The following is a 278,921-nucleotide window of genomic DNA, read 5'->3' as shown; positions in this document are numbered from 1 at the left end:
ACTACACCACTGGTCCCCGGTCACCACCAACAAAAGGAAACTTATTCTGTTTTTATGTCTAGTCAGCATGTTCCCCCTAAATCTGACCAACAATGCAGAAGTGGCTCTCCCTTCTATACGAGTCCTCGTTACATAAAAGTGTTCTGTGCAACATTTCAGATGATTGATTGAACACCATCACTCCAAAGATCAGCTGACTATTCAAGGCAGTTGGAATTGAGGGCTTTACGAATGACGCAGCATCTAATTTTGAAGAGGCCAAGTAAAGGTGCATGAGCTCAAAGGCAGTTTACTATTAAAAGGCCAGGTGTAGTCACAATCCCTCTGTAAAACGAGGGCCAGAGTCACTCTGGCAAGAAAGATCTAATTTTCTATGCTGTGGCTGCCCAGGAAACTCAGCCATTCACTGTTTTAAATACTCCCATCCTGAAGTGGAGGAATGAGGTCTGTTAGGAGGCTACGTGGTGGGGGAATACAAAAATACTAATAACAATTACACGGTTTCCATTTTGAAACAATTGTGTTTATTTTCATTGTCATCTCCTCCCTTTAAAGTTTAATAGCAGCTATTTTCTCTATTTCCCCTCTGCGGAATGACAGTATCACTGATTATGCACTTGAAAGTGTTTGTCCATTTGATTAAGTCATTTGCTGTAATATTTCTGGGATGTGTGATTGAATCTGTGCAGCAGGAAGATGTTACACATTGTTCTTTCCAACAGTGGCTGAAAATAAGGAAGATTCTTAAACTTTGATTTAAGCACATTTAAAACTTTTTATGTTAGTACACTGAAAAAGAAATGTCCTTTAGTAAATTTTATGTTACGATATTTTGCTCTTTTGATCCATTGTAATTATTTTTTTTCATAAAAAATATGAAGGTAAGGGGAGGGGAGGGCATAGGCTCTAGCCTATGTCTAATAGTATCTGAAAGAAGGGTACTGAAATAACCAAATTACCCCTCATGTTCAGTTAAAGCTGGACTGTGCACTAATGTTGAAAACCGAGTTAACCTGAAAATATTGCCTCAAGTAAGTATTTTAATTAAGTAAGATTTACTCAATATAACTGAATTTTTTTAAACTTAAAACAATGAGTATTTTCAAGTAACTTTTCTTTGAAGTCCATCCTGGGTTAACTGTAGAAGTTCACAGATGCATTGTCGTTTGTTAGTTGGCTGATGAAGGCTTTTGTTGGCAATTAATTGATAGTCGATGTATTCCATCAATAGATAAAGGCAATGCAGGCAAAGATCAATGTGGTGCATAGCAGGTCATTTTGGTGGGGTCCATTCTAAGTCCAAGGTTCAACCACTTACCTTAATTAGTCAATTCAAAAGGCATTTTTCAGCCACTGTTCATTGCATCCTTTCCTTTTACAATTAAAGTGAATGGTGACTGAAGCTGTCAATCTGCCAAGCATTTCCTTTTGCTTTCCATGAAAGAAAAATTCACACAGGTTTGGAACAAGAGATTTTATACTACTACACAAATTAAAATACTGTTTTGTTCAAGTAGTTTTCAAATGAACTGGAACAACATGAGGGTGAGTAAATGTTAATTTCCGGGTGGACTATACCTTTAAAATAGTAGTCATTAGTCATTGTTTACACATACTGTAGTTTATAGGCAGAGAGCTTTCCTAAGAACTTACCTAAACCTTTTATACACTTTTTTTTTTGTCTTCTAATTTTGAGCCATTGTTCTGAGGTGGTTTAAAATAATGATGTTGATAAAACATGGGTGTTAACAGCTCAGAGGTCTTCTTGTGCATGTGTCAGCCAGTGTCTTCTGCTACAGGAGAAAAATTGAGTCATATAAATGTAGCACATAACTTCAAATCTCTTAGCAGGAAGCTGCCAGTGATAGCCTATGTGTCATTGACCCTCACCTGGATTTATATAGACAAAAGAGAGACTAATGGACTGAGAGTTATTTATACTTCTCCAAGAGGGGAAGACAGGGGCTAGTTGTCACATAGGGACTTTTTTACAAGGGCTATCCTGTACCAGTTACTAGGTTTTGGTTCTGGGTTTGAGTCAAAAGTCTAATTAATCTAAGGCAGTGTTTTTCTATGTTGATATCAAACACCTAGTCTTAAATTAGAATCATTTTGTGAATTGTATTCTTCAAACTTAAATTCCAATATCATCATATTTTTAAATAAATGAACACATTAAAACCAACCACTTTTTTTCAGAAAGGTCCATAATTTAATGAAGGAAGATACTCTGGGGATGCTATGACATTTCACAAATTTCAGTTCGGGGCAGGATGTAATATGCCTTCAATATGTTATAATTGTGTACAGTTTATTGCATTTTCTGTTTATCAAAACAATGGCATTTTTTCAAGTAACCATTTCAAGGTTTGCTCTTTCGTAAATTGTTTTGTGCTTCACAATTGTTTTACTGGTTAATTTTACCTGGAAAGCCAATAATGAGCTATTAATGAGACGTTCCACTTGTGACAACTTACCCCATAAAGCCTCACAACAAGCCCCGCTATTGGGACATGTTCTGACAAAAAGGTCAACATAGGTTCAATGAAGTATCTTTTACCAGGTCTATAACGGTGGAAATGTTCAAAACCTTTTTTTGTAGCCAAAGCCTTAAGGTATGTGCATGAATGGAAATTGACTTTCAAAAATACCCTGAGAAATATTCACTGATTGGAGGGATAAGTGTGACAACTATCCATATTATCTCCGCCCAACAAGTGTAGTCAAACATTTTGAATTCGCAACACAGCTAAGTCAAATGCTTTGAAATCAGTGCCTGCTGGTTGTAATACATTGTACTAACTTGATAACTGCACGACTGAAAACGCGCGTGAGGAGGCGTATGCGCAACTGTCCACGGAGCGCGCGCGCAGGAAGGGAGGGCAATCGTTGTCCGGTCACAAATACTCAATGGTTAAAAGCGCTCAGTGTCGAGACGGGAACAAACACATGTCGAACCAGAGTCAGAGCACTCAGACACGAAAGGAATGAAATTATGTTTGAGCGCGATTCTCAGGCAAGAGATACAGATAGACGTGCTTTGAAGGATATTTCAGAAAACGCTGTTTTGTGCGGAGCTGTCCAAGGTGGGGTAGGATGATGGGATGAAGCACCTGTTGCTATGCCTATGTCTACAAGGGAAAACGAGGATGCAATCTATCCATCTCTACTTGGAATGCTGTCTCCAAAAGTTATAAGTGGATTGGCAACGGTGCTACATGTGTTCCATTTGTAGGCTACTTCAGATTTAGGTGTTTTTATGTTATAGCTATACACTTTTTAAGTGTAAAAATATATAACTGCGTTCAGTCAGCATTACAAGGAAAATGCATGTTATGGAATTTGATGTTTAGATAGCTAGGCTGTAAATAATCAGGTTGATCTGGAAACCGTTAATCTTTGGTCAATGATTTACAAGCCTAATTCCTAGGAGTGTCCTTTTTAAATCAAGATCGTGATATGGACATGGAAAAAGTCAACTGTGTTAATGAGATGCAACGAGGTGCTGGGAGAGACGTTCGCGCTGCAGGCTTTGCGGCTCGCTGATGCCCTGGCACACTTCACGCGCGTCAATGACGTTTGCTCCGTGGGTAAGACTGGCACGGCTCAGCCTGCTTACTGCGTGTCTTTACTCGTGGCTGGCGGTTCAGGGATGCGGACCGGGTCCCGGTTACGGCAGTCGCTCCAGGCAGCGCAAGTTGACTCCAATGTCGTACAAGCAGTTCGTGCCTGGTGTCTCTGAGAACAACCTGGGCGCGAGCGGAAGAGCGGAGGGCAGGATAACGCGCAATTCGGAGCGCTTCAATGAGCTCGTGTGCAACTACAACACTGACATTGACTTCAAAGACGAGGAGCATACCAAAGCTGACCGGTTCATGACCAAGGTAAAGAAAACCCGTGTGTAAGCTAATGGTTAATAGAATCAACTGATCAGGAAGCTGTATAAAATTGCGCCTCTTGTACAATGTACCCATTTCATGGTTTTGCAGATAGCCTATATCTGGTGGCCTTTTAACTCTCTCAGTCATCCATGGCATACTTCATGCACAGTTAAACAGTACTTGCAGTGTTTGATTGTTATAGTTTTTGGGTAGCCAATTAATACATATGACTATGATGTAGCCTACAGAAAACCTGAATAGGCTACTCAAAATAATTCATTGTTTTTAGTAGGGGAAAATTAAAGGTGCACTTTTTCATTAAAAAATTCAAGTCCTAAAGACATGAATTGTAATTTTGCAATATATCTAGGAAGTCAGGACCACTTAATTAAGACTAAAATTAAGTAACCTTATAAAAGCTGTTTTATTCTACATGGAGAGGGTCCCCACATGGGGGCTGCCATGTTAGAATCACATGGGTCCAACTACAGTTTCGCCTTCCAAAACGGTCAGAAATCTAGGGGTAACCATTGATGGTGAGCTAAATTTCACAGACCACATTTCAAAAACTGCAAGATCTTGTAGATTTACACTCTACAATATCAGGAAGATAAGACCCTTCCTCTCTGTACATGCCACACAACTGCTCGTTCAGTCCCTTGTCATAACTAGACTGGACTACTGTAACGCTCTCATTGCAGGCCTTCCTGCATGTGCTATTAGACCTCTCCAAATGATCCAGAATGCAGCAGCACGTCTGGTCTTTAATGAACCTAAAGGTGCGTACACACTGCCAGCGACTTTATCGCTGCAGGTCGCCAGTGGCTGGCGGTGAAGTCGCTAGTGGGTGTTCCCACTACTGGTTGCCTAGTAACGTTTATAAATGACATTCACGGATGTCATTCCATTGCTGTTGACAGCGAATCTCTTTTCTTGCCACTAAAAACAAACATTTTGGAGGGAAAAGACTAAATATAAATGGAATCAGTACATAAAATGCTTTATATCAAAGATGAATGAGAAACCAGGCGTGCTGTTTGCCAGAGCGGCTGTTTATCTGTGGCGAAAATGCAAATGCCGTTCTGTCTGGGTCCATAAAATCCCCGCGATCTCAGATACACCTTTCCACGCAGTATTTTTCTTAAAAATGTCCTTGTACGTGGGAAGAGACATATCATAGAGCACTGGAAAATTTCTAACAGCAAGAATTAGCCTTTCATCCATCTTTCCGTTACTGCAGGAGCTGAGAGAGAGAGAAGGATCACGTGAGCTCTCCCGTCGTCTCTCCTATTGGCTGTCGCTTCCGTTAGTCGCTCCAAAGTTGAACTTTTCTCAACTTTGTCGCGTCGCTGGACACGCCCACATCTAGCGCCAACGGTCGCGACAGCTCGTGTCGCCGGAAGTCGCTGTGCTCGCATTGAAAATGAATGATATTGAGTCGCTGTCGCGCGCGATGTCGCTGGCAGTGTGTACGCACTGTAAGAGAGCACGTTACACCACTCTTTGTCTCTCTCCACTGGCTGCCGGTTCATGCCCGTTTTAAATTCAAGGCCCTGATGCTGGCATATAAAACAGTCACTGGGTCTGCTCCAGCATACCTAAAAACATTTATGCAGAGCTACGTTCCCACCAGAAGCCTGCGGTCGGCTAAGGAACGTCGCCTTGTCGTACCAAAACAAAGAGGCACCAAAACACCTTCCCGGACTTTCAGTTTCATCATACCACGGTGGTGGAATGACCTTCCCAACTCAATCTGGGAAGCTAACTCACTCTCTATCTTCAAAAAACGGCTAAAAACACATCTTTTCCAAAAGCACTAAAGTGACAAACTGGTCACTAAAAAAAAAAATAAAAAAAAAATATATATATATTTACATTTCTTGTTGCACTTAAATCTGTTTTGTATACTATTATGATGATAGTGAAACTTTGTAATATGGCACTTTTTGTACCACTGTCTCCCTAAGATGATTCGCTGATGTTCTTCCTCTTTTGTAAGTCGCTTTGGATAAAAGCGTCTGCCAAATGAATAAATGTAAATGTACATGACCAGCCAAATACTACTAGCATAATCAGTAACCATCCTGTAATTTGACTCTTTCACTCATTGATTAAAGTATTCATGACTAACTGTGAATACAACATTTCTACAATGGCATCTGAAATAAGAGGGGTTTGTATGCGTCCTGCAATACTACTACAAGACAAACCCACTACCAGCACGCCCACAACAAGATACACCCCCTCCAAATAAACAGCGAAATTCTGAAGTCTTGTTGGATGCCACATTCATACACTGTTTGTTGTGTTTATTTGGAGTCCTGCAGCAACCATAAACACCTACACCTATTCATAACTCTAAATCTAACCATAACCACAAAGATTTAAAAAATGAAATGTTTGTAAAATCATTAAATATGAAAGCGAAGAGAAGAAGCTAGCGGTATAGCTAGAATTAAATAAAATTAGCCTGTAAGCTAACTGGACAAAACAGAACAGATAACTGTTTATCTTACCATTTCTATCTTTTTTTATTATTGAACAAGCAGAAATTGTTACCATTAGGGTGAATAGTGGAGTTGAGGACACAAATCATTTAAGATTGTTCTTCAGTATATTGATTTAATATTGCTATGCTAATCAAAGAATACTGTTTCCGGTTAGCATACATTTAGCATGGTTCCCTCCCCTTGAAGTATTTACATTGACGTATTATGGTGATTTACCGTTCAACCAAAGAGTTCAACTTAAAGTTAAGTACCATTAAATGTATGAGTAAGCTTACTCAATATTTCAAGTTAAGAGCAATTAGCATGCATGTGTAGTGCAAAATAAAATCTGAAAGTTCTTTTAATTTAAACTTGGCAGTTTATTAAATAAAAAAATCTATGTATCTGATTGACAAAATGTTTTGTGTTTTGCAGTGTTGAAAAAACAGTGACACAAGATAAATCTTTACTAAAAAGGTCCTGCAAAATCAGTTTTTTAGATGGATATGTTGCCTTTTTTTTTTAAAAGAAAGTTCTGATTTGTGCATCTGCAACAAGGGGTTACAGAGATTTTAAATAAGATTGAAAACACTAGCATCTAGAATCCTTGACGCTTATTGAAGGACTGTCTGGAGTGCCTCAGCACAATTTAATCTTTAACTAAGTTTTTTGTTAGTGAGCTATAAAATGATCATTACACATCTACTTCCTTAGTCTGCATGTGTGTGTGTTCCCTTTGTGTATACACAAAGTTAGGTGAGTGAGGTAGATAACATTGTGAACAGCAGAGTATAAACAGAATTTTTATTTTTTCACAATATATATATAAATGCCCAAAAATGAGACATGACAAATTGGCATGACATTTATATCTAAATATTTGTATCCTTTAATAATAAAATAAAAATTATGCTATGAATTGTTTGGCATGGGTTAATACATGTAAATCATACCATAGTTCGTGTTGCGATATCACTGATAAGTTTGATATTACTGATAAAAGTTCGACTGTATCAGTGTAGATTAGCATCTGGTTAACTGGGAGCACCCTTATGAAAATGCTTAGAGTTGGTGTATGTGTATGTATGCATGTGCCTACTTGTTGTCCAACTCTGAAAGCTATCCTTTGTGTATCTTTTCAAGACTCTGCGGGGTCGCCTGTGGAGAATTCCCGCCTGTTGAAGTAATGGCACCATCGGAAAAGCCTCTATTGTAGTTTTGACAATGAAACGCCTCTGTCAGACAGCATTGCGAGAAAATCTTCCTTGGTTTGTTTTCTTCCCCTCTTGATTTCTCACTCTTGCTGTCACATTCCCAAGTATATGTCTAAACATTCCATCCATCTACCCTCTCGCTCAGACTGGTTCTTGCTTTCTTCTCTCTCTTCTTGGCTTTTCGACCTTGTCTTGGTCTCTCGCCTTTTCCCATACCCTCTCCAATACCTCACTATGTGCTTCAATACATGACACTAAGTCACATAAAATACATTTTCATATAGAAAAATAAGATTTTTTCACAGATCCCCCATTAAATGTGGTGTAGAGGGATGCACCTTTTTGTCCATAAGGAGAATCATATAAAAATGCCTAAATGCTAGAATACAAAGTATATATAATACTTTGGCCGACACTGGGGTCATTCAAAAGACTGTGTGAAAATGTTCCCATCGTGTGAAGCTGAAAAAAGTATTGACCTTGACTTTACACTTTGACACAGCTGAAGTGTCCAAAGAATGCTGGAAATGAGTTAAAGTAGCTTTGTTCTGATTGTTAGATGTTTGGGGGTGGATGTGGCCTTTAGAAGAGCTGAATAGTCCAGACAAAAAATTTATGATATCTACCAGTGTAAATATCTGCCAAAAATTGAGAAGACACAATAGTTAAATGTCATGGTTTTTGCTATGACTTCAGCATTATCAACAAAGGAGAGTTAAAATAATTGAAAGGTCATCGGCATCATGCACCTAATATTTTAGTGGCACCAGTAAAATTATATGTGTATATGACTTTCTTTCTTCTGCTCAAAACAAAACAAAGATTTTTAGAAGACCACCTAATCTACTGTATGCAGCTCCATGCAATGCGTGAAGTGAATGGTGAACAGAACTTTGAAGGTCCAAAAAGCACATACAATTAATCCATAAGACTCCAGTGGTTAAATCCATATCTTTAGAAGTGATATAAGTGTGGGTAAAAAAACAGAACAATATTTAAGTGCTTTTTTTTTTTTATTTTTTTACTATAAATCTCCACTTTTATTTTCAATTTCACATTCTTCTTTTGTTTTTTGTACCTTGCAGTCTTCATGCATATCGCCACCTATTGGGCAGGGAGGAGAATGTATAGTAAAAAGGACTTAAAATTGTATCTGTTTCTCACCCACACCTTTCATATCGCTTCTGAAGATAAAGATGTCACAAATGGAGTCATGTGGATTACTTATATGCTGCCTTTATATGGATATTTAAAGTTCTGGTCACAATTCACTCGCATTGTATGGACCCACAGAGCTGTGATATTCTTCTAATAGTCTTGGTTTGTGTTCTGCAGTAAGAGAGTCATGCACATCTGGGATCTCATGGTAAATGATGAGATCATTTTCAATGTTAACCATCCCTTGAAGTGTAACTTGTCCTATTATAAACTCATTTTTCAGGACACTATATTTTAAAGATAATTTTGTAAAAATCCAAATAACTTTACAGATCTTTATTAGAAAGGTTTTAAACAATGTTTTCCATGCTTGTTCAATGAACCATAAACAATTCATTGACATACACCTGTGGAATGGTTGTTAAGACACTAACAGCTTACAGATGAATTAGGCAATTAAGGTGACAGTTATAAAAATGTAGGTCACTAAAGAGACATTTCTACTGACTCTGAAAAACACCAAAAGAAAGATGCCCAGGGTTCCTGCTCATCTGCGCGAACATGCCTTGTTAATGCATGGAGGCATGAGGACTGCAGATGTGGCCAGGGCAATACATTGCAATATCCGTACTGCGAGACGCCTAAGACAGTGCTACAGTGCGACAGGAAGGACAGCTGACCGTCCTCACAGTGGCAGACCACGTGTAATAACACCTGCACAGGATCGGTACATCTGAATATCACACCTGCAGGACAGGTACAGGATGGCAACAACAACTGCCCGAGTTACACCAGGAATGCACATTCCCTCCATCAGTGCTCAGACTGTCTGCAATAGACTGAGAGAGGCTGGACTGAGGGCTTGTAGGCCTGTTGTAAGGCAGGTCCTTACCAGACATCACCGGCAGCAATGTCGCCTATGGGCACAAACCCACCTTCACTGGACCAGACAGGAGTAACAAAAAGTGCTCTTCACTGATGAGTAGCGGTTTTGTCTCACCAAGGGTGATGGTCGCACTCACATTTATTGTCGAAGGAATGAACGTTACCCCGAGGCCTGTACCCTGGATCGGGATCGATTTGGAGGTGAAGGATCCATCATGATTTGGGGCAGTGTGTTACAGCATCCTCGGACTGACCTTGTTGTCATTGCTGGCAATCTCAATGCTGTGTGTTACAGGGAAGACAACCTCCTCCCTCATGTGGAACCCTTTCTGCAGACTCATCCTGACATGACCCTCCAGCATGACAATGCCACCAGACATACTGCTCGATCTGTGTCTGATTTCTGCCATGGCCAGCGAAGAGCCCGGATCTCAATCCCATTGAGCACGTCTGGGATCTGTTGGATTGGAGGGTGAGGGCTAGGGCCATTCCCTCCAGAAACATCTGGGAACTGGCAAGTGCCTTGGTGGAATATTGGGGTAACATCTCACAGCAAGAACTGGTAAATCTGATGCAGTCCATGAGGAAGAGATGCACTGCAGTATTTAATGGAGCTGGTAGCCACTTTTAATTTTGACACAATAAGTTTGCTGAAAATAAAAGCAGTTGAAAGTGAGAGGACATTTCTTTTTTTGCTGAGTTTATTTGTGACTTGATTGGACTGATCAAAGATTTCTGAAACAGCATTTTAGACAAACAGCTACTTTTAGCTACTATAGTCATACATGTTCATTATCAAAGATGCATAGAATTTGTTTTTGGAAGCTGCATTAAAAACTCACTGATTAAAAAATCTGAAGGTGGCACATGCCACATGTTTGAGTGGGCATGATGCTTCTAATATGAATCATTGGTAAGGTAAGAGGGCTGCAATCTGTTAATTAATCATGTATGACTTCCATTTGCCAAAATATTTCCCTGTAGAATTTGACAATTTTAAACATTTCGATGGAGAGCAACAACAAAAAATGCAATTCAGCCCCTTTCTGTACTGTATGATAGTTACATTTGCTCACATTCTTTCCACTTTACAGCGTTGCAAGGACTGCCTTAATAAATTGGCAATAGCAGTGATGAACCAGTGGCCTGGGGTCCGACTCCGAGTAACAGAGGCCTGGGATGAAGATGGGCACCACCCCCCAGGTTCTTTGCATTATGAGGGCCGTGCTGTCGACATCACCACCTCAGACCGGGACACCAAAAAATATGGCCTTCTTGCGCAGTTGGCAGTTGAGGCTGGATTTGACTGGGTTCACTATGAATCCAAATATCACGTTCACTGCTCTGTCAAAGCTGGTAAGCTCAAAAGAACAGCTATTAATATGTCTTTACCAGCATTTCCAAACTTAATAAATAATTTAATTATTTTCAAGTAACTCTTATAAATCAAACTTTTGTCATCATTTACACACCCTCATGTTGTCTCATGTTGTTGATATTTTTTTTTCCTGTGGAACACAAAGGCAGAATTTTAGGGACTTTTGTTCACTTTCAATGTATAGAAAAAGATGCAACGAGGGTGAATGTGACTGAGGATGTCAGTCCCTAACATTTGTGTTCTGTGGAACAAAGTAGGACATATGGGTCTGAAACAACATGACCCTTTTAATTATGACATATATATTTTTTGATTAATTATCCCTGAAGTGAAGAATTGGAATATGAATTGCAGTTGAATTAATAACTGGTTCCATTTCTCTGTTTTCCAGACCACTCTGTAGCAGTGGAGAAAGGGGGATGCTTTTCAGGATCAGGACTTGTAACAATGGCTGGGGGTGTGAAAAAGCCAATGTCATGTTTGCGTCCTGGAGAGAAGGTGCTTTCCTTGTCTTGGTCAGGTGAAATTATTCTCAGCCGAGTATTTCTCTTTCTACATCGGGATAGTGAAAGCAGATCCAATTTCCTTATTTTTGGCACAGAAAATGGACTACAAATAGCACTTACTCCAAACCACCTCATCTTTGTGGCTTCCAGTTTCAAGCTGCACTATGAGTATAGTGCTATATTTGCCAAAAGAGTTAGGATTGGGGACTATATACTAACTACTGGAGGGGATAGAGGAATTCTGCCATCCAAGGTAGTCTCCATTTTATTGGAGGAGAGGATGGGGGTTTATGCTCCTTTAACAGAACATGGTAACTTATTTGTTGATGGCGTGCTGGCTTCCAACTACGCTTCTGTTGAGGATCACAAACTCGCACACTGGGCATTTTGGCCTTTCCGCTTCCTGTTTGGCTTTTCCCAATCAGAGATAGAAGAGAACTCACAAACAGTCATACTTAAAAGCAGTGCCAAGGTCTATATCTGTTCAACAGATCTGACTTTCCTCACAAATGTGACACACAATAGTTTAGGCACATCTTCCAGCACATGCAGCAAACTCCAAGATGCCACAGTTGGAATGGACAGATTTTTGCAAGTCTGTGATTGGGCAGATGGCCCAAAAACAGTTTACTGGTATGCAAGGCTTTTGCACACATTAGGACAAATATTTCTTGACCCTCAAAAGTTTTACTGATGGTCAAAACCCAGAATATGTGGACTTAATACCAACTCAATATTTTTTAAACTACTGACCAAAAAGGAAATGCAATAGGCACTAAAGTTTGTATTAATCACCAAATATAACATGCAGTTGCAATTATTTCACTCTCTGTATGTGGAATTTTTGTTGCAATTACGCATGTAAAATATTGTGTAACTATTTTTTTTTTTTTTTAGATATGAACATGATCTCATTTAATATGATCTCCATATATACAGTTTTGTGATTTAAAATGCAAATTTGTATTGTTATGTTTGTCTGTCAAGGAAATATTTCAGAGAGTAATAAATATTTATTTTTATACTTTTGGATTCATAATATATATATATTTCTTGTTAAACTGTATTCATGTAGTTTTGATTATGGCCTGAGGCCCTTTGTTATAACAGCAAACAGAACATGCTAGAATTGTTGTATTCTTATTTTTATTGAACGATCTTGTGGTGTATGTTGTTGCAAAATAAAACTGATCTGGTTTAATTTTGTTCACACAAAACACCACACTAGAATACACAATAACATATCAGTTAATGACAAAACACCTAATTATATTTATGTCCTGCAGTTGGTGTTTCACTTAGACATTCTTAGTAGAAATTAATTACCAACAAATTAATGTTTAACATTTAATTAAATTAAGATGATCAAATCTGACATTGTCAATTTTTGCGGCCTGACAAATTATGGTCAATTTCCAGTGTCCTGAAATCTACAGCCAGTTGATTTACAGGCATTAACAGGTTGCCTTTTACAAAGTGTAGCTCACCCCCTTGTGGACGTTATTAAAAGGACACTCCATTAATTACCAAACCCATTTATTCTGAAAAACTGCACCCTTAAATAAAATATGTAACAAATTACAAATTATTATTTGCAATATTATTTAGGATTATTTGGTTGTGCTAAAACACTTGGTGTTTTGTGTTCAAATGTATATCTTTCAGCATAAATGATAAATATGATCTTGGGCAAAGCCTTTCATTTTAATAAATGTAATATACAGTATATATATACAATGATGGAGAGTAACGGAATACATGTAACGGGATTACGAATTTAAAATACAAAATATAATAACTGTATTCCACTACAGTTACAAATTAAATCACTGGTAATTAGAATACAGTTACATTCAAAAAGTATTTTGATTACTGAAGAGATTACTTTGCATTTCATTGTCATTTGTTTAATTTAATATTTAGTCCTTTCAGATGGAAAACATTTATACACATACATGATGTGATCCAAAGTGCATTTGAACAGCGGTGAAACACTTTCTTATGATGTGTTACATTTATACTTGCAGACAGAGAAGTACGTTTGAAGTAAGTTTGGAGCAGAAGAAATAGAAATAAACCTTGTGTAAATTGTCATCTTTATGCTAAACTAAAATGCTATTTCTAGCCAATTTATATGCACAAGTGAAAAAATCTACGAGTGCTGCAGAAGTAATCCAAAGTACTTAGAATACATTACTGACCTTGAGTAATCTAACAGAATAGGTTACAAATTACATTTTACAGCATATATTCTGTAATCTGTAGTGGAATACATTTCAAAAGTAACTCTCCCAACCCTGTGTGTGTGTGTGTGTGTGTGTGTGTGTGTGTGTACACATACACACACACACACACACACACACACACACACACACACACACACACACACACACACACACACACACAGATGAGCCAAAACATTATGGCCATTATGGACCGCATGGACTCTACAAGACCTTGAAGGTGTCCTGTGATATCTGGCATCAATATATTAGCAGTAGATCCTTCAAGTCCTGTAAGTTGTGAGGTGGAGCCACTGTGGATGGGACTTGTTGGTCCAGCACATCCCACAGATGCTCAATTGGATTGACATCTGAGGAATTTGGAGGCCAGGGCATCACCTTGAACTCTTCATTAGGTTCCTCAAACCATTCCCAAACAGTGCGTGCAGTGTGGCAGGACGCATTATCCTGCTGAAAGAGGCCACTGCCATCAGGGAATACCATTGCAATGAAGGGGTGTATCTGGTCTGCAACGATGTTTAGTTAGGTGGCACATGCCAAATTGACGTCCACATGAATGGCTGGACCCAGGGTAACCCAGCAGAACATTGCCCAGAGCATTACACTCCCTCCACTGGCTTGTCATCTTCCCACAGTGCATCCTGGTGCCATCATTTCCCCAAGTAACTGGCACACATACACAGCCGTCCACATGATGTAAAAGAAACTGTGACTCTATTTCCTTTATTTTTCTCAGCTGTTAAGGTATACAAGAGGATTATCATGGACATGGAGGCAGCAGATGGACATGCCCCCCCCCCACACACACAGGCCAATGGCAGGGACTGTAATGTAGGCCCCACCCAACCTTTATCTTTAGTGAACCAATCACATTTTAAAGATAAGCTTAGTAAGGCTCTCTCCAAACATTTACTGTTCAAACTAATCCTGGTGAAAGCTGGGAAGGAGGTATTAATCTTGTCTATGGGGAAGTATCATCAGAAAATAGAGAGAAAAAGCAGTGTCCCATTAAGTTATGTTTATGTTATGTAGGGTTGGTACATCAGTTTGTAATGTAAAAGAACAAATTGAACCGCTGTGCATAGAATAGGCCTGTGCTTTGCAACTCAATGTTGTAATATTAGAATTTCAGTTTCCGTCTTTAAAACAGGCAAGATGACCTAATACAGCATGCTTGAGTAAGATATTTGTCATTACATGACTACATATGACTGCATTATGGTAGATGTTTTTAGTGATCCTGAAACTGCAGCATGTTCATAAATGGCCATGATTCATGATATTCTTCTCCACTGTATGATCCAAACTATGCCACTGTGGTATTTCAATAGGTTGTCAGCTCAAACAACAACAAATCTAAACCTGCTTGGTTTCTTCCACTAGGTAAGAAAGAAGTTATTATTCAGCAATTCATATCTCCAACAGAGAAGGAAAATACAATATTGATCATATTTAATAAAATAGGATTTTTTATTATTTTATATGTGTTACGAACGCCGGTGAAGGTGCCTCCCCAACCGGCCACCTGAGATCGGTTTCACCCGAGTACTGACCATTAGACTACAATTCCCATAAACCCACATTCACGTGATTACGCTCCAGCTGACTGTCGTTAACTTCACACTACTTAAACAGTGTTTGCATGTTCATTCATTGCGAAGTCTTGTTTTGCTCCGGCTGCATTTCTGAGCGTTTATCCTTGTTTATTCCTGATTCTCTGTGTTTTGACCCTTATCTGATTATACCGTCTAAGTCTGTCTGCCGCCTGCCTTTACTGAGTTTACGCCTGTCCCTCTACCATTGATGATTACTGCCTGCCCTGATTCCTTGCCTGTCTGACCACGATTCTGCCTACCTGTACATACCTGTTTGCCTGCCATTTACCTTCGCCTGTACTGACATTGCTTACCTTAATAAATCGCTGATGGATCCCAACCAACCTGAGTCATCATTACAGACGACTTCGCCATTTACCGATCCAGCGATCTTCTCTCGAGTTTCGGAGGAACTCTCCGCTCAAGCAAACCAGCTGGCTGCGCATCAACACCAGCTCAGCCATCTCACCTCGCTTATCGAGGAGGCCATGAGGTCCCTACGAGGTTTGCACCAACCCGCACCTGAGTCCGTACCCGCGGCACCTCAACCCAGCCAAATGACCACTGCGCTGTCTCAATACAGTGCAGCTGCCAGCCCTCGTCTAGCCTTCCCCGAGAAGTTCGACGGAACTCCCTCCAAATGCAAAGGCTTTGTGATGCAGTGTTCGATCTTCCTGAGCCAACAACCCACTCACTACCCCTCCGACGAGAGTAAAATCCTCTTGGTGTGCTCGCTGCTCACGGGAAGAGCTCTGGAATGGGCCACCGCTGTTTGGACCAATCAGGGTTTGCACCGCGTTACTTTCGATGCCTTCATTCAACGCTTATCTGAGGTGTTTGACCATCCTGAATGCGGTAAGAGCGCCGGTGAACAATTGCTCTCACTCCGCCAAGGAAATCGGACAGCGGCAGATTTCGCACTATCATTCCGCACTCTCGCCACGCAAACCGTCTGGGTGGAAGATACACTTAAACTCCTCTTCCGCCAGGGTCTGAACATAGAGGTACAATCTGAGCTGGCTTGTCACGACGAGGGCATTTCGTTGGACCAATTCATCACGTTGGCCATCCGCATTGATAATCTCATTCGTTCCAGATGCCCAGCTTCATGGTCTAAACCCACGTATTCGGTGCCTCAACACAGCGAGGAGCCAGAGGCCATGCAAATCGGCCGCACACACCTCTCTCAGGAGGAGCGGGATCGACGCATTGCCAATCACCTCTGCCTATACTGCGGTCAAGCGGGACACCTGAGAGCCAACTGCCCCACACGACCTGCACAAGCACAGCGATATGGGGTGAGTCTGCTAATTTCCTCCACATTTTCCACTACCAGTTTCGAAGTGCCCATAAGGCTCATTCATCAAAAAAATTATTTTAATATCAATGCCATGATAGACTCAGGAGCAGCAGGCAATTTCATTGATGGTGCCTTAGTGAAACAGTACAAAATTCCTCTCATTCCCTGTAATCCCCCTTTGGCAGTGGCGGTGTTAGATGGACGTCCTTTGGGATCTGGACGAGTGCATTATACCACCAGCAACATTACCTTACAGGTTGGGGTGTTGCACTCAGAGACTACCCAATTTTTTGTCATTCACTCACCTCACAACCCGGTCATCCTCGGCCTTCCATGGCTACAGGAGCACAATCCATTAATTTCCTGGCAGAATAATCAGATCATGCGATGGGGCACCGATTGCTTGCACAAATGTCTGAAAACCATTATTCCTACCTCCGTAGGTGTCACTAAGATCACAAAAGACCAACGCATCTCAGCTGCCGCCCCATCGCGACAGCGACTGTGCCATCGAGCTGTTAGCTGGCTCCTCGCCACCCCGAGGCAGAGTCTTTCCACTGTCAGAACCTGAATCTCACGCCATGAACTCGTATATCAAGGAGGAGCTAGCTAAGGGTTTCAGCCGCCCGTCCACCTCACCTGCAGCTGCCGGATTCTTTTTCGTGGGCAAGAAAGATGGGACCCTCCGTCCCTGTATTGATTATCGCGGCTTGAACGACGTCACAGTCAAATTCCGATACCCACTACCCTTAGTTCCCGCAGCCCTTGAGCAATTGAGAGCAGCTAAGATTTACACCAAACTTGACCTGCGCTGCGCATACAACTTAATCCGCATTCGGGAGGGGGACGAATGGAAGACGGCCTTCTCCACCACTAGTGGGCACTATGAGTACCTCGTGATGCCGTTCGGATTGTCCAATAGCCCTTCCGTGTTCCAGTCTTTTATTAATGACGTCTTTAGAGACATGCTGAACCGGTGTTTGATAGTGTACATCGACGACATCTTAATCTACTCGAATTCTCTCGAAGAACACATCATACAGGTTAGAACAGTTCTGAAACGACTCACCAAACACCAATTGTATGCCAAGGCCGAGAAATGCGAGTTCCATCTGACGTCGGTTGCCTTCCTCGGGTACATCATCAGCCCAGAGGGGGTGGCTATGGACGACAGTAAGGTGCACGCTGTCCTAAAGTGGCCACAACCTACGACGGTGAAGGAACTACAACGCTTTCTTGGGTTCGCCAACTTCTATCGTAGGTTCATCAGAAACTTCAGCTCCGTCGCCGCACCACTCACTGCCATGGTTAAGGGGGGGCACACTAAACTCCAGTGGTCCATCGATGCACTCCGAGCTTTCAGCCAGCTAAAGGAGCGTTTCACCTCAGCCCCCATTCTCCATCACCCAGACCCTGACATTCCCTTCGTGGTGGAAGTTGATTCATCCAATACCGGCATTGGCGCCATTCTCTCCCAACGTCAGGGTAGTCCTCCAAAGATGTTCCCGTGTGCTTTCTATTCACGTAAACTGTCTCCTGCCGAACAGAATTATGATGTGGGCAACCGTGAACTTCTGGCCATGAAAGCAGCTCTGGAGGAGTGGCGTCACTGGCTTGAGGGAGCTAGACATCCTTTCCTTGTTCTCACAGACCACCGCAACCTGGAATATCTACGCTCCGCCAAAAGGCTCAATCCCAGACAGGCTAGATGGGCCTTATTCTTCACTCGGTTCGACTTCTCCATTTCATATCTTCCCGGCTCAAAAAACGTCAAGGCCGACTCGCTCGCCCGCCAGCACGACCCCTCGCCTCAGCATCCAGTCTCCGAACCTATCATCCCATCCACCCTGATTGTAGCCCCGGTCCAGTGGGACATTATGTCAGAAATTTCTCAGGCCAATGCAACCAATCCACCCCTGCCAGGATGTCCACCCGACCGAGTGTATGTCCCGCTCAGCCTGAGGGAGAGGGTAATTCGTTGGGTACACGCCTCCACGAACTCCGGACACCCCGGTATCACTGCTACTATACGCTTGCTCAGGAATTGATTCTGGTGGGAAACTCTGCAGAACGACACATCCACGTTCGTGAACAATTGCCATACCTGTAATAGGGCAAAGACCCCTAAACAACCCCCAGCAGGCTTACTTCAACCTCTTTCCATACCTCAACGAACCTGGTCCCACATCGCTGTGGATTTCGTGACTGACCTACCAGTTTCGCAAGGGCACACCACCATCCTAACCGTCATAGACCGGTTCTCCAAGGCGTGCCGCCTAATTCCCCTAGCCAAACTCCCAACAGCTTTCGAGACAGCAGAACACCTCTTCCACTACGTCTTCCGCTATTATGGGCTCCCCGAAGATATCGTCTCGGACCGGGGCTCTCAGTTCACCTCCAAGGTGTGGACCGCTTTCTTCCGTCTACTTAATGTTAACATCAGCCTCACTTCTGGTTACCACCCGCAATCTAATGGTCAAACAGAGCGACTCAACCAAGAAATCACCAAGTACATTTGCATGTACTGCCAAAATAACCAAACTGACTGGGTTCGCTTCCTTCCTTGGGCCGAATATGCCCAGAACTCCATCCTCAAACCCTCCACCAAGTTAACCCCGTTTCAGTGTGTGTTAGGGTATCAACCCCCTTTGTTTCCCTGGTCCGGTGAACCTTCAGAGGTCCCCGCGGTGAACAGCTGGCTCCAACGCAGCGAAGCGGTTTGGGACCAGGCTCACATCCACCTCCAACGAGCCTTAGACAGATCAAGGGGACAAGCCAACAGACATCGTCGTCCTTGCCCTGACTATGGTCCTGGACAGTGGGTCTGGCTCTCCACTCGAGACCTCCGCCTCCGCTTACCCTGCAAGAAACTCAGCCCCAGGTATGTGGGTCCCTTCAAAATCATTAAAAAAATTAACCCTGTATCATTTCGTCTCCAACTACCGGCTAATTACAGTATTTCTCCTACTTTCCATGTCTCGTTGCTGAAACCGGCCGGTGGTCCGGGGTCTGAGGAGGAGGAGACGAACCCTGCCCCCCCACCCATAACTGTGGACGGTGAGGAGGCTTTCTTGGTACGAGGGTTGCTGGACTCCAGACGTCACCGAGGTCAAATCCAGTACCTGGTGGACTGGGAGGGGTATGGTCCGGAGGAGAGATCCTGGGTCCGAGCCAACGACATTCTCGATCCCAACCTCATCTCGGAATTCCACAGGATCAACCCGGCAAAACCGGCCCCTCGGCCTCGAGGTAGACCCCGACGTCGGTCGCATCCTCGCGTCAGGAGCCGCTCACGGGGGGCTCTGTTACGAATGCCAGTGAAGGCGCCTCCCCAACCGGCCACCTGAGATCGGTTTCACCCGAGCACTGACCATTAGACTACAATTCCCATAAACCCACATACCCGGCGTGATTACGCTCCAGCTGACTGTCATTAACTTCACACTACTTAAACAGTGTTTGCATGTTCATTCATTGCGAAGTCTTGTTTTGCTCCGGCTGCATTTCTGAGCGTTTATCCTTGTTTATTCCTGATTCTCTGTGTTTTGACCCTTATCTGATTATACCGTCTAAGTCTGTCTGCCGCCTGCCTTTACTGAGTTTACGCCTGTCCCTCGACCATTGATGATTACTGCCTGCCCTGATTCCTTGCCTGTCTGACCACGATTCTGCCTACCTGTACATACCTGTTTGCCTGCCATTTACCTTCGCCTGTACTGACATTGCTTACCTTAATAAATCACTGATGGATCCCAACCAACCTGAGTCATCATTACAATATGTGAGCTTATTCATGGTTGTATTGGTTTCCCTTTTCATACCTTCAAATGCACTTCTTGTATTATAAACTGCCTCAGTTGTACAGAGCTCATAATATGGACTGTGGGATCAATAAAGTCTGTCTCGTTATCAATTTATACTTTTCAGTCTAAGGAGAGGCACATTAGTTAACCTTTGATTGGGGAATATTTTGTGATTTAATCTGATCTAATTTTAACACAGCATAAGGAATAAATGTCTCTTTACAGCGAGCAGTGTCTGCGAGCATCAGTGTTGGGTGAAATCTGATTACAAAGTAACTAGTTACTGTAGCCTACTTATTTTTTAAGATCAAAGTAATGTAATTCTTGTAATCAGATTACATTTACTGACCTAAATTACTTTTAAGTACATTACTTTTTTTAACATTATTTCTTAAATAATAAAATTACTGTAGACTGCTTTAAAACATTAATTATTTCAATATGTTTGCATTTATGTGACAGCTGAAGGGGGCACCCCACCTAACAAGTCATTGCAATGGAGAAAGAAGTCAGTTTGAGTGCATGACTTGCGACAATTAATTCGTTTAGCGGAAAAAGTGTTTCAGCAAGTACCTTAAAATTAAAGTAACTAGTAAGGTAATTACTTATTCAATTATGTAATTAGTAATCTGATTACAATTTTTAGGAAAGTAATTAATAAAATGTAATGGATTACTGTAATAGAGTAAATTATCCAACACTGGTGAGCATTGTGGTCAGCTAATAAACTTGGATAGATAGATTTACACCCAATTTATTACAATATCCAGACAGCAGTTCCATACGTACACTCACTGTGCACTTTATAAGGAACACTATGGTCCTAATAAAGTCACTGCTCACAACAATTGTACAGAGTGGTTATCTGAGTTACCGTAGCCTTTCTGTCAGCTCAAACAAGTCTGGTCGTTCTCCGTAGACCCAGTGGCGGAGCCAGGAATTTTTCATAGGGGTGGCCGGGCAGGGGCCAGCATTTACTCTGGGGTGGCACAAAAAACATAATTTTGCAAACAAACATGGCACTCATCCAACCTTAAAATAATTTTTAAAGTATTGTAGGTGCCCAAAATCACAATGATGTATAATGTACAATAGCTAGCCTACAATGACATTTTTATTAAAGTTCACCAAATAACTGTGTGTCATAATTTTACTCACCCTCAAGTTATTTAATCAAATAAAACTTAGGAAATTCACTTTGAAAACTGAATACATATTTCCCAATGCTGAAAAAAAAAAAAAAACAGTTTAAACAGGACCAGAAAATCATGTTCAAGATCACTTTATTTATTTTTTAATATTGTGCAAAAGTTTGTGTATTTCAGTAATTCAAATTAAAAAGTGAAACTAATATATTTAGTATATATAACTATACACATATGCATGATTATACTTTTCAGAGGGCCGACATTTCTGTATTTAAAATCCTTTTTTTTATTGATTTCATGTAATATTATTCTAATTTTCTGATATTTTGAATTTGGGGTTTTCATAAGCTGTAAGCCATAATCATCAAAATTATCATTTTTGCACGATATTCTAATTTTTCGAGTTTCACCTGTATAATCAAGGTATGTGTGATAGGTACTGTAGTTTACCTGGAGGTCCTATTGTGTCAGCGTGGTTACTGGTAGTTGGCTCCTCTTCATTCTCAAAGTTTGTCTCCTGAACTGTCTGAGAAAGTGCTAGAATACAAAAATCAGTCTCAGTTGGTTTTCATACACTTTAAACAGTTTTATATATTATTGATTTCTATATCACTTGTTGTATTCAAACATATATACCAGTAGAGTACTCAAGTGTGTGAGTGGAGGAATACCTAACATTTCTCTTGGGCTTGTGCTCTCTGGAGATTCTTCTCCCTCACTCTCTGGGTCAGTCTGTTCTTTCTCTCTTTCATCCTGCCTATTATTCTCCTGTGTCTTAGAGTCATTTGGCTGCTTCTTGCTACTCTTCCTGAAGAAGGATGCTATATCTGGTGCCTTTCTTTTCATTTTCCACACATTTCACTGACTGTCTGACATAAATACACCTGAGCAAAACATTTCAACATTAACATCATGTTTGAAAAAAACAAACAAAAATGGAGGACTATTATTGAACAAAGATTAGAATGTTTTTGTTATACTGTATATAAAATCGACCTAAAACCTAGGCTAGTAATTATATTGGAATGTTGAATAACATTAAATGTCTCATGATAAAAACATAACTTAATAAATGTCCTTTTCAGAGATAACATGGAAATAGTTCTGAGCATCCAAGTCAAGTCAGCTAATATAAAGCCAACTGCTTCCTAACTGTTCACTTTGATACAACTTCACTGACACAAAGAGTTGAAAGGAACTAAAATAATAATTTATCTGATATTAATAACTCACCTGAATAGATGTGTTTGTGTGCTCAAACACGAGTTGATCCAGGCACCAAAACGACTCGGTTACTAACGTAACCTCGGTTCCCTGACAGCAGGGAACGACTATTGCGTAAGTAGCTTACGCTATGGGAAAAACTCCGTTTCTCGAGAAGAAATGTTAGGTATACCTCCACTCACACACTTGAGTACTCTACTGGTATATATGTTTGAATACAACAAGTGATATAGAAATGTACAAATGTTGGAAACGCGCGCTACGGAAACTCTCGCGATAGCACATTTGCCTCGCGATAGTTTAATGATTAAACTTTTTTTTTTATTTATTTATTTTTTTATTTAATGATTAAACTGTCGCGATAGTTTCGCAGTCTGAACGTAATAGTTTAGCCATGATCGATCGAGGTCCTTTTGATCAATTTCTACGAAATTATTATTATTATTTATAATAGATTGTAATTACGATCGGGGTGGCCAGTGGGGTGGCCAGTGGGGTGGCCGCGATTATTTCCATGGTGGCCGTGGCCACCCCTGGCCACCCCCTAGCTCTGCCCCTGCGTAGACCTCTCTCATCAACAAGACGTTTCTGTCCGCAGAACTGCCACTCACTGGATGTTTTTTTGTTTTTGGCACCATTCTGAGTAAACTCTAAAGACTGTTGTGCATGAAAATCCCAGGAGATCAGCAGATACAGAAATACTCAAACCAGCCTGTCTGGCACCAACAACCATGTCACAGTCGAAATCACCAAGATCACATTTCCCCCCATTTTGATGGATGATGTAAACATTAACTGAAGCTCCTGACCCATATCTGCATGATTTTATGCACTGCACTACTGCCACCTGATTGGCTGATTAGAGAATCAAATGAACATATACAATTGTTCCTAATGAAGTGCTCAGAGAGTGTATATGTACAGAAATATCTCTATATGCACAATGGTTCGGTTCAGTTCAGAAAGGCAAGCTAAGAACATTAGAATGAAATGGGAATAAACAAACAAAAACTACAAAAGAAAGTTTCCAAAAAAAGAGCTCCAGTCGGTTTACTGACCTGTAACAGCCCTCCATTACTGTGGGAAAGGTGGTTAAGAGGTAAATCCTATGGAACTTAGAGAATAACACCTTGACACCTATCTAACCACCATCTAAACATGGCTCAAAGGAAGTATTGCACCCCTAATTTGTATTTTCTGTCAAAAGTAGGGGTCGCAATTGGACTAAAAATGTTTATTAAACCTACATTTTAACCTGCAGCAGTTTGCACTCTGGCAGAAAGCTGGTGTAGCTTATCACTCAAACTCTATTAAAAGAAACAAGTTCATTAAAACAAGCGTGATACATTTCTCCAGTTTGAATTCTTGTTTGGAGGTTAATCAACGCTACACAGTCTGGATGAAATAAGCAAGCATGAGAGCCCAGTATGAACTCATTTGATTCAGTGGTATCGGCCAGCCAAAATATTAATATCAGGTAGTTTTGTAAACGTATACTCGCCCGATAGCACTTCCCCCATCAACAACAAACTAGTTAACCCTGCCTAGCCAAAGCTAGCTTAATGAAATGAAACGGACCCCAGCGAATATTATCCGGAGGATTGTTCCGATCATGTATGAGGACGTTAGCAGCGCATTGTAGGTGAGTGTTAAAAGTAGTATTCATTTTTTATATAAAAATATAGACTTGCGGATTAGTTACCCTAGCAATACTCGGGCCCCCTTCCACGTCAATTTAGCTAAGTCAGTGCGAATCTGTCGGCCAAAATTAATCTGCTGTTAGCCTCCTACGTACCATTGCGTTTCCAAGATTCAAGGTTAAAAACACAAGCGCTTTTACGAGTTTTATGAATGTGATGTTTTTTGCTTACCGTTGCCCTGGTTTTATGATTGCTCGTTGTGTTTTTAGTGTAGTGTGATGCACAAGTGTTTATGTCCTTGGTAAATGGGTAAGCCATGTTTTTTTTAGCAAGCCCCAGTCCACGAACCATCCGTCATTTAGACCAAATTAACACTGAAACCACGAAAGCCTATATTGTAGATTTGAGTAAGGATGTCTACCGTCTCCTCTGTATTATCGTAAAATTACGAGCACTATGTTTTGTTATTTAAGGCGTTAAAACTGGTGTATGTGTTTCGGTTGGAAAGAGCAAAAACATTCTGGAGTATGAAAGTATCTGATGGCTAGCGGGCTGGTTTAACACACCAGATGTTAAACTGTAATTTCTGCAAAAGTGGGGCTGTTATTAAAATTGTTTTAATAAAACTGGAGGTTTGGCTACCACATGTCGATTTACAGCAATGATTGCATATATTTTCCTGTCGTATAAGCAGCCTGCCTCTCGATGCTTACAGCCTGTTAGCATGCATTGCTTTAAAAACAGTCCGTTCGGTTACTTTTTAATAGTTGCCTCTTTTATGCATGTGGAAAAATAATGGGAAATGCTAGAATACAGAGACGAATTTATACAGAACTAATGATAAGCGGACTGTGCCATCAGTAGCATGTGTGAATGCAAGTGCCAGTTAGCGTGTTGGGACTTAAACTGCTTGGGAAACATGTCAACAAATTAATCTGAAAGGATTATTTAGCTTGACAGTTTGTCCCAAATTAAAGGTCAAACGTTGTCAAGGTAGTGTGGTAAATAATTTAGTTGGTGTATGCTTTTAATTTAAATAGCCAAACAAACATGTCTATTTGGCTCCACATTACTGTGGTTAGGTTAATGTTGACAATCTTTTCTTTAAAAAAATAAAAATAGTATTTGTTATGAAAAAACTAAAACAAATTTAGAGAACTTTTAACTACAACTTTCACAGAAGTCTAATAGATTTGCCCAAATGGTATTTACATGTGCACGCTGTAATTTATTCCTCATTAAAAAAGTTTAAAATTAAATGCATGAATTGTAATTTTGCAATATATGTAGAAAATCATGACCAATAACATTAAAATGAAGACTCCAGTCATATCAGTAACCTTATAAAAGCTGTTTTATTCTACAAAGAGAGGGACCGCACATGGGAGCTGCCATGTTAGAATCACATGACCAGCCAAAAACTACTCCCTTATTCTCAGTAACTGTCAAATTATTGGACACTTCCACTCATTGATTAAAGTAATCATGGCTGACTGTGAATACTAAATTTCTACAATGGCATCTGAAACTGAAAACTATTGATTTTAAACGATGCTGCATCAAAGCCGCTAGGTGTCAGTGTAAGTCCAAGATGACACAAAGACAAAAGTTACTGTGTGCACCTCTAATATGAATCTATACATGTTACCATTTATGCAGTAAAAAGAAGAAGAAAAAAACCCACAACATTTTAGGAAGGATGATGATGTGTATTTGTCTCCGTACCATGTCCGTGCTGTTTTAATGTAGGGGCTGTCTAGCAATTTGAGAGGTTTGACTTTCTCCATTTATTGCTTTTTACTAGAATCTTCTCTTTAGAATTTAGGGTCATATAAGTTTTGTGGTCTCCGCCTCTATATTGAGTGAAGCGAGACTGAATCCTGTAAGTTTCACTCTGTGCTGTCCCAGAGCTCTGGCTCTATATATTGAGCATGCTGATGTGCACTCCGGTGGCTTCATTCACCCCACACAAATGCACATGCAAGTAATGAGAGGCATATTTAGTGATTATAAAGTGTTGAACGCGAGATTAATATAATTAAATTTGCTTCGGCAGTGGCTCTGAGTTGCCTGACATTTTCAGTGCAGGAAAACCCCTTAAAACATCACCTGCCAAAGTGGCTATTAAGAGTGACTTTGTTACCCGCCTCTGTCGAATTTAACCTCCATTTGGCGGGTGTCCATTTAAAACCCAGATTGACACAACAAGCAAAGATTTTGCTCCTGAATGGCCTGCTAGCATATGAGGATGGACCAGTCACCAAAACAAGAACGCAATGTTCAATTTTATGGAACTACTTATGGCAAATTGATTTTAAAATTGATATATAACATTCAGTAATTCCCATATTTCTTGTAAACATACACACTCATAACTTTAGGTCTTCTTTCAGGAAATTTGGTTTGAAGAACTGGCCTAATCAAAATTGTGATATCCAAAGAATTTTGTATATTAGTAGTTTAGATTACTTTAGATGAAGATGCCTCCTTAAAAGCCCTCGATTGGTTTCAAACCCAAGCCCTGAACCATCTGTACATGTGTGTTTGCATTACGTTAGTTCACTTATAATGGACTCCCTTTATATCAATTAAAATGCCTTTTAAACTGTCACTATAAATCTACAGCCTACCATATATCCCTCTCTTACAATATACAATGTTCACATGTCTAGATGTTATGGTTTTCTTAAACGGTCTTTTGTCATGGGAGGAAACAGACATGTAAATCAGGAGATGGGCCCCCTACAAGGAGGATGTGCAATATAGAGGGGAGGACTGTGTGTTTCAGTCCGTTTTATTTTTTTCTTTATACTTGGAACCTAGAACACATTATGCAACCTGTAACTGAATTGCATTTCCTTGTGAACTGATAATATGAGGGAACATTCATACCAAGCTCTGACTACTGATGACCTAATTCATGTTCACGTTTTTCAACGCATGCCATGTTGCTTTAAAAACTCCATGAATACATTAGGCGGGACTAATCACATTCGTTGTATTATTTTGTTGTTATTATTTTGGTGTTATTTTGTTAATGCGACCATATTTAAGTATACAAATCGGCACTCATGCACATACGAAACATGTTTCGCGTTTTCACTCTCGGAACTAAACACCGATGCAAATGTTCCAGTCCGACCCCATTTTGCGTCTCACAGGAAGCGCGCTACACGGAAGTTGTATTTTCTTTGTGTTTCTCCCTTTAGCGTTGTTTTACATAAAGAAAGTAAAGAAATATCTTAGTTATGCAAGAAGTTATACAGTTTTATTGACCGTGCGTCATCACTAAGCACTAGAACCTTGTTCAAATTTCTCTATTTGTCCGATTTGGTGATGGACAACTGGATTATTTTGCAGAGAGTTTGTTAACCCCGGTCAGAAAGCTAGCGCGTTAGCCGCTTCCAGGCACTACTGTAAACCGATCAGAACGACGCAGCTGCGGGATCTTACAAATTTAACTAACCTACAAACCATTGTTTATCCATCAGCGTTTACCAAAACGGGAAGAATGCACCGAACACGCGAATCCACCTCATGGTTAGTATTTAATCAGTTTCTTTATGCTGTGTTTTACTATATCCACTTATGTTTGCGTAGTTAGGTGTGGAGTAATGTGAACTTTGCGGGATTGTGCACATTTTACTACGCAGTTGCTGACTAGGCGCGGTATGTCCAGACATTTGCAAATACAGCTGATCCGATGCTTTCCCATTAATGCTTAACTTGTTACGAACGAGTGTCATCTGTGTATTCAAGTACCACAAATACACTGTTTTCCTACATCTTAAGTACATTAACAGTGTTTGGAGGCTGTAGATAATTGGAAAACTTGAATTTGTTTCTGTACATGTACTCTTCTTGGGTGGTTCTGTGCATTGGTCTTTACTGTTGTATCATGTTACTTTAATAATTGGTGGAAATCTATCTGTTTCAGATCTCTTTAATAGAGATCTTCTTCAGAAGTAGGAATGGACGAGCAGAAATCAAACTGCGATGAAAATGATTCCGAAACCGCAGGTCAGTATGTTTGAATTTGAGTTGCATAAAAATCCCTATTTTTAAACCCTTATCCCAGCTATTTCAGTGGGTACCATTCTAATGTAGAACTTCACTGTATTAACCATGCAGACTGTCGCCTACATTATATTTAAGTAACTTTACACTATTCTAATTATTTTTCACCATTTCATGGAGGTGTATAAGTCCAAATGCATTAATATTTAGAGCTTTCAAACTGAACTTGTGAAAATCGAATGTATTTTGTATCGTCATTTCAAGCAGAGATGATACATAATTATTTGCACAGCAGTAATTATATTTCTTAAAGTGAGTCTTCTCCAGCATCGGGATTTTATTTGAAGTCTCTCTGACACAAGGGCACATTTATATCTGCATCTACAATTAACTTATTGCTGCAATGTTCCTCTCAGCTGATGATGGGACCCCTCCAAAGGAGCCCGTTCAGGTTGAGGGGGAGCTGAGTGCCCCTGTTGCTGCAGAGAACATCTCAGGCACTACTGTGGACACTTCCAACCCATCAATGTAAGGCCTACATTAAATATTGCAGTTTGCAGTGCTTTGCATAAAATGTAGGTCATGCATAAATAGCTTGGATTTATAAGAAATGGCCATCTTTACTAAAGAGAACAATGCTGCATGGACAAATTGAACAGATATTTCAGACATAGTCATAACAGGCACAGTGAGAATTTATAATTAAATTAAGTCCAGCTGAAGTATTATGAACAGAGTTGTGGTCATTTCTGACTGTGCCACTGTTAATGTTTTGTAGAGAGACTGTAAGGGCCTGTGCTCTGTGTAATTGTGTGGAGCGTAGTCTGCATGGACAACGTGAGCTCCGGTGTTTTGGACCCTCTTCCGATCAGCCCAACTTGGAGCCCTCTGCCTCCTCTCTGCCAGCAGCTGGAAACGATGACCTGTCTTCCATTGGATTCTCTGAATCCACCTGTCTGGCATCTCTCTTTGATGACACGGGTAAAAACAGAAAATCTGTATTTTTGAATCACAGTAATGTCACATCTTATTTTAAAGGTGTGTTTGGCCATATTTTTCTATTTAATGACCAATCATTAGTAGACATTTCCTAATTGCTTGACATGATAGTTTGTCATATATAGGTCATGACTGACCTTAGTAAAGAAAACTAAGATTACGTCAGATTACGCAGTCTATTCTAATTTCTTACTCCTTTGAAGGATAAGTGGTAAAGGTGGTTCATTATTTGTGCTGCAGTGTTTAAATTGTTGTGATGATTGATCAAAATCGGGCTAAAACAAAAACTTATATACATTGCCAGTTTATTCTTTATAATGCCCATGTTTATTCTTTATAACTAGGGCTGGAAAATATTGTAAAAATTATTATATTCTAATATTTTTCATCCTTTTGAATGTGTATGTATGCGTTTTTTTTTTTTTTTAAATGGTTGACTTGCACATAGTTTCATACCATTCCATTAAAAAATGTGAGAAAATACAGGAGCCAAATTATTTTCATGACTTTCGATTCCGTTAACGGTTGTTGAACATGCGTTCTAACACCGATGCAGACAGAACATGCTGCTAATATACTCTTGACAGCATTTCCTGCTACCACTCAGCAGCATTGCAACACTGCTATTGAATTAGCAATGCAAAATATACACTGCTGGGCAAAAAAAAATATAAGAAGGCAAAACATTAAGCTTTTTCTTGTCTCCACAACAAATCATTCATCAGGAAATTAGAAATAATTAAACAAATGCACACCTGATGCACTTCTGTGCCACCATTTCCTCATTAACGTTTGCTGCAGTGAACTGTTTGGGAAAAATCTAGAAACAGGGAAATTCCCTTATATAGTTTTCTTGAATGCAAAGGTAAAATCACCATAATGATTAAAATATTTGATATAAAGTTCAAAAATAAAAGCAAAATATCACGCAGTGGTTGCTGGCAAAAACTGCAGAACTGGTCAGTGTCAGGCCAACTGTAGCTATTCTGAAGTTTACAAGACCCTAAAGGCAGAGCTATTAAGAGAATAGGTTAATGCTTTGAAACGTCATGTGATGTTGCCAGAAAGGATGGAAATGGAAGGCTCAAAGCCTCTTCATGTAGGGGTGACCACCTGTTGATATCGACAGTTCTCAAAGACAGGAAAAAAGCCTACAAAAACTATCAGCAGAATTGAAGTCCTCATAAAACATGACCTTTTCAAGAAGAACAAAAACCAGAAGGTTATCTAATGCAGGTTTTGTGTCTAGAAGATGTGTTCAAAAGCCATTGTTCTCTCATAAAAACATAAGACAGAATTACATTTTTGGTAGAATATGGAAAGTTTGATTCAGAGTGGTTCAGCAGAGTTGTGTGGAGAGATGAATCACAATTTGAATTGCATGGTGATGCTCCGGAGAGGTGTCTTCAAAGATCTGGTGTGAAATACAATAGTGAATGCATTTTTACCACAGTGAAGCATGGAGGAAGAAGTGTCAAAGTGTGGGGAGCCTTTTCAGCTGCTGGTACTGGTGAGCTGCATCACTGAAATCGCAATAAATGCAATGGATTAAAGGATAATATTGCAGAAAGGCTTGCTTCCCACAGTTGAAAAGTTATTTTCTAAAGGGGAATGATCAGATGTTATTTTTCAACAAGGCAGTGCTCTGCCTACACTGCAAAGACCACCAAGAAGTGGCTTGAGAATAAGTTCATCAGGCATGGTCCGTGTCCAGATTTGAATGGGAATAGTTTTTTTTACCTCTCATTAACTGTTGAAGCCATCAACATTGACTCTTCTTTCTTCAAAAAGCTGTCATAAATATTTAAAGAAAGCAAAGGGAAAAGCTTTCACATATTACGTTTCTTTATTTGTTCAATTATTGCTTCTTGATTGTTTGTGGTTATGACCATTAAAAGCTTAATATTTTGCCTTTTTGGGTATGGCCCAGTTTTTTATTTTTTTTGCACAGAGGTGTACAGTGTGACTAGTGTAGTCTAATTCCTGAATGATTGACACTTATGAGCTTGTTCATTTGATTCTAAACCACAAAACATACAATGCTTTCTACAGAATTATTTACTTCTACCAAAATGTTCTTTTAGTGAATAACAAACTTTGTTGATATGACAGTGTGTAGTTAAAGATACACATTAAGGATTTCTGAAATGAGTGCTATTTTATAAAAATTAATGAATCAAGAAATAATATAAAATACATTCAAATAAAATTATATTCATACAATTTACATTCTACAAATATAAAAAAAGCACATTAAATCATTGCAATATTCAGAATGTTGCTTAATTTTATATTGCCAGCAAAATTATTGTGAAGATTAAAAAATTTGCCAGCACTATTTATTACAGGAAATCATTTTCCATATGAAACAGGGAGCAGCTGGGTTCACCACTGGTGTGCCATGTGGTCAGAGGGAGTAGAACAGACTGAGGATGAGGTGCTGATAAACGTGGATAAGGCAGTCATCTCAGGGATACAGCGGGTAGGCTGAGAGCTTTCTTTATTAAAACATTAAAAAATCTTGTAAATTTAGCTTAATAGCAGACACATTTCTTCCCTTTACCTGTCTTTTTTGTCTTTGCTTCAGCCTTGTGATTATTGTAAACGGTTGGGTGCTACCATCCGGTGCCAGGCCGAAGGCTGCTCACGGTTCTACCACTTCCCCTGCTCAGCTGCAAGTGGATCATTCCAGTCCATGAAGCAGCTGGCGCTCCTCTGTCGAGAGCACATAGACAAGGCTGAGGAGATCGGTATGAAATTACAGAGGAAGAGATGATATCATCAGTAAATAATGTTTGTGGTTGCTGAGATGACTGTTTGTTTTTCAGCTGGAGAGGAGGCGCTGTGTGCAGTCTGTGACTCTGCTGGGGACCTGTCAGGTCTGCTATACTGTACAGGCTGTGGGCAGCACTATCATGACGCCTGTCTTGAAATCAGTGCCACACCACTTCAGCGTTCTGGCTGGCAGTGTCCAGAATGCAAGGTGTGCCAGACCTGCAGGTACGTTTGAATGCATCTAGCCATTTTTACACTTAATGATAAATTAGAAGTATGGTTCACTGTTAAATGAAAATTCAATCATAATTTACTCACCATCATGTTGTTTCAAACTTGTATGTTTTTCTATCTACTGTGAAGCACAAAAGGAGATGTTATGCAAAAGGACTCTCTGTAACTATTCACTTTCATTACATCTTTTTTCCATACAATAAAAGTGAATGGTGACTGAGGTTATCATTCTGCCTAAAATCTCCTTTTTTCTTCTATAGAAGAAAATCATATTGGTTTGAAACAAAATGAGGGTGAGTAAATTATGATTGCATTTTCAACCACTTTATTACATACACCTGTACACATACTTATTCATGCAAATATCTAATCAGCCAATCGTATGGCAGCATTGCATAAAATCAAGCAGATACGGGTCAGGACCTTCAGTTAATGTTCACATCATCCATCAGAATGAGGTGAAAAAATGTGACCTCAGTGATCAGTAGAAGACCACGCCAGGTTCAGCTTCTGTCAGCAAAGAACAGAAAGCTGAGTCTGCCTTAAGGTTTGACAAGTTATGCATTCTGATATGCTATTCTGTTCAGTCCATTTGTACAAAGGGGTTCTCTAAGTTACTAGTGAGTGACTTTGTCAGCTCGAACCAGTCTGGCCATTCTTCATTGACCTCTCATCAACATTGCATTTCCGTCTGCAGAACTGCCGCTGACTGGATGTTTTTTGTTTTTGGCACCATTCTGAGTAAACTCTACAGACTGTCATGCATGGAAATCCCAGGAGATCAGCAGTTACAGAAATACTCAACCCAGCCTGTCTGGCATCAAAAATCATGACACGCTTGAAATCACTGAGATCACATTTTTTCTCTCCATTTAAATGGTTGAACATTAACTGAAGTTCCTGACCCGTATCTACATGATTTTATGGATTACGCTGCTGCTGATTGGCTGATCAGATATTGGCATGAATATATAGATGTACAGGTGTACCTAATAAAGTGGTCGGTGAGTGTGTTATTGGTGTGTGTGGATTGTCTTATCTGTCTTTGTGGATAATAGAGCATCTTTATTTGTGATGTCCAGGCAACCAGGGGAAGATTCAAAGATGTTGGTTTGTGATGCTTGTGACAAGGGCTACCACACCTTCTGTCTACTGCCAGCGATGGACTCTGTACCCCCTGACTCATGGAAGTGCAAAGTAAGCTCATTCCCATGACTCATTCTTACACGCACTTCATCTGTTTAAAATCACCATTTAAGGCAGAATTCAGGCCTGTTCAGTTTTTGTATCTGGCCTAAACCTGAATAAAGAAATCACTTGAATTTTTCAATTGTATACATTTGGTGACATTTTTAACTTGTTATTTAAGCAGTTTTAAAGGAATGGTTCACCCCAAAATTAAAATTATGTAATTTACTTACCCTTGTCATGTATTCTCCCTCATTTTGTTTCAAACTTGTATAAGTTTGCTTTCCTCTGTGGAACATAAAAGGAGATGTTAGGCAGCATTTTGCTTCATTCCCCATTAATTTTCTTTGTTTGCAAATAAGATGCAATGAAAGTAAATGGTGACTGTAGCCAACGCTCTGCCTTACATCTTCTTTTTCCACTTTAAGGAAGCAAAAGATTTGTGTTGTGCCTTTTGCGATAGCCCTAAGAGACAGTGTGGCTTGTAAAGGTGATATCAGTTTTTGTATATGTTTGGTGAATAGGAAAATGTGATTTTTGTGAGTAAAATAGTGCACTATTGGTTTGGTTGACCTCATTTGCATGTCTGTCTCAGCGGTGCCGTGTGTGTATTGACTGTGGTGTGCGAGGGCTGAAGCTTCCTGGCTCTGAACATTGGTTCGAGAGCTACACAGTATGTGAAGGCTGCCAGCGCAGGCGCACCTCTGTCTGCGGCGTTTGCAGTAAAGCAACAGAGGCCTCTGTCTCCCTGCAACATTGCTGCTCCATGTGCCACAGGTGAGTTTGTGCCTTATTTCTCTTGCTGTAAAAAATCAGCAAGGTATTTCATTGAGGCGAATGCCTGGTACTGTACACAAACTGTTTACTAAATGCTGTAACTAAAATTGAAGTGATCTTTAAAAATTCACTAGTGTGAGAAGCCAAAATTCACCACAAAGTAGCACAAATTTGCTTTCATCTGTAGCTGCATATTTTTAACTCCTGTCTAATCTTTTTCTGTCCCTCACAGATGGGTACACAGTAATTGTGCCTCCCTGTCAGGAACTCCTGAGGAGAAATGCATCTGTGTGCTCTGCAAAGAAGCACCAGATGAGGTTTCAGTTGAATCTGAGGTGGTGTCATCCTCACAAGTAGATGAGAAAGCTGATTTGGAGGTGCCTATGGAGTTGGGTATGTCCTTTCATCATTTTTATTTATCTTATCTTCATTTTTTTTTCTTAATTGTCATGCTAAGGCAAGCAGCACTATTACTATAGCTCATACTTAGGGTTAAGCATTTGAACAAATGTAATTTTCTACTATTTTTGACTTGTGAACATTAAATTGGGCAAGGGTGTCTCTAGAGATCAGAATATGGTGTCAAGTTGAGGGTTGTGTCCTTTGACTTGGGCCAGTAAGCAACCACCCAGAACACCCTAGCAACCACATAGAAATGTGCTAACTGTGCTCAGAACATGTTAGCACAAGCATAGCAACACTCTGGCAGCCACTGTAGACACTTGTGACAATGTCTCTTACACAGGCAAGAACCACTTGCACTCTGTTTTTCTAATTTTAAAGGATTCTTTATGTTATTTGCTATTTTTTTGGGGAGTATTTTTGATGGATGCTAAATGCAGATATTGAGCTAATGTGTTTCATTTTAGGGGTTGATTCTGAGGTTGTGGAAACAACCGAAGAAAAAGAAAGCATTATGGAAGTGGAACTACGGCCAGAGGGCACTGATGTCTCCACAGAGATCAATGTGCACAGTCAGGTCTTTGCTGAACAGCAGTCTCCTAACGCTACAGTTGCAGGTAAAATCAAAAACGTCCATACTTTTCAGATGTGACCATTAGTGTAACTTCACTATCACAGGCCATTGAGCTGCATTGAAAGGATGTTTAGTGTTTGATTATTACTTAAACTCGTATTTTTTTTTGTAGATGTTGATGAGAAACAAAAAGAGGAGGGTATCTTCAATGAAATAGTCACAGAGGTTGTTGAGGAAAAATCGGAAGACTCTCAGGACCCTCCTGTGAAGGTTAGTCCAGACAGCCCTGTCCCTTACACTATAGAGGAAGTCCAACCTGATGTAGCTGAAACTCATTTAGAAAGACGGGATAAGTCACAAGGGGAATACAAGCCTCCTCAATCTGAGACAGAGTTGCACATTACAGAGGAGATCATGGAAACAAAGCCTCCATCGAGTCCATGTTCTCGGTCTTTTCAAATCACACTCCCTGTTTCGGAAGCGGCAGGGTCTGAGTCACGGCAAGAAGAAGCACTAGATCGGACTCCTTCCCCTGCTCCTGTGTTGGAAATGCATGCTGCATCTGACACTGATGATAGAATGGGCCAGTCTGAGGATGAAGAAGAGGAGGAGGAGGAGGAGCAGGGGGTAGATGAGTCCTTTGAGGAGGCTTTGCAAAAAGATGAAAGTCAAGGGGAAGATGATCAGTCCAGACAGGAGTCTCAAGAGACCTATACAAAGCCAGAGCTGGTCCTCGATGAGACATCAAACATCAGCCATGGTGACGAGAGCAGCAGCGGTTTCCTTGGCTCACCAGCCGAGGCAGACTCTCAGATGCTGTCTATGGATCTGGTACAAGCCGGCAGGACCCGTTCTGATTCATTGCTCACTGAAACGGAGGACTCACTGCCTTTTGACCCGCTGAAGCACGATGGAGATAAAGTGAAGCGTCGGGGTTCTCCAGGGCGCTCACGGGTAAAACAGGTAGATTTTTGGCACAACATTTATTCTCCACATATACACTGTCATAGTTCTGAAGGGTGTTTTTTTTTTTTTTTACTTTTTCCACTAGTCCAACATTAAGCTTATTAACACTCATATATTTACATTTCTAACCCTCCAGGGCAGAGGCAGCGGTTTCCCAGGGAAACGTCGGCCACGTGGTGGTGGTTGTGGTGGTGGAGGTGGAAGAGGCCGTGGGCGATCACGTCTCAAAGCAATGGCCTCTTGCATAGATGCCTTTCTTGTGAGTTTATTTATTAATTTATGTAAATAATAAAAAATTATTTATTTGTATTTTTAAGGACTTAACTATTAACTTGTCCTTAAAGCTGGAGTGTGTAATGTCTGCACCATTATTGCCACTGAACAAAATTGCAAAAAAAAAAAATTTTAACAGCCTTCTGAATATGCTCCGTGCTGGACATGTCACTCAAAACAAACAGACATTTTGAGCACCACAGAGACATTGTTAGGTTTTTAGAGAAAATTAAGGTACAAATTGCTTTGTCGAATTGTCTCTTCATATTATTATTATTATTTGTTACAGTGCAAACACAAAACATGAAACAAACACCTTACAGATCATCTTAATGGAATAAAGAAGACAGTCAGATGAATTAAAGCTGAAAGAGAGTATGTCTCTGCATATTCAAGTGATAGTTCACCCAAAAATTTAAATTTTTTTCATCATTTACTCGCCCTCATGCCATCCACTGTTTGTATTCAGCAGAAGAAAGTCATGCACATCTGAGATGGCACGAGGGTGAGTAATTGATGAGAGAATTTTCATCTTTGGGTGAATTATCCTTTTAAGCTGGTATAGGCAAAAGTAGCTTAACATGGAAAAATGTACACACTTCACCTTTAAATAAAATTGTTGTGATTGGAACCCACTTATGCCATTTTGTCTGAATGTAGCATTATGATGATTTGGAGTCTAATCTGCTTATAGTCTATTGTAAATGTTTAAACTTTAGATCTCAGATTAGTTCAAATGCATTTTTAATTTTTGCAGTTAAGCATGACTGCAGACACTGGAGTTAGCAAAGAGGAAGATGAGGAGGAAGATGACACCATGCAAAATACTGTGGTACTTTTCTCCAACACTGATAAGTTTGTCCTGCAGCAGGTAATGATCCACTTTTCACTGTTCCATTCTTGCCATAAAATTCAGCATCTTATGTGGAAAATGTGTTTATTGATGTCTATCTTCTCTTGTATTTTTTTGTGGCTCAGGACATGTGTGTAGTTTGTGGAAGTTTTGGACAAGGTGTGGAGGGCCAGCTTCTAGCCTGTGCTCAGTGTGCTCAATGTTATCATCCATATTGTGTAAACAGCAAAGTAAGCATTTGGAGTCTCTATGCTTTCTGGTTTGGTGACTAATTTATACATTGTATTCACTGAAAAGAACAGCTCTTGTTTGGACATCTAAACAGCTATTTGTCTCCTCTGTAGATCACCAAGATGATGTTGAGAAAAGGCTGGCGTTGTCTTGAGTGTATCGTGTGTGAGGTGTGTGGGAAGGCTTCAGATCCTGCCCGTTTGCTGCTTTGTGATGACTGTGATGTCAGCTATCACACTTATTGCTTGGACCCGCCCTTACACACTGTACCCAAGGGAGGCTGGAAGTGCAAATGGTATAAAATCACTGCCCACTGTGCATTGATTAATGTGTGTGGTTTGTGTGCAAATCAGAGGAGATTGTTGACCAGATCATTACTATGCCATCTACAGGTGTGTGTGCTGTATGCAGTGTGGTGCTAGCTCCCCAGGGTTCCACTGTGAGTGGCAAAATAACTACAATCACTGCGGCCCTTGCGCCAGCCTGGTAACATGTCCTGTGTGCCGTGAGAACTTCATGGAGGAGGAGCTGCTTCTACAGTGCCAGCACTGTGACAGGTAAGGCTGTAATGGCTTTATAAGACATTAATGATATTAATTGAGAAAGATTGGAATTGTGTGAACTTTTTTTGTCCGTTTGCCTGTATAGATGGGTTCATGCTGTATGCGAGAGTCTTTACACTGAGGATGAGGTTGAACAAGCATCTGATGAAGGCTTTGCCTGTACAGCCTGCACTCCATATGTCCCCAGGCCTATTGGTAAATTTCATGATAGCTTTGATAGACATTCATTTCAAAACTACTACTTTTGCTTCAATATTGCTTCAATATACCCTTTATCTCTTTAAGTGGAATCTCCCATGATGTCTGCTTTCAAAATTAAAGAACCAGGTAGGTGTACAGGTTTTGTCATGTGTTTTCTGTTTTCTCTGTTAGCAATATTTTTTATCTGATTTTATCTCTGTCTACCCCCCTCCCCCCAGAGCCACAATTCTATCGTCTGGAGGGTGTCTGGCTCACTGAGATGGGTATGTCGTTGTTGCGTAGCATGTCCATGTCACCACTGCACAAGCGCAGACAGCGCCGGTCTCGACTGGGCACCTTGTGTATTGATGAACTGAAAGAAGGCGAGGTTGATTGTGATGAGGGGAAAGGTCAGTTCATTACAGAGTTAAATAATTTTCATATATCAAAACAAGTCACTTAATAAACTGTTTTATATTTTTATTTTGTTCTGTTTCGTTTTACTGGAACATTGATTTGAGGGATAGTTCACCCAAAAAAACTAAATATGTACTCACCTTCATGTTCCAAACCATAACTTTCTTCTGTAGAACAGAATGGTGAGTGAAATGACAACATTATTCAAATTTTTGGGTGAATTAACTAAGTCATGCTGATGAAGTAGGATGGTGGATCCCTGTGATTTGGTTGTGAATGCAAATAAAGAGAACTGATGTTGTAATAGGGGGTGCAGAAGCAATGGAGTGTGAACCCAAACTTGAGGCCCCTGGGAGCCCAGACCGGGATGGTGGAGTGGACAGAGAAATGGGGGCAGATGGAAGTATAGAGGGCTTGGCTGACTGTGAAGGTCTCAAAGGGGTAACAGAAGAAACTGAAGACGGGAAGAAGCGAAAGCGTAAACCATACAGACCAGGTCAACAAACATTTGTTTTCTAGTGATAGTCTGTTTAATGCTTTGTATTTGAGTTTTGATCTTGAAGAAACTGAAAATGCTAATTAAATGTGCTATATGTAATATTTTTACTGTACTAAATCATAAAATTACCATAAAATGCCATTAGAGAATTAAGAAACATGCTTAGTTGAAATTCTGGCTTCTCCGATAACAATGCTACTGCCAGTGTATTCTACTTTGAAGTTTCCATTCCGGGCCAGAATTTCTGTTTATGTTTTGGCCTGTGTGACCCTGCCCACTCACCAATAGTATTTCGACACTGCTGGGTTGCCAGATTTGAACACGTTTGCAGGCAGACAACACTGCGTGCTGCAGCCATGGAAGCCAGCAGACGAACTGGATCAGAAATAACAGCTTCCACCCGACCTATAAAGCCTTGCCATCTGTCTAAAAACCACCATGACCAGAGGCATAGTAAAACAAGTATAAATATTGGAGATACCTTTGGAAGATGGATACAGCTTAAAGCCCAGAAATCCTTTAAAACGGATGCCGAGTTGGCTAATTTGCATGTCAACATTCTGGCAACCCGCATGAGCTTAGAGTCTGGGGCGGGGCAGACAACTCCAATATTTTGAATTTGGGCTGCAGTACCCATTTCAAACGCTTGTTGTCAATATTACATACAGCACCTTTAAGTTATTTTCCATTTGTAGGGATTGGAGGGTTCATGGTCCGGCAAAGAAAATGTCACACACGAATGAGGAGGAGTCTGTCTGCCTCTGGTGATGGTGTTCCTGAAAGGCAAACGGCTGAAGCAAAACTTGAGGAAGGCAAGTGTGCCTAACCTGTGTCTACCCCAAAAGTGGATTACAAAACATAAAATTCCAGTCATTTTAATTGTCTTTTTTGTATGTAGGCCCTCATCCTGACTTGCCTCTAGATGTGCCAGAGGCAAAGACATCAGAGGGAGATGGTGAGCAAGCCAAGAAGCGCAGGGGTAGAAAGAAGAGCAAGTTGGAGGACATGTTTCCTGCATACCTGCAAGAGGCTTTCTTTGGCAAGACATTACTTGATCAGAGTAAGAGGGCATTTCTTGCTCCTCCAGGCCATAGACACATGCAGGGCGTTCTGAGACCCCCACTCCCTGGGCATGGGGCCAGAAACACAGCCTCTGAACCAGGTTAGGCAAGACACTATATCAGTGTTAGTGTTTGAAAGTAATAAAGTTAGACTTGGCATAGATTTAAACATTTGTTTACATTTATTCTTTATAGTTGAGGTCATAGTTAGGCCAACTGGTCCCCTAATGGAACTAAAGCAAGAAGGCGACAGATCTAAGACTCCAGGAGATGTAGCAGGTAATTTAAGTTAAAGCTGGTTAGAAATTTCAGCAGTGAATGTTGTCAAAACATATTTAACTTGTGTAACATTTTGTAGCAGTTGGGCCAGGAGCAAGTGGGCAACTTTCCAAAAAAGATCAGTCCTCAGAAGATACTCCTAAGCCTGACTCACAGAAGAATGAAAGTAAATTAATCCTATTTCTCCTAATATATATATATATATATAATGCTATAGAGGTACCTGCTAATATCAACTGTTGTTAAAAGACTGCCTTCTCCCTCCTACCAGATCACCCCCAGGTACTGGAAAATCAGGACTCGGAGCAGTTCTTCCGGAAGGTACTTGGCACCACTGAGGGGAGCTCTGTAAGTGGGGGGCTTCAGCCTAGCATTAAGCCTGAGTGTGAGCCAAATCAAATTGGTTTGCTCCAAAGAAACCTCCTTCCAGGTATAGCTGTGCCTTTTTAAATGAATCGCATGTACCTTTTATATACTGTTTTCTGTACCTGCATACACCTAAAACCTCACCATTTATTAACATGCAGGTGCTTCCTTATCTGGTACACTGCCCTCGACTGGAATGATGGACTCTTTTTCAGGTCTCTCCCAGTCCCCCTTTTTTGACATGCGGTAAGACAAAGGTTTCCTGTTACTTGTCCTTTTGTCTCTGTAGATTTCTCTTTCTTAAACTGTTTTTGGTTTGTCTCATCTTTAGTGATCGAGGTGGTCTTTTCAGCCCAGACCAAGATGATGAAAGCCCATGGGCAACACCATCCACTCCAGCCACTCCTTCCACTCCCCCAACTCCTACCGAACAGGAAGGTGATGGCCTCACATACAATCAGCGTAGTCTAAAGCGCTGGGAGAAGGATGAGGAATTAGGGAATCTATCTACCATCTCTCCTGTCCTCTATGCTAACATGAACTTCCCTAGTCTCAAGCAGGACTACCCTGGTTAGTATCAAACTGAACTTTTAAGACTGTAGTTAACACTGGTGCTAATCCTGAAGATTTTTTGATAGCAAAGTAATCTTCATGTATCTAATACTTTGTACATGTCCTTTGTTGTAGTGGTCCTACTTGTAGGTGACGTTTGATTTTTCAAATAAGATTACTTGATTAATGGGTCAAGTTTTCTTTTCAATTGTTCCTGTTAAGTTTGCCCATATGTCCTTTTGCAATCCTCAAAACGGTGGCTAAATATCTGTTGGGTTAGCTTATTTTTTCTTTACTTCCACAGACTGGGCAAGTCGTTGCAAACAAATAATGAAGATTTGGAGGAAGATATCAGCTGCTGACAAGGTTCCTTATCTGGTAGGTGCTTGTCTAAACCTGTAGTGTTAACTTCATTTTAATGTAGTCTTTTTTTCTTGTGTTTACAACTTGTGCCTTATCTTTGCAGCAAAAGGCCAAAGATAATAGGGCTGCTCAGAGAATAAACAAGGCACAAAAGGTAAGAGAGCATCCTTTTAAATTACATGTTCATCAGATGAGAGCCTGTGTTAAAACTCACAATTTTTCTTAATCTTCTTAACAGCAGGCAGAGAGTCAAGTGTGCCGGCCTGTCAAAACTGAGCCTGGTCGTATTAAAGGGGAGCGTCCTAATTTGCGCCTCCAAATTCCTCCACCCTCAGGCTCTGTATCCACTTCCTCCCAGCCAAGCTCAGCTGAGAGTCCATATCCGCTTGCCCCAGACTCTGCATCTTCAGCCTTTTTTCCTGATGGACCACACAAGACTCCTTGCTCAGCTGATATGCAGACAGACCCATTTTCTAAACTTCCTTCTAATTCTCCACACATTCAGTCTCAGCCATCCACCCCATACTCACAGGCTTCTTCCAGCCCCTTGCCGACCTCTTCCTCAGGTTATCTTATGCCTTGCCCACAGGGTGCTACTCAGGGACGTCCAGACAATTTTGGCTCCCTTGACATGCAGCCAGGGACTCCTCGCAGGGCACAACTGGTTGACCCATTCTTTAGACCACAGCAACAGATCCCCAAACCTCAGCAGTCATCTCAGGAGGCCTTCGGTCCACCTGAGAGTCCTCGAGCTAGGCCTAGTGGGCCTGGAGACTCTCAGGTATTCTCACCGCCCCATACAACTCATTGTGTTGACCCTTACCGTGGCTTGCATGGAGCTGGCCGACAAGAGCTCAATGCTTCATCTCCATCATCATCACCTGCTATAGTTTCTTCACCTGCTGGGATGGTACCAGTTAGTGTCCCCTCACCACGTTCTTCTTTTGGCAGACAGGATTTAAGCTCTGGTTCTCCTGCTAGTTTAGACTCTGGAGATGGGCTTTTTAAAGCACCCATGACTCCTCGTATGCATCAGGGGGATGCAGGTAGCTTTTCTGTTTCACACGCCCAAGGTGCATCACCTAATCATCCTCCTGAAAACTACCGCCAGTCTCCCTCCACATTCTCTGACCCATATGCCCATCCTCCCCTCACACCACGACCTCAGTCAGGTGATTGCTCCTCTCCTTTACCACAAAGGCTTCCTGCATCTCAAGAAACTTATCAAAGATTGCCTCCCAGCCCTCAGTCACAAGGCAGTTCTCAGTCACCTGCCACACCAGGATCCATTTCCAATGATGTACTTTCTGTGCAGTCACCAGCCACCCCACGCTTTCAGTCACCTGACCCTTACTCCCACCCACCTTCAAGACCTCAGTCCAGAGATCCCTTTGCCTCGCTGCATAAACCCCCTCGCCCAACTTCTGTAGCTCCAGAAGGTAACCCACCCTTCAGAGGCTCACCTCATCCTAGCCAACCCCCCTGCTCACCCTCAGTAGCAGATCCACTCTCTGGAAAACCCCCGGCTTTCAGTTGCAGTCCTGGTATAGGTATTCAAATGGGCCAGAAACAAGTAGGGTGCCAGCAGCAGATGACTCCTCAGCAAGCTCAGGTTCACTTCCAGCAGCCTCAGTCCCAGACACAACCAGTGGGTGCTGAATTTAACACAAGAATAGCACTTCCATCTGGAAACCAAGATACAACTTCTGTGCGGCCATCAGATGCTCCACATTTACCCACCATGCCAGGGACACAAGATATGTCAGGTGGTCAGGATCCAGCTCTTGGGAGCCTTAGTCCATCTGAGTTAGAAAAGCACAGACAGGTAAAATTTAAGCAGCAAGTAGACTTGCAATATTCAAAGTGTTTATGGAAAAAAATCTGTGGTTTTAATTGTACTTTTGTATTTCATGTATCACAGAGGCAGCGATTAAGAGAATTTTTGATCAGACAAAAAATGCAGAGAAATTCACTTCGCCAAGAGAAGGAAGCACCTGTGGCAAGTAATCCTACTCAGAGTTGGCCAGGAGGAGAAATTACAGTCTATCAGCAAGATAAAAGCCACCGTGCACCACCTCCTTACCCTCAGGTATTCAACTAAAACAGTAATTTAATTGATATAGCTATTGCATTATTTTTTCTTTAATTGGACTAAAGAGATGTTATTTGTGTTATTGTAGCAATATGACTGATCTCTTTATTTGACACTCTGTAATAATTTGATATACTGAATTAAAAAGGAAGTAGTGTTAGCATAACATTATCACCTTATGTCAAGCAGGACAGAGCTGTGGTTACTCAGGCAGCCATTGCCAACAGGATGCCTCTACCAATGGGAGTGATGGATGAAAAGCTCTGCCGTGCACTTCCACCAGCAACTATGGAGCCCGGTGCATTAAGGTACAATGAACTGAATAATACTAATGGTATCTAGTACTCTGTTTTACACACTGCTTGTACATGTTGTTTTCGTTATTAACATTCTGTTATGTATACTTTGTTTTAGGCAATCTGTACCCAGTATTTCCCAGGGGATGTTTCCTCGTCCACCATTTACTGCACAGTGGCAAACCCAAGGAGCTCCACGGAGGTTCCAACAGCCAACCTTGATGGAAGCCGTTCCCAGGCAGCAAATTAATACTCCCATCAACAATGCTCTCAACATGCAGTCAGTACAGAATATGCCAAATCCTTTAGTTGGGGTGCAAGTCTCTGGAGCAGAAGCAGTACAGAGCTGTTTGTCAGGAGCTCCACCTCAGTTTATTGAGTTGAGGCACAATACCCAAAGGATGCCACTAAGTCCTCAGTTTATGCAAAGGGCCCCTATTGCCAGACAACGCCTTTTTCTTCAACAACCAGAAATGACTGCTGCTTTTGTTCAGCAGACTTTACCCACATCTCTTGATGCTTCAGCAGAGGGGATTCGTGATCCCAGACTTGGGTTACAGCAGGGTGAAATGGATTTGTTGATGCAACAAAAAAGCGGTGTACCCCCTCGTCAGTCTCAATCACAGCCCCAACAGGTGCCAACAACTACACCCAAAAAACCCATTGCTCACGCTACTCCTACAGTAGGACGTCAACAGACTGTTGTGAATCCAGTTGACTTGCCCGAGCCTGACCTAGAGGATGCTTTTGCTCCCAAAGGACTGGGTGATACAGTGGCAGAAACCGGAGTAGAGGATGATGATCTTGCTACCCTTGACTTGGATCCTGACAAAGGCGATGATGATTTAGGAAACCTTGACAATCTTGAGACCAATGATCCTCATTTGGATGATCTGCTCAACAGTGATGAATTTGACTTGCTAGCTTACACTGACCCTGAGCTTGATCAGGGTGATCCCAAAGATGTTTTTTCAGACCAGTTACGGCTTGTTGAAGCAGAGGGGGAAGGATCGGGGTCTTCTGCTAATTTAGAAATCAAGGTCGAAGAGAAACCAAAACTTGAATTACCTTGCCGGGGCACGCACGCAACTGCCACTCACCCACCTTTGAAGACTGAGAGTTCATCTACTACCAATACTTTGTGCTCTCCTAAGGTAGAGTCCTCTGATGCCAATAGACTGTCTTCTGTGAAACTTGAAGACAAGGAATTGGTTGAACAACGACAAACTTCTGTTAAAGATGACATGGGGGAAGCTGTGTCAGTGTTGCTCAGTGGAGCAAAAGGTTCTAATCAATCAAAGACTGGAACAGCTTCATTGAGCACCGTCCGTTTAGGTGGTATACCATTTCCTCTTCCTAGCCAAGCAGATACACTGTCTTTTCCACCAGCTACACCCAATCCAGACCTTGGAGATGATCCACTTGGATTACCAGAAGCTGGCCACCACTCCACAACAGATGATCTTGACAAAGTAGAAAGCTCACTAGCAGCAAGTGAACTTCCTTTGTTGATACAAGATCTTTTGGAGCATGAAAAGAAGGAGCTTCAGAAACAACAACAGCAGTTAAATGCTCTACAGGAAGGGATTGGCAGTCAGCTTCACAACATTCAAAATCAACAACAGCCTCCACAGGAGCCAAATCAAATTATGATTCCACAGCACCACCATCCGTCCCAAAGCCTTGTGCCTCAAGCAGGTATGGTGCCCAGGCCACCTCATATGTTTCCACAACAGCAGCAGAGGTTAATTGGTGCTGCCATGCCTTCACCTCCACATGCTGCAATTGGACAGCAGCAAGGCATGATACGAAGTGCACAGCCTGGCAGAATTCATCCTGGTCTTAATCCTCAGCAGCAGACAGCACCTCCCCCACATCTTGTAAAGCAGAATATGGCCAGCAACTTGTTACCAGATAAAGGTGTATTGAAATGAGTACCATCAACCTTGTTTGATTATTCTTTTATATGATCCAAATATTTAATGTATTCTTGCAAATATGTTTTCTCAGATCTAGATAAATTCATGACAGATGACATTATGGATCCTATTGCAAAAGCAAAGATGGTGGCTCTGAAAGGGATTAAAAGGGTATTGGCTCAAGATCCTATGGGTGTGCCACCTGGGATGAACAGGTACCTCTTTGAGGTCTTTGTTAACTCACTATAAGAAAACACTTCAGTTCAGTTTTTAGATTGATTTGCATTTTAATTTTTTCAACATGGACAGGCAGCAAGTATCACTTTTGGCTCAGAGGCTAACCTCAGCCCCAGGAAGTGATGATCCTCAGGCTCAGCTTGCATCTGGGTCTTCCAAGGTAGGTTTAGTTTTCTCCTAAAGTTTAAATTTCTGATGAATTTAAGGGAATATCCTTAAATCATTCCTTTTTTTTTTTTTTCAGGAGGGAGAATGTAGCAACCAGGTTCAAGCAAGACCAAATCCTCCACAATTTGGCATCATCAGTATGTTTTGCCTTGTTATTTGTGCAATATAGTACAAATAATCCACAAACGATTACAAATTATTGTATTTAATTCATGCTTTTAATGTTTTTGTACCATCAAACTCAACAGATGATGCCGAGCAACACCAATATGAAGAATGGCTTGTGCACACCCAGCAGTTGCTACAAATGCAGCTGAAGTTCCTAGAGGAGCAGATCGGAGCACATCGCAAATCACGCAAAGCTCTGTGTGCCAAGCAACGCACTGCAAAGAAAGCAGGGCGTGAATTTGCAGAAGCAGATGCTGAAAAGCTCAAGTTGGTCACAGAGGAACAGAGTAAGATTCAGAAACAATTGGACCAGGTATGCAAAATCTGTCTTTTTACAAACGTATAATATTAACTAAAAAAACGATACCTTTCTTATGACAAGGATAATTTGCTTTTCAGGTCCGTAAACAGCAGAAGGAGCACACAAATCTTATTGCAGAGTATCGAAGTAAACAACAGCAGCATCAGCAAGGGTCTTCCATGCTAGCTCCTGGTCCCTCTACACAGTCACCCCAAATGCTTTCTAAGATGCCTGGACAAATTATTATGGGCCAACAAACAGGACCAATTATTGGTCAGTCTCCTGGAGGGATCCCTCAAGGAGCGATGGCTCAAGGAGGTATGCCAATTAGAATGCCACAGATGCAACCCTTCAGTGGAGCCCAGCCTCCTCTGCCACTTGGACCTGGCACTGTGCAACCGGTCCCACCTCCTGGCTTTTTCCCACAAGGCCCTGGAGCACAAGGACCAGACCCAAGAATTCTACAGGAGCGACAGTTACCGCATAGGATGCAAATGGTCCAACAGTTGCAGAAGCAGCAACAACAGCAGTTGATGATTGGACAGCAGCCTATGCCACATCAAACTCAACAGCCTGGTATAATGAGCCAGCAGCCCGGAGCCATGGGCAACCAGCCAGCCCAGGTTTTGATTGGCAATACGCTTATGGGACAACAGCAACCAAACATACAACAAGGGTTAATGAATAACCAACAAAGTCAGCTGGGGATAATGCAGCATCCAAGTATGATGGGGAACCAAGTTATTGGGCAGATGCAACATAATGCCATGGGTCAGCCAATGACACAAACTGCAAATATGATAGCAGGCCAACCACAGGGAATGGTTGGTAATCAGCAAATGGTTCAGCAGCTTCAGAGACCTCAGGGTTTGATGGATCAGCATGGGCCAGGTGGCCAGCATGTGGTTAGGGGGCCATCATTGCAGCTCACACCTCAGCAGCAGAGTTTGTTGGCTCAACGCATGCTCATTTCACAACAGCAACAGAATGCTGCAAAAAAACTTGCCCAACTTCAACAGCAGCAAATGACACAACAGAAACAACCAACACAGACTGGTCCATCCGAGCCTCAAAAAACTTTAGAAACTCCATCAGGGAGTACCGAAGGAGTTGCTGAACAGGGGGTTCAGGGCCTGACCCAAGATCTTCAGAATCCTGCCCATAAAGATGTAGGAATACTTAGTCCAAAAACACCCCCCCAACAGGGTGGGCCACCTATTCCACTTCAGGTGCAGCAACAAGGGTCTACTGGGGAGCAGCAGCAACGTGTTGTTGGACATCCACAGCAACCACATGCTTTTCTGGGCCAACAACAGACAGCACAGCAGCAAACAAACCAGAACACATGTGTTACAGAACAACATGGCTTTGGGGGCAACCAACAGGCAGGATCCCACGTTCAAGTACAACCACAACAACAGATGCAACTTGGTCTTCAGACTCAGAACTCCATACAAATAAAACAGGAAGATCAACAAATGTGCTTCATGGCCCAGCAGCAAGGTGGTCAGATTGCTGCACAACAACCACAAAATGTACTCTGCCAGAATAGTGGCCAGACTCAAACTACGATGACTAGCATTGCAAATCAACAGCAGCAAGCCCTGTTGACCCAACAGATGGCCATGCCTAGAGGTCAGCAGATCATGATTACTCAAAGGCCTGGTGCTCCCACAGGACAAATACGCACACCTATTAACATTCAGGCCTTCATTGCGCAGAACCCTCAACTTCGTCACCTGACTCCCAGCCAACAGTTGCAGCAAATTCAGGCAATGATTGCTCAGCGACAGCTACAGCAAGGTCAGATGCTCAGAATGCAAGGCCAGGTCCAGGGGCAAATGCGTCCCCAGGTCTTACAGGGGCCAGTGGTTGGTCCAAGAATTCCAGGTCTAGAAACACAACAGCAGCACCACTTGGGATTAGCAGGTAAACACGTGCCAGCTGGGACTCTGCAACAACCAGGAGCAATGGGACAACCTACTGGTATGGCTCCACAGTACCATCAAGGCTCTGTGGCGACTTTGCAACAGCCTTCTCAAGGACCGTCACCGCAGTATATCACTAGTGCTCAGCAGCAGCAGCAGCAGATGTTGCAACAAGTACATCAGCATCATATGATGAGGGGGCAAGTGCCCAGACCAATGATGAGCCAGGTACGTACCACAGCACCTGGACATATGGCCAGGCCAATGTCTCCTCACCAGTTAATGGGTCAGGGTTCTCCTGGAAGTCCACTCCCTAATCAGCAAAGGCTCATGAGAATGTGTCAAACCCCACCAGGGCCCCAACATCTTCAGCAACAACAGTCTCATGTCGCAACCGTACTGAGCCCCTCTCAAGCCTCTCCTTCTCATGCAGGCTCTCCTGCAGGGTCTTCAATTCCAAAAGCTGGTTCAAGCCCAGCATCTTCAAATAAACAAGAGCCAGGCACCATGCCTCTCTCTAGTCACTTGTCAACACCATCTAGGCCAGATAGTGTTGCAGGAAAGAGTAGCCCCTTTAGCCAGAAAGCGAGTTCAGTAGCCTCTCCTCTAAGATCTCCAACTGCCAAGACTCCAGGACCTAATATTGAAGCACATACAGTTCCCTTTGCACTCAATGGTCCATCTCCTCAGTCAAAACAGAACCTACCAATAGCTCCAAGTGTCACTCAAACATCTGAGGGTCATACGTCTCAACCAACTCCAGTGCCCAATGAAATGTGCAAGATGATGCTGCAAAACATCAAACAGGAGCCAGGTGAAGTTCAGTGCGACACAGGAGGTAGTGTGGAAGCCCATTTTGATGCTATTAAGAGAGAAATTGCAGGAGAGGCAGTCAGTGTGAGCAGTGCCACTGCTATTGCAAACTCTGCTCCGAGCTCCAGAAATCAAGCAGGAGATCTTGGATCCCAAAGAACAGAGACAGGCCAACAGCTACTGCAGAAACTTCTCCGAACCAAAAACTTACAACTTGCATCTCAGAGGCCCTCAGATGGTATTCATAATGAGATAAATGGTCACATCAATAGCAAGCTGGCAATGCTGGAGCAGAAACTTCAAGGAACTCCACGTAACATGGAGGTTCGGCCCCTAAAAGTCAATAAATTATGCATAGGCCAACATTTAAATATTTTCTATAATCTAATTTCTACCTTTTTTTTTTTTTTTTTTAGGATCTGCAGTCACTCACAAAGAGGACTCCAATAGTCAAGGCCAAGCGTACTACAAAATCTGGAGACCGTGGTCCAAACTCTCGTAAGAAAACAAAAAAAGAAGAGGTTGGAAAAACTGAGGCAATAATGAAGCAGCTGAAGCAAGTATGTGCCATTGGTTTCTTACAAATTTTCACCCTGTTTTATGAGTAATATGTGGTTTTGAATATGGATAAATATTCATATATTGAATCATTATTCTCATGGCTTCATGTTGGGGAAAGGTATTGTATTTTTTTAATTATATCTTTTGATAACCCACAGGGACTTTCTCTTCTTCCTTTGATGGAGCCCTCCATTACTGCTAGTCTAGATTTGTTTGCTCCTTTTGGCAGCAGCCCAGCTAATGACAAGACTCAGTTGAAAGGCTCATTTGGAAACGCTACGCTGGAAAACATTCCGGACTACTATTCCCAACTCCTTACTAAGGTGCACTATAATTTGCTGCTTTGTGTAACTGTTTGATTATTTTATGGGACAATATAATAGGTGTGGGCTCTTTGTGGTTCCTAATCTTGATTTCTAAGGAACAACCAGTACCTCCAGTGAGGTAATGAATACTTTTGTAAACAAGTTCCTAAGTTGCATTTAGATTCCAATGACTGACACTTTTCAGTTATGTTTACTCTGGTCTTATATGTAATCTGGTCCTTTGTTGCTTTTATTTCTTAAGAACAACCTGAGCAATCCTCCAACACCACCTTCATCACTTCCCCCCACTCCACCTCCTTCCGTTCAGCACAAACTTCTAAACGGCGTGACCCCTGTAGAGGAACTAGCAGAAGGTCAGAAAGAGACCGAGCCATCCGAAGATACCACAGGTAAGGCATAGTATTGATTTGGATGCATTGGTGAACTGCTAGCCATCTTTCAGAAAAGAAACATCTCAATTTAAAATGCCTTGGATTTTTTTTAACAGACTTTCACATTTTATGGCCCTCCTTGTACTTGTAGGTTCTGTTCCAGAGGAGGTAAAGAGTGTAGACATACTAGCAGCTCTTCCCACTCCACCACACAACCAGAATGAAGATATACGGTAAATTACTGAAATGCACAGTGATATGATCTACAGAACAACTTATCCTTAGTAGTGTGTGTAAATGTCAGTGCACTAATGGATTTCCTCATCTCAGGATGGAGAGTGATGATGACAGTGATGCTCCAGACAGCATTGTACCCGCATCCTCACCTGAAAGCCAACTTGGAGATGAGGCAACCCGCTTCCCCCATCTATTAGATCCCAAAGAGGAGGATGATGAGAGGGCCATATCTCCTGTTATCCCCCTTGTTCCTCGCTCTGCCATCCCTAGTATGTGGCACTGTTTAGATATTAATTTAGTAGCTTGCTTGACTAGTATATCATTCATGATTGAATCTGTTCATCTGCTAATCTATACCATGTACAGGTTTCCCTGAGACAAAACCATTTACCTCAACAGATGGAAAGGTTGTACCATCATCCAGCCAGTGGGAAAAAAACAAAAGCAATGAAGTGTCTGTAACATTCATGCTTTCATCAGATGCAGCAAAGGTTTTTAAATCTTGGAATGTCTGAACCCCCATAAATAAAAGCACTGGGTATGTGACGATGTTAAGAAATGTTTTGTTTCTCTTGACAGAATCTCAACACAGTAATGTTGACTGTTGCCCAACTGCTGCACATACGTATGCCAAGTTCTTATGAGGTGACTTTTCCCCATAGTCCTGGTAGACCAGGGGATGGACCTGGGAAAGTATCTGACTCCTCAAACCCAGGTAATGCATTTATGCTGTCTTTCTAAATAGCTCTCAGATTTTTGGCTGAATATTTAGCTCTCTTTTTTGGGTTGTTAAAGAAGCCTTTCTGAAAGAGAATTGTTTTAACTATCAGGAGCCCTTGGTATGAAGACAGAGCCTTCTGCAAGCAATGATGCTGAATGGCTAAGGCAGTTTGATGTTTCCCTCCCAGGGTGTACCCTGAGAAAACAAGTGGATATCCTGGCTCTCATCAAACAGGTGAGGTTCCTGTAATTTCTTTTCAAGGTGGGCTTATGTGTTTTCCTCAAGAGTGAAAAGATAATAGAGCAGAATTTGTACTTCAGGAAATATCTGTTGCCACCCCTAATTAGGGATTAGCTCGAAGCCTTTGTGTTAGTAGCCCATAACCTTAAAGGAATAGTTCACCCAAAAATGAAAAGTTTCTCATATTTCACTTACCCCGATGCCATCCCAGATGTGTATGACTGACAGTCTTCGGCAGAACACAAATGAAGATTTTTAGAAGATAGAGCTCTGTCAGGTCCTTATAATGGATGTACACGGGTGCCAGCACTTTGGCGGTCCAAAAGTTACATTTAGCCAGCATAAAAATAATCTATGAGACTCTGAAGCAAATCAATAGGTTTGTGGAAGAAACAAGTCGATAATTAAAACGTTTGTGACTTTAAATCGGTGATTCCATCCAGGGACCTGATATAGTTTGAAATGGCCGAACTCTCGCATGACGTTCAATCTTCTGTTCTAAATAAGCTCTGCTTCCGAATGCTAACGTGAACTCGCCAATGCACTAACGTCACGTGAAGCGCTTTTATAAAGTTAATAAAGTTTTAATGATCTATTTTTTACACAAACGCATCGATTTGCTTCAGGAGACATTCATTGATCGACTGGGGTCGCATGAATTAAATTTTTGCTGCCTAAAGGTGACTTTTGGACCATCAAAGTGCTGGCACCCATGTACATCCACTATAAGGACCTGAAAGAGAGACAGTCAGTCATAAACATCTGGGTGGCATCAGGGTAAGTAAATGAGAGAATCTTAATTTTTGGGTGAACAGTTTCTTTAAACTATTACCACATTTCACTCCAATGACATGCTAATGTCTTCAGAGTGTTTTTTTTTCTTCTTCTTTTTTGGAGAAATTTGTTAGTTTTTTTTACAAAAACTAATATAAATGTGTTTTTCTCTGTTTGTAGGAAAGTCAAGATCAAGAAGATGGACCTGCTCAGCACTGTTATATGACTAATGTTTCAGATCTTGATGTGCGCCACCTGCCTTTTATTCCTGTGGAGGTATCTCCACCTCCATCACCATCCCCACCTCCACCCCCATCATCTGTTGTAGTTGAGTCTGAAAATATACCTCCAACTGAACCCAAACCAGAACCAGAGGTACCTGTTCAGACTACATCATCTTGTCCTTCAAGCCCAAGCACCCCTGTCAAGACCAAATCTGATGAGAGCGCTATAGTTAAATTGGAGTCTCACAGCTTCCCTCTTACACTAGAATCTGAATCTCAGGAGCCTGTTGTCCTCCCCCCAGCTGGTTTATCAGAACAACAACCCTCTATTTCAGTCAGCTCTCCCTCACCCATCGACTCCCCCACAGTGGAGATGTCCCTTAAACCCATCAAACATCGTAGCAGGCCCCATTCTGATGAAGAACAACGCCCCAAGGTCAAAAAATGGAAGGGCCTGCGATGGAAGCGTCTTCAGATTGTTATCACAATTCGCAAGGGAGGATCTAAGAAGGAGAACAGCCGTGAGGTTTCAGAGCTCATGGAGCGCCTCCGCATTACACTGAAACCAGACAAGCTGCCCAGAGACAAGCGCAAGTGCTGCTTCTGCCACGAGGAAGGTGATGGTGCAACAGATGGTCCTGCACGTCTTCTTAACATTGATGTTGATCTGTGGGTGCACCTTAACTGTGCTCTGTGGTCCACTGAAGTATATGAAACTCAGGGTGGGGCTCTTATCAACGTGGAGGTTGCCCTTCGTCGAGGACTACGCACCCGCTGTGCCTACTGTCAGAAGACCGGTGCTACTAATAGCTGCAACCGTTTGCGCTGCCCCAATGTCTATCATTTTGCCTGTGCCATTCGGGCACGCTGCATGTTTTTCAAAGATAAAACTATGCTCTGCACTCAGCACAAGCTTAAAGGTCCCAGTGACGAGGAGCTCAGCAGTTTTGCTGTGTTCCGACGTGTCTACATTGAGCGAGATGAGGTGAAGCAGATTGCGAGCATTCTGCAACGCGGTGACCGCATTCATATGTTCCGTGTTGGCGGGCTAATATTCCATGCTGTAGGTCAGCTCTTGCCCTCTCAGATGTCTGCCTTTCACTCACCCACTGCTATCTTCCCTGTGGGCTACGAGGCCACACGAATTTACTGGAGCACCCGTGTGCCAAACCGAAGATGTCGCTATCGTTGTCGCATCAGTGAGCAGGAAGGCAGGCCCCTGTTTGAACTGCGTGTGCTAGAGCATGGATATGAAGACCTGCACTTCCGAGAGGCTACTCCAGATGGTACGTACATTTTCACTTTAAAGGGTAACTAAACCCCTGCTCAGAGTCTGACTCCACCCACTAGCAATATTTGAAAAATGCTCAAAGTGGGCAGACCCCAGCGGGGATAGAGGGGACGAACCGAGGGCGGGGCACCTGAGACCCGTAGTGACAGATTAATTGACAGCTGCTGTCAGACTCTAAAATGGAGAGTGACTGGAGTGACGCAAGTAGCTTTGCCACGGAGCGGTCTTTTGAAGTTGAGGACCTTTCTCCCCCACCTTCACCTGAAGTGGATGAGGGTGAATTGTCTGTGGACACAGGGCCGGAGCCATATCAATTTGAGCCGCTGGCTCAAACTGCGGTTTTAACTCCCTGTTGAGCATCCGAGTGCGCATTCACCTTCACTCGCGTGCAGGAAAAACAAACGAAACGCTGTTCAGTGATGTTTATCCTTTTAGCAGGATTTTTATTTAGCAAGCTTCACTTGAACATAACATCAGTTAGCTGTTCTCTCAACTTAGAAGAATGTGACGTAAAGCGTAACGTCATCATGTACAAAACCGTATACCTCCAAATAAAACTATACAGGTAGTCAATACCGTAATACAATGTATAAGGGTGCAATACGTTTAACACTCCCGCATCGCGAACGTGCGTTTGTCTACCCCAGAGGATTAACTTTAGCCTAACCATAAATTGTGATTCAAATATATATGATCACTCACCTCAAGACGCCGCTGAGGTGGTGGAGTCCATGCAGGAGGAGCAGCGTTTGGCACTGCGTCGCTTTTCAGCGCGCGCTGTTTGGAGAAGCCCATTTTACCTCCATTGCGTTGGAGAAGCAGTCCCGTGTAAAATGCAGTTTGCACACTCCTCCAGCTCGCGGTCTTCCAGAACAAGGACGTGCAACCCCTGGCGCCTAATTTCCAAGTCTATATGGAAAGCAATACAGTCCAGCAGTGCTGTTGCAACCAGCAACATTACACCTACGTACCATCCTGACCACTGTACTAAATACAGATAATCTACGCTAACTTGAAGCTATCCTAACTGACGCAATACTATGCTACTAACTAACTATGCTTCTAACAATACTACACTAACAAATATGCTAATTAACTACCTAGGCTACACGAAATAATCTAAATAACTATATAAATGGTATGCTAAATAGATGCTAAAATACTCTATCCTGATCGTTTTCAATACTCGCAATTCCAACTCCTGACTCGCTACAGTGGTTTTGACGAAACGAGATGGTTTTTATACTGCCATGGGCGTGGTAGCTCGTACCAAGGGCGTGGTGAGCTGGAACCTGCTTACGTCAGCTGTCACCGCTTACGTCACGAAGTACCGCAAACAGCCAATAGGAAAATTCAACTGCAGTAGCCACCGTTCAACCTGAAGAGGGCAGCACTCAGACGTTTTTACACCATATATTGTAGAATTAAAACACTTTATACACAAATGTCAAAAAAATTACTTGAATCAATGACCAGTACTAATAAAGCCCCATTCTTACAGATCATTAACTAAAAAAAAGTTGGTTTAGGGTTTAGTTACCCTTTTAACGCTCTCCAAAATGCTTGTAAAATGCAATCCTAATGGAATGATTCATCTTGCCGCATCATGTTAATGTCATGCCGCTGCTCCTTAGGCATTTGGTGCAAGATTGTGCAGCAGGTTGCCAAGCTGCGTGATGAAGCGGCCATGCTGAAGCTCTTCACTGAGCATGTCAAGGGAGAAGAAATGTATGGACTCACTGTCCATGCAGTGATGCGAATCACTGAATCGGTGAGAAATTTATGTAAACTTTAAAAATAACATGAATAATGAACTGTATTGTTAAGTGTTTATTTAATACACCTCTCTCCTGCAGCTTCCTGGTGTGGAAATCTGTCAAAATTACACATTCAGATATGGCCGGCATCCTCTCATGGAACTTCCTCTCATGATCAATCCTACTGGCTGTGCACGATCAGAACCGAAAATACTGACTCACTGCAAACGGTAAGAAATGTAATCTGAATAAACATTTAAATATAACCATACATCATCCATTATGCACACTACGTTTTTCAAGCAAAGGAAATAGAAGACTTAACAGATATTTTTGTATGGAAAACATTGTTAGGATCTAATGTAATTTTATTCTGCTTCTCTTCAGTCCTCATACTCTTAACAGCACAAGTGTGTCCAAAGCCTATCAGAGCACATTTACAGGGGAGATCAACACCCCCTATAGCAAGCAGTTTGTTCATTCTAAATCCTCTCAATACCGCCGACTGAAGACAGAGTGGAAGAACAACGTGTACCTTGCTCGCTCTCGCATTCAAGGACTAGGTCTGTATGCTGCTAAAGACCTTGAAAAACACACAATGGTCATTGAGTACATTGGTACTATCATTCGCAACGAGGTGGCAAATCGCAGAGAGAAGATTTATGAGGAGCAGGTTTGTATGCATCAAGCAATGTCATACTTACACTATGTACCAGATGTGCTTTTATTTTTTCTCTTAACTATGTTGTTTTTTTTTACAACCAGAACCGTGGAATCTACATGTTCCGCACCAATAATGAGCATGTGATTGATGCCACCCTAACTGGCGGTCCTGCCCGGTAAGATCATTCTCTGCATTTCTTCATTCTTGTAAGTCTAAATGCTTTGCTTGGGTCTTATTTCTTTCTTTTTTTCCCTAGTTATGTCAATCATTCCTGTGCACCCAACTGTGTCGCAGAAGTTGTGACGTTTGACAAAGAGGACAAGATTATAATAATTTCCAGCCGCAGGATCCCAAAGGGTGAAGAGGTTAGTTACAGGAAAATGTAGAGGCTTTTTACAAATTCAGCTTTGAAGGTATAGTTCACCCAAAAAATGTTAATCCCCTCTTTTTCTCACCCTCTTGTCAATCCAACCCTGACTATTTTTATTTCTTCTGCAGAAAGCAAAAGGAGATATTTTAAAGAATGTTGCGATTTCTGATATACGGTGTTGGCCAAATATATTGGCACCCTTGGTAAATTTGAGCAAAGATGGCTGTGAAAATTCACAAAAATCTAACCTTTAATTGAAAACAATTGAAATATTGCATTATTAAATAAATATCTTTCTCCAAAATGAATTGGCCATAATTATTGGCAACCTTTTATTCAATGTTTTTTGCAACCTCCCTTTGCCAAGATAACAGCTCTTGAGTCTTCTCATATAATGCCTAATGAGGTTGGAAAACACCTGGTAAGGGATCTGAGACCATTCCTCCATACAGAATCTCTCCAGATCCTTTAAATTCAGAGGTCCATGTTGGTGGACTCTCTTCAGTTTACCTCACAAATTTTCAATGTGGTTGGGGTCAGGGAACTGAGATGGCCATGGCAGAACCTTGATTTTGTGGTCAGTGAACCACTTTTGTGTTGATTTTGATGTTTGTTTTGGATCATTGTCCTGCTGGAAGATCCAACCACAGCTTGTAAGCTTTCTGGCAGAGGCAATCGGATTTAGAATTTTTTTATCTGTTGGTATTTGATAGTCTATTATGCCATGTATCCAAACAAGATATCTAGGACCTCTGGCAGAAAAACAGCCCCACAACATTAAAGATCCAGCACCACATTTAACTGTGGGCATTGGGTACTTCATCATCTCTGTGGGCGCTAAATCCATCTCTGGTGTTTGCTGCCAAAGAGCTTTTTTTTTTGTTTTGTTTCATCTGACCATAGAACCTGGTCTCATTTGAAGTTCCAGCAGTGTCTGGCAAACTGAAGATGCTTCGGTTTGTTGTTGGATGAGAGAAGAGGCTCTATTTTTCTTTTTCTTGAAAGCCTCCAAAACACTTGCGGTGATGTCCAGCTGTGATCCTTGGAGATTCTTTCACACGACGACACACGTCCTTTTCCAGGACAATTCTTAACATCTCCAGTTGATTGGAACATGTTAATTATTGCCCTGATGCTGGAAATAGGTATTTTCAATGCTTTGGCCATTTTCTTTTAGCCACTTCCCACTTTGTGAATTTTTTTAATTAAAGATCAAAAGGATAAGGATGCAGGGGTTTTTTTTCACAACTATCTTTGCTCATATTTACCAAGAGTGCCAATATTTTTGGCCACCACTATATATAAAATAGCAGTTGATAGAGACTTTAATGCTTGAATCACCCAAAATTGTCACATGTAGTCCATTCAGTTTGTGCATTATATTCTAAGTCAGGGGTCAGCAACCCTTTTTTGACATTGAGTGACTTTTTATTTTATTTTCCTGGTTAATGGCTGTGCTGATACACACAAAATATACATGCGTATATTCCGAAGTTTGATTTCTATTTTGTATTTTCAATTTTAATCATTTATTTTTCATTACAAATTATATTATCTGCATAAAAGTTTGAGTGAACTTTTTTTTTTAAAACCTGCATGTAAATAATCTTGTGATTGTGATTTTTCACAGAACATCTTGTGAAAGTGCTTTAATGAAAGAAAACCTGTCCATTTGAACAAAATGAGTTAATAGATAATGCCAAAATTTGCTTATTTGATTACTGATCATGAAATTGTGTGGAATAAACAAGCAACAGTGAGAAAGGAGCAGCCAATTTTATTTATATGAAGTTTTTCACACCTGACCTGCATTCCAATCTACATCTTGATGTTATCCTTCCTCATGATCGTGCAGTGTGTTTTCATGAGCTGAATGGGCGTTTTGACGAGACTCACGCTGCGTGTGCAATTTACAAGCCGATCAACTATTTCGCCCTTTTTGGTGAATTGCACCTGCAAAATCCTATAACTTTAATTCCAGGTTTAATTTATATTTTGAATAGATAGATTTTTTTAACCCCACAGTGTGGGTTTGTTTTCTCTCTTAATGTAATTTTGAGAGTTTCTGAGGACAAATAGTGGTGTTTCCTTATTAAATCACGTGTTGTTCTGAAAGCAAAAAGAAACAAATGAAACATGGAATGTAGTCTGTCACTTTAACATGCGCGATTAACCGAAAGTGAAGCGCTGCCAGCTCGTGATGTGTGAATGGCTGGCATGCGCTGCACTTTGGATATACAGTCTCGTCACAGTTTTACTTTTTGTTTAGCCTCCCATTCAGCTCATGAAAACATGTTGCGTGATCATGAGGAAGGATTACATCGAGATTTAGATTGGAATGCAAGTGCAGAATTTCATATGAATGAAATAGACTACTCCTCTCTCGCCATTCCAGGCATGCCAGTGATTACACCTCTGCATGCTAGAATTGGTTGCCGACCCCTGTTCTAAGTCATCTGAAGGCATGCAATCACTTTGTATGATGAACATATGGAAATTAAATTGTTATTTACTCTAATGCACACCACTGATTAACTTGTGTGTGTGTTTGTGTAGAGCCCAAATCAAATATGGCAATGCATCAATATCACGAAACCTCATTATTTCTTGTCATGTTGTTTATTTCTTGTCATGTATCACTAGACGTGCAAGAACCAATGAGGTTTGATGGTAGTAATGTGTCGCCTTGTTTTATTTGGTTCCTGTATATATGAGTTGATCAATAATTTGAGGGTGAGTAAATAATGACAGAAATGTCATTTTTGGGTGAACTATTTCTTAAATTTAGCAGTGATATTTGGCAGTGCTTTCCCCCTGTGTAACTAAGTCACTTTTCTATAAATTATTTTATTTTAGCTGACGTATGATTATCAGTTTGACTTCGAGGATGATCAGCACAAGATCCCTTGCCATTGTGGAGCTTGGAATTGCAGAAAGTGGATGAACTAACAGGGAGAGAGAAAGAGTCAGACCCATCTTTGCTCCCTTGTGCCAGAACACTCCTGCGCCAAAGCCTGTTCTTACTATCCAGATAATAAGCTGTTCTGAAATAAGGAAGACAAGTTCACTCACACTCACCTGAAAGACTTTGTTATTAACAAGAGCCAAAGCTTTGAAGAGTAGACTTTTGAGGCCACAACCTTTACAGGTGAGCTCAAAGGTATTGGACCTGCTTGAATCTTTCTTGTTGATAAAATTCACCTCTGCCAAAAGCACCTCTACTTCCTCCACTGTTTGCTCCTACAATAAGCTGCCTCTGGCTGCAATCAATCCCATCTACATCTACCAAAATAACTGAAACTAGCATATCAAAACACTTAGACTAGAACTCAGTGAAGATATTTGATTAAAGCCATGTAAGTACTCAAAAATGAATTAACACACTTTATCCTGGACCTATCCTTTCTGCTACCATCCCGTCGCCCCAGAAAAATCTCCCATCAAATCATCAATGGAGATAGACATCGTGGACATTGGCAAGACAATCCTGGAGTGGCTCTGCTTAGAACTTTGTATCTATGATTGATGAGATATGATAACTTTGAAATACTATTGACCTGTGGCTCAAAGGCACCAGATGTTTTATTATATTGAGTTAAAAGGTGGGTTTATTTCACCCAGTCTACCTCATTGAGTTTGTGGGAAGTCTTTGCTTTGTAATAAACTGTCAAGTGCTACTGTGGAATGGGAAAGGCAGGAATGTGTCCATGGCAATTGCCTTCTCAGATAAGCAGGGAAACTTAAGCAGCAGGTTTGCTCCTATCTATATTTTGCTTTCTGATGATTTCTAATGATTACAGTAGTGAGCCAATGCAACTTATTTGATTATACAAAGGAAATACAGTATATAAAAGTTCCAATATCATGATGCATTACTTAGAGCAATCAAAACTCAAACGGGTGTCTCGGAGGCCACCTTATCGGACTGTAGGTACAATGTAGCTGTTTCTTTGCCTCTGTGCATTTGCGGATCATGCTTTTAGTGTGTAAACACTCATCCAGATCCTCTCTTACATTCTTAATGATGATAAGGGCCACAGCATGTACTTTGAGATGATGCAGATATATGTTGGTGCAATTTGAAAGTTTATCGTAAATATTTCACTAGGCGAATAAAAGGTAACCAGTAATGCAAGACTGCCACTGCATTTGACATGTTTTCCCATCTTGAATCCTTACATTTGTGTTCATTATATCTACGTTTGGATCTCATCACTCCAACCCAGGACCCTTAGGTGTAAGCCTCTTCCCTTCTGTGATAGTGGACTGTTGTTAACTTACTGTAGTAAGTCTCTCTGCCTGCTGACAGCCAGTGTATCTAATGTATTGTGGTTTGATAGTGGTAGCACAGTCCACAGGCTTGAGGCAGTGCCAGAGGAAGACTTAAAAAAGGGCATTTCTAGTTTCTTTTGTATTAAAGTAATTTAAAACGGTTAAATTTTAAAGAAGGGAGTTGAACAAAGTCTCCAGCATAACCTGAGCTACTTTGTTCCTTGCTCCCCTGACTTATAACCTCACATTAAAAGAAAATGCAAAATGTATAAATTGTACATAATAGGGGACTAAACTCTTTATTCAGCCCCTTTTTAAACAATTTCAAAATTGTAGAGAAATACATTTCCTGGAAAAACAAAAGCAACCACTGGATATCAATTTTTCAGACAAATCCTAAATGTGTATATATATAAATATATGTAAATGGCAAACTAAGTAATATCTTTATGTATATGAACCAGAGTGTTTTTGCATTTTAACTTTTTTTTTTTTCTAACCGCATTTTTCCTACAAATCCATATACAGTGTAACTAAAAGGATGTGTGATGTCTCCTTTGTCTTTTGAGTGGTTGTGGTGAATGAGACAAACATTTAAGATGGGATTCATGTTAGAAAGTTATCCTGATAATATTTCTTCATAGAAATAGATACTTTTTTTAAAGAAAAGCAGTAAAATGGTGCATAGCATTTGTGTATTTATGTAATATTGTTCACATATATTTCTTTTATTTATGCTACTGCTTGTGAATTACTGAACCCTGTCCTTGAATCAGTGACATTTTAACAAGTATAGAGTAAATGGAAAATCTTGAAGCTCCCAAGATGATATTGGTTTTGATTCGTGTCTTGTTTTTTCTTTTCGATTCTTTCCTCCCTGTAGAAGTGAATGGTTTTATATGACTTGTGTATAGGCCTCATAGCCGGAGTGTGGTATGACTTAAATAATCAGAAATATCTTCATAATAACATGTGAATTGCACTCAAAATTATTTTTATTTATACATCAGAGGTTTCAAAGCTAGTATTGGATGTAGTTAACTCTTCTGCTTTCTTTTAAGGGTAGTCCGGATTTGTTTACTGGATTGTAGTAACTCTTGCCCTTTTGTTATTTTGAAATAATTTAAGATCTCTCTGCAAAATTTGTAATTAAAGACTAGATCCTGATTTTGCTTTTGAACCTGACATACCTTTTTTTTTTTAAGATGCTGCAACTGTACAGCAGAGCTACTTTTAGGGAAGATGAATAAATGATAATTTTTTTTATTGTATGTGGCATGTTTTGTATGAATATAATTTTGAATTGTACATATTTCTTGACGTCAGAGGTTGCATCTCTTTATATACGGCTGTCCCCATCCCTTCCAGCCCATTTATTTCTTTGTTTCTGCTTTTTTCTTTTAAAGGAAAATAAAATGCATTTTAAATATACATCTGCATATTGGGCATAATTTTCATGAATATGTTGAAGAGTACAAGGTTTCAATTTGATTTGCCAGCTTAGAAACCGTTTTCGTATTTCACTTTGAGTAGCATTCAAAGAAAGCGGTCAATAGCCTGACGCTATTGGAAACAAAGATAAGAAAAAAAAACTTTATTACTGTATACTGTTTATGTACATTAATCGTCAAGTTGATTTGTTTTCAACATGTTTAAAACACACTTGGAACATTACGATCAAAAACTCATGAAGTCTGCAATCATCATCCACCAAGTTTGAACTCCTACTGTCAGGACTAAAATGGACAAACATTTGACAATTTCCTGTGGCAACTTGTACCATTCAGTATTGTCTTAATGTCTTTCCTCATCATATTAAAGGTTTGAGTACATATTTATACACACAATTGCAAAAAGTAGTGAAGAGGAACAAATAGCAAACAATATAAATAACAGCGGAAACAAATAGCCTACATTATTTCTCCTATCATTGCATTTCTAAGGACAGAATTACCAGTGTACGATGTAGAGCACCATGACAAAACAAAGTTCAGTCAGAATAGTTACATTTAGACATTCTCATTTCAAGTGTAAAGAATAGTTCATGGTGTCATGCTACTGTCCTCAAACATACTCTGCAATATATCGCCATAGATATTATAAATGTTGCACATAACATAGGACCCTTGCTCTCAGACCTTTTACAGTTCTGTACACCCTTTAATTGAAAGTCATTTCAGACCATTAATACCAAAATTATTGCTATAGTCTAGTCATCTGCACCTACTGTAACACATTGCAACTAATATTCCAGCTAACAGTCTGAACATTTGCAGCTTTCTGACTGTGACATGGTTGCAGACAATGCTTTAAGTTTGTATTCAATGGATATGCTAATGATGAAATATTGCGGTTTATATGCAGTCTAAATGATTCGTCAAAACACAGAAATTAGACGGAAAGTAGTACATTCAAATTACAATTCGAACGAAAACTGTTCATGGCAAAGCAGAGCAATAGAAGTGTTTAAATACAGACAAATAGAACAATATTGTACTTCAATACTTTACATATGTTTTCTAAAGTGGTACTACTTCATCCCATGGACAGAGCAGAGCAAACATTAAAACAACAGTGCAGTTTAACATGCCAACATCCCATCTCCTATAGAGCCTTTGGGAATACAACATACTAAATATTCCCATTAAAATGAGAGAGTTGGAGAGAGTACAATTTTTCATCACTTTCCTTATACAACTTCCTTTCGCCAAAAACACTTTTATATTTCCAGTACTGAGAGAATTGGTGTTAGATAATGAGCAATTCAAGTTATGACTAAACATGAGCAAACTACCATCCCACAGCATTTACAAAGATTTAGAAAACCCAAAACAATTAAATAAAACACACTCGTGAGCACACACCCTATGAACATTTAAAGGGATTGCATTCACCACACACACACAGATTTGTACACTGATGGATTGAGTTCAGCGAATGCTGCATGAAGATGAATCAGTCGGCAGGTTTTTACTGATGTTTGCCAGAAGCAAATCAAGTTTCTGCTCCTCTTGCAAAAATGCATTTATTCAACAAGAACAAAGAACTCCAATGCCTTTTTACTTTGCTACACTTAGCTTTTTACATGAGTTGCTAGTAACAGTAGGAAACAGTGTTATCCAAATTTTTCACATTCTCACAACAGCAGTAGAGCACTATACATATATACTTGTATATTTACGATGGGATATGATGTACAGTATGTTAGTGAATGAGGATGAACTTAAATGAAATCAAAACACATCTTTGAATAGGTCCGTCACACAGCAAAGTTCATTTTGGACAAAACGTTCAAGTGGTAAAAAAGGTGAACAAAACAAACTGCCTGTCACAGATCAAATGTCATTCCTGCCAAAAAATAAAATACAAAAACTAGAGGGAGGTTGTGCTGACATCAGCAGTTGGAGGCTTATCCATGATTGGAAATGTTAACTCTGTTAAAGAGGAGGAGAGGTGGAGAAATGGAGCAGGGCTGGGATGGACTGACACTCAGTAGTTTTGTCTAGTCTGATGAGGTAGGCCTCGTCACAACCTGAAAAGGTTCAAAAAAAATAAAAGGCTAAAATTGGCAGGCTGCTTTTGGCTCAAGTCTTTTTTTATTCACTTATGGTTCTCTGCAGGGATCTGCAGTCTCCCGCATAGCCGCATAGTTCAGATCTTAACATCTTCTTGGACACTGAGTTGAGAGAGAGTCTTCTTGATCCGCAGAGCCGTAAGACGAGCAGCTCCGTTGGCATACCAACATTCGCGCATGATCTTCCCCATCACTCTCAGTGCCTATCGAGACAGAATAAAAATGAAAGTTTGCATTGTTTCTCATACTGTATCCTCAATGTCAGGCCAAAACAAAAGTATGCCTGCAAAATAACAATTGAATTGAGAACAGTTCGGAAGCCACGGTCAATGACTTTAAAGGCATACCGGTGACTGCAAAGGCAAACTGCAGTAACTACACCAACACTGAAAGTGATTGTCCAGCCACATATAGATGTTCAAATTGTCACATTCTCTTCTGAGCATAGCTGACCCAAAACCATTTGTCACAGGACAAATCAAAGTCTTTGGAGATTCTCATTAGAAATTTCAGTCATTATTCAATTTTGACAAAATGTGTAGTTACTGCAATTTTCCCACGCAGGGCGGTATATTAAAGTGCCACACTGCTGGGCAACAACAAACAAATGGGGCCTCCAGTTAGGATAATGAACTATATTACTTGGACAAAGATTTGTTTATTTGGATAATAAAAATTAACCGTTTATTGAACATTGGTGTCTTTCATAAGTGCTATTGCCACCATATTACACAATAAATAACCCACTTGAGGTTCAGCTTTACAATGGAAATGGGGTTTAAATCACTGTAACTCAGACTCTTGAGGCTTATTGCATTATTATTGTATATAATAGACTCATCCATAAGACTATATTACAGCTTCTTTTTCTGTTAAAGCATAATTTTCTGTTAAGCTGATTTGACACAATGTTATCTGCTGGTCATATGAGCCTTCCTGTCTAAATGCGAGGTTCTTGACCAGAATAAGCTGTAAGCTGACCAGGCATTTGCTGATAGTCAATATTTACCTCATAGCTCTGCCACCAGTTGGGCACATTTGGTCGTAGCCTCTGATCACACACCACCTTCCTCATCTCCTCTATGGAGGGATCGGAGGGCACCAGATCATAGTATGGGAGCTGGTAATCTTCATGTATGCCTGTGAAAAAAACATTCCAGTCAATATTTAAGGTGACAAGTTCAAATCTATTGTTTGAATGGCTCAATTCAATCCTTGCAAAGAATCTTCCCATCAAGATTAAGATTTACTGCCCATGTAAAGCAACTGTATTAGAATTATATGGGAAAGCGCTGATATTATTAAGGGTTTTAAAACCACATTGTTTAATGTGATCCTGAGATACTGTGGGTGGAAAAGGGGGCATTACTTCCACACACAGTTAAGGTTAGGGAAAGGGTTAAGTTAGGAGTTCCCTATACCTTTGCAGGCAGTTTGGAGCTTCTCCATTTATCTCACCTCCAGCATTACACCGTCGTGCTACCTCCCAGTATACTAGTCCCAAAGCATAGATATCGGCACACTTGAACGAATCAAAATGCTTCATGTTGATTGTTTCATCTAGTACCTCTGGGGCCATATATCTAAAAGAAATAAGGTAATGCTGAATAAAATTTTATAATTAAAAACATACATTTCAAGATTTGTTGTGCAAAGTCCATTTGTATCCTGAAAAGTCCAAACTACATTTCTTTCATGTGCAATAATGTGTTGTTTCAGAATGCATCTGTACTGCATAACAGTAGTTTTACCTTTTGGTGCCAACCCTCTGATTGGGAGCAATGTCTATAGTATCAGTGATGGACTCATGCCGTACAGCAAGCCCCAGATCCGCTATTGCACAAGTACCATTTTTTTTCACCAGGATGTTTTTAGATTTGAGGTCACGATGTGCAATGCCTGGTTTCCCTGTGGGAGGGGACAGTCATGGTTTAGATCAGTTTTGTGAGAACAGAAATTGAGTGATCTTACAGATCACAGTCTTTTGTGTCTAATAAATGAATTTGTATTTACCCTGTGTACCCAGTATCTCCATATGCAGATGTGCTAGTCCACTGGCAGCTGAGAGCGATAACTTGATCATACTCTCAATTGTAACAGAATAGTGGTTGAGATAGTCGAATAATGAGCCGTATTCATGGTAGTCAGAGACCAGCCACAGTTGTGTCCACGTGCCATTGTCTAAGAAACAGACCAAAATTGGGAGAGATTTAAGAGGAACCAGGCTTAGATGCTTGATAGAGACTATTGATGTGTGAGCGTAGTACATATTTATCTGGATCAGTACACTGAGAGATGGATTCTACCTTTATTATCAGCAGCAATGAAGCCCAAGATGTTCTCATGTCGGAGCATGATGGTCTGGTAAATCTCAGCCTCGCGGAACCAGGAGCGCTCCTCTCTGGACGAGAAGATCTTCACAGCCACATCTCCTCCTCTCCATCTCCCCCTCCATACCTCCCCAAAACGCCCTTTACCTATGATCTCCTGCAGTACAATTGTCCTGGCAACTGTTCGCTGAACAAATAGGGGCAAACCTGCAATGACAAAAATTAATCAGTGCAAAAGCAAAAACGCTCTTGCATGAAGACACTGGTTTTCACCTGATACTAAATACAGGTGTAAATGGTCACCAAGTCTAATCACTCAAGTCACAGCCGGAGGTAGTCAAAACATGCATCTGTAGTGTAAACGCTAGTGTAAATGTGTTCTAATTAATCCCAAACAACATTAAAAGACTGTCTTCTCATGGTCTCTCATGAATTGCTCCAAATTCTGTTGTATAGATGTAAAATGACAACAACAAAAATTAGCTGTTCCATTGAAAAATGTGGAAAAGCTCTTTACTTTTCTTTTTTCTTTGCCTTAATCTCTGTTAAACACATTTAAATAAATGTAAATAAATTCCACACAATTCTGTGAAAAATCAGAACAGAATGTGTAAAAATATTGGGTTGACTGGAGAAAAAGTGGGAAAGAACCCCACCCCCACACATACAGACCCAGCCATGGAGCTAGATAAAAATAACCCTGTATTACAATCAAAAGGTTATGTTTGCATTGAGGTGAAAACTTGGAAGTCTATCTGGAAGAAAAAGTGTACCTTCCCTTGAAGGAGACACTACTACGCAGTGTAAATGATGATCTTTCCCACATGAGCACTTCTGGTCAGATCACCCAAGACAGATGTTAATACAAGGTGTAAACCGTATCTAAATCACTTGTCTGGCATACAGAGAGAAGATGACGGTTGTAACTTACCAGAGCCTGAACCTGAGGTGGACAGATCAAAGATGAGGTCCTGTAAAGTCTTGTCTTTTGACATGTAGAGATGATCACAAGATGGATCCTCCTTGTCAAGTCGCTGCCGATGGTTGTAGTTCCGTTGGTGGTGCTGGAAAACAAACACTCCCACGATAAGCAGCAGACAGAAGAGGACAACTGGCCCTGCTATCACCGCCACCAGTTCTACTGGACCCCAACTGCCCCCTGAGCCTGTCCAGCTGTTACCGTCAGGAACCCCTGTAAGTTAGAGGGGTAAAAATACAAGTTAACATACTCTGGTTTAAGTCATGCCTAGACCGTCAAATGAAAAAGGTACTTATAGTATTTCTTGGAGACCGTTACACATTGACAATTTCACCTACCGTTGGGCACTTGTAGGTCAATGCTGTTGCAAAAGTCTGTATAACAACAGTGTGTGTTGAGCAAGCCCTTGGAGCTCAGGCAGTAGATGGGCTGTCCCGGTGGTTGCAGGCTGACACGAGGCAGGCATATTCGTACATGCTGCTCCTCCTGACCATTGATGAAAGAGGTGGAAGTCATGCAGGCCCCATCTGTCTCGCACACATAACCGGTCTTCTCACAAGCAGTGCAATTACACTTAAGAGCTATAGAAAGAGAGGAGAGGTTAAAGACTATATGACTCTAGATAACCAAGGTGTCTGGTAAGCATGGCCCCATTAGCCATTGTTCATAGATACTGTAACTAGTATCTTTCTCCATTGACAGGCTTTCAAAAGTATCCATGGATTCTGACATATTTCATTAAAATGTTCAATATATTATGTATACTTTTACTATACTATAGAACTTTTCCCTGTCTGCCATCTTTGACGCTCAACCACAGGATGGTAGCTAGTGAAGGGCTTGGGACTTTTCCTGTGGCCCCAGAGTGATTAGTCACATGGCATTTACAGTTCGGTTGATTGGCTCTGAAAAAACCTGAATGCAGAACTGAGCGCACATGAGCAAAGATGTCACATTTCTAATTGCATACTTTCAGGGAGTCTTGTGCCAGCAGAGCAACTTCCATATAGATTAATGGGAATGGCACTGGATAGTACTCATGGTGTTATATAGCTTCTTGTTTAAAAAAAAAAAAAACCACACACAACACTTCAATATAGGTCCCTAAATGTACTAATATACTCACTGCACTAATAATATATATATATATATATATATAAAAACACTGTAGATTTAAATCACTTTCAGAGTGACGATTCAGGTGAACTGTACTGGCCTAAAATATCCACCAGAGGGCAATCATAAAACAAAAGAAAGATAGGGGATCACTTCAACTTAACTCAAGAGGCACTGCATGCAGAATGCTGTTTGGTACCAAGCTGCATAACATGAAACCCAATCCTCCACTGCAGAAGAACCCAAACAGACTGTGTATAGCAGAAGCTGGCACTGGACTGCCTGATTTGGACTCCCACTGCAGCACATTTACATCAGCAGAAAACCCTCACAGACTGTTGTACTGAACTGTTCAGTTCAATCACACAATGTACAGAAACAATTATGAGCAGAACAAATTATGCGCAAGATCATTAGATATGATATGTAATAGGTACTCCAAATAACACCATGGTACAAGTCCAAAAAACATTGCATGTTTTGGTACATGGCAAAAAAAAAAAAAAAAAAAAATTGTATTAACATGGCACCATGTCTAAAAACACATGGTACTATCATGGTACATGACCAAAAAAAAACAAAACAAACAAAACATAGTATTAGCATGGTATCATAAAAAACAAAACAAACATGTTGTTGCCATGGAAATGTTTTGTTATTGATGTTTTGAGGATTTTCATACTGTCTACATGATGATCGCCTGCGGTCATAGATAAACATCATTAAGCTTGAGGGCTATGCAAAAAGTCAGACACCATGAATGAACACTGCCACGCTTTTTGTAACCATTTTAGAACTGTCATCGCCATTGTGTATTTTCATGTCTCTCCAGCGAGTCAGACAAATTCAGACTGGATACGAGAAGCAGGGACAGTCACTGCTGGAATACACTGAATGACGACGGTGACCGAGGTCAAGACACGAGGGGTGGCTATAACACTTTACTGGCGTCCCCTGCTTTATCAGCCCAGAGCTACATACAATGGCAGGCCACTTAAGACAAACTGCACCGGTTTTAAAATAACACGACATCAGACGCTCACTACAGTGCCGCTGGTGGACAAAACACTCTTTAATGCCAATGCTTCCTTGTCAAGAATTCTATTCTATTCCGCTCATTTCATTGCTTTTCTTTTGCTTTTCCCACATGTTCAGGCCTCTGATGTTTGTATAAGCCTTTTATAGGCAGATCCTGTTTTTACCTTTTACACCCTCTGACACACACACACACACACACACACACACACACACACACTCTAAGGGGGCTGTTCAGACAGAACACGTTCTTGCGTAAACTAAAAGCTAGAGGCAGCACAACAACTGAAACAGAATGAGGTGTTTTAAGATGCGTTTTTAAACATTGAAACTCTACGTAGGGGCCGTTCAGACAAAGTGCGTTTTTGCGTTAAAAAGCTAGATGCACGCCAAAATATAACAGAACACAGGTGTCTCGAAATGCGCTTTCAAAAGTTGACGTAGCCCATATTCTTACTCTCACTGCACTCACTAATCACACTCAGATCTATTGCAAAACTCACGATGTGCAAGTGGCCAAACCACACCCTTTTGAACAAGTGTCAGCTTTGCATTTTAAGGGTAAGCTTGTATGTTGGTGTATGTGTCAGTGTCAGAGATAAAGGGAGGGGAAGAGCAAGAGCATGTTTGTGTGCTCTTTATAATTCTCAAAGGCTGTGATCTACCAGACATAGAAGTACACTGCCAGTAACAGCTAGTGGAGTAGATCCAAGTCAACTGAAGTTCACATGCACAAGGAATTTCCTGCAGATTACATAGAGGTGACCAGGCCCTGATAAATTGGGAAAAACAGTGCTGTGCCATAAGCCACTAATAGTTGCTTTAATGGAGCTCAACCGTTATCACTAAATCACCCGCTGAAACTGAGGGGGGGCTAAACAAATTACCGTACTATAATTGCCTCAAAACAAAGATATCGATTACAAACAGGATAACCAAACTTAACAGTCAAGTCTCTGTCAAACAATAAAAGACACCAAAGACGTCACAATTGCACGCTACATAAATGGCTTTGAATAACATTTTCATGTACCAGTAGTATGTTTTGCATGTAAAAAGTAACTCAAAGCCATGAAAGCACAAAGTGATCTGGACATACATGTATTATTCATGAAAATTTATCTGATCTACAATGCAATATTTCCTCTCCATGTTGCAAACAAGGTTATGGCCAACATTTCAACATGCCAAACTTATGCTAACAACACACATGATGTCAGAGATCGAAATGATGTCAGAGATCGAAATGATGTCTGACAAGGGCTGATGATATATATAAATTTTAATGAATTGAGTGCCACGTATAGTCAAAAGCAAGTCTGCTCACAGAACTAAACTTACTTTCCTGAAATCCAATTCAAGCAATTTAGTAAAAAAATTGAAATGAAAACAAATAAAATAAAACTTTCAAAAGGGTTCCCTCGCTTTTTGACTAATGGTTTTCCAATTGACTTTTCCATGACCTTAAAAGGCAGTTCACCAAAAAGTAAAAATACTGAAATTATTTACTGTAACAGGTAATGATGGCAAGGAGGCAGCAGGAACCGGCTGAGCAGTCAACAAAATGTTTAATGTCCATCGTTATGGCCCGGCCACGCCCACCTCGTTACATTTACTTATCCTCATGTTGTTCTAAACCCATATGACATGAACAACACAAGTTAATGATGCCAGAGTTGGCATCATTAACTTATAGAGTGGCAAGAAAAAGTATGTGAATCCTTTGAAATTAGCTGGTTTTCTGCATTAATTGGTCATAAAATATTCTCATCTTCATCAGTCACAGATATAGACAAACACAATGAACACACAAGAAATTATAATCTTATCGTCTATATTGAACAAATCCATTAATCATTCACAGTGCTGTGGAAAATGTAATTGAACCCTTGGATTTAATAACTGGTCAATCCTCCTTTGGCAGCAATAACCTCAAACAAGAGAGTTTCTGGTAGCTGCGGATTAGACCTGCACAGTTTTCAGAAGGAAGTTTGAACCATTATTAAATACAAAATTGCTTCAGCTCAGCCTTATTCTTAGGATGTCTGATGTGAATGGCTCTCTTGAGGTCATTCCACAGCATCTCTCATGGGTTAAGGTCAGGGCTCTGACTGGGCCACTCCAAAAGTTGGATTTTCTTTTTCTGAAGCCATTCTGTAGTGGATTTACTTCAATGTTTATGGTCATTGTCCTGCTGCATCACCCAACTTCTTATGAGCTTCAGTTGGCACACAACCACGCTGACATTGTCCTGTAGGATATCTTGATGATGGCAAGTGGTCCAGGCCTGAAGCAGCAAAAAAGCCTAAATTCAAGATGCTCCCTCCACTGTATTTTATAGTTGGGATGATGTTTTTATGTTGGTATATGGTGCCCTTTCTACACAACAAGTAGGGCTGTGTGTTGTTCCCAGACAATTCAAACTTAGTTTCATCAGTTGATGTGCTTTTTTTTTTTCTCCACAAGCATTGTGGAGTGTCAAGGTGGTCTTTGGCAAACCTCAGGCACACAGCAATGCTTTAGTTGGAAAGCAGCAGCTTCCATTGTTGTGCCCTGCTATGGACAACATGCCTGTTTAATGTTTTCCGTATAGTAGACTCTCATGAACAGAGATGTTAACCAGCTCCAATGATTCCTTCAAGTCTCCAGCTGTCACTCTAGGGTTATTTATTTTTTTACCTCACTGAGCATTCTGCAGAGTGCCTTATAAGCCATCTTGGCTGGACGGCCACTTCTAGCAAGAGTAGCCACAGTACTAAATCACCTCCATTTATAGACAATTTGTCTAACTGTGGACAGATGAATATCTAAGCTCTCCGAAAACTTTGGAACCCTTTCCAACTTTATGCAAAGCAACAATTCATGATCGTAGGTCTACCGAGATCTCTTTTGCGAAGCATGGTCCACGTCATCAGATGCTTCTTCTGAATGGCATACTCAAAATGTTTGAGTTATTTTTCTAAGTCAAAGTAACTCTAACCCACACCTCTGATCTCAATTCATTAATTGGATGCCAGGTTTGTCAACTCCTGACTCTAATATGCTTTTGTTGACGTCATTAGCCTAGGGGTTAACATACATTTTCCAACCTACATTGTGAATGTTTGAATGATATATTCATTATGTACAAGACAAATACAATAATTAGTGAGCTATTAGTTAAATAGATTGTGTTTGTTTATTATTGTAACTTGGATGAAGATCCAAACAGACGAATTTACTCATAAATGCAGGTAATTCCAAAGAGTTCACATATTTTTACTTGCCAGTGTTAGTCAAGTCATTTATGATTACTGGAGGAGGATTTTTTTTGCTGGATATATTTCCATTGGCATGTAGGGTACCACAGTTTGAAACTAATATATTTAGATGGTTACTTACTAGTAGTAGTTCATTATTTAACATTGTGCTTATTAGTGCGCCAATGTCTCCAGTAAGACCATCAGTGGACAGAATGATGTTATCCCAATGGTTTGAGGGCAAGTTTTATGCTAGACAAGCACTCACAAGGGCAATATCCAACCAGCTAAATATTTTATTATATATTTTAAATATTTGAGAAACTACAAGAATATATATTTCGATGACTATGAGATTGTACACACTTCCCTGACTTTTCAAGCCTTGCAAGCACAATTCCCTGATATTTCCAGCTTTTCACCTGCAAAGCTAGTCAACATAACAAAAAAATAAGTACAATTTCATGGCATGCATGGCTCCAAACCTGTGGTGAGGGATTGCAAATGGTTTGGGCCAAACACGCTCTTGTAGGCACATAATTGGTGGCCTAACACTGGCTCTTTGTGTGGAGATTAGGGGGACATGAGGAGGGATTGAGCAGACTGTGTCTGGACAAAGGGTGGGGTGTGTGTGGAGGAGGATGGGGGAAGTTACTGTTTTAGTGGCTCGGGGGGCAGTGGACTCCCCTGAAATGCTTTTAAGAGCTGTTGGTGAAACAGACATTCAAGGACAGGGCAGAGCGAAGTAACAGAGGGGTGAGAGGGCGACTTACAGAACGCCCAGCTGCGACAGGATTTTGGCCAAGAGACTAGATGTGATAGTCCTTAAAACCTAGTCTAGACTTGGTTTAACCCAAAAGAAAAGGGGAATTCAGTCAAGGACGGCACCAAAATCTCACTGCCAGTGTGAAGTTCCTATCATTTCTTACTTGTTCAGACAGGAAATGAAAACCATTGTGGCAAGGCGTGAATGAAATAGTTTCCATTAACAGTGTGCTTGGCTGATCAGAGGCAGACTCATGGGAGAAATATTTGGTCAGTGATGAAGCCACAAAAACTTCACATTATTTGGCACTGTGACTACAGCCATGTCTATGGAATACAAATCTCACAATCTTAAAGTGTAACTTCCAATTTCCAAATCTGTCATTTACAAACCCTCATATTGTTCAAAACCTGTAATGACACAAATGTAGATGTTAGCCTAAATGTGAGGCACCGGCAGCCTCAGTGAGCCACCACTCACTTTCATTGTGTGGAAAAGGATGCGGACTGATTCTGCCTAACATCTTTTTTTTTTTTTTTTTTGGTATTCCACAGAAGAAATAAGTGTTTGGAACAATATGGATGAGTATGTTGGGTTAGCTGTTACTTCAACAGCTCACAGAGTTTGTGGTTTAAACACTTGGAAGCAAATATTACCCCCTGTGACAAAACCAGTCATCTCGTATCAATTACAAATGGATGGCAAAACCAGCGCTCATCTCTTGTTGTAGGCATTATCTTGCTTCACCTCCTCTAGATAACAAAAGCCCATCATCCTCCTCTCGGTCTGCTTAGGTGAGCAGGATGTCAGGGGCAACTGAGAACAGGCAGACAGAGAGTGCAGTTACCCAAGATGCACAGGGCTGAAATGAGATCCATCGAGCACCCAGACAGGGAGCTGATTAAGACATGCTGACGCCACAAAGACACTCGCAAACATGCACTCTAAAACACATATTGAAGTACATGCTCATGCACTCACAAAATCAATGCAGTGCAAGGAAGGGGAGCTTCTTCAGTACCCTTACTGGTCAAATTACTCATCTGCTCCGGAGGTAGAAACCTCTTTCCCCCCAAAACCCTGAATCTACAGAGCTTTCTCCATTTCTACAGGCAGCAGCCTCAAACCACTTCATTCTAGGCTATACAATAATAATTAGGCTCTTTACTCTCTTTGGAAAACATAAGAAGCATTTACAAACAATACAGAAATCTATACATCTAAAGAAATCAATACTCTTATCTAAATGTATGTAATTAATTACATTACCAATACTAAATGTTTGGACAACTTTATTTTTTTTACTATTTTACACATGTTAGGATAATAGTAAAGTCATCACATATCAGTTCAAACTCATTAACACACAATAAACTCATGAACTTTCGCAGTGTATATAATACAATTATTATGATTAGGGCTGGCCATTTCAATAATATAGTAGTCTAGTACTCTTACCACATTAAAAAAAAATATAATTTTAGATTTGAAGTTCAACATTCAACCTGTTTTTCTTCTTAAACAAATAGCACTATGCATGAACAACAACATCAAGATTCTAAACTGACAAAAAACAGTTGCGGTCACACACAGAAGAATGCATTCCATGTCGTCTTTTGCATTACAAACACAAGAATGTTATTACTGGGTGAACTACACCTTTAACAATCTCATGCATCAACAGCGCCAACCAATGCATTGAGTTGTAATTGCAAGCTTTAGGTGTGAGAAGCAGTTTTATTGTTGCCTAGGGCAGGCAAGAGCACAAAGCACAATCAAACTGTGATATTCAAACAGTGTTTTCACTAGTCGAATATTTAAAGCTGAACGTGTAGTTCATTACTCACGCACATCCCTAATTATGATAAGTCTACATTGTTTTTAAAGGAATAGTTCACTTTAAAATTCATAATTTACTCACATGTTGTTACTTTAAAAAAAGAAGAGACGTTAGGCATAATGTTCACTGTATGGAAAAAGGAACAGTGGCAACATTCTTAAAAATTTCTCATGTGTTCCAGAAAAAGAAAATTCATATGGTTATATAATGACAGGAGTGGGGAGTAAATGATGACAGAATATACATTTTGGGTGAACTAATATATATATATTATATATATTTAAAAAAAAAAAAAAAAAAAAAAAATCAATAAATAAAAACTCTAGCTACTATTTCTATCACAGCCCTGCAATTGTAGCTCACACAAGCGTCTGTCTGGGAGTACAATCGGCACTGTCTGCCAGCCATTCAGGTCATTAGTGAGGTCATTAATGAAGCAGAGAGCAACCGTAGTCTGCTGTGACCGTGGACTCAACCCCAGCAGCTAGCCTCGCCAGACATACGCTTGCACGCACACACCCTCCCTATGAACCTACATACAGTATCTCTTTATGCTGTACACTTTCCTGCTCTGATCTTATATACAAGCACACACACATGCAAAATATGGCCTAATGTGCTCCCTTTCATTTCCATAACACTACGCTCACAGCACCTGGAGCCCTCCTGTTATATGGGCTTCAAACGTCTGTTCCTTCCCGCATTCACAATACAAGCTTAGAGTTATATGGTTCAAGACAACAAATATTATATATGCTTTTATTTTGTTTTTCATGGAACACAGCTGATTACATTTTTGAAGAATCTTTAAGCAGACATTTTCATACAAATAAAGTTAATACGGACCATTGCTGTACGGTATATTGACACTATTTACTTCTGGTTTTCGTGTGGTTTTTTTTGTCATCCGATCAAAAAACATTTTAGACCCTGCTTAGGCCTGTATTTAGGGCTGACCACATTTGATCGGACCACCCTAGAAGTATCTTAACACTAGGTGTAAACTGGATCTTTGTGTCCAGAATCCAAAAATGGCATGACAGATTTGGAAGTACGCCCAAGAACCAATTGCATTGACATGCCATTTTTTTTTATCTGTTTGTGGACATAGGATAGACATGAGCTTTGGTCTGTTCCTTACAAAAAGCCATCATATGGCATCAAAAGACTTAGAATATAGTGCATGAGTCACATGGACCACTTTTATGCTACCTTTTTGTGCTTTTATGGTGTTTTTGGCCTTTTTGGAATTTTACAGCCATTAGTCCAATGAACATTTTACTTTACTAAGCCAAAAGCGAAGTAAAGATTTTATTTTGTATTTTTTTTCCTTTTTGTTACACTAAGAAAATAACAGCATATTGGTTTTGAATGTCATAAGGGTGAGAAAGCAATGACATAATTTTCATTTTTGAGTGAACTATCTTAAGTGAACAGCTAGAACTGCAAAAATACTACTTTTACAACTACAACAATATGATGGAAAAAAAAAAAACTTGCTTACACACATTTTCAACTATGGCACTACTATCATGGAGAAGTCAAACACACCCATAATCATTTCTTGTAAGCCAATGAATCACTTGTAAAATATATATTTTTTTGGAATAGGTTGAAAGAGACGCACCCTGCCTCACGGCTGTCTGCCTAACTCACAGTGCCCATATCACGTTGCTGTTGTTTTCTCACACAGGCCTGTGAAAAGCATCACACGGACATCTAGGAGCTTGAAAATTCACAACATACCAGTTTATCTGAAAAAAATTAATAAATTAAAAACTAAAAACATTAGTTCAGATAACAAACTTACTCAGAGACCAATCAGACATACTCTCTCCAACAAGAAAAGAGGGCCTGAATAGACTTAGATTCCCTGATTTCACCACCTCATTGGAATAATTACCATAACATGGCTGGAGACACCAATCTGTTCCATTTCCACAGTCTGTATCCAACTACCGGCAGCTGTGCAAACCCGTCACTGGCAGCCTGAAGGCGCCTCTCGCACAACAATCCACACACTGTCATGTCTGACATTGAGCTGGCCCAGTACTTACAACTACGAGTGGGATCTGTCAGTTTATTCTTTCCGATTAAGTGTTTGGAAGTATTTTGTGCATCACAACCTTTCACGAATGCTTTCCAGAAAATGACGAGTCACCAATTAGAAACCACAAATTGCAAAACCTTTTTTAAAAAGTCAAATGGAAATGGTCCCTGCTGTTAAATTTCATTACACCCTCTTCCTCGATATGCCCTAAGTGTAGCAAGTAGCAACAGGAGGAAACATTCATATTTTAACGAGTGGATCATGACAAATCCACACTGGCCTCACTGAAAACCTCATTATCATTCTAGTTATAAACATGCTTTAGTGTCTCAAGAAGGTGACTTAGATTTAAACAAACATCTTTTGTCTACACGCAAATATCATCAGAACACCAATACCACAAAGTTTTGTACAGATAATGTAATGCAGAAAATCCAGTGTTTCCAGGCACAAACTGTTATCTTGCTGTGCCTTTCAATCACAGACATGTTTATTTGTGCTGTGGATGTAACGACCATCAGTTTAACTATACAAAAGAAAGGCAGACTCCCTTTGACAGGCCACTGAATAGGGCTCTTGGCCACATTTCCATTACAAAGGACCAGACTCCAAATCTGACTTCAGTCTTAAATGGCCAGCTTCCCATTCCACTCTACAACAGAGATGTGCTTGCCAGGGGTTATTAAACACAAATTCAATTCTCTGGAAGCAGTAACCATCTAAATGTAATAAATGATAACTTAAGTTGGGTTATCCTTTGTCATTAATCTTCACTATTACCAAAGTGAGATGGCAACATTTCCTAGTCCAATTGGGTCAGTGGGGACTGGTCTTGCCAGCCAAAAAACACTATTCTCAGTGATGGGATACTACTCATGTGAACATGAGAGTATGCAACAGCAAACAAGAGACTGAAAACAACATTTATGGCATAAGCTAACACTATAAATAAGCTCTGTTCTATTTAAGACATCTTATCGCGTGTGTGGATTTTAAATATCTCAATGTGTGAAACACCATGAACCGTAGGTTGTAGTTGCATGTTTAACGTCAGCTTTGCAACATTTATCTCATTCATTGTGACGTCAGATCTGTGAAGCTCTGTGAAATACTGGAGGTCATTTGTTGAGTTAGCGCCTGCTTGTTTTGACAGGCAACAGTTTACCTCAAAATGTACCATAGTTATGACTTAAATTTGCCTCTGTGCTGTAATATTTTATGGGGTGATTCTCATGAAACCAGTCAAGAAAAAGTATTGGTACCATTTAACTCCAAAATCAAAAGAAACAAACAAAATAAGTTACATTTTGCATATAAAAGAAGGTTATTTTTAAGATTTTTACATTGTGACATTATTTTCATGACAGTTGCACATTTTACTCCCCAATTATTATTATAGCAAATGTGACAAAAGATGGTCATTAATATATTCTTATTACCGCGACAAGTTGGTATTTACACAACATATTAGTACTCTCTTGGGGGGGGGGCATGTCTCAGAGATGTCTGTTTCAGATCTTTTCATCTGGAAAGCATTACAATTTAATTAACATCTGATAAACATCTTAAAAATCTAAATTAAATTTACAAACAAACATTCTAAATCTAAATCTTAAATGTCAGACATCTGCTGAATGTCTAATTGACATCCGAGACATACTTATTGAATTATGTCTTCTACAACAACATTACAAATTTGTCTTCCAGATGTAAACACACACATTAATAGGTGTCTGGGTGATGCACGTGTGCTATCAGGATACACTGTACAACAACATCTTTTTCACTGTAATACCGTAAAATACATCTGTGTTATGGTAATGAGAATCATCATTAAAACCATGAGAATAAGAAAAGTAATGTCCGGACACGTTAAGATAATGAGAATTGGGGGGTTAAATGTGCTTAAAGTAATATTCAGTACAAGATCAATCAACAGCATTTTTCGCATTTATGTTAATAATCAGAAATAATATTTTCTTCTTGTCCCACCTTTAAAAAAAGAAGAAAAAAAAAATTACAGTAAAGCATTTACAATGGAAGTGAATGGGACCAATTTTTTGAGGGTTTAAGGCAAAAATGTTCCACTTATAATTTTATAAAAGCACTTGCAATAGTTTTTATATTAAAACTATTCGAGCTGTTAAAATGTTTGTATCGACGTTTTTTGCAAGACTACAGGGTTTGCATTACATCGTCATGCAACAAAGTTGTATAATTGGATATCACTGTACACAGAAAAGGTTAGTAAGTGATTTTATCACACTAAAATCATGTTGTTTACATCTTGTGGCTTTAGTTTTGAAACGGTGAGTATTTTTTGGCCACATTCAATTCCATTGTAAGTGCCTGACAAGAACCCAGATTTCTGCCCTTTTTTTTTTTTTTTTAAGAAAAAGAGTGACGAGTAGAAATAATTTTTGGTGGCAATCAAAAATGCTGTTGATTAATTGAGCTTAACTTGCATTGAACCAGGAATAGGGCCTATTAATTTAAGTGTTGTGAAAATCATTTTCTCTCAATGGTCCTAAGTGTATGCTTCATTTTCTTGCAAACATGCAACATTTCATTTTGTATTTCTTTAGAATTTATTTTGAGTTAAATACGACCAGGACATTTTAAGGTTTATTTAACGAAAGCTTGAAAAATATATATTTTTTGAAAGGAACAGACCTACCGCACATTACAAAAATATATACACAAGAATAAAAAAAAACTTAAAACATTTGTAAAAATCAGGGCAATGTAAACCATCTAAAGACGGTGATCGGAGTGAGTTTGGCCACACGGATTCACTACACAAGGGACAACAAACGCTCGTGCGCAATTCATTCCTAATAATAGTCAATAACATTATGATAAAACGACTCATCTAAAAGACGAGATTAATTACGAAATAAGCGCTACGGTGATAAATGAACGAGAACGTGTCCCAGACACAGCGCCATGATGAGCGTCAGGCTGCCCCTTCCAGCAGCCTGGCCACACTCTCCACACACCAGCAGCCTCTCAAATAAATAAATAGCCTACACACTGAGAGAGGTGACACACATACAAACACTCGACTCACCATCGCCGATCGTTATAAATCCACACAGGGCGAGCAGCGCTACAGTAGTTCGTCGCAGAAACATGACTGCAAGATTCCCATCTCTTTGCATTAATGCATTTGTAGTGTGTGATATTGATAAGCGAGCAAGACTTCCAACAAAACCACAAACCAACCATACACTGCCTGTCAGGCTGTGATATACAATAGTGGGTTAAAGGGGTGTGCCCAGTTTTAAAGGGGAGGGCTCCACTCCTTGGCTGCTTTGTTGTGGGGAAATGTCTCTTTACAAGGACTAATTTGTGAATTGGCATGATGGTCATGTCCAGGATGCAGTTAAGGTCTCGTCAAGATTGTTTTTGTATTTATTCAATGTGGTATTTTATACCACAAACAGTTAGCTTGTGGCCTTAACATTGACAAATGAACTGAAATGAGTACCTTTCAAAAATGTTTAAACCACTAAAATGGGGAAATAATCCACATCCTGGGAATATTTTGTTTAATTTTGAAGCATCTCTTTATAACAAGCAAGGTCATAAAATATACTTTTCTCATAGACAGTACTGTGCAAAAGTTTTAGGCACTTAAGAAGAAGAAAAAACATGTGTCTTAAGATGGTTATTTATATCTTTAGCTTTAGTGTGTCAATTGGAAATATACATTTTAGACTCCCAAACATTTCTTTTGCAAATAGAATAGAACAGAAGAACAGGGAGCCCTGCAACAGATGGCATTGTCTGGGATTACATGTAGAGACAGAAGCAATTGGGACAGCCTGAAAAGATAGAAGAACTGTGGCAAATTCTCCAAGAAGCTTGGAACATCCAATCAAGAAAAACTGTGTCCAGGTGTGCCTAGGAGAATAGGTGCTATTTTGAAGGCAAAGGTTGCCACATCCAATAATGATGTAGCTTTTTTAATGGCTACTGTACTTTGTATGATGTTAATTGATAAATGAAAACTAATTATGGCATAATTTTTGAAGACATCCTCACTATGCAACATTTTTCACAAGTGCCTAAAACGTTTGCACAGTGCTGTACTTATCAGAGAATCACATGCATTTCTCATAACTGTTTCTTCATATCACATACTTATATACATCAACCCGTATGAAACAACATGATTGGAAACAACATTGGATAACAGTCACCTTTATGAAACGTTTGTGTCCCCTTTCTGAAACCACAGATGGGTTTAATCTTCAAAACTAACTGCTTAATGAGTTTTGATTAATTAACTTTACAATATGTTTCCATTCATTAACCTTAGTTAATGCATTAGGTATCATAAAAAAACAACAATATATTGTTTACAGTATTTATGAATCTTTGTTAATGATAGTTAATAAAAATACAATTGTTCAGTCTTAGTTCATGTTAGTTCATAGTGCATTGACTAATGTTAACAAATGGAACCTTATTGTAAAGTGTTAACAATCTCAACAGAAAATGAGAGTTAAAGAAGAGATCTCAACAGGGAAGGCACCAAAATTGTGTTTTCTTTATCTTGAAAGGGACTTCTCTGACTTCAGAAGGCAGGGGGCAGATTGAGATCTGCAGTTTTTTACCCTATATGTCAAGTATGAGACTGGTAGGTTTGCTCTCACCTTTGTAGTGCTCCAGCAGGGAGTGTTTTAGCTTTAAATCTTACTCTGGAGCAAAAGCCACATTGTGCGATGTGTGCGATCCAAAGGAGCTTACAGAACCCCTGTGAGTAGCCCGGAAAGCAATCAGCACTCCCACAAAAAAACCACAGCATGGGTTAAGCTTTAGAGACCCTCAATAACAAATCACTGATTACAAAAAAATTATATTAACAAAGTCCTTGTATGAAAAAGCTCTTTATGATGAAAAACAAAACTGTGTCCTTATGGAAAGAAGTTGAATGCATTCCTATAGGAACGTTCTTGCTTTTTGCTAGGACCTCAGGATGTTTACATACTCTAAATAGCAGGGCAGAGGGAAACTTGTGATTTTAATTTTGTGGAATAAAGAGACATCTGATGCACTCGTCTTTGTCCTCTTAATGGCCACATGACACAAGAGGATCCTCTACTACTGAGATGGTGTATTAAGCCTTATGGATACATAAGAAATTATGTTGAAGACATAATCTAATTACACAAAGATTCCTTTCAAGTTGCTCTCAAGACAAGGGTCAAATACAATGCATTTAGAGTTGTGGCCTACAGAGTATTAAACCTCTATTGTTACCATTAACCTCTTTGCCTTTGCTTGACTACATAATCTCGTCCCTGTCTGTCTATTGTCTGTAAAGTGGGGTCATATCTATCAATTTTTTAAATGTATCTACATATTTGAACTGGGCGTTCATATCCGATTTTCCAAACAAAGACATCTGGAATGGGTCATGCACTGTAAAAATGTCACAGAAGATAGAAGGGCACCATTTCAGTTAAAAGGAATAGAGTGTAAGAAATTAGGTCTTTTATGCAGGGCAGGGCATTGATACTCCACTCAGCCCCCTGTGCTCTGTTAAAAATAACCCTCTATCCATCTGGCTGGACAGGCAGAGTGGGGCAGTGCTGGGGAATTATCTCCAGTAAAGCCCCTCTCTGTGCTCCACCACAGAAGGATATACTGAGTGCTCAGATATAGATAAACAGGCAGACAGAAATCACTGCCCCTCTCATTTAGCCATAGTCTCACAACAAGGAAAACATGCCATACTGATTGAAAACTTTGGCTTGGAAAAAACAATATAAACATCTTATAAATATCCATCAATCAGGGGAACATCTGCTCTTTTGGATTCGTCTGTGTGTCTGTGTGGGTAGGAAGGGATTTATACTGGAAAGGTAGTCTCATTTGAATAAGATACGTGAGATATATATTTGCACGGGTAAATATAGGTCTGTCTGAAACATGATCATGAAGGATGCATTCAGTATTGTATCTGTGAAATACTGTTCAACAACACAGAGGTCACGAGGTGTGTCTTGGTTGCTCCCATAGGGTATTAGGTCCTTTAGTGTCTCTTGTACTGAACAAAACTAACAATTTCAAGAGTGCTTGTATTACAGGATACAAATTGTTTTGTTTATAAGAGATGGATTGATGCCAGAGTAAACGGATACTTTATTTTTTCTTTAAGGCTACTGCAGTAATGCTGGATTCATAGGTGGCACACTTTGATGGAGAAAGAGGCAATAGGAACCCAGACTTTTTAGAAAAACTGGCAGTTGATGCTTCCCTCTAGTGGACAAAATGAACGTTCCCTCTGTTTTTATTCCAGACCTACAGCTAAAGGGAAATAATAAAATAATTTGAAAGTCTGCTTCAATATTTGTTATTTTTATTAATCCTTAAATACTATTTGTAGTGAAAATAATATTAGCATTTTTGTGCATAAACCTTGATTAAAACTTTCCCAATACGACTATAATTTCTCAAAAAGAAAATATATTGTAAAATTTCTTACATTTTAGAAAAAAGATACAGCACAGCTTGGTAATGTGATTGTAATTAGATCTTGTAGAAAGCCTGTAGCATTTAATGTGCAGTTATATGTCCTCTTATTATTATTAGATAATTTATTATTATAAATTATTATTATATCATAGCAGTTATATCGTTCTTGAGAAAAATGGTCCTTTCCAAAGTCTTTTATGGAGAAAAAAATAAATAAAAATCATCTACATGAAAGAAGTGCAACAAACTGTGTTAAGAAGGCACCAACCTCCCTTCTTTAGAGTTATGTCCAGGAATGTCAGAATTTCAGGAAACTCTGCAGTTAGGAAGTCCAGAATAACCCACATCCTTTCGGGTAAAAACATCTCTCACTCTCACTACATGAGAATTTTGAATTTGTGAAACATGAGAAAAAAAAATGTGTGGGTTAAAATCAGTCCTGTTTTACATTCAGTAACAAATGAGTCACTGTGTTGAAATATGCAAGTCCCCAAGAAGAGCAGTCATGTGGATATGTTCCAGAGGAAACATTTAACAGCATAGCTATTAGCTCAACTTACCACAGTGAGCCAATGTAAGGATAAGATAAACCAGGTTCAATGGAGGCTTTAGATTAAGACAATACGGCACTGAATATCAAGCTTTAAAAGGCAAGACAAGTTTATTTATAGAGCACATTTCATACACAATGGCAATTCAAAGTGTTTACATACAAATTTTAAAGAAAATACAAGATACATATACAAATAAAAACCAATTAAGAAAATGAAATAAGAATAAAATGTAATAAAATATATTTGAAAAAATATAAAATGATAAAAACGAATAAGAGGAAAAAGAATACTAAATTGTTAACACCATCCATAATTGTTGTTAACCGTCCCTAATTAAACATAGGATAAACAAAAATGGTAAACACATTGAGAAAACTTTATATATATATATAAAATAAAACAAATAAAATAGAATAATTAAAATGAAAGACAAAAGCAAAATTATGCAGTGCAACCAGTTAGTGTATACATGCACAACTATAACAAGTGTTTTCAGTCTGGATTTGAATGTGACTACTGTTGGAGCACACCTGACCTCTTCTGGAAGCTGGTTCCAGCAGCGGGTGGTATAAGATCTAAATGCTGTCTCACAATGTTTTGTGTGAACACACTTTATTTCTAACTGACTTGATCCTACTGACCTGAGATGTCTGTTAGGTTTATATTCAACAAGCATATCTGAAATGTATTTAGGTGCTACACATTGAGTGATTCACATGTGAGTAATAGTACTTTAAATCAATTCTGGTGTAAAGACCGAGACTGGAGTAATATGGTCAGATTTTTTGGTTCGGGTGAGAATCCTGGCAGCAGCATTCTGAATGAGCTGCAGGTGTCTAATGTTTTTTTGGGAAGGTCGGTTAGGAGTCCAGTAGTCTACCCTACTGGTGATGAATGCATGAACAAGGTTCTCTAAGTCCTGACTGGATACAAAACATCTAATTCTTGCTATATTATTTTAGATGATAGTAGGCTGATTTAATTATTGCTTTTATGTAAATGTAAATGTGACTACTGAAACTAATATCTGACTCCAATATGACACCAAGATTACTGACTTGATTTGTTTGTCTTTATACCCTTTGAGTCAAGGTATGTATTCACCTTTTGTTGCCAAATACAATTACCTCTGTCTTGTCATTGTTTAACTGTAGGAAGTTTTGGCACATCCAACTTTTAATTTCATTAATGCACTGGCACAGAGAGTCTATGGGTCTGTAGTAATTTGGTGATAGGGCTAGATAGATCTGGGTATCGTCTGCATAGGTATGGTTCGCAGTTTCGTTCTTTTTCATCACGTTGCATAGTGGGAGCATATAGAGTTTGAACAGGAGCAGTGCAAGAATTGAGGCTTGTGGGACTCCACACTCAGATTCATAGTTGCCTATGTTCATAATTAGTAACACCTAACTTATAGATGTGACCTGAACCAGCTGAGAACCATCCCAGAGAGCCCTACCCAGTTTTCCAATCTGACTAGGAGAATGTTGTGGTCAACAGTGTGAAAGCAGTGCTGAGATTTAGTAATGCCAGCACTGATTTTTTGCCTGAATCATTATTTAGCCGAAAATCATTAAGGATGTTTATGAGCGCCGTCTCTGTGCAGTGATGCGGTCGGAAACCAGACTTAAATTGCCCAAGTAGCCATTCGAGATTAAGAATTTGTTCAGCTGATTGAAAACAACCTTTTTAATGATTTTGCCAAGGACAGGAAGATTTGAAATTGGTCTGTAGTTGTTCAATATTGAGTTATCTAGATTGCTCTTTTTAAGAAGGGGCTTGACAACGGCAGTTTTCAGGGACTTTGGAAGTGTGCCTGAAAGGATTGACGCATTTACTATTACAGATCTTTCTCCAAACAGTTAAACACAATTTTGAAAAATGTTGTGGGGAGTGTGTCAAGACAGCAGGTTGAAGTTTTAAGATGTTGTACTATTTGTTCCAGACTTTTGCCATCAATTTCCTCAATATCAGACATACTAATTTCTGAAGTTTTTGTGGTGGGTGCTGTCTGACCTCAGTGCATGAGGACGAGCTGATCGCCATTCTAATATAATTTATCTTCTTCATGAAAAAAGATGCAAACTCGTTGCATTTTCTGTCAGAAAGCATTTCACAGGCAACCCATGTTGTGGGGTTTGTTAGTCCATCTACAGTAGCAAAAAGAGTGCATGTGTTGTTTATATTGCTGTTAATAATGTTTGAGAAGAAGGTCTGTCTAGCTGTGCCTAATTCCAAATTGAAAGCATGACGGCTGTCTTTATAGATATTATAATGGACTTCAAGTTGTGTTTTTCACCACATCCATTCCACTTTCCTGCATTTTCTTTTCATGTTTTTCCACTGCTGTTGTGTTTCTCCAAGGTGCTTTTACGCCTGCCAGTGATCGTCTGGACCTTTACAGGAGAAATGCCATCAATAGCATTTTGAACTTTTGAGTTGAAGTTATCGAGGAGATCATCAACACAGTCTGCGGATATACTCGGTTTCAAAGATATAACCTTGATAAATTGCACACTAGTGTTCTCATTTATGTTCCTCTTTTTGACAGAGACAGATCTAATTCAGTGGCTGGAGAAATCAATATTTCAAAGAAAATACAGAAATGGTCAGACAGCACAACGTCCTTAATAATAGAGGGCGAAATGTTCAGACCCATGCTAATGACCAGATCAAGGGTGTGTCCGCAATTGTTTGTGGGTCCATTTACGTGTTGAGTCAGATCAAAAGTGTTTAAAACTGTTGCGAGTTCTTTGGCAGTGTTTTGTTCAGGATTATCTAAATTAATGTTGAAATTAAATGCAATAACAAAACAGTAAAATTCAGAGGAAATGGTTGATAACAGTTCTGTAAAATCATCAACAAAGCAAGGAGGGTATTTTGGAGGCCTTTAAATGATTATAAATAGAATATGTGGAGCATATTTTAGTACAATACGTAGATATTCAAAGGTCAAGTAATCACCAAGTGACACTTGCTTTCATTGAAAGACATCTTTAAATAATGCCGCTAATCCTCCACCTCTCCTAACAGCTCTACAGACACTCATGAAAGTAAAGTTTGGAGGGGCTGATACATAGAGGACTGTATCTTAACAAGTTTCATTTAGAAACATAAAGTCCAGGTTGTGTGTGGTGATGAGGTCAGTGACTAGAAAGTGCTAACTTGAAAACATTAAGGCACATTAAGAAAGTACTTTGATGAATATGTCATTAAGGTCCATTAGAATTTAACTGCCTTAGTATTGCATGATTTCAGATTTCATCTAGAGGTCCAGTTTGATCTTGTCTATGTCGGAGTCATGGTCCAGTTTGGAAAGAGTCTTGCGCACACGCAGGGCAGCGAGTCGAGCTGATGGGCTTTGGAACCAGCACGCTTTCATAATCTTTGCAACTGCATACAGGATCTTGACAGAAAAATAAACAAAAAGTATAATAATTTGCTATGGTTATCTGTTCGTTATGAGACAAGTTTCCAGCGACAAGCAATTTATCTGTGCACACACCCTGAATGCAAACTACTGTTCAATGTGACACAATCGTCAATTAAGTATGTGATGTTTAATGTACAGCTGTGAGAATTGTGATTTTGGACCAACTAGATTTGGTAATATGGTCCAAAGTGGCTATACATGGCAGAAAACATGCGATCAATCAAAATGTCCTGTTGCTCACTGCTTGTCACTTGCTTACTGCTGGAGAGGCAGCTGAGATTCCTCCTCCATCACCTGGGTTGAGGCAAGTCACTGCACCACCAGGAGGACTTAGAGCACATTGGGAATTCCAAATTGGGAGAAAAAGGTGAGAAAATAAATAAATATGATCGTGCCTGGTAACATGTTCATGTAAAATGTCCAGAAATAGCATTTTTGCTTAAAAATAAACCTTGAGTAAATTGTCAGCTTTATGCTATTTCTTCTGCTCCAAACGTACTTCGAACTTACTTCTCTGTCTACTCGTTTGAATGTAAAACATCATAATAAGTGTTTCACCACTGTTCAAATGCACTTTGGATCGAATCATTTATATGTATAAATGCCTTCCATCTGAAAGGACTAAATATTACAATAACAAATGACACAAACAAATAAACAAATGACAATAAAATGCAAAGTACTCGATTCAGTGATCAGAATACTTTTTGAATGTAACTGTATTCTAATTACCAGTGATTTAAATTGTAACTGTAGTGGAATACAGTTACTTATATTTTGTATTTTAAATATGTAATCCCATTACATGTATTCCGTTACTCCCAACACTGGCCACAAAGATACAACCATGACCAGGACACTGTCAACTTCTGTCACAAAACAAAGAGAACTGTGGTGCCGTGTCGTATCTCTCATATTTGCTATGTAATATGTGTCATAACTTTCATATTAGTCTTTCAATACGGTTGCTTAAATATGTTTTTCAAAATGTATGTCTTTCTGCTCTGACCAAACATAATGTAGGTGCATGTATGTGACAGACATAAAACTGTCTAATGTGGAAAACAACTAAATCTAAGAGTCCATATCTCCCAATGAGTAATATGGACTCAAAAGGAAGAATTCTTCAAGGAAGAAATTTTGCAACTATGTTGCAACTCCCACTACTCCTCTGCATTTCTCTGTTTCTTGTTTGTTCCTAAAGTCAGTTGCATGCCAGCTGATTTTTACCAAAATGGCTGCTTTCCTGTGTTTAGGTTATGGCCAAACTGTTTTGGCCATAATGCTCTGTATGGAACGTTCATAATGAAAGCCCACAATATTATTATCAATGATATCATATATTGATAGAATAATTTCTCCTACACACATTCTTTGATTTCCTAACACATTGCTACAGATTGCAGCTGTAAAAGCAATGCATTGTCTCAGGTTTGTCTCAAGTCCAAGTCTTGAGCATAAAAGAGATCACCCAAAAAGGAAAATAATTTCTCATTTACTCACCATCATGCAATTCCAGATGTGTATGACTTACTTTCTTCTGCTAAACACAAACACATTTTTTTGAAAAACCATCTCAGCTCTGAAACTGTAAATGGTGACCAGAACTTTAAATATCCAAAAAGCATATAAATGGAGCATAAAAGTAATCCATATGAACCCATTGGTTTAATCCGTGTCTTCAGAAGAGAAATGATAGGTATGTGGGTGAGACACAGACCAATATTTAAGTCCTTTTAAAATAAATTTAAGTCCTTTTGTTGAATTTTCACTTCTTTTATTTGTTGGCGATTTACATTCGTTGTGCACGTTGCCACCTATTGGGCAGGGAGGAGAATTTATAGTAAAAATCTCTCACCCACACCTATATCACTTCTGAAGATATGGATTTAACCACTGGAGTCAAATGGATAATTTTTTTATTTTGCCTTTAGATGCTTTTATATTCAAATTTCTGCCCACCATTCACTTGCATTGTATGGACCTACAAAGCTGAGATATTCTTCTAAAAATTTTGTTTGGTCTGTACTTCTCTACAATCGCTAGAAAACCACAGATTTAAGGGATTTTTATCACATTTTTTGTCAACATTTAATGACTGATCACATTTGTATTTACATGGTCAAAGGTGCCGATGTGTGCCAAGACTGAGTGTCTGTTCTAGCTATATCTATAAAACTGTGGTTTGGATGTTGAGGGAGGTTGGAAGTATTAATAGTTTTGTGGAAGGATGGCTGAAATTTGAAAATTATATTTTTTTTAATTACAAAATAAATTATTAGCATAACAATTTCAGTGAAAAGTTGAAAATTTAAATTGAAAAATGTACATTAATTTCAGAATTTCCTAGTATTTGGTATATCCCCATTTTGCTTTAATGACTGCATGCAGTTGAGCTGGCATGGAACCTGGAAATCTGAACTTTTTTACAAAGGAGTTAACATTGTCACAGATTTGATTCTTTGATATTTCTTATTCATTTTAAGTCATACTGTAAAGAAGTTCAATGGAAAGGAAGAGGCGAGAACCGGCTTTTCAATATAAATCATATTTTAATGAGAAACTTAAAAGACAAACACACACACACGACGGACATCTCTCTCATCTCCTGCACAATCCTCCGCAGTCAGCCTTTATCCCTTGATTAGCCTGATAAGGGACCAGGTGTCCTCTGCCCTGCCACACATACTTTTTCTTTGTTTTAAATTTGTCACAATCCTTAGGCAAAATCTAGGCTTAAATTCAATTTGGAATCCCAGATTATGTCTGTGGACTTTTGGTCCCTACTGTATATAAATCATTGGTGAGGTACTGCTTAAAAAGCAAGTGTGTGTGACAGAAAGAAACAGAGAGAGAACAAGCACATCTGGACTATATGAGAGAAGTGCTGACACCAGATAAGATTGTTTAGAATTACTGGCTCACTAATCGTGGGTGGATAGAGGCAGACACAGGAAAAAAAGACCAAAGAAGGGATGGAGAGCAAGAGTCATAAGAGCACAGAATGACAGTGGTGTTAAGGAATTACGTTTAGTAAATTCGCAGTCTTACAACTGACAATAGTTCGGCAAGTTATTTCCCAGATGACAAGGCCCAACGCCCAGATATCAGTCTGTTTGTAGGACTCTAAGCATCTACATGAAAACTCTTGTCAGGTGCCATATAGCATTTGGTTCCCACTCTTGGATTGTTGCCCACATCCAGATAGTCATTAGACTGAGAGTGAATGACAGCTAGGGCTGAGAGATCACAAAGAACAGACATGTTTAAGAAAACTAATTTTGTATGATCTTATCATCCAGCTGGAAAAAGCTTTCCTATCCAAGCTGAAAAGTGCCTAAAACCCCTCTAAAACCAGCCAACAAACTATTCTGACCATGCTGGGACACCCGCTAAGGCTGGCAAGCCAGCTTAGTCTTTTATTTAGCAGAGCAGGCCAAAGTTGTCTTTGACCCCAATATTAAACAAACAAGTGTGATTGAGCCAAATAAATATTATCTATATTTCATCAGTTCATGATTGTCCACCAGTAGCCTACAGTAAGTAAGGATTGTGTTTGATAACAGTATAATTATAGAGTTCAAATAGAGTTTAAATATAATACAGTAATAGGAGTTCTATTCTCTCACCCAGGTCAGCGATGCAGCACTGTCCATTTCTTTTAACCAGGATGTTGCAGCTCTTCAGGTTTCTGTGTGCAATGGCTGGTTTGCACTGTGTAGTGAGAATCTCTACTGTGGAGGTGCACCAAGCCACTGGCTATGTTGAAGATGTTGAAGATGTCTTACCGACATCTTCAACATCTCTCTGAGCAGCGCCGTCGTTCCAACGTGCTTCAAGGCCACCACCATCATCCCCATGCCAAAGAAGTCTTCAGTGTCCTGCCTCAACGACTACCGTCCCGTCGCACTTACACCCATCATCATGAAGTGCTTCGAGAGGCTCGTCATGAGGCAGATTAAGACCCAGCTGCCCCCTCACTAGACCCACTGCAGTTTGCGTATCGTTCAAACCGTTCAACGGACGATGCCATCACCACAACCCTCCATCTGGCCCTCACCCACCTAGACAATAAGGACTCATACGTTTGAATGCTGTTCATAGATTTCAGCTCAGCATTCAACACAATCATTCCCCAGCACCTGATTGGAAAGCTGAACCTGCTGGGCCTGGACACCTCCCTCTGCAACTGGATCCTGGACTTCCTGACTGGGAGACCTCAGTCAGTCCGGATCAGGAACAGCATCTCCACCACCACCACACTGAGCACTGGGGCCCCCCAGGGCTGTGTGCTCAGTCCACTGCTGTTCACTCTGCTGACTCACGACTGTGCAGCAATGCACAGCTCGAATCACATCATCAAGTTCCCGATGACACGACCGTGGTGGGTCTCATCAGCAAGAACGACGAGTCAGCATACAGAGAGGAGGTGCAGCAGCTGACGAACTGGTGTAGAGCCAACAACCTGCCCCTGAATGTCGACAAAACAAAAGAGATGGTTGTTGACTTTAGGAGAGCACAAGGTGAACACACTCCACTGAACATCGACGGCTCCTCTGTGGAGATCGTCAAAAGCACCAAATTCCTTGGTGTTCACTTGGCGGAGAACCTCACCTGGTCCCTCAACACCAGCTCTATCACCAAGAAAGCCCAGCAGCGTCTCTACTTTCTTCGAAGGCTGAGGAAAGCACATCTCCCAACCCCCATCCTCACTACATTCTATAGAGGGACTATTGAGAGCATCCTGAGCAGCTGCATCACTGCCTGGTTTGGGACTTGCACCGTTTCGGACCGCAAAGCCCTGCAGAGTATAGTGAGGACAGCTGAGAAGATCATTGGGGTCTCTCTTCCCTCCATCAAAGACATTTACAAAAAACACTGTATCCGCAAAGCAACCAGCATTGTGGACGACCCCACACACCCCTCACACAAACTCTTTACCCTCCTCCCGTCTGGCAAGAGGTACCGAAGCATTCGGGCCCTCACAGCCAGACTGTGTAACAGCTTCTTCCCCCAAGCCATCAGACTCCTCAATACTCAGAGACTGGTTTGACACACACACACACGTGTCCTAAGTTGCACTTTAATTACTGTCACTTTATAACTGTCTGCTACCTCAATAACTGCTATGTGCATAGAACACTATCTCATAGCATGTTATGTTTCCATTTTTAGAAACTGTCATCTTTTTGCACTACTGAGTACTGGTCGGCGCTGCACTGTCTATTGTCCTGTTCATTGTCAGAAATTTGTTGTACTGTCCTGTACTTTTTGCACATGTTTGCACGTGCACTTTATATAGGTATATATAGGTTTTTTTATATAGGTATTTTATTTCGTTGTGTAATCTCATGTGGTGCTGTGTTGGTCCTTTGTTGTTTTTATGTAGCACCTGGAGGAACGTTGTCTCGTTTTGCTGTGTACTGTACTAACTGTATATGGTTGAAACGACAATAAAAACCACTTGACTTGACTTGACTTGGACCAGCGTGCTGTACTTCAGGAAGTCATAAAGGGAGCCCAACTCATGGAAGTGTGTGTCCAGGCACAGCTGAGTGCTGGAGTTTTTAGATGCCATGTCTGATGCAATGAAGCCTGATAATATGAAGAGAACATGTGTGTGAGTGGGAGAGAAGGATATCACATTTTTAATCAATAGTTTTGTGACATATATAAACAGAAGACAGAACGTATTATGGCAGCAGAAGTCTCTCAAAATTATTCTTTCCCAGACAAGCAAAGAAAAATGCACACTGTAGGTGGTACTTAGCCAAAATCTTTTCATGCTACAGTTGGACTGGGTTGTAGATCTCTGTCTCTCTAAACCAGGACTGCTCATCATGAGAGAAGAAAAGCTTGACAGCCACACTCTCTCCCATTCACATGCCTTTCCATACCTAACATTCTGAAGAATAAGTATACACTGAAACAAGACACTTATTTGTATGTATATTGAGACATACATAGTCTGATCAATGCATTATTATTTTATTATAAGTATTTTTGCAGAATTGTATATTGCATGAGTATATGAATGTTTCACTCACCAACACATTCAACCAGAGAGATCTGTCGTGCCATAGTCATCTGCACCAGATAGGGTAGGCCACTACCTGATGTTTTAAATATAATAACAATTTATTCAGGATACATGAAATGTTAGCTATGAATGTTAGCCTTAGCAAGACAAAGGAGGTGACAATGTATTTTCAAGTTTGTTAAAAATGTCATTTTAAACACACATTACATAATTTGTGATGTGTTGGAATTAATGCTGCAGTGGGAATTTCCAATGACAAAAATACCAGTACATATATTTCCTGTGATGCATGTACATACTGTACACTGTTGGATGTTGTAAGTATACAAATTTTAAAAAAGCATTGAGAGTGTAAAAAAATGCTTTAGCAAGCCTTTACTTTCTAGAAATCCACAGTGCTAAAAGAAATACCCAGTTATGTTTAATTTACCTAATATCTACTTTGTCTTTGATTTTGTTTCTCTTAAAATGGTAAAATAAAAATATAAAACAATTAGACTAAAATAACTGACATGCAGTTAGAGTAAAAATCTATTTAATGAATTACATCATAGCGCAGATAATTCGGTCATTAATAAATGTAATGAGGAATGCTTGACAGGGGCGTGTCTAGGGGAGGCTGGGGGAGGTAGTGCCTCCCCTAGGATAAGCTCTGCCTCCCCTGAGAATTTTAGAAATAATCTGTCCATCTGTTGTTTTGAGTGTAGCCCCGAATGTATTTTGAATAGTTGACTGACAAATATGAAACCGGACAAAAGCCTATGTAAACCCCCGAAATCATAAGTTGCCTTATTTCATTGTGCTTTGGCTTTGCACATACTGCATACAGCCTGTAAAAATAGACATAGGCATAATCTAGCCTATAGAATAAGTTCCTTTGCTGTCGGTAGCCTATGGGCGACTCCGTTTCTTCCTCTCTGTTGAATATGCAGCAGGTAGAGGAGGAGCTTGCACAGTTATTGACATCAACTAACGTTACTTAGTGGCGAGTTAACGGCAATTAGCAGGAAAGACAGCAAAAATGAAGCAAATGAGCCTTTGGGGATTTTTCCGAAAGAAGTCAGTGGGTAAGAATTCACATTTGTTTTTGTCCTTAAAGTCTTAAGATCATCATCTAACTGACTTTCACCCACAGTAGGCTAAACCTCAAGACTTGTAGCCTCTAACCTCCTAGTTTAGATTGAGGCAGCTTGGTAGCTCCGAGTTAACTAAGTCGCCTCTTACGCCGGAAACCGCGGTTCGAGCCCTGTTCGGAGTGATTTTTCTTGTTTATCAGGTGTTGTTTTCGCTAAGGATAACCAATAAGCATTAACATAAAATGTATGTGTGACTTGTTTTGTGATATTAGCTTGTAGTAAATATACACTTTGATTTGATTAAATGGTTTTGTAGAGTGTAGCAAAGATGAGCAACAGACTGAGGAGCAGCAGCTGTGGCAGAATCAGGCATGGAAACTGGTAACAATTAATCAGTCACTTTACTTTAGAGAAAGTTAAAAGTGAAACATTGTTTATCCCAGTGATCCTAATGAAAGGATTTTGACAGATTAATTATTCTCATAGAGATGATGAGAATTATAGTGTGTCAATGAACTTAGACTAAAGTCATTCATGTATTGCTTTAACTTAGGATCTTATACATCATTTTGACTATTTATGTAAAAAAATATAAATTATTTATATTAAAAAAATTTTTTACTTCACTTTACTCACTATAATATGACTCTTTTGTGATGACTTTATGTTAATGTACATGAAAATTCAAGAATCATGATAGATCTTAGGGCAATCCCAATGATCTGCTCCTCCCAATACATTTTCTTCAATGGTATTTGGTCTACAATTTGAAATATGTAGCACTTGATGAATTAGTTGTTTGAAGCTGATTTGCAATAAGTTATGTGCTGTAACTGTTCTTTTGCATCACAGATGATTCAGGGAGGAGAGAGGATGTTGAGGATAGTATAGAGTGGAAGATTTAGGAACTGTAGAAACAGGCCCAGCCAGAGCAAAACTCAAAGAATACCCTCTCACCAGCTTTGGACTACAAGTGGTTGCTAGTGTGAAAATAAAATTGTCTGGGCTAAGCCCGGATGTCCTTCAATGCTGGAAACGCCTCTGCATCTGATGATAAATTACAATTTAAAAGTGGATTGTTTTGTGCATATTTTTCCATCACTAGCAGATGAGTGAGGTCTGACACAACAAAAATCCAGTTTAAGCCCTATAGTCTAATAGGGGCCCTGTGCCTATCTCTGGGTTCCTGGCTTAGAAAAAGATGTGCACTAAAACAGATTGTGTGTAGTATAGCTTAATTTTGCGATGATTTTTTCAATTGTTTATGTTGCCCCCCCAGACATGATATCCTGGTAACCCCTCTGATGCTTGAGCTCATTTTAAAATCTCTGACATGTTTGCTAGGGTGACCATATTGTAGTTGTCCAAAAAAGGACACTCTAATATATTTAAAAATTACATTTATTGTAACGTGTGTAGAGAGAGAGAGAGAGAGAGAGAGAGAGAGAGAGAGAGAGAGAGAGAGAGAGAGAGAGATTTTTTAAAGACTGCACACTTAGGGTGCTTCTCCAAAGGAAGGTTGCAGCCTAGTAAAGCCTCCTACACACTACACGACTTTCAAAGAATATGATGTGTATGTTCTTAATCACCTTTAAATAATGTGTAAAGGCAACATATATTTTATTGCTTAAACTATGAAAAAGTAACTCCTTCTAAAAAAAATCTACCTATTTGCCAAGGGAATTGTCAATTTCTCTCCAACTCTTCTCTTTCTCCACCCCGTTGTGGTACAGTTCAGATGAAACATTAAATAGGCACTGGTGCTCCTGTCAATGTTCCACAAATTTTTCCTCCATTTCTTCGTCCAATGAGACTTTATTGATAATACATTTATTTTAATATAATATAAAATATTATAATATAATTTAATAAAAATTTTATTGACCGCAGCCATGCTAGTTGATGTTCTGTTGCAGGTACATCAGGACTCCTCCCACTGAAACTTCCCGTTCCCCCGTTTCTTGCTCTCTCATTGGCTGTAGGTCAATGCTGCTGTTGTATTCAGTCAAAACATATTTCACATTGCACAATTTGGAGTCGCAGACTTTTAAATTAGGAAAAAATATTGACTGCACCTTTAAGTCTTTGCAACCAGTCTCTCTTGATTCAGAAAGTCACTATTTATTTCCTATTTAAATCGAAATCTGCTGCATTAAAACTTGTGAGATATAAATAAAACACTAGGAGGCAGCAGCCACCAAACATCTATACTGTAAATGCTTCATGTCACACCAAGGCCAAGGCCTTTGTGGTTTCAGTAATGAAAATTTCTTACATTGCCACAAAATAACTCTACAATATAATATAAAATTGGTAACTCAATTGTCTTGTATGTCAAAGAATCAGAGCTGAATAATCTCAGCAGGTTAGTCTGACTATATGAGCATAAGAGATGTTTTGAAGCCAAATGCTACTGAAGTCTATCTCTGTGTTTCCCAACCTTACAAAACAATTTTTATAGGTTAGGTTAGATAGAAAAGGCCCCTTTAGCTGTGCAACACAAGACTGTTACGTTGTGTATGAACCTATTGGTTCATACACAACGCCAGGAACGTCAAGCCAGGAACGTCAAGCACATGGCACTGTTCACTGTTTGAAAAACAGCCTCTCACAACCCGCTCATGGACCGAAGTGTAGAAGCAGATTCGGCCCCAGCAGGTGTTGTTAACACAGGAATATGTGTTCTCACATGTACACTGTAAAATGTTCTTATCACTTTCATCTTTAGACAAGGGATGTATAAATGTGTGATAGCAACAGAACAAAAAATACTGCTCATTTCAGTTGAAATATATACTGTAGGTTAAATCTTCTGGGGGAGATGCCAATACATCATCTGAAACAAGAAACATGTTTAAGGCAGCAGCCTCAAACTCAAATTACCTAGAGGCCAATTTCCAGGTTGGGCCAGTTGGACAGTTGCTAATACATTTGTTTTTTACAACTTTCAAAGCACTTTACATAGTAGCAGGGAATCTACTTAAACACCACCAGTGTGCATCATCCACCTGGACGATGCGACAGCAGCCATAGTGCACCAAAGCTCCCACCACACACCAGCTATTGGTGGAGAGGAGAGTACAGTGATGTAGCCAATTTATATATACATTATATGGGATAATTAGGAAGCCATGATGAATAGAGGCCAATGGGGAACTTTGGTGAGGACACCAGGATTACACCCCTACTTTTCAACGTTTTATTGAGCCATTTCGTTCTTCCAGTTTCAAAACGAATATTAAAGCAACATCACAAAAATTAGGTATATGAGTAAACTCCGAGTTATGATTGGTAGGACAGCACGGAGACAGCGTGCACTGGGAATATCGTCCTGGTAGCACATGTTGATTTGATAACTGTATTGTTCTGCTGCCTGCTGCTCGCATTTGTATGTGCTTACGCAAAAATAAGAGCAGAAGAACATGAGTCGATCAAGTACTCTATCTAGATGCTTGACTTATAGAGAACGAGATTAAAGATGGTGAGCTCTGATTCAGAAACAGTGAATTCAGCATGTTTCTTAGAGAAAATGCAATGCGATCCTAATAGGCTATTCATACTGTATTAGTGGTATATTCTTAAATGAATAAAATTAATCTTATTTAAAAAAATACATTGATTAAAATGGTAATATTCATTGGTGTGTTGGAGCTTTAGAAATGGCTATAAATGATCTTGCCATACTTTTATTATTATTAATATTGATGTTATTAGGCCTACATCAAAATGTGTTATGGATATGGGGTTGTTATTTTTGCGCTCTCTTATGTTTTAGTTGCTGTTCTTGTAAAACACTAAACAATTAAGACAAGTTTCAAGGATATTTAAATTTGATCAATGCTAAAGGTTATTGCAGTCTCCGCATGTAATAAATACAGACCATTCACAGCAAGCATGATGCACATTGCAACAAAAATGGCAAAAGCTTGCAGAAAGTCCATTCTGATTGGCTGGCTGCTATAGGCAAATCTTATGAAACAGGAGTTCACAGGTATTTATCAGATAAGCTACCAGGTTGCTAAAATGAGCATCAGAGCCTTAGCAAGGTATTCTGGTCTAATCATTTCCACCTTTCACCCACTAGCTGTGGCCCTGTTGATCACTTATGAGAAAAAAACCGATTTGATTTGTTTTTGTCGGTAATTAGAGCCAGAGTTGATCCATCCAAGTTTATCCTTGTTTTCTGAAACATTTTAATGCACATAAAACTACATTAATCAGTATCCTTATATATTTTGTGTATTATGACTGTACACTTATGACAATATGTCTATTTAATCAGTGCAATTTTTAGTTGTTAGTTATTTACAAATTAGTGAACTATCAGTGAATGCCATCATGGGAATGCAAGCCCACCCACCCACAAACCTACTATGCATAAATGGAAATAATGCTGACCACTGCTTAATATAGAAACATACATTCAGACTCTATCAGTAGTCACTTTGTCTAAGATGTAGCCTTTTAAGTACTCAATTTAAGCCCACCTTTTATTTTATGATTAGATTCCTGCTGAACAAACTTCAAAATAGTTTCAGAATGAAAGCATATGCTATAGGTGTATGAAGACAAAACTGTCCTTCATCACATTTCCTATTGCATTCTGTTGATATTTCTGTTATTTGTTGCTTTTCCCCCTCAACTCAAACATAGACTAAAGAAAGTGAAATCTCAATCAACAGCATTTGTGGCATAATATTGATTACCACAAAAATGTATCTCATCCCTCCTTTTCTTTAAAAAAAGCAAATATCTGTTTTACAGTGAGGCACTTACAATGAAAGTGAAAGTGGCCAATTTTTGAAGAGTTTAAAGGCAGAAATATGAATCTTATAATTTCATAATTTTCACAATTCATAAATTCAATTCTTCTGATAAAACTTTTATCACACTAAAATCATGTTTACACACATCATTTATGTCTTGTAGCTATACTTTTGAAACAGTGAGTATTTTAATGTTAAAAATTGGCCACATTCACTTCCATTTCAAGTGCCTTTGTAAATCCAATTTTTGCTTTTTTTTTTTTTTTTTTTTAAGAAAAGGAGGGATGAGTCAAAATTGATTTTTGTGGTAATGAACATTATGAATTGAGTCCATAACAACACGAGTACTCCAACTCTAGGAACTTGCCTGTTTTGACAGCAGTTATAAAGTACTGGTATGCCTGAATGTATTGGTAAGAACCTGTATTTCACAACAAAGTAGTTTCATGATTCCTGGAAAATTATTTTATTTGTGTCTCTGTGCCTGCATGATGACTGTAACAATGATTCTTGTATAACATGTCTGGTGTACAAAAATGTCAAGGCAGAATGTTGCTATAAAATTTACAGTGATTTTTAATAGCAATGATGCTATGTACTTATGGTTGACCAGTCTTCAAAAAAGAGATAATGTGGCCCATATTTCATATGACTGCATCACCCAGAAGTCAGATAAGGTACTCCATCACTGACATCTAATATGACATCTATGTCAGACTTACACTTATTCCTCATTTTGAGCTTACACTTATTTCTGTGAATATGTATTTATAGGCCAGCCTATACAGTAGCCATATTATTCCAGTTTAATAAGATCTGAATGGATATAATCCATGTTCCATGTTCCTTCATTAAACATAGCTGGGTGTTTTGCAAGCCTCATTGTGTTCCTAAATGCAATTATAAAAAATTATTAAGAATGATAAATCAGCAACTTGAATATATAATTGTAATGTTTCTTCTGTGTTCAGAGACAACTCACCTGTGAGAATAACACATTATACAGATGAGAATAAAAAAAAAATAAAAAAATATAATTAAAGGGTAAAAGACAAATACGAAGACAAAGTTATGATGAACAATGAATTATTTTTTCATTCAAAATATTTTCAGCATTTATATAGATGATTATTCGTGTAAATTAAATAGCTATATTTCCATGAATTACACCAGTTGTTCCATATAAGTGCAATTTCAATTATTTAAGAGCTGCCACCTTCGGGTCTGTCCGCCCAGTCCAAGACCGACGCAGAGCTGACCGCCATGCTTGCCAGGGCCGTCATGCGTGTCGGGTTGGACTGGAATCCTCCACCCTCCCCTGAGCCCTCGTGACTAGATGATTGGTTCCTGGGTTTGGGGCACCGCTCACGGCCAAGCCCCCACCAGGCAACGAAAGTCATGGCGCGAGCACTTGGGCAGGCGTCCTGTGGCTGAATCTGGTCGAGATGAGGGACGCCGACAAAGTTTGTTTACTCAACGCAGCCATCTCCTAGATCGGTTGAGGGTGTTTCCTTGCAACAGTGAAAGCCCAGGCAGCTCTTCCACAGCCAGAGCACAGTTCTCTGCCCCAGCGTAGAGCCACCCGCAGGAAGCTGATGCCCCCCGCCTCACAGACTGGCACAAGGACCCAGAAGGCTCATAAACACCCCTGAGACGGACAAAGAAGGGAGCGAGATGTCCGCTACATCCATGGAGCTTTTACCCAGACCAATCCATCCCCCAGTGGAGGAAAATCTTTGTTTTGTCCACACACCAAATGGGCTGGGCAACACCCAAAACCTTTCAAGATTTTACAATCTCCGGGTTGAGCTGGTTCCGTCCCGTGTTTTGTCAGGTACGAACAGGTTAGTTTGGTAATACAGAACAGCTGGCCGGGTGTATCGCTTGTGTATTGTGCCTTTCCCCTCCGTGAGGCGAAGATGTGCGCTTCTTCTCCCATGCGAGTTCACGAACACGTGAACCTTGGATGTCCTTCCTCCCTAGCCCTGTGGCTCACAGATTCGGTGGAGGAATTCACAATCGGACCCACTCCGGGTGCTAATATGCCCTGTACTTGGATAGGTGCTTCAAAGGTGTCTGTTACTCCGACAACCCCCTTTGATGTATTTTCCGTGATATGGTCTCCCTGTCAGCTGACCCGTGTGAATAAGGAATTCAACTTCCCACAATTATTTGGAAAGTCACAAACACGGAGAACTAGAGTGATGCCAATAGTTCTAGTACTGTTAGACTAATACCCATAGTCTAATCAGATTCTAGGACTGGAACTAACTGTTGTAAATAAATTACAATTAAGTAATTGGTGATCCTTTGTAGGGCTGGGACAACGCGTCGACGTCATCGATGACGTTGACGCAAAAAATCATCATCAAAAAATCAAAATCACTATCAGAAGTGCAAGGCGGCATGCACTCGTTCCTCTAAAGTATGGGAATTCTTTAATTTAAAAGGAAACAATTCCGTGATATGTCGTCTTTGCAAAATGGAGATGGCCTTCCATTCTAGCACCACGGCAATGCACCAGCATCTGAAGAGGCACCACCCGGTTGCAGCTGCAGATGACAGAGCACCATAAGTTTTTTTCAACTCCCCACTTTGCACTCGATGTTGGAGTAGGCTATAATACGTTGTCGACACCTAAAGTTTTCGCTTATAGCTATTAATAATGCGCTTATAGCTATGAATGTCGTGAAAAATACATAGAGGACACTGACAACGTGCTGACAGACAGGACCAAGCAGGTAGCATTTAATAAAGTCTCAACTTTCAAATTTGGTCATTCAAAGAAAATTAAACCATAAATAGGCCTACTATTTTGTGGCTCTTTAATGTGTCGTGACAGATTGCCTCAGTTAAAGCTGCTCGTGAACCGATCATCTTTTCCTTGGTTAATTTATAGCATCAAATAGGCTAAACATGAATGTAGCCTACATCAGAAGGACTGTTGTTTTAACCGAGGAAAGACGTCAGTACGGTAGCCTACAATCCATTATTCAAATTCAAATCCACCGACGTTAATCTTCTCTCTCCTGACTACTTTGTCGGAAAAAATGGCGTATTATGATTGATTGATCAGATCGCCAGTCAATCAAACTCCCGGCAAATGTTTTTTTTTTTTTTTACATTTTATACACCCCCACCCCCAATGAAACCGGTATTACCGGTGTTGTCACAAGTCGATTAATCGAATCGAACTGAAAAAAATAAATAAAAAATGAATCGTTAGATTAATCGATGCATCGAATTGTACATTTTTCGTTTAAAAAATAATCGTTTATCCCAGCCCTAATCCTTTGTTAAGAAATGTGCTGCTGTAAAGGAGACCGGTCACAGATGGATAGTTAACTAATTTGATGTGACACTGCTGAAGACAAGCTGACCTGAAGTCAAGATGATGTCTACCACAGGACCTTGAAGACTCCCATATGGTCCACTGAAGAGAGAGAGGAATCTTATTGAATATCTCATACATACAATATGACAGAAATTGAACAAATTCATTACAACATAATCAGGAGTAAATTTTCAAGGTTAGTATTAACTTAATCTAAATCCTAACCTAAATAAATTACACTCTCTTTGTAACACATAAGGCTGGAGAAAATGGTCATTCAGGGATTTTCCCCATTTGTACATCTTTTTTTAAATCTGTCTTGGTTCCTATTTTCAGACACAGCTGGCACTCCACAGATCAGTGTGTGAGGGGAGGGAGAGCTGTTTTGTGAAAAGTATTCATTTATTTTTCCTATTTCCATATGTTTGATTTTGAGATATGTCTTTTCTCAGAGTTCTATTAACAGAAACACATGTTTCAGAAGGTTGTGTACATGTGTAACAGGAGGTTGCTGAGATGATGTGTAAGACCTAAGTGCAGGCTTCAATAAAAATTATGACAGTCAAACAATAAATGGGAACTCAAAACAACAGCAAACAAGAACTGACAAATGAATGCAAAAAACTAATATTTATACAAACAAAGGGTAATGAGGGAATGGAAAACAGGTGAGAACAATCAGGAACAGACGGCAGTGATGAGCGTAGTGCATACTGGGAAATGTAGTCCTAGGAAAGATGAGGAGACGCATGACTGATGGAAACCCCTTTTGTTGAGCAATTAGTGTTTAGAGCAGAGGAGACAATTACATTTCTTCCTCTTAACTACTTATTTGAAATAGTCAATATAAATAATTTAGTATGAAATATTTATTAAAAATATCATAACAACTACAGGAATACACTGTACTAAGTCTTTTACATCTTACACAATGTTTGAAAATTTTGCTTCAAATTACAAAAGAACACAATTATACACTCACTTAACACTTTATTAGGAACACCTGTACACCTACTTATCCATGCAAATATCTAATCAACCAATCATGTGGCATCAGTGCAAAGCATAAAATATGCAGGTACAGGTCAGGAGCTTCAGTGAATGTTCATATCAACCATCAGAATGGAGGGAAAAAATTGGATCTCAGTGATTACGACAGTGGCATGATTTTTGGTGTCAGATGGGCTGGTTTGAGTATTTCTGTAACTGCTAATCTCCTGGGATTTTCACACACAACAGTCTCTAGAGTTTACTCAGAATGGTGACAAAAACAAAAAACATACAGTGAGCAGCAGTCCTGAGAGAGGTTAATGGAGAATTGCCAGACTGGTTTGACCTTATAGAAAGGCTACGGTAACTCAGATAACCATTCTGCTCAATTGTAGTGAGCAGAATACCATCTCAGAATGCATGACACGTCAAACCTTAAAGGCGGATGGGCTATAACAGCAGAAGACCACATCAGGTTCCACTTCTGTCAGACAAGAATCTTAAGCTGAGACCACAGTGGGCACATGCTTAACAAAACTGGACATTGAAGACTGGAAAAATGTAGCCTGGTCTGATGAATCTTGATGAGATGGTAGGGTCAGAATTTGGCACCAACTGCAAGAATCCATGGACCCAACATGCCTTGTGTCAAGAGTCCAGGGCAGCGTTCCCAAAAGCATCATAAGCCTAAGAAGACCGTAGAAACCATTGTCGCCAATGGTCACTATGATCAACTTAAGCTTACAACACTTTTGAGAAATGCAGCCCAGGCTGGTGGTGTAATGGTGTGGAGAATGTTTTCTTGGCACATTTTGGGCCCTTTAATACCATTCAATCATCGCTTGAATGCCACAGCCTATTTGTGTATTGTTGCTGACTATGTAAATCCTTGGGCAAGACACTGAACCCCAAGTTGCTCCCAATGGCAGGCTAGCGCCTTGCATGGCAGCTCTGCCGCCATTGGTGTATAATTGTGTGGGTGAATGAGTCTCAGTGCAAAGCGCTTTGAATACCGTTAAGGTTAAAAAGGTGCTATATAAGTGCAGAACATTTACATATTTTTCTATTATTTCTCATAATTTTGCATTGCATTAAGGTTTTTTGATACTAAATAATGGTTAATTTCTGTTTGTAGTGGCACTGGAGTACAACATTTCTAGTTTGATCATCTTCATACAGATAAAACACAATGCTCCTTATTGTATTCTGTATGTTTTAACATGCAATACAGAGAGATACCAATTTCTTTGTTTTCAATTACTCTGCATACTGAAAGACACCATCCCCCAACACTGTAGGGAATCAACAACTGGCTGAAAACATGAACGTGTTTGTGGCAGGCATGTCACTGTCAACGTATAACAAGTTATACTTACTGCATTTTTTTGTTTGGGTGTTTGTCTTGTTGGCAAGGTGGTGCAGCACCAGAAGAGGTCCACACGGGAACACCGCTCATATATAGGGTTCCGTCTGGCGGACTCACCAGTACCATTGCGGTTCAAGCCGAAGGGGAACTTCGAGCAATGCTCTTCAATAATTTACATTAAAAGTGCATTATATTCTTTTGATTATATGTAATATAGTCTGTATTTGAGATTTTGGTTTATTTATGTAAATTTTATATTTTGTTTTGTTTAGTTATATAATGGCCATTATGTGTGTGTGTGTTTAATGTTCCCCTTTGTATGTTTATTGGTGCAGGCCACCAGAGGATAAATTCTCATGTGTGTCTATGTGAGGGAAGAAGAGTTTGGCTGCTGTTATGTAAGGTAGCATTGAATAGTTGTGCTGAAGCAGTAGACCTCTGTTATCTGAAGTATGAGGCAGTTACAGAGATAGCTCTTTCTTTTGTGTCATTTCTTTCTTTTTTATTTTTATTGTTTAATTTGCTGAAATTTCAGCTATGTAATTCAGTTCAAAATAAATAAATAAATAAATCATCAAGGTGATTTGCAAGCATCTTCTGCCTCTGAGTCTTACCTCTCTAGTCATTCCCATTACAGGTTTCCTGTAGATTTGAAAAGCCAACCCAACTCTCTGTTCCCACCTCTATCTGTCAGTGGATCAGCAGCTTTCATACAGATAGTGAGACTGGGGAAATTCACTTCCAGCACCTGTATAATCAGCACTGGTGCCCCCCAGTGATGTGCGCTCTCCCCACTACTCTTCTCCCTGTACACAAATGACTGTACCGCCAAGGACCCCTCCGTCAAGCTCCTGAAGTTTGCAGACAACACTACTGTCATTGGCCTCATCCAGATGATGATGAGTCTGCATACAGAAGGGAGGTTAAACAGCTGGCTGTCTGGTGCTGTCAAAACAACCTGGAGCTGAACAAGCTCAAAACAGTGGATATGATAGTGGACTATAGGAGGAACACCCCAACATTGACCCCACATACAATTCTGAATAGCACTGTGGCAGCAGTGGAGTCATTCAGGATCCTTGAATCTACCATTTCACAGGACCTGAAGTGGGAGTCCAACAATGACAATATTGTGAAAAAGGCCCAGCAGAGGTTGTACTTCCTTCAGCAGTTGAGAAAGTTCAATGTGCCACAGGTGCTGCTGATATCATTCTACTCAGCAGTCATTGAGTCTGTCCTCTGCACTTCAATATCAGTATGGTTTGGTTCAGCAACAAAATCAGACATCAGAAGACTACAAAAGACAGTTTGGACTGCAGAGATTATTATTGATTGCCCCCTGCTTACAAGAACTTCAAATTTCCAGACAGAAGAAAAGGGCTGAAAAAATCACTCTGTACCCCACTCACCCAGCACACTACCTCTTTGAAGCACCAAAACCATCAGGCACAAGAGCAGTTTTTCCCTCAGGCTATACATCTCATGAACAGTTAAAATTGCTCCATTGAGCAATACTTGTCTACAATGCACAGCTTAGTCTATTTATATCTATCCAACATACTCTACCTCTTCTGCCATTACATTTGCTTGTACCATCTGTATATAACAGATTTACATTTGTACATACATACATATTTTCTGTTCACTTTTTATATTTACTCTATTTTTTGTTATCTTTGTATTGTTTGTGCACTGGAAGCTTCTGTCACCAAGACAAATTCCTTGTATGTGTAAGCATACTTGGCAATAAAGCTAATTCTGATTCTGAACTGATGACATTGAGATAACTGAATTGTGAATTTTTGTTAAATTTGTTGTTTCCAAAAGACCTCATTCTGCATAGGCGTGGGAACAGATTTTTGGAAAGGGGTGCTGCAATTTTGGCATCACAGATTTACACATCATGCACGTGCAACGAGGGCATCAGAGAACCATGTGTCCCCCTATCACTGAATTCCTATTTTAAAAAAGGGCCTCAGTTTGTAAGGCAGCAGATGGCCTTACCCCACCCCCACCCTAATACTAACCATATGGAACCTATAGGCTGAGTTCCCTGCTAGGAACAACTGGAGGCACCTTTCTCCCATCGCAATCACTGTACACACTCACACACAAAATGCAATGGAACGTTTTCAATAGCAATTGAGTAATTCAGTAAGCCAGCCATTGTATTATTTACATTCTACCACATTCAAGAATGTTTTCATGTCAGTGTGAATGATAAATAACCATAAAACACAATATAATCATTCAGACATAACAGCTATTAAAATGAACCCATATGCTATATTTTTAAGCTATTAAGAAATGTCCTACCTCTTACTTGAAGACCCCAAATGTGGCCTGTGCTCAGGGATGTTGTTAATATGTCCTCATGAGATTTTCAATATCCAAGCGATTCATGTTAAACACAAACAAACACCAGGTGAAGTTTTTGCTCAGCTGAGGATTTAGTGACTTCCACAGGGAGACAGGGTATCTCCACATTTTTTAACATCAAATTTAATAACTTTTAAGACCTTTTTAAGTCCTCTAAAAGGAAAATTTAAGACTTTACCTCAACAAAAAAAAACAGGAAAATGTTCAGCGCAACAACACAGAATGATGTGTTGTGGTACAACTCACCAGAGCCACGCTCAAGACAGGTCAAAGGGACGCGAAAACTTTTATACCAAGTGCTGATTCACCTTACAACCCTGACATGACTATTTGACTATGTATAAACTATCAGCTTTTAAGGTACTTCAGGTAATTTCTAAATTCTGGCCCCTCATAGCAGTTTGAAAAAGACATGGAAGACAGCCCCAGGACATTACAAAAGCCCACAAATACACAGAAGTTAAAGTATTAATCATACTTGATCTAAATTATGGGTAAATGTGGCTGTCAAATAGCCTTGAGCTGGGTTTGGGGGTTCTCCCCCAAGAAAATGTTATTCAGGGTCTGATAGTGTTTTCCATGTCATGTCAGACACAGATAAATGCAAGCACATTCAATAATCTATGCATAGACCTAATGAATGAAGATCCAGTCAGACAATTGTAGGAAAGATCAGGATCAGAAATTTATTTAAAAGTGCTTTGTTCAGCAACTACTTTCAGTACTGTGCATTAAACTTCCAATATGGTCAACAATGGGATTAATGCCAATCTGGCAATCCTAAAATATACATGTATAACAGTATACAAACGGAATAGCATGAAAACAGTCATGCTTACATGGGATGACAAATAGAGAAACAGCTTCTGACTTCCCTATAAAGCCACAGTGCTGATCAAACATAAAAGGAACTGATTTTCTAGGCCCAGACAGTAACATTCAGCAAATAATACAAATAAATCACTAAAGGTACATGTAAACCTTCAACTTTTAAGTTCTCAAACTCAAAGCCCTCATGACAGTTTTGTCAATTCTACAGTCTTGTTTTCAATTTCTGCATCCAACTCAATTAGTTCTTTATGTTTATCTTTAGCTCTTCTCCTCAAAGAATTGGATTCTGTGATCAATATGGCCATTTTACTACCACCTGAACTTTCGGCTTGCTCTGCCATTCTATCTGCATCATTCTCCAAAGATATGCAAATTTCTCGAATTGATTTTTTCTTTTGCTTTAGCTCTTCGACATACTTTCTTTTCTTGGAGTTTTCTTCTGTCTCTCTCTTCTTTTTTTCCTCTTCCAAGAGTGCGCGGTAACGGCTACTTGCTGAGGCACAGTAACTGTATGCTTCGTGAGTAGCTCTTTTGTAATAGGCACTTGTGTCACCCACCCACAAACATTCACTTGATCACAGATGAGCCTTTGAATAACAACTGTCTCCTCAGACATGTTGCACGTCTCCACCTCTTTGTTGATGGAGAAGCCCCGCTCCACTTCAGCTTGTCCATGTGAGAGGAGTAGTAACTTCTTGCAGAAGTTCCACAGATCAGTGTAGGAACTGAGATTCTGAGACAGGAATGTATCAACCCTGGACACTGAGGGCTGGAAGTTTGCAAATTCCAGCGATTTGGCCTCATTGGAAAGGGCCTTCTCAAACTGTTGAGAAATCACATCACCTGTAATAATGCACAAAGGAGAGCCAGTGTGAATAAAAAATTAGCATCACAACATAAATGGCAAAGTTGCGTTTTTTTAAAGAGACCAATCCACACTCATTCCATAAACTTTCTGTTAATCCCTTCCATGAGTAATATTTTTACAAAGAAAAATTGGGCCTATGTGATGTGGTTCAGTGTCAAAATTGTTAACCTAAAATTGAGAAGCACAAAACAGATATTTGGAGTCCAATTATGAACTGGTCTACATTATTTAATTCAATTCAATTTTACTTTTCACATAAAAAATATGCAAGAAGCATAATGCATATTGAATGCTTTATACAATAAAGTTATTTACAGCACTGCCTTCCATCCAGAATGCAGTAGGCATGCCGAGATGTCACCCACCCACAACATTTTTTTAACTGATTGGCTGGGACAACAGCCAATGTCCCATCGTGAATCGAGAAATTATTCTGGATCATTCCAATTTTTCTGAATGCATCGCAATTCTCGCTCGAATCGATTCTGAGTTTAGTTTTCAACAGTGCTTTACAGTTATCCATTTAGTAAGTCGCTTTTATCCAAAGCGACTTACAATTGCTATATATGTCAGAGGTCGCACGCCTCTGGAGCAACTAGGGGTTAAGTGTCTTGCTCAGGGACACATTGGTGTCTCACAGTGGATTCAAACCCGGGTCTCTCACACCAAAGGCATGTGTCTTATTATATCCATTGTGCCATCACCACCCCTTTTTTTATTTAACCTACTATAAAATAATAATTCATAAAGTTCGAAAAGGTTGAAGCGAAGTACAAGCAGTACAGCCCACTGCAAGTGTTTGCAGTGGGATGTTTACAATAATCTCGCGTCATAAAAGCATTATATCAAGTACATTCTCAGACTCAGCCGAACGCACAATGCTTCGTGAGCATTTGAGTGTGCGGTTAAAAACTAGCCTAGAGCGCCATCTGCAAAAACTAAGCTCAGAATCAATTCGCAAAGCATTAGGAAAAAATTGAAATCAATCCAAGAATCGCAATGAATCGATATATTGTCCCAAATATTCATTAGGAAATAACATGAAAACACACAAAGCATTTTAACATATTCAAAACATTTTAAATGTTACTTTGATAGTCTTACCTTAAAATGCTCCAGCAAGTCTTCTGCCGTTGAGTGGCCCAAAAACTGAGAACCAAGATAGCGAGACCTGACAATCGGGGTGCCGGTCTCGTCGGTTGACCAATGTCTGACGTGCAAGTCCAACTGTTTAGTTTTCGTTGTTGTGTTCATGGACTCATCGAACATTATGATGAAAGCGTCCTTGTTTGCCCGTGAAATTAGTTCCTTCTTTAGGTATGGGGCAACACCAAATCGTGCTAAATATGCGGTTTTGTCCCTTCCACACGTGAACGTACTCGCACACTCTGAGTCAGGGAACATTGCTTGAAAAACTAGGTGGATGTCCTCATTTGAGGTGTACGAGTGGTGGCGGCTTACGGTTTGAAATACCCACAGTATTTCGGCTTTAAGTGTAGCTACATTCGCAAAGCTGCCGAAGGCATTGCTTGAAGTGGACGGCCTTGTGGAAGGCTGAGAGGTCGAAGTGCTCGATGAGAACATTATGGGCAAACTACTTGCCTGCGACGACACATACTTCTTGTCTCTGCTTTCATGTGTGAATCGAGCGCTATGTGGCCCATTGACCCCAGCTGTATCGTCTTTTTACATAAAGCACACCTCGCTTCATGATTACTGGCTGTTTTCTTCAGCCACCGCCGATACTTTTCGTCCTCCAACCAATTGTCATTAAACAAACATTTGCCCATGCTTGCGATTTCGCAAAATGCCGTGGTGGCGAACCATCAACGGAACGCATTCATCAATCACTTACTAGTATGTCACCTATGGAATGATGCAGGTTGCACCCACGAAGTGCTGCCCCCAAATGTTGCGCTGGTCAAATTGCGGTTGAAAAAATAAATAAAAATGACGACGACGGACATGAAATTTAAGATCCCACATGAAATTTAAGACCTCCTTATGGAAAATTCCAGAATTCAAGACATTTTCAGACCTTAAAAATCAAAACTTTTATTTAAGACGTTTCAAGACTTTTTAAGGACAAGCGGGGACCCTGGGAGATGAATCACGAGAACACTAAAGCTCTAAACTTGGTTCTTTTTTCCTCCCGAAAATTATTATCATTTCAAAGGAAGAGCTTACACAGGAGTAAAGCACAATATTCTTCTGAAGAGAAAAACATTTATATTGAGGATTGATTCATTTGTTTGAATTCAACACCCTCAGCACCCCCCTTCTCGTGTGTCAGATCAGTGGGAACAAAATTATTCTGTATCTGCCCCACTGCTAAAATTGTTTAACAGCTTTTCATTGGTCATTTGATTTTACTTTTATCTTTTTTTTTCTTGTTTATTAATCTTACTTATGGTTGCAATGCTAAATTATTTAATGTTTATGATTTTTATGTAAATAATATTACTACTAATGGACTTTTAATTTATTATTATGAACCTGTAGTCAATTCTCATAACTATTGCAAAAATGTATTGCATTTATTATTGCTTGTGTTGTTGTTAATACTATTAAAAATGCTTTTGTAACCCGTGATTCTAGGTAAGTGTAACTGATAACTAATTTGATTAGCTATTAAGTAAAACTGGGCCAATATCAGAAACTCTATGTACGACTACTGAGCCTGAAGTAGTAAACGGTCAGCAGAAAACAGACAACACAAAACAGGTAAGTTTGAGAAATATATTGTACAAAATTATAAAACAATTATTAACATTCCCTGCCTACCTAAGCCGGCTTCCTGAGTGCACAGGCGCACAATAAAGGGACCCAAAATAAATTACTCCAAACAGAAGTGTCTCTTTGTGAAACTTTTCTAAACAGAGTTAAAGAAATGAAAGTTGCTTGCTTTTGAGTCCATGAAAGTTCTTGGTGTGTGTTTATTGAAATATGTTCTTCTCACTACCCGGGTAGGTTTACGTGTGCTCTTATCTGTTTCTCAAATGAGGGAACAGGATAATGATGATCAACTTCTGGGTTTGGCTCGCCACTGACCGTCAGGTTCAGATGATCTCTCTCTCTCTCTCTCTCTCTCTCTCTCTCTCTCTAAAAACCAATCTATGCATACAGTACAGGATGTATTAGTTACTATTGTCTCAATTCTGTTTAAATCCGCTCAACTTATCTCCATTCAAATCAAATATAACCAATTGTAAAGGATAGAAATACTCTAATCATTATGTAAATGAATAGGTACACATCACACCACATAAGATAGGTCAGTTCCAAGGAACAAACAATCAATCAATCATGTACTTTCAATCTCACAGCATAGAAATTAAATCATGAGATGATTTATGTTTTTCACCTTTTAAATCTATTTATGCATCTTAATAACATTTTAAACATCACATTTTAAACAAACATTTAATATACTCGTTCTTTTAAAGGGTAACTAAACCCCTGCTCAGAGTCTGACTCCACCCACTAGCAATATTTGAAAAATGCTCGAAAAGTGGGCAGACACCAGCGGGGATAGAGGGGACGAACCGAGGGCGGGGCACCTGAGACCCGTAGTGACAGATTAATTGACAGCTGCTGTCAGACTCTAAAATGGAGAGTGACTGGAGTGACGCAAGTAGCTTTTCCACGGAGCAGTCTTTTGAAGTTGAGGACCTTTCTCCCCCACCTTCACCTGAAGTGGATGAGGGTGAATTGTCTGTGGACACAGGGCCGGAGCCATATCAATTTGAGCCGCTGGCACAAACTGCGGTTTTAACTCCCTGTTGAGCATCCGAGTGCGCATTCACCTCCACTGTACTAAATACAGATAATCTACGCTAACTTGAAGCTATCCTAACTGACGCAATACTATGCTACTAACTAACTATGCTTCTAATAATACTACACTCACAAATATGCTAATTAACTACCTAGGCTCCACGAAATAATCTAAATAACTATATAAATGGTATGCTAAATAGATGCTAAAATACTCTATCCTGATCGTTTTCAATACTCGCATTTCCAACTCCTGACTCGCTACAGTGGTTTTGACGAAACGAGATGGTTTTTATACTGCCATGGGCGTGGTAGCTCCTACCAAGGGCGTGGTGAGCTGGAACCTGCTTACGTCAGCTGTCACCGCTTACGTCACGAAGTACCGCAAACAGCCAATAGGAAAATTCAACTGCAGTAGCCACCGTTCAACCTGAAGAGGGCAGCACTCAGACGTTTTTACACCATATATTGTAGAATTAAAACACTTTATACACAAATGTCAAAAAAATTACTTGAATTAATGACCAGTACTAATAAAGCCCCATTCTTACTGATCATTAACTAAAAAAAGTTGGTTTAGGGTTTAGTTACCCTTTAACAGTTAAGATGAACTTCTGTTTCTCATATCCGTATACATGTATATTATGGCGGGCCGGAAGGTCCAAAAATAGGACTAATGATTTGTCGTAGGAAGTCACTATACTATAGCCACTAGCTACTGACTTTCCACTGATAGGCCAGCGGTGGATCTGTATACGTACCCTCCTCACACAGCGAGCGACTCACTCTCCTCACACAGCGTGCGACCCATTCTCCTCAGCGAGCGACTCATTCTCCTCACACAGCGGGCGACTCACTCTCCTCACACAGCGGGCGACTCACTCTCCTCAAACAGCGGGCGACCCATTCTCCTCAGCAAGCGACTCATTCTCCTCAGCGAGCGACTCATGTTCCTCAGCAAGCGACTCACACAACGGGCGACTCGTGTTCCTCAGCGAGCGACTCACTCTCCTCACACAGCGAGCGACTCACTTTCCTCACACAGCGAGCGACTCACTTTCCTCACACAGCGAGCGACTCACTTTCCTCACACAGCGAGCGACTCACTTTCCTCACACAGCGGGCGACTCACTCTCCTTACGCAGAGAGTCATGTACATTGGCCTAATATTATAATAAAATCATACCCTTTGCAAATACTGTGGTGGTGCACTAACTAAATACTTCAGTAAAGTGTTTAATTTGTGTTTTGTAAATGTAAATTTATTTTGAACCAGTATAAAGTCGTTATTTATAATAATTGTTTTAGGAAACACGTACCTCCGACCCTTGCCGTAAGAAATTATCAATTAACAATTATTATTGTGCAGTATACATAGAGAAGATGACTGGGAATCTTCTAATTAACGTTATACTGAACAATACGGAAGCGTATTGCATTCACTTGAGAAAAAAAATCTACTCTGTTTTTCTGAATTAACGACTTAATTATCTCAGAATTATGAGATAATTTTTCATTAAAAAAAATATTTTTTATTTTTAATGCAATCCAGCTCTATTTTAGCTGGATTGCATGGAAGTAAACATGTCCCGCCTTTCAAGTTTAATCCGGTTTTATTTTACTTTGGGTCTGAGACTTGGATGCGCATGAATTTATAGAGATATATTTTAAACTTGGCCTTCAATACAAAGACATTACTGTCTATGACATTTGTAATACTGTCATGGCTGAGACACGCTTTGATCTTCCAAAGGACACGAATCAAGCAATAGACTTGTACTTGCATTTAACACTAGAACTACCGGAATTCTAGAACTACTAGAATGGCCATAGCGCTCTCATTCTGACCGTTCATAGACTGTACCAAATGTCATATTTACATTCGACACTTCTATTGAGGTTTTAGAATGAAGCTTCTAATGTCTGTCGTCATATTTTATGGCGTCATCACCCTAAAAATGTATTGAATAAAATAGAATAATATGGATTAAATGGAGCTAAGCGACAGATAGTCCTACATAATACTGATCTTTTTTGTAATATATAATAGTGCTAGACTATACACATACATAGGCCTATATATATATTATATATTAGCTGCTAGACTGCCCGGAAGGTGCGTGCCTCGCTTTGTGTACAGCAAGTTTTTCCACCACAGTGAAAAGGGTTTTGAAAGTCTAAACGCCAACAAACATGGATTGAGGCGGAATATTTCGTTAGATAAAAACATGTTGTGAATTTTGGAAATTATTACATCTATCCTTTTTCAAAACATGTTGACTTTTGGACTTTACAACGCTCTGGATTTATTGGAAATTGGAAACAATCCTATGCAGCCACCACTGGAATCAAAATCCATGAATAAATGAATCTGTTATATTAATAATAAACACCAGGACACGAAATTGTAATTCTAATGAATGTGAAAATGTATTAGTTCATCGACAACCACAGAACCTATTGTAGCTAATATACAAATTTGATTATTTATATTAAATTATTCTCCTAAAAGGGGGCCCCCTTTTTTGTTCAAGTGAGCCCACTTTTAGGAGAATTCGTTCATAATGACTTTACAGCATACTATTTTCATTATAGTTTTACAGCATGATATTTTTGCTCACAGTAAAACAAATATTGCTTTCTAAATCAGTTTTCCCACAGTTTAGTGAACGTTCATATTCTTTATTAACCGCTTTGGCCATTTTGGGTTTGGCCTATATGTGTTTCATACATGTCTAAGGTTTTTACTATGCATTGAAATACACATTGGTGATGTTTTTATAAGCTATTGTATTGATTTGTTTTTATTTTACAAAGAGAATAATTTAATATAAATAATCAAATTTGTATAATCAGCTACAATAGGTTCTGTGGTTGTCGATGAACTAATACATTTTCACATTCATTAGAATTACAATTTCGTGTCCTGGTGTTTATTATTAATATAACAGATTCATTTATTCATGGATTTTGATTCCAGTGGTGGCTGCATAGGATTGTTTCCAATTTCCAATAAATCCAGAGCGTTGTAAAGTCCAAAAGTCAACATGTTTTGAAAAAGGATAGATGTAATAATTTCCAAAATTCACAACATGTTTTTATCTAACGAAATATTCCGCCTCAATCCATGTTTGTTGGCGTTTAGACTTTCAAAACCCTTTTCACTGTGGTGGAAAAACTTGCTGTATACAAAGCGAGGCACGCACCTTCCGGGCAGTCTAGCAGCTAATATATAATATATATATAGGCCTATGTATGTGTATAGTCTAGCACTATTATATATTACAAAAAAGATCAGTATTATGTAGGACTATCTGTCGCTTGGCGCTCCATTTAATCCATATTATTCTATTTTATTCAATACATTTTTAGGGTGATGACGACAGACATTAGAAGCTTCATTCTAAAACCTCAATAGAAGTGTCGAATGTAAATATGACATTTGGTACAGTCTATGAACGGTCAGAATGAGAGCGCTATGGCCATTCTAGTAGTTCTAGAATTCCGGTAGTTCTAGTGTTAAATGCAAGTACAAGTCTATTGCTTGATTCGTGTCCTTTGGAAGATCAAAGCGTGTCTCAGCCATGACAGTATTACAAATGTCATAGACAGTAATGTCTTTGTATTGAAGGCCAAGTTTAAAATATATCTCTATAAATTCATGCATCCAAGTCTCAGACCCAAAGTAAAATAAAACCGGATTAAACTTGAAAGGCGGGACATGTTTACTTCCATGCAATCCAGCTAAAATAGAGCTGGATTGCATTAAAAATAAAAAATGTTTTTTTTTAATGAAAAATTATCTCATAATTCTGAGATAATTAAGTCGTTAATTCAGAAAAACAGAGTAGATTTTTTTTCTCAAGTGAATGCAATACGCTTCCGTATTGTTCAGTATAACGTTAATTAGAAGATTCCCAGTCATCTTCTCTATGTATACTGCACAATAATAATTGTTAATTGATAATTTCTTACGGCAAGTGTCGGAGGTACGTGTTTCCTAAAACAATTATTATAAATAACGACTTTATACTGGTTCAAAATAAATTTACATTTACAAAACACAAATTAAACACTTTACTGAAGTATTTAGTTATTGCACCACCACAGTATTTGCAAAGGGTATGATTTTATTATAATATTAGGCCAATGTACATGACTCTCTGCGTAAGGAGAGTGAGTCGCCCGCTGTGTGAGGAAAGTGAGTCGCTCGCTGTGTGAGGAAAGTGAGTCGCTCGCTGTGTGAGGAGAGTGAGTCGCTCGCTGTGTGAGGAGAGTGAGTCGCTCGCTGTGTGAGGAGAGTGAGTCGCTCGCTGTGTGAGGAGAGTGAGTCGCCGCTGAGGAACATGAGTCGCCTGTGTGAGTCGCTTGCTGAGGAACATGAGTCGCCAGCTGAGGAGAATGAGTCGCCGCTGAGGAGAATGGGTCGCCCGCTGTGTGAGGAGAGTGAGTCGCCAGCTGAGGAACATGAGTCGCCGTTGTGTGAGTCGCTTGCTGAGGAACATGAGTCGCTCGCTGAGGAGAATGGGTCAGCCAGCTGTGTGAGGAGAGTGAGTCGCCCGCTGTGTGAGGAGAGTGAGTCGCTCGCTGAGGAGAATGGGTCGCACGCTGTGTGAGGAGAGTGAGTCGCTCGCTGTGTGAGGAGAATGAGTCGCTCGCTGTGTGAGGAGAGTGAGTCGCCCGCTGTGTGAGGAGAATGAGTCGCCCGCTGTGTGAGGAGAATGAGTCGCTCGCTGAGGAGAATGGGTCACACGCTGTGTGAGGAGAGTGAGTCGCTCGCTGTGTGAGGAGGGTACGTATACAGATCCACCGCTGGCCTATCAGTGGAAAGTCAGTAGCTAGTGGCTATAGTATAGTGACTTCCTACGACAAATCATTAGTCCTATTTTTGGACCTTCCGGCCCGCCATAGTATATTGGCAATTAAATGAACTAAATCACCTTATCTTACATATGATAAACAAGAGGATAAATACTCCCTCAATCAAATTACTTAAGTCAACAAAACAAAGTATAAAGGCACCTTTAGCGATGTGAATACTATCAAAATTAAGCTAGCAGCTGAGCTAAAATCAAAACCGATTCAAATTTAGATTCTAATAATTTGCACGCGACTAGCGCGATTCGCGATCTTTTATAAGCATCTTCAACAACATAAAACAATCTGAATCTGTGTATATATGGTATCCAACAGCAAGAATTAAGGTCACAACTCCGATTGTTTTTTTTTTAAAAAGAACATCCTTACCGGAGGTATCTTGAGCTCACAGAGTCATGCGGCTCACTCTCTCACAGCTTTCAACCAGTCCTTGATGTTTTAGAAGAAAGGAAAAGTGAGTGTTGCTAGAAAATTCGCGCCACCCTCTGGCGGAGTAGAGAATTGCACTCCAGTAACCTTTACTTTATAATACTTAAATCTCTTTTATATGGTAATTTCACATTCTTAGGGATAGAGTATATTAACTATTCCATTTGCATATCCATTAATGTTCTCCTGGTAATAAATCAAAAAATACTTTTAAAAGCTAAACAAAAAAACAAATGTTATGGTTCCATGCTGAGAACCCCTAAAAGGTTTAATATAGAACCTTTCCACCTGGCTCAAAGAACCCTTTATGATTCTTTTGATAGAACACTTTTCTATATAGAAACATTTAGGGATCCAAATATGAAGTGAGTAATAGAACACTTTTGGGGTCTATATGGAACCTTTTCTTCTAAGAGTGTAATCAACCTGTAAGGGTTTATTTCGTGATAATCACTGGCTGGATGTAATTTTTTTTTCTTGTTTAATGTAGTCTAGTTCTGTTAGGCTCTTAACTTTCTTATTGATACAGTTTCACATTTATGCTATGCCTTGGAGAACAGATACATTCAGCTTTAAAATGTTGGTTGAGGACCCATAAGGTCAATCAGAGGATTCAGCTCAAAATAAATCTCTTTGAAGTATGGCCCTCTGGGAGTTTTGTTTTAGTAGCACTGTGCAATGTATTTCTGAACATTCGTCATTCAGAAAAGGAACCAGAGGACAAGATGCTGAGAAAAAATACTTTTACAAAGCTTGTTATTTTGATATACATACCTTTTAACCTCACCTGACCTCAAACCAAAGATCTCATCAGTTATGTAAGCATGGCACAGTGAGTGGATTACTTTCCAAGACCATTCATCCTCCTTTTATATTGACCTTACAGGTCCAATTATAGCCTTGCCATAAGAAGCTTATTGATTAATTTACAACCTCCATTGATTTAATGGAAATTGAACAGTTTAAAACACTAGTTATTAGTCACAAAGATGCGTTTAAACCTTTAATGAATTAAAGCCCCTTTTAAGTAAATCATACTTAAATAAAATAGTTTATTATTTGTATCCAACTAGGTTATTACAAACAACTTATATTTAGTCAGAATGGTTCCTTAAAGGGTTAGTTCATCCAAAAATGGAAATTCTGTTATCATTTACCCACCACAGAATAAAAACAAAAAAACAAAACAGTTATACAGGTTTGGAACAACTTTAGGTAAATTATGACAGAATTAAAAATATCCCTTTAATGAAATAGACCAATTTTCTCTCCAATAATACTATGTAAATACAGAGTTGCATAAGTATGTAACAGATTTTGCTTTTCATGAAGTCAGTTTAGTGCATGTCTTGATAATGTACAATCGATGCAATGGCAAGTTTGCTTTCCGTGAGACACTGTGAGACAATTTTATAAACAAATGCATGAACACTTAAATTATTGCATGGAGGAAAGATAAATATTGCATCTGTCCTTTTCCTGTATGATAACATTGTTAATGTTTAAACTATTAAAGTGCTCTTAAAGTGAACATTGAAATGATTAAATTTGGTCATGAAACTCTGAATGGAGCACGTGGATAGGCTCTTTGAATTTCTTATCTGTTAGTAAATCAGCTTGCTCCCATGTGATATGTCAAGCCAATCAGCTTAAGCTGAGGTACTTTAATGCGTAGTCGTGTTGCTAATCAACTTGTGTACTCTCTCTTTTCCTTATGTTTAAATTAGCTCAGTTTGCAAGTAAGCCGGTTTCACTGCAGCACGCTGTAAGATTTGGCTCTGAAACCCTCCTCCTCCCATCTCTGATTGTCTAGATCTGCTACATGGGAATTGTATTTATGTCTAATTATGCAGCAGCATACATACAGATGCATACATAGCATATCCTTATTCAACAAACTGTGGAGTGCAATAAAAACAAATTACAACAACAATACAAACAAAAATAACACCGGTACAGACTGTAGAATAACAAAAATCTTGAGTCTGTAAAAAAGGTCCATTGTAAAGTCATCCTTTGAAATGAACAATGTTGCCACATTAAACTCATTGAGTAGTATGGGCTTGTTGAGAGATAAAGGAAAAAGAATAGTAAAGGAAATGCCAGATGAAAATGGATGTTGCATAGGTATTAATCATATTCAGATTACATTGTATATAGTTGAATCCAATGTATAGAGTATTTTGTTCTGCCATTAATTATGTGAAATGGTATATCTATTAACAAAAAAAATTAATAAAAATATTAAAAATATATTCTAAGAGCAGACACAAAAGCTCTAAATTGATGGCAGACAGATTTGTGGCATCATTTATCTGTTGGCAGCTTTTTTCTCATTTTTCACCTTCTTCTTAGATTCCTTTTTAGTCTTCTCTTGTTCTGCTTTTTCCTTTTCCTTTTTTTTCCTCTCCTCTTTAGCCTCCTTGTACTTCCATACCGGTGGCTCTAAGTGATATTTGGATTTCTTATTCTTTTTCTGCTTTTTGGGTGTTGGCTCTCCAGATTTGATCACTTTGATTTGGGGAATGCAGCCTGCAGGAAACACGCTATTGCGACGGGACATGCTGCGCGGGACAAACTTGAGGATGCCATTGGAGGCCATTGATAGCACACTGCCTCTCCGCTCTGATTCAGTGTAGCAGGAGACCAGTGAAACAGAAGAGCCAGAGGTTCCTGACACAGGCACATCCAGGCGTCTCTTGCCAATCTCCGGCGGGCTTGTGGGACACAAAGGACGGCATCCAGTGACCAACAAGGGACTATGGATGCTTGTGGTAATTCGCACCATATGGTCCATAACGCTATTGTCCTGGGGGTCATGTGGAATATTTATCCTGAATGTGGACTTCAGGCGATGGGCGACTTTCTGTCCTGTACTTTTTGTGGCTGTGGCCTTGGCCACTAGCTGTTTCAGATCTGGCCACTCTGGGACAAATTGTTCACAGAACTGTTCTGCCCGAGGCCTCGTGTGCAGTCGATTAAGCCTGTGTAGTGTGTCAAAGCGACCTGTTTTCAGAGCCCATTCTCGTATACCCTTACCCCTTGCAGTATCCACTACATTTATGTCAGCCCCTGGAAAAAGAGAAACATACACAAGATGTAAACATTGGCACTCTTAAGTGACTTAATGTTAAGAAAGTATGGGTTAATGTGATTAAAATGCATTGTGTCTAGTAGGACATGACATTTTTTTTAAAGAATAATTTGTACCCCACCAAGTGGCCACTTAGTGTATAGCATCAATTTAAAGTTTTTATATATTTAGCAATTTCAGTATTTTTTGCACAATGATCATGTCTGAACCATAAAAAAATAAAAAATAAAAATTCTACATTGTGAAAGAATATTTATCTATCTATCTATCTATCTATCTATCTATCTATCTATCTATCTATCTATCTATCTATCTATCTATCTATCTATCTATCTATCTATCTATCTATCTATCTATCTATCTATCTATATGCCTTATTACATGATTTTTGTAGAGGAGATACATTTTGTTTTCTTGCAAGTTAAGGCTACATCACTGATGTAATTAAGGACATGAGAGACATAGACAAAGACACTGAATTTCCAGATTTAAATCTTTAGCTTGCTAGCTTGTTGTTTTCAAACTTAAAATTAACCAAACTTGTTTTTAGATTAGTGAAACACCTATTGCCTTCCTTCATTGCAGGTGTAATAAGTGTACTTAATTGTCACCAGTGCAGGTCTAAATAAACACTGATAAGCCACACATGGCTAATCCATTACACGCCGTGAGGGCTAATAGATTATCCAAGAGATCAGAAGAGAAAATGTCCTAAGGTTTGTCTTTTAAAAAAGCTTGCACTTGTGTCACACATCAATAAATCACAGTGCTTCAAAAGTTGTTTTGTTATCTACATCATGCTACCTTATATCTTACACTACTAAGACAATGTAGCCTACTTATTGTTTTCTTAGGAAAACTTTTAGGTATATATGCCAATATACTGTACAGTGGCATTTGGGGAATCTAGGCATATGTAAAGTTGGATCCTGGGTGTAATTTATTTAGCCTAAAATACCCATGCCGGTTCAAATCCCATTTGGAGTGGGTCAAGCAGGACTGGTTACACAAACAACAAGTTTTATGAATGTTGCATATTTGTTTTTATCATTATTGTAACCTGTAAAAGGGTTATGTTTTTATCTTAGTATCCATTTTGTTCTGAATCTTTTAGATACTTTATCTTGAATTCTTATCTATATCCAAAAGTGCAAAAACTATGTTATGCATGTATACAGTGCATAGGGGCACCACACAAAGCCCCCAGAAGGAGAAAATGTTTAAGGGGACTACACACACCCCCTGCCCAACTGGAGTGCCAATTCAATATTGCATACTCCCCCGTAAATGAGTAGTTGCGCCCCTGGTTATAGCAATGATTTTAGGGATTTTATGAGATGAAGCTCACGCATCACCCAGTATGCCTAAAGGATGCTGACAGGAACTCACTTTTCTGAACTGACTAGTCTATAAACGAAATATAATATACCTAAAATAACATACCAGCCATGAGCAGTGAGGCCACACAGTCATTGCTGCCCTGCATGACTGCCTTGAGGAGAGCGGTAAAGCCTCGGTTATCCTTGAGCTCCATATCCACCCCAGAGAAGAAGTTCAGGATGTAGGTGAGGATGGTTTCAAAACCTGCAATTGTTACAGTGAGAAATATCATTTGAGTCTTTAAAGCCTCATATTTAACTGTTTAACGTGTTAATGGAAGGCATACCAGCTTGTGCAGCGATCATGAGGGCAGTGTTGCCATCATTATCCTTGTGATTAATATCCAGAAATGGGCACTGGTTCAGTCCATACACAATGTCCACAAAACCTTTTGAGACCGCCAACATGAGACCATTCTATCAGAGAACAGGAAGAAGATTTGTTAGTATAAAGTGATACAAACCATCTCTGCTGCCAAATTTCTGTTATGCGGATGATTTTTAATTAGTATCAAGAGAATCTGACTCCCTACCCTGCCATTTATGTCTATTTCCATGACTTCATCTCTTGTAACACCCCTCTCCAAAACTCTGCGGAGGGCTGCTGCATTGTTCTTGGCACAGGCCTGGTACAAGTTGTTGGCAGGGCCTCCACTGGCTTCTTCCCGCTCATAGTCAGGGAGCACGGAGTCATCCGACAACACACTCCCGGAATCTGAATCACTCTCTGAAACAGATAACTCAGAGGCATCCTCATCTGGACCAGAGCCCAGATTTGGATCCTCATGCACCATGACTTTAACTTCAGCCATCTGGCCAGCACGAGCGAGGACTCACTAGCTCGCAAGACACCTCATCATCATCAGCATCTTCATTGCTCATTGAACTCCTGTGATTAAAGATATAGAAAAAGACAAAGCTGAAACCCCACTATGAATGTACATTTCCAGTCAAAAGTGTGGACAGACCTACTCATATTACTATTTTCCACATTTTTCCAAGTCATAAAAGCTATGAAATAACACAAGTGGATGTTATGACTACAAATGGGAATTATTTAGTGACTACATTATGTACATGTTAAACAAATCACAACTATCTTAAACTTTAGATTCATCAAAGTAGCCTAACCACTCTTTATCAAGATTCCCAGAAAACATAGAATGTTACCCTGACAGCCTACTTACTGTACATCACCCCGATGTGCATGTTTACATCTGGAAAATGTATTTTTAACATTGTTTGCTCATCTGCAATTCAACATTCAGCAGATGTGTTTGAGATGTTTATGATTTAGAATGTTTGTAAAGCTGATCTTTTTAAGATGTTTATCAGATGTTGATTAGATTGCGATGCTTTCTAGATGAAAAAATCTAAAACAAACATCTCTGAGATCTATGTGTGTTATCTGTATATTTGTGGTTCCTGTTTTTTTTAAAACAATTCCTACCCACACAGCACATGTATATCTCTGAGATGTCTGTTTTGGATTTTTTCTTTTGGAAAGCATCACAATCTAATTAATACCTGCTAAACATCATAAACATCTCAAAGACATCTGCTGAATGTCTTATTGACATCTGAGACAATTGGCAAACATCTTTATAGACGTATTGCAGATGAGCAAACAATTAAAAAAATTGTGTCTTCCAGATGTAAACATACACATACACACACACACACACACACGTTGTGTTTCCATGTTTTATGGGGACTTTCCATAGACATAATGGTTTTTATACTGTACAAACTTTATATTCTATCCCCTAAACCTAACCCTACCCCTAAACCTAACCCTCACAGAAAACTTTCTGCATTTTTACATTTTCAAAAAACATAATTTAGTATGATTTATAAGCTGTTTTCCTCATGGGGACCGACAAAATGTCCCCACAAGGTCAAAAATTTCGGGTTTTACTATCCTTATGGGGACATTTGGTCCCCACAAAGTGATAAATACACGCCACACACACACACACACACACACACACACACACACACCCACCATATAGATGTCTGGGTGTTGTAAGTGTGCTATCAAGGTAACGTTCTAGGAATAGTCTTTGTAGGTTTCACTTTTTTATATATATATATATAAAACCCACAGTTCCTTTTCCTGTTTGGTAATTATTTGGGAACCAATTCCTAATGTTTAAAAAAAATGATAATTTAAGTTTTGTTTTTTACAACCACAAATTAACATTCCTAGAATGTGTCAAGGAGGTTTTTGTAACAACTAATTAGAACTCATACAAACTCATACAACTAATTAGAACTCAGACAACTTTTTTACCAGTGTTTAATGTTTACCAGTTTTTAAGGTATTCCCACGTATTCTGAGCACTTGATTACTTTTTTTTTTAGTTTAGTTTTGTAAATTAATTTTTAAAAAGCACAATGCTTGAAAATGTCAAGCATTTAACCACAATCCTTTAGATCAAAATGTTTTTAAGATCATAAAAAAAAAACATGCATTCAGTCAAGTGTGTCCAAACTGGTCACTGGTAGTGCACTGCACATCAAAGAATACTGCTGAGCACACGAGCTCCCCACTTTTAGCTACCAACTATATATATATATATATATATATATATATATATATATATATATATATATACACTGTACATAGACATAGAACAGTATACATATATATATATATATATATATATATATATATATATATATATATATATATATATAAATATACAGAGTTGGGAGGTTTACTTTTGAAATGTATTCCACTACAGATTACAGAATACATGCTGTTAAATGTAATTTGTAACATATTTCATTAGATTACTCAAGGTCAGTAAAATATTATAAACACTTTGGATTACTTCTTCAGCACTGGTAGATTTTTTCACTTGTTTTGACTATAAAAACTCTGTCAGAACAGTAAGACAAAACTTAAAAACTTAAATATATTATGCAGTGTTGTTTCTAAAATAAGATAAATAAAACTGATCTTGTTTTAAGGATTTTTAAATATTTTTACAGTAAAATACTTTTTGAATGTAACTGTATTCTAATATCCAGTTATGTAAATTGTAACTGTAGTGGAATACAGTTACTTATATTTTGTATTTTAAATATGTAAGTTTCTCTAAGTCTTGACTGGATACAAAAAATCTAAGTCTTGCTATATTTTTTTTAGATTATAGTAGGATGATTTAGTTTTTGGTTTGATGTGACTACTGAAACTAAGGTCTGACTACAAAATGTCACCAAGATTCCTGACTTGATTTTTTGTCTTTAAACCCCTTGAGTCAAGGTATGTTTTCACCTAGGGAATTTTTGTCTTTGTTGCCAAATATAATGAAACATTGGCACTATTAAGTCCCTTTGTTTAACTGAAGGAAGTTTCAACACATACAATTGTTAATTTCATTAATGCACTGGCACAAAGAATCTAGGGGACTGTTTCTTCCAGCACTAGTTCCTCCATTTTCTTAGAAAAGATCAGAATTGGGGATGTTGGCGAGAGGGAGAAAGTGTGTGGTGAGAGGGGCTGAAGCTCTGGTGTTTTTGGAGGCTGAAGTATGTTATCTTGGCTCCCTTGGCTTTTTTCCAGGAATTTGTCCTTGGATCCTTTATCTTAGAGGAGATCTAATTCGTCACAGTCCGAATGTAGTATGCCCTGTGTGTGGGGCTCTGCCTGTGTTGTGTCCCTGAGCAGTGAATGTTGTGGCTGCGCTGTGTTATTGTGGGATTTGTCAATAAAAAGTTCATCCAGGTGCTGAAATGTGATCCTCTGGTCATCCTGACACTGCAGTGGTGATTGTGTGCCATCAAGGTTGAATGGATTTGTGCAAGTTGCAGATGGTGCAACGTGCACAAGTAGATATTGTCCTTCAGCACTTTGCACCAACTTTGTTTGGGTGGAGGCTCCAGAAAAGATTAAAGTCATCAATGCAGTTCAGTCCTCTTATGTGGCAGGTTTTGTGTAGCCAAGTGTTTAGACTTAGCAACCGAGAAAACATATTTGTTCCTCGGGCTGGGTGCGGTCCACTGATGAATGACTGAAGTTTCAATCTTCCAATCTTCAATCTTCCTTTCGAAAATCTTTTTTCCTCACATGCATGCATAATAACCCAATTTACAGTCTTATGATTCATCAGAATGTTCTGAAGTTCCTTATTCACATCAGACGCTGTAGCTCCAGGAAGGCAGCAAGTAGTGGTAGCCGTGGTAGCCCTGTTACCAATGTTTCTGATAATGGAGTCACCCACTATCAGAGTGGTCGGCTGTAATATCAGCAGAACACCGATACCTACCTGCTCAATCTTGTGTGCCTGCCAGTTGCACTGTTAGCTGCTGACTGATGTGATCTTTGTCCGATCACATTCTGGATTTATTTGTCCACATTCATTAGTGGTACAAATATATTTCCAAGATGTATCAGCAGTGGAAGAATACCAGTTTTGGCTAGTCGGGTCAAAGCCGTATCTGGGGTGGATGATGCTAATGCTGCAATATATGATACTCGTGACAGTCTGATGTCTCGAGCATCTTTGGGTATAGCTCCTTGTTTATGTCATTGGTTTGTGCTCTCACTTTCACCAGTTACTTTTGGCACTGCAAGTTTTTCTAGGCTCAGTATAGCCTGTTGATGAATGTTATATTCACAGGACGCACCGGCTATAGGCAGAGAGGGTCCACGTTGAAACTCTCCTTTGTATTCCTTCAGGGATGGAAGTACCACAAGTAACTTTGTTTCAAGAACTACAATCTTTTGTAGAAGTCTGTGGCAGTTTAAACAGCAAGTTTGAACTGAAAGGAGGCATTTTCTTTCTGTCTGTCTGTGTGAATGCAGCTGTATTGTCCCATTTCAGGAATGTAAACTGGTGGTAGTATGAGACGGGTATACCGCTTTGACATAAAATCCACTTTTTGTAATAATATTTTAGTCCAAAAAGTCTCTGGTTTTATTTTGGGTGCCAAATTAAGTAAGTTGAGCACTGTACTACACTGCTGAGATGAAAATAAGAGCATTCCGAATAACATTTTTTTACTACTTGGCCAATTTTACACTGTAAAAAATTTCAACCTGCAATTGATATTATAAATAGCTATATTTGCTTGATCAGTGTAAACTGATTCAATATTTGAACATAATTCAAATTATGTTTTTTAAAACTAGTTAATTTAGATGTTACCACATGAAGTACATTTTTTCACTTTACTGAGGATATACTGTTACATCATAGTGGTACATATAGAAGTGCAGGAATGACCTGAGCTACACTCTTTATAACTCCTAGCATTCTGACGTCATAGAGCGGCTTTGGCCTGAAGGGGATGAAAAGCCTTACTGTAAACTCTGAGGTGAACTTATTGGCCATTGACAGATGGTAATCTGTAACTCTAAAAATAATCTACTGAAGATACAACTTTCATCAGCTGTGCTGTAACTGGCTCAATGTTTGTAAAAACATCACTTTAGCTATATCAGGGGTAGTGCTTTTTATAGGCGACTAGAATAAAGAAACAGGAGACCATACTTACTCCACAATTTATATTGACTTAAGGCTGAATATGTGAAGCACGAAGTTCAAGCAACAAACTTGATGAAAGTAAATGAGTAGGAACTTATGAACTTTTGTTCAGTCTATCTGAAAATGAGGAATGTTGATAACCAGGTCAGTCCGCAAAACAGAGAGTATGCCATACCACATGCCAAAGTGTATGCCAAACTGAAACATATTGCAAAATAAAAAGGAAACATTTCACAAGTCAGCATATCATAGACTGTTTTTCTGTCCTTAGATTCCACTTTTATTGAGTGAAGGCAAGAGAATAGAATCTGTTATTCAAGCTCTAACCTCATGTGTCATGTGTGTATGCTTATGTGTCAGCAAAGGCCTGACACTTGACTAAACAATCATTCCTCATTGGATCATTACCATGTTTTCCCTTCACTTCATATTTGCACCCCTGAATTTCTTCCCTTTATTTTCATTGAATGTATTTTCTTTTTTAAATGAAAGTGAATGGTGAATGAGACTAATATTCTGCCTAAAATTGCCTACTGTGTCATATGAAAGAAAGTCCAACAAAGTGGAACAACATGAGGATGTGTTTGGGTTAGGGACAACATATGGATGCATTTAAATCATGAAACATTTAACATTTTTGTATGAACTAATCCCTTTAAAGGGTTAGTTCACACAAAAATTATCATTCTCCCATTTTGCTCACCCTTGTGCCCAGATTCTGAAACCACTGTCTTATCGATTACTTTTCAGCTGACTTTATCTCCTTTTTGGAGCTGATCACCAGTCAATTGCATTGTATGGACCTACAGAGCTGAGATATTCTTTTAAAAATCTTCCTTTGTATGCAGCAGACAAAAGAAAGTCATACACATCTGGGATGGCATGAGGGTGAGTAAATGATGAGAGAATACTCATGTTTGGGGAACTATCCCTTTAAGCTAAATAAAAATGCAATATTCTTTATTTAATAGACCTCAATGAACCACATCTCATGGCTATTCCCAGTGGACAGATACCAAGTCAACAAATTTATAATATAAAACTGTTTATTAAACTGGTTGTGGTGGATGTGGGAACAGTTAAAATGTCTAGTTTTCTTAACATTTATCGTATATATATATATATATATATATATATATATATATATATATATATATATATATATATATATATAAAAGTAATCTTAAGGGTTAGATCAGGTCAAAATAGCTCCTAAGGTAATTATTGTAGGTGTCTACTTTTAACAGTGTATGTAGCACTGACAATTTTAAAAGCACTCCAATTTGAAGTTTGAATGATAAAGTTTGTCCATACATTAACCATAGAGTCTGAATCCTATTTAAAAACATAAGAAAATCTTTGCTCTCACAGTGCTATATTTAGTCATTGTTACTGGTCATACAGTGCAACCAGTGCTGACTTACAGAGAGGCAATGTGTGTTTATGTGTGAGAAAGAGACAGAGGGATGTAGCAAGGAAGGGAAAACATTCCCAGTTAGTGCCACATAAATATTCTGTCCTCTGAGAACCAGATCTCAGTCCACATGCTGGTTTAGCTCCCAAGACACTACAATTAGAACAACATCCCACTGGCAGCCCAAACAAAAAACTGCATTATCAAAAACCAGTCTGCTTAGACTTAGTCGTGGGAAAGACCTATCTAAATGTGTCGAAAGATGTCTAAATCTATTTTAACAAATCTACAAACCACAATCCTTAAAAAGTTACCAATGCAACACAGAAGTACAGCAAAAGCACTAGATTGAATAATATACTGGCAATTTGTTTCTACACAAACATGTAAATTGTTCTTCTCTATTGCTCCACTTTATGTGGCCTTTAAGCAAAGATTTTTTCCCAGCCTTTCAAAAATCTATATGCAGATTTGCACATAAGTCGATAAACACATTAATTGATTCTCACCATTAAAAGTGCTCAGAAGAAGGTTTAATTTCATCCACTTCTCTCTGGGAGATCAGATCATTGCTCCTGCTGTGTCTGTGAAGTCCTCCCACTAAGGATTCTTATTGTGGACTGTCTGAGGACAGAGCCCTGTCCCTGCCTGTCCCCTCCTCCCAGCCCTCCAAGCCTGCTTGGACACTTAGGCCTCAGATCACTGAGGAATACTTCCAAATCTTTACACAGGTGCTCGGTTAAGACAGGCAACATGCCCCCTCTCATCCCGATTACAAGAGATTTGCAGATTAACATACAGAATTGGCAGCTGCCAGGAGTCTGTGGCTGTGATTTTGTCACTCCTCTGAGTCTGCATGTTTCCATTCTCTTTGAGTTATTCCCCCAAAAATATCCCTTTTTTTTTACTAACTGATAGCAACAAACTAATGTGTAATTAAAGTTCAATTGTTACTACTGCACACAATACAAACACTTTTAGATTTTTAATTTAGATTCCTCAACTGAAAAGTGTATTATGAACTTTGCTGCTGTAAAATGCCATTATACAGCACTGAACTGATTTTCTAGTGACTTGGAATAGATGGCGCATCACCTGCTCACTCCATGTCTTCAACCGTCTTCAAACCGTCCATGTCTTACATGCCCTTAAATAGCCATAGATCTGAATATGAGAGTTTTGCCAATTAAGATATTCTTAAACATATCAGTCAAGCCGAGGTAACACCTTGTTCTACTCATCTTGAGGCAGTCAAATGAAAAATCAGAAGGAATAAAATTAACAATTAATCTTATTCCTTATTCATCTATTACTGTCATTGGGAGAAACTAGTTAAGACACCTGATATTTTAAAGGATTAGTTCACACAAAAATGCAAATTCATTTTTAAATCAATCCTGTGTTGTTATAACCCCATATGGCTTTCTTTCTTTTTCTTAACACAAAGGAGGAATTGTGAAATAATTTTGTTCTCAGTGATGTCATGCACTGGCAGTTTATGGTGACTACCTCTTCAAGCTTCAAAAGGACACAAAAGTATTATTCAGAAGTCTAATACAATTATTCCAGGATATTCATGATTGTTATGAAAGCATTCGATAAGGTTTGGTGCGAAACAAACTGAAATCGAATGTATTATTTAGTAAAAATATCAAATGACCGTTGATCTCCTGTGCGCTGATCTCATGAATCTGCACGAGAGCTTTAGAGCTCTTTGCTTGAGAGCAACAGTAGTTACACAGCATGTGCGAGATGAGGCGTTCAAGTGAAAACTAGTTTTGTTTCACATCAACAGGACTACCATCGATATTAACAACAGAAAACACAACATAATGCACACAAACCAGAGAACAGAACTTACAAACCTGTCTGAAGTGTTTGTAGTGGAAGATCATGCATTTCAATGTCCAGGCTTATTTGCTTGAACCAGAGTCCTCAATCAAAAAATGTGATGGAGGAGGCCGAAGGTAGCTACAAGTACCGCTGCCCCCTATACGCATATTACACAGTCTGTGTAGGGCACCAGTTCTCTAGAGGGGCACCATCTTACCCGAGGGGGGCACCAGAAACTCCACCAGCTGCCCTTAGGCCCTACTGACATGTTATACCTTACTCAAAGATGCCGAAAGCAGTCGATTAACACAGGCAATCATCCTGCGCTCACACCGTGCATCACATTTTGGACCGGTGCCTGTTCATATAGCGGACAGAGTTACCAGGCCTGACGTCAAATATAGAAACAAAGCGATCGGGACAAAGAACTCTGATTAACATAAAAACTTTTATTGTGTGTCGTTTGGCATCCAAGTAGAACAGGGTGTGATTGTAGCTTCATTCAGCCCCATCTCTCTGTTTGATAACGCCCCCTCCCCTGGCCCCCCAATGTTCAAGCAAAATCTGCACCCTTGGCATGGAAATGTGAACAACAACAATAATACCACCAGCAAACAGCCCATGGATTTCAAATTCAATTAAGTTTATCCAGTAAAATGGGCTATTTGGTGGTGAGCCACTAAACACTAGTTTTTCAGATCCTTGGAATTAAATATCTGAAATGGGGGCGTTCAATGCAGAAATTGTACAAGAATGGAACGATTAATTATTTTGTAAAATGTATAATTTCTTTCTATTTTGCAGTAATGCTACAACAGATTGTTGTATAACAAAAGGGCACTCATTTCACATGTCTACACATAAAAACGTAAAAGCAGCTTTTATAGTTAGAAAGAAGAAGTGCATTCATGTGGCCAAGTGTGTCCTTATAAGTGACAATGAAATCACTAAAAACACAAATTTCAGTGAAAGTTATGATCTCTTCTCTGTGCAGAATATCGCAAAAAAAAAAAATTTATATGATAAATTAATTATATTATAATAATATTATGATCATAATAATATCATATACACAGGCTTGCAAATATGACAGCAAGTTTATGTCTAATCTCTATTTGAAAGGTTTGTTTAGTGGGATGCAAATCCAGTCAAACCTGTTGGTAGTTGGAGCTTTAGAGCAGCAGTGTCAGGTTAGCTGGGTTAGTTGGATTCAGAAAGCAGGAGGAGAGGCAAGGAGCAGCTACTGTTATTTTCTCAGTCTCTTGACCTGAAGCAGAAGAGTTATTGCAGTGCAAAAACTCAGGAAATGAGAGAGAGAAAGAGGAAGCTTTGCTGACCTGGAGATCATTTAGGAGAAAAGCTCTCTCCACAGGAGAGAAACAGTATAATTTGACAAAGTTACAGCTTGCTTGGGAACGATGCCCACAAAAATGTTCTGTTCACAAGTATAGAAACATACTTTAGAAGCATACTTCTAAAATTTCATCTAATTGAGCATGCTCTTCACTTACACTCCTTGGTAAACAAGTACAATAACGTAAAAATAAAGTATAGTATAGGGTACAACGGTGTTAAAGGCCCCCTGTAATTAAAGGCACATTTGATTTTATTTACACTACAAAATTTGCCTGATCCATGAGATCACCTCATGCAATGTCTAAAGTTGGATTTTGAGGTAATTTTATCAAATATTTAATAAATTTTGAAACGTTTCAAATTTATGTAGTTAATGAGAATCCCAGAAATTATCACATTTCATTTTCAGTTTTGTTGAAGGTGATTAAAACTAATGTTTTTAATAAATGTCCAATAAGTGAAAGGATGGTATAGGGTAAAAATCCCCCCTGTTGCAGGGCTATAGGCCCCTATATAAACATTGTTTTTTTTAATTGGGGCAAATAGTTCTGAAAATTTTTCAAATTGGACTAACATTGACTAATCCAATTACAGTGGACATTAATTTGTTTATGAAACACTTGAGATGTTGTGAAATAACAAATATGATTTAAAATAACAGAAAAGAGTTAACCCTTTATAAGGATAAAGAGTTAACCCTTTTCTGAATAAGCATTGTTCAGTAGTAATAAGTATTAAGTAGTAATAAGAATTAGTAGTAAGAATAAGTTTTATCATAATTTGTTACTCAGAAAAGCATCTTGATGTCTCAGAAATATTTTCCTAAGTTGAAACATTTTGCAACTCTTGTCCCTATATTTACATGACATTGCTATAACCCCCCTGGGGGCCTTTTATCCCGTATGTGGGAGCCTTTGCTCCCTCGCTGCCTTTTTATTTATTTATTTATTATATATTTTTCAATATTGATACAATTTTTGACCAGAGGAAAATAAATATTTTTTTTCCTTAAACTGTACTTTTAGCCCCTTTGTATCCAATTTAGGGCAAAACTTGATCATGGTGGGACAGTCGTAATTTGTGGATTTAAAAAAATAAATACAAATAAATCAATAAATATTTAGATGGTTTGTTTTAATTATTAATATTTTAGGATTGATTTTCATATTTTAAGATTGTTTAAAGTCAGGGACAAAGGTAAAACAATACAATTTACACTAAAACAACATTTGGAAAGTAGCGAATATAAATAATAATGGCCTGCTAAAACGTTTTCAAGTTATAATGTGACAATAATTTAGCATATAAAATAAATATCTAAATTACAATGAAAAAATAAAAATAAACAATTAAATAAATAATAATAAAAAATAAAAAAAATCAACCAACCGGACATACTCCCCACCCCCCAAATTACAACAGCAGATGGCAGCATACTGCACAATTACGTCAACCGCTGTTACGAGATGAGGATGGTATTGTTTATGTGGTTTTCTCAGAGTACTCAGTGTACCATCACAAAATCAGCCTCAGCGCTGCTGTTCAGCTGCTATCTTCGGCAAGCTTAGTTTTAGTGCACTTTTCATTTATCATTCTTGATATGTAACTTTTCATTAAAAGTTTCCCTTATGTAATCTTCAAAGAGGACACGACTTTAAATAAGACGTCCATGTGATGTGGAGAGACTTCTGACCCACCGTTTGTGAATCCATTCTCAGCAAACCGCTTTTTGCGCAAGTAGCCAATGTTTAGATGTCATTCAATGTACAAACAGTTTTTGTACAATAGTACAAACGGTATTTACACATACACGCGCACGCACGCACCCACCCACATGCACGCGCCAGTTACTGTAATGATAATTATGTGCCATGATCATAATTATAACACAGTCTCATTATTATGTTCAGAGTAAAATAAAGCCAAGTTCCATTTAATTATATGTTGTTGTTATTGTTGCTGCACTGGTCTAAAATAATTTCAGGATTTGATTGACCCCTGCTCAAAAGACCAGCTCTAATCCAGTGTGGTTTATGCTGGGCGATGGTTTGGAAAGCCATGATGTTTACTAGCAAAACTCAGTTGATGAAGCTGGTTGAAAGTCTGGTTACAGAATCCCAGTTAAATAGCCTGTATGTATGTTTGTGTTGTATTTGCAAGAGGACAGGTCGCTGAGCTCTAAGTTTAGTCACAAAAGCAGTGCATGTGCCGAGTTATTAATAGACCCTTGGCAATGTTTCCACAGCCCATCTTTACACTGCTTGGCTCCAGCTCAGAGGGGCTCAGGCGGATCACGTTCCGGTTTTTCCTGTCCTCCTCTACTTTCACACCCAGTGTCCATGAACATACACAATCAAAGAATAACTTGTCTAGTGGAATATCTGACCAAAATTTGTGTGTGGTTTCAGAAGAGGGAGACCAGGCTAACATTCGTAAAACTATAAACGTGTGTCCTGACTCCGGGCCAGGTTAAGAGGGAATGAACGGTAGATTTAGGAATGTGTATGTCTGCTTTGCTCCGAAAAACATGCATATACATTGTGGGCCACCCACGTATGTGTATCATGACACAGTCACTTGTTTAGCCTGGAATTATGGCAGCTATAATAAGGATGGAACATGCACAGGTTCTAGAAAAGCAAATGAAACACATAAATGCACTCAAATACCAAAGAAAAGCCTCCTTTTGCAGTTTTTTGACAAATCAATTAGATCCATGTGCAGATGTTTCTGGAATGCTCCCCTAGCCTCCTCTTAGCCTTTATTTTAGTTTTAAAGTGGGCAGCTATTATTAATAATCTCTGACAGCTTCTGTGCCAGACTCGATACCCTAAACCCAGCATGGCTGCCTTATTTGGGTCTGTGTTTGCTTTTTGAGCTCACACCATGCCACGAGCCATGTGTCATCCAGCTAGTTGGGAAACAGAGAGAATATAAAGCAAATAATAGAAGTACAAGAAGAAAAGGAGTAAGAAAAGAGGAGAAGGAGGACAGAACTTGAGAATCGTTCTTAGAATCAGTGTGTTGTTGTGCAAGTGATCCACATTAGAATATAAAATTGATATTGAAATGGGGGAGAGGAGTTTTGAAAGGGGTGGTAAATTCACACAGCCAATGACAAGCCAGAAAGGCTGACTCATGATAGTGGTTAGATGTGCAGTTCACTATGCTAAAAGGTCCCAAAAACCCAAGGAGTAGAGAATAATCTGTTAGAATATCAAGCTAGTTATCTCTAAGCAAAGGAAATGAAAATAAAAAGGAAAGGATAGAGAGAAAGACTAGAATTTGACAAAATACATCTTTACTGTTTATTTTGGTGAAGTCTCTCTATGGAACTGTAGGACTGTTTTGGCAGGAGGGGGAGAGAGAGGCCTGACTGAAAACCACAGTAAAACTTCACCTGTGTGCAGCACAGAAGCCAGAAGACACTCTGGACAACAGCACTCTTTCATCTGTTACAATCTACTTTGAACTAGACAAAAACAGACCACCCTCTTCCACAATTCATTATTTATTTGCAAGCGTGTTTCGGAGGATCATACAATTTGGAACTGGGCTGCAACAGCACTGGCACAACAAACCATCAGAAAGAGAGATTTTGAAAGAGGGAGGGTATATCGACAAAGAGTCACATAGACGGAATAATGAAGGCTCTTCAAAAGAACCAGGGAAGAACGGATCAGATTTTGGGTGCTATGGCGGATATGCTGACCTCTCTGGCAATACCCAATCAGGAGTCGGTGAGTGACTGAACAAATTTCCTGCCTGACTTTGACATTTCACCTCTGCACTTTTTGTTGTTGCTCAGTTTGTAAACAGTTTTCATGCTACAAAGACTGCATGTGACCATTTTAAAATAATGCAAATTGCTCTCTGCCATAACTGTTCATTTTTTTGCACAAAGTTTGCACTCACAGTTGTTAGTTTTTATTGTAAGCAGCATTCGCTTAGTGATATGTCAAACAGATTCACATAAGCTCCGAATGATAAAAGCCAGCTGGTTTTGAGAACAGGGTTGTTTGTTCAAAAGTTATCCACATGGTCGGGCATTTTAAATTTGCTCTAACCTGTCTTTGTCACCATGTCTTACATTTGGTTTTTGTTTTTCACTCATGAGAGGCAAAATGATAACCTTACTGACAACAATCCAATCTAAATGGCATGAGTTCTGGAGATTAATGTGTGTAAGAGTTCAGTGTGATTCACATCTTAAAGGGAAGACACTATACAGCAGGAATTATTTGCAGTTACATTCCAGAAACTAGAAGTTTGATATTTGATGGTTAAACAGATAAATATTTTTATACAAAAAAGCTTGGCCCCTATGAGCACTTTGTCATTGTAAGTATATGGGATTTTTCCAATTAGTCATTCCCCGCTGTGTGAAAACTTTACCTCCGACAAAGCACACTAATTAAGAACAATCTGAAGGTCTGTACCAAGTACGGTTGATGTAGCATGAAAGCTAAAGGAGTTTGTTTATTATTTGTTTTTGTCTCAGTTTAGGAGTTTTGGAAAAAACCCTTAACCTAGTTTGTAGAATAACATAATTAGATGAAAGTGTGTGTGTGGTTTTGTATTTTCCAACAGAAGACAGTAGGGGACCAAACCAATGAGAAAACGGCTTAATGAACATACTAAATAAAGTCTTTACAAAAATGCCAAAAGGTCTGGATTGTTACACTGAAAAAGTGTTACCCTGCAAGTGTAATCTTAAAAGTGATATTTCTACCTGACCTAATCCTTGAAAGTATTTTTGTTGGTGCCTAATGTAGTCAGGTTGCCTCAGTAGGTTTGGGCTAAATGATTTTAACCAAAAAAATCTAATTGTGATTATTTTGAAAAATATTGCAAGTGATATGGTAAACATAAAAACAACAACAACAACAACAACAACAACAACAAAAAACAACAATATTTAAGTGATTGCTTTTAACCAAAAATGAAACCATGTTTTGCCCATGCTCTACAGCCGACTGGCAATACAGTTCTAGAAAGGGTATTGACAACTGAGTTCTCTTAAAAAGAACCAAACTAAAAAACAAATAAAGCAGTGAAACACAGAGGAAAAAAATATCACAAACACATCGCATCTGTCTGCCTTGTAAATAGTTTGGTCCATTTTGTGAAAGGGTCAGCTTACTTTTCATGATTATTATCAATTCAACTTTATAATATTGTAATATACAGTATTAATAGCCTAATAATAATGCTTTGTTAATACATTATTATAATGATAGTAATAATAATAATAATAATAATGACAATAAAATATGAATTATTATTAATATTATTTGATAGAAATGTATTTCTTTCATTATTTCTTAACTTGCTTGTGGCATTGCTATGAAGTCTGGTTATAGAAGCTCTTTTTTTGGCAGAAGACGGAAGTAACTGAAGTTTCTGTTGTTTGTAGATAAGTTGACAACAGTTCCCTTTCAAGTCAGTCTTTTTGATGCTGCGACAGTAGCGGACGCTATGGGAGGTCGTCCTTGGTGCGGTGATCTCAAAATAATACCATCATGCCAATTTGATTGGCTGGTGTTGCTTGTCGCTCCTCCTTTATACTTGCATTATCACAGGCATATAAAACAGAGCCCAGCTCCACACAATCAGAATGAAATCATTTTTGGCAGAAGGGAGGAGAGTGCATCTCTCGGTCCCTTAACAGCAAAAGATTTATTAGTGTGGCAAAGCTACGCAGCTTCTCGTTCCCTCCTTTCAGGGAACCTAGGTTGCACTTGTAACTTGTAATTCCCTTTAAAGTCGGTCACTTCGACAATACGTGAGTAGCTGATGCTATCAGGGAAGGTGTTCTTTTCCAATCCTATTCTTTCATGGGGAAAAGACCCAGCGGAGACCCATGAGACATATTTGCCACATGTTGACCCCCCAGCGGAGACCCAGGCTGGGGAGGTCAACATGTGGCAAATACGTCTCATGGGCTTACAAGCCACACGTGGAATTGGCGCGGTGGTAGGTCCTGCCTGACCAGGGAGGAGCTCTACAAACACAGCGACTGGAGGGCTCGCCTGGGAGTAAGAGCGCATGTGTTCACCTCAGTGGAGGGGAAAGGCGCTACGCGCAAGCGGTACACCCAGTCAGCTGTTCCATATTACCGAGTTCTACGTGGTCAGACCTGACAAAACACGGTAGAAGACCGCCTCAACCCGGAGATTATAGAATCTCGCAAAGGTATTGGGTGTTGCCCAGACCCCGCTCTGCAGATGTCTGCTAGAGAGGTACCGTTGGGCAGTGCCCACGAGGATACCACACTCCTCGTAGAGTGTGCTCGAACCCGCAAGGGGGTGGACACAGCCTGGGTCTGATTGCCAATGCAATGGCGTTGACCCAGACTAGTTGGAGGCATCTATGGTAACCACGACACGTCTGGACACCTACTGTAGGGGGTGAAGATCACACGGTATGTGCCATAGAGCCATATCCATCTCGGGACTCGTGTCTGAAGCCAGTGCTGAAGCGGTCTCATCTGCATCAACCCTGAGTGGCGCGACCACTACTGAGGTGTCTAGTTTGAATGAGGTGAGGCAATTCAGCACCAACTGCATGTGCTCGTTTGTGAGGCGCGCTGTCATCGAGACTGAGTCTAACTCCTTACCGAGAAAAGAGATGCTCTGAACCATGTTTTGTCAGGTCCGAGCACGTAGAACTCGGTAATATGGAACAGCTGACCGGTTGAGGTGAACACATGTGCTCTTACTCCCAGGCGAGCCCTCCAGTCGCTGTGTTTGTAGAGCTCCTCCCTGGTCAGGCAGGACCTACCACCGCGCCACTTCCATGTGTGGCTTGTAAGCCCATGAGATGTATTTGCCACATGTTGACCTCCCCAGCCTGGGTCTCCGCTGGGGGGTCAACATGTGGCAAATATGTCTCATTGGTCTCCGCTGGGTCTTTTCCGCATGAAAGAATAGGATTGGAAAAGAACACCTTCCCTGATGCATGTTATAGCATTAGATGGCCCCAGCCGTATCTAACGATCTATGGAGAGAAAACATAGAGAGAGAAAAGGCTGTGGCTGGCGCGGCCTGCTCCCATGCTTGCCCCATCGCTTGTTCCCCCCCTCAGGGATGCCGGGAACCTAAAATGTATATGATGTCTTATGGGGCTTTGGGGAAGTTTACGTGCAGCCTGATGCGGTTTGCTCCTTTGGCACACAACAGCTTGCTTGCACCTGCATCAGCAGTTCACGTAACACAGTTCAGTGTCGTAGTGTTATTGGATAGGGACCCCTAGTATCACTACATAGTCACAATGTCGAGTGAGTGACAGAATGGGTACGTCTAGGTTACTGTTGAAACCCCCCGTTCCCTGATGGAGGGAACGAGAAGTTGTGTCCCTCTTGCCACAACACTGTACCAACCGCTGTAACGGCCGAACATTATTCTCGGCTCCTCAGGGCAAAACCTGATTAAACAAATACAAGATTCCCTCTTTTTATACCCGTATGCCCGGGAGAGAGACATGCAAATTCTGTTCGCCAATTTTTCATTGGCCTTTTCTCAAAGTTCAGAGGCAACCGAGGCTCTCAAGAGAGACCCCTAGTGTCGTCTCGTTCCCTCCATCAGGGAACGGGGGTTACAACAGTAACCTAGAAGCTTTATAATGAAATAAATTAATGTGGCACAATTATTTTTTTGTCTACAAAACTAATTTCAAACATTTAAGCATACACATTCAGATTTTTAAGATCATGAGAAAGATTTCAGTCAAGTGTTTCAAAACTTTTCAGTTATTAAAATACTTTTTTTGGACTGTTTAGGATTTTTTTATTATTATTATTTTACAAAGTACCATTGCTGCCAAGTTGGAAATGTATAATATCTATTTAATACTATGACCATGAAATTATATAAGTTATTATTGTTGAGACCTTTGGTGGGAAGGAAATGTAGAGACAGGACCTCTTGGATCTTTAATTGAATATCCCTGCTTTAGACCATCAGAAAGATCAAAAGGATCAAAGATTAAATTTCCCTTTGAGTAAAAACCAATGTGTATTGAGTTTTTTTTCCCCTGTAACAATTACATCTATCAAAATCAAAAGCTTTCAAAAGAAGGATAAATGATCACAGGTAGGAAAAGAACAAAGTGACAAATAAAGTAATTCAGAGGATGACAGTAAAAGGTTTCAGGGGAAAAGTGACTGGTTGATGTGACAATTGAAAGAACAACTCTCATGGGTGTTTTGGAGGAATTTGGAGCACTTGCAGGCACAGGAAACTAGCACTGATTAAGACATCTCCTCATAAACAAACATGTGCATGCTGTCTCCTCAGAACAGCTTTCAAGCTGTAAGTCCAGAACTCCCTGTCTGGCAGTTTGCTTCTCCAGACAGATTGTGCTGACATGAACTGAGGTCTACAAAGTTTTTAACACTCTTTCCTCAGTCACAATAAATTGTAAACAAAAGAACCCACTTTGTTGTGGAAATTAACTCATAGGAAATGTCGGCAGAGCTATAAGATTATCTGCGACTTGAACTGTAAACAAACAAGGGCATTTCAAAGGTTTTGTCAGATAAAAAGTGTACTTTATATGATTGAATTGGTTTGAAAAAAATGTTGTCAGGTAAAACGTGTACTCTATGTGGATGAATTGGTTGAAGTGAAAAATATGATTTAATATTATTGAATCAAACTGACTACATTAGGTTACCCCAACGAAAGACATTTTTAAGGTTCAGATTAGATAGAAATAATTCCTAAACATAACAACTACCTGTATTCACTTCATAAAGTTTAGACAGGAAATATTAGTAGTTTGAATAGAATTGTATTAACTCTATTTAATCTTTTGGTTTCTTTAATGGATATATGGCAGTTTAAGTAGTTCAACAATACAGAGGGTTTAAATACCACGCTTTTGCATTTATGGTTCCATTGCCTTTGCCAAAATAAAGTCTGAGAAAAAAATACATGGTGTGAGGAATGCTAAGATTAGTTGGTAAGAAAGCATCTGCTAAGAACATAAGTGAAAATGTAACATTAATGTAGTATTTCAGTATCAGTGTAATAGTCAAACAATGACCAAAATATAAATTTTCCACGGATCACATGCTGTTATTGACACAACATCCAACCTTAGAATTAATTATGTACGTTTTTAAATCTTAAGTCTGTTCTTAAATTTAAGGTGAAACTAGCATATAACAAAAGTATCTGAAGTAAAACAGAAAGTTAGACTATATTTAATAGTGCAAACCATCCCTCAAATCCTCAAAGAAGGTTATAGACATACTGATTAAACAAATTCCTCAAATAAATATTATTAAAATTATAATTTGTCACTGTCCATCTTTGGTTCTAGGACTGTCAGGGTATTGAGCACCTGAATGTGAAACAGGACCAGAAGACAACAGAACAACCCCTATGGAACAGAGAGGCACTGAACTTGGAAGATACACTGTCCCAGGACAGCCTGGAAAGAGTACAAAGAAACAGAGCAAGTAAGATACAACAACCATATTTGGTTAAATGTTGCCTGACTTGAGTAGTAGCAGGTTATACATACAAAACAAGAGTTGCTTGTGATCATCTCCAACATGAGGAATATGCCAAGCCATATAAAAAAAAGTTTAAAAGTGGACTTGGCACTTTCTTGACTTTCAGTAACAAGGGAGTGTTTGCCAATGTTGATGTTGATGTTAGGACTTGTTCCTGTTTAAAGCAGCTATCATTTATGTTTTAACTATGCCTCTCTTGTACCATATGTGATATCAGGAGTTGTTTTGATCTGTGCAATATTCTTAATGACAGAGTAGCATCCTCATTGTTTAAAAACTCCACGAAAAGGGCGTCTTTCTGTTGCACTTATCCCGCGCTCCAAACAAACATACTGGCCTACGGTGTTAAGGGTTTGCCAAATATTTACAAGTGTGGTTAACACTATCAACATGTTTTGGGTGCGTAAATGGAATTGTAATCGTTTCTGTGTGGGCTGAAAATAATTTGAAAAGTCAAGGTAATACAGCCAATCATGTCAAAGATTACAAATTAACCCTTTAAGACCTAGTATAATATTAAAATAATAAAGCTGAAGTGTATAAAATTTGGTAGCACTTTATAATAAGGTTCCATTTATTAAAATGAGTAAACGCATTATGCATTATGAACCAACAATCAACAATATTTTTTTTTTTTACAGCATTTATTAATCTTTGTTAATGTTAATTCATATAAATAGAATATTTCATTGTTAGTTCATAGCGCATCAATTTATGTTAACAAGCACAACTTTTGATTTAAAAAATTTAGTACTAAATGCTGAAATTAACATTAACCAAGATTAATAATTGCTGTAAAATTATTGTTCATTGTTAGTTCACATTAACTAATGTTGTTAACAAATGTATCCTTATTGTAAATTCTTACTAATATTTTCAGTGTTAAAATACTTTTTCTGTCCCAGCTTAATATCCAGAAAATGGATACATGATTTAGATGTGGTTGATGCTCCACCTACACGCCAGTGGTTTTATCGTGTTCCTTTTGAAAAACTTTATTTAGTCTGAGTTTCAATATATGTTGAAGAATGACATTGCAGTCCCTTCATGTTTACATTTACATTTATGCATTTGGCAAACGTTTTTATCCAAAGCGACTTACAATGTACTTATTACAGGGACAATCCCCCCCGGAGCAACCTGGAGTTAAGTGCCTTGCTCAAGGACACAATGGTGGTGGCTGTGGGCATCAAACTGACAACCTTCTGATTACCAGTTCAGTGCTTTAGCCCACTACGCCACCACCACTCCAAATTCATGTTCTAGTTGCGCATCACCGTGTGATGAGCCCCCATATGTCACACCTGGCTCAAAGATGCAACATTAATGGGAGACAACACTGCAAAATTAACCCAAAATAATTTATTACAACAAGAATAAATTACTTTTCTATTCCTTCAGAATATATGAAAATAAATGCAGGTGTAACAGATACAGGCAAGGGTGCAGTTCAGGTTCTATAGTTTTTTAACGTCTAGGTTACGTATATAACCTCCGTTCCCCGATGGAGGGAATGAGACTTTGTGTCGGAGAAGCGACACTAGGGGTCTCTCTTGAGTGCCGATATATGCCTCTGACCTATGAAAAAAGGCCAATGAGAAGTTGGCAGATGGTATTTGCATACCCCGCCCCCGGACATACGGGTATTTAAGCTGGCAAAATACGAGAGTTCATTCAGGATTTTGCTGAGGAGCACCACAACAGTGGCTCGGCTCAGCGACATGGCGGGGAAGACACAACGTCTCGTTCCCTCCATCGGGGAATGAATGTTACATACGTAACCTACACATTCCCCTTCTGTCGCTCTCTCCACGTTGTGTCGGAGAATCGACACTAGGGGTCCCACTTAAATCATGCCATGCACTGAGCCGTGTACGTGAACTGCTGATACAGAAGCGGGCAGGTATTCTTACGTGCAAAACGCGACCAGCTGTATCAGGCTGCACGTACCCTTCGCCAATGCCCCATTAAAGTAATCAGAATCCTTCTGGTTACCCTAGTGAGGGGAACAAGGTGATGCTTGCCAACCTGGGAACGGGCCATGCCTGGCTGGGCCTCTTTTCTCTCTATGTTTCTCGCATGGAGCAATCACGGCCAGGGCCCTTACATGCATTAAGGGAAGAGGGTCTTACCCAGTTTCCTATTCTTTCAGTGGGAGAAAACCCTGCGGAGACCACACCTACCCTGCTGGAGAGGTAAAGGTGGCGAATACATCACATGGCCGTTTAGGACCTATGTGGGAAAGTTGGCGCGGTGGTAGATCCAGCCTCGTAGAGGGGGGAGTTGCTACAGGATGGCAACCGAGGCAGCTGGAACTGCCTAAGGGAGACACTGGAGTCCACTCGTGAGGGGACAGTACCGCGGAGATTACACACAGGGGGAGTCCGCATAGGAGGCCTTTAACCACCTATTCCAGTACAGGGTAGATTAAGTACCCATAGTGGATTGGGTCGGCGAGTTCCTCTGCTGAACTGCGGACCCATGAGGGCTAGGGAGGAATCAACCAGGGATCCAAGAGATGGGGTCTCCTGGGAAAAAAGGCACACTATATTACCTCGGCTGAGGGAAAGGGCGCTAGGCGCAAATGATTCACCCGGCCAGTTAGTCAGCGTGTTACCGAGTTGTACGGGCTCGGACCTGAGAGAACACGAGACGATACCCGATATAAAATCTTGCAAAGGTATTAGGTGTTGCCCACCCTGCTGCTCTACAGATGTCTGCTAGGGAGGTGCCCCTGGCCAGTGCCCACGAGGACGCAACAACGCAAGGGGGGGTACTGCCGAGGTGTGATAAGCCAATGAAATGGCGTTGACAACCCAGTGGGCGAGTCTCTGGAGACAGCGTTCCTTTGCTGTCCCCCGAAGCAGACAAAGAGCTGCTCAGAACATCTAGAGCTCTGCATGCGGTCCAAATAGATATGCTAAGCACATACCAGAAAAAGCAACAAAAGGACTGGGTCTGCCTCCTCCCGGGGCAGCGCTTGCAGGTTCACTACCTGATCTCTGAAGGCCGTGGTAGGAACCTTGGGCACGTAGCCCGGTCGCGGTCTTAGGATCACGTATGTGTCTGCCGGACCGAATTCCAGGCAAGTGTCGCTGACAGAGAACGAGGTCCCCAACCCTCTTGATAGAGGTGAGCGTGATCAGCAGGGCCAGTAAGAGAGAGAGGGCCCTGAGTCCAGCTGAGTGTAGTGGCTCGAAGGGGGGTCTCTGGAGGCCCATGAGGACCACTGAGAGATCCCAGGAGGGGAACAGGCTTGGCCGGGAGGGATTTAGCCTCCGGGTGCCTCTTAGAAACCTGATAATTAAGTCGTGCTTACCCAGAGACTTGCCGTCTACTGTATCGTGGTGAGCCGCGATGGTGGCGACATACACCTTGAGGGTGGAGGGGGACAGCCTCCCCTCCAGCCTCTCCTGTAGGAACAAAAGCCCTGACCTAACTGCGCACCTCTGTGGGTCTTCGGCTCGGGAAGAACACCAATTTGTGAACAGGCGCCACTTTAGAGTGTAAAGATGCCTGGTAGAAGGGGCTCTGGCTTGGTTGATTGTGTCTACGATGGTCGATGGTAGACCAGCTAGTCCAAGGGTCAGACGTGGAGGTTCCAGAGGTCTGGGTGCAGATTCCAGAGCATGCCCCGTCCCTGAGAAAGAAGGTCCTTCCTCAGGGGAATTTGCCAGGGACGGGCTGTCGCGAGAAGCGTGATATCCAAGAACCAAGTCTGAGTGGGCCAATGGGGGGCCACCAAGGTGACTTGCTCCTCCCTGACCTTGCACAGCACCTGTGCAAGAAGGCTCACTGGTGGAAATGCATACTTGTGCAGCCCCGTGGGCCAGTTGTGTGCCAATGCGTCTGCACAAGCCCTCAAATGTGAAGCCAAAACGTCTCGATCACCCCCCGGTGACTGGTCCTTGTATAGGTCATAAACCCCGCCTCCCCATGTTATTCAACGGGATGTTAAATTAAATTACACTAGTTTCTATGACGTTGATGTAATTTCAAGTGTTTGTTTTCAAAATAAGTTTGTTTTTAGTTAGTTATTTGATGCTATAAAACGGTGCTGTGACATCATGATTGACAGCTGTGATTGACAGGTTCTTTGAGCGAAGTAGTCACTGAAGCACCAACTGACTTTTTTTCTGGATCTTCGGAGGACTGAGGAGATTGGAGCTTTAAATTTAATATCAACATTTCTATAATTAATTATTTCACACCATCATAAGTCAAAAGTCAAAAGTGCTGGGCGTGTGCTTGCGATTGATTCAGCGAGAGTGAGGGCGGGGCCTTGATTTCGCGGCTTTACTTCCTGCTCACTACGCGCAGGTCTGGTCCAGAAATCGAACTGTGCAGACTCAAGTCCCAAGATGTCAGCGCCGTATCGGGACACTGGCGGCTTCAGTTCTCACCAATGGAAAAGAGCGAAGGGGCATCATCCATCTTTTTTTACAGTCTATGGTCTGTCCCGAGGGGAGCCTCTGTTCGGGCGTACCAGAGCGGGCAGTGGAAGGTTTCTTGGGAGGCAAACAGGTCTACCTGGGCCTTGCCGAACCGTTCCCAGATCAGCTGTACCGACTGGGGGTGAAGCCTCCACTCTCCACTGGGCAAGCGTTGTCGTGACAGCGCGTCCGCTATCACATTGAGGTTGCCGGGGATGTGAGTGGCACGCAGCGACTTGAGACGACGGGCGAGTCGTGACATGTGGTGGGAGCGTACTCCGCCTTGGCGATTTATTTACGCCACCACTGCGGTGCTGTCTGACCTGACCAGGACATGTTTGTCTCGAACTTATGGGAGAAACTTCCTCAGGGCAAAGAAAACAGTCAGCAACTCTAGGCAGTTGATGTGCCAGCACAGCGGGCCCCCGTTTCAACGGCCCAGGTTGAGGCGGAGCAGAGTGTTTCTTAGCCGCAGGGGGACGCCCTCGGCGAGCAGACGGGGCATGGCCCGGGGCGGCAGGTTTGCGGCGGGGCATGATGTGAGAGATGGCCTCCGTCTGCTTCTTCACCGCGGAGAACTGTTGGGTGAAGTCCTCGACGGTGTCGCCGAAGAGGCCGAACTGGGAGACAGGAGCGTTCAGGAAGCGAGTCTTGTCGGCTTCACGCATCTCAACCAAGTTCAACCACAGATGCTGTTCCTGGACCACGAGCGTGGCCATCGCCTGCCCGAGTGACTGCGCTGTGACCTTCGTAGCTCTTAGGGCGAGGTCGGCCGATGAGCGCAGTTCCTGTAGCACGTCGGGATCAGGACCAACCCGTGCATGTTTCTGAGCGCCCCGTGTATGTTCAACGCCGCTGTGTTTTTGCTCTTTTAGAGGAAATTACTCTTTTAATAAAATCACTCTTTGTATGGAACTCTTTCGAGTTTGTCTGCGCTGTCGAAGCGCCCAGGGACAACAATGCACAGCCGTGCAAGGAAGGAGAAAAGCCGCTGTTGTGCGCCATCGAATCCAACAGCATGCAGAGCATCAGAGGAATAACAGGAACTGGTGTGTGACTCGCAGCAAACTGCATACACGACCATCGACTCTGAATGAACTCCCGTATTTGCACACTTAAATACCCGTATGTCCGGGGGCGGGGTAGGAAAATACCATCTGCCAACTTCTCATTGGCCTTTTTTCATAGATCAGAGGCATATATCGGCGCTCGAGAGAGACCCCTTGTGTCGCTTCTCCGACACAACGTGGAGAGTGCGACAGAAGGGGAATGAAAGTTCAGCTTCACAAATAAAATTCGGGCTTTCCAGACACATTAATCAATCTCAGGCTTTTCAGCTAGATAAGAGGTTCACTTGGGACACGGCAATCACTGCTTTCTTGTGTCATTCTCTCTCCTTCCCACTGGCGTTCTCGGCGGCTTTTCAAGCCCGTCTCCACCGTCACTGTAAGGAGACACAGGTGTTATGTATCATTAAATCACCAGGTGATGACCCTTACCGCTTCCTCTCTTCCCAGCGACAGACACATGACCACGTCTCGCTCCACATCAGGTAACACCACTCTTATCTGACTGGCTTTGTCCCAGCTGTAAGCAGGCGGTTAATGAACTAAGCTCAGAAACTGTACTGCCTGAACTGATAATCAAACTTGCTTAATCAAACTGTAGAGGGGAAGCGATAGCATGTTCCATGGAGAAAATTGGATGAAAAGCTGCCCTGAACAGCTTCCAGATGGGAGACACACTCGCCTGCCTTTCCCTAGTGTCAGGAAAAACACACTGATGGTTGCAACTAGTTATTTTGTCTAGAGAAGTTTGCCTGCATTTAAAATTTCTTTGAGTCCAGTAGAACAAAAGAAGATTTGTAGTGGCATGGGGTACTTAACATTGAGTTATGTGTCATGTAGCCAAATCATTAACTATTGTGTATTGAAAGCAAGGAGCAAGAGAATGTTTATCACAAATGAGACTTGCTTAGATGCATTGCACTGTCAAAGCTGTATTCTATAAATATTAGTTTAAGCCATACCAAAAGCTAGCACCACTGCCCAGTTTAAGGAAAGTGTTGCTTCCTCATGTAATTGTACCTATTTTATGTTTACTTAACACATTTATTTCTGCAATTAGTATTTGCCTGATTAACATGTTAAAAAAGATTAACACAATTAATCCAGTATGTGTTTTTTTCACTTGCTAAAACTGCCCTAATGTTTTTCCACACTTTCTGTGGCTAAAAGAATGATCATACATTTTCAAGAGGTAAACACTCAACTTGACTGCACATCCTAGCACAGAAACTGATTTTGTGGAGCTGTGCACGCTTAGTCATTACGCGAGACGCGTGTCCCAGGCATAATAAACACGGGTGTGGATTTACAGTTGAAATCAGAAGTTTACATACACCTAAGCCCAATACATTTAAAGTTTTTCACAATTCCTGACATTTAATCGTAGAAAACATTCCCTGTCTTAGATCAGTTAGGATCACTACTTAATTTTAAGAATGTGAAATGTCAGAATAATAGTAGAGATAATTATTTATTTCAGCTTTTATTTCTTTCATCACATTCCAAGTGGGTCAGAAGCTTACATACACTTTGTTAGTATTTAGTAGCATTGCCTTTAAATGGTTTAACTTGTGTCAAATGATTTGGGTAGCCTTCCACAAACTTCTCACAATAAGTTGTTGGAATTTTGGCCCATTTCTCCAGACAGAACTGGTGTAACTGTGTCAGGTTTGTAGGCCTCCCTGCTCGCCCATGCTTTTTCAGTTCTGCCCACAAATTGGATTTAGGTCAGGGCTTTGTAATGGCCACTCCAATACCATGACTTTGTCCTTAAGCCATTTTGCCACAACTTTGGAGGTATGCTTGGGGCCATTGTACATTTGGAAAACCCATTTGAGACCAAGCTTTAACTTCCTGGCTGATGTCTTGAGATTTTGCTTTAATATATCCACATTATTTTCCATTCTCATGATGCCATCCATTTTATGAAGTGCACCAGTCCCTCCTGCAGTAAAGCACCCCCACAATCTGATGCTGCCTTTTTCCTCCAAACATAACAATGGTCATTATGGCCAAACAGTTAAATATTTGTTTCATCAGACCAGAGGACATTTCTCCAAATATTAAGATCTTTGTCCCCATGTGCACTTGCAAACTGTAGTCTGGCTTTTTAAAGGCGGTTTTGGAGCAGTGGCTTCTTCCTTGCTGTGCAGTCTTTCAGGTTATGTTGATATAGGACTCGTTTTACTGTGGATATGATACTTGTCTACCAGTTTCCTCCAGACAAGGTTCTTTGCTGTTGTTCTGGGATTGATTTGCAATTTTCGCACAAAACTACGCTAGTCTCTAGGAGACAGAATGCATCTCCTTCCTGTGTGGTATGATGGCTGTGTGGTCCCATGGTGTTCATACTTGTGTACAATTGTTTGTACAGATGTACGTGGTACCTTCAGGCATTTGGAAATTTCTTCCAATGATAAACCAGACTTTTGGAGGTCCACTTGGCAGATTTCTTTTGATTCTCCCATGATGTTAAGCAAAGAGGCACTGAGTTTGAAGGTAGGCCTTAAAATACATCCACGGGTACACCTCCAGTTGACTAAAATTAGCCAATTAGCCTATCAGAAGCTAACTGGCTAATTGCCTAAAGGCTTGACATTTTCTGGCATTTTCCATTCTGCTTAAAGGCACAGTTAACTTAGTGTATGTAAACTTCTGACCCACTGGAATTGTGATATAGTCAATTAAAAGTAAAACAATCTATACAATTGTTGGAAAAATTACTTGTGTCATGCAAAACTAGATGTCCTAAACAACTTGCCAAACTTTAGTTTGCTAATATTAAATCTGTGAAGTGGTTAAAAATGAGTTTTAATGACTTCAACCTAAGTGTATGCAAATTTCTGACATCAACTGTACTATACAGAGCCCGTAAAGTGGTGCAAGTTGCGAGCCAGGTGTGGGAGATATATGGGCAATCTGTCTTATCTCTTCGCATCACACGAAAACGCTCACTGACTGTTATCTGAACCAAAAAGAAAAAGAAAACATGCGAGAGACCCAGCATGAACGCGATAGAGACTGAAAGCAACCAGAGAAAGTAATAGTTTTGAAATCTTAATCTTCAGCATTACATTTTATTTATTTCTGTGTGTATAGTGTCCAAAAATGCACTGACAATGTACACTTAATTTTATCATGCAAATAAAGATTGAAATTAATTGAATTTACCCATTTGATATTAAAAAAGTCTACTGGAAAATGGCAGATGATTTTGCTCAACTTTTATTTTATGGCATGTGCACATATACTTGTATCAAAGATACCGGTAAAAAAAATTCTAATGAACTCTATCTGGATAAAAACTAAACATTTTAACAAGACATATTTATAAAATTAATATAGATGATGACAAACCAACTTCTTGCAACTTCTTTGAGACAAAGTTTAAAGTAAATATATTTATGATTATTTTACGTGATTAATAACAGAAAACTGTCCAATTAATTAGTTCATAGTTTTAAATCGATTCACAGCCCTCCTTTTTTTTTCAAGTGCTGGTTTACAGTTTTTTTATTTACTCAACTTCATTCCAAGCATGTTTGACTTAATTCAGTGGAACACAAAAGAAGATGTTATAGGCAGAATGTTAGACTCTGTCACCTTCCATACAATGAAAGTGAATTGTGAATGAGACTCACATTCTGCCTAACATTCTTCATTTTAAATGAAAAAAAAAAAAAAAGTCATAAGTGTTTGAAACAACATGAAGGTGAGTAAATGATGACAACATTTTTATTTTTGGTCAAACTATCCCTTTAATTGCAAATAAACATATGGCTAAGCCTTATGTTTAGCCAAATAATTTCTCAGAAGCTCATTAGCTGTTTTGCAAAAATGACTGTCACCTGAAGTTAATGCAGTTTAATTTCCCCATCAATATGTTTTAAAAAGGTCATAGTGGACTTTCCTTTCCTTACTTTGCCAATGGGTAAAGAGGCCCTTGCTACATTACTGCAGTAGTGCTAGAGGCACAGGAGATCACCCGTCTGTTAAAGATTAGAAACAAGATGCCTTCTAGTGGCTTCAGTGGAATAACGGGACAGTGCCAGCATTCACTAAATTACATGCAGATGATGCAGCTTGCTGAGAGATACACACATTCACTAAATCTCTTTTGACTTACTTTCCCCCTTTTGCCTTTCAAAAGGCTTCTGTCCTTCTGTCCATTTAGGACATTTCTTCTGATCTGAGCTCTCCTATCTTCCCTAAATCAATTTTTTTTTCACTAAGCAAGTTCCATTCGCCCACTCTTGTGCTGTGTCTGAAACATCAGTCCTCGTTACCCAAACATTTGTGTGAAGGTACCTCCAAAGCAAACTGGTTTCAGACTGGCTTCCGAGGCACTATAATGTCATATCTAAGGATCTAGAACAAATTCAAAGTGAGCTTTAGAGATAACCAAGCAAATATTCAATGCCTTAATGCTTATTTCTCAATAAATTGTTTCATAAGTTTATTAATTAATTTACTTCTTTCAACCACTCCATCAGACAACATTTTGTTTTCTTTCCACCAACTGCTGAACCACACGAACCTGCTTGTTGAATATCATAAGCTGCCACCACAAACACACAGGAAATCGACATGTTGCTACCAAATGTTCTGGTACCCTGACGTCGACCCCTAACTTCTGCCGAGTTACTGGAAAAAAGTGCCACCTCCCACCAGATATATTTGCAATTCGAATGTGTTTAGGTTATGTTCCTGAGGAAGCAGACTCGGTGACACAGCTTCTGAAATCATGTTCACATAAACAATGGTGTGCGTGATTCAGAGGTTACACTCTTAACTCCACTGACGGTTTTGTTTGGGGTTAGGGTTTGGGTATGAGAGCATGATTAAAAAAATATACGTACATTCCTTTTACTGTATAACATAATTTAATTAACCAGAAAATGGAGCTCACATGGAGCTCACATTTCTAAATTAAAACCTTTTCTTTCATGGAAAGATCTGGAAACCTTTCCGATTCATTCCCTTATTACTTCTCGGTTAGATTACTGTAATTCCTTGTATGTGGGCCTGCCTCAGTCCTCCTTTGCATGTCTGCAGATGGTTAAAAATGCAGCGGCAAGATTTTTAACTTGTTCAAGCAAAAGAGACCATATCACCCATGTGCTGGCATCTTTACACTGGTTAACAGTTAGTTTTAGAGTTGATTTTAAATTTAGCTTTTTGTTTTTTAGGCATTGCATGGTCTTGCCCCGCAATATATTTATGATCTTCTTCATCCACATTCTGCCTCGAGATCACTCAGGTCATGTAAACAATTATTACTATCGTAACCTCCATTCCCTGATGGAGGGAATGAGAAGTTGTGTCGATGTAGTGACACTAGGGGTCGCTCTTGAGAACCGCGAACACCTCACATTCTTTGAGAAAAGGCCAGTGAGAATTGCCGAGAGGAATTTGCATGCCACTTCCCTGGACATACAGGTATGAAAGGAGCTGGAGATTTTGTTGACAACTCGACGTTGTGTCGATTTAGTGACACTTGGGTTCCCTGTAGAAAAATGCCACAACAGCTGAACCGTGTTACGTGAAATGCTGATGAAGGTGCAAGCAAGCTGCTGCGTGCGTAATAGCAGGAACAACAGTCTGCACATAATCTCCCCAAGTACCCCAAAAGTGCCAGCCGCAGCATTTTCTCTCTATGTTTATTTTCTCTACAGAGTATTAGATTTGACTGGGGCCATCTGACACCATCATATGTATTGGGGAAGGTGTTCTTTTCCTTTCCCATTCTTTCAGGGGGATAAGACCCCGTGGAGATCAAATCCTGCCCAAAAGAGGAGGTCAACATGTGGCAATACGACACATGGGCTCAGCAGCCGCACATGGAAGAAGTGTGGTGGTAGGTCCCGCCACAAAAGTGGGGCAACTCTACAAACACAGCGACCGGGGGCAGATAGAGCTCTATAGCGATACACCTGGCCAGATGTTCCATATTACCAAACTCTACCTGTTCATACCTGAAAGAACACAGGAACAAAACGGCTCAACCTGGAGATTGTAAAATTTTGTGATGGTATTGGGTGTTGCCCAGCCCGCTGCTCTGCAGATACTGCTAGAGAGATACCATTGGCCAGTGCCCAAAAGGATGCCACTCTCCTTGTAGAGTGTGCTTGAACCCGCAAGGGGGTGAGAACGGCCTGGGTCTGGTAGGCCAATGCAATGGCGTCCACAATCCAGTGGGCAAGCCTCTGTTTAGAGACGCATTCCCTTTCTGCTGTCCACCAAAGCAGACAAAGAGCTGCTCACAGCGTCTAAAGGGTCACCATCTGATCCCTGAAGGGGGTCGTGGGAACCTTGGGCATATAGCCTGTCTGGGGTCTCAGGATGATGTGAGAATCTGCCGGACCGAACTCCAAACAAGCGTCGCTGACAGAAAACACTTGCAGGTCCCCAACCCTCTTGATGTAGGTGAGCGCAATCAGGAGGGCTGTCTTCAAGGAGAGGGCTTTCAGCTCGACTGACTCTAGTGGCTCAAAGGGGACTCTCTGAAGGCCAAGGAGGACCACTGAGAGATCCCTTGAATGGAAGAGGCATGGGCTGGGAGTATTTCAGCCTTCGGGCACCTCTAAGGTTGTGCTACCCTAGGGACTTACCGTCGACTGCGTCGTGGTGGGCCACTGTAGCGGCTACACATACCTTCAAGGTGGAGGGGGACAGCCACCCCTCCAGCATCTCCTGCAGGAAGGAAAGCACTGACCCGACTGCACATCTCTGGGGGTCTTGGAAAGAACACCAATCTGGAGGTTTCAGATGTCTGGGCGTGGATGCCAGATGGTGCCCCATCCCTGAGAAAGAAGGTCTTTCCTCAGCGAAATCTGCCAGGGAGGTGCTGTCACTGGGAGCTTGAGGTCCAAGAATTTGCACAGGGTCTGTACAAGTAGGCTCACTGGGGGGAACGCATATTTGTGCAGCTCCCGGGGCCAGCTGTGTGCCACCGTGTCTGTCCCGAGGGGGGCTCCCATCAGGGAATACCAGAGCGGCCAGTGAGAGGATCTACCTGTCTACCTGTGCTTTGCTGAATCGACTCCAAATCAGCTGAACCACCTGGGGGAGTAGTCTCCACTCACCACTGAGCGTTCCCTTCCATGACAGCATGTCCACTGTGGCATTGTGGCTGCCAGGATATGATTGGCCCACAGTGACCTAAGCTGCTGCTAACTCCAGAGGAGGAGAGGGTGGGCGAGTTGCGATATGCAACGAGACCATATGCCGCCATGGCGATTTATACATGCTACCGTTGTGGAGTTGTCTGACCGGACCAACACATGCTTGTCCTGGATCAATGGCAATAGCCTCCGCAGGGCGAGTAGTACAGACAGCAACTCTAGGTAGTTGATGTGCCAACCCATTAGTGGTCCTGACTAGGAACCGGTGGCTGCGTGCCCATTGCACATGGCACCCCAGCACAGTTTGGAGGTGTCTATGGTGACCATTACACATCTGGACACTTTCTGTAGGGGAACTCCTGCCCACAGAAACGCCAAGGTCTGTACAAGGGCTGAATAAGGGGAAGCATAGCGGAGTGATAGCTATGCGAGGTGTGCCGCGGCGCCATGCCCATCTCGGGACTCGAGTCAGAAGCCAGTGATGAAGAGGTCTCATATGCATCATCTTTCCGAGGGGCGTGACTGCCGTTGAGGACGCCATATGCCCCAGGAGCCTCTGAAAGTGTTTCAGTGGTCCGCTATCCTCCGACTGAATGACTTCAGGCAGTTCAGCACCGACTGTGCTCGCTTGTGAGGCACACTATCATTGAGACCGAGTCTAACTCCATGCTGAAAAAAGAGGTCTTTCATTGAGGCATTGAGGCTGCCAGGATATGATTAGCTCATGCTATGAGCGCTTAGGAGCCTTCTGGGTCCTCATGCTGGCCCAGTAGAAGGGGGGCGTCAGCTTCCTGTGGGGGGCTGTACGCTGGGGCCGAGATCTGGGCTTGGGTTGAGGCAGAGCCACCCAGGCTTTCGCCGCTGCAGGGGGACTCCCTCGGTGAGCATACAGGGTGCGGGATCTTGAGCCATGTCAGGGCAAGATGTGCTGAATGGCCTCCATCTGCTTCTTCACCGCCGAGAACTGCTGGGCGAAGTCCTCAATAGTGTCGCCGAAAGGTCCGACCTGGGAGATAGGCACGTTGAGAAAACGGGCTTTGTCGGCATCCCTCATCTCGACTAGATTCAGCCACAGGTGGCGCTCCTGGACCACCAAGGTGGACATCGCCTGCCTGAGTGCATGCACTGTGCCAGTGATGAAAGCCTGGTTGAACAACATTAGGGTGGGTAAATTATGACAGAATTTTCTTTTTTGGGTGCACTATCCCTTTAATATTTCAGGGTACTGAGGAATATGTTTTGCTCAAAATACTTGTTTTATTTATTTAGAATTTTCATTGCTATGTAATTTTTATATAGTGGCTCATGTGTGTGCAGATATATTTGAAGTCAGAAGTTTACATACACCTAAGCCAAATACATTTAAACACAGTTTTTCACAACTCCTGCCATTTAATGGTAGAAAACATTCCCTGTCTTAGGTTAGTTAGGATCACTTCTTTATTTTAAGAATGTGAAATGTCAGAATAATAGTAGAGATAATTATTTATTTCAGCTTTTATTTCTTTCATCACATTCCCAGTGGGTCAGAAGTTTACATACACTTTGTTAGTATTTGGTAGCATTGCCTGTAAATTGTTTAACTTGGGTTAAATGTTTTGGGAAGCCTTCCACAAGCTTCTCACAATAATTTGCTGGAATTTTGGCCCATTCCTCCATGCAGAACTGTTGTTACTGAGTCAGGTTTGTAGGCCTCAATGCTCGCCCACACTTTTCAGTTCAATCAGATTGAGGTCAGGGCATTTTGCCACAACCGTGGCGATATGCTTGGGGTCATTGTCCATTTGGAAAACCCATTTGCAACGTCTTGAGATTCTGCTTCAATATATCCACATAATTTTCATTCCTCATGATACCATCTATTTGGTGAAGTGCACCAGTCCCTCCTGCAGCAAAGTGCCCCCACAACATGATACTGCCACCCCATGCTTCACAGTTGGGATGGTGTTCTTTGGCTTGCAAGCCCCACCCTTTATCTTCCAAACATAATGATGGTCATTATTGCCAAAGAGTAAACTTTTTGTTTCATCAGACCAGAGGAAATTTCTCCTAAAAGTAAGATCTTTGTCCCCTTGTGCACATGCAAACTGTAGTCTGGCTTTGTTATGGTGGTTTTGGAACAGTGAGTTTTTCCTTGCTGTGCAGTCTTTCCGGTTATGTTGATGTAGGACTTGTTTTACTGTGGATATAGATACTTGTCTACCTGTTTGCTCCAGCATCTTCACAAGATCCTTTGCTGTTGTTCTGGGATTGATTTGCAATTTTCGCACAAAACTACACTCATCTCTAGGAGACAGAATGCGTCTCCTTCCTGAGTGGTATGATGGCTGCGTGGTCCCATGGTGTTCATACTTGTGTACAATTGTTTGTACAGATGAATGTGGTACCTGCAGGCATTTGGAAATTGCTCCCAATGATGAGTCAGAATTTTGGAGATCCCCAATTTTTTTTTCTTCTAGGTCTTGGCTTTTGATTTTCCCATGATGTTAAGCAAAGAGGCACTGAGTTTTATGGTAGGCCTTAAAATACATCCACGGGTACACCTCCAGCTGACTACAATTAGTCTATCAGAATCTAACTGGCTAATTGCCAAAAGGCTTGAAATTGTCTGTCATTATCCAAGCTGTTTAAAGGCACAGTTAACCTAGTGTATGTAAACTTCTGACCCACTGGAATTGTGATATAGTTAATTAAATGTGAAACAATCTGTCTGTAAACAATGATGGACAGATTACTCATGTCATGCACAAAGTAGATGTCCTAAACAACTTGCCAAAACTATAGTTTGCTATTATGAAATCTGTGGAGTGGTTAAACCTTTTTTTTATGACTTAAACCTAAGTGTATGTAAACTTCTGACATCAACTATATGTCTCAGAACAATGTACATTTCAGAATGTTTTGTTCATAGCTCTTTTATTCATCACTCTTCATTTATTATTAATTTACAGCAAAGCTTTTTTGATGATATATTCATGATGAGTAGAGGATGCCAACTTTATTGAGGGCACATTTGACATAAAACATTACGAGGCGTGTATCAGTTTTACACTGGCCAAATTCCTCTATATAAGGTTTGTTCTGCAAGAGATATTCATCAATTTATAAGCTGGCCCATTATAAAACCCTCTCTCCACATATTTTTTTGGACAAAAAGCAACAACACTCATCTAGATATATTTGGAATTGGTTCTCCCTGGAGAACCATAGGCTAAGCAAGTCCCAACCTTAAAAGGGCCTTGGAGCTGCACTGGCACACTGGGGGAAATTGGTGCTGGGTGCTTCAGTCTGTTCCAATTTGAATGCTTTGCCACATTTGCATAATTTATTATAGAAATGTAATATTTTACAGACTCTGTAAAAAACCAAAATGAAAGTTTTGTGGCAATTTTAGTCCATGTCTATTAGGGTTGGGGTCGTCTATATACAGTTCTAATGTTCTCCTAAGCATTGGCAAAATTAACTTTTAGCACATATACACATTTAAATTAGCAACCTTTCTCTTCTGGGAAAACAGAACAAAGATATTGATGACTCATTTTGCACTACACATATTTTTGTCCAATCAAATGCTCTCTAGAATTAGTATGTCCCTCCCCCTAAAAGGGTACAATGTAAAGACCCCCAGGCACATTTATGATGTCTTTTTTTTATCACCAGAACTTGAATTTCATGATCTTCAAAAAGAGTGGGTGTAATTTGATGTTATTACATTTTTCAAAATATTTTGTTTGAATTCACCTAAAGAAAATTCAGGTGGTGGATTTTAGGTCGTGATAGTCAGATCTCAATATTCAGGTTGTTGAATATGGGTTGAAAAATTCAGGTGGCAAAATTTGAGAATAACATCCAGGAATGCATGGAAGAGCAAACAATGTAATCCATCTCTCTCTCGGACAATCGCAAAGCAATGGGAATGGCTAAAATTTTATTTAAATGAATATATGAATGTATACAGTTGTAAAGCGGGTTAAGGGAAAGGAGGAGGCGGGAACCGGCTTGGCAATATAAATAATAGTTTATGGATAAACTGAATGGAAAACACACAAACAAACACAAAGCAGCTGCATGTCATTCTCTCGAACCGTCGTCACCGGCCGCCTTTATCCCTTTATCCCTATCTATCCCCATCAGGCTGATTGGGGCCCGGGCGTGCGTTGTTCCAGCCTGGCACCGCCCTCCTCCTCTCTACGCTTTTCCTGGCATTGCCTTGGGGGGCGTGCTTTGCGGTCCTCCCCGCCTTGCTTGACCTGGGAGGACGCAGAAGGGTAAAATACAACAACAAAATAATATAGGCGAGGGATAAAGGCCAACACATAGCGACAGAGAAAGAGAGAGGAAAAAAAACTCACTCACCGGTTCTCTGATGCGTGGTCCACTATCACTCCTCTACCCTCTCAGGCAGATGGCAGCCACTCCTCCCCGGGTGGACCGGAGTCAGACCAATCCCCAGTGGACAGAACGCCCCTGGTGTGGGGCGCCTGTGGTGACAATCCTCTGCCCCTGGCAGTGGCCCTATCGCTCCAGGCATTTCGGGGAGTCGATTCCCTCCTCCCCTCACGGACGGCGGTCCTCTCGACCCCTCCGCGTTTCACCATCACTCCAGGCGGTTGGGAGTCCAGTCCCCACTCGCCTCGCAGACGGTGGCCGCTCCCCGCGTCCGGGCGGTCGGGCTACTCCGTCCCCCGGCGGATGGCAGCGGTGCTCCCCTGGGTGGACAGAAGTGTCGAGGACTCTGCGATGGGCATCCCTCCTCCTTCCCGGGTTTTGGCACCAATGTAAAGCCAGTTAAGGGAAAGGAGGAGGCGAAAACCGGCTTGGCAATATAAATAATAGTTTAATGATAAACTGAATGGAAAACACACAACCATACTGTACAGAGCAGCTGCATGTCATTCTTTCTCTCTCTCAAACCGTCGTCACCGGCTGCCTTTATCCCTCGCATGCCCCCATTAGGCTGATTGGAGTAATAAATGAGGTCAAAACATTACATTTACATTTGGCAGATGCTTTTAACCAAAGCGACTTACAGTGCACTTATTTCAGGGACAATCCCCCAGAGCAATGTGGAGTTAAGTGCCTTGCTCAAGGACACAATGGTGGTGGCTGTGGGGATCGAACCAGCGACCTTCTGATTATCAGTAATGTGCTTTAGCCCACTACGCCACTACCACTCACAAAAAAGTTCAAAGCATGAACTTTTAGGCCTGGGTTGTTGTTTAGAGCAGATCAGATTCTTATGTTAATGCTCCAGACTGGCTTATATGTTGTTAAATTGCTGGCCTCTGCGCTGAGACTCCAGGCCGAGAGCCAAACCTTGTCACCCAGCAACCATCAGCAATCATCCTCTCAATCATCTCCTAGAACAGGATGAGCCCCTGTCAAACACATCGTAAAGCTGTAGTACTGTTTGTATACTCCACTGGATGTTGATAAAGTGTGACCATTCGGATGAAATGAAACCCACTGTTGATCGATGTGAAGTTAAATACCCCATGAAATAACTTGAGGAGAGCAGTTTTATTTCCTTTGTTGACATATTTTTTTATTAAAACAGGGAGCTCAGTTGGGACATTTCGAAGGGATCATCCATTTTATTGTTAAAGAGCCAATAGCAATGATAGCCATGACAAAATATCTATGAACCATGATTTACTACTTTCTAGTTGATTGCAGGTGGTTTAAGAGGGTGGGCTCTGCTTTGACAGAGCATTCAGGAGTATACCAGTATATATATATATATATATATATATATATATATATATATATATATATATTACTTTAAAGGTAATAATAGACTGGGAAAAAACCCTCAAAACATTTTTGCTTCAATGGGGTATTTAAGGGTAGATAGAGCTCAAGAAGTAGATGGAGCGTGTTTTGTGTGGACTGTGGGCTGTTTTGTTTTAGGTCTTTGCTGCTAACCATTGCCTGATGGTTATTTATTAGATTTCTCTAAATCTTCTTCCAAATTCCATAGCCAAGTCTCATGATGAACAATGCTCTAGGTAGGATAGTCTTTGGTCCAATGCTCTGAGAAAAAGGGAGTCTGACATTTTGTACATTTCTTTTTGGCTACAGAGTTCATAGAACTACAGTCAAGGAGACTGTTTCAGATTCACAACTGTATTTACTAACAGGTGTGACTCACAAATGGTCCTGCACATACAACAGGAAGCAAATATTGAGTAATTAATGTCTGTTTAAACACGTTATATAAGTTAATTCCCTTCTCTAACTCGCAATAGCCAAGAGTAATACCCGCAACCATTGTGACTGGTAATGATGCAACTAGCTAGCCAGAGAGACTGGGATCTGTGTCTGTAGAATCATGAAGAGTTTACATGCTAAAAGCTGATTTTGTTGGCACATAATTATCTGTCTTTTTATAGATCAGAGCACAAAACTGGTCCACAGACAGCACTTCCACATTGTGATATTTTATAAAAAGAAACCTGAAGATGAGTGCAAGGACAGAGGAAATGTTTGCTACTCCAGACATCAGAATAAGATGTAAGTGGAGACTTTATAAGGAAATGGAACAAGTTTGCAGTCTGTATACATTATAACTTCAAACAGAAGTGTCCTACATAATCTTAGCATTAATTTATGCTTGTCTTGTGAACATGAAGATGCGAAGAAGTTGCAAAGAAGGAATGTGTTTACATTAGATAAATCTATATGTTTAAATCTCAAAACGAATCTTTAAAAATCTCAGAAATCCTCCTCAGGGCATCTTTGTAACTGGATTTATAGGATCTGGGGGGGGAGAGTGTTAAGTTGAGGTACATGTGTTTAAGTTTAAGTAATGTATTCTTCTACAGATTACAGAATGATGTAAAATGTCATTTGTAATGTATTCCATTAGATTAATTGTCGACGGTAACAGTAATCTAATTAAATACTTTGGATTACTGCTTGAGCTCTTGTTTATTGTCAAGAAACAAGTCAATAACATGCAAAAAAAAAAAACAGCGCCCCCCCAGGGTTCCCCCTGATTCGTGGGAACCTTGGGCACATACCCCGGTCGGGGTTTCTTGATCATGTGAGAGTAGTCTGGACCAAACTCCAGGCACGTTTCCCTGACAGAGAACATTTGCAGTTCACCTACCCTCTTGATGGAAGTGAGTGCAGTCAGGAGGGCAGTCTTAATGAGAGTGCCTTAAGCTCAGCTGACCCCAAAGGCTCAAAGGATACTCCCCATAGACCCTGAAGGACTACAGAGAGGTCCCATGAGGAAACGAGGTGCGGTCTGGAGGGATTCAACGTCCTGGTGCCTCTCAGGAATCTGATGATGAGGTCGTGCTTGGAAAGTACCAATCCGACTGCGCACCTCTGGGGGTCTTCATGTCGGGCATACAGGCGCCTCGTAGGGGGAGCCCTTGACTGAGTGATTGTGTCTACCATGGCGGGTGGTAGGCCACTTAGGTCTTCCACATCCCATCCAGGGGCCAGACATGGAGATTTCAGAGGTCTGGTCACGGGTGCCAGATTGTGCCCCGTCCCCGAGAAAGCAGGTCCTTCCTCAGGGGAATTTCCCAGAGAGGGGCTGACGCGAGGAGCGTGAGGTCCGAGAACCAAGTCTGGGTGGGCCAGTAGGGTGCTACTAGGACAACCTGCTCCTCATTCTCCCTGACCTTGCACAGGGTCTGTACTAGTTGGCTCACTGGGGAAAACACATATTTGCGCAGTACAGGGGGCCTGTACTATATATTATTATAAAATATAATCACACTTGTTAACAGGTGCATGTAAGGGGCTAGAAATAGCATTTTTGCTTTGCATAAAGCTAAATATTCACTTAAGAATTTACACAAGTTAACTATTTTTGCTGCTCCAAATTTACTTCAATACCCCACAGAGTGTTCACAACCACATCTTTCTCTGATCATATGTAGATTCTCTCAGTTGAGCTCCCAAAGGGAAAGTTCTTCAATGGCACAAGATCATAACAGTTTGAAAGTGCCCTCTGTCTGCTTGTATGAATGGAACACTTCAAAAGAAAGTGTTTCACTGCTGTTTAAATCCTCCTCAGATCAGATCATTTATATGGATAAATATATTCCAACAGAATTGACTAAATATTAAATGAAACAAATTACAATACAGTACAACGTAATCCCTTCAGTAATCATAATACTTAATGAATGTAACTGTATTCTGATTACCAACTATTTAATTAGTAAATGTAGTGGAATGCAGTTACTGACATTTTTTATTTTAAATCCGAAACACCGTTTCATGTATTCTATTACTCCCCAACCTTCTTTTAAATGCTGGTGTTTCTGTGTGTTTGTGTATGTATCACTGTGTCTGAATCAGTGAGTAACTAACTAAAAGTAGTGATGCTCCTAACTTAACCCCATTTCAGTAAGTGACAGCGGATCAGCTTTTTTTCACAATTCCAGAAGCGAGCTACATTTTCAAATGAGTAGCGGTATAGTATCACAAAACGCATTTGTCAGTGGTATTGCGATGGCATGCAATGTGCCGAGGGAGTAATCAAACACACTCACCTAAATCATCCTCTCTCACACACGCTCCAAATGAATAGTTTTTTTTTAACAGTTCATGTATAAGTACCAATAAATAAAAAAAACTTCATGTAAAGGCTTCATGTAAAATGCATGAGGCTTCATGTAAAATGCATGTCTTCGTTTCTGAAACAAAATATTTAAATAATTGCTGCTGTTTATCACTATATTTCAAAACAGTTATATAAAATAGGGGTTTTATAAATCGTTTAGATTTAGTATAAATGTATATGACGAGGAGGGTGTGGTTGGGCCATAAGGATGGATGCCTGGCCCTAAATAAACACAATCAGCCGGGAGAGAGATAAAGAGGAGCTGGAAATGCCAGTTAGAGAGAGAGATGCCTGCAGCTGACGAACATGTGCATTCTGCATTGGGCCAGGAAGGCCAACAGTGTGAGCGACACAAGGAGCTGTGTGTGTGTGTGCCAGCAAGTGTGTGCTGAAAAGAAATTTTGTGCTGTCCAGGTGAAAATGTGTGTATTTAAAGTCTTCTGTGTCAGCTGTTAGTTGTTAGCTGAAGTTGTTTTGCACAAAACAGTCAATTTAGTCATATATAACAATGTTCCATCCTGTCTCTGGCCCTCTGTCTGAAATGCTCGGTTATAAGCTGTCTGGCCTTTTAAGACTTGTGATTGGCTAACATCATGCAGCCTATTCACAATACAGCCATTCTTGAAACTAAATCAGAAGAAAATGAACAAAGAACACAACACAACACAACATTATAATACTACATTTCAGGGTTAACACAACATACGCTCAACACATTTCATTTGAATGTTTCAAACTGTTCACTCAACCAGCACCATAAACAGTGTAAGTTACTCTGTGCGTTACTGTCTTTCCTTTTACGCAACAAAACAAGATTAAATGAAATACATTTTCTCTTATGTATTACCTCGTTATTTCATTTGACTCCATAAATGAAAAAGGTTTTAATGATATCTGAGCATCATTAAAAGTGAGCGAATGTTTGATTATTCTTTTTAACTCTTTAATTATATTTTACCCATTCAGATTAGGAAACTATGTCGCTTTGAGGTCCTTGCATGTTTTTCTCTTTTATGCGTGTCTCACGATCACAAACTTCATCAGTTTTGGATCATCAAACAAAGGTAATTGCTATATACCTGAGATCGGTCACATTCACGTTTTTCACAATCAAAGATACTTCAGTATAGCCCCCATGGAATTGCATACACTTGAATTTAACTTAAAGTTTTCTTCAGTAGAAATCACGGCTACTATTACAGATATAAGTTGACCAACATAACGTTGGTTTCCCACGTACACTTATCTGGAGAAACATCAAATTAAAACAGAGGTAAGACACACCCGAATTTAGATTGGTCAAGCAGCATTTGCTGTTCTAAACGGAAATTCCCTTTTTGTCTTTGCAAACCAAGTACATTTGAATTGATGCCAAATATTAGTCGTCACTAATCTGACGCAGACTTGCGGTAATTTACGAATCGTTTAGTCTGCTTGGGAAAACAATTTCAGAGTCAGTCAGAATAAAATCAATAATTAGATCAAGTAAATAGATCAATAATTCAAAATAGAGTGAAATCATTGATCAATCAAATATAATAACAACAATTCAGAAATCGAGGAATTTATAGAAATATTTACATGGCAACGAAAACTACACACAGCGATCGTGTGGTAAGTCTACCTACAGACTCCCCGAACCTTTTGCCCATTTTCCTTATAAACCCAGATAATTCAATATGCTTACCAAATGGTGGTGTCTGTCATTATAATTAGATTTTGGTCCCCTATTGAGGGATTCAAAACTGTGGGATCAGAATTTGTAATTGAATGGGTTCTTGATTCCTATAGATTTACATACATGAGGTAGTTTGTATGGAGGATCTGGGGGAGGGCACACCTTTAAGGGGCACACCACATTTCTCATATTTTATAACTTCTTTTAGCTTTTCATTATGGCTGGGAGAATGAGACCAGTTTACCAGGTGGACCGAGACACTTTAAATGATACCATACATGTATATTTACTTTTTGTACACACTTAACATTGCATAGGTTTTTAGTGAGCTTTAAGTGAGGAGGAGAAGGGGGGAGTAGGGGGAGATGATGAGGCTGTAGAACTGAGGTGCAAGCTGCACTGTTTGCTGCATCTCGGATGTTGCTGTTACATATGCAAGAGAGAGTTCAAATGTTAATTCTCGTTAGAGCCTTTTGTTTTCTCGAGGAGTAGCCCAGACTCGCTGGCACCCGCCTTACAACAGTAATGACATATTAAATATTCATTAACGAAATTGGTTACTTACAGTTTTTCTTCCAATAGTCCAATTTTAACTGCCCCATCTTTCAATAACAGTTCCTTTGCAAAGCTTGAATCATATTGTGACGTTTCACTAGCAGTTCACACTGAAATCATCTGAATGCACAAACGTAATAATTACATTGTGATGTTGGGTGCTTCAACCAGCTTCAACAGACCAAAGCAGAGATGCTAGTCTTCACATCTCACATCTTCTGTTTTTGATTACACACAGAATGGCATGTGTTTCTCCCAGTCAGTGGCAGCAGAAGAAAGATAAACGCTTTAAAAAGTTTTGCTTGTACCACTCTTAAAACATGGCGGACATAGCTGGAAATGCTTCAAAACGATGAAGGGCTTCCATCATTAGAAAAGACCAACAATTAAAAATAGCACAGATGGGTGCAAAAATGGTCCAAGATGTCTTCAAAACAGCACAACAGCAAGACCGCACAGCTGAATGAAACACAACGGCGGTCTCTATATTAGAGTTTTACTCTTCTAACTCTTATAGAGTCGGGCTTGAGTGGAACTCTTCGACCGCCCCTGATCACACGCAGCTTGATGACTGGTTTCTCGGGTTGGCGTGCCGCTCGTGGCCTCGCCCACCTCCAGTTCCATTCTTTCCGGAAGTGCATGACGAGTTGACGCAGTCGTGGAGGGCACCTTTTGCTGCCCGGATCCGATCCTTCAGCTCGTCCGCCCTCACTACCCTTGATGGTGGGGTGGCCGAGGGTTATGCCAAGATTCCCCAGCTGGATAAGGTGATTGTGGCACACCTGTACCCGCTGAGCACCACCACCCGGCACTCCCTTCCTGAGCCTGTAGGACAATGTCGTTTCTGGCGACGAAAGCCTACAGCACTGCCGGTCAGGCTGCCTCCGCCTTGCATGCCATGACCCTTCGACAAGTGCATCAGTCCAAGACACTATGAGATTTGCATGAGGGTAGTTCTGATCCCAGTATGCTGCAAGAACTACGCTCGGTGACCGATCTCGCCCTCCGACTGATGAAGGTCACAGCGCTTGCCCCGCTAATGGAAGTGGGCATACACATACTGAACTATCTCGATGACTGGCTGATTCTAGCACACTCTTGAGAGTTACTGTTTTCACACAGGGACCTGGTGCTCACGCACCTCAGCCGTTTAGGGCTTCAGGGCAACTGGAAAAAGAGCAAGCTCTCCCCGGTTCAGAGCATCTCTTTTCTCGGGGTGGAGTTAGACTCGGTGTCAATGACTGCGTGCCTCACGAACGAGCATCCAGGCGGCAAATGTCGGTCCCACTGAAGCACTTTCAGAGACTACTGGGGCATATGGCATCCTCAGCGGTGGTCACGTCGCTTGGGTTGATGCACATGAGACTGCATATGAGACTGTTCACATTACTGGCTCCAGACCCAAGTCCCGAGACACGCATGGCACCTTGGCACATATCGCGTGGCTTTAATGCCCACTGCTCGCTGCCTTTTCAGCCCTTGGACTGACCTTGCGTTCTTGCGGGCAGGAGTCCCCATACAGCTAGTGTCCAGGTGCGTCGTGGTTATGATGGACGCCTCCAAGACTGGCTGGGGCACCGTGTGCAACGCGCACGCAGCTGCTGGTTCCTGGACAGGATCTCAGGTTCCTGCCTCAAGTTGCAGGTGGTAATATGTGGTACTATAAGTTGTATGGCCAACAACACCTCGACGAACGACAAACAACACCTTGACGGTGGCCTACATAAACCGCCAATGTGGTTTACGCTTCCGTCTCATGTCACAACAAGCCCGTCATCTCCTCCTCTGCAGTCAGGGGCAGCTCAGGTCGCTGCGTGCCACTCACATCCCGGGCAACATCAACGTCACAGCAGATACTCTGTCACGGCAGGTAACGCTCAGGGGAGAGTGGAGACTCCACCCTCAGGTGGTCCAGCTGATTTGGAATCAATTCAGCAAGGCACAGGTAGACCTGTTTGCCTCCCAGGAATCCTCCCACTGCCTGATCTGGTATGCCTTGATGCCTTGCTGGCACACAGCTGGCCCCGAGGGCTGCGCAAATATGCGTTCCCCCCAGTGAGCCTACTTGCACAGGTTCTGTGCAAGGTCAGGGAGGACGAGGAGTAGGCCACCCTCGTGGCTCCATACTGGCCCACTCAGTCCTGGTTCCCGGATCTCACACTCCTTGTGACAGCTCCTCGTGGCAAATTCCCCTAAGGAAGGACCTCCTTTCTCAGAGACAGGGCACCCACTGGCACCCACGCCCAGACCTCTGGGATCTCCATGTCTGATCCAAGTCTGGCTGTGGTTATCACGATCACTCAGGCCAGAGCCCCTTCTATAAGGCAGCTCTACTCCCTGAAGTGGTGAATCTTCGCTAAGTGGTGTTCTTCCCGGAGTGAAAAACCCCAGAGCTGCGCTGGCGGGTCAGTGCTTTCCTTCCAGCAAGAGAAGATGGATGGGCAGCTGTCCTCCTCCACTCTTAAGGTTTATGTAGCTGCTATAGCAGCACACTACGACATGGTTCAAGGTAAGTCCCTCGGTAAGCATGACCTGATCATAAGTTTCTTGAGAGGCGCCAGGAGGCTGAACCCTCCTAGACCAGCCTCTTTCCCTCATGGGACCTCTCCGTGGTCCACTCTGGCCTATGGAGGGCCTCCTTTGAGACCCTTGAGTCAGTTGAGTTAAAGGCGGTCTCTCTGAAGACTACCCTCCTGACTGCGCTTACTTCAACTCAAGAGAGTCAGGGAGCTGCATGCGTTCTCTGTCAGCGAAGAGTGCCTAGACTTTGGTCTGGAAGACTCTCATGTGTTCATGAGACCCCGACCAGGCTATGTGCCCAAAGTTCCCACAACCCCCTCCAGGGATCAAGTGGTGAGCCTACAACCTGTGCACCTATTTGGATCACACACAGAGCTTTAGATGCTCTGAGCAGCTCTTTGTCTGCTTTGGTGGACAGCGGAATGGGAACGCTGTCTCCAAACAGAGGCTTGCCCACTGGATCATGTATCGATAGTGTTGGCCTACCAGGTCCAATCAGTGCCCGTCCCCTTGCAGGTTTGAGCACACTCCACAAGAGGTGTGGCATTCTCGTGGGCACTGGCCAATGGCACCTCTTGAGCAGACATATGTAGGGCAGTGGGCTGGGCAACACCCAATACCTTTGTGAGGTTTTACAATCTCCGGGTTGAGCCAGTCTCGTCTCATGTACTTTCAGGTGCGAACAGGTATGTTTCGTTATACGAACAGCTGGCTGGGTGTACCGCTTGTTCATAGCACCTTTCCCCTCCAAGAAGGTGATGCCGTGCGCACTCTCCCATGTTTGTTCACGACTGGTGAATCCTGGATGTTATTCCTCCTAGCCCTCTGACTCACAAATTCTGTGAAGGAATTCGTGGTCAGACCCGTTACTTGTGCTACATGCCCTGTACCGGGGTATGTACTCCACCGGTTTTCAGTTTCCTTGTTAACCTCCTGTGATGTATCTTCCTCTGCACAGTCTCCCCTTCATTGTGGTAGACCCTTGTCTCCCTTGGCAGAGCCCTATCTGCCCTGGTCTCTGTGTTTGTTGAATCTCCCCCCGTACGAAGGGCAGGACTTACCACAGCGCCTCTCCCATGTCTGGCCATTCGGCCCATTTGGTGTATTTGCCACTTTTTACCTTCCCCTCCTCTTCAGGGCAAGGTGTGTCCTCCGCGGGGCTTTTTCCCCTGAAAGACCTGGAACGGAAAAGGATGCCTTCCCCGGCGAGTTTTATGAGCATTTTTAGGCCCCAGCTGAATCTATATTTCTAGGGAGAGAAAAACTTAGAGCAAAAAGGCCGTGGCTGGTGAGGACTGCTCCCATATTTGGAACATCTCCTTCCCGCACCCTCAGGGTTATGAGGAAGCACATGATGTTTTGGGGCGTCTGGGGAGGCTCCATGCAGCCCGAGTTCATCTGTTCCTATGTTCATATTAGCTTGCCTACACCTGCATCGGCAGTTCACGTGACCAGTTCAGTCATTGTGGCATTTAATATATGGGACCTCTAGTGTCACTTCATCGACACAAAGTCGAGTGAGTGACAGAAGGGGAACGTCTCGGTTAATGTCGTAACCTCCGTTCCCTGATGGAGGGAACGAGACATTGTGTCTCTCTTGTCACAGACAAAACTTTACCGCTGTAACAGGCGGGACCTTGTCTCGGCTCCTCTCTGCAAAATATGAATGAAATTGCCTGCTGACCTCCCTTTTATACACACATTGTTGAGGAACATGATGAAGATTTCAAGTTGTTGCCCTGGCCTCCAAATTCCCCAAATCTTAATCCTATTGAGCGTCTGTGGGATGTGCTGGACCAACAAGTCTGATCCATTGCAGTTCCACCTTGCAATTTACAGGACTTGAAGGATCTGCTGCTAACATTTTGGTGCCAGATACCACAGGACACCTTCAGGGGTCTTATAGAGACAATGCCTTGGCAGGTCGGCACTGCTTTGTGGCAGTTATGATTTATTTTTATTTTTTTGCAGGGTAATGATAGAAAAGTTTCTTAGTATCCACTGCTAGCTTAAGAGAACAAAATGGAAAACAAAAGAAGTTAGAAAATGGAAAGGATTGTAAGTCTCATGTCTTAAAATAGCCTTAGAATATGTAGCCCAGAGTTCTGGACGATGTTTGCATTAATCCTCATTTGTGCATGTATTGAGTGTAGATTTGTTTGCATGTGTTTATGAATATGTGTATGCCAGGGGAAGAGTCATAAAGAGAGCTAATGAAGTGGAGAGAATAAAGAAATAAAAAGAGAAAGGAAAGGAAGGGAAGTGAGAGACAAAAAGAATGGCATGAGAAACATAAAATCAGACTGAGAGAGAGAGAGAGAGAGAGAGAGAGGGAGAAAGAAGGGAAGATGAAAAGTGAGTTATTAATGCACGCTTCACCTCACATTCCCTCTTTGTTTCTTTGCCCTGTTGCCATGGATTCTAACATGTTTCTATGAAAGCAGATAACAATATTCAAATTCCAGGCATTATTTATTACAGCTTGAATATTCTTATTTGTTAGCAATGGAAACTGCTATTCTGTTGGTAGAAATAACACTTTATATACATTTTTACTTTGTTACTCACAGTACATATCAAATATGTGTTTTTAGACAGCCAAAAAGACGCTCTTTTAGCAAGAAAATATGCAGACTTTACTTAACAGACCACATTTTCATCAAACAGTCCTAGAAATGCCAAGGAAATGCCTGTGTTTCTTGCCTGGCCCTTGGGTTTGACAGTAAAATAGATAAGAAGATGCTTGAGATGGGTAAAGATTATTACAGGCACATTGCATACACTCCCCCTACTGATCAAAAATGTTAATGCACCCTGTAATATTACATAACAATAAACATCAAAGGTCTCCACATTTGATTTGAAGCTCAAACCTTAAGTGAGAGGCTTATTTAACATAGTATCACAGGATAGTTATTTATGTGAAACGTTTTGCAGTGTAAATACATTTCCAAAGATTTTCACATGACAATTTCATTCACTTATGTAGCTCATCTGTGTATTCTCAGGATGTTGGTTTTGAGGGCGGTATCTGCCACTGAAATTATTTGCTTGCACATCTCAACTGAAAAACAAATTTAGTTCAGAACAACTTATTTTAATATGCCCTCTATTGGCATATGGATCATTTCTTTAAAAATTGCACTGGGCCAAGATAACTGGTTAGGGAAAGAGTGATGAAGAGATTAGCGAGAAGAAGAGAGAAAAGATGACTGATTGTGATCATAAACAATTGCCATTAAAATTGCTCTATATGTTGTCATAGCCATGCAGGTCCCTTTCTGTAATAGGCATTGCACTCATGATCAGAGACTTACAAACAGCACAGCACCACATGTTTGGTGTGTAACAATAGTCCTTGCATTTGAGGATGTGCTTTGAACCTGTCTTTTCAGTTATAATTTAATTTGTCTTCATTTTAACCAAATCAAAATGCTATTTGTTTTGTTCTGTGTAGTTGGATTTTATAGATTATAGGCATTTAGCTGTACTTTGTTTTCACAAGTAAATCCTCTGCCATTCAAGTCACAGAGCAGACACATCAGCATGAAAGTTTGCAGTGTAAGTCACGGGGCGTTAAAGGAATAGTTCACCCAAGAATGAAAATATCATAATTTACTCAAAGGAGATGTTTAAATTAATATTGCAGTCAGTATTTTCAATACAAGTTGCTAGTGACTAATTTAAAGCTAAAAAAGGAACCAAAAGTATCATAAAAGTAGTCCATGCAAGTTGTGCATCATATTCCAAGTCTTCTGTAGGCCTACAATAGGTTTTGATAAGAAACAACCCAAGTGTCCGCTGCACGTTTATAAGCACTACAGAAGCTTGTTCACGTTCACAAAATATGGTACATGTGTGGCTTCCACGTTCACAAAAAAACAACACAAGTTTTTAGTGCTATCATACACTTTCCCGTCTTTGTGCTGAGCGCATGGGTCTGAGTGTGAGTTACTGCCGTGCACTCTTCGATAATGTCATGGTCCTGTCGCACTGTCAGGTTGGGGTTTTTATCTGACAGGTCCGTGACATCATCATTCCCTGTCTGTCTGATGTTTTTGTAAGTTCTTTGTGTGAGCGCACAGGTCCCGTTGTGAGTTACCGATTGTGAGTCCCGTTGTCTTGTTCTTGTCTGGAGCATGGTGTCTGGATCCTGACTTCCTGTTTGGTTCAGTTTCAGTCTGTGTTGGGACCCAGACACTCATGCTCCATGTTCTGTTTGTTTTTGTCTAATTGTGTTGACGTTTCCCCTCATGTGTTTCAGGTGCCGCTGGCACCCAGAATCAAAGTTTCCATGGGAACTCTGACTATTTCCATGGGAACGCTGATCATGCCAACTTTCAAGTCAAGTCAAGCCAATTTTATTTGTATAGCGCCTTTCACAACACACATCGTTTCAAAGCAGCTTTACAGAAGATCAGGCATTAACAGACGATAAAACTGTAATGTTTATAATGTCGATGAATCATCATTGTGTAATTAGATAAAATACGATTGTTAATCGTGTTTAAAAATAAGTAATTAAATAATAATTGTATTAATAACCCCAGTGAGCAAGCTGAAGGTGACTGTTTCAAGGAACACAAAACTCCATAAAATGTTGATTAATGGAGAAAAATAATCTTGGGAGAAACCAGACTCACTGTGGGGGCCAGTTCCCCTCTGGCTAACATCATGAATATAATGTAAATATTATTTATATATAGTTAAAGTCATGGTTTAAAATTATTAAACTAAGTAAGTGTTAAACATCGATTTTGTTTGAACTGTAAGATTAATGACCAATGACTTTGAAGTCCATCCTGGATTAACTGCAGAAGTTCACATAGATGCAATTGTCCTTGTTAATTGGCTGATGAAGCTTTTGTTGGCAATTGTTAGTCTATGCATTCCATTTCAAGATAGTAGTCCATCAATAGTTGGTCCTGTCTCATGTATCTGCTTGGTTGCCTGTCTCTGCCTGCATGTGGTTGCTCCCAGTTTGCTGTATGCTTATTCTATGCACTCATGAATCTCAATGGAGGATTCCTCGTCTCTGCCCATGTGTCGGGAGAGTTGTTGCCTTCCAGTTTGCAGTATGCAGAGTATTCAGCAGAGGTTTAATCGCAGCTCTGCTCCTCACCGTCATGGTGCGTGCGATCACCTGCAGGAGCACTCGTCACGGAGGATTCTTCATAGTTCTGCTGAAATTATTATTTAAACTGTAAATAAATCCTTTGAACTGTTCCTCTGCTCTTGGGTCTCTGTCTCACTCTCGCCCTCTGACACTTTAAAGGGATGGTTCACCCAAAAATGAAAATTCTCTCATAATTTACTCATCCACATGCCATCCCAGACGTGTTTGACTTTCTTTTTTCTGCTGAACACAAGCAAAGGTTTTTAGAAGAATATTTCAGCTCTGTAGGTCCATACAATGCAAATGAATGGTGATCAGAACTCCAAAAGCTCCAAAAACGAGATAGCCTCAGCATAAAATAATCCATAAGACTTCTGTCCATAATGTTAGGGCATCTAGCGGCATGAATGCCTATTAGCACACAACAATACAGTACAGACTTGGTGACCACCAGAAATTTAAACTCTGTTACTGTGAATGCCTGTGTTGTAAGTTTCTGACCCAGCACCACTGTGTCATGTGTCCACACAGATAAGATGAGATGTAACAGTGCCTGAAGTGCCTGTAATGAACTCAACTAACCATTCTTTTATATGCAAGAATGCAACCAAATGAATAAATATCATGTTTGGTTGAGTGATACAAAAAAATATCAGACACACTAGAATATTTGAATTTATTCCAATTTGATTGACTTTAAAGCAGTTGGTACTTGACTGACTTTGTTCCGCAACCTTCACCCAGGGCCTGGTGGGGAAATGGTTAGTTAGTTCCTCCAGTGAATGCTCTTATTGGCTCATCTTTCTTACAGCGAGCCTCTGTGCTTTCTGCAATAGACAGGATAATTGGTAACAGGTTAATTTCACCAACACACGTACATTAACACACACACACACACACGCACGCACGCACGCACGCATGCACGCACACACACACACACACGCACGTTGGTCTATCTATCATTATTAGGACTTTCCATAGACATAATGATTTTTATACTGTACAAACTATATATTCCATCCCCTAAACCTGACCCTCACAAAAAACTTTCTGCATTTTTACATTTTCAATAAAACATCGTTTAATATGTTTTTTAATTTATTTAAATTATGTGGACACTAGAAATGTCCTCATAAATCACATTTATAACATAATGCCCTTGTAATTACCAGATTGTAACCTAATTAATTATCCTTGTAAACCACAAAAACTTGCACCTCCGCCCCCACACACATTTTGTCTGCAACATCCACTTGTTGGGGCTAAAAAGTATAGCACAAATGTCCTAAACCTGTAAACATTGCTAGTTGAAACATGATATGTATCTTCACCACACCCAACTCTGTGCCTGTATATATTCCATGCTCTGTAACTTTCAGAACTCATCAAAGGCATATCTCCTGTCATCCTGTTAACCTTGTGATACTATAAACTCTGTGTATAGTAAACACAGCACACCCGTACCTTCTCTCAGCAAGTCTATTATTGATCCTTTAGGTGGAGTTGGCTGGAGAGATTCCGTAGCACACTTTAGCCTGGCACTCCTAATATAATTACTATATAATTGCGTGTCATTAGGCTCATGAGCCGATTTATTTCCACCTTGTTTAGCTTGAATGAATGAATGAACGTTACATTTATATAACGCTTTTCTGACACAACACTCAAAGCGCTTTACACAGTGAACAGGGGACTCTTCTCAATCACCACCAGTGTGCAACATCTACCTGGATGATGCAACGGCAGCCATAGTGCACTAGTATGCTCATCACAAATCAGCTATTGGTGGAGAGGAGAGAGTAGAGTTATAGAGCCAATTAATGATGTTATCTTGGATCTGACTCTCAAAGAGCTGGCATTCTGACTGACTGGCTAGCTTTGAGGTGCCTCTAACTGCCTTTATGATTACGGACTCATGCATGAGAGATAACTCTGATATCATTTTGGACATAAAGGAAAGTTAAGCTAAATTGTCAGCATTTGTGGCACAAGTGGATTACTATTAAAATTATTTAAACTTGTCCCTCGTTTATTAAAAAAACTAAAATCGCAGTTACAGTAAGGCATTATACAATGGAAGTGAATGGGGCCAGTCCATAAACATTAAAATACACACAGTTTCAAAAGTATATTCTTAAGACTTAAGCAGCATAAGTGTTAACATGCGGTAATTTTAGTGTATTAAAATGACTTACTAACCTTATCTGTGTAAAGATATATCCAATATTACAATTTTGTTGTCCTGGCGACATAATGCCAGTAAACCCTGTCATCTTGTAAATGCTGAAACACCCATAAATCCCTGATTTTGTCACACTAAGATTATGTTTTTTAGCCCCATTCACTTATATTGTAATTACCATACTGTAACTACCGTTTTGCTTTTTTGTTTTTATAAACAAGGAACAAGTAGAAATTATTCTTTGTGGTCATCAACATTAAACCACAAATGCTGTCGATTGAGCTTAAATTGTATTGAACCTTGAAAATGTCTTTAAAGAGAGCTAAAAAGACTAAGACAGATGGTTGAATGGAATGGAGACTGAGAGAGAGAGAGAGAGAGAGAGAGAGAGAGAGAGAGAGAGAGAGAGAGAGAGAGAGAATTATGAGAAAACTGGAGCTTAGGAGAACACAAGATGTAGGAAAAAGGGGGGAATGGGATATGTATCCTGGAATAGCCAGCAAGTCGAGTTGCTGACTCCACCCCCTCACCCCCTCCTCTCTCTCCTTCTTTCGCTCTCTCACTCTCTCTCACTCTTGCAGTCTAACAGTCTGTCATTTGAGCAGACAGTGAATGCAGCAGAGAGGAAAAACAGTGAGACTGAGCTGTGCTTTTGCCTGCCGTTGACTCTGTTCTCGCCTGTGCAGTAATAACCCGAGACTGGATGTATGCACATTATATAATTCCCTAACAAAGTGGAGGACTTTTGCTTTCTTTTTGGGATTAAGTTTTTCCCAACACCTCTTTGGAATTACCGCTACAGGGATATCACCGGTTTGAGAGTGTGTTTGTGTGTGAGAGACAGAGCGTGTGATGTGCCATGCCCATGCCTGCTAATCTTATGGTCAGCGACTGGGGTAGACCATGAAGGGGGGCCACAATCATCGGGGCTGCGCCTGCCACCACTTGTTTCGGAAAGTCCTGGCTAAGTGCGGCTGCTGTTATGCCCGGGTCAGAGGTCAGTGACTCTAACCCTGTTGTGTGTTTTGGAGCAAGCCTCAAATGGCTCTTTAATTGACATGGTGGGCTGAGATTCTTTAATCAAAGAGATCAAGGATAATAACACTACTTTATCAGTAATATAGCACCACCAGTCATGGCTTGGGAGTTCTTTGGGAACTAGTCAGGTCAGGTAAATGTTATTTGTTTAGCTCTATTGACATTATACTGGTATATTGCTTCTAAGAGGCTTTTTTATTTTATTTTAGGGCTTTACAGCAGATCATGCCTTAACACATAATCATTCGCTTTATTAACTTCTATCCAATGTAATTTCAGCTGTTATTTCAGTTTTTTCCCTGCTACACTATTACTGTATAATTTTTCTCTTCTGTGATCCTCTCCAAATATATCTCCTGTTCCAAATCTGCTTTATCAGATGCTCACCCACCTCATCCTTATCTCTCTTTTCTAAAGCACACACTTTTTTTATGTGTGCATGAATTGCGTTGCATGCATAGGTGTTTATGTGTTTTGGGGGGATTTGAAGGTGCCTCTTTTTTCCTTCTGCTCGTGCTCAGCCGGAGCAACAGATGCCTGTTACTTCTGATGGTTAAGGCTTCTCCACACAAACACTTTTTCTCACTGTATTACTCCCCCTCTCAAACACATACACGTTTAACAGTTATCACGAGGCAAAGCAACAGCATATGTGTATATGTGAGCGTGTGCACATGAGCATTTATGTGACTGTGTGTATACTGTATGTGTGTGCTTATGTGCTGGACATAGTGCCGTGTGTTTGTGGTGGGGGGTATGGTGTTGTTCCAAACTCATATGACTTTCTTCTGTGGAACACAAATGAAATGTTATGCTGTATGTCTCTGTAGAGCCCTATGATTTCCGCAATGCGGAAAACACAGGCAAAATTGTGGAATCTAGTCATAAAATGAAATTAATTGATAAAATGCATGTATTGAACAATTATTTCCTAGTATGATAATTAAACCACAAAAGACTGAGATTTAATTAAATAAATATTCAGTCTGCATGTGCTGCACATATCAAAGTTAATGTGTAGCCAGCCGCTCATGAAACACCTAATCATGAGCGTCACGCAAGCTCTGTATATGTAGTAGACAGAGGACTTTAGTAATACATGATGTAAGCAGATCGCTCATTTAGTGTGAAGCGCACAGGACAAGCAGGGTATATATACTGTATATATGTGTATGTATGTATGTATATATATATATATATATATACATATACATATATACACACTACAGGTCAAAAGTTTTGAAACATTTGACTGAAATGTTTCTCATGATCTTAAAAATATTTTGATCATATGCTTAAATGTTTGAAATTAGTTTTATAGACAAAAATATATATTTATTTATATTTATATTTATTTCATTATAAAACTCAAATGTAGTCTACAAAAGTTTTTGATATTGATGACTTGGACCAAATAATAAAGAAAAGCAGCCAATAAGTGCCCAACATAAAATTAGATAGAACTCCTTCAATAGTGCATCCCATGGTGATACCTCAAGAAGATGGTTTAGAAAATGTCAAGAGTACATGTCTGCAAATTCTAGGCAAGGAGGGACTACTTGAAGATGCTAAAATATAACACAGTTTTTATTTATTTTGGATTTTGTTTAGTCACAACACAATTCCCATATTTCTATTTATGTTATTCCATAGTTTTGATGACTTTACTATTATTCTAAAATGCGAAAAAAACAAAACATTATAATAAAGAATGAGCAAGTGTTTCAAAACTTTTGACCGGTCTGTGATGCACTTTATCTGACAAATAAATTACTCCAATGTTGTGCTTTGGATTGTGCTGTGAGGATCTGTATAGATGCACTTAATTTGATAAATATAATGCAACTGTATGTTGAAAAGTAATTTTTCTGTTTTAATTTGATTAAAGTTATATAAATTCATTAAATTAGACAGTGTTTAAGGTAAAACTGATTAACTTTCATTAATAAATCTTTAACAAACATATTATAGTTAATAGTTAATGTTCAGTATATACAAGTAGTTTGAAATATGAGATAATGCACTTGTTAAAGTTAACATTAACTAATGTTCTTATGTAGCCAAATGTAAATTAAAATACTTACAAATGTTATTAACCTTTCATTACTACATGGCCTTGCAGTTTTTAAAACTTACAAACCATTTTAACAAATTGTATATAATGATTCACAGATCATTTTTTAATGTACATTTAAATGCTTACAAATTCATTAAACTTGTTCATAAATTATTCGTAAATAAGCTCATGCACTTTTTTACATTTCAAAATGTTTTTAGATATTATTAGTATTTTTTACCACTTTACAGACTGACTATTAATGTTTACAAAGTATTTATTAATGTCCAGCAGCTAATTAGTAATTAGTAATCTTAGATCTGTAAAGGCCACACATTTGCAGTTTGTTTTTTGAGGTATACTGTATATGCATGCTTTTGCTATGTACACATCTTTAAAATCATTCATTAAATATTTGTTCATATTTTTGCAGTCCCCAATCTGAAGTATTCATCCGTTGTAAATGTTTAGAAACTTTATTTAGTAATAAAAGTTTGTGTATGGGGCGTTGGTTACATTTTGTTGTATAGACAAATAATAACAAGAACAGCCTTCATTGAGAGAAAACTGGTTATTGTCTCAATATCATATTTGTGCTAAAAAAAAAATCAGGATACTAAAATTGTAATGAATGAAAGCCTACTGACGGAATCTTTAATTTAAATTTAATCAACAGCCTTTAAATTTCACATCTGGGAGCAGGCGGTCACTTTTTTCCATTGCCGAGATTTTCATTGACTAATGATCTGTTAAGCATTATGAAATGTTAGTAAAAGTCATTAGTTAACATTAACAAGCACATTATCTCGTATTTCTAGCTATTTGAATATACATTAACTAATGAGCACTATATACTGTTTGCAGTGACGTGCGGTGATGTCTTAAAGAGGCTAGGCACTGAGTTATGAAAGCCAGATTACCTGATTTATTGTTTAAGCTAATAATACGTAATAACAGTGAACGTTACGCACAAGCGCGGCATATCAAGAAATGTAAAAATCAGGATGAATTATTTGTCAATAAAAAAAAAAAAAAATAAAAAAATCAGGATGTATATCGTGTACTCTCTCTCTCTCTATCACACACACACACACACACACACACACACACACACACACACACACACACACACACACACACACACACACACACACAGTGAACGTTACGCACAAGCGCGGCATATCAAGAAATGTATGTATTTTATATATGTGTTATAATATATACGATTTTGTTAATATATCTTCATTAGATATTATTATACAAAATTCAGTAGTCAAAACACAGAACATATAACAGAACATAAGTTGTTTATTTTTTACAACATTATGTGCTTATTTTTTTATGTGCAATCTTCATCTTTATAACAGAAGATACAATACAACAATCCTTTACCTTTTCATTGTGGTAGGTTATATACAGCTTCCTTTGCTCGTCAAGTGCAAGGTCGATCCGAGATTTTCCAAAGGTTTTCAGTGTAATTTGACACTGGATGTGAGCTGACGACTTTTCATGCTTGGTTAAAGCTGCGGGCAGGTTGTTCAAATCACAATATCCTGCTGAAGTCCAAACAGTCTGACTGGTTGAAAAAAGCAGGCAGGGATAGCAGTACAGCCGCTGATTGTTAGCACAGCCACATAGCCAATCTTTTCTTACATACCAATCAGTTTGAAATGATCGGATAATTTTTGTGCCCTTTTGCTGTACTAGTCAGTCTAAGGCTGGCGTAGACCTCCCTCTTGCAATTAACTCATATTTGGAATTAAAATCGAGCTTGGAAAAATTCTTAATTCCGTGATTACGGCCGGTGCTGTCATTTTGATTTTGAATTTGGCGGGGATTAGGCATGTACGCTAGCTGTGGTGTAATGACATTAGCTACGCAAATGTCCAGGAATATCTCGATTTTAATTGGTCCATGTCTGATACGTAACGGAGATGATTACGGGCATAACATATTTACGTCAAAAGGCACAGCAGATTTGTGCTTTTTGCCGTACATGTTAAAGAATACAGGATCGAAGTGCGCATGCGCAACATGGGTTTTCCGCGTGTCGTCTGCAATGAATGGACCGTAAAAGCACTGCTTATTCTACCATTTGTTTTTAGTTGATTATGCGTAACTGCTACATTTGTCATCATAACGTCTAAACAATTGGAATAACACACATATTGCATATATAAATCACAAGAATAAAAAGTAAAAATACAAATACAAGTTTATTATTTAATAAACATTTTATTTTTGAATTTTGGCAGGGTAGGCAGTGCCTAGTTTGCCTACCCAGACCGCACGTCAGTGACTGTTTGTTAATGGTTTATTAATGAAAGTTATTATAAAGTGTTACTGTTTTTTATTATAAAGTTTAATGAAACTTTTAAAAACAGAATTCAGAAAAAAATGAAACAATAACACGGAAGTTGGGAATACATAAAAAAGGAATTTAGAAAAAAACAACAGATTTCATATGGCCATATCTTCTCACTTTCATAGATTCTTTATTTATTTTTATTTTTTTACAAAAATACAATGAAAGTGAATAGCGCCTAAAATCTTCTTTTGTGTTTCACTGGGGAAAAAAGTCAAGAATTTTTGGTTGAACTATCCCTTCGTGTGGCAGTTCAAACCTTTATAACTTTGACTAAAACTGCTGATTGTATAGAAAATGTTGGCTACCAAAAGAAAATAATTTAAAGAGTTCTTGTTATATTCTGTCTGTTTTGCTGTTTTGAGTCTGAAATTGTACAGTTTCATAATTTTCTAAAACACACCATTTTAAAGTGTTCTACAAGTGCGCTTTTATCATTGTTTTTATAGTCTTCTCTGTGGGGCTCCGGCATAGTTCAGATGCCTCTAGTTTATTCTTTAGTACTTATGTAATGGATATTCTTTCTCTGAGCCAGAGTATGCAAATTCTACTTTCATTTAGGTTCGTCTAAGTTAGCTGCAGACATTATTCAGAAGTCTTGAAATAGTGCACAAGCCATTTAAGCCAAATGCTTAAGATTAGGGGGTCCAAATGTTAAAGTCTAAGAATCTGCCAAAAAGCCATATTGACTTACCACTAATCAGAATATTGTGGGACTCAGTGTCTATAATGGTTATGGCCCTGTCTATAGGCTGTTAATGCTCTGAATTAGCTAGTATTATATTTTTAACTCTAGTCCTGTCCATTTCTTTACTGTATTAAAATAATGCATTGTGGTTAAATATTATCCATTTGAATAATATTCACTAAGGATATTTAAGAGAACCACTGGAAAGGCATTTTGAATCGACTTATGCACCTATTCGAGTGCATAGGACTCTATAGTGCACTATGTGCACTAAAAAATATAGAGAGAACCTGTGGGAAAAAAGGTGGAAAATGGCAGTGCAACTCTGACCTCTCTTCACCAGAAAAGATGTCAATCTCAAAAAGAGATGCTATCCTGTGGTTACGTATACCAGATCTCGAATGCAACTGAAAGTCAGCAAATATAATTTTAATGTTGGGCATTAGCGTCAAGCTCTGCTGCTTAAATATAAATCACTTAGGAGAAGGCTGAGGGCAGATGGAGCCGCATAAACCCATATGTGACTTCCTCCCACCCTTTTTCTCTATCTTTCTTTTTCCTCTCTTTCACTTTCCGAGCCTGACTCTCTTGTCTTGATGTTATAGCTCTGTCCTAAAACCTAGTTAGTTGTCTTGCTGTCTGTTGTCGATACATTGGCAAATGCATTCTAAGGGGCAGTTCAGACTAAACGGTTCCTGCATAAAAAAAATCTAGACGCAGTGCAATGAATGGAACAAAATTCAGGTGTCTTGAGACACGTTTTCAAATGTAGTTGTTATTTTAACTCTACAAACCATCATAAAAACTGGGGATCTGTTTGTGAGATACTGATAAAAGAGAGATAGATGTGGCAAAATCATCCATCTTGTACATGTTATCATAGAAAAACAACGCAATAAAAGGTTTGGTGTGAACGACAATTACGGTACTGTAGTATCGAAACGTAAATAAAATCTCATTATAAGGAACTGATTTGAAATGCCCTATATAGGCAGCAACTCGGACATCACGCTCTTCACATCTTAGTTGATTTCAACAGAGTTTGGTATTAAAAAGTTGCTAAGCTAATGCCACAATAATATAATAAGCATACAAATATGCAGCACACACATACATTGGGGAAAATAAAAAAAAAAACTATTTTTGATATGTTTCAACAATTAAATCAACAGTTCTCTTGCCTCATCAGCTATCTTTGATTTTTTTTCTCACTAGGCTTGTCGCAGTCAGATGTCCTATACACATATGAAACATGTTGCTGTAGAATTTTGCCAAAGCAAGGCATCTTAAAAGGCAGCATAAAAAGCCTTTGCATTGGGAGCTTATCATGTCTTAAAATGCTTTCTCCATTGGCACCTCACTAGATTTTAGAACAGAACAAATATGTCTCTCTCTTGCACCTAAGCTCTATTCTCTCTGATAGGAGGGAGTGTAAATGGTTGGTTTATGTAAGAGCGTTTAATCACGCTTGGATGAGGGCTAAATGTTTATTCAGTCCCGGGAATAAAGTACACAACCTGAATACGTCCAGAGCAGGAGGGCTGTCAATGTGCTGTTTTTGGCATGAGGGGTAGACTTTCTTACACTTGCAGGAAGAGTTATCAGCCTAGTTCACTGTGATACACACATCCCTGTGACCCTACAAACATGTCTCTTTGAAACATACATACACCCTATCCCAAACTTATGGTCAGAGCGATAGAAACGGTTGCATACAACATCTATGTGTTGATGTTTACAGGAAATACAATCATAAGCTGCTGAGATAATTAGCCTCACATATCAGTTGCTCACCACCAAAGGTTCTTTCCTGTCTGCAAGATTTGAATTGAGGCAAACATACAGGACTCTCACTTCTAGAAACTCTTCTAGGCTCCATTATTCCACAACCTATAGTGATTTGAATTTGCCACTTCCCCCTTGCAAAATAGTACTGTCATGGTATCAAAAGTTAATATTACGGAACTTTTAAATACAGTATTGAATGACTACCATATTCATAGCAAGGTTCAGTATTTACATGGTATTCCAGGGTGTTACAAAGAACAAGATGGTATTACCAAGGAACATATTAAAAAACATGGCAATACCATGGTATGTTTTTATAAGTATACTTTTGACCTCTCTCAACAGATTCAAATCTTGCAAGGAAGGAACTCAGGAGATGGTATTAAAGGAATATTCTGGGTTCTATACAAGTTAATCTCAATCAACAGAATTTGTGGCATAATGTTGAAAACTACAAAAAATATTTATACTCATCCCTCCTTTTTTTAAAAGCTAAAATTGAGGTTACAGTGAGGCACTTACAATGGAAGTGAATGGGGCCAAATTTGGGAGGGTTTAAAGGCAGAAATATGAAGCTTATAATTTTGTAAAAGCACTTGAATTAATTCTTCTTTTAAAACTCTATTATTTGAGCTGTAAAGTTGTTTAAATCATAGTTTTTAAGGTCCTTTTAGGGATTACGGCATATTGTAGTTATGTAGTCACACACATATTATTTATATTTTGTGGCTATACTTTTGACGGATTGGCCCAATTTACTTCCATTGCAAGTGCCTCACTTTAACCCAGATTCTTGCTTCTTTTTTTTTAAAGGAGGGACAAGTCGAAAGTAATATTTGTGGTAATTAACATTAAGCCACAAATGCTGTCGAGTGAGTTTAAATATTCTTTAAGAAAAAAAAATTCTGGAATTTCTATACAGTCCACATAGAAATATAAGTTACAGAACATCTCATTAATAGGATAAATCTAGATTTATATTGCTAGTCGTATCAGTCGACCACATTGCCTTTCAAAGTATATACTCTTTTGACCACGAGCGAAAATGAATGTGTTCGACCCATGCACACTACGACTGCTTTGTGATACTCTTTTAGTAGAGTCAACGGCTGGCTTTTGCACCAACAGTGAGCACAGATGAGGACTGGTTGTGTGTCGAGAAAATCTGGGCCACGTGCGTAATGTGCTGATGATGAAATTGGCGTCACACGTACTGAAGTATACAACCGAAGTATACTATGGCCTTTAGGTGTTCTGAGTGGTATTTAGTACTTTTCTATGCAGTTACTAGGGCATTCTGAGTGGTTGCTAGGGCATTGCTTGCCTTAGAATGCACCACTAAAAACAGAATCACTTCCATCTCAATGATAGCTATCTTTCCAAAGGCCACAATGAAATCACATGCTTTTTTAGCCAAACAATCATCCTTGTAATTGCATGACAGTAAGTGCTATTTCTTAACCACACTGCTGTAGATGACTATTATTTACAAACCCAGCAGGAACCCATCATATGACATCTCTTCTCTACATCTTAATGAGCACCCAGCTTGCAAGACACAAGACAATCATCTGTTCAGTCACTATTAAGGTGACTATGACTATGTAGCTGAGAGACTAACAGACACTTCCCTGCTGCTGTCTCAATGAAAACACTGGGCTGCTAAATAGTGCATCTGCATGGGTGCCTATGTATCATTCATAGATCTACTTAGACAATCAATAAAAGTTGGAACAGAAATCTTGGACAGTAATGGCAGCAAGCATTGACTTTATAAAATAAAGCATCAGCAGAGTTTCCTGCTGAGATAGCACATTATTAAGTAATTACTGTACTGTACTTGCAACTAGCAAGACAATAATGTTATGAGGGAGAAAATAATTGAAAGAAAAAAGAGAGAAGTAAAGGATGAATAAAATCATTCTGAGGCAGCATAACTTAAGAATTGTGTATGAGCCGAGCTAAGGGTTTTTGTAATCTTTGAAACTTTCTTGGCCTTTGACAGAAACAGGAAGCTTAGTTTTTACCTCAGGAAAAAACATGTCTTCCCTTAAAATGAGCTGGACAAAGAAGCTTGTTGTGGATTTCTGCAGCTGCATTTGAGGAGAAGAACATGCCACACAGGCTCTAAACCATTTCATGTGTCCTGAGCAGGGTTCCCACGGTCATGGAACATGGAAATGTCAGGGTATTTTTTTTTACTGGGATTTCCAAGCATGGAAAATTGCAATCTATAAAGGTGAACATAGCATATTCTAGATAGGCTCAGCTCTAAAATATTTAATTGGCTAAAATTTGCTCTTTAGCATACAGTACAATCTTTTTCAATGATTTTTAAAAACCCTTAAATAGCATTGTATTACAGACGTAATTGAAATTAACTGTCCAAAAAGTGTGGGGATCCTACTTGAGGAGAAGATTTAGCCTTTAGTTTGCAGGAAAGCCAGAGCCTGCAGACCCGGCTGAAGAAAACAGCTTAAACCAGCTGGTTTGCTGTTTTTTTGCTAGTCTCCCAACCTTGTCAGGTTGGCCTGACTGACCAGCTAAACCAACCAGCTTGGCCAGACTGGGAGACCAACTTAGACCACATTAAACCAGCTAAGACCAGCAAAATATCTAAGGATGTTTTCTAGCAGTGGAGATTTTGAAAAGTTTCTGCACATTTAATGTGGTTTGCTGAATTCCATCGTTAATGGATAGATGATTACTTTCCCTCCGAGCAGTCCTGGGAAGTCTGTCATGATGCAGATATTTGACGCTCCAGTTTAAATCCATCATCCTCTCTCAGCATGATCCCGCAGCTACATATCATATCATGTCAACAAAATGGCCGCCCAAATCAGCCTTATATTACCAAACTTCAGTGATCGCCATAGGCATTTAAAGCATATTAAAACATAACCCATCTGCTTTAGACGGCTGGTGAAGGCACTTTAATGAAGCCTGGTATGAGCAGCACATGCTCTCCAGTCATGGTAGTGATTAAGAAGCGAGAGAGTGCTTTGTAGTAAATCACAACATCTGCTGCTTTATTGTGTTTCTAGCTCTGCAAAGCCTCCTACACCTTCAATGGTATTTCAGAAAGGCACAGGTAATCTTGCTTAAATATAAAGTGCAGGCAATCATAGCATGCGCATATCAGGCAGGCTCCAGTGGCAGGAAAGATTAGAATGAATCAAGTAAAGACTGGGAAATCAGTGCTATTGCTCTTCCAAAACAACTGTCCTTTCCAAGCCTCTGGTTTCTTTGGCTGAGTGTATATTGAAACCCACAGCTCAGCTCTCAATGCTTTCCTTTTTTACCTGCAGGTTTACTTTCCTTTTTCACCCCAAGTTAATATTGAAGCCAACTGAGGTGATGCCTGGGAGGCACGATAAAGGGCAGTTATGATAGCGTAATGGCCATAACAACAATGGCTTCACGCTCTTGTGCACTGCCTCCATTTTTTCAAAATTATTTTTATGTGGCTAATTTTACATATTGCAACAGTTTCTTGGTGAAATAAACCCTAGAGGTGCTAAACCAACAATTACTTTTATATAGTTGCACAAATCATGGGTAAATCGGCAGATTATCAATTCATAAACAGTTTTCACCCTGTCCCTCACACAATGCACTCTTATGACATCAAAACACTTACTACAGGCAATACATTTTAATGTTTGCATTACATAACCAACTACGTTTACAAGTGATTGAGTGTGATCAAGTTTTAGCACCTCAACTGATAGAGCTTTGAATTTGCAACACGAAGAACCAGGGTACAAGTCCTGAAGAGCACACAAGTCGGCACTAAGCCAAAAGTGTAATTGAAGCACGACAAAATAGCGTGGTTGCTTCAGCAATTGTGTTTTTCATCTCACATTTGCATTTATGACATTATCGGTTAGGTTTAGGTTTAAGGTAGGGAGTTTTTTTTTTTTTTACTTGATAGAGCATTAACCTTAAAATATTTGGGAAAACATTGAACTTGCTTTTTAGTGCTACATAGAGGACATTTCACCTCGGAACTGCTGCGGTACAAGCAATGAACCATGTAATGACATTTTGTAAAAATGTTGCCACAGTCACATAATTTTCATGAGATCTGGCTCTCATGTACAAATATACAGTTTTATTTATGTATTCAGCTTTAGTGTGTCAATAACAAATATACATTTTAGACTCCCAAACATTCTTTTAGCAAATAGAATAGAAGAACAGGGAGCCCTGCAGTAGACGGCATGGTCTGGGATTGTCTGTGATTACATGAAAACACTGAATATCTTGTTGAAGGTCTAGCCACAAACTCACGCCATTGGATGAGTAAATGCTGCTGTGGCAGGCTGGTCAAGGTGCTCAAACAAACAGAATAATTGTTTTGATAGTGCCACTTTTTGGGGGAATTGACATACAAATGGCTTTCTTATGTTTGTCTCTATATTAAGCTGGGATAGGAGAAAGTATTTTAATATTGATTATTAATATTCTGGTTACAGCAACTTTAGCCTACATAATTTTTCTTGGCTTTAATTTAGTTTATCAGAAAAATCTGCCCTGCCCCAAGGTGAGCTGACCTGGCTCGGCTTTGTCTCTGTCTAAGACTTTCCAGGCTCCTGCTGGGTTTGACATGCACGCACACCCAGCCCATCGCGAGCCCACCTTAGGCCAGTGTCGCAGAGGAGTCTAACAGAATTGCAGAAAGCCACATAATGAGCTGGCACGCACAATGCCTTGCAGCAATTCAACCAAGTGAGTGATGGTTGCAAAAGTACAGCAATAATAATTATCTCATACAAAAAGGACTGATCTGCTCCCATTGCACATGAACACTGCTAGGTGGCTCTTTTTGAGCTGTCTGATTGGGCAGATTATTAACTGGTATTTAGCAGACAGTTTTTATGCAATGCCAGTTACAGTATAATAACTGCAAGGACTCTATGCTTGGGACATCCTGGGCTTAAGTGGCAAACTCCAGTGCACAATGGTGCTAGAGCAGAATGAGATAAACTTTTAAGTTAGGCTTAAACATGCAACCTTTGAGGCAGCAGTCCTGAACTTTTAAACAGAAGAGTGTACATTTTTTATGTTAAAATACTTTCTCATATCCTGATGTAATATGTGGAGAAAACTACTGTATAAGCCATTTGTAGGTTGATTTCCCCAAAAAGTATAAACACTGTGGCTCTGTGGCACTGTTTGTTTGAGCATCCGGACCAGCCCGATACAGCAACATTGGCTCAATCAATGGTGTAAATTTGGAGCGGGACTATTTGTTTGGGGAAACATGTTTGAATTTTTTTTTTATTTTAGCAGTTCCGTTTGGTGATGCTAGTTGAACAGAAATTGGACACTTCAGCTTTTAAGTCAACAGGTCAAAAGTCAAAATAGGTCAAAATTGCTTTTCAGTTTACAAAGATACGCTGTATGTTTCTGGTCTTATTGTGCATTATTCATCTGTGCATGATATTCCAAGGGGAAAACAATTTTGTCATAAACTTTTATCAAAATGTAATAACCTCTGAAACAACTTTACTTTTTGGCTGACGTGCCCAAGCCTTCTAATTTTTGGTATGTAACAACCAGTTGTCATTATCTAATCAACACCCGATGTATAAAATCAAGTCCTGCCCTACATTTGTCTTGTTTAATATCCTGTTTCACTCGGAAATACGACAGATTATAGAAGTAAAATGGGTTGCAAACTGTGTTTCATGTTGACTTAATGCCAAATAGAGGCCTTTCTGTTCAAATCCCACTAGACCACTAAAATTGAGAGATTATGTTCTTTTTTTTGACTGTGTGACAAATACTGGCTGCTCTTTTTTTGCCCCTCCACTTATAAGGTCTCATTCCTCCATGTATTATGGAAAAAGCTGCAAGCATGCAGAGGTACTTCAGACTGCTCTTCACTCTGTAGTAGGAGATATTTTTAACACAGCACCCCATCCCCCCTTCTCTTTCTTTTTAAATCTCCCTGAAATATTTTTCCTCCATCCATTCCTCTCTCTCTCTCTTTCTCTTTCGTTCATTCTTTCTATTCATGTCTAACTCAGTCACACTCACGGCTTCTCCAGTAGTATGAAGAAATAACCCTAGCTGAATATTGGGCAGAAACTTGTATGATATGCCTGTGAGGAATGTGAACATGAAGTGGAGCGTTAAGATCATTCCAGGGGCAAATCTCACTTTCTAGTTCTCTCTCTTTCATTTGCTCCCTCTGTCTTTCCGTCTGTCTTTGACTTTCTCCCTCTTGTCTTCTCTTATGTCACAGCTGGATGCAATTACATCCTCAACTCTCTTTCTGTCTCTTTCTCTGGTAGTATCCAAAAGCTGAAAAATGCTACCTTCGCAAAGGCAACAATGCACTTCTGATTCTAGCGTTTGCATCACATTTTGTCTACTAAGACGCCTTTATCTACAGTAGTACATAATTGAAGGCAACAGAGATGTATTCTTCCCTGCCTTTGATATCCTTCAATCCTGTGCATGCGTTTTGGTGGTTGACCAAAAAAATAAGAATGACATTTGAAGGATTGGCTATTTCCATTAACCAAAAAACAAAAACTAGATGGAATGATTTTCATTAACGTAAATACAAATAAAAAAATAACACAATTGGAACCAAACTGAACCACATTTTCATGACTTTAGAACTAAATTAAATAAAAATTACCACAAATTATTATCTGTCTATTGCCCAAGTGGATAAATGTAATAACACTGTCTTTGCATTGTAGTGTGGACAGGGAAAATGGAGATATCTAAATATGATGACGTATTTGTTGTCATTTGATGCAGTCATGTGATTCATTCAACCAAAAACACTCAAGATGGCGGCCTATGTTGTAGCACCGTTGTTGTGCCTGCTATTCACTTTGATAGTGTTGTTAAAGAATTGTTAATGAATGTTACTTTGTACAACCTTCACAATGCATTCCTTCAAAAGCGGCGGGAAGTTTACTTAGAATTGCTGTCCAGCAATGGACCACGAGGACGATTGCATTCCGTACATGGAAAGATTATATTATAGTAAGGGGATTAAAGTGTTTTCAGATGTTTCAGTGTGGATGAGCAACTTTTGGAAAATGCTTGAAAACGGCAGTGTGGTGGGAGAGCGTTTCGAAAATGAAAACAACTTTTTAAATTGTATCCATATTAATGTGGACATAGCCTTAGGAGGTAGCTTCTTGTTCTAAACGACTGTGAAGTGGCTGACTGGGCAGCAAGGCACCAAGGCAGCTGTCTTAGTTTTTGGACAGAGCCTCTGGCTCAACCCTGAACTCCCTCACAGACATATCCCTCCTTCTGACAGATTTTCTGTGCTCCATTATTACAGCAGCATTATGTTGTGTGCGGAAGACAAGAATGAGGGAACAAGTTATTAGACACAGGAGTGCATTCCATGCCTTGTTTAGAAAAAAAGAGAAGGAGGTGGGGCATAGTTCTTCTGAATTAAACACGCTGAATCGTCTTACAGCACCCTCAACGTCTTCTCGGCCCGAAATTGTGCTGTGTGATTCACAACATTACAAATGCCAGAATGAGCCACACGCCCCTGGTGTTTATCTTGGTGCATGTAGGAGTGTTGTCACTTAACCTTGATGTGTATTTTAGTGCTGGAGTATTGAATTGTGTTTTTCAACACAAAGGTCTCTCTGTCACTCCTGTCAGTCTCTTGAAGTTGTTTTCCCTGGAGTGTTCTCCACAGACCGCTTTGGCAGACATGCTGTATATACTTGTAGTGAACAAACAAATTATGGTGGAACAGAATTAGTTCTTTAATCTCTTGGAACAATGGCTTGACTCTGTGTATACATAATACACAAACAGTTATGCGACAATTCCTCAACTTACTAAGAAATGTAAGTCTACACTCACCGGCCACTTTATTAGATACACATGTACATCTGTTTATCCATGCGAATATCTAAACAGCCAATCGTGTGGCAGCAGTGTAATGCATAAAATCATGCAGATATGGGTCAGGAGTTTCAGTTAATGTTCACATCAACCATCAGAATGGAGATTTTTTTTTTATCTCAGTGAGTTAGACAGTGATATGATAGTTGGTGCCAGATAAGCTGGTTTGAGTATTTCTGTAACTGCTTTTCTCCTGGGATTTTCACACACAACAGTCCCTAGAGTGTAAAGAGAATGGTGCGAAAATCTAAAAACATCCGGTAAGTGTCAGTTCTGTGGGTGAGAATGTCTTGTTAATGACAGAGGAGAATTGCCAGACTGGTTCAAGCTGACAGGAAGGTGACAGTAACACAAATAAACACGCGTTACAACAGTGCTATGCAGAAAAGCATTTCCGAACACACAACACCGAAGACTTGCTTTCACCAAGGATGCATTAAATTGATCAAAATTGCTGCCAAAATAATGAACTGAATAATGAACTGCAAATTATCATTACGGTTTTAATGAATTGTTTTAAGTTGTATTTATTCAATTTTTTCTTTACATGATGGCAAATATATACTGTGTCACCTATTCCTTATAAAAGCGTTCTAAAGTGCTAATATGGTACTTAAGAAATGTTTCTTATTATTAGAACAATTGAAAATAGCTCAGCCAATCTTTTCCTCTCAACACGACAGCGATTGGCTTGAGCTTTACTTTGATGTCTGCGTTAACAAGCTCACTCTGTAAAGTGAACTTCCCGAAATGGGTTTGCACATTTGTGTGTGCTGTATGCATATGTCAGTTGATGCCCATAACATATCTCTGACAGCTTTTCTGTGGTTGTCCCTAACTCTCCTCCCTTGGGGTTTAGTTGCCATGGCAATGTGAATTAGAAGAAATGGAGAGACATGGGAAGGAATAAAAATTTGTGCTGTACTTTTTACAGTGTGTGCAATCAGCCAAGTTAACTGTGATACACCAATAAATCACTTGAAGCTATTTGATTTGTAAGGATTACACAAAGCAGTGATCTTTCCACCTATTAAACTACCTCAAAATAGCTGAGAAACAAAGTAAAGCAAAAGTATGTGGACACCCTAAAGAAAGTCATATGAATTTGGAGGAACATGAGAGTAAGTAAATGAAGACTGAATTGCCATTTTTGGGTAAACTATCCTTTTTATGCCATTTTTTAAAAATGAAATACTGAATGGCACTCAAACACAATTCATGGCAGGCACTCACTAGCTTGTCTGGCTTTAAATCGACACAAGATGAAGACTTGACTCTACCATGTCCTTATAAATGGGTTCACCCTGCATGGCTACACTCCCTGCCATATAGAGCCAGACTTTTAAGGGTTTGCTACATGAATACATGAAACTATAGAGTCAACCCTACTCAAAAGATCAGCTTAGTCCAGAATTATTTTCCATACTGGTCCAAGCTTGTTTTCAATGTGAAGTGCTGGTTGTGTGCTGGTCTAGCTGGTGGACCAGCCATTTTGTTCACCCACAAAAAATGCTGGTAAACCAGGATAGTCTTTCTGATGAAGCTATTGACCTAAGGAGGCTTGCTGGTTATGCTAGTTAAAAAGCCTGTGTGGCATAGAGGGTGTGGTCATGTGTCTGTCTGCGGGAGAGGGAAAGTGCTAAGGCTCGACACCTGGGTGGTAATTACTCAAACACCTGTCTCTCATTATAGTGATGGTGGAGGGAGACCTGTTATGGCATGTCGGAGCATCAGAGTGGGGGAGAGAGGGTGATCAAAGAGCATGACAGCCCAAACTAAGAGAGTGATTTAGTACTGAAGAGTGCTTTCATTTGTCTACAAATGTATGTTATCGATGGTTACATCGATTGTGTGTGTTAAGCAAGCAAATTAAAGAGACTGACCTTGGCCATGAACATAAACAATCACAGTGGTGCCGAAACCTGGGAGCTGTTGGGCAAAGCGAACGGGCGGCCGTGCTTCCCGAAGCTCAGGTGTATGAAGAGCTGACGACTCTGCTCAGGGCTTCGACCAACAAGTTAAGGAGGCTGGCAGCGGGAAGTTACTGTGCCAATATCTGGACCTCCCTGAAGAGGAAGGCCCAATAAGCGGGCCACCCACTGGTCGGGAGGCCACTTCCATTCCTCAATTTATTCGCGCTGTCTTCTCGAATAAATTGAGGAAAGCCTCTGGGTTGTCATCCGGCCCCATCTTTATCAGGTCCATGGATAGGCTGTGTGCCATTCCTTAAAAGATGCACTTTTTTCAGTAAGCTAGAACTATGTGTTTTCAACATAAATGTTCAATTCTGTTGGTTCAGGAAGGACACCATGACAGGCTGCTGGCTCCCACTGTCGCTGTTAATTTTTATTTATTTTTTGTTGGAAAAGCACTCTCTGTATTAGCTTAAAGCCCTCAAGTTAACACTGGTTACTGTATTCTTTCAATTGCTGTAAACAAGTATTTTGGGTGACCTTATTATTTTTTTATTGAATGCTAGACATAAAGTTGTTGTTATTTTATTATGAAAGAAGAATTACAAGATGCACTGTTTTTCAGTAAACTAGGCCTATGTGTTTTCAAGGCTTCAAGGTTTTATTGAATGCTACCTCTGACTAAGAATGCATTAATTTGCACTTGTATAGTCTTTTATTTTGGAATTTTAAGAGCAATAAACATATATTGCAATGTTATGAATTCATTTTTTTTTCATTCAGATATGTAAATCAACATGTATAAATTGCTATTAGTCAATTAATGGGGAGATAATCGAATCGAAATCGAATCGGACTGGAAAAATGAATCGTTAGATTAATTGATGCATCGAAAAAATAATCGCTAGATTAAACGTTTAAAAAATAATCGTTTATCCCAGCCCTAATGCCAATGCTTTTGAGAATGTTCCTCTTGACACACTGAATAAACATTGAGTTTATCTATCATTATGAGCTCTATCTATCTATCTATCTATCTATCTATCTATCTATCTATCTATCTATCTATCTATCTATCTATCTATCTATCTATCTATCTATCTATCTATCTATCTATCTATCTATCTATCTATCTATCTATCTATCTAAACCTGCTCTTTGTTGACAGACGTCTGTCTGTCTGTCTGTCTGTCTGTCCATCCTCAAGCACATCCACATCTCTTGTTTTGACTTCACATTCAGAGTTCTGTGTTTCAATCTGAAGCTGACAGCAAAAAGCTAAATCACAGTCATCAGCAAATATTGAGCTCACTGTTCATTGTCTGTCAGTGACCACCCCCCTCGGCCACTCCCACACTAACAGCAGTCAGGATCTGGTTGCTCCAGTCAGTTCATTCTCTAGATGCGTGCGTCAGCAGTGAGGGGTGAGCTCATGCAGAGGTTGGCTCAGGGCTCCAGTCTGTGGGAAAAGGGGTGTAATTTACATCTACGTTACCCCACTTTTGTAGTGTCAGCAGTGTGGCCTGAGTCAGGAAAGCAGATAGCCATGGTCTTGGTCTTGTGGAGCAGTTTTGGTGGTGCAACTGGATCATGGAAAGTGGAAGAGAGAGAGAGAGAGAGGACGGGTTGTGGTTGTTTAAAGGCTTGTGGGATCAGTTGGGCAGGAATGCTGTGGTTTTATCCATACACCAGTGGTTCTTCCCCACCATCTAGCTTGTGCCATGCCACTCAATTCCCACACCATCATACAGACAGCATTAATAGAGTGGTAAGCCTCTTACAGAAGCTCTGGTGTGTGAAACTGCTATCACTAGCCCTCTGTATCCTATTCTGCCTAGTTTAGCTTTTTATAGCCATCATGGACCTGAGTGTACTGACGGCCCCAAATTCAGTCATTTCATCAGATTATGGAGTGGCATTGAGAGTAGGTCATGCAACCTCAGCATGTTAAATAGAGTAAAAGTCTCAATTTGCTGCTAACTCTGGCCAATAATCACCCACTTAGACAGGAAGGAAAAGTCTGAGTGACATGTAAAGTGACCAACCACATAGAGTGACCATACATCCTATTTTTCCAGGACATGTCCTCTTTTTCGGACCTTAAAAAAAGCATCCGGCAGGGATTTCTAAATTTGCGAAAAGGTCCGGGATTCGACTTTAGTTGCATGTGCATCTGGTCTAATACTTCATTGTTTGTGCATGCATATTTGCATTGCTTTAACTCCTCTTTGTAAGTCCCACCATCTTGCACACCAATTGGTCGATTATAAAAGGCTTGCAGCAACTATTGGCCAAATTCCTGCCTGTCAAACTCTCCGAGAGCGTGCAAAGTGTTGTTGTGTTCGGCATCAAACAGTTGCTAGACAGTCATGCTTTCATCCAGGTCGAGATCCGTGGAAAGCAGAATGTATGACATGTAAAGCTGGCACTTATGTGTTAGTTGCTAATATTGGTGCAAGTGATTTAGAAGCACACAAGATTACACAATTATAGACTCTGTCTCTGATAATGTGATGGGGAAAGAGGTAGACTTCTATCATGAACCAGTGGAGAGGACTGAAGTGTCAATGAGAACACTTCATTGATTCAGTTTGCATGTTGAGGAGTATACATGTGCAAGTGAGGTGCTAATTACTTTGCCAATTTGACCATGTATGCATGCTTGATTTTGTGAATGCATACTTGTACAGAAGTGCGTGCACACTCAAACTCCCATAAAAGCCAGAGCCTTTTGTCTTCTATGTGCGTGAGTACCTGTGTATGTTATTGCGTGCCTGAGTGTTTGGTCCTTGCATTAGCAATCTCTTAAGGAGAGGCAAATCCCTCTTTCCTTGCACAGGAACAGAAAATCAATAAATCCAGGGAGATGCCTTCTGGAACACACACAAACACTGGGTTTGTTTATGTATATGCGGTTCTTCAGTTATTGCCTGTGGCATTACTATATAGCACTCTAATCATTCATTCATCCAGTATTAATTATTGGTCACACATCGAGGACTGCATCTCTGAACTATGCTCGTGTAATGACCACTGAACTGCACATCATATTGATGGGTTTTTAGCTTTGATATTTCATCAAAAGAATCTAAAAATGTTATTCACTCTCAAATTGACATAAAACATTTGTAATCCAAAAGAAGAAACAAAGGAAACACACACCTGTAATACAATTCCCATCAACAGAATATTAATATAATTAATGTTTCGAGCAACCCGCTCTTCATCAGACTAACACCTGGCAAATTGGATGTGCGTGCCTTAATTTATATTTTTTGGGGGTTAAATAATTTATAAAGCACATATATCAAATATGGCGACGTTGATAAAATCAGTTGTCATTGGTTCTCATTGTGTCTTGTGACCAAACATCATGAAGCCATGTCAGGGCCGGACTGGGACACAATTTCAGGCCGGGAAATCCTACACCCATCCAGGCCATCCTATGCACCCAAATAAAATTTAGAAACACGGACAACCTTGTCCCCCCAAATTACATTTATTTCACAGTATGACCATAACATAAAAACATAAACAACCAACCTAGAAGTAAAGCAGTCCTAATATCAAATGAGTCTGCACATAACGTCCTGTGCACTGCAATTACAACTGCAATAAATAATGTTATGAGATTTATGTTTTAAATAAATGTTTGAATATAAAAAAATGCAATACTTAAACATTAAACTAAACCGCCAATGGGTGGCGGCAAGTGACCGTCTTAATTAGTGAGTCATTCATTCAAAAGATTTGTTCAAAACGCTGAATCATTCAGTAACAAAACACCGTGCTGCTGTAGCTTTCCTTTGGAACTATTTTAGTCGGTGAAATAGAACAAAAACAGTTAATATGGTTTGTGTCTAAAATGTAAGTAACTTAATAATAAATATTAACTACGCTACTTGTTTATTGAACAATAAATTCAATGTAACATTTTCAATCGTGATAATATTCAGCAAAACAGCTCCCTTAGTTGTGTTATGTTAAACTAAATCATATGTTATAAATAAAAAAAACAATAATTAGAATTTTTACCTCAGTACATTTCTTCTGTGAGTTTTCTGTGTGCACTCATTTGTTTTGATTTCTCCACGAATGTAACGTTAGACGGGCGCTACCGCTTACATATGCTAGCAGTTCAATACTAAGTTAACGAAGAAAAAAGTACAGTATTTACAGATGAAACTGACCTGCACTTGAAGCCCTGAACAGGTCAGTAATTTTGCAACATTTTGCTGCTTCTTCTTGGAGTGCTTTCTTTTTTTTTGTCCTTTCCCTCTCTGCTCCACCTGGCCGTTTTCTCTCCATCATCGGGTGCTGCTCGCATTTTCTGTTTAACCGTTTGTCTGAGGCGTAAAGTCCAATCGTAGCCTTGCCAGTCAACACTAACAGATTCAAGATTTTTTTTTTTTATTGTTATTAATATTAATAATAATTTTATTGAATGACGAATGATCACTGGTAAAGGTAGTAATATAAAATAATAATAATTTAAAAAAATAAAAAAACGTTGGCTGGCAGCAGGCCAGCTTAGTCGCCAGGCCAGCGGGAATTGTCCCGGTGCTCCCGATGGCCAATCCGGGCCTGAGTCATGTTGCAAGATCCAGTGAGGTTAAATTTAATCAAAGTAGCCACCATATTTGATTTCAGTGCTTTATTAATGAATTGAGAGTGAATAATGAAATAAATGTTATTCTGTTCATCACACAAAGGGATTGTTTGGCTTCAGATGACTTAGAATATAGTGCATGTGTCTGATCAATTACTAATAGGGTGGTTTTATGGTGCGTGTGTGTTTTTTTTGGAGGGGGGGGGGTAATTATTGTAATATATACTTTTTTTTTAATTACCTTTTGTGTTCCAGGTTAGAAGGTCGAATGTGTTTGTAGTGAAATATGGGTTTAGTATATAATGACAGAAATGTAAATTTTTTGGTGAGTTATGCATTTGAGGTAAGGTAAGATCACTGTATTGAGAGTGGCACATTGTATTCAGCTCTACCATTGCCTCTGCCAAAGTGCCTTTAAGGCATGTCACCTTGGCAATGCCCCCCAGCAGCTGTCATGCTCCTATCAATTTGAATAAGGAAAGAACGAAGTCTCTTTTGTAAAGAATATGTTACAATAACGTGTCAAATCACCAAAATAATCTGTCAACTATTGCGCATATTTCATTTATTTTGCCAAAATCACGCTTAAATCTGGTTTCAAGCCGGTCCTTCTAATGCACATGTGCATTCAAAAGTGACTAGCTCTTTTAATTGGAAGGCGATTGAATCTCACAGTTTTTGGAATCTTTAAGATTTCGTAATGAGCGTTGCAATTTCTACCAATTTATTTTTTTATTTTTTACGTGTGGTCAATCTCCTTCTCCTTATATTGCCTTATCTGAAGAGAACAAGGGTGTTTATGTGGCCATAACTGAACCTTGAACCGTCCTCCATCTGCCCATATATTTCAAAGTCTTCTTTCACAATCACTCTGTCCTACTGCACAACCACTATGTCCTGTTGCAAACTTCCATCACTGCCTCTATCAATCACAAGACTCAAGTCTCTCTACTCTGAAATCTATCCTCTCATGTCAGTCTCTCTCTATCTCTCTCTCTCTCTCTCTCTCTCTCTCTCTCTCTCCTTTCATCTCACCATGGCAGTTATAAAACCTGCTCTTTGTTGAAAAGTAAACACAACTGACATGGCAACTAGTATTAAGGTAAGAACTACAGGCCTCCAGATTTCCTCTGATACAGCTGCTGAGACCCTGATTTTAGTGCTCATGTTTAGCGTTTGTCCATGTCTGGGTTGCTGGGCGGGGACATTTGAGGGTCTTGGGTTGTTGAGAACAAGAAGGAGCATACTGTGCTGGAAAATCCAGCTTAAAGAAATAAATCATCCAAAAATGGAAAATCTTGTTATTTACTCCCCTCATGGTTTTTTCCAAACCCATATGACTTTCTTTCTTCTGTGAAACACTAAAGGAAATGTTAGGCAGAATGTTAGGAACTGCCAGCCTCAGTCATCATTCACTTTCATTTAATGAAAAAACTAAAATGTTAACATTCTTCAAAGTTTCTCTGACTTTTTTTTTCTCAGAAGAAAGAACATCTTGTGGGTTGGAACGACTTGAGTGTGAGTAAATGTCAACAGAATTTTCATGTTTGGGTGAACTAATCCTTTAAGCTGTGTTGTGGTTGTTTCTAGTTGGTCCAAGTTGGTCATTAGCTGGTCTAAGCTGGTTGACCATCTTGTACCAGCAACAACTGCAAGCTACAGGTGGTCAAGCTGTTTTTGGAACATGGCAGCTTGTCAAAACCCAGCTAATGACAAGCTAAACCCAGCTAATGAAATGCTATATTTACCCTTATATTGTTTCTGGTCAAAACGGACAGATTAACTTTTTTCTTTCTTTATGAAAACTAGTTTTTTTTCATCCAGTTGAAAAAAAAGCAACTATTTATACACTCTTTGAGGAATATTTTAATATCTACTTATATTATGTCATGTTAGCGCTTGTGTGAATCGGGATAGTCTGCTGTAAGTTACGATATGTCATTGTCTATGTTATATGTGTGTTTCAGGAATTTCATACACTGCAGTTGTAACGGTTACCCTGTCTTGTCTCACTGTTGCCCTTTGTTTGTGATTTTGTCACTTTTGGTCTTCCTTAGTTTTCACTTTTATCACGATTGTACCTCCATAGTCTTGTGTTCACTGTTCATTGTTTGCACCTGCCCTTGTTAATTTGCCTTTGGTTTCTGTTAATCACCTTGTTATCTTGTTTGAGTTCTGTTCTTTCATTGGCCCCTTTTCTCATGTTTGTGTATTTATACCCCGTGTCTTTGTTCAGTCTTCGTCGATCGTTGTTTGATGTTGTCCTGGTGTGTGCTTCTCTCCCTAGTGCCCTGTTCGTGTCCACCTTGGTCAGCTTATTCAGTTTATGTTTCTTTTCCCCATCGTGGGTTGTTCATTTGGTGTTTTGTGGTTTAATAAAATTCAAAACTGCGTTTGGATCCGAATCTCCTCGTCTGCCTCATTAATCATTCATGACAGAACGACCGACCAACATCATGGATCCAGCAGCTCTTTGGGCCAGCAACCGGTTGCTCAACTTAAAACAAGAAGACCGCCCAATAGTAGACCACGTCCTCAACTTCCTCCCCCTGGCGAACCTAACCAACTTCCCGGACGAAATGCTGATGGTTTTCTTCAGGGACAACTTGAACCCCTCGCTGAGGGAGCGGCCACCACTGCCAACGCCCGGCTGGAGTCTTCTGGACTACATAGAGGCGACCCTACTAGCGAGCATCCCATCAACAGTGGAGACCCCTCTGCCTGCCCCTGAGCCCACGCCTGTCCCGGTCAGCGAACCTGAGCCCTTGCCAGCCACGGTCAACAAGCCTGAAGCCACGCTGACCAGGAACAGCTTCCCAGCTTCGCCAGTCGCCTCAGCCCGGAGGAGGAGGAGGAGAAGGGGAAAGGTCTCTGCTCTCCAGCCTCCGCCCCGTGCCCTAAACCCCCCTTGGCGCCGCCCTCAGCGCCCAGCGAGCCCAGGCCGGCGCATGCCACGGTGACCCAGCCGGAGCCTGTCGCCTCGGAGGTCAGTGAGCCAGCGCCTGTAGCCTCGACCGTCCCAGAGCCAGCGCCTGTAGCCTCGACCGTCCCAGAGCCAGCGCCTGTAGCCTCGACCGTCCCAGAGCCAGCGCCTGTAGCCTCGACCGTCCCAGAGCCAGCGCCTGTAGCCTCGACCGTCCCAGAGCCAGCGCCTGTAGCCTCGACCGTCCCAGAGCCAGCGCCTGTAGCCTCGACCGTCCCAGAGCCAGCGCCTGTAGCCTCGACCGTCCCAGAGCCAGCGCCTGTAGCCTCGACCGTCCCAGAGCCAGCGCCTGTAGCCTCGACCGTCCACGAGCCAGCGCCAGTAGCCGTGACCGTCCACGAGCCAGCGCCAGTAGCCATGACCGTCCAAGAGCCAGAGCCAGTAGCCATGACCGTCCAAGAGCCAGCACCAGAAGCCTCGATCGTCCAAGAGCCAGCACCTCTCGAGTCTTCCAAGGCTCCGCCTTCCGAGTTTCCCGAGCTTTCCAGAGCTCCGCCGTCCGAGTTTCCCGAGCTTTCCAGAGCTCCGCCGTCCGAGTTTCCCGAGCTTTCCAGAGCTCCGCCGTCCGAGTTTCCCGAGCTTTCCAGAGCTCCGCCGTCCGAGTTTCCCGAGCTTCCCAGAACTCCGCCTCTCGAGCCTCTCGGGCCTTCTAGGGCTCTGCCTCTCAAGCCTCTCGAGCCTACCAGGGCTCCGCCCCTCAAGCCCCTAGAGCCTTCCAGGGCTCCGCCTCTCAAGCCTCCCAAGCTTTCCAGAGCTCCGCCCTCCGAGCTTCCCAGAGCTCCGCCCCTCAAGCCTCTCGAGCCTTCCAGGGCTCCGCCCCTCAAGCCTACCAGGGCTCCGCCCCTCAAGCCCCTCGAGCCTTCCAGGGCTCCGCCCCTCAAGTCTCGAGTCTTCCAGGGCTCCGTCTCTCAAGCCTCCCAAGCTTCCCAGAGCTCCGCCCCCTGAGCTTCCCAGAGCTCCGCCTCTCAAGCCTTCCAGGGCTCCGCCCCTCAAGCCTCTCGAGCCTGCCAGGGCTCCGCCCCTCAAGCCTCTCGAGCCTGCCAGGGCTCCGCCCCTCAAGCCTCTCGAGCCTGCCAGGGCTCCGCCCCTCAAGCCTCTCGAGCCTCCCAGGGCTCCGCCTCCTGAACCTCTCGAGCCTTCCAGGGCTCCGCCTCTCGAGCCTTCCAGGGCTCCGCCACCGAGTCTCCTACGGCTCCGCCCCAGAGCCTCTTGAGCCTCCTACGGCTCCGCCCCCAGAGCCTCTCGAGCCTCCTGCAGCTCCGCCTACGGGGCCTCCTGCGGCTCCGCCTCCAGAGCCTCCTATTGCTCCGCCTCTCGATCCACTCAAGCCTTTGATGGCTCCGCCCCAGAGCCTCTTGAGCCTCCTACGGCTCCGCCTCTCGAGCCACTCAAGCCTTCGACGGCTCCGCCCTCAGAGCCTCCCGAGCCTCCTATGACTCCGCCTCCCGAGACTCCTCCGGCTCCGCCTCTCGATCCACTCAAGCCTTTGATGGCTCCGCCCTCAGAGCCTCCCGAGCCTCCCACGGCTCCGCCTCTCGAGCCACTCAAGCCTTCGACGGCTCCACCCTCAGAGCCTCCTACGTCTCTGCCCCCAGAGACTCCAGAGTCTTCCTGGTCTCCGCTCCTAGAGCCTCCCACGGCGCCGCCTACCCCGGCTCCGCCTCCTGAGCCTCCTTCGGTTCCACCTCCTGAGCCTCCCTCAGCTCCGCCTTCTGGGCCTTCTGAGCCATCACCTCCCTCGGCTCCGCCTCAGAGGTCCTCCTTGGCTCCGCCTCACGTGGCTCCACCGGCCTCCCCTGTGGCCACTCCATCTCCTAGGCCACCAAAACCGGCCTCTGTCCTGTGGTCATCTCCCAGGTCCCCTGAACCGGCCCTTGGCCCACGACCACCTCCCAGGCCACCAAAGCCGGCCTCTATCCTGTGGCCTCCTCCCAGGCCTCCTGACCCGGTCCCTGTCTTGTGGCCTCCTCCCAGGGCTTCTGACCCTGTTCCCATCCTGTGGCCTCTTCCCAGGCCCCCTGACCCAGTCCCTGTCCTGTGGCTTCTCCCCAGACCTCCTGACCCAGCCCCAATCCCGTGGCCTCTTCCCAGGCCCCCTGATCCAGTCCCTGTCCTGTGGCCTCCTCCCAGGCCTCCTGACCCGGTCCCTGTCTTGTGGCCTCCTCCCAGGGCTTCTGACCCTGTTCCCATCCTGTGGCCTCTTCCCAGGCCCCCTGACCCAGTCCCTGTCCTGTGGCTTCTCCCCAGACCTCCTGACCCAGCCCCAATCCCGTGGCCTCTTCCCAGGCCCCCTGATCCAGTCCCCGTCCAGTGGCCTCCTCCCAGGTTCCCCAAACCTGTCCTTGCCCGGTGGCCAGCTCCCAGACCATCAAAACCTGTCCCTTCCCGGTCGATACCTCCCTGGCCCCCTAACCCTCATCTCCACTTGTGCCCCCGTGGACTGTCTCACCTTCATTCGTGCCCTCGTGGACTGTCTCATTTCCCCCCCGGACTTCCTATCTGCCCCTGGCACCTCCCGGACCTACCTGTCTTGCCCTCTGTGCCCCCCGGACTTCCTGCCTGCCCAGTGTGCCCCCCTGGTCTGCCTGTCTACCCATGTGCCCACTTGTACTGTCTGTTTGCCCCTGGTGCCCTCATGTTGTTCTTGTGGATTTTTGTCTTTTGTTGTTTGTTGTCAAGGATCGTCTGGTATCCGATCCTTGAGGGGGGGCTATGTAACGGTTACCCTGTCTTGTCTCACTGTTGCCCTTTGTTTGTGATTTTGTCACTTTTGGTCTTCCTTAGTTTTCACTTTTGTCACGATTGTACCTCCATAGTCTTGTGTTCACTGTTCATTGTTTGCACCTGCCCTTGTTAATTTGCCTTTGGTTTCTGTTAATCACCTTGTTATCTTGTTTGAGTTCTGTTCTTTCATTGGCCCCTTTTCCCATGTTTGTGTATTTATACCCCGTGTCTTTGTTCAGTCTTCGTCGATCGTTGTTTGTTGTCCTGGCGTGTGCTTCTCTCCCTAGTGCCCTGTTCGTGTCCACCTTGGTCAGCTTATTCAGTTTATGTTTCTTTTCCCCATCGTGGGTTGTTCATTTGGTGTTTTGTGGTTTAATAAAATTCAAAACTGCGTTTGGATCCGAATCTCCTCGTCTGCCTCATTAATCATTCATGACAGCAGTTAGGTGAAAACATTTTCTCATTGCATTTGATTAAATTTGACCTTACCAACGATATATAACACATGGCTATCTCATCTTTTTTTGCACTAACGATACAACACAAGGGTTAAAAAGTTAATTTTAAGTTAAGTTTGTGAAGTACACCAATCCCTCCTGCAGCAAAGCACCTGCACAACATGATACTACCACCCCAATGGTTCACGGCTGGCACCCTTTTTCCTCCAAATATAACAATTACATTTACATTTACATTTATGCATTTGGCAGACGCTTTTATCCAAAGCGACTTACAGAGCCTTTATTACAGGGACAATCCCCTCGGAGCAACCTGGAGTTAAGTGCCTTGCTCAAGGACACAATGGTGGTGGCTGTGGGGATTGAACCAATGACCTTCTGATTACCAGTTTACCAGTTATGTGGTTCAGACCACTACACCACCACAATTACATTTTTATTTTATCAGACCAGAAGAAATATCTCCAAAAAGTAAGATCTTTGTCCCCATGTGCACTTGCAAACTGTAATTTGGCTTTGGAGCAGTTTTGGAGCAGTGGCTTTTTCCTTGCTGAGCAACCTTTCAGGTTATGTCGATATAGGACTCGTTTTACGGTGGTTATAGATACTTGTCTGTTTCCTCCCGCATCTTCACAAGGTACTTTGCTGTCTTTCCGTGATTTGCACTTTTTGACAAAACTACACTCATCTCTAGGAGACAGAATGCGTCTCCTTCCTGAGCGGTATGATGGCTGCATGGTCCCATGGTGTTTATACTTGTGTACTATTGATGAACCAGACTTGTGGAGGTCCACAATTTTTATTCTGAGGTCTTGGCTGATATCTTTTGATTTCAACATGATGTCAAGCAAAGAGGCACTGAGTTTTAAGGTAGGCCTTAAAATACATCCACAGGTACACCTCCAGTTCAGTTCACCTCCTTTCAGAAGCTAATTGTCTAAAGGCTTGACATCATTTTCTGTCATTTTCCATGCTGCTTAAAGGCACTGTTAACTTAGTGTATGTAAACTTCTGACCCACTGGAATTGTGATAAAGTGAATTAAAAGTGAAACAATCTGTCTGTAAACTATTTTTGGAACAATACTCATGCCATGTACAAAGTAGATGTTTAAACGACTTGCCAAAACTATAGTTTGCTAGTATTAAATCTGTGGAGTATTTGCTTTAATGACAACCTAAGTGTATGTAAACTTCTGACTTGAACTGTATTTTTCAATCTTTTTTTCTGACACATTTTTTTTCCTGAAACCTCAATAATATCGCAATGATTTGCCAAGACACCAAAATCTGTGATCAAATGATCAATCTGAACATTTCTCATAAAATTCTACCAAGACCAAATTATCTGAGCTATGCTATCCACCCTGATTTTATATATATATATGAACTTTTACATTATGTTAACAATTTCTCCTATGGAATTTTATGAGAAACATCTGAGACAAAGTTGTTACTTAAATGAAACATATCTAATAGGTCCATTAAGTCTCCTGAACTATAAAAGAATGAGCTTTGAACAATACAATTTTCCTCTGGGACCAGCTTGGACTGGCTAGAACCCAGCTGCTATGTTCCAAAACACAGCTACTAGATTAATCTGAGGGCAGCCTCAGTGTGTCAGAGAAAAAGTGAATGAGAGAGACAGGGAGGATGGAAGAGCAAAAGAGGAAAGAGCAATGTACCAGTTCTCATTAACTTAAGAAGCACTGAAAGCAGAAATTAAAAAGAGATGGATTAAATCCCAAAATAAGGCTGTGACCATAAACATTTGATAAAAGTATGGCTTGCTGCATTGTAATGACAAATTAAGCCAGGAAATGGCTATAATCACAGCCAGTCAGAAAATCAGCACTTGTGTGATCCTAGCAGGAGAAGGTGGTGTGCTGCCACAGGCTCGGAGCAAATGATGTTAATGTGCAGTGCAGTGCAATACGGTTCGACCCAGGGCTGCGTGTTACGTGTCTACTCACTCAAGAGAGGCTGTCCTTTACAGCCTCTACAAACACAGACCTGTCTGATGCTCCAACAGCTCCATTTCCTCTGCGTAATTGAAATGCAATCTAAAGGCCAGGCTTGGGTTGACAACAAGTGGAATAGAGTGAGAGAGAGAGAGAGAGAGAATGAGAGAGAATGAGAGAGATAAAGAGCAGGAACAACATACTTCAAAACAACAGATAAAAATGAGAGACACTCCAAAAAATATTTCCACACACAGAAAACTCTCATTTGTGGTAGGATGATGCTTTTATCGTAGATTGAGTAGACACCATTCAGGTAGTTTACACACTTTCACACCCCTGCTGTAATAAAAATATCATAGCTTGTCACCATCATTTATTGTTCTGGATGGAATGCTTGTGTGTTTGTGCACCTTAACTTTAATTTAACCAGCTTCACCAGCAAAACCAATACTAACCAGCATAATCCAGTCTGCACTAAGCTGGTCTTTTAAGCAGAGATATGTGTAAATGTGTGAAAATACACATGTGAATCTAAAACTCTGGATATTTTAGGTGCTCTCCATCCAGAGGCAGAGTTTGCCTTTTCAGTATGAGCAAGCATAAAGCCTAATTTATGCAACGGAAGTAGGCAAACTTTTTCTATCTAACAAACTAAAAACCCTAGGTGAGCAAAGCCTGCATTTGTACTATGCCCTGCATTGTTTTAAAATGAATACATTGAGGAAAATTTATAAATAAAGAACATCATATCCAAACCACACCCATACTTTTTAATCAATATTTCAAATAATATCAAAGCAAAATATCACTGAATATCCTCAAGAGTCTATAAACGTTCGGCCAACAATGTAGAGATGTTTGGCCAACAAAGTAGAACATTTCAGATAATCTATTTAGATACAACAGTGTCCACATTACAGTCCATATTGTAAACAAAATATCCTGATAGTTGTGTCTTTGAATGAGGTCTATGCTGATAGAAAGACAGAGAAAGAGTCAGGTGCAGATGCCTTTGTTCAACTCCCTCCAAACACAGTCATTGTGGCCCTGCCAAACAAAAGCTGACTAAAGAACTGCAGGTCTCCAGAGGCCTGATCCTTTCAGAAAACTGCCGCCCATTAGAGCCAACACTCCAGCCTCCTGCAGAGTGGCTGCCTCAGCACTCTACCACCAGCCAATCAATAAATGGAAATTAAGCCAAAATTCCTGGAAAGATGGACTCCAAAACACATTGTTCTTCACATGCACAAGGCCTATAGCACACATTATCACATATGTTACTAAATGTTTGCAGGCAGGTGCATAACTTTGGATGGATTATGTGATCTCTGTCATTTGCTTAGCTGCACATATGGGACATTCAACAAATACATAACAAAAACATACTATTCTTAATCAGTATATTTGTGCTGTTATCTAGTAGGCCTAAATATCATTCATATCACCCAGTTTTTTTTTTTTTTTTTTTTTACAGTTTTTTAAATCTCATGCTTACGCTTATGTTTCGAATAAAAGGGCAAAATCTGCCAATCAAACAAGAAACATTGCACTTTTATTCAACTTCAAGAAACATTTTCCTAAAACATGTCTTAATATCTTCAGCTGCATTTATCTTGTTTTAACAATGTTTAACCTCCTGAGACCCATGCGTGACCCAATACTGTGTGTGTATTTTTCGTTTCCCTTTTTAATTCATTGCTAGTAATAAACATGCATAAATAAATAATAATAATCATTTCACTACATAATTATGTCAACATATGTGGACAGCAGAACTAAGTTGTGCATTTTTAAATAATACCAAGCTATAGAACGTCAGCTCTTTAAAATCAAATGGTTTATTAGGTTTCCAGGAGTGTTGGTTATTCATGTTTTTGAGACGTTACAGACATTACAGCTGATTTTCTGTAAAGCTACTTTGGAAAAATGTGTATTGGGAAAAGCACAAATGAAAAACTATACAATTGAAAATTATTTGAATTGTTTTTCCACTTTGGCAACAAAATCTCAATGTTTTCTCTTTGCACTGCCAAACAATCAAGTGATAGCCATTGCTGAAGCATTTTACCAATCATAATTAATTCTGATACAAGTAATGGCCAGAATCGTCCAAACACTGCCAACCATGTTAAAATAAAATTATACATGATAAATTCTTCTGAATCTATGTACTGATTGCCATTGTCCCATGTCTGCCAACCATGCTGAGAGGTTCAAACATCATCTGCAGCCTGAAACTGAACTTTTGATCAGAAATTTGGATTGAATGCACTTGGCTTCATAGGAAAGCTACAGGATTCTCCCTTGCTCCCAATTAAGTGAATGACTTATCTTCCAGAGTGCTGTCTGTCTGCACTGGTCTCAGAACAGTTTGAAATGCACCACATTTTCATCCTAACTCCATGTAAAGCCTCTGAAAGCATTTTTTTCTCAATGTGAAAATGCATAGTATTTGTACACATTATCGGATTAAAATAGAGACTCTTTTGATTCAAACATGTTTCAATGTAAAACCTTTATTGGGTTTCTTACCAGATGTAGTTTTGTTAGCGTTTCTCTCAAATACAAACTGATGTTTTATCACATGACTATGTACATCACATGTTTAACCCTTTCCTGACAGACTAGATTCTCCTGAACTGAGATCGTCAGTTTATATTAAATGAAACTATGCATTGCATATAGTGATGCCAAAATTCAACGTCCATGCATGTGTATGCAGATTTTTTTAAGTCAAGTCAATTTTATTTGTATAGCGCCTTTCACAACACACATCGTTTCAAAGCAGCTTTACAGAAGATCAGGCATTAACAGACGATAAAACTGTAATGTCTATAAGGTCTGAAAAAATGTCAGAATCATCATTAGATAAAATACGATTGTTAATCGTGTTTAAAAATAAGTAATTAAATAATAATTGTATTAATAACCCCAGTGAGCAAGCTGAAGTTGACTGTTGCAAGGAACAAAAATATTGATTCATGGAGAAAAATAACTGTGGGAGAAACCAGACTCACTGTGGGGGCCAGTTCCCCTCTGGCTAACATCATGAATATAATGTAAATATTACTTATGTATAGTTAAAGTCATGGTTTAAAATTATTAAACTAAGTAAGTGTTAATGGTCAGTGTTTAAACATCGATTTTGTTTGAACTGCAAGATTAATGACCAATGTCTTTGAAGTCCATCCTGGATTAAATGCAGAAGTTCACATAGATGCAATTGTCCTTGTTAAATGGCTGATGAAGGCTTTTGTTGCAATTGCTATTCTATGCATTCCATTTCAAGATCGTAGTCCATCAATAGACTGAGGTGATGCAGGCAGAGATCAGGGATGTGAAACGCAGTTCAACCTGGCCGGTAATTTCGGTGAGGTTCGGTGTGGTCCATCCTAAATCCAAGATTTAGACAGTGGCATATTAAGTATCCTGTGTCTTATGGTTGGAGTTTGCATCAGTTCATCCTCTGAAGTCTGAAGTGATGTTTGGCTGGCACCGGCTGCATTTAGTCATCATCATTCAGCAACACGTAGCAGTGGAGTCCAACATGAAGCAGAAATGGTGCTGGATCCAGCCAGTTCTGGTGACCTCAGGATAGGAGTTCCGAGGTTGAGACAGGGAAACAAGTACAATTATATAAGCATAGATACCATTCAATTTATTGCAGAGTTATAAATCATGATCAATGTTTCTGGTTTCTGGTTCTGGCAGACCCAACAAAAGCAGCCTAATTGTGGGTTGGAGGATAAATTAGGTGTATGCCTGGCTAAATAGATGAGTCTTTAGTCTAGACTTAAACTGAGGGAGTGTGTATGCATCTCGAACAGTGTTAGGGAGACTATTCCATAGTTTAGGAGCCAAATATGAAAAGGATCTACCTCCTTTTGTGGATTTTGGCCAGAATTTTACGATGGTAATGAACGTGATGAATATAGCATGGTAGAAGGTCACTTAAGTGCTGCAGAGCTAGACCATTCAAAGATTTGTACGTAGTTAACAGAATTTTCAAATTAATACGGAATTTAACAGGTAGCCAATGTAACGATGATAAAATGGGGCTAATATGATCATATATCTTGGTTCTCGTTAGCACTCTGGCTGCTGTATTTTGAACCAATTGAAGTTTATTTATTGACCTTGCTGGACATCCTCTCAGTAATGCATAACAATAATCTTGTCTTGAGGTCATGAACGCATGAATTCGTTTTTCGGCATCAGCAACAGAGAGCATATGCCTTAATTTAGCAATATTTCTTAGGTGGAAGAATGCTGTTCTACAAACATTGGTAATTTGATTTTCAAAAGACAGATTGGTATCAAATATAACAGCTAAGTTCTTCACTGTTGAAGATGATGTAACAGTACATCCACCGAGAGTCAAATGATATTGTAGTGGCTTATTTTTAGAGTTCCAATAATTTGTACTTCTGTTGTCAGAATTGAGTGGAAGGAAATTTCTGGACCTCCAGTCTTTTATTTCATTGATACACTCTGCTAATTTCGAGAATTGTGAAATCTCATCAGGTTTTGAAGAAATATAAAGTTGTGTATCATCGGCATAGCAGTGGAAACTTATTCCATGATTCCTGATAATATCTCCCAGGGGAAGCATATACATGGAGAAAAGAGGCCCTAAAACTGATCCCTGTGGCACTCAATATTTTACTTTTGTTTGGTTTGACAATTCCTCATTTACATAGACAATGTGGTAACGGTCTGCTAAATATGACCTAAACCATGCTATTGCAACTCCACAAATGCCAACATAATTATCTAGCCTATTCAAGAGAATGTCATGATCTATTGTGTCGAATGCTAAAATCTAAAGATCTAAAATCACTAGAAGAGAAATGCAGCTGCAATCAGTTGATAAGAGCAAGTAATTTGTAACTCTGATAAGTGCAGTCTCTGTACTGTGATGAGGCCTAAATCCTCACTGAAATGTTTTTATATACTATTTCTCTGTAGAAATGACCATATTTGGGAGGATACTACCTTTTCTAGTACCTTTGACATAAACGGGAGATATGAAATCGGTCTATAATTAGCCAGTTCTCCAGGATCAAGTTGTGGCTTCTTAATAAGCTTGATAAGTTTGATCACTGCCATTTTAAAGTTTCTTGGGACATGACCTAAGCATAGCGGGGAGTTAACAATATTAAGAAGAGGTTCTGAAATTACAGGAGATACCTCTTTTATGAGCTTAGTTGGCATAGGATCTAACAAACATGTTGTGTCTTTTGATGTTTTGATAAGTTTTGTTAGCTCTTCATGACCTATGACAGAGAAGTATTGAAGTTGCACATGAGGAAAATTATTAGACACTGTTTTCTGAGGTGCTGTGACAGATGATTGCAAAATTCCAATTTTATTGTAATCAAATTTTTTCTAAATTATTTTGTGAGGGTATTGTGTTTGGTAGTTCGGGGAACATACACAGTCTTTATGAGCTATCTAGATGATACAGTCTCTATGTGTTGTAGTTTATGTGACCTGTGTGACCTGTGTGACGCAGCTAGCAGACGTTCGGATTAACCAGTTTGTCTGATTCCTGATCTGGGCCCCAGTTAGTCAAATACTATCATTATTAAGACTATGAGCAAAATTTCTAGGGAGGAGAGCGGCACCTTCCCTGGAGGGATGGAGTCAGTCTCTCTTTAGCAGGTCAGGTCTACCCCAAAAACTCTTCCAATTGTCTATAAATCCTGTTTTATTCTTCAGACACCACTCAGACATCCAGCAATTCAGTGACACTAATCTACTATAGACCTCGTCACCATGACGAGCAGGGAGGGGACCAGATTACAGTGTCTGACATCGTTTTTGCACACCTCTTTAACATTATCTTTAGTGATCTCCGACTGGCAAAGCCGGACATTGTTAATGCCAACATGGATAACAATTTTAGAAAATCTACGTTTAGCATTAGCCAGCACTTGTAAATTTGATTTGATGTCAGACGTTCTGGCCCCCGAAATGCAATTAACAATAGTGGCTGGAGTCTCCATTTCCACGTTCCTTACAATAGAATCGGCAATAACAAGGGCTCTTTCAACATGATTCCCAGTGGTTGTATCACTGATTGGGGAGAATCGTATGGAAACCCTAACAGGAACGATAGAGTGGTGTCTCTTTGCTGAGCGAGTATGCCGCAGAGACATCACCCAAATGCCATGCTGCAGGGGCTCTACAGCCGGATCAAAGTGTGTATGTTGCTCTCTACTACTCGCATCCGAAACAGTATCTACCGGCTTCTCTTTCTCACTGACCTCCACTAGCATTCGGATGTGAGTCACTAACTAATTAACATTCTCCGTCAGCCTGTCTAATTCCTTAAATTTATCACATGTGAATCACTTACTGCTGATGGAGGAGGCTATTGTAAACATGTGACATGCAATGCAGGAAGAAATAACATGAGCGGATGCCATGACTTACCGCAAACTGTTTGTTTTTGGTTGTTCCTGAGCAGTGAGGGTTTGAGAATGATGTGAATCCCTCACAAAATCATTTGTTGTTCTTGATAAGCGGTGCATTGAGATCGATGCAATAATCTGTGTATCGCAGAGGAGAAAAACGTGTGCACGCTGAAAAAATGCACGCAGTTTAATCGCGATAAAAATAGAACGCGGATGCAGGTGGAATATGCACCCAGTTAAATCGCGATAAGAGAATAATACGAGGGAAATCCCGATGCGCGCTTAAAAATGGCTGATGTTAAAGATTAAAGGCTGAAAACAGATATGTAAGCAATGCTAAAAAAACTAGCAGGCTACAAACACAGACTCTAGCTAGGTGCCAGCAGCAACAGGTAAAATACATACAGATGAAACAGTAGAAAAGAGGAAAAACCTGAAACGCGGTAAAATGACAAATGATATAACGATGAACGATGAATATAACGATGAACGTTTGAGAATAAGAATAAGCAATGCTAAGCAGCCTAAGCAGGCTACAAACAAACTCTCGTGCCATCAGTTTTATTTTTACTGGAAAACAAAACAAAGATACTGATAAGGACTAATATTTTTCTGTGTTTTATGATTTTTCGATTATGTGTCTCTATTCATACTATATCAGTCAAAAGTTTGGGCACATTCTTTTTATTACTTTTATTTTTCTTCATATTTTAGATTTTTTTAAATTAAAAATATAAAACAAATGGAAATTTTGTAATGACCAAAATGTTTTCAACAAATCTAAAAAATCTTATATTTTAATTTCTCAGAAGTAGCCACTTAGGATGCTTTTTAAACAGTATTGAAGGATTTATTGTGTATTTGACTGCCGTATGTTCACTATCTGTTTCAAAACCACAATTATTTTTAGTTTTGTGGAGACATTCATACATAAGCATACATTTATATTTGTCTACAAATCTAATTTCAAGCTTTGCATCATAAGCCTTTTAGATCAAAATAATTTTAAGATCATACGAAACATAAACTCAGTCAAGTGCATCCAGATTTTTAATTGGTAGTGTATATGCCTTGATCACAAATACAGAGAACATTTTAATGCTGCTTCCTCACAAAAGAGAGTTTGTGAAGTTTTATAATGCAGCTTTTAGCAAGAAACTTTGAATCTCATTGTACAGTTGGTTTGAAGCTTAGAAAAGTGAACAATCCCTTCTGTTCCTCCAGAGTAATCACAAAGAGAGGGCTAAACAGAAAGTGAGAGAGACTTGAAAGAAGATTTGAGAGGGAAGAGAAATGAGAATAATGAAAGAACAGCATAGCTGAACACAAGGGACCAGGGAAGCTCAGTCTTAATATTTTTGCATTTTACTTAATTTTTAATGATCAATTTTGTTGAACGGTTCAGCGCCTGGATTATCAAAATGCATCTTTGTAATCTCTCCTGGCTTTTAGACAAACCATTACAGGAATGAGTTCACACATACTCCTCAGCCTGACAGAAGAGCTGCTGTTCATTTCAATATTACTCACCCCTCCACTCTTTGTTACACAATATCAACAGAATGATCAAGGATTTTCATGCCTTTAACCAAGAAGCCAGAAATATTAAAGGGATAGTTTACCTACAAATTAATTGCTTTCTTTCTTCTGTGGAACACAAAAGGAAATGCTAGGCAGAATGACAGCCTCAGTCACCATTCACTTTTATTGTATGGAAAAGTTGCTGTGAAAGTGAATGGTGTCTGAGACTAAACATGCTTCATCTCCTTCTGGGCTCCAAAGAAGAAGGTAAGTCATGTGGGTTTGAAAGTAGGGTGAATAAATGATAACTAAATGGTATTTTTGGGTGAACTATTCCTTTAAGGATGTAGGAGAGGCAGCATGATTGATATGGCATGGAATGGCATGCCACAGAGAAATGATTAGTTATGGTTTGTTGGTTACCATGGTGAAGGATGCAGGGAGTAAATCATGTGATTTGCCATGGGGGAGTATAGATGAATTCGATTTAATCACAGTATGTTATACATTAATTTCTCAGAAGCCTTGAATATATGTGTACAATTGATTGAATTCTGTGTGCAAAGATGTATTGATCTATTTAGTGTGTAGTATGTGCATGTTTGTGAAGTGTACATGTTGCATGCTTGAAGTCTGACTCTGCTCAGAACTATCTCTCTCTCTCTCAGACACATAAAGTACACACACAGTGGCTATGTTCGAATAGTACTTGCTTACTACTTACTGGATACTGTGCAATACTGATTTTATATTAAATAGTATATGAAACGTTTGGTTACGTATGTAACCTCCGTTCCCCGAGGGAGGGAATGACACGTTGTGTCGGAGAAGCGACACTAGGGGTCTCTCTTGAGCACCGATATTCACCTCTGATCTTATTGAAAAGGGCCAATGGGAGTTGGCAGTCGGTATTTGCATACCCCGCCCCCGGACATACGGGTATTTAAGCGGGGCAAATACGGGAGTTCATTCAGGATTTTTCTGAGGAGCCGGAAATGGTCCGGCCACAACAGTGGCTCGGTTCAGCGACATGGCGGAGGAAAGACACAACGTGTCATTCCCTCCCTCGGGAACGGAGGTTACATACGTAACCAAACGTTCTCCTTCTGTCGCTCTCTCCACGTTGTGTCGGAGAAGCGACACTAGGGGACCCATTCCAATCTTGCCATGCGCTGAACCTTGTACGTGGACTGCCGATACAGAGGCGGGCAGGGATTTCATCCAGTGCCACGCATCGTCTGTACCTGGCTGCACGTACCCTTCCCCAATGCCCCATAAGAACATCGGAGTCCTTCTAGTTACCCTGGGAGGGGAAAAAGGCGATGTTTGCCAACATGGGAACGGGCCAGCCTGGCTGGGCCTCTTTTCTCTCTATGTTACTCGCATAGAGCAATCACGGCCGGCGCCCTTACACGCATATAGGGAAGGGGGTCTTACCCAGACCCTGCGGAGACCACACCTGCCCTTTTTCTTGGGGAGGAAAAGTGGTAGACACGTCACACAGCCGTCTTAGGGCTCGTGTGGAAAGTATGGTGCGGTGGTAGATCCAGCCTCGAAAGGGGGGAGTTGCTACAGCACGGCGACCGAGGCAGCTGTAATTGCCTAAGGGAGACACGGTGGTCCGCTCGTAAGGGGACAGAACCGTGGAATTACACACAGGGGGAGTCCGAACAGGAGGCCTTCTTATTTTACCTGTGGAGCACCTATACCAGTACGGTGTGGCCATCAGGGTACCCGCAGTGGCTTGGGTCGGCGAGTTCCTCCGCTGAGCCGCGGACCCGGAGGGCTGGGGAGGAATCGACCAGGGGCCCGACTCAGAGTGGGGCGCCCTGGGAAGGAGGCGCACTACTTTACCTTGACGTCAGGAAAAGGGCGCCGGGCGCAAGCGATCCACCCGGCCGGTCGGTCTACGTGTTACCGAGTTCTACGGGCTCGGACCTGAGAAAACACGAGACGAAGAACCTCGCGAAGGTGTTGGGTGTTGCCCAACCCGCGGCTCTACAGATGTCTGCTAGGGAGGTGCCCTTGGCCAGTGCCCATGAGGACGCAACACCCCTTGTTGAGTGAGCTCGGACCCGTAAGGGTAGGGGCACGGCCTGGGTGTGATAAGCCAGTGTGATGCATCGACAACCCAGTGGGCGAGCCTCTGTTTGGAGACAGCATTCCCTTTCTGCCGTCCCCCAAAGCAGACAAAGAGCTGCTCAGAGCGTCTGGTGCTCTGTGTGCGGTCCAGGTAAATGCGCAGGGCGCGCACTGGACACAGCAACGAAAGGGCTGGGTCTGCCTCCTCCCGGGGCAGCGCTTGCAGGCTCACTACCTGATCTTGGAATGGTGTGGTAGGAACCTTGGGCACATAGCCCGGTCGCGGTCTTAGGATCACAGACGTATCTGCCGGACCGAACTCCAGGCAAGTGTCGCTGACAGAGAACGCTTGCAGGTCCCCGACCCTCTTAATGGAGGCGAGCGCGATCAGCAGGGCCGTCTTAAGAGAGAGGGCCCTGAGTCCAACTGATTCGAGCAGCTCGAAGGGAGGTCTCTGGAGTCCTGCCAAGACTACCGAGAGATCCCAGGAGGGAACTAGGCCTGGCCGGGAGGGATTCAACCTCCGGGCGCCTCTCAGGAACCTGAGGATCAGGTCGTGCTTACCCAAAGACTTGCCGTCTACAGGATCGTGGTGGGCGGCGATAGCGGCAACATACACCATGAGGGTGGACGGGGACAGCCTCCTGTCCAGCCTCTCCTGTAGGAACAGAAGCACTGACCTAATCGTGCATCTCTGCGGGTCTTCGGCTTGGGAAGAACACCAATCTGCGAACAAGCGGCACTTTAGGGCTTAAAGGTGCCTGGTAGAGGGGGCTCTGGCTTGGTTGATGGTATTCACAATGGTCGCCGGTAAGCCGGCTAGCTCTTCCGCGTCCCGTCCAGGGACCAGACGTGGAGGTTCCAGAGGTTTGGGCGCGGGTGCCAGAGCGTGCCCCGTCCCTGAGAGAGGAGGTCCATTCTCAGGGGAATTCGCCAGGGAGGAGCTGTCGTGAGGAGCCTGAGTTCCGAGAACCAAGTCCGAGTGGGCCAGTAGGGGGCCACCAATGTGACTTGCTCCTCGTCCTCCCTGACCTTGCACAGCACCAGTGCAAGAAGGCTCACTGGGGGAAATGCGTACTTGTGCAGCCCCGAGGGCCAGCTGTGTGCCAGCGCGTCTGTCCCAAGGGGAGCCTCTGTTAGGGCGTACCAGAGCAGGCAGTGGGAGGTTTCCTGGGCGGCGAACAGGTCTACCTGGGCCTTGCCAAACCGTTCCCAAATCAGCTGGACCGACTGGGGGTGAAGCCTCCACTCCCCGCCGGGCAGGCGTTGTCGTGATAGCGCGTCCGCTACGATGTTGAGCTTGCCGGGGATGTGAGTGGCACGCAGCGACTTGAGTCGGTGGAGCTGGCTCCATAGGAGGAGACGGCGGGCGAGTTGTGACATGTGGCGGGAGCGTACGCCGCCTTGGCGATTTATGTACGCCACCACCGTGGTGCCCCCGTGGTTTGTCCCGAACTAACGGGAGGAACTTCCTGAGAGCAAGAAGGATGGTCAGCAACTCCAGGCAATTGATGTGCCAACGCAGCGGGGCCCCTTTCCAACGGCCCGCTGCTGCGTGCCCGCTGCACACGGCACCCCACCCGGACCGGGAGGCGTCGGTTGTGACCAGGACGCGTCGGGACACCTGCTGCAGGGGCACTCCTGCCCGTAAAAAGCAGAGGTCTGTCCAGGGTCGGAGTGTTTTGAGGCAAGCGGGGGTGATTCTTACCCGATGCGTGCCGTGGTGCCATGCTTGTCTCGGGACTCGAGTCTGGAGCCAGTGCTGGAGTGGTCTCATATGCATCAACCCCAGCGGCGCGACCGCCACGGAGGACGCCATATGCCCCAGGAGCCTCTGGAAAATTTTAGAGGGACCACTGTGCCTGGCTTGAAGGAAGCGAGGCAGTCCATCACCGACTGAGCACGCTCGCTTGTGAGACGTGCTGTCATTAAGACTGAGTCTAACTCCAACCCGAGAAAAGAGATGCTCTGAACCGGAGTGAGCTTGCTCTTTTCCCAGTTGACCTGAAGCCCCAAGCGGCTGAGGTGCCGGAGCACCTGGTCTCTGTGTGTGCATAGTAACTCTCGAGAGTGTGCTAGGATGAGCCAGTCGTCGAGGTAGTTGAGAATGTGGATGCCGGCTACTCGTAGCGGGGCAAGGGCCGCCTCTGCGACTTTCGTGAAGACGCGAGGGGACAGAGACAGGCCGAAGGGGAGGACTTTGTACTGAAACGCCTGGCCGTCGAATGCGAACCGTAGGAAGGGTCGGTGTCGTGACAGATTTGAGACGTGGAAGTACGCGTCCTTCAGGTCCACCGCTGCGAACCAATCTAGATGCTGAACGCCAGCCAGAGTATTTCTCTGCGTAAGCATTTTGAACGGGAGTTTTAACAAGGCCCGATTGAAAACTCGCAAGTCCAGGATTGGTCGTAAGCCGCCACCTTTCTTGGGTACAATGAAGTAAGGGCTGTAGAAACCCTTCCTCATTTCGGTTGGAGGGACGGGCTCTACCGCGCCCTTGGCTAAGAGGGTCGCGATTTCCGTGTGCAGGGAACTGGCGTGCTCGCCGTGTACTGCGGAAAAGCGGACGCCCCTGTGCCAGCGCGTCTGTCCCGAGGGGAGCCTCTGTTTGGGCGTACCAGAGCGGGCAGTGGGAGGTTTCCTGGGCGGCGAACAGGTCTACCTGGGCCTTGCCAAACCGTTCCCAAATCAGCTGGACCGACTGGGGGTGAAGCCTCCACTCCCCGCCAGGCAGGCGTTGTCATGATAGCGCGTCCGCTACGACGTTGAGCTTGCCGGGGATGTGAGTGGCACACACCCCTGAAGGGGGGCGGGGGCCGGGCAAACTGAATTGCGTAACCGAGTCGAATGGTCCGGTGCAGCCAGTGTGATGCGTTGGGAAGCGAAAGCCACGCTTCCCAGCTCTGCGCTAGGGGCACCAAAGGGACGAGTATTTTGGACGGCAAATGAAATAGCTCTTTTATTGAGAATGTGGATACCACAGCCCCCGTCAGGGGGTGTGGCAAATGAAAAAACAAAGGATTCTCCTCCCGGCCCTCCACCGGGGGACGGAGCGGTCTTACCACCTCCGGGGCTAATGTCTTCGGCTCTGGGTCGGCTGTCTCAGGAACTCTTGGGAGCCTTCCGGGTCCTGGAGGGGGTTCATGAGACAGGGGGCATGCGCCGCCTGCGGAGTGCTCGACGCTGGGGCTGAGAGCTGGGCCCGGGTTGAGGCGGAGCAGGAGCTGGTTTCCTCACAGAGGGATGCCCTCGGCGGGCAGACGGGGCAGGGCCCGTAGCGGCAGGTCTGCGGCGGGGCATGATGTGCGAAATGGCCTCCATCTGCTTCTTCACCGCAGAGAACTGTTGGGCGAAGTCCTCGACGGTGTCACCGAAAAGGCCAATCTGGGAGACAGGTGCGTCCAGGAAGCGGTTTTTGTCAGCCTCACGCATCTCCACCAGGTTGAGCCAAAGATGGCGTTCCTGGACCACTAGGGTGGCCATCGTCTGTCCGAGTGCCTGTGCTGTGGCCTTCGTCGCTCTCAGGGCAAGGTCGGTCGCTGAGCGCAGTTCCTGCAGCACATCAGGATCAGGTCCACCCCCGTGCATGTTTCTGAGAGCTTTGGCCTGGTGGACTTGCAGGAGGGCCATCGCATGCAGGGCGGAGGCAGCGCGTCCAGCCGTAGTGTAGGCCTTCGCATTAAGCGAGGATGTTGTCCTACAGGGCTTGGATGGGAGTACGGGGCGACCCCGCCAGGAGGTAGGGCTACCGGGGCATAGATGGTGCGCAACTGCCCTATCAACCTGGGGAATCGCGTCGTACCCGTGGCGCTCTCCGCCGTCGAGGTTGGAGAGAGTGGAGCGGGTGGCACCTAGACGAGCAGAGAGCGGGGCTCTCCACGTAGACATCAGCTCATCATGCACCTCCGGGAAGAAAGGGACCGGGGGGATGCGAGGCCGCGAACGGTGCGCTGCCCCCAGGAACCAATCATCCAACCGAGAAGGCTGTGGGGAGGATGGAGGGTTCCAGTCCAACCCCACGCTCAAGGCGGCCCGGGCAAGCATGTCGGACATCTGAGCATCGGCCTCAGCCTGGGCCTGCTGGCCCAAAGGCGGCAGTCCAGGGGAGTCCTCGGCATCAGACACCGCACTCTCCGATGCAGCGGCGAGCTCATCTGCTTCGGACTCGGGAGGATAGACAGCCGGGCCGTGAGGCGAGCCGCTATCGCCGCGAGCGTGGATGGAGACCAGTGAGCGTGTCGGGGAACGGGAGGTTCGCGGGGGGCTACCCGGTGAAACTGCACCCGCTGCCGCCCCCAAATCGCCAACCGCACCGTCCTTAATCCCGTGGGAAGAAGGAGCAATGCGGGGTGCAGCTGGGGTGGCTTGCTTTCTGTTGAAAGCGAGCCGCGACTGCAACGTGGTCATGGTCATGTTCTCGCAGTGAGAACATGAACCATCCACAAACGCCGCCTCGGTGTGATCGCGGCCCAAACACACGAGACAGCACCTGTGGCCGTCTGAAGCAGAGAGCACTCTACCGCATCCAGGAACGACACAGGGGCGGAAAGGCATCTTGAAAAAGACGCGTCCTTAAAAGGATGTTCAACGCCGCTGTGTTTGCTCTTTTAGAGAAAATTACTCTTTTAGTAAAAACTCTTTTAATACACAGTGTGTGTGTACGTGTCTGCGCTGTCGAAGCGCTCAGGGGCAACAATGCACTGTTGTGCGCCGTCAAGATCCAACAGCATGCAGATCGTCAGAGGAAAACAGGAACGTTTAAGTGGCGTGTAACTCGCAGCAATCTGCAGACAGACCATCGGCTCCGAAGAAATTTTCTGAATGAACTCCCGTATTTGCCCCGCTTAAATACCCATATGTCCGGGGGCGGGGTATGCAAATACCGACTGCCAACTCCCATTGGCCCTTTTCAATAAGATCAGAGGTGAATATTGGCGCTCAAGAGAGACCCCTAGTGTCGCTTCTCCGACACAACGTGGAGAGAGCGACAGAAGGGGAACTAGGGTTATTGTAAGGTAAATTGTTGTAAAACAATATGTGTTATTCCACGCTAAATGTTTAAAACAGTTGTATGTTACACCAGTGGTTCTCAACTGGTTTTGCTTCAGGACTCAGATTTTACATTGGAAGTCAAGTAGCGACCCACTATAGTAAAAATGTAACCTGTATTTAATGTATCCTGGGTTGCATTTCCTTTTGTCTTGCATAGATTTGTTCATGGTTTTCAAGTATAAGGGCATGCATCAAGTGACATTATTTATGTTGTTGAGGTCAACAACAAAATCTACAGGAAGCCCATAGCCCATTTTAAAAATTGTTATTTATAGGTTATGAGCCCATTATTATTATTATTGTTCCCTAATTTCAAACATCATTCAAACTGAACATACATATTATATTGACCTAACATTACTATGGTTAGGTCAATGAAGCTAGTCTTAAATAATAGTAATAATAATAAAAAACGACAGTAGCCTATCGATGAAAAAAATACTAGCCGAAACACATCTTGAAACTTTAACTACCACTGCCACTGTTGATATAAAAATGAGGTCTAATAGATTCTACCTTTAGATTATTTTATATGAAACTAATATTTTGTCAAAATATAAGTTACTTTTACTCATGTAAAATCGTGAAACTTTGTAAAGGTGATTATGTATAATGATTTTATTTTACTTTTTAGTGCATAACACAGTGTTGCTCTTTTCCTCATCAGTGCTGTTTGGCATGTTGGGGCTTCCTATTTGATTGGTTTGATTTGACTTCCTCTGTGACGCTTAAAACTAGAAAAGTTTTACTAGAATTGAATTGGGTCACAATTTTAAGGTCCGTGTGCTACAGTATTGAGAGAAGGCCAGCTGATGCGCGTGTGTATCAGAGGGCAGAGCAGATCATTAGCGCAAGCAGGTAACATTACACTCATGCGAAAGCACCTCGAAAATATTGCTGTGCAAATGAGAAGCCTTTAGCTGAATGTGAGCTTATCATTAAATCTCTTCATTATATAATATATTATCATTAACTAATCTCTATCACTTGGGCAGCATTTAATCAGACTCTTGCAATCAGTGATTTCTTTCCACAATGTACACACGACTGCAACTATGCATGAACAAGGGATCTTTTTCCTTCATACAAAGCTATATATTATTATTTTTGCTGTTTTGTTTGCAGTCTGTTTTTCAACAGATATGACACAGCCATATTAGTTTTCTTCTCTCTCAATATCTTCCAGTATCCACTGTGTTTTAAGCTTGTGTTTTCCCTCCCCTCCTATTTTGAGATCCTGCTCTCCTCTGTCCCTTCATCTCTCCATCAGAGATCTCTTTACACTCATCCCCCGCACGCGCTTTCATGTTGACTTTCTCGCTGAGGGCTGACGAAACATCCCACTGGCCTCTCTGAGCTGAAACTCATGCTCTGCAGAAATTACAGGCTGGCCTACCAGCAGGGGGCTGCGGGGAATTCTGTTCTCTTACGAGAGGTTCTCTCGTATTGCGTAAGCTAGCTTACGCTACGGGAAAGATTAATCTTTTCTGAGATATTGAAGCCAAAAAATTATCCTTAATTTTGTATCATTTGTCAACGCAGTGCAGCAACTGCAGACCTTGAGCGGGCTAGCTAGCGAGCTCATTGGTTGCTCTGCAGCAACTGCTGCAGCCTATAGACGAACTTGGGCGAACTCGCGTCCAATGAGAGGCGTCCGTGCGCTTACTGCATCAAAGCCCGCCAAAATGGGCATGGCTAGAGTGCATATAAGCGTAGTTCGTAGGCTGGAACCCTGATTTTCATCTCTTCAGTGAAGCTCTTCGCATCTCTGAACTGGAAGCCGCGTCGCCGTTCGAGGGGCATCTAGCAAGCTTGGACAGCGCTCGAAGAAGCCGGCCGTCTCCGCCACCTTCAGCCATCCTGTGAGCTACGCCATCCGGCGACGTATCCTTTTTTTAGAGCAAGCTAGTTCTTAACGAACTTCACAAAAGAGTAACGAGCGTCTTTTTTAAGATGCCTCGCACCACTTGCGCTTCATGCCGCGCCCCTCTCAGCGCCGGAGACCGCCACATCATCTGCGCTCTCTGCCTGGGACTGGAGCATGCAGAGCTCGCCCTCGCTGAAGGCGGATGCGACCTCTGTGAGGAGCTTCCGATGTCGACCCTGCAGGCTCAGGGGGTGGTCAGGGGGGTGGCCCAGCGGCCGCACTGCTGCCATCTCGGAGGACGAGGTGGAGGATAAGGGCTGTTCCATCATGGCTTCGGACAGCGAGGAGTGGTCAGGCTTCCACGCCTCCTCCTCGGCCCAGGAATCCAGCAGGACCCGCGCCGGAGTCGAAGGGGAACTAACACGCCTCCTCACACAGGCCGTCAACCGCCTCGGGCTCGAGTGGTCACCACCCCCTGAGCAGGCTCCCAACAGACTCAACGGCTGCTTTCTTCAGAGCCGTCGCCGCGCAACACCCGCGTCCCGGGCCGCTCCCTTCCTGCCGGAACTCCACACTCAAGGGCTACTCTTCCATCCCCCCGGTCGAGGATTTGGTAGCAGCACACCTTTGCCCGCCCTCCACGAGATGGCGGTCTAAGCCAGTGCTCCCGTCTAAGGCCTGCAGAGCGACTTCCGCCTATGTTGGCCGCGCCTATTCTGCCGCTGGCCAAGCCGGATCTGCTCTGCACTCCATGGCCGTCTTACAGATCCTCCAAGCGGACCTTCTTCGAGAGTGGGATGAGAAAGGCAGGCACCCAGAGGCTGTTACAGATCTAAGAAGCGCGACGGACCTCGCCCTTCACGCCACCAAAGCTGCAGCCCAAGCTCTAGGGAAGTGCATGGCCTCGCTGACTGTGACCGAGAGACATCTGTGGCTAACGCTAGCCGACATGGGAGAAGCAGAGCGCTCCACGTTCCTCAACGCACCGCTCTCTCTGACCGGTCTCTTCGGCTCCGCAGTGAGTGGCATTGTTGACCGCTTTTCAGAAGTCCAGAAAGCCACCCAAGCCATGAACCTCTTCCTGCCGCATCGCGCTAGCTCCTCTGCAGGCTGCCCACGTGACCAGCCTCCTGCACGAGCCTCTTCACAGCGCCCAGCTCAACAAAGTCCGACTTCTCGGCGTCGACAGGGCGGCCGCCCTCGATCGCGCTCAGACAGCCGCCGCAGACCGCCGCCCCCCCCGCGGGCCTCGGTCTAAGGTTGCGCTGAAACCTGAGCAACCGAAGTCCTCCTAGCCTTGTTGAAAAAACGACGGCTCAGTCCCGCCGCGGTCGGACCACCATCAAAGCTTCGCCCCCTGTCAGTCCCCCTCTCTCAGGCTACTACAGTGGTGGATTCAGCAGCCAACAAGCCGGTGATACTGCCCGCTTGCCTGCACTCAAACGCCATTTTCACGGCGACCCAAAGAAATCTTGTAAAGAGCAAACATGCCTTATGTGTAGAAAATGTGCCCACAATCCAGTGTTCACCCCTACACACAAGCATTACACTTCCCGTGTTCCTATCAGAGCCCACTCACATAAAGCGGACACAACCCGCTCGAGTGTTAGAGTCAATAAACGCGCTCATGAATACGTGCGCGCGCCCCTTCTCTGGCCGCTCTGTCACACGACCAGCCTTATGTGTAGAAAATGTGCCCACAATCCAGTGTTCACCTCTACACACAAGCATTACACTTCCCGTGTCCCGATCAGAGCCCACTCACATAAAGCGGACACAACCCGCTCGAGTGTTAGAGTCAATAAACGCGCTCACGAATACGTGCGCGCGCCCATTCTCTGCCCGCTCTGTCACACGGCCAGCAAACACTTCTCTGTATGTAAGTCCCGTGCCCGTGACTATGCTCGCGCATCACTTAACAGATGTGACTCTTTCCCCATTCACCTCAATCGGGAAGTCACTCACAGAACAGCCTGTCCCTGCTGTCTGCGAGCAGTCATGCATAAGCACAGTAAGCGCGCTCACACATTCTGTTCAGCGCGCTGTGTGCGGCATCAGGGCGATTTGGCCATTCACCCTCTAGCGTTACGCTTCAGAGTGTGGGAAGCTATCCCAGGGATATCCAAATGGGTGTTAAGCACAATAAAACAGGGCTATTTGTTACAGTTCGATCGCCGCCCTCCCCGCTTCAGAGCGCGGCTCGAAACTATTGTGAACACGGAAGCAGCCTGCATGCTTCGTTCATCAATAGCAAACCTTCTGTGCAAAAGGGCCATAGATAAAGTGCCGCCTTCGCTGAGCGAGTCGGGGTTTTACAGCTGTTATTTTCTTGTTCCCAAGAAAGAAGGCGGCCTCAGACCAATATTAGATCTCAGGGGTTTGAACAAGGTGCTTGCAAAAAGACCGTTCAAAATGCTTACAATCAGGAAACTCCTCGCGCATACGCGCCAGGGGGACTGGTTTATCTCTCTCGATCTGAAAGATGCCTACTTTCAGATTCAGATAAATCCCCGTCACAGGCCATTCTTGAGATTCGCCTTTGACGGCCAGGTTTATCAATACACCGTCCTTCCGTTCGGCCTGTCTTTAGCACCCCGTACTTTCACGAAGTGCATGGATGCGGCGCTCGCACCCCTGCGGAGTCAGGGCTTGCGAATTCTGAACTATTTGGACGACTGGCTGATTATGGCACAGTCACATACGCAGCTTCTGTCTCACAGAACAGTTCTCCTCAGCCATCTGAACAGTTTGGGTCTTGCAGTCAATTGGACCAAGAGCTCAATACAGCCCAGTCAGGCAATTTCCTTCCTTGGAATAGAACTAGACTCCGTGGCAATGACGGCTCGCTTATCTACACAGCGCAGGCGCCGTGTTCTGCGACTAGCAGCGTCCTTTCAGATGAACAGCCTCACGCCTCTGAAAAAATTTCAGAGAGTGCTAGGTTACATGGCCTCAGCCGCAGCAGTACTTCAGCTGGGTTTACTGCGCATGCGCCCGCTTCAGCATTGGCTAAACACCCGCGCGTCTCGCCGGGCTTGGGCCACAGGCCGCCAGCCGATCAAGGTGACTCAGACCTGTATTTCAGCTCTGCAGCCCTGGACAGTGGCCGAATGTTATCAGCGGGGAGTGACGATGGGAGCTGTATCTCGCCGAAAAGTCATCTCGACAGACGCGTCCAACACGGGTTGGGGCGCGGTCTGCGAGGGCTCTCCAGTTTTTGGCCTATGGTCAGTTCAGGAAAAGCTCCTTCACATAAATTGTCTGGAAATGATAGCGGTCGAGTACGCGCTTGTGCGCTTTCTCCCGGTCATTCAGGGTCACCACGTCCTGGTCCGTTCGGACAACAGATCTGTGGTATCCTACCTAAACCGTCAGGGCGGTGTCAGATCCAGGAACCTCTTCCATCTGACGAAACGCATACTGAGTTGGTCCCAGTGCCACCTGCGCTCGCTGAGGGCGACGCACGTGCCAGGCCACCTGAACGACGGCCCAGACCGACTGTCCAGAGGCAATAATCCTCCAGGGGAATGGTCCCTGCACGCTCAAACAGTCCAGAAGTTATGGCGCATATTCGGCAGAGCAGAGATAGACCTCTTGTGTCAGAATAGAACTCTCACTGCCCAATATTTTTCTCGAAGCGAGGACGCGCTGGCCCAGGACTGGCCCAACCGCCCACTTTACGCCTTCCCTCCCGTCTCGCTATTGCCACAGGTAATGCAGAGGATCAGGGAAACGCGTCACTCGGTGCTCCTCATAGCCCCGCGTTGGGAGAATCAGACATGGTTCCCGGAGCTTACGCAGCTGTCACTGACAGCGCCGTGGCCCATCCCAGTGAGAGCAGATCTCCTCTCTCAAGCTCGCGGCACGATCTGGCATCCCCACCCAGAGCGCTGGGCGCTCCACGCGTGGGTGATCAACGACTACCCGTCGCTCTGCCAGAAGGGGTAATAAACACCATCATACACGCTAGAGCCCCTTCCACGAGAAGACTCTATGCGTCAAAATGGTCTGTGTTTTCAAAATAGTGCACCGACAGAGACCTGGACCCACGGACATGTGGGGTGTCGTCGCTGCTTGTGTTTTTACAAGAGCTGCTGGATAAGGGCAGATCCCCATCCACACTCAAAGTGTATGTGGCGGCCGTCGCGGCGTTCGCTGAACCCCTGCATGGCCAGTCACTGGGAAAAAACGAGCTGGTCATCCGCTTCCTCAAGGGAGCTAGAAGGATGAACCCCCCGCGCCCCCCATCGGTTCCTATCTGGGATCTTTCTATAGTTCTCGAAACTATAAAAGCCCCCCTTTCGAACCGCTTCAATCCGTGGATTTGAAATACCTTTCACTCAAAACCGTTTTTCTGACTGCCCTGTCATCAGTCAAATGTGTGGGAGACCTTCACGCGCTGTCTGTCAGCACTGCGTGTCTTGAGTTTGGACCAAGTGACTCCAAGGTCATTTTTAAAACCTAGACACGGCTATGTTCCCAAGGTGATCGGTACTCCTTTCAGAGCACAGGTAATTTCCCTATCGGCGCTGCCAGCATCCGATAGCGAACGCGACGCCAATCTCCTTTGCCCAGTCAGAGCACTGAGATTGTATACTGCGCGCTCCGCCTCTTTCAGATGCTCTGAGCAGCTTTTCGTTTCGTTCGGAGGGCGCACCAAAGGTCTCGCTGCCTCGAAACAGACACTGTCTAGATGGATAGTGGACGCTATTGCTGCCGCATACGCGTCAAAAGACCTGCCATGCCCGTTGGGCATTAGGGCTCACTCCACTAGAGGCATGGCCTCATCGTGGGCATGGTCCAGCGGGATTTCCATTCACGACATATGTGTGGCAGCGGGCTGGGCTTCCCCCTCCACCTTTGTCAGATTTTACAATCTGGAAGTGCCCGCCCTGCAGGCAAAACTATTAGCGGTTTAATACGCTACAGCTCCCCTGGTGAGCTGCACTGATGGGACTCATTCCACACAGACCGGCACCGCCGCTCTGTCGTTCCCTTCCCACTATGTGCTTATGTATTACACACACACTGGCCCGCACTCTTGCCGGCCAAATATTATTTCCCCACTCACAAGGGCTCCCCCGGGTCCCCCCGCCCCCGGGGCTCATGCAGTGGATGCTTGGCGTGCACGGCGTTGACAATGGGTTCCCGTAGCGTAAGCTAGCTTACGCAATACGAGAGAACCTCTCGTAAGAGAACGAATCGGTTACCTAACGTAACCTCGGTTCTCTCTAGATGAGGGAGCGAGTATTGCGTAGCCAGCCGTGCTCGCGCCACGAGCGACTTTCGCTTCATTCAATGAAATTCAGGGTTCCAGCCTACAAACTACGCTTATATGCACTCTAGCCATTTTGGCGGGCTTTGATGCAGTAAGCGCGCGGACGCCTCTCATTGGACGCGAGTTTGCCCAAGTTCGTCTATAGGCTGCAGCAGTTGCCGCAGAGCAACCAATGAGCTCGCTAGCTAGCCCGCTCAAGGTCTGCAGTTGCTGCACTGCGTTGACAAATGATACAAAATTAAGGATAATTTTTTGGCTTCAATATCTCAGAAAAGATGAATCTTTCCCGTAGCGTAAGCTAGCTTACGCAATACTCGTTCCCTCATCTAGAGAGAACCGAGGTTACGTTAGGTAACCGATTAGTTTTCTTCCATCCAGCTGTGTGAGAGAGAGCCAACAAGATAACTGTTCAATCTCCATGCAGTGTTTGATTTTACGGCATGCTCTTTTTTCCGTCTCACTCAACTAATGTGTTGTGTAGGCATTCGTTTTGCTGGAGAGGTTTCTGGTGATGGAGACTGCTGTTTTAGGGACCATCAGCTTTCTGCTGTATGCAAAAAATAGTAGATTGCTTTTGTGTAGCAGAAGTCTTTTCAGTGGCACTGGAGTCATGAGAAAACCAATCACCCATTTCAGAAAGACAAAACCCAGAAAATAAATGTATTGATCAGAGGTTGCTATTTTCTTAGCTCAAGAGACTTTCTCAGTATCTTATCTCAGTCAAGTATCTACACTGACACGTTTGTCCTAAAATTCCTTTGTAGAATTAAATATATACATATATAAGACAATAGTTGAAAAATGTATGGAGATAGCATAGCTCAAATAAGAAAGAATTTGGAAGAATTTGATGAGAAATGTTTGTGTTCACTTTGAAATCTTTGAATTTTGATTGCAAACTTTGTCTTGGCAAATCTGATCACAGCCATTGTTGAGATGATGTGAGATTACTGGAATCTTTTTCTTAGTGGAATAACTTGAGAAGCAGGACACTTGTAAAGCAGAAGTATTCATTTGCTCTCCATTTAATCTCATTACTGTCTAAGAGAAACATTCAACACACTCTCATGATGAAATAGTCAGGATTCGGACGACTTTTCAAAATTTGGCTAATTCGTATGATATTATGTGACTGCACTCGTTTTAATTCATCCGACTTTACAGCCAATTACGTCGCTAAACATCATTTCCATCTAATAGGCAACAATTACTTGCTTTTGTCACACACACAACAGCTTCCTATCATGTTTACACACTACTGATTGGTTAAGTTTTGATAAGCGGTTTGGGCAAGGGCATAATATTAATAAGTATGTCCTTAATGCCTTGTGCGTGGAACTCATGCTTACTTCCACATTAGACATCCAGGAATTTGGACGCACTGAAGTCGTACATGTTTATGCAAACAACATCATGCAAGACCGTACAAAATAGCCAACTTGTAAATTATGTACGACTTTTCATGAGATCAGGGTGGAAACATTTGAGATATTAAAGAGATGTCGATTACATTTTTTCTTTCTTATAGGAAGATTTGCTGCAGCTTTATTATGGTAAAAATACTCAGTTAACTGTATAATCACAATGTATACAGATACTGATTTAAAGGATATAGGATATAGAACCATTTTAATACATACTCTCTCTTTTCCCCTTCTCTGTGGCCATCTGGGGTATTAAGAGTTTAGAAAAATCCTGTCTAAAGTGTTGAGCATTGGCACTCAGTCACAGCCATATTAAGAGGATCGCTCTCTCCACACACCACCAGCACTTAGCAGAGCTTTGGAGCATTCAAATCAATTCAGCCCCTCTGTTTACCAGCAATCAAAAATGGAGCAGCACCTGCCTTCCTGTTACACAACCTCTGCTCTTCCTGCAATTTCAGACTCTCGGTACAAGCATGGTGTTTCACCAAAAAATAACCAGGTTTTAAATCTGTATGTGGGTTACAGTGATGATAACACATTGTTTTATGTGGGCGTCACCATTGATTTGTGGAGGATATGGTAAGCAGCGGCTGCCGGTTCCAACCAGCCCTTGGTTCCTGATAACATTCTGTTCCCTGCTCAAAAAAAAAAACAGGGTAATGAATTGTTTTTCGCTTTTTCATAACTGCCACTCTTTCTAAATCCGTCGAATTCATACTGAGTGGGGAATGAAACCATTCCTCTTTCTTATGCCTCATGTGGAGACACAGGATGACAGTCTGACATGTTGTTCACACAGAGATCTGTACCCCTCTGGGCACACAGCGGCACGGTTTCAGGAAAGCAGCTTTTCCCAACTGTTTAGCCAGCAATAAGATTTCTAATCCCTTCACTTTAAGTTCTGCTGAATTCCATTTGGGTTGAGGTCAGCACCTTTATTTAACTGATTATTCCCTGATGAAAGTGGAAAGTTTGTGGATTGAAACTCAACAGGGGTTATTAGTGTCGGCACAAATTCTAGTCCAGTTCTGCTACACAAAACAGTAATTTATATATATTAAGTTGGACCTTGCCGATTGTCTCTAGCCAGGGACTTCAGGACAGTCGAGTTAGACCAGAAAGTGGAGGTAGAGAGAGGGGAGAATGGGCATGGGACATGATAGTATTTGAACCTGCATATCTGTGACAAGTTATTTCCCCTATGAACACCATTTACCAGAAAGTTTTGAGGTATTGTCATGGATTGCAGAGAATGACAGAACCCAAGCACAGAGTTAAAAATAAAATAATTTATTAATACAACAAAAGGGCAAAAATCAAACCAAAACTCCCACAAGGGGGAAAAACAATAAATGTAAACAACCCAACACAATTAGACATGACAATGTAACTCAAATAAATCACTTTTATTTCTTTATGTACAAACTAGTGAAATTGAATGTTAGCATGCCAAATACATGCTGGTTGGAAGCACAACAGAGTGTAGTTTAGTAACTTTGGTATGGTTAGCACAGAAATTGGTCAACAAAGCAAGCAATCAATTTCATGTGTGGCATCTACCTGTCCTCAGTTTAATCAAAGATTGATTAACACCACAAAATGTATTAATGTAGTCCCAAAATGGATTAAGCAAACTTTCATTTTTTTCTAAAAAGGTATTACTCTAAAAAGGATCCAGGAAAATGTAAGCTGTGATAACCAGCGTCTCTGATTTGACATGTGGTAGCCAGTTGAGGCACCCAACGTCACAGTTTATTGTATTATGTTTGTGTATTTAGACGATTTCAGTGTGAATTGCTTGTGAAACAGTCATAATATGTATCAAGCTTCGCAAAGGAACTGTTATTGAAAGATGGGACAGTTCAAATTGAACTATTGGATGAAAAAATTTAAGTAATGAATTTAATTAATGAATATTTCATATTTCATTACTGTTTGATAGTTTATGCTGTGCTTGAGTGAACAGTTTAATACATTCAGATTACATATGCTGGGTGTATGTTGTGTGTTAACCCTGAAATATAGTTTTGATGTTGTGTGGGGTTGGTTAATTTTCTTCGGATTGCGTTTCAAATATGGCTGTATTGGAAGGTCTGCAGGATGTTAGCCAATGTGATGAGGAGAGAATGGGGCCGGGCTGTGTATCCACACGGCCAGCCCCCAATCGGGCTAATCAGCAGTGGAGAGGTATGAGTCTGAGCCGAGTGAGGCAGTTTGGGAGAGAGAGAGAGAGCCACACGCAGCTGCCATGTGTGTTTATGTTTATGTCTTTTTACATATTCATTAAGCATGACTGTTCGTCCGGTTCCCGCCTCTGTTAGGGTTAACTGTTATTTTCGGTTAAATGCAGTAGTTTAATACCATTGTTGGGTGCTGTTCTTTAGAGACTCAACAAACGATCCTGTTTATTGGTAGTCCAAACATTAAAGAACCAATACTGCAAAAAATATCAGTCAAACCGATTATCGGTCTCCCTTCACTTTCTTTTACAAGACAAATGAGATTGATGGGAGGGAAAGGAGGAATAATATAAAGGCATGACACAGGCCAGATTCAAACCTGTGTCTTTATGAAGACATGTACTACACATTGTGCCTCAGCTCTGACAATTCCCTATTCCAAAAATACTTTTTAAGCCATGTTATAAAGTGGGTACCTACACAGCTCTGACAACTGGGCACAGCACCGCACGTCTCTGGGTAGACAGTGTGTGTGTGTATGTGCAGTACTGTCAGGCTGTGTTGGTCTGAATCAGGGGGAAAGCAGAGGCTGGATTAGATGGGTGAGAGACTGAAACAGGCAAAGACCGTCCTCACTGCTGCTGATGACCTCAGTCAGCCACTGTTCTAGGTCAGGAAGAAAGTCAGGAGAGGGGAGGAGGAAAAACGTGGAGAAAGAACAAAAAAAGTTGGTGACCTTTCTGTGGACGAGGATTAAAGTGTGCTTCCTGTGCACATCCCCCTATGCTCTTTTCCCAGGGTCCCTGTGACACCAGCACTGCAGTCTCAGACCGAGCCTCGACTATTGGGTGGGGAAGATAATTAGATCCCCAGGGTCACACGACAGCTTTGTTAACCGGTGCTGCTTCTCCAAGTTCTGAAACAGTTTGACGGGCCCTCATGTGTTTAACACTAACTGGGATACACGGCTCATATACAAACACACGTGCTCACAGAGTCTCTGCAAAGTCTAGAGAAGTGGTTCTCACTCTGTGGTCTGTCGACCACTGGTGGCCCCTGATTGACTGATTAAAAAATAGACCTAAATAAATAAAATAAATAAACAAAAAAGCACTAACATTGAATTTACTGAAATGAACATTAACCAAGAATAATAAGTGCTATAAAAGTATTGTTCATTGTTAATTTACATTTTCTAGCATAAGTAATTCATGTTTACAAATACAAATGATTCATTAACTATTATGATAACATTAATGGGAACATTTTACAATAAGGTTGTATTCGTTATCATAGGTAACTATGAACTAACAATGAACAATACTTTTACAGCACTTATTACTCATGGTTAAAGGGATAGTTCACCCAAGAATGAAAATTCTCTCATTATTTACTCACCCTCATGCCATCCCAGTTGTGATTGACTTTCTTCTGCAGAACACAAATTAAGATTTTTATAAAAATATATGTTGGTCCATACAAGGCAAGTGATCAAAATTGTGATGCTCCAAAAAGCACATAAAGGGAGAAAAAACGTAATCCAAATGACTCCATTGGTTAAATCCATACCTTCTGAAGTGATATGATAGTTTTGGGTGAGAAACAGATCAATATTTTAGACAATATTTGTAAGAAATTCTTCTCCCTGCCCAGTAGGGGGCGTATGCATGAAGAATGTGAATCACCAAAAACACGAGAAGAAGAATATGAAAGTTAAAGTGGACATTGACTGAACAGGGAGGAGAATTTCTAGTAAAAATTAACAATTGTATTTTCATAAATTAACATATACCAATATTAATAAATGCTGTAAAAAAAGATATATTGTTCAAGTTCATGACACCAAATGCATTTACTAATGTACTGTAAAGTGTTACCACATTAACTTAAAATAAAGTGTTTCTAATTTGTCACTTCAATAACATGTATGCAAGTGTTCGGTCCAACTTAGCCTTTGAACAGTTGGCTTGTTTATTTATTAGCTAAAAGTTAGTCTTGTTCATTTTAAATAAGAACAAAGCAGTCTGGAAAATTTTGGGTTGTAATAGTAAGGTTATTTTAAGATGTAGGGTATAAACTAAGGATAATTTGTACACTTAATAAAACTGTAGATAATTGCTGGTATTTAATCATTTCCCCAGATTTGGGGTGTTAGGTATTTGTCAATTTTAACTAACCTGAAAAAGGCTTCACAATGCCCCCTGTATGGGCCCTATTTACTGTCGAAGTGTTTGTGTATGGATCCATGTATATGTGTGTGTTATGTGTGTGTTTGTGCAGTGTGTGTTTATATATGTCAGCTTCATTTTGTTTTCTTTCTGTTGCCTTTACTCTCAGATGGTTTTTGTTAAATTAAGTGCTTTTCCCTCTCTGTCTCTCCCCTTCTATCTTTTTCTTTCCTACCTCTGTCTGTGCAGACTCTTACTCAGCCGCTGGCAGTGAGGGCAGTATCTCCACCTCGGTGGCCTCTCTGCCTCCCCAGGCATCGGGTAGTTCGGCCCCAAACTCCCCTGGCTCCCGTCGCTCTGTCAGCACCTTGAAGAAGTGGCTGACCAATCCAGTGCGTAAGCTGAGTGCCGGGGCAGCTGGAGCGGCCAAGGGAGAGCGGCAGTTCAACAGACTGGACAGCAAACCCCCACCTCCTCCAAACAGGACCAGCCAAGAGCTGTGCAACCCACAAACAATGGAGGAGCAGTTCACCATCCTGCCAGTCATAGACAAAGATGCTGGTGAGCTGGTTTTATGTGGATTTCCTTTAAAAAAAGAGTTATCGTAGTATTACCGTGTTTTTTTTTCCACTCTACCCATGGTGGTAATACCAATGCTGTTATTCTGTGAAGTATCGTATGTTTACACCATGTCAAATCAAACTGCCAATCCTGGCAGAATTGTTTTTTATTTTTTTTAATACTAAGTTTGACAAAGATAAACATATATAATGACAACGCTAATATGTCTTTAATACTTCTGGAGTTAAAGGCACACCAACTTAACCACCAGCTTTTTTTTTCCATAAAGAGTCATACCATTGGGATATAATGCAACAAAGGGTTTTTAAGTCAACACATTTTTAGTAATAGACCTAATTGCATCTGTGAATTTTTTTTTTTAAATCACACATTTCTAAGGTTATTTTTTGACCTGCAGTTTTGCTCTCACATCATAGTTTTTTTTTTATTTTGACCCTCCTCTACAAATTAATAGATTACTCAGTAAATATTCTGTAGAAAAAAAAATCTTTCCATGTTTTTGATGCATTTTGAGGACTGTAGAATCTGCTTTTTAAGCAAGTGAGATGAGTAAATAGCACATCCTGTGTCTTTATCTTTGCACGTCTTTAGAGTTGAGATACAAACTTGAGTCCGAGTCACAAGTCCTATTTTAAAGGACTTGGACTTATCACGGACTCGGATGCATTTTTCTCAGACTTCACTCGGACTCGAACCTTTGGTCCAGCCGAGTCCAGCTGAGTCCACGGCATTTAATTTGTGATGCAATGAACAAAATAAAATAAGAAACAGAATAAATGGACACTCTGTCTGCAAGCACAAGTTGTAACAGAAGAATTAATGTAAGTGCTTTTATAAAATTATAAGCTTCACATTTCTTTGTTTAAACCCTCCAAAAATTGTCCACATTCACATTCATTTTAAGTACCTCACAGTAACCTCGATCTTTGCTTCTTTTTTTTTTTATAAGAAAAGCAGAAAAGAGTTGAAATGAATTGATCTGATAATCAGCACTATGCCATAAATGCTGTTATTTGAGCTACACTTGTATTGAACCCAGATTATTCATTTAAATGTTGAGATGTGGGGACTGTATTTAGAATTTTAAATGTTGTGATATTTATATTAAAATGTGTACCTTGCATGACAAGTCTACTCATAATTATACGTGCAATATGAAATTATATGGATAGAATAGGCTATGTGGAATTTGTAAATTAAAAAAAAGCTAAAATGTGGTTAAATAGTGAAAACAAATATATAAAATTAAATATAAATATATAAAACTATGTATTGCAGAAGTTTGCATACCCCTTTTGTTTCAGGCCTACATGTTTTCACACCCCTTTCAGAATGTATGCAAATATAACAGATAAAAGATTATATACTTTATGTAGTACTGCCCTTCAAAAGCTACATTACACAAAATGTACTATAATTTACAAAAATCATCCTGTTCAAACGTTCAAACGCATCCCCTTGGTTCTTGTGTTGCCTTCTTGAACATTAATGAATGCTTGCACCTTTTGTAATAGTTGTGTATGTGTCCATCAATTGTCCTAAGTGTCAAAAGCTGAAAAATACTGTTAATCGTGGAGAAATCAACACACCATATTAAAGGGTTTGCTCTTGTGCCAGGAGCTCTAAAGCTCACGCACAGGAGATCAATGGTCGGTCAAGAGTTTCACTTAATAATACACCAGATTTCGGTTTGTTTCTCACCAAACCTTATCGTATTCCTTGAGAACAAGACATGAGTTACATACAATAATATATTAGACTTCTGAATTGTACTTTTGTGTCCCTTTGAAGTTTGAAGAAGTGATCACCATAAACTGCCATTTTGTGATATCACTGAGCACAACTGTTTTTCTTCACAATTTCTCCCTTTGTGTTAAGAAAAAGAATGAAAATCATATGGAGTTATAACAGAACAGGGTGAGTAAACAATGACTGAATTTCCATTTTGGGGTGAAATAATCCTTTTAGAACCAAGGGAAAGTCAACCAGATAATTTGTTTAAATTCAGTTACCATTTTGTTTGTGGAATATAAAGTATATGAACATCTGTTATCAAATAGAATCTTCAAGGTAGTACTAAATACAGTTTTATGATACCTCTTATTTTAATTGAACAATAACACACAGATGCATCAGGGTTTTAGGTGCACAAGCAGTGCGTAGAACTGCCCCATGTTTTCCACGAATATTTTCCACAATCTTGTCCATGTTAAATGGCCCTAATATTAACAGTGGGCTTTACCAGTGTTTTCAAATGTAGCATTTGCAGTCAAGTCATAAGGTGTAACTTCTCAGCGAGTGCTAATTACTATTGCGTTGAATCATTATTTTCCCACACCAGTCGGCAGATAGAGACAAAAAAGATATCTCAGTATATATTATTTCTTTAGATAGGGATAATTTTAAATAAAATTAAACTAAATTGAAAGTGAAGTAGAAATAAAAAACACAATTTGAAACAATAATAACTCTGGTTTTAATGACTAACGCAGACTATGTTTGAGTTGAGGGGGAAAAGAAACAAATAACTGAAATATCAACAGAATGCAATAGGAAATGTGATGAAGGACAGTTTTGTCTTCATACACCTAAAGCATATGCTTGCATTATGAAACTACTTTGAAGTGTGTTTAGCAGGAAACTTATCATAAAATATAGAGGTGTTTTTGTTAAATTTATATTGACAATTGTGCTTTCATAGTTGTGTTGAGTTTACGGTTACAATTTGAATTCAGATACATGGACAGATTCATTTTGACTCGACTCAGACTTGCCCTGTTATGACTCAGTCTTGAGTCCGACTCGGCCCCTTTTGGACTCAGACTCGATTGTTTAAAGACTCTGACTTGACTCAGACTTAACTAAGGTGGACTCAAACCCAACACTACATGTCTTTTGGTATGAGTATATTCAAAACAAGCTCCAGAACTGAACTTCTGTCTTTATAATGCCTGGATTAATGCCTGGATAATATAGCACAAGGTACAGTGATATTAATACACATGGAAAAATGGACATTAAGAATAACAGGAAGGCTATAGTATAAAATATTACACATAATATTAAAACTAATTTTAAAGAAAACACTGCCTAACAGTATTTTCTTTATTTAAATTCTTTCATTTTTGTATTGAATTTAGGGTTTCTTGTGCATGGTTAAAAATAGAGCACATTACAGGAATAATTAGTTATTTTATCCTTGTGATTATAATAGCAGATGTGAATAGGCCTTAAGGCTGGTTTAAGATTGTGTCTGGGTTACATTGATTTTTTTCCATGCTAAAGGGTTTCTTAGGCCCTTAATGTTATGCCTAAGAACACCTCCTACCCATGGTAAATGTTCTGTAGCTCATTGCCTCGAGTAGCTTTCCTTATTTAATAATAAACCACAGACTAGTGGAAATAATTCTTTGCTAATTTTAAGAATCACGCACTTGACATCAGTTTGAGTCTGTATTTGATTAAAATGTTGACAAAGCAATACATAATACTTTTATTTTTTCACAAACATTATATCAACAAACATTCATTGCCTGTGAATTCTCTTATAGACAGCATCAGGTTTCACCACAGTACAGGTGACTCATGTCTTCACTCACTCTGTTTTCATGAGACAGTGTGAATTGCACCACACTGTTCTGCCAACTGCTCGGTTGAGCCCTGTGGTTTGCCTGTGTCCAAATGAACTGTGTGCTGATTTCTGTTCGTAACATTAATCGCTATGACCCTCTAACACACCTGCTCGTCACAGTCACACAGAGAGTAATTATGGGTCAGCTTTATTTTGACCTGAGTATTGATGTTTGTAAAAGACAGTGAGTGAGTTACGAGGGGTGCATTTCCTGGCTGTTTTGAAGCTGTATTTTGTGTGTGCAGGAGTGGAGAGATGTTTTTTCTGCTCCGGGCGACTGTGATCGAGGAAACCTGCAGTCTCACAGCTACCAGTCTGACTCTCCACAGGGATCCACAGCACTTGGACAAACACAGGTCAGTCCAGCCAATCATAGCTTCACAGTTTACACTAAACAGGACTACTTCTCCAGCAACTTAACGCACGAAGTCTGGTCCACTTTGCAGCTTATTCTAGCCAAGAACTGCCCACTTAGACAGAAAGGGGCTGCCTGACAGACATGCCAAGTGACCAACAACAGTTTGTTCGATGTTTTATTTATTTATGTATTATTTGGGTGGAGAAAGAAGAGGGTTTTAAGCAGTTTAAGGGCTTTCTGTCAGTTTGCGCAGGGGAATTGATGTGTTTGTATCCACGCAGTGTGAGAGAGAGGCCAGGTGTTGATGTGATGGGTCATTGGTTGCCAGACTCTGTTCCACTGGTTGAACTTTAGAAGTGAAAAACACACATTGATCAAACACACTCCTCCATGCATTTTGCCTTGTGAAAAGGCCTCTATTTTTCATTGTTTTGCATTGTTTCTAATTTAATACAACCTTTTTTATTACAAATTATATTATTGGCATAATAATTTGAGTGAAAAATTTACTTGAAAAAAGAACATGGATTACAGATGCTGGCATGGACTCCACATTTACATTTATGCATTTGGCAGATGCTTTTATCCAAAGCAAGTTATAGTGCACTTATTACAGACACAATCCTATGGACGCAATGGTGGTGGCTGTGGGGATTGAACCGGCAACCTTCTGCTTACAAGTTCTGTGCTTTAGCCCACTACGCTACCACCAGTATGATCTTAGTATTTTCCAAAGAACAATGGAAGCAAAAGAGAATTGCCTACATTTTATTAGTAACATTGATAGGGCTTAAATCTTAAGTTTTTCATCTTTATATACAGTCATATATTATCATTATTTAAAATGATTCAAAATGTGTATATGTAAATGAATATATTTTAAATACAAGGTTTAAATTAAAAAAATCCCATATTTTCAATGAGGTCTCGGACAGCTTGAAAAGAGCAGACACACACCAGATTTATGGTTAGATGCTGAATCATGCTCAAAGCACCACATCTAGCAGCAGATGTCTTAGTTATCATCCATTTCATCAAAAAATTTGTGATGAATGTTAATTATGACCAGAGGTGCGACTTTAAAGCACACCAACAAGGAGAGGAGATTGAGACCCAAAGAACTGTGATAATGTTTAGAGCTGAATTTCTCTTTGAGGAAACATTTAGTACAGAAAAATAAAATGAGGAACAAGAACTTTTTATAAAAGATTCCAGATGAAAAAAATAAAACAATAAAAATATAAATATATATATATATATATATATATATATATATATATATATATATATATATTGTTAATATACAGGCAAATTAGGGTCAATTACTTAATGGTTGGCCTCTTGTTAATACTTCAGTGTTATGCAGTACTCTGTGACTGTAACCCGCACACACACACAAGATGAGACAGTCACAATGTATATAAAAACTGCGTTTATTTGCAGGCAAACAAAAGTACAGCACGGAAAATCCAGAGGGAGAATGGTCAGGGTAGCGTAGGGTCAAAAGCCGGGGAATCAAAGAGAGTAAAGGGGGCAAATCCGGGAGAGTAGTCGAGGGGAGCGAGGGTCAAAGCCGGGGTAAACAGGATCGAGAGGCGGGTAAACTTACAAAGGGAGTAGTCAGGGGTACTAGGGGAATGAGGAGCTGGCAAGCTAAGGGGGTAATCAAGAGGAGTTCAAGAGGGAATCAAAACTAGACGAGACTAGCGGGGGCAAAGACACGGGAAACTAAATACAATAACCAACAACCGTGAGACAAAGGGTAGTGATATATATAGGGGCGAGTGCAGGTGTAAACCATGACAGGTGATGAGACGAGTGCAGGTGAAACTAATGTGCAGGAGAGCAGATGACGCGAGTGCAGGTGGTATAATGTTCTGGGGGATTGGAAACGCGTGAGAAACTCGAGGAAGGGAGATAACCTACGAGCATGTGAGCGAGTAGGAGCAAAGTGGGCGTGAGGGCTCGAGCGAGCAAAAAGAGCGTGAAAAGCTCGAGGGGGCGGAGCGAGGGAGTGAGGTCGAGGGAGTGAGTGTGTGTGCGACGAAGCGGGGATGGGGCAGAGGAGCGGGGTTCGTGACAGTACTCCCCCCTCTGAATAGGACGGCTCCTGATGGCCGCGGGAGGCGGTGCAGGATGATCCCAACAAACAAAAAAAACCCTGAACAGACAACCCACAAAACACACAAACAAAATTGAGGGCAGTCCAAGGGGCACAGAGGGAAATGAGACAGTCCATGGGGTCAATGGGCAGTTTCAAGGCAAGGTCAGGGGGAACATAGCAGACAGGTGGGTGGTCGGGAGATCTAGGGGGCAGCCATAGGGCAGAGGCTGGGTCAGGGGGTCTGGAAGGCGACTGGAGGACAGGGACTGGGTCCGGGGGTCTGGAAGGTGACCACCGGACAGGAACAGGGTCAGGAGGCCAGGGATGAGGCCACAGGACAGGGAGAGTGTCAGGGGGCCACCGGACAGGGAAGAGCCGTGAAAGGCGGTGCCGTCAGAGGCGGCACTGTAGGCGGCTCTGGAGGTGGGGTTCTGGAAGGCTCTGGAGGTGGAGCCGAAGGAGGCTTTAGGGGCGAAGGCCTGAAAGGCTCAGGAGGTGGAGCCAATGGAGGTGGCACCATGGGAGGTCCCCGAGGCGACGACCTGGCAGGCTCTGTAGTCTCGGGGGGTAGAGCCGTAGGAGGCCCGAGAGGCGGAGCCATAGAAAGCTCTGGAGTCTTTGGGAGCAGAGCCGTGAGGGGCTCGGGAGGTGGAGCCGTGGGAGGCTCTGGAGGGGGAGCCGTAGGAGGCTCGGGAGGCGGAGCCGTAGGAGGCTCGGGAGGCGGTGCCGTAGGAGGCTCGGGAGGCGGAGCCCTAGGAAGCTCTGGAGTCTCTGGGAGTAGAACCGTGAGAGGCTCGGAGAAAAAGGTCCTGGAAGACTCAAGAGGCTCTAGAGATGGGGCCTTGGAAGGCTCGAGAGGCTCGAGGGGGGGAGCCATGAAAGACTTGAGAGGGGAAGCCCTGAGAGGCTTGAGAGGGGGAGGAGCCCTGAGAGACTCGAGAGGCGAAGCCGTGAGAGGCTTGAGGGGTGGAGCCATGAAAGACTCGAGGGACGGAGCCTTGAGAGGCTCGAGGGGAGGAGGAGCCCTGAGAGACTCGAGAGGCGAAGCCGTGAGAGGCTTGAGGGGTGGAGCCATGAAAGACTGGAGGGACGGAGCCCTGAGAGGCTCGAGGGGAGGAGGAGCCCTGAAAGACTCGAGAGGGGAAGCCCTGAGAGGCTTGAGGGGGGGAGGAGCCCTGAGAGACTCGAGAGGCGAAGCCGTGAGAGGCTTGATGGGTGGAGCCCTGAAAGACTCGAGAGGAGAAGCCCTGAGAGGCTTGGGAGGGGGAGCCCTGAAAGACTCGAGAGGAGAAGCCCTGAGAGGCTCGAGAGGAGGAGCCCTGGGAGGTTTGGGAGGAGGAGCCTTGGGAGGCTCGTGAGGCGGAGCCCTGGGAGGCTCGAGAGGAGGAGCCCTGGGAGGCTTGGGAGGAGGAGCCTTGAAAGACTCGGGAGGAGAAGCCCTGAGAGGCTTGAGAGGCGGAGCTCTGGGAGGCTCGAGGAGTAGAGCTCTGGGAGGCTCGAGAGACTTGAAAGGCAGAACCCTGGGGGGCTTGGGAGGTAGAGCTCTGGGAGGCTCGAGAGGAGGAGCCTTAGGAGGCTCGAGAGGAAGAGCCCTGGGAGGCTTGAGAGGAAGAGCCCTGGGAGGCTTAGGAGGAGGAGCCTTGGGAGGCTCGTGAGGCGGAGGCCGCGAGGGCTCTGAGGGGCGAGCAGAGGCTGGCAGAGCTGTGGAAGACTCTGGGGGCGGAGCAGAACCCGGCAGAGCCGTGGAAGTCTCTGGGGGCGGAGCAGAACCCGGCAGAGCCGTGGAAGACTCATGGGGGCGGAGCAGAACCCGGCAGAGCCGTGGAAGACTCTGGGGGCGGAGCAGAACCCGGCAGAGCCGTGGAAGACTCTGGGGGTGGAGCAGAACCCGGCAGAGCCGTGGAAGACTCTGAGGGAACCTCTGCGGTCTTGAGCACAAGACGAGACTGGGGAGAAGGGGCCCTCTTCCTTCTCTTACGTCTTCGGCCAACAGGGGACGTGGCCATGGGGACGGTCGAGGCTACAGGCGCTGGCTCTGGGGCGGTCGAGGCTACAGGCGCTGGCTCGCTGACCGTGGCGGACATGGGCGCTGGCTCGCCGGCCGTGGCGGGCATGGGCGCTTCGGGGCGGGGGCCGTGGTAGGCTTCGAGACGGGGGCCGTGGTAGGCTTCAAGACGGGGGCCATGGTATGGAACGCTAGTTCAGTTTCTGCCTCCCCCACAGTAAACGAGGAACCCGCGTACAGTAGGGCGAGGTCAATAAACTGAGCCAGGTTGAGAGAGCAGCGACCACCAGGCATGAATGATGAGGCTGGCTCATTCAGTCCAAATTGAAAAATGTCTTTCAGAGCCACCTCATCAAAATTCACCTGGTTGGCCAGGGCACAAAAATCAACCACATAAGCCTCCAAGGGTTGACTCCCCTGACGCAAAACCAAGAGTCGGGCTGCTGGCTCCATAATGTCAAGGGCGGGGTTATGAGTTACACAACCGCTGCCTTGCATGAAAAACCCTTGGTTAGCATCAGAAGAGCCATAAAACCTCTCCGGGGATGGAGAGCATACGGCGCTCGCGGATGCATGGAGAGCGTCAACGGGCTCAGGGGCAGACACAGGTGAAACAGGGTGAAATGAATCAGACATAGCACATACCTGCTGCCCCTGGGCCGCGAGCGCTTGGTCAAGTGTCCAAACAGTAGCTCCTCGCGCTGAATGTAACGTGTATCTCCGCTCTAGTGAGCTGCGCGAATCCTCCGCGTGATACATTGTGACTGTCTACGGTGAGGTTGGTTATTCTGTAACCCGCACACACACACACACAAGATGAGACAGTCACAATGTATATCAAAACTGCGTTTATTTGCAGGCAAACAAAAGTACAGCACGGAAAATCCAGAGGGAGAATGGTTAGGGTAGCGTAGGGTCAAAAGCCGGGGAATCAAAGAGAGTAAAGGGGGCAAATCCGGGAGAGTAGTCGAGGGGAGCGAGGGTCAAAGCCGGGGTAAACAGGATCGAGAGGCGGGTAAACTTACAAAGGGAGTAGTGAGCGAGCATGTGAGCGAGTAGGAGCAAAGTGGGCGTGAGGGCTCGAGCGAGCAAAAAGAGCGTGAAAAGCTCGAGGGGGCGGAGCGAGGGAGTGAGGTCGAGGGAGTGAGTGTGTGTGCGACGAAGCGGGGATGGGGCAGAGGAGCGGGGTTCGTGACAGTGACTTCATGGACTTCTCTATTCATGGAGAGACTGAGCTGTAGTTTACATTGTGGACATGCCTCTGTCTCTGAGTCAGTGCATTGACACCTCGCTTTGTACCTGACAGAGAGAGAGATTTGCTGTGTGGATCCAGTGCAAGTTTATTTTTTGTTGGCTAATGGAAAATTCCTGAATGAATATGTGAGCTCTCCTCCAGTCCGCCCTGTCTCTCGGCCGGAGGAAAGCAGCACATGTTTCTCAAACTGGCTGTTTAGCTTTATTTCCCTCACAAATGGAGATCTGACACGCCAGTTTGAGCGAGGAACCACTGATGATATAACCATAGTGCAAGTTCTTTCATACCCAATATAAAAAGGGGTTTGTTTACTTCCCCCTGCTCTTGCTATCTTTAACATAATTTCCTGTAGAGAAAAGTAGCCAGCATGATCTCAGATTTTTATTAAAGTTCCAAGCAAAGACATTATGCTCATGGGTGAAAAAAAAAAAAAACGTGCAGATAAAAAAAGAAGTGAAAGTGAAAGAGAGGGAGCTCTCCTGCGGGTTTGTGCCAAAGCACATCTGGAAATAATCTGAGCAGACCTGCAAGCCAGGCAGGAGTGCTCGCACTGCTCCAAAACACATAAACACTGCCCTGTACCACAAAACATCACAACAGTGTAATATAACACTCAGACAGGCATGATGGCACACATCGGCAAAATGTGAGGCTTAACCAAGGTCCAAAATTAACTTTTTGCCACACTGGCCAATGGCGGGTGAAATGTGATTATTGACCGAACATAAATAGTTCATACTGACCATGAAACTGTATTTTGCATTATTTTTAATACAAATATTTTTGTCCCTGTTTTTTTTCCAGCAATGAGGATAATTTTTGCAGCATCACATAATATATTAAATGAATCTTTGCCTCTGTTAAACTTCACCTGTTTAAGAAGCATCGAGGCCCATTGTGATTTTGTTCCATATATTTTCATCTGGGTGGCTTAGTGTTAGGAATATTTTACATGTGTTTCCACATGGAATTTTGAAGAAAAAAATACAAATTATCCCATATAAACTTTTTACAAGATGCAAAAGACATTTTAATTTTGGTGTGATTTAAATTTGGTCACATATGTATCATATCATATCGTTCTTACAATTTCATATTCACAACGTCCACTTTTTATTTACATTTGTTGCCTACTGAGTATTCATTTTGGACCCTTAATACTACACTGAATTACAACACAGCATGGAGCGATGCGACACTATATACACATATAAACACAGGGTCGTTTACACCATTAGAACAGCGTAGAATGAAACATTGCTCGATGTTTAATCAGAATGTTTTTAAATTACTTCATGGAACTTCCGTTGATTGTAAACCACATAATTCTACATAGAATGCATCACATCTCTCTCCCACACGCACAGAATACAATAACACAGGGTCCACATAAGCAAAGGAAGTGATTGTAAAGCTTCAATAAATAATCTGAAAGAAAGCGATTGCCGGACTGATTGAGAAGACTTGCTATCCATCACAAGGTTTGAGAGTATTAATCCTTGCTATTGTATCTTGTTTTTGATGAGGATGTTTGACGTATAAAGTGGAAGGAGAGTGCATGGGTGACACTGAAAAATGTGTCCTGGTCACATTTCTCCCCAGAATAAATAGAAAAATAAGTTGTATTTTGCACAAATAAAGACTTTTATAAGGACCCTTTATATGTTTTGTTTTATGTAATTATTGTCATGACAATATTTTCCATGTATTCTCATTACCATGCTGCTTCTGGACATTTACTTAATGTTATTTAACCCTTAAACGCATTCCCTGGTCATTAGTGACCCGGGACATCATTACACCCCTCGTACCTCATCCATTTTTTTGCAGTAGTGCCCACGCTTCTTTAGTATTCCTCAGTCTCTCTTATAAATAGTTTAACACACAAACCAAAAAATAAATAAAAGTGTCAAAAATGGCCAAAATTTTAATAAAAACAACAACTACCCCCTTTTTTTTGGTTTTAGAATGGTTTAAGTAGGAGAAGTTTATAGGGTCATTAGAGACCCTAGGTATGTAAGAGTGTCTTTTTTTATGATTATTTGATATCTACTTTATATAAGTGAACTATTACAGGATATATTTATTTGTTTATTATAAGAAGGACGAGTACTATATTCATACAAATAAATACTATATCACGTTGATTTTCTGTGGGACCTGAAAACACAAACTTTTGAAAACGGTTTTCAAAGTGCAAGTTTTTTAAAACTATGCCGTTATCGTCACGGTGTAAACATACAAAAACGTGAATTTGTGAAAACGATGATGTCATGCGCACGCGTATTACGTGTTCAGTCTATAGGCATGCGTGCGAGTACTTCAAAACAACACGCGAGACATTCAAAACTACTATGGTGGACTACATGACTGTGTTTATGCTGCTCAAGACTTGTAGTAATAAAACAACCTCATCGTCCATCCAGACAAAATTGCTCGATGCTTTCGCCATCTTCATTGTTTGTATTCAATGCTCTGTGGAAGAATGCTTATGTGCGTAGGGCACATTCTGTTCTTGATTTTTCCTGATTTGTTGCATTTTCTCTTTTATATATGAAAAATAAACATAAAAATATATAAAAATATATTTTATTCTGTTATTTTCTAACCGTCTTAAAAATATTTTCAAAATTTGATATAATCTGGGCATTTTGTTTTCTCCATTTGTGAAAATGCAGAGTCTCTAAAGACCCAAATATGTGAGTTTTCCCATTCTTCATAAAGATTCTCATTAGATTTAAAAACAAAATTCATTGTTACAGTATTTTTTTAATCAGCATAAATTAAAGGCAGTATAACATATACTTCCATGATGTATAAATACTTTTCACAAAAAGTAATGGGGATGAGATATTTTTGTAGTAGTGAGAATTTTTGGGGGCTTAATTTTCATGTAAGTAATGTCACAATGCAGAAAATCGTAATGGTCTTAAATAGGTCACATATTCATAAGTCAATATTTTGGGGTGATATATGACCTGGACACGTTCTTGACAGGTTTTGTTAGTATGTTTATAAGAGAAAAGAAATTGTGGGTCTTTTAGACACGACATTTGAGATTGACTAATGCTTCATAGATGACTGTGATGTTACTAAGCAGCTAAACAGCATAAGGGAAGATCTTATCTGGCCTTTAATGCTTTTAAGAGGTAGGAAAACACTATAAATGCAAGTACTTGCTTTTTTATTCATTTGTAGAGTTGTTTTTTAAACTAACAAAAGGAGAATGTGTCTAATGAAACTCACGTACTTAGACACACAGCAGGATTTTTGGCAAAAACAATAGCAAGTGGCTGTGTGTTTCTTTGCAGTAGTTGTGGCCTTTGCTCTTACCAATTCCATGAATTTTGTCCATACACTCTCAGAAAAAAGGTACCGTTTAAGGACTTTTTCAGTTATCAATTATTATCAGTTCATAAACACTTACTTTTCGCTGTTTCTCACACAATGCTATCTTATCACATCAAAACGCTTTTACTAAAGTGCATGACTTGTAAGGGAATTCATTTTAACGTTTGAATTACATAAATTACATTTACAAGCTTGTTTAAGTGCAATTAAATTAGACAGTAGTTCAATTGATAAAGCATTGCACTTATGATTTTAAGGACCATTGTATGGGTACTGATGAGTACGCGACTCAACATGTGAGCCTAAAATGTCATAGAAGCACCACAAAGTGAGGTTTAGATTTAAGATCTGGGATCCGGAGGTAGTTTTTGATGATTTAAACTTGATAAAGCATTAACCTGAAAAAATGGATCTGTTTGGGAGAGCATTTAGCAAATTTTTTGTGCCACACAGTGGACATTTAACATTAGAACTGCCGTGATACGTGTCATGAACCATGTAATGTCACTTTGCAAATATGTCACCAGAGTCAGGTAATTTTCCTGATATCCGGCTGGTAGTTTCTGTCCTAGTTTCTGATGAGGTTAACAAACACTAACAAAAACAGGACGTCTTCAAACTTCCTTTTTCCGTCACAAAGCACTGCATGACTATGCTGGAATGTATGAACATCTATCCTCACCAAAAACAATAGCCTATTTTAACAAAGCGATTGGACATGATTTTCTGTGAGAATGTGACAACTTTATGGGGTCATTTAGCATTGACATACATAGATCATCCACTCTGCCTCAGTGATGGTGTCATGATTATTGGCAAGCACTGAATTCTTGTTATCATTCAGTCACTGTCACCAACAGATCCAGCATGCTCCTTTCCTGTCACCTTAGAAACCTGAGCTATCACAGCAGCTCATATCATTACACCCTACAGTACAATCTTGCTCACCCTCCCTGCTCTATTATTTTTCTCTCTCCCTGCAGCCATCCCCAGAGTGAATAGCATTTTAGCAATATGTCTCATCTCTTACTCACACTTATCCCCTCTGTGTTCGCAGATCACCCAGTGCACCAGCCTACAGGCGGATGACGATGGCTCCATGTTGATGGATGACAATTCCAGCCAATCATCAGCCACCATAGACAGTGAAGAGGATCGTAGGAGTGCCTTAGAAAAAAGCATGTGTGTGTGAAATCTAAGCGACTGTGCCATTCCTAGTTTAATCCTTTATGTAACATTAAAGAAATGCTTATTTTAGATCACTTATGTAACATTAAAGAACTGCTCATTTAAGATTTTGAATGCTCAAATTTTAATGTGATATTACTGGGATTTTTTAAGATTTAAATTGGAATTTGTAACAGAGCAGATAAATGTTGACCGGTATAAAACAATTTGTTCTAGTCCTCTTATCAGATTGGACAAGTGGCATTTCAAGGGTTCACTGGGACACTTCACAGTTCCGCTTTGGGTTCTTTCAGAATTATTTTCATTAGCAGAGCAAAAAAAGACAAAATAAGTGGCTATATTATGTCTAAAATTCTATTATAAGATATTGTAGTTATACATTTTTAAAAGTTACTCAGTATTAACTTATTGCGCTATTCAATTATTTCAATGCATTATGGCCGAATCACATCCGTGCTGATTTTCAGCACAACCGCACATTAATTGTTTGATATTGCTTAGAAGAGTCATGTCATCTTTACTATTTTCTGTAAAAAGGCCCTTCATCTTGTCCACAAATAGTTCCCAGAGTATTAAAATGCTGCTTTAGTCAGAACTTAGCTTAAATTACTTTAATATATTAAATACTCACCACATGTTTTAAGCTGTCAAGATTGTTATTAGAGATGTGCCCAAAACCAGATACACTATTTGGAAAAGTACGAATATTGACTTCAAAACTAATAACAAAAAAATCAAAAACAGTCTTTGGATTTTACAGCAACAAGCACAGGGATGGAGTGATATTTTAAATAAACATCTAAAATAGCAATGCAATCATGATAAGAGAGGGGTGAAGTGATTTCTTTTTTAAAACAAAGCGAACGTAAGTCACCTGCAAAGAACAAGCATGGACTGCAGGGCTATGATATTATCGTAATGTTCCCTATCTGTCATTCACTCGATGTTGTGTCGATGAGTTGACACTATGGGTCACTCCTGCGGAGCCCAGACATCTCTGATCTTGAGAAAAGCCAATGGAAATCGACGTGTGGAATTTGCATGCCACTCCCCCGGACATACGAGTATAAAACGAGTGACACTGCAAACACATATCAGATATCTTCTTCAGAGCCGAGCGAGCAAGTCACAAGTCCACGGGCTACGAGGACGAAAATCTTCCGTTATGCGACGGCTTGCTGCGCTGGCTACGAGGCACACTGAGGTCTGCCCGTCTCGCACTGCCAGTCTGCGTAACTCGGTTTAGCTCTTGTGGCGTTTTCCATTGGGACCCCTAGTGTCAACTCATAGACACAACGTCGAGTGAGTGACAGATAGGGAACGTCTCGGTTACTGATGTAACCTCCATTGACTAATGGAAGGAACGAGACGTTGTGTCCCTCCTGCCACAACACTGAACCAACCACTGAAATGGCCGGGTCTTTGGCTCAGCTCCTCAGTGCGATACCTGATGTGTGTTTGCAGCGTCACTCCTTTTATACCCGTATGTCCATGGGAGTGGCATGTAAATTCCACACAGCAATTTCCATTGGCCTTTTCTCAAGATCAGAGATGTCTGGAGTCCGCAGGAGCGTCCCCTAGTGTCAACTCATTGACACAACGTCTCGTTCCTTCCATCAGGGAATGGAGGTTACATCAGTAACCGAGACGATTTCACTGGCAATCTAAAATGAAGCAATATTGTGAATATTATGATGATTTTAATGCGCTTTTATTTGGCCACTTGATTTCCTAAAGAGTGCATCATTAGACTTATTTCACAATACTTTAGGGCTGAACAATTAATCAGAAAGAATTATTCAAGGAATATTTGCTATATGGAAACAATACGTTTTGTAAATTAACAAGTTAATAATTCAGTTTTGATGCACAGATAATTTTGCCATTGCAACAGTTTCAAATACACACACAGATAATGGTGAGCACACCCCTAATTGTTACAGTACCAAATGACATGATCAAACCAATGCTGACCTCTCTCTTCTCTCTTTAGGTACGTTCTCAAGGAACTTATAGAGACAGAGAAGCTTTATGTAGCTGATCTAGGATTTATTGTGGAGGTGAGTGACATGGCAGTTACATTACTGGGAATAACTTTATGAAACAGGAAATTAATGGGGTGCAGTGGCTTTGAAAATATCTATTAGCGAATCACAGATGGATCAGTGCTGTTATGGAATGGTATCAATTTCCTGTAATCTTAGAACAATTAGACTGCATTTGAGAGCATTTAATCACTATTGAATTAGATTTGATGTATCAGTTGACCTGAATTAATCTCATCTGTAATACTGATCACATTATAAATCAAAGTAATGATGACAGGATTAAGAATATCTGGAATAGAGAAAGATGATCTACATTTTTTAAAGTGCTGCTTTATTGTCACTGATGAAATGCTGTAGTTTAATTACAATTGAGTGCTCAAATAGATCATGTGCTGTGGAAGTTCATTGTGTTCTATTTCTCGCAGGGTTACATGGCCACTATGAATGCTAAAGGAGTTCCAGAAGACATGAAGGGAAAAGACAAAATAGTGTTTGGAAATATTCATCAGATCTACGACTGGCATAAAGAGTGTGTTTATCACTGTGTGTGTGTGTGTTCGTGTGTAATTCGAAAATGCTTTAAATATGTGGACCTTAGTCTGGGTGCACAGCATATTTAATATGACAAATGAAATACAAGAATAGAAATACAGTCCGTTCAATGGGTTGTAATGTTGTGCACCTTGGTGAAGCTCATCAAGTTGATTAAACATTAATATGTTAGACTGAATGTTAGCCTCAGTCACTATTCACTTTTACTGATTCTTTTTACATACTGAAAATGAAATTAAAGTGAATGGAGACAGAGACAAACATTCTGCCAAACATCACTTTTTTTTTTGTTCCTTGGAAAAAGAAAGTCATACAGGTTTAAAAAACACAAGGGAGTAAATGACAGAATTTCCATTTAACTTAAACTAGTCATTTTCCAAAAATACAAACATAAAAACTATTTATAGTAAATTAAATGTGTCATCTACCCTGACTAAGGGCCATTACTACACCATTTCTGAAAGACATTTTAGTCTCTGTCTTCTGCTCTTTATTTACACATAAAACTCTAGCCTGCATAACACTGTCTGTTAAAACAAATGATCTTACACTGTATCTGAGTGAGAAATGCTTACAGTATGTTGAACTTCATGTACAGCATGTATGACAGTGTCTGATGACTACTGGTGTACTGTGTATGACAACCCCTTTTTTATGATATCAGTTATTTCCTGGGTGAGCTGGAGAAATGCGTGGCCGAGCCTGAGCGACTGGCCCAACTTTTTATCAAACATGTAAGTCCGACAATCACTTTCTTTCTTGTCTATTGGTCTCTCTACACCCTGTCTGTGTATACTAAGGTTGAACAGCACTTCTTGCACTTTGATTAAACAGAGATGAGACAACACAGAGAGGCTTTTAACGTGCACTGTTCTAACACCCCATTTATCCTCACAGTGTCCCGCTCTATTTCTGGCCCCCCTCAGACCCCCTGTTACTGATACTGCCTGTGTGTGAGTGTGTGTGTGTGTGTTTGCTTGTGTGTTCATTGGCTTACTTCCATAAGGCCCAGTACGGTCATGAAATACAATTGAAAAACAGACATGGAAAAAAAGAGGAATAACAAGCACGGCCAGGTCCTTTGACAACACGGCTACTTAACAGACCGAGTCTATTTCTGGAGTTCAACCCCACACTATGGACATACACACATAAACAATTCTTCCAGAACAAAAAACACAGTTACTGCTTCCGAAAATCCATACTTCCCTACTATAGCATGCCAAAAACAGTATGCCAATAGAGTAGTATGTTCGAATCCTTAGTATTCATAAAACAGTAATGGAGAAATACCCGGATGGCTGACTATTTCCAGTGAAATTCCAAGGATCTGAGGAGACATCACGTTTAAAACCAGTGTATATTATTTTCCAGGTGCGGTTATTATGTCATATATTCGGGTCACTGGTCAATACCCACATCCCAAGATGAAGTATGCCTGAAACTTTTCATTCATGTTAAAGTTGAAGTGTGTAATTTTTTTGGATTACAATATTTTCTCTTATCCAAGCTTAAAATTAGCAGATTTACAGTTGTGGAAGTTAATAGTGGCAGTAATTTGTTAAAAGCTGCCACATGCTGTGATACAAGTTTTAGTGGTGAATCAAAGAGTTTTGTTCAAACGAAAAGCCCAGAGTTACAGTACGAACTGGCGTCTGCCAGTATTTGCCCTTTCTACTGTTTTATGAGTCGGAGCCCTTTGGGTAATGACTTAAAAAAGACTTGAGGGGAATAAAGAAACTTATTACAAAAATCTAAAGGTTGTGTCTAACTGTGAAAAAAGCTTAGGGGGAAATCGTTTGAAAATGAGAAACAGAGTGAGTCAGGGCTCTTTCTTTTCCCCTTTAATAAACAAAACCTACCCCCCTCTCTCTTACTCTCATGCTCTCACCCCTAACTTAACTCATACATAACAAAGTTATGAGCCACTGAAGTTATGTTAGGCCTCTCCAGCTTCCAGACATTGATGCATAACTTAGATATTTAAAGATGTTGGATTGCAAAATCCTTCAGCTGGTTTTAAACACAGTCTTATAAGGCAGTGTTGTTTGTTTTGAGAATTCCTTTTAAATTACAATTATATTCCATAATTAAAAGTAATTTGAATTGACATGGCAAACAGAATGCAGAATTGTGATTCAAATTTAAGTTAAATTAAGTACAATTAATACAGAATACAATTCATATAACTGATTCGTGATCCTACACACTCTGTCCCGTATTAGGCCAATTAAACCTCTGTGAGGGATAAAGGTCGACTGCAGAGGATCGTGCGGGAAAGAGAGATAGTTTACGGACATGTCCGTCATATGTGTGTGTTTATCTGTTAAAGTTTCAGTTTATTATTAAACCATTATTTATATTGTCAAGCCGGTTCTCCGATACACCGTCGCATGGTCCTCGATCACTACTCACTACTAGACAGCCGCTTCTCCCCGGGCAGACCGGAGTCAGACTCACGACCCCCGACGGAAAGAACGCCCCTCCACGTTCTCGGCGACTCGTGGGGACACTCCTCCGCCCCTGGCAGCGGCCCTACCGCTCCAGGCGGTCGGGGAGACACTTCCCTCCTCCCCTCGTGGACGGCGGTCTTCCATCGACCCCTCCATGTTTCTGGGGGATGGCAGGGCTCTCCTCCGCCCCTGGCAGCGGCTCCATCGCTCCAGGCGGTCAGGGAGTCCAGTCCCCGCTCGCCTCGCGGACGGAGGTAATTCACCGCGTCCGGGCGGTCGGTCTACTCCCTCCCCCGGTGGATGGCAGCGGCGCTCCCCTGGGTGGATGGCAGTGTCGAGGACTCCGCGACGGGCATCCCTCCTCCTTCCCGGGCTTCGCAAAAGTGTAAAGGGATCAATGGAAAGGAGGAGGCGAGAACCGGCTTGTCAATATAAATAATAGTTTAATATAAAACTTAAACAAAAGACACACACACAACAACAACAACAACAACGCCATTCGCCACTAAGTGGCGGTGACGTCACCACGACGCTTGTGCTAGGCTATGTGCCCGTTAAGGCCACGTGAAGTGTCGAACGCCTGCTGGCAGGAGGTCACGGGATAGATCCAACAGGTGACACGGGTTGAATGACTGAGATGACTGGCTGATGCACCACCTGTGCCCCCTACCGTGCCAACTTGCTGTGCTTTAGCCACCCTGCGCTCTGCTCGTTGTTGTGAGCGTCGCTCCTCTGCCCTCCATTAATGTTGGAGGGCGACTGCCTCCAACTGGCCAGCAGCGTCCTTCACAAGCCTCCTCCAAAGAGGCCGATCTTGACACTGCTGGTAACAGTCATCGGCAAGTCCACTCAGCTCCACATCCTCCTGTGCCACATCACTCCATCTCTTCTCCAGCCCGTGCCGTGCCCGCTTAGCCCCCTCTATCCATCCGAGCAGAAACTGTTTAGGCATGCGGTGGCCAGGCATGCAGGCTAGATGACCCAGCCAACGCAACCTTGCCTGCCGTAGGAGCTCACCGATGGGACTTTGTTCACATCTTTCAAAGATTTGTGAGCTCCTCACACAATCCAGCCTGGTTAAACCCAGGATGGATCTTAGGCAGGCCAGCCTAAATGTTTCTAACCGGCGATGATGTTCCATTAGGGGGGTCCACGTTTCGCAAGCATTGAGAAGGGAGGGAATGACCGTGGCCGAGAATACCTGAAGCTTCGTGCGGAGTGACAAACCGGGTAGCTTCCACACAGCGTTACGCAACCGATGAAATTCGGAGTGAGACTTCTGCTGTCAAACTGGAGCTGGTCATAAGCACACTTCCCAGGTATGGAAAACACTTCACTCTCTCCACAACTGCCCCATCACCAATCGGGAGCTGTGGGGGTGGAGTGTCTGATGGTACATAATACCCAGGAAGGTGCTTCGTTTTGGTTGGGCTGATGGTAAGGCCCCATCTCTTGGTGGCAAGCTCCAGGTTCATCAGCAGCGCCCCCAATTCCTCCTCTGAGTGAGCAGCAATCACCAGATCATCAGCATACATAATGTGGTTGACCAATAGGGAGCCATCCCTTGACCGCACCCGGGCATCGATCAACCTCCCATTATATCTGTACCAGATGGAAATTCCTCCAGTGCAGCCATCGAAGGCTTCATGAACCACGTGGTCGAAATAGATATTAAATAATGTGGGAGCCAGATGACATCCCTGTCGCACTCCAAAGTGAACAGGGAATGGCTCCGACTCCTGACCACTTAGTTTTACCCGGGCCCGCTCGCCATCATGAAGGTCCTTAATGATCGTGAGGAGTGGGTCTGGGACTCCGAAAGCACGGAGAACAACCCAGAGCCCAGGCCTACTGATGGTATCATAGGCCTTGACCAGGTCAATAAAGCAGAGATGTAGGTCTTGCTGGAATTCCCTAAACCTCTGCTGTAGCAGACGGACAGAGAATATGGCATCCGTGCAAGACCGCCCATTCCTGAAACCACACTGGGGCTCCGCAAGTCTCTCCTCAGCGTGCCTGGTAAGGCGATGTTGAATAATCCTTGCCAGGACCTTTCCCGGCACACTGAGGAGTGAGATGCCCCTATAGATATTATAATCTGAGCGGTCCCCCTTTTTAAAGAGAGGGACCACCAGGGCATCCTTCCAATCCTGCGGAGTGGTCCAGACTGTTGTTATGATGTCATGTAGGGCAGTCTGTACACAAACACCACCCTCCCTCTGCATTTCACTGGGGAGATCATCTCTGCCCGGTGCCTTTCCTGGACTCAGGCTCTGGATCACCTTCAGTACTTCCTCCAAAGATGGCACCTCAGCCAGCCACCCACAGGGAGCGACTTCTTCCTCCAATATTTGTGGCACCGCAGCCCCAGCAGGGTCATCCCCACTTTGTCCCACAATGTTTTCCAGGCTCAGGGACTTCCCCTCCCCCAGGACCTCACAGAAATGCTCAGCAAATCTGCAAACCAGTTTCTGGGGGTCGGAGATTGGATCACTGTTTTTTCCCCTAATGATGGTAATAGGTGTGGTGCTGCAAGTAACTTTTTTGATGGAATTAAAGAGCGATTTGTGATCGTGGGCCACTGAGGCAGACTCCATCTCCTCAGCAACCCGCGACCACCAACCATCCTTGCAGAGCCTCACGGCTCTCCGAACCTCTGAGCGAAGGCTGCGGTAAGCCTCCTCATTCTCAGACGTGGGATGCTGTAGACGATGAGAGTGGGCCTGTTGCTTTTTCTCAGCCAGCCTGAACACCTCCTCCGTCAGCCCGGGTTTCTGAGGAGGTCTGGACCGTGTGCCCAAAACTGCCATTGCAGTTACATGAGCCACAGTCCTAAACCTTGCCCATTTCCCCTCGACATCCAGAGGAGTGGGGGATGATGCCAACCCCAGCTGCAAGCGATGCTGAAATTCTCGCTTGCAACTTTCATCAGCTAGCCTAGACCAGGCCACTATGGGTTTGAAAGGGGTCCTGGGTTTACACCCACCACCGGAGTGGAAGAATGGCAGGCCCATCTTACAGATGACAAGTCGATGGTCAGTGGGCAGATCAGCTCCACGGTAGGTCCTGGTGTCAAGGACATGGGCCCGCATCCGCTGTTCAGTCACTATGTAGTCCACCAGATGTTCATGACCCGGCATGCATCCATGATGTTGTGTGGATGCGCTGATGCTGGAACAGTGTGTTGGTAATTATAAGCCCATGGGCTGCACAAAAATCTAGCAGCCTCCTGCCATTGTTATTGAGCTGATCAGGCCCATGTCTTCCAATCACTCCTGACCAGGTGCAAGCATCATGACCAACTCGGGCATTGAAATCACCCAACATGATGATTCTATCCCGAGGGGCCACTTTAGCCAACACCTGTGACAGGAGGTCATAGAAGGCATCTGAATCATCGATCTGTCCCGCATCCCTCCACGGATGTTCGTCTTCGATGGGGGCATAAATAACCACGACCACCACTCCTCGCCTCTGGTTGATGGGAAGGCGAACCCAAAGTAACCTGGGGCTCACAGCTTCCCACACCTCACCGCCACGCTCCCACGCTGCCTTCATTCTTTTGTTCAAAAGAAGAGCCACTCCCTGTTGTTTGGCAGTCACCTGCCCCGAGTAGAGGACAGTCCACCCCTCATAGTTGCAAGAGCCAGAGCCGGTCCACCGGGCCTCCTGAACACCACAAAGATCCAGGCGGTACCGGTCCAGCTCCCGACAGAGGAGTGGCAGCCTCTCCTCCGCTGTGAGTGTTCGAACATTCCACGTGGCCATCCTAGTGGCTTTTTGATGTTTCTGGAGGAGCCCCGAGGGTGAGGATTCAGTCTCCTGGCTATGCCTGATGGAGTTTGGCCAGGACACGTCATAGACGCCTGTCCCCCCAGGGCCTCCGGCACTAGCTTTATCGCATATTTATTCCGTGGTTTAGTGGTAATGAATTGAAGGTAGAGGGGTTACCAGCCCCTCGCACCCGTCCAGAGCCCCCATTTGGCCGCTGTAAAGCACCATGACAGAAAGGGGAGGGAATAGTATTTATTGCCCCCCCCATGGCGCTGCCCACAACGTTGCCCATCCGACACCACACAGAGGTAGGGGGTTGTTTAGCCAGACTACAATAGTTTAATATAAAACTTAAACAAAAGACACACACACTCACACACACACACACAGACACACACACACACGTCTTCTAAGAAAATAATATGTTGTGTAATACTTGAGAAATGATTCTAATATGCTAATTTCTAATGAAAACAGTTGTGCTACTTAATGAAAGATAAACATCAGAGTCTCTAGTTTGAGAATCAGACCCCTCACAGGTCACAAACTGGCAACATCAATGAACAGTCAGAGCAAAACACCAGTTTCATCTGCAAAAGTGAAGAGAAGACTCTGGGATGTTGGCATTTTAGGCAGACTTTCAAAAAAAGTTCACATCTGAAACTGAGAAGAAAATGGTAGAATGTGCAAAAAAAATTAAAAGATTGAGAGGTAATTGATGATGGATGAATGAAAGTTTGAGGCTGTTATTAGAAAGCTTGTTTGGAAAATCCATGAGAAGTGCCCTACATGCCAATTGCATCTTTAGGAAGTGCTGTTGAAAGCAAAAGATTAACATACATGACGATCTAGAATAAACTGATTGCTAGAATGCTGGTGTCAAAAGGTGTCATTGCTGCAAGTGGAAAAATTCTTCATCAATTTAAAGCATTCCCTGTGAATAAAATTAACATTTACTTTTACAAACATACAATTTCATAATGTTTCCACACGTGTGATGGTCTAATGAAACGCCTCAGTCGTGTGATTGCATTGAAATTCTTAAAACTGCAAATGTAAATTCCACTTCCTGTTATTCAAGTTCCAATTCAACATATTGTTGGGCATGGCCAATTCAAATCAAATTCCAACTCATGAACTGAAAGAGAGCCGATTCTTAAATTCTAAATTTTGCCAAGCATTTTACTGGCAGTTACACATGACCCTTCTACTGAGTGTGTTTTGTGTGTTTAGTAATGTCCAGGTGCATGCTCCTGATACCTGAATGCAGTGAGAGAGAATTGGGCTCTGATTACATTCATTATAATTGGTCTGAATTATACATGACCTTCTGCTCTCACTCCTCCATAGTGTTATGCAATCTCTCTCTATGCCGTCAAATACTCAAGAGAGAGTCAATTTCAAACTTATAATCTTATTTAAAGACATACAGCAGCTTAAGATTTTCCATCGCATCACCTCGTTGTCATAACACATTTCTGTAATGAAATCCATCTTACTGTCTCTTGCATTTACGTTCAAAGTGATGAAAGAATGTTATCATCTATTGCATGAATAGTGTCACGCAATGACTGATGTTTTATGTCTGCAATTTTCTCTCTCAAAGATCTTCTGTGTATTTCAGTGATATCACTGTTGATAATATATGGTAAATCTCAAACCTGTCAAGAACATGACAGGTCATATTTCACCCCAAAATCATAAGAAAAAAAATTATATTTTGCTTAATGAATATAAACCTTTTTATATATATTTTTGGACCATTATGTTTTTTCCTTTCTGACATTATTTTCATGAAAATGTAGCAATTTTTCAATTTTCATTACCATAAAAAAAAAGAAAAATCTAATTCTCATTACTGTAAATATATATATAGTTTTTAAATTGTAAAGTATTCATACATCTGGAAGTATTTGTTGTGCTTCTTTCAGTTTATGATTATTTAAATAATTAAAAAAAATGCATTACATTTTTACATGTTTACATGTATTACAGTATAACAGAAAACCACCATTGAGAATGATGGGAATGACAAAAATAAATAAATCAATAAATATAATTTAAAAACTTAAAGACACGATATGTTATGACAGCATTTTTGTGCCTCAAAATATTATGACTTTAATCTCATAATGGTATGACTTTATTCTCTTAATTTTTTACTTTATCCTCAAAATATTACAACTTTATTCTCTAAATCATAGATGTTTTTTAACATGGTACTAAAACATTGTCGTAATATAGTAATAATGACCTAAAAGAAAAGAAAAGACAGAAAAATCCTCTAGGTTACATATAATTTCTTAAAAAGACTTTTTTTCTTGTTTTTACCATTTGAAATTTACATTTTGTGTGTGTGTGTATGTGTGTGTGAGAGAGAGAGAGACAGAGAGAGGGAGAGAGAGAGAGAGAGAGAGAGAGATTCAACCTATTTCTGTTTCTTCCCATTGGAAATCATTGTTACTACAGTGATTTCTGAATTGTTTCTGATTTGTGAACTGTTTGGACCGCAATGAATATATGTTCAAAAAAATTTGTTTTTTCAAACCGCAGGAAAGACGGCTTCACATGTATGTGGTTTATTGCCAGAACAAACCTAAGTCTGAGCACATCGTGTCAGAATACATTGAGACCTACTTTGAGGTAAGGGCATGTCAAGTGCAGACGCACACGCAAAAGCACATGCACACATGCTCTAGTGGAGTAGAGCTACAGGTCAAGCGCAAGGGAATGCATTGACCGAACAGACCCATCTGTGTAAATATCTCATTGCAGCTACTCTTTCTCTCTATCATTTGCAATTTATATGTGTCATAGTCACTCAGTGGACAGAAAGACCCTGACTGCACTATTAATTCTTGGAACAGACAAAACAAAGATATGCTTGATTGAAAACTTTTGCACTAAATTCATTCTTCTTTGTGCTGTGCCAAAACATTTAAAGGTTTGCTAGCCAACTTAGTTTGTAGATTAATTTTGCAGGGCTTTGTGGGATAATAGATCACATGGAGTGTTTGGCCATGTTCGAAATGGAAATCTAGTGTACCTCTTACGGTATGCTGTGCATTATACTTAATTCAGCACAGTATTTTTTGTAATGACACAGTATGCAACATGAATGATTGTTGTCATTGGATCTCATTACATTGCATGTGAAATTCAGTGAATGCTGTCGAGTTATCATTTTGAAAATAAAAACAGTTTTGCAATTTTAAATCCATTTTCTGAAAGATTTTTGAAATAGTCTTGATGAAAATATGTTAAAATAGCAGTTGATATTGAATCTGGCTCATTTGTCAAACTAGAAATGGAAATTTAAGTCAAGCACACTGTATACTGGGATCCTGCAGTGTGCACTGCAGATTTGGACAAATGTCATAATTAATCTATATATTCCATGCAAATAGAAAATTCTATGCACAGTATACATACTACATACTTCATATTGCGAAAATAGTATAAGTATGATAGTGTGAAATTCCAAACATAGCCCTTTTTCTATTTATCTACTGAATAAAGAAATAAGTCAGTCATGTCTGAGAATATTTGTTTGTGTGTGGGTGTAGGAGCTGAAACAGCAGCTGGGCCACAGGCTGCAGCTGAATGACCTGCTCATCAAACCCGTGCAGAGGATCATGAAATACCAGCTGCTGCTGAAGGTGAATCTGAGAGCAACGTAAAGTAATACACAAACACTAATACACTCTCATTCTTGTGCCCATGTGGATGATTCTATAGTAAGTGTCCAACCAATTCCAGATATTATAGACAAACATTGATATAATTTTTTTTTAGTTTAGGCAATATCAAAAACATGATGTCCGCAGCCACACTTTTGCAGTATATTGTCAATTTAGCCACATAACTTTAAAGGCGCAGTGCGTAATTTTTAAACGGAATTACGATCTTTTTGAGTGCGAGTTTGGGGTGGGACTATCTGTTTGGCAAAATGGGTGGAGAGTTTGGTAAATCTGTTTGGACACAGTGATTATTTTTGCAATTCCATTTGGTCACTGAAGAGGTTACAGTACAAGATGGTACATTTGACTGTTTTTTTTTTTAATACATCCAAAATTCTAAAGTTCAACACATCTGGTGACTTTGAGCATGCAAAATTATTTTAGACACCACAATGGGATTTAATGTCATGCTTGAGGGCTTCTGTTTTTAATAATAAGTCACAAAAAACAAATAAAACTATATTCAAAATGTTAAAACTTACCATCTACTCACTTACCTACAACAATGAAAACATGCAGCTTTGAAATAGTATGTATTCTTTGTATTGAGCCAAGTGGTCAGTGTGGGATGATTTGATCTTTTATTGGTCACACGTGTGAATTTACAGGTCAGAGTTCACCAAACTTGAACTTTGAGCATAATGAAAAGAGACATTTCTTTGCATGTCCTTGTGTCTCTGCCATTCAAATGGGAATGAATGAGCACAAAGTGTAGTGTGTTCACATCTTTAGCATTTAAAAAAAATTTAAATCTGAGGGTTGTATTTATATTCAGTGTTAAAATACTTTCTACTATCCCATCTTAATATGCACAGTCAACTGTGAATAATCCATTCATAGATTAAGTTTCTTGAAAACTTTAAACACTGTGTCTCTGTGGCACTATAAAAACTCATGTGTTTGTTTTGAGTGACCCGCTCAGATCCGCCCCAACAACATTACTCAACCAGTAGTGTGAGTGGGGGGTGGGACTTTCTGACCATTTGAACAACTGCAGGTGAGAGGCGTATTCAGAAAGCTATTTTGAAAACATTGTTTATTTTTGCAATTCCGTTCATTGAAGCTAGTGTCGCAGAAATTAAATACTTCAGCTTTAATGTAGATATTTAATATTTCCACGTGCTCGCTAACATTTCAGCAAAATGGTTAATTGGTCTTTTAGAAGATATTTTTGTATGCTGATGGCTTTCAGAACGGTCTGTGAGTTTTATGCACACATTAAGCTCTGAAGTTTATAGAGTACTGTTAAGATGCTGCCAAAAGAAGTACTTTTACTCAAATCAGAACAGTCTTTTAGACATTTTCTCAGCTGGTTTGTAACAGTTCACCAACCACGTAGAATCACTAACATACATTTCTTCTCATGTTCAAGGATTCACCAGCTTACTGAAAGGAATGTGTTTAATTAGTTTCTACCGGCAAACAGCCATTAATACAAATAAACCCTGATACAGAAATAGAACATTTTAGAGCTCATGCTGTGTGTCTCGTGACAGGATTTCCTGAAGTACTACACAAAGGCTGGGATGGACACTGAAGAGCTGGAGGTATAAATCATGTAACTCAGACACTGTAATTATATAGAAGTTCTATGTATTTCTCTAGACCAGAAATTCATGATACCACCAAGAAACATGGTGTGATTCTGTAATTTGTTTTCTTCATTTTGTGGCAATATAAGCAAGGGGTTGAGGTAATTTTCCACATATTGGGCTCTCCCTTTTTTAATATCTACATTTGTATATCTCTCTATCTTTTTCTCTGGAACAGAAAGCAGTGGAGGTGATGTGTTTTGTTCCTAAGCGCTGCAATGACATGATGAACGTGGGTCGGCTGCAAGGCTTTGAGGTATGGCGCCAGACATAGGCTTTGGTTTAAAGCTGTTGGTCTGTGGAAATACTATGAGCAGCTCTAAGCATCTCTCTCTCTCTCTCGCTCTCTCTCTCTCTCTCTCTCTCTCTCTCTCATCAGGGGAAGATCACAGCACAGGGAAAACTACTCCAGCAAGACACATTCACAGTAACAGAACAGGACAACAGCTTACTTTCTCGTGCTAAAGAGAGGCGGGTCTTTCTCTTTGAGCAGATTGTCATCTTCAGTGAACCAATAGACAGGAAAAAAGGGTTCTCCATACCTGGATATATATTTAAGAACAGTATTAAGGTGAGTTATTCCTTTAGTGGATGTTATTATCATATTGTCTATATCAGGGATTCTCAAATGGGTCCCAGGTCTATTCTGACAGGAAACATTATGCTAAATTCAATTTTAAAATAATTAAACAGCTAACCACATCATTATGCATAATTTGGAAAGCAAGATAAATAGGCTTATTAACTATTATTGCTTCCCATATATGAAGTTACTGTTTACAAACAAATGCTCGGCACTGGCAATTCCCTTATGTTTTTTAGCACCCCAGAGAAAAAACACTTTTAATGAGCACTTCGTAAAAACACTGTTTGTGGGGTTGAAACACCTCATTTCTGAAAGATTATTGGAGATTTGGGCCTTTTTTTACATTTCCATCAGAATCAGCGGATCATGACAATCTTTGTATTTGACATAAGGTATGATATTACACAGATCGCTGTCATTGTTGTAGTATCTGCTCTAATAAGACCCAGTTGCCCCACTAAAACTGTAAGTAGATTTTATATTTTCATGAAGGAATCCCACAAACTCTGATCGCAAACGGCTTTTTAAAATTACCAACATATAACCGTTGTGACCGATATGATGACCTAACGACGATCTTATATGAACAAGATAAACTTGGAAGATTTAACGGGACAAATGGGACCCTGTCTCATGACCACCGCTGTATGCACTGACTGTTCGTGAATGGCTTTAGAAGTGTGTTAAAAGTGTGAGGATGTGTATTCATCAAACTGTTATGTTAACAAAATCACACTGGCCCACTGTACCAAGTTAAAACTGGTTTTGTTGTTAGTTTAGAAAGAATGAACATATTTCACTATAAACCATAGTTCAGTCATGTCAACTCTCTGAAAGATTTAGCATGTTAATGTGGGTATGACATTGACATATTGTTAAGATATTGGTCTTTGTGGAATAGATCTGCTATGCTGCTGCAGAGCAAATACGGAGACTTGCTGCTACGAGAAAATACACAGATATGCTGTGTAAAGTTTATATATATATATATATATATATATATATATATATATATACTTATGTAGCTAATTATTGTCTTTGTTCCATTACTTTGGGAAGATCTTAAATTTAGAGGAAGTATTTAATTCACTGATTGGATTATCCAAAAATAGGCATAACAAGATGGTTATTTAATATATAAACCAATATTAATTGATTTAGAAAAAAATACTATACTGTGATATTGTTATCTTGCTAAAATTACTCATACTTTATGTAAGATTTTGGTCATATCACCCACCCCTTATGTCATATAATTTCACACCTTGTGTAATTTCCTTGACTCTTTATTTTTATGACTATTTTCCTCAGATTTTTCATAGCATAAAAGCTCCTCTAGAAGTCGCAACCCCATTTTAATGTTATTCTGAAGTGAGAAAAGCTTCTCACTACGGGCACGTGAGACAGGAATAATGCAGGCTGCTTTTGTCAGTGTATGGTATAAAACCCCTGGAGTCGTGTAATTAGGACACTGCTTCATCAGCGCTGTAATCATTGGGATGGTGTCATGCTGTGCATTGGTTGCATCCGCAAAGGGTTTGTTGATGCGTCATGTTAATATGTTTACTGGACATTGTGTCCGACAGTGTTTGAATTTGAATTCGACATTTTAACGGTCAAAAATGTTTAATTACCAGCTAATGGAAACCCTGGCATCTAGGACATGCTGCTGCACAAATAGGTATACATACAATCCCCACGTAGCAGATCTAGACAAGTGGAGCTGGGATGGAGGTGGGTTTCAGAGAAAAACCCTTACAGCACGCTGTAGTGAAACTGGCTTATCTGCAAAACTGTTTTAATGTTAGACAAAGACAGGGACACAAGTTGATTGGCTACCCAATAACATGTCAAAGGACCAACCAGCTTACACCATACAAGCCAACTGGCTTAACATGTCACATGAGAGTGAGCCGTCTGGTTAACAGATAACAACACATTCAAAGAACCTATCAGCTTGCGGCACATCGAGTTACATGGCTGAAATTCAGTCATATATTTCTTTATTCTAACTTTTTAAAACAATAAGAACATATAAAATTATAAAATGCTTAAAGGATTATTAAGACAGCAGCGCTGCCCAATTTCTATCAATACAAGCTGCTGCTGCAGACGAACCCAGAATGTGATCGCCTCTGCGGTGTAACGTCACAGTTATTTTATCTACAGCTTTTGATGTTGCTGTCAAAGGCTGAGCATCCAAATAAACTCTACGGTATTTTGACACAAATTTATCTGTCACTTAGTAGAAGCTAACCAAATTGGGTAGATTCCAACATGGACGGGTTGTGTAACATGCTTTAATCCTCAAAAGAAAACATAACCCAGACACTTTTGATGTTGTTTATGCATTAACAAAATTGCTGAGCCAATGCAGTTCATGTTAATAATTAATTTAATTAATAATTAATAATTTTGAGGGCATTTTTGTTTTTGTTAATTTTATTCATTTTTATACTTTATTGGGTTCACCACTTGATTTTGATGTTAAATATGTTTGTGTATGTTCATGTGACTACTCCTTTCAGATAAGTTGTCTGGCTGTGGAGGCATTTGTAGAGGGTGACCCCACTCGCTTTGCCCTGACGTCCCGTGCGGCTGATGGTAGTACAGTGCGATTTGTCCTGCAGTCCTTGTCCCAGGATATTTGCAAGGCCTGGGTCACTGATGTTGGCCAAATACTGGAGACCCAACGCAACTTCCTCAATGGTGAGAGTTCCAAAGGCCTCTGCACCCACATCCACAATCCCTTTGCCTTTATCTCTGCCCCCTGGCCTAAGGAGAGGGAGAGTTTGTAAGCCACTGCTAGAACTGCTCTAGTTAAAGGGCACATCAAACTGCTATCTGCTCTCAACAGTAGGGCCATAGCAGGAGGCTGCAGTTCAGTCCATCCATAGAAGATTTATTAATATTAGTGGATATCTAATGAAAATGCAACTGATATCTAAGCTCAAGACTTCTACAATTTACACATTTCCCTTGTTCATTCAGGACCTCAGTAATTTCAATAATATTTCAGGCAAAATTGTCATTAAAAAACAAATTTGTTTTGTTGTGTGGTTCAGCCCTGCAGTCGCCCATAGAGTATCAGAGGAAGGAGAGTAAAAGCAACAGTCTGGGTCGTAGCATGAAGCCTCCTCTGTCAGCAACGGCTGGCCTGAGGCCGCACTCCTCAGCATCTATCGACCGACACAAACTGCCCTGCCTTCGCTCCTGCAACACCTCATTGCCATCTATCTTCCTGCCCAGTCAGGCCCCCATTGATGCCCACTCACAGCCAGAGGTATGAGATTTCATTCATCTAATACATTGCCTGAGGTTTGCTCTACAAACATAACCTTAATGCCCCACAGCCCCACGGCATCTACTCTTCCTAACAGACCTGGGCAGAAAACCATTTGCCTCATGAATAGTGCATATGATTTGGATTTGTGCATCCTGGATGAATAATACAAATAATTTTCTTAAATATTATTTTTTTTCTTGTTATCCAGTAAAAGTATCTGTAACAATTTACAATAAGGTTCCATTTGTTAACATTTGTTAACAACATTAGTTAACAAGAACTAACAATGAACAGTTGTATTTTCATAAACAAACATTAACTAAGATTAATATGTACTGTAAAAAATATAATGTTAATTGTTTGTTCATGATACCTAATCCATTAACTAATATTACCAAATGGAACCTTATTGTAAAGTGTTCCAAAATATCTAAACATCCTTAAAGCTAAAGAATGTCTTATTCCTAGCTTAATATACAATGTACAAGTAAGACATTCATAGGTATTTTCTCAAAAACTGTAAACATTGTGTCACTCTGCTGCTATACAAATTCAGAAAGCTGGGTGTATTCAGAAAGCTGTTTTGGAAACATTGATTATTTTTGCAATTCCGATCGGTGAAATTATTTTGTTGCAGTGCAAATCATAGTAAATTGAAAATTGTTTCTCAAAGATGCCTGGATAGTGTGCTATTTTCCAGTGGATTTTCAAAGTGCATGCTATTTGGGATAATTTCACCTGCAACTCTTTGGCACTATAGAATATAATACGTTTGTCACAGTTCTCTTGACTTCCAAACTCAAGCAAAGTTGTAGTCATGGCCGGGTCAAAAAGGGTGCTGGTTGGGGGGGGACCAAGGGGGACCCTGGTTCTAGTGCACAGGAGAATTGTTATTCTAACAATCCATCATTCTCTGCTCTCACCTCAAGATGAAACAGATCACATGTGTTCACACAGAGATAATATTTAACTGTGGTCAAGCCTGTGCTGATCAAGAATGGGCTTGTTTTGTCAGTTATATTTAGGAATGCTCTGATCGATTGGCCAACGGTCCGTATCCGTCAATAATCACATCCTATGACTCGATTGGTGATCGGTAATTTGGCTGATCGCATAAACCGAACGCTCAAGTGTGGGGAATACTGACATAGTTTTTGTAAGATATCAATCTTGATTCAGCAGTTAAGAATGATGCAGTGGGAAAGGTATGGAAAAATGAAAAGTTTGTATACTGTACTGTTAATGTAGCGTTTAACGGGTGACAAGGCGTGAGTTGTAAAACGGTCCTTATTATCGCTAATTGTGGTAGATTCTCAGTCTCCGCCAGTCATAGGCATCAGTAATAACACGAGTTACAAGATGTGGTATAATTCAGACATCTTAATTAAAAATCTTCAGATTAACTGGCATTAAAAAAGTAGCACATGTATAGTCCAGAAACATGCACTCTTTCTCCACTTTCCTTTCTTCTCTTGCCCTCATGTGAGAGCGCATGTTCCATTAAAGTTCAAGCAGCAACAAGTGAAAAATCAACTATTAATACACTCATCCAACTAAATGAAAAGGCAGGGAAGGAATTAATAAATATAAGATTTATTTATACAATATTAAGATAACATAATATAATGTATTAAATATAATGCAAAATAATATAATATGAATAATATTTATTCATGTGGATAAATATTGAAGTGGAGTGGTGGATTTTTATCTATCTTAATATAAATAATATTTTGTTAGACTACTATTTTAAAAGTCTTATTAGAAATATATATATATATATATATATATATATATATATATATATATATATATATATATATATATATATATATATTTTTTTTTTTTTAATAAGCCTTTTAAAAAACAATTGTCAGCAAAAACTAGGCAAAGGGATATTAATGGGAAGAGGAAAACTCAATTAATGGTGACAGTGTGCAGAAAGCTTACATATAGCCAGTTATGACAGAGATACTGATAAAAGGTGAAATAATCAGGATCTGTGTCAGCCGATAAGGTGAAAAGAAGATCGGTGATCTTATCGGTTGTAAAAATCCTTATCGAGCATCCCTAATTATATTATATAGAGTTACACTCACTGAGCATGTAATTATCTAATCAGCCAATCATGTGGCAGCAGTGCAATGCATAAAATCATGCAGATTCTGTCAGGAGCTTTAGTTTATGTTTACATCAACCATCAGAATGGGGAAAAATGTGATCTCACTCATTTTGACAGTGACATGACTACACTTGTTGGTGCCAGACGGGCTGGTTTGAGTATTTCTGTAACTGCTGATCTCCTGGGATTTTCATGCACAACAGTCTCTAGAGTTTACTCTGAATGTGCCAAAAACAAAAACATCCAGTAAGCGACAGTTCTGCGGATGGAAACGCCTTGCTGATGAGAGAGGTCAACAGGGAATGGCCAGACTGGTTCAAGCTGACAGAAAGGCTATGGTAACTCAGATAACCATTCTGTACAATTGTAGTGAGCAGAATAGCATCTCAGAATGCACAACACGAACCTTGAGGTGGATGTGCTACAACAGCAGAAGACCATGTCGGGCACTTTATTAGGACCATAGTGTTCTTAATTTCATTGGTCACATCGCATCCCAAAGTCAGGACCAGCGTGTTTCTGCTATTTTAGCAGTAGGTCCCCCATGATTTAAAAAATAATAATAAAAGAAACAAAGAAAAAATATATATATTCTGTTCTACTTTTTTACTGAGTGAGAAAGCGCTCCAAACGACTCGTGAGTGAGCTGTTCAAATTAATCTTAAATTGATTCAGACCCTTATGCTTATGATTCATGGAAAGAGTGATTCATTTGCAAATAAGGCATCACCAGTTCTGATTCAAAGCAGCTGACAGAATTATGGAACACATACAACATAATATCTGAAATTGTCAGGGAAAGTTTTTCTAATGTCGGTATAGGCTAATCTCCCTCATTAGTCAAGGATTATTATTCAAATGTTACTGGGGCACAGCAGAAATTTGGAGTCTTGTGATGCTCCTGATTTAGGATTGTGTCCTTCCTTCATCACCAGAGAGTTTGTAATCTATGTGGTAAATAGATATAAATAACCTGAAGTATTTTGTAACCACTGTTTCTGTTTTACTCACAGTCAACACATGTCCAGCGCTACCCTGTGGACTCCAGACTGAATTCCCAGATAATGTCTCCAGCTCAAGTACAGCTGGCCTTCACTGAAGAGCCATCTTTCTCCCAGGCACCTCTGAACTGCCAGTCTGCAGTTGCCAATGGACTGTATTCTTCTAGCACTCAAGGAACACAGGTACTGCAAATATTAACACAAACACGCTCCTTGGATTTAATCGGTTCAGAGTTAGATCAGCGTTTGGTTTGGCATGTCTTTTTGCAAAATAAGTCATGTTATTCCCCCTGCTGGAGCATTATGGGCATGCAACATCTGATATACCAAGGCTAATATACAGGTACTTAATATGCATCAGAAATTCACTTTTTTTCTTTATTTATTTTTTTAAATAAAGGGGTAATATGTCCCACCTAGTGTTTATTCTCAGGTGTATTTTTACATTTATGAGGGCATATTTTTCTGCTATTTAAACTCCTATTTGTCTGCAAAATTAATAACTAGATAGGCCTAGAATAGAATATTATGAAATGTTAGATAATAGATCAAATAAATAAATAAATACACTAAAGATTTTTTTTTTGCCCCTAGCCCTTAATACAGTAGATTTAGACATTGTGTAGTTATGTATATTAAGACAGAAACAGCTTGTATTTGTACAATTTCTAATGGGCAATAATCATACAGTGGCTATGAGACATGATATACATGCAAAGACATAAATTCACACATTTAATCTATATATAGAATGACCTTATAGTCACTCAGTATTTTCCATATATGTATTGTAAAAAAAAAAAAATGTCTCGAAAGAAACCACACCTGTGAAATTCTGTAATTCTTTCAATTGGAAGACTATGGACAGACCCATGACTATGAGGGTTTTTTCTTTCAATGTGGTTTTTCCTTTTGCTATACAGTAGCCCATTAAGCCTACTCTGTCAGCAGTCTAGTCCTGAATGTGCTTTGATGACAGCTCAACAATAGTTGTGTGTGAAATCATTGTTTGTCTTCTTTACTCAGGCCTGGTGAGCTATGGCTTTTCAAAAACAGGAAAGAGATAGGTTGACATAAGGAAGGAACAGAACCCTAAAAAAAGCATGATTGTTCTTGCTGGCTCATGAATCAGACTGGTGCTTGATCTGAAAGATGTTTTGACTATGAATAGTAAATACTGTAAATATACCAGCCAATGAAAGATCTTGTCCCTGCTAAAAAATGCACAAGCCATTTCAGACTGGTAATATGGAATCTGCTGTTCCTGAATTATTACTATACTGCTGTATGCTTTCATTTTAATGTGTATTTTGATTGCATTTTTAAAGGTGGTGTAATATTTTCAATTTCAACTGCCTGATATGCAGAGACAAATATAAGTAAGCTATTTGTAGGTTGATTCCTCCTGTTCCTGACTAGTCTGACATCGGCACAAACATTTGTGTGATTTTGGGGCAGAAATATCTGTTTGTCCAATCTGTTTGTCGAAATTACAGTATACTGAAAAACAAGGATTTCTTACCTGGATGGGAAAAATAATAGGATTTTGATCAAGGTGAGAAACAAATAGAGGCCAGGTAATACCAAGGGTAGTAATCTAAGATTTTTAAGGTCTATAATAAGTGTGAAAAGCTGTCAGATCTATCTCTATCATATATCACAACTTTCTGCCAAGAATCAGATGCAAAAGTGGATTGCACCTGATTCTTGTCTATTCCCTTGCCAGCCTATTTCAGTCATGTCATAAGCCTGGCAACATATGCATTACACTTCATCCCCTGGGCTGCTTCCAGTAATTAAGTCTCTACAGCACTTTTTAGAAAAGAGGTAGGCTTGTGACAGTCCATAATTCTCTGCTCAGGGAATAGGTGAGAATTTCTTAGCTGTCATGCACCACAATACCTTTTTTAAACTATCAATAAAGGTATTACAAGAAATCGCTGGGGAAAATTTTTAAATAAAGACGTTAATTATGAGCTGTTTAGAGAAGGGATCTTTAAAGAGATAGTTCATCCAAAAATGAAAATTCTCTCATCATTTGCTCACCCTCATATCTTAGATGTGTATGACTTTCTTTCTTCTGCAGAACACAAACAAAGATTTTTAGAATATTATTTCAGCTCTGTATGTCCACACAATGCAAGTAAATGGTGACCAGAACTTTGAAGGAACAAAAAGCACATAAATGTTAGCATAAAAGCAATCCATACGACTCAAGTGGTTAAATCCCTGTCTTTAGAGGTGATATGATAGGTGTGGGTGAGAAACAATTCCTTTTTACTCTAAATCTCCACTTTCACTTTTACATACTGGAAGTGAAATTGGAGATTTATAGAATAAAAAGATTGAAAAATGTATCTGTTTCAGAGTCATGTGGATTACTTTTATACTGCCTTTGTGTGATTTTTGAAGCTTCAAAGATCTGGCCACCATTCACTTGTACTGAAATTAGGCTACCTACAAAGCTGAAATATTCTTCTAAAAATCTCTGTTTGTCTTCAGCAGAAGAAAGAAAGTCATACACATCTGGGATGGCATGTAAGTAAATGATGAGAGAATTTTCATTTTTGGGTGAACTATTCCTTTAACCTTTTTCCAATCATTTTGTAAACAAATGTGTTTGCATTTTAAACCTGGACTACAACAACATTAACATAATACCATACTAATGTATTTACATACTTTTTAATTATGCTTACATACAGTATATCAAATTTAGTGTTATAATTTAGTTTGTTTAGTCATAATATTTGTATTTTGATGAAAATGTCCTTCAAATTAAGTGATTATTTCATCATGAAAATTCAATAATTTTAGCCAGTTGTACTCATACATACTCTCATCTCTCTTTATTTATCATTGTGTCTTAGAGCTCAGGAGAGGTAGGTCACAGACCTTCACCAAGAGAGGGCTGTATGGCTGTTTCCAGTCCCTCGTCCACCCCACAGCGTTCCAGTAACTTGGCCCAACTTGATGAGGATGACCTGTGAACCCTGAATGAAACTGAGAGTAAAAAGAAATTAACCTTAATCTGATGTGTGCACCAGAGCATGCTACAGTCTGGACTTCATCACTAGTGGACTGTATTCACGTCTCTTATCTTGTGGTATTCTTCCTAAACCTGTGACGAATTACCTAGTGACTTTTTTTTGTTGCATTGTTTCCTTTTTGTTGTCTTTTTAATGAAGTTGTGTTTTGTGCAAAGGAAAATCAACCATTCCTAAAATGGGAGGCCACTGGAGCAGAAACCAGAATAAACTGTTGTTTGAGGATATGAGTATGCATTTAGGCAAGAGTGCATGTGTGTATGTTTTTTTTGGGTGTGTGTTTGTATGCTAAATGCTGATGGCTGCATCCTTGTAAACATGCTGAAAGTTTTCAATCAGAGATGTGCATTAAAATCAGAGAACATACTGTATTATATGAGGGCCCGCAAGGGGCCCGTGCTGGATTTTAAAGGTTTCGCACTATTGGTGCCTCTTTAAAAAAGTTCCCTTTCTATCTTCTGTCTATATCAAATTCTCTTGTGGGCTGCATCAACTTGTAGGAGCCAAGGGGAAACAGACTTTAAATGCAGCTAATTTGTATATACCGTATGTAGTTGAATGATATGTGCATGGAGACATGGAGGCTTGGCTTTCTCTTCCCTGATTGGGTGAGATACATACATGCAGTATGAGGACTTGCTCATGGGAAGGACAGACTGCCTGCTTGAAAGATGCACTGGACAGCAATTGTCATGGCAGAAAAAACATGCAAAATGAATGTTTTTTTTTGTTGTTGTTTTTTTAATCTGTGGTTAAATTACCCATTTTGGCTTTGGCTGCCCCCTCCCCTGTAATGCACAATGCCAGGCTTACTTTGTATGTCTATTGCTACAAAATGAGGTTTCCAAATACAGAACGTTGTTGTTAGAGATACAAAATATTGCTTAATGTAGGCTAAAGGTAAAATTTTATATCATAATGTGCCAAAGAGCAGGTGCCAGTACCCTTTACAGAAAATGAAGGATATATTAAACATGAAATGGAATTTAATTCAGTGTAGAACATAAGGAAGAGGAATCAGTTGTTATAATTCATGGGAAGACATTATTACACGAGACTGAGAGAAAAAAGTTAAAGATGTCAATTTTTTCCCCCCAATGTTTAAAAAAAAAAAAACTTTTTATTGTGTTTTTTTAAATGCAACCTTGCTTAGCCATTTGTTAATGACAAACAAAATCATTACTTTGAAAGATGAATTTTTTTTCCAAAAGAGGGCGCCAGTGGTCTTTTAGCATTACCTGTATAACGAATTGTTATTATTATTATTATTATTATTATTTTTTTTACAGATACATTTAAAACCACTTTTATTACTTCAAATTGCAACTCTGCACAAAAAGCTTGAATGCTTTACTGTTGGCATGTTTAAGATGCACTTGCATAAATATCCTGAAAATGATTGTAACAACCCTTTCTTGCCTTGACTTAATATTTTAAACTTTAAATTAAGAAGAAATCCAATCATTTGACATAGCCCTGTATAAACTAAAAGCTTTCCTGTACTGCCTTTCCACAGATGTGGATCTGAATCTTACAATGTTGCATGCTATTTTGAAGAACACCTCTAGATGATGAAGGAAATAAAAAGGAGAAAGAATTGGACATGATCTATGTGATGAAACCTACTGTTGTATTATATCAATTTAAACTGTGTCCTTTTGGAACACATTGGTGTTTTGGAATTGTATTCTCTGTAGTGTGTTGTGTGATATATATTACTCTCAAGTCACTCTCTGCTTGAGTTTAATTGAAAGCAATTGGGCTTGCTTGTCCAGTTGCCTATCACTGGAAAAAATGCCTTTAATCTTTAAGGTAAAATGTATTTATCTGCATTTAAGATATTTAGCATTTGAAAATACTCATTATTTTTTAGGTAAAACAGCTCAATTATATTGATTAAATCCTACAAAATCTTATCATGTTCATGACACTTAATTAAAATACACACGTGAAACTTCATGAAATATTTTCAGGTGAACACAGTTTTCAACATTAGTGCATAGTCTAGCTGTAACTGAACATGAAAGGTAATTTGATTGTTTCAATACCTTTTTTATGATAACATAGACTGTAGCCTATCGCCACCCCTTCAAACAAGCTCAGCTGAAAGTTACATTTACATTTTTTAAGCAAAATGTTATACTAAAATGTTTTTGTTTTTTTAATTAATAAAAATAGCACATTTTGTTGATGTGCCATATACTAAGGGCATCTTTTTATTTCAGTGTATGATCAAACTCATTCTACCTGGATGGATAAAATCTTGCAGATATAAATTGATTTGGTATAGAAACTTTTGATAAAATCAATCAATTGTTTGGTTAACAATATGCAATAGTTTCAAAAGTTTGGTAAACAATATACGATAGGTTCAAAGTTCTGACTCAAAATTGAAATTCTGGGATTTTAAATATAATTTAATCCTTGGAATTAACAGTTTCAGCTTTAGAATTCTGAAGAAATTTTAAAGAAAAAGCAATGTAAAATGAATAAGAAAGATTTCACTTGGTCACTAATCAAAAAAGCAAATCTGTGACATTGACCATGTTAAGTCCTTTGAACAAAAGTTCACATTTCCTTGCTTCCATTGAACCCCACAAGATGATCTGTAGCAAACACTATGAAATTGGATTAAACTTTTCACTAAAATGTATTATGCTGATCATTTAATTTGTAATGGCATTGTCTAATTGAATAAGAAAAATGCTAAATAGAAGCATTGTCATTGGTGGAATTTTGGGGAACTTTTGAACCCCTCTGTACTTGAATAGAAAATTGGTAACACTTTACAATAACACTTTACCATTTGTTAACATTAGTTAACATCATTAGTTAACATGAACTATTAGTGAACAGTCATTTTACAGCATATACACAAAGGTGTATTAGATAACAGAAGTTAATGCACTATGAACTAACATAAACTAAAAATTAACAAATGCATTTTATTAACATTAACTAAGATTAATAAATGCTGTAAAAAAATATATTGTACATTGTTTGTTCATGATACATAATGCATTAACTAATGTTAATGAATGGACCATTATTTTAAAGTGTTACCGAAATAGTATAATGAAACAAGAAATCTAATGACAAGAATCATATTAATGTGGAAAATGTCAAGTAAAACTGTGATTTTTCTATTATTTGATCAGGGTAACCAGCTTATAACACTGTCATTCAGCCAATTCTTTAGCACTAAAGCCTAAAACCCAACACATGCAGACATCTGGTTAATTTGTCTCAGGTTTAAGCCACATTATGGGCTATTTTCAGCAGTAAAGGGTTCACACTCACAAATGGGGAAAAGAGGTTTTGAGCATTCAAGATCACAAGGGTGCCAAATCAAAGCAACTTTTATCAGTGGTATATAAATGGTTGGGGGTCCATTCACTGTTAGCTCCAGCAGAGTGCTATTCTCAGTTCCACTGCTGACTTTTATTTACACTGGATGACCGGTGGTCTTTCCAAGACAACATGACTGTGAACTTGATGGGAGAAGGTCAGCCCACTGTTCCAATGAATGCTTCACTATTTACAGACAACTGTAAAATGTCTGACGGCTTTCCAGTCATTTGTTCTTTTAAAGTGCTTCCTTGACACCTAAGTAACAATGGCCACCTTAAATTAGCATCATAAATACAATTAAATTAACATAAGATAAATGTAAATCTCTGCATTCCAGAACAAAGTGTCAGATTTAGTGCTAGCCATTTGTTGAACTTAACACTTCTATTAAAATGCGATAAGTGTGCTTGGCAAGGTATTATAAATAGATTGCTTCAAGCAAATAAATAAATAATTTTAAAAAAGAACAAGATTTTGATTTTCACAGTTATTTGTGTTTATTAATATTTCACATGCTGCCTTTGTCTTCATAGAACTGTCCACTATATAACAATTATATACATTTGGTTAATTTTTTTAAACTATATTTTTTATTAATTGGGGATTTAGATTTGGAGTGAAATACATTTATATCAGTACAATGTTCTGCACCGAATCAATTCTGAAAGGAACAAGATTCCAGATGATAATACAAGGAACAAAGTGTTGGCAAATTTGGCTAACTGCAACCAGAATTATTTCATTATAAGGCAACAATTTCCCCTAAAAAATAAAGAAATATTTAAAAACAAAGCAACAATCAAATGTAAACAAATGACAGTTTCACCAGGTAACATAAATACTTTTTGATTGTGCTATATGCTCAGAGAATTCCCTGCAACCTTAAAATTATTTTAATCATATTTGATAAATAAATGTGCTTCGGTGTGCATACACTCCTCCAGTGATTTCAATAAAAGAACAGCTGAAACAGGGCCATATTCCTATTGCTTCTTGGAATATCTGTTAAATCGCTTCACCTTTACATTAAAACATTTTAAATGTCACACACTTTTTATGTCATTGAAGTGAAATAAAAGTGACAAAACGTTAGCAGATTGGTCTCTTCCCTGATAGTCCAATGACTCTCAAATGAGTTCTTATTGCATTCCCTTCTCTAC

The 278,921-nt window shown here is 40.9% G+C and overlaps 6 protein-coding genes and 1 pseudogene across 6 annotated transcripts in view; 3 read left to right on the top strand and 4 right to left on the bottom strand.

Moving 5' to 3' along the window:
- The first annotated feature begins 2,938 nt into the window (after positions 1-2,938).
- LOC127618879 (desert hedgehog protein A-like) lies at positions 2,939-12,616 on the top strand. Its single transcript, XM_052091551.1, has 3 exons — positions 2,939-3,884; positions 10,722-10,983; positions 11,397-12,616. The coding sequence occupies exons 1-3, from the start codon at positions 3,546-3,548 to the stop codon at positions 12,203-12,205; spliced, it is 1,410 nt and encodes a 469-aa protein (XP_051947511.1). The 5' UTR covers positions 2,939-3,545; the 3' UTR covers positions 12,206-12,616.
- Positions 12,617-24,357: 11,741 nt separating this feature from the next.
- LOC127618702 (histone-lysine N-methyltransferase 2D-like) lies at positions 24,358-63,194 on the top strand. Its single transcript, XM_052091303.1, has 54 exons — positions 24,358-24,466; positions 28,402-28,484; positions 28,898-29,009; positions 29,260-29,462; positions 31,853-31,962; positions 32,068-32,230; positions 32,309-32,480; positions 33,572-33,686; positions 34,273-34,454; positions 34,687-34,847; positions 35,324-35,473; positions 35,603-36,393; positions 36,533-36,655; positions 37,427-37,540; positions 37,648-37,752; positions 37,867-38,048; positions 38,146-38,310; positions 38,402-38,511; positions 38,602-38,643; positions 38,736-38,906; positions 39,221-39,409; positions 40,108-40,224; positions 40,311-40,574; positions 40,669-40,752; positions 40,832-40,918; positions 41,024-41,182; positions 41,280-41,364; positions 41,450-41,688; positions 41,975-42,048; positions 42,137-42,187; positions 42,272-43,858; positions 43,955-44,122; positions 44,315-44,433; positions 44,540-46,341; positions 46,432-46,555; positions 46,650-46,737; positions 46,822-46,882; positions 46,994-47,226; positions 47,313-50,279; positions 50,372-50,515; positions 50,675-50,839; positions 51,084-51,231; positions 51,365-51,446; positions 51,544-51,719; positions 51,817-51,941; positions 52,030-52,165; positions 52,281-52,405; positions 53,366-54,695; positions 56,335-56,471; positions 56,557-56,687; positions 56,845-57,130; positions 57,223-57,296; positions 57,378-57,486; positions 60,348-63,194. The coding sequence occupies exons 2-54, from the start codon at positions 28,436-28,438 to the stop codon at positions 60,438-60,440; spliced, it is 14,979 nt and encodes a 4,992-aa protein (XP_051947263.1). The 5' UTR covers positions 24,358-24,466; positions 28,402-28,435; the 3' UTR covers positions 60,441-63,194.
- A 172-nt stretch (positions 63,195-63,366) lies between these two features.
- LOC127618902 (activin receptor type-1B-like) lies at positions 63,367-81,928 on the bottom strand. The gene is made up of 9 exons (XM_052091601.1): positions 81,763-81,928; positions 68,985-69,227; positions 68,599-68,859; positions 67,644-67,874; positions 67,351-67,518; positions 67,089-67,245; positions 66,796-66,920; positions 66,347-66,477; positions 63,367-65,540 (listed from the first exon to the last, which is right to left on the bottom strand). The coding sequence occupies exons 1-9, from the start codon at positions 81,851-81,853 to the stop codon at positions 65,415-65,417; spliced, it is 1,533 nt and encodes a 510-aa protein (XP_051947561.1). The 5' UTR covers positions 81,854-81,928; the 3' UTR covers positions 63,367-65,414.
- A 7,069-nt stretch (positions 81,929-88,997) lies between these two features.
- Positions 88,998-115,541, bottom strand: LOC127619039 (activin receptor type-1-like; annotated as a pseudogene).
- A 5,461-nt stretch (positions 115,542-121,002) lies between these two features.
- On the bottom strand, positions 121,003-131,928 carry LOC127619223 (photoreceptor ankyrin repeat protein-like). The gene is made up of 5 exons (XM_052092038.1): positions 131,791-131,928; positions 124,906-125,261; positions 124,660-124,789; positions 124,437-124,577; positions 121,003-122,971 (listed from the first exon to the last, which is right to left on the bottom strand). The coding sequence occupies exons 2-5, from the start codon at positions 125,182-125,184 to the stop codon at positions 122,211-122,213; spliced, it is 1,311 nt and encodes a 436-aa protein (XP_051947998.1). The 5' UTR covers positions 125,185-125,261; positions 131,791-131,928; the 3' UTR covers positions 121,003-122,210.
- A 5,837-nt stretch (positions 131,929-137,765) lies between these two features.
- On the top strand, positions 137,766-276,601 carry LOC127619038 (rho guanine nucleotide exchange factor 25-like). The gene is made up of 18 exons (XM_052091760.1): positions 137,766-138,210; positions 143,798-143,936; positions 235,985-236,296; positions 239,873-239,982; positions 240,194-240,304; positions 250,079-250,203; positions 252,203-252,269; positions 252,683-252,786; positions 253,474-253,543; positions 261,590-261,679; positions 262,603-262,695; positions 264,273-264,323; positions 264,547-264,624; positions 264,748-264,939; positions 267,483-267,663; positions 268,020-268,237; positions 271,376-271,546; positions 274,234-276,601. The coding sequence occupies exons 1-18, from the start codon at positions 138,115-138,117 to the stop codon at positions 274,351-274,353; spliced, it is 2,328 nt and encodes a 775-aa protein (XP_051947720.1). The 5' UTR covers positions 137,766-138,114; the 3' UTR covers positions 274,354-276,601.
- A 2,138-nt stretch (positions 276,602-278,739) lies between these two features.
- LOC127619291 (transcription factor Sp5-like) overlaps positions 278,740-278,921 on the bottom strand; it is a 1,751-nt gene continuing 1,569 nt past the window's right edge. The window contains exon 2 of the mRNA XM_052092153.1: positions 278,740-278,921. This exon is cut by the window's right edge and continues 1,027 nt beyond it. The gene's annotated coding sequence lies outside the window, so the exon portion shown is untranslated.

This window comes from Xyrauchen texanus, chromosome 25 (genome assembly GCF_025860055.1).
Source record: "Xyrauchen texanus isolate HMW12.3.18 chromosome 25, RBS_HiC_50CHRs, whole genome shotgun sequence".
NCBI classification, from domain to species: Eukaryota; Metazoa; Chordata; class Actinopteri; order Cypriniformes; family Catostomidae; genus Xyrauchen; species Xyrauchen texanus.
The sequence above is the reverse complement of the archived record's forward strand: the minus strand, read 5'-3'. Positions and strand labels throughout refer to the sequence as shown.

Coding starts and splice junctions, on each gene's coding strand:
- LOC127618879 (XM_052091551.1), top strand. CDS start 3,546: ATGCCCTGGCACACTTCACGCGCGTCAATGACGTTTGCTCCGTGGGTA. Junction 3,885..10,721: donor CTGACCGGTTCATGACCAAG/GTAAAGAAAACC, acceptor TCCACTTTACAG/CGTTGCAAGGACTGCCTTAA. Junction 10,984..11,396: donor TCACTGCTCTGTCAAAGCTG/GTAAGCTCAAAA, acceptor TCTGTTTTCCAG/ACCACTCTGTAGCAGTGGAG.
- LOC127618702 (XM_052091303.1), top strand. CDS start 28,436: ATGGACGAGCAGAAATCAAACTGCGATGAAAATGATTCCGAAACCGCA. Junction 42,049..42,136: donor CTGACAAGGTTCCTTATCTG/GTAGGTGCTTGT, acceptor TTATCTTTGCAG/CAAAAGGCCAAAGATAATAG. Junction 51,720..51,816: donor TCCTCGCTCTGCCATCCCTA/GTATGTGGCACT, acceptor TACCATGTACAG/GTTTCCCTGAGACAAAACCA.
- LOC127618902 (XM_052091601.1), bottom strand. CDS start 81,853: ATGCAAAGAGATGGGAATCTTGCAGTCATGTTTCTGCGACGAACTACT. Junction 69,228..81,762: donor ATTTATAACGATCGGCGATG/GTGAGTCGAGTG, acceptor CTCTTTCTATAG/CTCTTAAGTGTAATTGCACT. Junction 68,860..68,984: donor TGACCTACAAGTGCCCAACG/GTAGGTGAAATT, acceptor TCTAACTTACAG/GGGTTCCTGACGGTAACAGC.
- LOC127619038 (XM_052091760.1), top strand. CDS start 138,115: ATGAAGGCTCTTCAAAAGAACCAGGGAAGAACGGATCAGATTTTGGGT. Junction 138,211..143,797: donor CAATACCCAATCAGGAGTCG/GTGAGTGACTGA, acceptor CTTTGGTTCTAG/GACTGTCAGGGTATTGAGCA. Junction 250,204..252,202: donor AGTGCCTTAGAAAAAAGCAT/GTGTGTGTGAAA, acceptor TTCTCTCTTTAG/GTACGTTCTCAAGGAACTTA.
- LOC127619223 (XM_052092038.1), bottom strand. CDS start 125,184: ATGGCTGAAGTTAAAGTCATGGTGCATGAGGATCCAAATCTGGGCTCT. Junction 124,790..124,905: donor AAATAGACATAAATGGCAGG/GTAGGGAGTCAG, acceptor GTTCTCTGATAG/AATGGTCTCATGTTGGCGGT. Junction 124,578..124,659: donor CATGATCGCTGCACAAGCTG/GTATGCCTTCCA, acceptor TAACAATTGCAG/GTTTTGAAACCATCCTCACC.